The 288,358-nt window shown below is 37.0% G+C and overlaps 2 protein-coding genes and 1 pseudogene across 3 annotated transcripts; all 3 read right to left on the bottom strand.

The window, feature by feature from the left end:
• Window positions 1–1,734: 1,734 nt before the first annotated feature.
• Window positions 1,735–76,642, bottom strand: LOC118851141 (annotated as a pseudogene).
• A 3,554-nt stretch (window positions 76,643–80,196) lies between these two features.
• On the bottom strand, window positions 80,197–232,842 carry SLC15A5 (solute carrier family 15 member 5). The gene is made up of 9 exons (XM_036760669.1): window positions 232,485–232,842; window positions 216,825–217,047; window positions 190,849–191,018; window positions 164,437–164,657; window positions 138,983–139,169; window positions 130,200–130,388; window positions 122,365–122,496; window positions 84,597–84,705; window positions 80,197–80,344 (listed from the first exon to the last, which is right to left on the bottom strand). The coding sequence occupies exons 1-9, from the start codon at window positions 232,840–232,842 to the stop codon at window positions 80,197–80,199; spliced, it is 1,737 nt and encodes a 578-aa protein (XP_036616564.1).
• Window positions 222,324–223,373, bottom strand: LOC118851832 (transmembrane protein 185A-like). 2 transcript variants are annotated; one of them, XM_036761400.1, is made up of 2 exons: window positions 223,337–223,373; window positions 222,324–223,183 (listed from the first exon to the last, which is right to left on the bottom strand). In XM_036761400.1, the coding sequence occupies exons 1-2, from the start codon at window positions 223,371–223,373 to the stop codon at window positions 222,324–222,326; spliced, it is 897 nt and encodes a 298-aa protein (XP_036617295.1). The 2 variants fall into 2 exon arrangements, with proteins under 2 accessions (XP_036617295.1, XP_036617294.1); XM_036761399.1 differs by having other exon boundaries at window positions 222,324–223,373.
• Window positions 232,843–288,358: the final 55,516 nt, after the last annotated feature.

The raw sequence follows: 288,358 nt of genomic DNA, 5'->3' as shown, positions 1-288,358 counted from the left end.
ATAAAATGGAAATGATAATAGAACATACCTGCTAGCAGTGTTGTGAGAATAAGATGAGATAATATTTATAAAAGCACTTAACACAGTGTCTGGCACATAGTAGACCCCCTATAAATGCTTATTCTTTCCCCACTCTCCTATCCACTGCTAGACTAGGTCAAACAGATCATTAGGCTATAAAGCTGACTCCTTACTGGGTTTACCTGGGCTGGCCACACAATTTGTTTTGCTGCTGGATTGAATGGGGCACATTCCCCAACCTCAGGGCTACAGCTGCCCAGGCTAGGAATGGTTGGATTACTTTGCCAATAGATTCCTCTGAGAGTGGAACATCTTCACTGGGTGGATTGAGGTGCTGGGGTCCCTGTACCTACTTTTTGTAAGGGCAGCTGTGATGCTCACTGTGTGGGTCAGAGACCACTACTCACATTGAAAACAGACAGAGACCATTCTTGAGAGAGGGCGAAAAGGAATTTTATTGCTTTCTCATGAGAAAGGACTCCACCCAAGCAGGGCTCTTTAATTATGTTTTACATTTATTCGGTCTGAGTAAATGGGCATGTTCCCTGAACAGAGTACAGAAGAGTGCAAAGGACTCAGATGGATGCCAGTCCTTTTATAGACCCTACCTTCGAATCTCCTGCCAGGCTCTTCATTGGTCAGATACAACCCCCTGATTGCCTATGTCATGCCCTCCTCAAATGGCTTGTCTAAGCATGCATACAAGCCTCTGACCTTTCACCCGACCAACCTGAGGCCTGGTTTCTGCTAGATCAGAGCTCTGATTAGAAGTAGTTCCAATCAGTCACCTGACTTACATTCTGCTAAAGCTGGGGTGGGGGAGGGGGAGAGGGACACCTTCAACTCTGTGGAAACAAAACTATTCCCCCATCTCTTACACTCACTAACTTCAACCTTTGGCCAGGATGAATATTACAATGCTCTTTTCAGTAAGAGCAATGACAGCCTCAGATTCATAGAAGTTTCTCCTCCTTGACTGTCCTCTGAGATTTATCACCTCTAGCTTCTCCTGTTCCACAATCCTTTTGGTTTCATTGGTCATAGGATCTTAATTAGAGCTGGAAGGAACTTTAGAGATCATTGCATCCAATCCCTTCATTTTACAGATGAGGAAACTGAGGCACAGAGAGGTTAAGTGATTTTCCCCAGTCACATATCTAGTAAGTATCTGAGGCGGGACTTGAGCTCAGCTATTCCTAACTCTAATTTCTACACTCTATCCACAATGTCATTTTCTGCTTCTATCGCTAAGTGAAAGACATCACCATTATTTATGTAGAATTACACTGGGAGTTACACTTAATTTTTTTTCCAGCACCCCTAGAAGGTTTATTTCCCCTTATAACAGATACCCATGGGCCTCAGCCTCAGCTTGGAGCATGCAGTGCGGTTAAGAGATCTCTAAGCCCTTTAGAGGATGCAGATTGGGGGAGGAGGAAGGGGAGATGGGGAGGGGGGAAGGGCTCTTTCCCAGGGCAGGGGGTTTGGGACTCAGCTCTGGCACAACAGACAAGGAGGAGATGTATCTTTGTGGAGAAGGTAGGGCAGGGACTTTGTAGGGAGAGGGAGAGCAGCTTGGCAGCTCAGTCCAGAGCAATGGACTCCCAAACTCCCCCTCCATGGGGCTCCACTTCCTGCTTCTCTCATTTGCAGAGGTCAGTGGCCTGATTCTCTCCAATCCCCACTCCCGACCTGAGCAACCTCCAGGGCGCCTCACCTGACCAGGTGAAAAGTGAGCCAGCACGTGAAAAGGGGCTGGGCAGCCGCGATGGCAGTGGTCAGGTACATGCGCAGCTGGTTCCAGGCCCCTCTGACCAGGATGCCTTCAGCTGCCACTTCAGATAGGAATTTCAGTCGAAGGATCTGGATCATGACAATGAAGATGGCCACACAACACCAGCTAAGCACCAGGTAGTAGCCAGTCCTCCCTGAAAGCAGGCTGGTTACGATCCCACCAATCATCCCTACATACTTGTACCCCGAGAAGGCCAGCAGGTTGATGGTGGTGAGGTCTTTGTTGACAGTGACAAGGCAGAGGCTCAGCAGAATGGCCAGTACCTCCATTGTGAGCCAGGCCAGGGCTGAGCTAACCTGCAGACCCAGGAGGTCCAGGGAGAACCTGTCCTGAGTCCCCAGCGCTAGGCCAGCAGCCAGGATGTATATGATGAAGGCCATAGCTGGAATGTAGAGATCTGAGGCATTGATGTCTAACCTTGGGGCCGCAGGCATGTCCTGCTGGTACTGGACCTCCCAATCCTGGTGCAGGTAGGGAGACACCTAGAGCGCCAGTTTTTTCCCTACATATACAGTGTCCACAGCAAAGCAATACTTAAGCTTGGTGACAGGAATGAAGTGGTCAATATTCCTATCCACCAGCTCCTTGCCGTGGGCAGCCAGGCTGCTCCCATAGGCCACTGCCATATTGGACACAGGGTCAGCGAAGAAGGCTGGCTGTGAGGGAGAAGCATAGCCCAGGCCCCTGGGGGTGCGGTGGGCCAGATAGCTCCCAGGCCCATGGGTCGAGCTGGTGGCATGGAAGATCTGGTGGGGGTCCGCTAAGCTAGGCTCTGCCACAGGCACTCTCCTCTTCATGGGGTGCCTGGCTGGGCCGGATGCATTCTGGACCAGGAGAGCCAATCTGGCCTTGATGGACACCACAAAAAGGCTGGGAGTTACACTTTCTAGATTCCTGTTGGGTCTTAATATCTCTGTCCCATATAACCTTGACTCTTACCAAAGTCTAAATGGGTTATGCCCTTACAGTGGAACAAATGAAACTAAAACTTTTTTTAAAAGATGGTAAAAGGAAGAATGGGCAAGGTCTTCCATCATACTAAAAATGAATAGAACAAAGGAGAGAATAAAGCTTTTGTCTTCTAGAAATATTACCTTGTATTAGAGGTATATAGAGAACACAAAGGAAGAATGTGCAAGTCTGTAGGTAATAAAAGAGAGTAGATTAGATTTCAGAATAGAGAGAAAAAGAAATAAAGGAGAGGTGAAATAAATGAACACTTTTCAGAAAAGGATGTCAAAAATAAATTGTTATTCAAGTTAAGAGAGGAGTATGAGTGGGAGAACAGGGAGGAAAATTGTTATTTACGTTAGAAGAGGAAAGAGCAATGAGTCCAACAGAGACCACACTCTCTCCCAGCAGTGTTTGCCCATTGTGGGAGACCAGTGGGAGCTGCCCTACTGGGAGCAGCATGATGACATCACCAGAAGAAGTAGGCATCCCAACAATGACTAAGTCATGCACTGCCCCTCTACTCATATTCCTCAATCACAAGTCTTCTCTATTATACATTTATACCTTTGTGATATATATTCCATATATATATATATATATATATACATATATATATATATATATATATATATATATGTTCACTTCCACACATGCTCCCATCCTGTTTCCTTTGTATCTCTACTCTTCCCAATGGTGACACATACATTGGTGGAGGAACATTCCCCAGATTTATGGGGAAATGTTTCATTGCTACTTTTCTTACTAAATTTCATCAAATACTTTTTATTTAAACTAATTTTGTTCTCTGGTTGACTAGTAAAGGGAAATACATTAATTGGGTCTTGGGAGCTAAGGTTTTGAGTGGATAAGTACTTACTGGTGTGCTGGTAATGTTTAACCATCACTTCTCCAAAAATAATATACTTTTAAATTCAAGCTGTATTTAGGAACATTTTCTCCATTATCTTCTTAAGGCTAGACAATTAGGACAACAAATCAAGCCTTGATTTGTAGTATTTGCCAATTTCTGAGGTTTCAATGCTCACATTGAAAATTTAGTAATTGATTCTTACAAGTCAGTTCAGGCTGGCTTTAGTATACCCCCTGTAACATGGCATACCTAGAATCTGCAGTAGTTATGTCTAGGAGATGCACATTAGAGGTGAGGGTGCCCTAGGTGTTATATTTTGTTACAAGGGAGGGTTCAATATGGGGATTGAAAGATATCTTGGTAATGACTACCTTGAAAAGAAAAATTATTGATGAAACAAACAAACAAAAAAAACAACCTAGGGATATTAGATGACTGTGAGCTCACTTTAAGTGAGAAGTTTGAAATTGCGGCCAAAAAAGCCAATGCAATTTTAGACTGAACTGAGAGAAGTATAGTGTTTAGTACTCGGGGAATGAACTGGAGATGTTTAGTTTGGAGATGAGATGATTTCAAAGAGAAATGATAGTTATGTCCAAGCATTGCGGGGAGGGGTGGGGCAGCTGCCCCATGGAAGAGTGATTGGACTTGTTCAGCTACAGAACAGAGGGCCAATCTAAGATCACTGAGGAGAAATTGATAAGTTGCACATTTAGGCTTGATGGAGGCTTGAAAAACTTCCAAAGAGCTAGAGGTATCCTAAAGGAGAAGCACTGCCTCAGGAGGTCGCGCCCTCAATGAAGTTTTTTCAAGCAAAGGCTGGATAACCACTTGTTTGGTACATTTTAGAGGTATTCTTTTGGGGGTATTGATTGAACTAGTCATTTGAGTTGTCATACTTTTCCATCTGGACATTCTGTGATTTCGTTGGTTGACATCCCTCAGACTTAGCTTTTCCCACGTTCCTGAGGGCACTTTTAAAAAGCTATGGAGGTGGAGGTAGTTCACAGTTTGGTTCTGTGAAATGAAAATGAAATCAGGTTTGCTTTTTCATGTGGCTTATTTCTCTTTCACTTGTTTCCTCACCAACTGGCAAGTGGCCAACTTTATCAGAGCTAAAACATCAGACAGCTAGAGGAGAGCTTCTCAGTTGATAAATATTTGATTTACAAGGTATTGAGAAGTTTAAAGAAATGGAAGGGGTTTTTGCCTAATGGGAGTTGTGTTTAATATAGTGAGGGAGATAACCAATAACTAGGTCTGTTTTTCTTTCCCGTGGCCTAACTTTATCAACCTTGTTACATTCCAGATTGTATTGAGCTCAGCTGACAACTAAGCAAAACCAAGGAGGACTGGGACATGCTGCACCCTTCTTCTCTACAACCTGTGATAAATATTGTATGGCTGAGCTGTACTGGGAAAAAATGATTGATCCTTTCTTAGTGATATAGATATGTTTCTGTATTTGCTATATGCAGAATGTATGGTTGTGAGAGAATGCGGGGAAAGGGGAGGAGTGAGGGAGACGTATTAGAATTTCCAATAGCAATGTGAAGGGCATGCTAGGAATATTAGAACATTCAGGGTGAATTTTATTCCTAAATTGGGAGGGGAGTTTATTGAGTGAACTTCTTTTAACCTGTATTTCTCATCACAGATGTTACAAGGAAAATGTAGAAAAGTTAAAAGGAAACAGTTACAATAACAAATGTTCCTATTTTTATCATGTGTTAAGGCCATAAGATCATGAATCTGGGGATGGAAGGGATCATCTAGTCTTCATTTTGCAAATGAGGAATCTAAGTCCTAAGGGAGTTAAGTGATACATCCAAGGCCATGCAAGCAGTAGAGGTGAAATTTGAACCCATGTTCTCTGATTTCAGAGCTGGTGCTCTTTCCAGATTTTATGACAATTTCCTCACAACATCCTAGTAAAGTAGTTTGTATAAGTAGTTTGTATAATCTCCATTTTACAGGTAGGTAAATTGAGGGTCAAGAGAGCTTAGATTTGTTTTTCAAGTTTATACAACCAGTAAGTGATTGAGCTGTGAGTTTAAGCCAGGACTTCTAATTCCGATTTGGGTTCTTTGTGATCACCCATTGTCTTTCAAGCCTAGGAGGTGCCACTTGAGCTTAATATGCAAGGGAGTTTCACGGGGCAAAGGTGAGGAGGATGAATATTGTAGGCATGAGGTACAATTTATGCAAAGACATGGAGGTGGGAAATGGGATGCTGGTGTTAGAAATGATAACTAGGACTTTTTAGTCTGAATATGGAGTACCAACATAGGAGCATAGTTACCTCTTCTACATCACAAGGATTAGGGGATTGGTTCCCGCATGATCTGGAAAATGTGTGTAAAATTTTTTGGCCCTCCCTTCCTATTGGAGAAGTCTGAATTTTTTTCTTTTTATTTTATGGGGTATTTTACAATACTTTATTATAAAATTTGGGTTAAGTATTTGGTCATATTATACAATACTATACATATATTTTATGCATTTCTGTGTTTATAAACTGTTGGCCTTTGTATGTTGTCTGCAGCTTCTGCAAAACTCCCCAAAAATTCCCACTCAATTCTTATGCCAATTTGCAATATATTGAAACCATGATGGGAAAAATTGTGATGTAGAAGGGGTAACTTAATCTAGAAATACAGGTATAAGCCATATTATGAAGGGCTCTAAATATTAATTCCTTGAGGTAACAGGGAATTGCCACTCAATATTCTTGAAGAAGTAAATGTCATAGTCAGACCTGTGCTTTAGGAGTATAAATTTGGTAGCCGTGTGTAGTATAGATTGGAGAAGGACAAGACCAGGACAAACTGAACATAAGAGAGCGATTGAAATAATCTCGAATAGTAAAGAGTTAGACAACTCACTAATTGTAGTGATTTCTGTAGACACTACCAGAAGATACCTAACGAGTATTACTAATGAATATGAAGTCTTAGGCAACAAAACTGAAGACCACAGGGGCACAGGTTGGAAAATCTTAAAAGCCTTATCATTGACTATTGAAAGCAAAGGATTCAGAAGAGGGCAAAATAGGATGGGCATTCAAGAAGTGTGGCCTGATGTCAGCCAGATAAAGGATCAAGCAGTGTTAGAGAAGGGACTGTTCTTCTAAACTAGGGGGTCATGGATCTCTTTGGCAATCTGGTGAAATTTATGCACCTCTTTACAGAATAATGTTTTAAAATGCACAAATAAGTAGAATTGTAAGGGAGACCAATTGTATTGGAATACCATTATAAAACTATATTTTAAAAAACCCCAACATGTTAATGGATGCAATTTAAGAACACTTGGCCTAGATAGACCTCAAGGTACAGGCCAGTGTACCGTAATGTCTTTCCCAGTAACCACTGAAATTTTGTCCCAGATCTTCAACTCAGATGTTGATTTAATTATCATCCCCCTTGGGCAGAAGAGATAAGGAACCATGTCTTCTGAGTTTCTCAAGGGGTCAGGTGGCCTGGTATTGAAAACTCTATCCCATACCTGAGGTGTTACCAGACCTTTTGTCTGGGCCCTTGATAGTCATGAGGTGGTTGACTTAAAAACCTTTCCTAGTTAATAAGAAGAATTCTGTCCTAAAATGTAAGTTTACTATTTTTTTTATTATGTTCATATCTCCAGTACTAATAGGGCTCTTTTGTAGGTGCTTAATGAATGCCTGGTGATTCAGAGCACTGCTAGTTGCTAGCTAGAGAAGGCACAAAAATCATGAGAGATTTCTCTTTCTCAAGAAGCTTGTGTCTAGTATGCACACACACATGTGTATATATGGATGGGGATGCCCCCATGAAACAGGCAAAAATGGACCACGTGTCCACTACGTTTGTGCTAACTTCAAATACTCTGTCCAAAAATTTTTAAAAATATTAAAAATTCCTACATTTTTGCAAATAGAAATGAATAAATCAAGTCAATAAGCATAAAGTAAAGATATAAATAAGCCAGATCAAAAATATGAAAGATGGAAAAATCACAGGATGATGAAATGTTGCAATTACAAAAAAAAGTCCACGTTCCATGAGAACATGTGGTACCTGTGGTGTAGGTAGTTTGTTGTGGGACATCTGATGATTATACTTGGTTGGTTCCTTTTTTTAGTCACAAAGTCCACAAAATTCTGAAGGCGAGGCAACAAGGCAAAATTGATTATCTATGTGTCCTGATTCAGGGTTTACAGAATTTGATCACAAGCCACTACCATGCAAATATTTATTTCATCATCACATGCAGAAAGAATTATCATGAAAAAAAGAACATCATAAATATGTAAGAGAAGTAAAATATGTACTATATATACTAAACATGCAATTCTATGCCAGGCCCAAGAAAGGAAAGGTCATTTCCAACAAAAGGGGATCAGGAAAGTCTTTATGAAAAGTTACATTTAATCACAGTCTTGTAGGAAAGGTAAGAATTCAGTGGGTAAAATGGGGATAAGTGGACAAAGTGGATAAAAAGATGGATAAAGGATCAAGTAGTATTAGGGAAAGGACTGTTCTTCTAAAGCAGAGGGTCTTGACCTTTAATGTGTCATGGATCTCTTTGGCAGTCTGGTGAAACTTATGCACCTCTTTCAAGAATAATGTTTTAAAATGCACAAATAAATAGAAGGAAGAGGACAGTGTATGAATCAGTGGAGGTGGCAAAATTTGGACTATATACAAGAGATGGGGAGTTTGCATGGAATGTAGTTGTTGAAGCAGGAGCTCATCTTGGAATCTGAAAGACCTGGGTTCAAATCCCACCTCTCCCACATATTGTTGTTCAGTCATTTCTCAGTCATGTCCAATTCTCCATGACCCCATTTAGGGTTTTCTTGGCAGAGATACTGGAGTGGTTTGCCATTTCCTTCTCGAGCTCATTTCTCACAAATGAGGAAACTGAGGCACTCAGTTGTAACCTTAAGTAAATCACTAAAACTCTTAATATCAAGGAAGCAAGGTGGTAGAAACAGGAAAGATAGGTTTGGCGTCAAAAGACCTGATTCTAGTGTTAGCTCTGCTCTTTAGCAGCCATGTGACCTTCAATAATAAAAAGAATGGACCTGTGATTTAATCAGTGTAGGGAACACCTAGCTGGGGAGAGGCCCTCTAGCAATGCAGTCCAGCACCTTCTCTGTACTTTATCATCTTAGAGAGTTGCCTAGAAAGCTATTATGTGTCAAAGGTGGGACTTGCACTCACATCTTTTTTACTCCAAGGTCAGTTCTCTACCCACAATACCATACCTCTTTTTAAATAAAAAATTTTTTTTTGGAGTGGAAAGGCAGGGCAATTGGGGTTAAGTGACTTGTCCAAAGTCACACAGCCAGTAAGTGTGTCAGATGTCTGAGTCCGGATTTGAACACAAGTCATCCTCACTCCAGGGCCGGTGCTCTACTCTCTGCACCACCTAGATGCCCCAATGCCACCCTTCTTGTAGGTGAATATAGCAATAGTTCATATTTCTATAGAGAGTTCTGGTTTATAAAACACTTTTCTGAAAGAACCCTGTGAAGTATGTTAGCTCCAAGAGGGCAGAGATTGTTTTGTTTTTGCTTGGTGACGTAAATGTTTGTTGCGTTGGATTGAGTCGAAATATGTAGTGCAAATATAACCATCTCTGTCCTACAGATCAGTACTGGTGACTTGCTCAGTTATTCATTTAATAGTGTTGAAGCTGGACCTCAAATCTTAATCTACTGATTCCAAATCCAGGACTATTCCCATTTAATTTCTCTGAGCCTCAGTTTCTGCATCCATTTGTTGTTGTTCAGTTGTTTCAGTCATGTCTGATTTTTTGTGACCCCATTTACTTGTTTCTTGGCAAAAATACTGGAGTTGTTTGTCATTTCCTTCTCCAGTTCATTTTATAGATGAGGAAACTGAGGCAAACAGGGTTAAGTGACTTGTCCAAGGTTACACTACGAGTAAATGTCTGAGACCAGATTAGAACTCAGGAAGATGATTCTTCCTGACTCCAGGCCTGGCCCTCTATCCACCACACTACCTATCTGCCCCTTCCTCATACATAAAAGAGTGATAAAATAACACCCACTCTATCCTCTTTAAAATATTTTTGTGAAACTTATAGATGAAGCAATATATATGAAAATAGTTTATAAATATTAACCATTATGTAAATATGAGTGTACAGTGGGAGCCAGAGCCTGGGAACATGGCCTATGACTCCGCGGAGTCATTTACTTTGAGTAAATGTAAACAGCAAAAGAAGCTCCAACTCTCCCATGGGAGAATGTGCATGTGACCCTGGCCCATCCCTGGTACTATGCCTTTTTTTGCTCTGTTTCTTTATAATACCTGGCCTGACCCAGGGTTGGTGCGAGAATCCATATCACTTTGTCCTGCTGCCACCCAGGGCTGGCCCCTTGTGAATACGTTCCCCTGATTAACCCTAACGAAACCTATTCATAACCAAACTGGCATGGCCCTCTCTTCCTTTGGTTTCTTGGAGGCTGCACCCCGCTATAATCGGCATAATCAGGGCAGAATAGAACTTGCCCACTTACATTTGGTGTAGTTGGTCGGATTGTCTGTGTCCCCCCAAATACCTTGCCCTTACATTGAATTATAATTGGTTATTGTTTCCATGTTTTGTCTTGTCTCTCAATTAGGTTGTAAACTCTGTGACAGCAGAGGCCACCTCTTATTCTTCCTTGGTATCTATAACAAGTCCTGAAACACGGGTGAGTACTTAGAAGTGCCAAATGAATGAATAAAAGAAAAAGCATGTATTTAGTACTTAAGGCTTACTGAGTTCTAAATACTATGTAAAGCCTTGGGAATTCAAATAGAAAAAGTGAGACAGACAGTGTCTCCCTTTGAAGAGCTTACATTTTGGGGAATTTTTTTTTTTTTGCAAGAGTAACTGTGCTTCTGCCTAATCCTGGGCAGTTTACGGAGGAACAAACCTATGCTCCATGCTGGAACCTCCAGAGGCATTTTTGAGACGAAGACTGAAGCCATGGATATGAATACAATCATGACCCTTGGCCTCCTGAGCTTTCAATTCCAGTGACCACTGAGAGCAGACTTCCTCTGGGTGAGATTGTTCTCCCCCCCATGTCTGTCTCTGATGTCCCTCTGAAATTTCGTGGAAACAAAGTAAAGTGATTTAAAGATGTATGGAGCATTTTACTCAGCATTTTCCCAGCCAATCAGGAGTCACATTTCCTTCCACATCAATAGGACAAAGCATGGGGCCATCCCTTTGCAATACCAACCTAGAACAGACAGAAGCAGGGTTACGTAAGTGTGTAATGAAAAACAAAATAAATGTGAGGTGACCTGTGTGTATATGTTGAGGGAAAGTGGATGAGATGATGAGGGGATCAGGAAAGAACAGGCAGGTATGTGGAAGGGTAATGTCATGCCTGTGATGTTGTTGGGCTACTCTATGACAGTTTTGCTAGTTTCTGCTAGATGGACAATCTTCACCTGAAGCTGTTCCGTTGGTCCTGTGGTTGATGGCTGGCTGTTTCCAGGCAAAGACAGCCCTACTGGATACCTGCTTGTAGCTTCTGGCACCAGTTGTAGTCCTTAGCTAGGGCAATATCTCTTTATGAGTTGCTGCTGCCATATGTTTTTCAGTTTAAAACCTATAGGATTTTCACCAGTTCTTTTAGAAAGCAGACACCAGACTACCAACTAGTTTTTGGTGATGGAGGATGTGTTTCCTAATGATTCTCTTTAAGAAATAATCTGTCTGTTCTTTTCAGAGCCTTGGCAAAAATAGACCTCATTTCCAGAAGCAATTTTTTTTTGCCTCAGGTTGCATTTAAAACAAAGACTCTCTTGGGGCGTAGTATCTATAGGCTTAACTTATTTTTTGAACCATATTTCCTGGTCATTGAAGTTTGGTTCTCCATCAGAGACTGACTTCTATCTTTGGGTAGAAATTCTTTATGCCAATGGTGATCCTATTCCTGAAAATTCATTTTTTGGGAGCTCTACCACAATTATTCCACAGAACTAGGTGGATCTGATTACTCATAGTTGCTTTGTGGGGACGTATCAAGTTTTGTGTCTGTCACGTGGATAAATTTAATTCATTACAAGATCCAAGCCAAGGGGATAAGGATTTTGTTCAACAAGTAAAGAAGCATTTATGAGTCAGGGGCTTTGCTAAAGGTTAGGGATGCAAAGAAAGGCAAAGTCTACTCTCAAGAGGCTCATAGTTTAATGGGGGACAACATCTAAACAACTATCTCCAAACAACACATATACAAGATAAATTGGATGTAACTTCATAGGGGAAGCACTCAAATTAAGAGGGATCAGAAAAGTTTTCTTGAAAAAGGTAGAATTTTAGGGGGCAGAGCCACGATGGCAGAGTGAAAGTAGAGACTTCCTTGAGTTCTCCCTCAAACCCCTCCAAATACCTGTAAAAATGGCCCTAAACAAGTTCTAGAGCAGCGGAACCCACAAAACGACAGAGTGAAACAAATTTCTGGACCCAAGACAACCTAGAAAGTCGACTGGAAAGGTCCATTGCTCCAGCCTGGGAGAGTCCATGTGGGCTGTGGCAGCGCAGACTAGGCCCCAGCAAATCCAAATCAGGCCTTGGGGGACTGAATCGTTAGCAGCTGTGGTGGTTTCCAGACTTCACAACTCACAAATGCCAGAGACAACTTGGAAGGTCAGTGGGAAGGGTCTGTGGGGCCTGGCGGGGGGGGGGGGGAAGAGCATGTTCTGGCCCCAGCCCTAGTCCCAGGATAGTGGCTGCTTCTGGAGCTCTCTGCCCACAGATGGTGGGGAGACCCAGTGGCTGATCAGGGATTGCAGGGTTCTCTTTGCTGGAGCTGAGGCAGGATTCTCTTGCTTTGCCCTGCTTGGAACTGGGTCATAGTTCTTGGTGTCAGTCCTGGGGCAAGGAGGAGCACTGGTGTGGCAGAGCTTGTGGCAGTGGTAGAGAGGGAATCCTCCTCACAGTTCCAAGACAGAAAAGAGTGCTCTGGTCACTCATAGACCAGAGCACAGACCAGGAGAGAGGTAAACACCTCTCCTTTGCACATACCACCTTGGAAGAACTGAAAATTTACAGGTCCCTAGAAATATCTCTGAAAACAGCTGCACAAAACCCCTGAAGCTTGGGACACTGCACTCTCCACTCTGGAAGCAGAATCCTACCTTAAGAAAGAGCTAAAAAGTCAAGTAATTGGCTGGGAAAATGAGCAAACAGCAGAAAAAAGATCAAACTATAGAATTTTACTTTGGTGACAAAGAAGATCAAAACACATAACCAGAAGAAGACAATAAAACCAAAGATCCTACATCCAAAGCCTCCAAGAAAAATATAAATTGGTCTCAGGCCATGGAAGAGCTCAGAAATGATTTTGAAAATCAAGTAAGAGAAGTAAAGAGAAAATTGGGCACAGAAATGAGAGTGATGCAAGAAAATCATGAAAAACAAGTCAATAGCTTGCTAAAGGAGACCCCCAAAAAGGCTGAAGAAAACACCTTAAAAATAGACTAACCTAAATGACAAAAGAGGTCCAAAAAGCCAATGAGTAGAAGAATGCCTTATAAAAGGAAGGATTTTAGTTTAGATTTAAGGAAGCCAGGTGTGTTGGCAACCAAAAATGGGCTCCTTAGCATTTAGTCAACAAGTGCCCTTGACTAGTTTGGCTTTTTTCCCCTGAACTGAATGCTGTTTGTATGTTGGACTGGAGTAAGCTTGTCGGCCCCTTCACCTTGCTTCCCTTGCTTAAGCTGATGGAAAGAACCTGTGCTTTCCCGGTCAACCCCTTCACCTTGCTTAAGCTGATGGAAAGAACCTGTGCTCCCCCCCCCCCCCCCCCCCCCCCGCGCCCCCCCCCCCCCCCCCCCCCCCCCCCCCCCCCCCCCCCCCCCCCCCCCCCCCCCGCAGAAGCCGGGTGGTTAAAAGCAGCTCCTGTTGGAGCCAGAGGCTGCTATAGCCACAGCCACAGCCACAGCTACAGCTATAGCCACAGCCGAAGCCGAAGCCGAAGCTGAAGCAGGAGCTGCCGGTAGCAGAGCTGACCTACGGGAGGAAGCTGAACAAAGACTTCAGGCCAGTGGGTAATCTTTTTACCATAGGGGGGAAGCATGATTTTGCTTTATGCAATCATGCCTCTCTGTAGCCTCCTGGTTACTCTTTCAAGGCATACTTATTGGGCCTGGAAACTTTTCATTAATATGTCAAAATGGGGATGCTGGTTCATGGGTTGGTTACTGTGGAGCCTAAATATATGTTTTGATTCTTCTGCCTTCTACTTTGAGAGTTTCTTATATCCGGCGGTTCCGAACCTTTCAGACATGTATATGATCCTCTTTGAGATTATAAACTCTGCCCTCCTAATACACCAGGGAAGCCAGAAAACAAAAATGAAAAGAGAGAGTTCTAGGCATGGGGGACAGCCAGTGAAAACTCCCAGAGTCTGAAGATGGAGATATTCCTGGTATTCCTAGTATTTCCACATTTAAAATGGCAGCAAAGTCCAGTCAGTCCATGAAGCAACTCTTGTAAGAGTATTATAAGCCTGTCTCATATCTGTACTAGCCATATTAGTGGAGAAAATAGCTTTCACGAAATTACATGCGATGCTGGCCTTTGAGGAACAATAATGATGACTTTGATTCTTCTCAGTCATCATTAAGGTTTCTGTTGTAACCAAGATGATGTGAAAAATAAAGCAGCAGTGCCCTGACATCTGAGAAAACTTTATCTAATGGTTTAGTGTAATGGAAATTAGTACTTTCTGCTTCGTGAAGGTAGTCAAATGCCGCCAAGTAACCAAACATCTGAGAGACAATAATAGTCTTCTTATTTTCATCTCTTTCCATTTCATAAAGATCTGTTTAGGGAAAAAAAAGAAACCCAGAGGTAACTGTCTGTGTATATCTCCCAAGCACCTAGTTATTTTCATGTTAGTATCTTTCTTTAGACTGTGAAGTACTTCAAGACAGAATATATTTTTGCCTTTCTTATATATCCAGTACTTACTGCAATGCAATCCTGGCATATACTAAGCTCTTTAAATTTTTTTTTCAATTGGCAAAAATTTACTTCCCTTCACTTCGCCCTTTAGCCTCCTCAATTAAGAAAGAAAAAACACAACCTTTTTCAAAATATGTATAATCAAGGAAAACCAGGTCCACATTGACCATGTTAAAAGAATTATGTCTCAATTTGTACTCTGCATCACCTCTCTATCAGGAGGTGGGTAGCACTTTTTATCATGAGTCTTCTGGAATTGTGGTTGGTCATTGTGTTGATCAGAGTTCCTAAGTTTTTCAAAGTTGTTTGTATTTACCATATTGTTACTGTATAAATTATTTGCTTTGTTCTGCTCACCTCACTCTCATATAGGTCTTTCCAGACTCCTCTGAAACCATTTACTTTATCATTTTTTATAACATACCTGTATTACATCATCTTTATATTCTATAACTTGTTCAGCCACTCCTCAATTATTTGCCAATGCAAAAAAAGAGTAGATACACACTTGTATATATGTGTGTGTAAATATGTGTACATATTTATATTATATATCTTCTTAGCTTGAGTTTATTTTGTTTCCCTTAGTCTACCCTCCCTTTTATTTCCCCCTCATCCTTCTCTTTCCCTCATTTCCCTATTGAGTAAAATGTTTTTCTGTATCCAACTTTCTCTGTGGGTATTCTCTCCCTTTGGCCACTTCAGCTGAGAGTGAGGATTAAGTGTCACCCCTACCCATTCCTCTTTGTATAGACTTCTACTTGTGGTACTTAAAGCCTATGAGACAATTTTCCCCATCCTCATCTACCATTTTCCTCCCTGGTCCATTCTACTTCTCCTTTTTTTCCATTCTTCTTATAAGATCATCAGAACAGAATAGAACCACTCCCAGGCAATTAGATCCTCTCTGTGACCTCTGATGATGAGGGGATTTTGAGGGAATATAATTTCCTATCTTAGAATGTGAATAGTTTGTCCCTTTTTAGTCCCTTATTAAGTTATTATTGATTATAAGCCTATATTCTTTGTGTTCTGAAATATTGTATTCCAAACTCTCTGTTCTTTTATAGTGGTGGCCTTAAAATTATATGTGATCCTGCCTGTGGCTTCCTGGTATTTGAGCTCATCTTTCTGGCTACTTGCAATATTTTTTCTCTGACATAGAAACTTTAGATTTTGGCTGTAATATTCCTAGGAATTTTCGTTTTTCTTCCAAAAGATGACCAGTGGACTCTTTCTATTTCTTTTTTTCTCTCTGGTTCTAAGAAACCTATTCAGTTTTCTTTTGTGATTTTTTGAAACAGGATGCCTAGGAAATTTTTTTTTGGCATGGCTTTTAGGTAGTTATTAAACCTTAAGTTATTTCTCCTTGATTTGTTTTCCAGGTCAGGTTTGTTATTGGAGGTGGTGGTGGTTTTTGTTGTTATTGTTATGAGTTATTTTACAGTTTCTTTTTCAATTTTTCAGCCTTTTGACTTTATTTTACTATTTCTTGTTATCTCATAGAATCATTGTCTTCTATTTAATCTATTCTAATTTTAGGTGGTTTGTTGCTTGTGTGAGGTTTTGTACCTCTGTTGCCAATCTGTTAATTCCCTTTCCAATTTTTTCTTCCATTGTTCTCATTTGTTTTTCAATGTTTTCCTCTAGCATTCTCACATAATTTATAAAAAAAAATTTAACTTAAAAAAACCCTTCTTACTTTATCTCTTCCAGGAACTCTAATTGAAATTGTACCCAAGCTATGTTGCTTTGCTCGTAGAAGTTTTGAAGTAATTTCTTCCTTCGGGTTGTGTCTTGATTGTTCTTGACACCATAAGAGCATTCTATGATGGTACTCTTTTTGTTTGTTTGTTTGCATCAATGTTACCCGGAAGCAGGCTTCAAAACGTTAGGAAATATTCTTTTTTTTTTTTTTTGGAGTGGAGAAAGCAGGGCAGTTGGGGTTAAGTGACTTGCCCAAGGTCACACAGCTAGCAAGTGTGTCAAGTGTTTGAGGCTGGATTTGAACTCAAGTCCTCCTGACCCCAGGGGAGGTGCTCTACTCACTGGCCACCTAACTGCCCCAGGAAATATTCTTAACAATTAGAGGTGCCAGTCGGGGAAATGAATTCCCCAGAAATAGAGCCCTTCAAATGGAGGCTAAGGGGTTGTTTTTCATAGGTGTTGTAAAGGAAATCAGTGTTCCTTGGAAGGAGGGAACTAGATGATCCACAAAGTCCTTTATACTCTGAGATTCTATGATGATTCTATTATCTGAATAATAAAATCTAACTAATCTGTCATGCATATAATTTAATAAGTATGGTCATGCATTACAAAGGCACCATAAGTAGAATTCTAATTAATAAACTTATGATAGCCAAGTTCCCAATTTAGGACCAATAGCAATTCGTTTAGAGTATGGATGAGAATCAAAATTCTGCTGAGTGACTTTGTAGAAGTCTCTTAACCTTCTTTGGCATTAGTTTTCTCATTTGTGAAATTAAGGGGTTAAGCTAGATAAGTTCTTATGTCTCTGCTAAAAAAAATAGAGATGTTGATCTCTAATTATAGAATATTAAGCATTAGCTAGAAGACAGTGGAAGAAGATGTTCAGAAAAAGAGAGTGCTCCTTTCCCTGCCTTAAATCATTCTAGTAGCTGATAATCTAGTCCGTCTATTGGTATTTACAACTCGTCAGAGTTCATAGTTGTTTGAATTGTACAAGGATGTATGAATTGTACTTCTTACATTTCATAACAGGCACTTGACCTCAGGTCACATTTATTTATTTGTTTGTTTATTACCTTGCTTTAAAAAATAAAATGACAATTCTCGGGCAAGATGTTACTTAAATGAAATCATCATCCATAAGGAGACTACAAATGGAACCCCAATTTGTGAAATTGATGATAGCTTTTTAAAGCAGTAGGACAAGTTTGGCTTTTAGCTGTGACTAATTTTTCACTGGGGTGACCTAGGCATATTTACAGGGATGAGTAGCCAGCCTGGGTGGGTTCAGCCTCTTATCATTAACTCATCCAGTTCTCTTCAGGCTATGACACCTTGTTTTAATCTACCTTTGCAATGCAAAATTAAAGGCCAATTACCCAGCAGCCAAATACAAGAGAGCTCTAAAGGATAACTGGAGAGTGATATAAAAGGTTTACTAATCAGTATACCTAATTGTAAAGAGGAGTAAATAATTTTTATGAGTGTCTGAACTATAATTAAATACAAATAATCAACTTGGAGATTTCCATCATTTTTGTAGTGTGTTCTCTGAGGCAGTGAAAGTTTTCCCTGGAGGGAATGGAATATAGTTTCAGGTAAATTAAACCCATATGAAAAAAAGGGCATAATACAAACCAGGAAATTGGGGATGTAAAGCCTCCTGGGAAGTAGCTGAAAGAATTCCTGAGATCAAGAAGAGGTAGCAGGAGCTTTAGAGGATTAAAGAAGAGGCAAATTAAATAAAGGAGAAAGATTTAATAAACAGGAAATAAAGGAGCAGAATGGGAGGGAAGGCATACAAGAAGAGTTTGTATCACTAATATCCTAGGATCCAGTAAAAAATTATCAATAACTATTCATTTGATTTCAAAAAAGGTGTTTTTTATTGAATAATAAACAGGCATTTCTCATTTAGTGTTGACTATTTTCCCCCAAGACAAGACACATGAAAAAAAGTATAAATAATTTCAAGAAGTGTTTAGGTAAGGGATTCTTGAATTTGTTTTGTGTTATGGACCCCTTTGGTAGCCTTGGTGAAGTTTCTGGATCCTCTCAGAATAATGGTTTTAACTCATGAAATAAAATACAAAGGCTTACAAAGAAAGGCAAGTGTGTGTGTGTGTGTGTGTGTGTGTGTGTGTGTGTGTGTGTGTGTGTGTGTGTTGTATAGTTTATGGACCCCGGATTAAGAAACCTGGTTTACATAAATTACTAGATAAAATAGTCTTGACTGGTTGTTAAGGGAAGAGAGGGATTGTAAGGGTCAGACATCACAGATTCACCTAATCTTAGAACGAGAGGGATACCTCTGAGGTAATCTACTACTGAGTTGAAATTCTTTCTATAACATCCCTAAATTCATTGTGTCATTGATCCTTTGATCCCAAATCTAGTCTCTGTTCTATAAGATAATCCTTTAAATATTTGAAGAAACTGTCATGTCTCCATCTAAGTCTTTTTTTCTGGAAAAGATATACAGGCCCAGTTCATTCAAGTCATTCACTCAACATATATTTATGAGATGCCTATGATATACTACACATATGCTATGTGTTAAGAATACAAAAATAAAAAAAAAAAACCAGTTCCTGGTCTCGAGGGGGTTGCCTTCTAATGAGACTTAAAATATTACTAGATAAACAATTATAAGATAATTTGAGGAGGGAGAGAACACTAGTAGGTAGAGCAAAGGTCCTTATGGGTAGATTTCAAGGTGTCCATAAACTTGGACAGGAAAAAATTACATTTTTATTTTCACTAACCTTTAAAAGTATGTTAGTTTTGGAAGGGGTCCATAGACTTCACCAGCTGCCAAAGGATTTCATGACACCGAAATGTTAAGGACTCTGTAATTAGAATGCCAAAATATTTCCACAAGGAGGTGGCATGATCCCATTCTTGAAAGACTGTACGAGATAAGGAGGGAGTGTATGTCAGCATGGGGCACGGCCTGTGCAAAGGCGTAGAAGAGGGAGATAAAAATGGCAAGTTTGTTAAGTAGGTCAGTTTGGCTGGGATCTAGAGTGTGTGAAAAGGAATAATTTTAAATAAGTATGGCTAAGAAGGCTGAAGCCAGATTTTGAAAGGCTTTAAATACCAGGGTGAGGAACTATATTTTATCCTAGACATACAAAAAGCCACTGTAGATTTTTGAGCAGAGGAGTGACGTGATCAGTCTTGTCCTTTAGGAGGATTATTTTGGCATCTGTATGGTGGATCTGTACGGAAGAGAATGGAAGGAAAATAACATTTGGGATGCTATTGAAGTAGTTCACATGAGATGTAATAAGGGACTGAACTAGGTGAAATCTGATGAAATCAGGAGCAGTGACCGTGTGAGTGGAGAGAGTTGTTGTAGAGGTAGAAGCAATAATGCTTGGAAAGGGGGAAGAGTTCAAGACTCACTCATTAGTTTGTTTCTTTATTCAACAAGCACTAATAAATACTTACTCCAAGGTTGTGAACTTGATGATTTGGACGATGCTGGTAACTTCAACAGAAATAGGGAAGTTTAGCAAAAGGGTGGATTTAAGTGGAAATGACTAATTATATTTTGTGTATGTTGAGCTTAAGATGTCTATCAGGCTAACCAGACAGAGATGTAAAACTGGAGCTCAGGAGACAGATTAGAGCGGTATACATAGATCTATTAGTCAACTGCATAGAGAAGATAATTGAACCCATAGGAAGTGATGAGACCTCCAAGAGAGAAAGCATAGAGAGAAAAGAGGGTTCAACAGAGGGCATTAAGGGACAGCCATAGGTGGGGATGGATGATCACCCAGCAAGGAAAACTGAGAAGCGGTTGTTTAGATAGAAGGAAATCAAGAAAGGGAAGGGTCATTGAAGCTGAGAATTTAAGAGGAAGGGATTGACTGAGTCAGGAGTTTTCTAGAGATCAGGAAAGTTGAGAACTAAAAAAAAAGACCTTTGGATTTATCAGTTAAAAGATTTTTGTTATCCTTACAGAGAGCAGTTTTAGTCAAGTGGTAAGAATGGAAGCCACTGGAGTATCACCTCTGCATTCTTGTATGGGTGATATGATTCTCAAGGTTGAACTAGCTTTCTTGGCTGCCGTATCACATTCATACTGACTCATATTGATTAACCTTATAGTCCACTAAAATCACCAGATATTTTTCAGATAAATTCTTGTAGAACTATGCCTCACTTATTTTGGATGTGTCAAATGCTTGATTTTTTTAAACCCAAATATAATTTATCCTTCTTAAATTTCGTCTTATTCAGTTCAGTCTAAAGTTTTAGTCTGTCAACAACTTTTTGTATCTTGCCTCTTTCATCCCATTAATTTACCCATATAAACTTATGTCATATTCAAATTTGATAAGCATGCTGCTTGTGCTTTTGTTCTAGAGTTGTATAGAAATGTTAGGTAACACAGGTCCCTGGGGTACTCCATTGAGGATTTCCTTACAAGTCGACCTCAAATCATTAATTACTATTCTTTGGACCCAGCCATTCAATGAGTTCCAGATTTCTTTAACTGCACCATTATCTAGCTTGTATCTCACCATGTTTTTTGAAAGAAGAACACTAGAGACTTTATAACTTTCCCATAATCTACCAGTCTAGTAACTTTGATAAATTTTGACTAGATGATCTCAAATATCATTTACAGATTTAAAACATAAAATTTTGTGAATTGAAGTGAATTTTATCGTTATTACTACTACATTTTGTAGTTCAGCTAATTAGGCCCTTAGAAAATATATTTAAAAATCTTATCCTTTAAAGATCCATGGCTTCACTAATGTGAATACCACTTCATGTAGTGTAGGTCAAAACTTTTCTACAACCTTACTCGTGTTCTTTCATATTTGCTGTGGCCAAAAATTCCTCATCTTTCAACCAGTCTGGTGAACTGGTCCTTGGACCATAGACCAGGTTTAACCTAGGGCATCAGAGTGATGAGTTTTAAAACCTTACACTTTTCTTCTCCTTAACAACATAGCATATAAAAAAAGTATTAAAAAATGGAATCAAGTTGCATTTGGATAAGGTAAAATATCTATTGTAATTTCAGAAGTAATGAATAGCAAGAATTCATTTCTTTATAAAATTCCCTATGTTCATCTTTCATACAAATATTGGAAATTGGCCATTGCACCAAATTTAAGGGCCATTTACATTTTTTGGATTTGAACTTCCATTGAAAATTGTGCAAATTGATATCTCAATCCTGATGAATGCTGGTGATATGAAATACCCTGGTCAGAACAAAAGTGCCTCACAAAAGTCATAATAAAAAAAAAATGAGGTAACCAATGGGTACAGTTAATTGTTAAGACTCCAAAATACATACACTAAGGTCTTCTTAAAGTTGGAAGGCACTAATTGGTAGAAGGCAATGTGATACATGAAAGCAATGGAATATTATTACTCTGTAAGAAACAATAAATATGAAGAATTCAGAGGTGAAGGCTGAGAAAGACATGAACTTATATGATGCAAAAAGAAGTAAGCAGAACCACGTAAACAACATACAGGTTTCTACTTTTTAAATGGAAAGGTCTAAAAAATAGAACTTAACACTGTGTTTTTATAATGACCAAACTTGATGCTAGAAAAGAGAAAATATATTTTCCTCCTTTCTTTGAGGAAGGGGGAACGATGGATACACAATATTGTGCATGCTTTTAGATATAGTTGAAATATTGGTTGGTTTTACTGAAGTGGCTTCTCCACTCATCCCTGACCGAGTTTTTTAAAAAAATATATATTGTTGCAAAGGATGGTTCACTGGATAGGAGTGAAAGGGATGAAACATTTGAAAATGAAGGTATATAAAAACAGAAGATTTGGATAGATTAAAAAAAAGGAGTTGCTTCCTTGTGCTTACCAGGTTATAGTATACTGTCAGAAGTTAACAAGCAAAAATCATTTGCCACTGGTGAAATCACTTTTAATGACATAAACATAAAATTTTTTCTTCTCTGTTCTCCTGATTGTGATAGAAATGGAGGTAAGCACCAGAATGCAGATTCTGGATGTCCCTACTCTCTTTGTTTGTAAATCATATGAAAATATCCAACTGAGAGTTTCCCTGAGTTTATCAGTTTGATTCATGCCATCAATTAGGAAAGGTGTGCAAACTACTACAGATTTTTAGGAATCAATGGCATTAACTCTAAAAAAGTATAGTGACATATTTTTAGGAAGTATGTATATGTGCATGTGCACATATGGGTTTGCACCACAAAATACAAACTAATCTAAAAGTCAAGTACATAAGTCATTGGCACCTTAGGGTGGCAGCAGCTTATCCACAATTGACTTAAGCAGATGTAGCTACTGTTATTATCTTGCATTTGAACATTCATGAATAAATTTCCTCATCCTGAGGCACACAAACACACGCATTCATGAAAGAACCTACACAAATCTCTTTATTTTTAGGAGATTACATAAAATATTTATGGTCCTCTATCTTTCCAACCAATTACTTTTTCTAAGAAAAAAAGACACATGTGAAATGTGATTAAAATTTTACCTTACAACAAATAACGTGCAATTAACTCCTACATTTCCACATTTCTTTCAGATATGGTTGGTATATGTCAGAAAATAGCTATCACTTTTGAACAAACTAGCAATACTCCATATCAACTGTGGCAGGCAAGTCAAAACATAATGTAGATTTCTTATCAATCAGAATGTCAAATGATCTCATTATAGTTTCAGGTCTGTACGTAGATGCATTTCAACTACTCAGTCTTTTTTGCAAGAAGGCTTGGTAAAGATTAAGTCATTTACTAGCGACAGTTGGCTAAGGCAAGTGAGTGGAAGCTTTGATGATCCTTGTCAATTACTTTCCAGTAACTTTGCTTTAGACAGTGGGGTATTAGGAATAACCGCTGTCACAGCTATTGCTAAGACATGCCTGTAATTCTTTTGAAAAAATATTCCTTCCTTAAGTTTTTCCTCCAACTGGTTTTGAGACCCTTAATCTTCAATCGTGCTTGAAAATGATTGGGTCAGATAGTTGCTTTGCAAATTAATTAACAGAACATTATTGACTGGGATTTCCCCTCTTTTCTAGAAGAGTAAGAGGTAAAGTTGACTTAACAAGTGAGTCTCTAGTCTTTTGTGCGCAAATATCTCATGATTAAATAATTAATTTCATATTTATTCCTAAGCATTTGATATTCCTATGATAATTTGTTTGAAAGCCTGTTTTTCCCTTCTCCAAATTGACCCCCTTTTATTTTGAACACAATTTTCTTTCTCGATTTGGTTTGTCTGGTAGTCAGATATGGTGTATACTATTATCCCTTTCATAAGTGTGAGGCAAATTAAAATGTAGGGTTAGGACATTCAATTGATAAGTTAATCATTGAAAACACTTATTCACTATGCTAGGCACTGAGGGCCAGAAAAGACAAAACTGAAACAGTCCCTTCACTCAAGGAGTTTATAGTCTATCGAAAGAACTTACACTGGAACATATCGTAAAATCACAAACCTTAAACATCAGTTCGTATGTGGGTCTTGCATCATTTCCAGTAGCTCTCACTTACTATTAGGGACAGGTGACATTGTCCCTTTAGGGACATTCTTTCAGAAGCCATTAGCCATACCAATCTAAGGCTGACTAGAGTCCAATGATATGATATACTTAAAAGTACAAACCTTAATATGTTATACAAATGTGGGCTATTATCCATAAATACCATCTCCAGTAACCTGTTCAGCTTAGACTAGTTCCCTAGGCTCTAGCCTTCTACCTACAAATAGGCACAGGCGGGAATGAGATCTCCCCAGCAAGGATTCACTCTCAGGAACAAAGGTGCATGCTTCTATGCTCATCACACACACACACACACACACACACACACACACACACACACACACCTGCTCATGCAAAAAATGAACTACACACCCTGTACCACAAGGATGATACCTTAGGGAACTAGTTGCCACCCAACCTCCCTTGCTCTACAGAGTCAGCAACCTGTCATAACTTCTTAGCAAGGCTTGAAAGGGGCTGATCAGAATAACCAGCACTGGGAGGCCTCTAGTACTGATTTATATAGGGCACTACTTCGACGTAGGGGGCAGAGGCTACTCTGCAGGGATAACTCTAACTGTGCCAGATGGTAACTTGTTTACAACCTACTGCATCTGTGTCTCTGAGCCCTGTGGCTGTTCTGCAGTGATGTTGCTGACAGTCATCAGCTCTGATCTGCTGACAGCTTGTGATGTATTTATATAGCGCATACAAATCTTAATCTTCCATGTGCATGAGTGGCTGAACACTCTAGGAATGACTCTAGCTGCTTCTGATCTTGGATTTTCAAAATACTGTTTCTCTTTTCTCCAAGAAATTAATAATATTCAAAACCATCTGGAATAGTGTGTCTAGATCTGGGTGCCACAATTTAGGAGAAAAATTGACAAACTGGAATGTGTCCAGAAGAGCATGACAAAGATGTGAGGATACGAAAGTCAATATCACATGAGGATTAGTTGAAAGCACTGGGGATGTTTTAACCCAGAGAAGGGATGGCATAATAGCTTGTCTTTAAGCGGTTGAAGGACAGTCATATGGAAGAGGAATTGGGCTTGTTCTGTTCGGCCTCAGAGGACACAGCTGAGTAATGAGTAGAGGTAGAAGAGAGACACGTTTAGGCTAAAGTGAGGAAAAACTTACTGATGATTAGAATTGTCCAAAAGTGAAATGCTCGGCTATGGGAGGTAGCGAGACCCTTATCACAGGAGGTCTCCAAACAATGACTGGATGATTAGGGTTATGAAACCGTATGTTCATAATAGGCATGCTGTTAGAGAGATTGTAAAATATGAGTGTAGAATCCATTAAATAACTCCCTTTGTGAGCTTCTCTCAATAACAATTGGGGAGGTTATAGGCACTGTCTTTCTCTTTTTCTGTCCTTTATCACACTTTTTCCCCCAGGGGGATTCCTGTGATACAGGTTGGGATAGGTAATCTCTGAGGCTACTTCCAACTTAAAACTAACAACTTGTATGTAACAGTTGATACCAAAGTACCTCTGGACTCCCTTGATCCACAACTCTGGTAGACAATGAGTTAAGGTGGATTGGATTGAGATGACATGATTTTCTGCTTATTATTAGAGTAGGGCACCCTTAATTCAGTATTGACTCCTTCCTTGGAAAAGCAAAACCATTTTCATTGACCTTTGTAGCTAGCAAAGTTTGTAGAAGTTAAGATATTGTTTCTGCCTCAGGTAAATTATAGAGGAGCAAGGCCTGTATCCTGAAGATGTGGGCAAGGCTTCGAAAAAGGTCTTTGAAAGTCTTCCTTTTGGCCTTGCTTTATCCCTTCTGATCATTCCTGACAGCTGCAGACTCTTGGTTCTGCTCCCACTCTCTCCTCTGCCTGAAAGCCAAGGCAGCAGGAGCCTCTTGAATCTACTTTCTATGTCTCCATTTCTCTCTCTGACTCTTCTGGAATGATGGGGCAGCAGGAGAGAGGAGAATGGCTCATCAGTTTTTCTGGAGACAGTGGCATAATAGAAGGCTACTCTGTTGGTCAGTGCTTCAGTGATGCTGAGGGTACTAGACCTGAGGAGACTTGGGGTTTTGCAGGATCAGTTAGAAATGGTAGAAAATAGGAGGGCAGGATTCATTAAATAGCTCCCCCTGTCATCTCAATAATTTGGGAGGATATGGGCAGAGTCTTCCCAAAGTCCTCCTTTACTATCTCTTATAACACATTTTCCTGGTTTGTTATATCATACAGAAGATTCCTCTAAATGCGGTTGGACTAGGGCAGGTGTTCTTAATCTTTTCAGTGTTGTGGAACCCTTTGGCAGTCTAGGGAGGTCTATTGACCCTTTTTCTGAACAATGCATAAAATAAAATACGTGGGATTACAAAGAAACTCATTATATTAAAATCTAATTATCAAGCTTAAAAAAATTCATAGACCCCAGTTTGAGAACCCCTGGACTGGGAGATTTCCAAGGCTCCTTCCAACTTAGAGATTCTATGAAAGCCTAGCAAAATAAACCCCAAATAATTTTCATATATAGTGAGGGAAAGGAAAGGCAAGCACTTATATCCCTATTATGAGGCCAAGAAATGGGTTAAGCACTTTATAAATGTTATCTCATTTCATTTCATTTTCATAACAACCCTGCGAGGTAGGTGCTATTATTACACCCCATTTTACAGTTGAGGAAACTGAGGCAAACAGGTTAAGTGACTTGACCAGGATCACATAGTGAATAAGAGCCTGAGGCTGAGTTTGAACCCATGTCTTTCTAACTCCAAGTCCAGGACTCTATCCACCGCCTGCCTCAATCTAGGAAAATTAATATTAAGCAATATTAAACAATTAATCAAACAGTGGATTTTAACCTCTCTTAAAGAGTGTTAGCACAGAATGAAAATGAGCAGAACCAAGAGAACATTGTACACAGTAACAGCCACACTGACTTTGATAGACTTTGTTCTTCTCAGTGAAGCAAGGATCTAAGACAACTCCAAAAGGACTCATGATGGAAATGCCATCCCCACCCAGAGAAACAACTTTGGAGTCTGAATGCAGATGGAAACATCCTATTTGCTCTCCTTTTCTTTTGTTGTTTTGTTTCTTCTTTCTTGTGGTTCCTCCCATTGCTTCTAATTCTTCTTTACAACATTACAGGTTGGGATAGGGAATCTCTGAGGCTACTTCCAACTTAAAACTAATAACTTGTATACAACAGATGATACCAAACTACTTCTGGATGTCATTACAACATGACTAATGTGAAAATAATGTGAATGGATATGTAGAATCTATATCAGATTGCATGCTGTCTTGGAGTGGGGGAGGGCTAGGAAGGGAGAGAAAATTTAAAACTCAAAATCTTATGGAAGCAAATGTTGAAAACAAAAAAAGAATTATTTTTTAAAAAAGAGTGGTAGTACAGTGGGAAAGGTGATACAACTGAGTGATGGAAAGGTACTGCTCCCAGTTTGAATAAATTTTTAGTGAACTGGTGCTTATACTCAAGTGCAGATACATATTTAAATAGCAATTAGCTATATCACAACTATTGATATAGTAAGACTGTCCTTCAGAATTCTATGGAATAAAATAGGATTTTTGTTCCAATGAGGGCAAAGTGGGTACAGTGGTCATGGGAAATTTTCCAAGGAATGTGTTTCCCTCAGGGTGTCTCATGAGTCTGTGGTCAGATTGTTGCACTGGACCGGAGGTCTAGGACTAGTGTGCTCTGTGATTTTTTTTTTCCTTAGGTCATGGAAGCTCCATACCAGATATGTATCTTCTACTAGCTCTCTTTTTTAAAGTCATGCTGGGGAGGGGGCAGGGATATGACAAAGATCTTTTTTGAATCAATCAGACTAATTGGTTTAAATTAATACTGTAGAAAAGATCAATAGAAAGTCTTGCCTATAAATCTAAGTCAAACAACTCTTTGTTATACCACAGCTCAGTAATAGAACAAAATAATTTTAATATCAAAATGTTATTTTGCATTTCATTAACATCAATCAGAATAGAAAATGAACATTGCAGTTCAAAATGTCCTAAAATTTGCTCTCAAATTCCTTTGTATGCAGTCTTCAACAGTTGAATATTCTTGGAATTTTGAATGTTAATTTAAGTCCTTAAAGAATCAGGCAGTTACTGTGGAAACAGAACCAAACAATGGAAACATTGCTAAATAATTTAGCTACAAAAAAAGATACTTCCTTTTGGATTTATTTCCTGAAGAGGAAAATTTATTTCAGTAAAAACTGTGGATGATCTTTTTCTTATTTAATATTTATTTTTTTCCCAATTACATGTAAAAATAATTTAACATTTTTTCAAATTTTGAGTTCTAAATTCTTTTCCTCTCTCCCCCTTTCATTGAAGAGGCAAACAATTTGACACAGATTATACATGTGTAGTCATGCAAAACACATTTACATGTGTGTCATTCTATGAAAGAAAACACAGACCCCCCCCAATAAAGAAAGTAAAGAAAAAGTATCTTTGATATACTTTCAGGCTCTACCAGTTCTTTCTCTGGAGGTAGACTGAACCTTTCATCATGAGTCCTACAGAATTGTCTTGGATGATTGTATTGTTCAGAATAGCTATGTTATTCATAGTAGATCATCACAAAACATTGCTGTTACTCTGTATAATGTTCTGGTTCTACTCATTTCACTTTGTATCAGTTCATGTAAGTCTTTCCAGGTCTTTCTGAGAGTATCATATGCATCATTTCTTAAAGCACAATAGCATTCCATCATAATCATAATCATAATCACATAAGACTTGTTCAGCCATTCCCCAATTGATGGACATCCCCTCAATTTCCAATTCTTTGCTACCACTAAAAGAGCTGCTATACATATTTTGTATACATATGTCCTTTTTCTTTTTGTTTTTTTTTATCTCTTTGGGATACAGACCTAGGTATTGCTAGGTCAAAGAGTATGCATGGTTTTATAGCCCTTTGGGCATAGTTCCAAATTATTCTATAGAAGGGTTATATCAGTATACAACTTCACCAGCAGTACATTAGTGTTTTAATTTTCCCACATACTTTGTCATTTTCCTTTTCTGTCCTATTAGTCAATCTGACAGGTGTGAGATAGCAGCTCAGAGTTATTTCATGTTGCATTACCTTATCAATAGTGATTTAGAGCATTTGTTTTTATATGCCTAGAGATAGCTTTGATTACTTTATCTGAAAACTGTCTGTTCTTATATTTTGACCATTTATTAATTGTGGATTGACTCATTTCTCTGAATTGGACTCAATTTTCTATATGTTTGGGAAATGATATCTTTATCAGAGAGAGTTACTATAAAATTTTTTTTCACAGTAATGATTACGAACTATGTATTTCCCTCCATCTTATTTTCCCTACTCTCTCTCCTCTTACCCTGTTGATTCTCAAAAGTGCTTTGCTTCTGACTTTTATCTCCTCCAAACTACCCTCTCTTTTCTCAGCTCCACTCCTGACACCTCTCTTATCCCCTTCCCTTCTGACTTTTCTGTATGGTAAGATAGGTTTCTACACCCAACTGAGTGTGTATATTATTCCTTCTTTGAGCCAATTCTGATGAGATCCAGGTTCATGTGTTCCCCTCCCCACTTCTCCCATTTTCCCCTCCACTGTAAAATCTCTTTCAGGCCTCTTGAATATCAGATAATTTATCCCATTCTACCTCTCCCTCTTCCCTTCTCCCAGTGCGTTCTTCTTTCTCAACTCTTAATTTTATTTTTTAGACAACCATACCATCACATTCAACTCACACCTCTGCTTTCTGTCTATGCATACTCCTTCTAACTGCCCTCATAATGAGAAAGTTTTTAGGAATTATAAATATCATTTTCTCATGTAGGAATATAAACTGTTTAACCTTATAGAATTCTTTAAGATTTCTCTTTTCTCTTTACCTTTTTATGCTTCTTTTGCATCTTGTATTTGAAAGCCAAATTTTCTATTTTTCTATTCTCTGGTATTTTTTTATCAGAAATGCTTGAAAGACTTCTATTTCATTGAATGTCCAAGTCTTCCCCTGAAGGATTGTTGCAACAATCTGCTAGTGGCTGCTGAGGGGGTATAAGACCCACCAACAACCAGCACACAGAAAGCTGCCAACACAAGTTCTTTTGATCTGCTTTACTAAGGAAAGCAAAGTGAAGGGGTTAACAATCTTACTTTAATCCAACATACAAATATCATTCACTCAGCTCAGCGGGAAAAACCAGCACCCTGAACTTCAGAGCAAATACAAATTACAAACATCAACAGGCAGACCTTGTCTGATTCAAATCTTAATGCATGGTTACCAGAGTTTAACAAAGTCTGAACATCCAGGTTTACAAGCTGGAGGGCTCCTAACTACAGCTGCCCAGAGTCTCCACATCAGCACTCCACCGAGAGTGAGAGCCTTTCACAAATAGCTTTGTTCTCTCTTTTTATACACTCTTTAGCCATCATCAAACGTCATCTGAGCGACCAGAACTCAGGCTCCTACTATCGATTCTGATCTTAGCACTCCCTTAGGACCACTGAGGGCTTCATGCCCACATAGGCTTAACACCTAGTAGATAGGGGTTTGGGCCTGGGATTTAGCACCTAATAAGACTCAATCAAAGACACCCAAATTAATTGATATTACAAGGATTATACTCAGTTTTGCTGGGTAGGTGATTCTTGGTTGTTATCCTAGCTCTTTTGCCCTCCAGAATATCATATTCCAAGTCCTATGGCCCTTTAATGCAGAAATGGCTAAATCTTATGTTAACCTGACTGTGGTTCCATGATATTTGAATTGTTTCTTTTTGGCTGCTTGCTATATTTTCTCCTTGATCCGGGAGGTCTGGAATTTGACTATAATATTCCTGGGAGTTTTCATTTTGTTTTTCATGTTTCATTTTCATTTTTATTTTGATTAGTGGATTCTTTCAATTTCTGTTTTACCCTCTGGTTCTAGAATATCAGAGCAGGTTTTCTTGATAATTTCTTGAAGGATAGCTTTCAAGTAGTCCAATAATTCTTAAATTATCTCTCCTGGATGTATTTTCCAGGTCATTTGTTTTTCCAATGAGATATTTTGTATTTTGTATTTTTTCATTTTTTGATTTTGTTTGATTGTTTTTTGATGTCTCATTAAATCATTAATTTCCACTTGCCCAATTCTAACTTTTAAGGAATTATTTTTTTCCAGTGAGCTTTTGTACCTCCTTTTCCATTTGGCCAGTTCTACTTTTTAAGGAGTTCTTCTCTTCAGTGAATTTCTATATATCTTTTTCCATTTGGCCAATTCTGCTTCTCAAGGCATTCTTCTCTTCATTGATTTTGTGCCTTTTTTGCTATTTGGCCTATTTAGTTTTTAAGGTGTTATTTTCTTCAGTATTTTTTGTGTGAGTGCCTCCTTTACCAAGCTGTTGATTCCCTTGTCATGATTTTCTTGCATTACTTTCATTTCTCTTCCCAATTTTTCCTCTACCACACTTACTTGATTTTTAAAATACTTTCTGAGCTCTTCCATAGCCTGAGATGAATTCATATTTTTCTTGGAGGCATTGGATGCAGAAATTTTGATTTTGTTGTCTTCTTCTGAGTGTGTGTTTTGATCTTCTTTGTCATTATAATAACTTTCTCTGTTTGTCCATTTTCCAGCCCATTACTTGACTTTTAACTCTATGCTAAGGTGGGGCTCTGCTTCCCAAGAGGAGGGGACATTATTCCAAGTTTCAGGTTTTTTGTGCAGTTGTTTTCAGAGGTAATTCTGGGGACATGTAAGTTTTTGTCTCTTCCAAGGTAGTATGATCCAGGGAAAGGTGTTTTTACTACTCTCCTGTACTGTGCACTGGTTTGTGAGTGATCACAATTACTCTTTTCCACCCTGGAACTATGACCAGAGTCCCTGCTCCCCTGTGGCCACAAGCTCAGCTGTGCTAGTTCTCTTACTTGCACTGGGACTAAGACCCAGGACTGAGACCCAGATCCAAGTATAGCCAATGCAACAGTGTCCTGCCTCTGTTGCCAGCGAAGAGACCTATGTAAATCTCCTTCTGACCCGTTGTCCGATTGATACCCTTACCATTTGTGGGCTGAGAGGTCTGCAGACCTCTACTGCTGCCACTGATTCAGGCACCAGAGTGCTGCTCCTGGTTTGCTGGGGCCCAGTCTGCCTGCTGCCTGTGCTGGACTACACTCCTCTCTCACCTTGGTGCAATAGACCTTTCCTGCTGACCTTTTAAGTTGTCTTGGGCTGGAAAATTGTTTCACTCCATATTTTTGTGAGTTCTGTCACTCTGTAATTTGCTTAGAGTCATTGTTTAAAGGTATTTGGAGGAGTTTGGGGGAGGGCTCAGGTGAGTCCCTGCCTTTACTCAGCCATCTTGGCTCTGCCTCCAATTGCGGGTGATCTTAAGAGATTTACTAAGACTTTAAGATTAATTAGTCGGGCAGATTAATGGCACTATTATTTTTACAAGCTCGTTAAATCCCTTCTCATAGAAATCCTTTAGTTTGCCTCATATTAGAAAAGAGATTTTTACTTTTCATAACACTTTGGCCTCTGAGATGATGATGATTGATAATGATGAAGATGATGATGATGACGATGATGATGACGATGATGATAGTAATAAGACTGGGGCCCACATAGAGAGAGGCCCATCTGTGGGGATGCCACATGTTGTGAGGACCTGTCATTATGTAGCTCAAAGGGAGGGAGAATGGATATTTCCAGCATCTTCTCCCCCTACCTTTCTTCAAGGGAGACTTTCATTCTTGCCAGGAGGAAAGCAGGAGGTTGGAGCTTAAATCTTCAAGAATATTTGAAGAGAGGGAGTCTTACTGATAAGTGCTAATGTTAGAAGCAGAGCCTTTTCTCTTTAAAAAGAGCAATTCAGCCTCAAATGGCACTGCTGCTGAATACTCATCCTGGGCCCTTCTCATGGGTACTGGTACCTGTGTCATTATGGAGAATGTTGGCATGGGACCAGAAGGAACTCTATAAGCCCAGAAGAATGGGTACTTCATTTGGAAGTACCTGAAATATGTGGACAGCTTTTGTCCTTTTAGTTCATGGTATCTATTTGAGACATTTCTGGCTGTAATTTGTCTCTGCAATAACTCATAACCTCCAATACATCTCACCAGAATGTGTGTGAATTGTGCCTTGGATTTTGTTTTCACGTTTGTTTACCACAAAATTGCTCATTACCCTTCGTTATTATTCATTACTGTTTTTAACTTACTCATTTCTGTTAAGGATATCACCATTCTCCCAGTTACCCAGGCATGCAAACTCTGCAGTCTTCGTCTCCACTATCATCCTCCACTCCTCACTTTTTAACTTTCCCCCCAATATCCAACTGTTGTCAAGTCCTGTCATTTCTTCTTTCCTTTCTCCTACACCCTTCTCTCCTCTGATTCTGCTACTATAGGTAGGATCTCATCTCATCATACTTGGACTATTTATTTGCAATAGTCTTTCGGTTGGTCTGCTTACCCTAAGTCTTTCCCCACTCCAGTGCATCCTCCACACAGCTCTTAAAGTGACCTTCCTAAAGTTCAGGTCTGACCATATCACTTCCCTCTTCAATAGATTCCTGTGGCTCTGGATCAAATAGAAAATCCTGTTTGGTTTTTAAATCCATTCATAACCTGACTTTTTCTACCTTTTCATTCTTCGTATACTTTACTATCTTCCTCTAGATTCAGTGGCACCCTTGCTGTTTCTAACATAAAATACTGTATCTCCTGACTCTGCATTTTCACTGTCTCCCCTGCCTGAAATTCTCTACCTCTTCATCTCTGCCTCCTGGCTTCCTTCATTTTAAATTAATATCCTACCTTCTACAAGACTTTCTCAGTCCTTCTTAATGTTAGTGTCTCCCCTGAAAGATTATCTCTAATTTATTATGTCTCTATCATCTCTGCATCTACATTTATATCTATATAATCTATCTATATTTAGTATCTGTCATCTATGTATGTATGTATTTATGAATCTATATTTATGTATTTATGTATATGTATGTATGTATCTAATGTTTGTACATTATCACCCCCCCACCCTCCATTAGATTTTTTTTCTTGAGGACAGAGATCTTGCCCTTATTAACCTTGTTTGATTTGGAGAACATCAGTTGCTAAATTTTGGGGAATGGGCAGGAAATCTTGATCAACTTTCTGGATCCTTGAAATTAGCTCCACAAACCCTGAAATACAGTTGGTGCTCAGTAAGTATTTGTTGATTAATATATCAAATGAGTGTGAGTGTGAGATCAGTTAACATATGTTCTATAATCATATGTCATTAATCTTGAGAGGAACCCTATGAGTCAGTGTGATCAGTACAAATTTGTGATCATTATTAGAAGAAAATCCTAAAACAAGGGCACCTGACCATTTCTATTGGAAGTTCCTCTTCCTTTCCCTAAAGCCTTAAGAGTCAGAGGAAAGTGATTAGGTAGTATTCTCCGAGCAGGAAGACTTTTACATCTAATTCCATGAATGGGATGGGTATTTGTTGGTGTCCTAGAAAATGCAGAGATGGGGACATTTAAGAAATGAGTGGGAGATACTGGCTTGAAAATATATCAAATTAGGCCTGTAGAATATCAGTAGTCTCCAATCTGATGACTGAGGAAACCCTGATCTGAAATATTTATCCTATGGATGGTGTATCAGTACTATTTTCTTTCTATTCATTCAAAGAGCCAGAAAAGATAGACTTATAAAGACTTTTTAATCTTCTCATGTCAGTCTTCTTAGTACTGTCATTTTTGAAGTCAGAATTTCATTAAAACTATACTATAAAAATTATAATTTTATAATACTCTAGGTTTTCAAATGGGGCAGTTAGGTGATGTAGTAGATAGAGTTCCAGGCTTAGAATCAGGAAAACTCATCTTCCTAAATTCAAACTTGTTCTCAGACGCTAGCTGTGTGACAGCTAGCTGGTAGGGCTGGCTTAGACTGTAAGTAAATGAATTCAGTGAGGATGAAAAACTTGTGCCATTCTCTAGATTTATGATTGATTGCTGATGTCTAGCTCTTCCACATAAGTTTTACTCTGATGACTTAACATGGCATGGAGTTGCATAAATGCTCCCTGGAAGACTCTACAGAATTGTGTAGCCTTTGAAGACAAGCCTATTAACAGACTGCCTATCACTGAGAACCAGTCTCCCTAAATTAAGAGATGCTCGTCATCTGATGGCTACAGGATTCTGAAGTTTTCCTTTACACTAACTTCTAAAGAACTTCTACTAAGTCATAGAAGAAATGTCTTCAGAGTAAAAACTGGGAATTCTCTAACCTGGGGTAAGAGACAGGAAAAGCATTCAGTTCTGAGAGAGGGGGATGATTCTGGAATAGACTTAGAGACATTAGCATGAAGGTGAGGTGGGGGTGATCAGGAAGGAATTCAGCATGTCAGATTATCTGTGGTCTCCAATCGAATCCTTTAAACATTTATTAAGCACCTACTATGTGTAAGGCAATAATAAAAGCAAAAATTATCCCTTAAATATATCACATTCATATTTATAGCAGCTCTTTTGTGGTGGCTAAGAACTGGAAATTTTTCTTTTATTCAAGTCTGGTATGAAAATATGGAAATGTTTTTAGAAAATTGTACATGTATAAGAATCAGCATAATTTAATCACATTGAAATAAAAACACCCAAAGTCACATAACGCAGAAAAAGTTTTTGAAAAATATAAACCCAATTATGCCAAAAACTCTATAAAGAATAGGTATGAGGGATCTTTCTTTAATATCATAAGAAGTATATCTAGAACCGAAAGCAAGCATCATATGCAATGAAGATACGCTAGAAACCTTCCAAATAAATAGAGAGATAGCAAGGATGCCAATCTCCCTTCACCCCATTTAAAAGTTCTCAAAATGCTAGCAGTCACAATAAGACAAGAGAAAGAAATTAAAGACATAAAGATAGGAGAGGTAAAAGGAGAGGTAAAACCATTCCAATTTGCTGATAATATGATGGTTTAATTAGAAAATCCTAGGGAATCAGCCAAGAAACTAATTGAGACAACTTCTCTGATTTTGGTAACATTACTCTCTCTTATTTCTTCTTGTTTCTTCAGGCTCCTTTGCTGAAACTTTATCCATGTTAATCCTTTGCTGAAACTTTTTCCATGTTAAAACTGCCAACTGTGAGGATCCCTCAAGGCTTTGTCCTGGACCATCTTCTCTTTTTTCTTTATATCCTTTCACTCAACGATATAATGAGCTCCCATAATTTAACTTACCTCTAAGTTGATGATTCTCAATCAAAATATATGGTTTTATTTTCTCCCTAACTCTAGTTCCTTATTGTGCAATTGTCTACTGAATATTTGACCTGCTATAATGGTAAGAAGAGTGGGACTTTCTTTTTTACTGTTTTCTCTTTGGGAATGCTGAGGTAATCAAGTGTCTTTGATGAGTCTTGCCTTTCAAATGTAATAGCAAGCAAAGTGAACTTTTTGCTGCTTTTTGTTTGAGTGCTTCTCAGCACTGAGGTAATCAAGTGCCTTTGATGAGTCTTTGAATCAAGAGTCTTTGATGAACTGCTTAAGAAACAAGAAAGTCTAGTTCACATGGGTTTGAGTCTTATGGTTGTGATGCCCTCTGACCCTTAGAAGGGTATGTAAGATCTGAGGTTGTTTTGGGGCTTTCACTCACTGGAAGAGTGTGATGTGATTTGACCAGATGAGACTCTGGGTAGCTGTCATGGAGTCCCTGGCTTTGAAAACCCAGATGTTGGTGCTCTCTTTGGTAACTGTATGCATTGCTATGGACAAATAGAGGCCTGTCTACCAATTTGGTTTGTTCTGTTTATATAATGCATGCTTGTAATTTCTGTTTGTATTCTCTTTGAAGTTCAGGCTGCGCTTTTTCCCCTGAACTGAGTGAATGATATATGTATGTTTAATTAAAGTAAGATTGTAAATCCTTAAAGTTGCTTTCCTTAGAAAAGCAGATCAAAGAACCTGTGCTAGCAGCTCTCTTGTGTGCTGGTGTTGTTGGTCTTTTACCTCCACAGCAGCTGCTAGCAGCACTGTTGTTACACCTGGATGTTACATACATACATACATACATACATACATACATACATATATATATATACATATATATATATATGTATCATCATCACTTAGCATATTTCTTGGCACATAATAGGCACTACATACATGCTTATTCCCTTCCTTTTCTCTTCCCTATGTTGGCCCATTTGCTATTCCTCCTTGTACAGAAAGTTATGTGTCATGTCTCTGTGCCTTTGTACTGGCTGAATTCTGTGCCTAGAATTCTTTCATTCCCAATCTACCTTTAGGAAACCCTGGCTCCCCTGAATGCTCAGTTCAAATGAATTCCTTCTATAAGAGACTTTTCCCTATTCCTCCATTTGCTAGGGCCTTCCTCTCTAAGTAAAATTTTCATGTATTCTCTCTATATTTTATGTACCTTTTACTATTCACATGTCTTCCCTGTTAGAATGTAAGCTTCTTGAAGGTAGGGACTGGTTTGCTTTTTCTTTGTATCCTTACTCTAAGAAGGAATTTAGCCTTTATCTAAGAAATATGTAGAAAGAAGAGAACAGGAATCAGGGCAAAGTCCTCAGGAACACCTATATCAAAGGGGCAGAAGATGGATGATGAGCCAGTGAAGGAAACTGAGAACTAGTCATGTTTATACAGGAGAACCAGCAAGGAGTACTGATAAAACCCAGAGAAGGGAGAGTTCCCAGTAAGATGAGGTGGTTAAGCATATCTGAAATTACAGAGAAGTCAAGGAGGGTAAGGACTAAGAAAAGGCCCTAAAAGGACATAGTAATTAAGAGATCATGGGAAGGAGAGAAAGGAGAAGGTGGGGGGGGGGAGAGGAGAGGGAGAAAGAGAGAGAGGAGAGAGAGAGAGAGAGAGATGGGAGGGAAGGAACGAGGAAGGCAGAGAGACAAAATTCCAATGGATTGCTGTATGAGTTTGTGGTGATGCAGAGGAAAGCATGCTTTCTAGGATTTGTGAAGGAGTTACCGAATGATAGCTTGAAGACATGGCAAGGTCAGGGTAGGTTATTTATTTAAATTTTTTCACCTTTTTTTTTTATGCCAGCCTTACCCTTACCACACTGACTCTTCCCTAATAACAAAGAAAAACACTTAAGCAAACCCAAAAGATACAGTAGCCTTGCATATACCACATTTCATGCACATAGCCTGTCATATCTACACTGAGAAGAATCATTATTAGTTTTTTAGGATGTAATTTGTTAGTACAATTAATTAGGACTTTACTGGCTTTTAAAAGACTGCATTCTTATTTGCATTTTTGGAACATTATATACATTCTCCTAGTTTTTCTTCATTATGCATCAGTTCATTAAACTATTCCCATATTTTCTGAATTCTTCATATTCATTATTTCTCACAGCATAATAATATTTCAATAAATCCCCACACCACAATTTGCTCAATCATTTTTAATCAAAGAGAACCTACTATTTCTAGTATTTTACTATTACAAAAAGTGCTGCTATAATTTTTTTTTGAAAACTACAAAATATTTCTAAATTTTTAAGGGAAAAAGACTTAACAAGTTAGCACTAACACTTTTGTGAATACAATTTATTCATATAGACTCTCCTTCTTTATTTGGTTTGCCTGGAATATACGCTCAATTTCTGAATTGTTAGGTCAAAGGATACTTTTCTTACATAATTCCTAATTGTTTTTTTAAGAAACATTGAACCAATTCATTGTTTTACCAATAATGTATTATTATTCCTCTCTTCCATATGCCTTCCAAAATGGACCATTGCCATTTTTTTTTATTTGTCACTCTAAGATGTATGAGATGAAACCTCAGAATTGTTTTAATTTTGGAGAAGCATGTTACATTTTAATGACACAGAGGGTGATCCTCTGTATATTTGCCTATCTCCCTTGGAAGAATGGTGCAGTCTCTCAAAAAAGCCCTCTAAAAATGCAAGATTTATTGTCACCCTCTCTCTCAAAGGGACTTACAGGGATAAAGAAGTTCTAGATGGTATTTTGGAGAAAACTGAGTGAATGGCTGTATAGAATTAGTTTTGCTATTGATCCTGGCTCCAAGACAAGTTGCATTTAAGAGGGTAATCTTAGGCATCTTATTACAAACGACTCTGACTCATGATAAGGATTGGTGACTGAGACCAAGTATCACCCACCATCTGTGCTGTGGTACTGATATCCCCTGTTCTGCTCCTGCTCATCATCACAACTTTGTAATGGGGTAGTCACTGTGAACCAGAAAGACTTTGCATGATACATGAAATGGACCAGATGGTTAAGATCAGTGACTTAATCCTTCCAAAGGGGAAGGTGAAGTTTTGGTCCCCTTGGAGAATTTTTCAGGGGTTATTAATGCTACTATGATCTTTCTTCTTCTTTCTTCTTTCTTTTTCTTTCCTTCCTCTCTCTCTCTTGTCTCTTCCTTTTCCTTCCTTCCTTCCTTCCTTCCTTATATCCTTCTTTCTTCTTTCCTTCTTTTTTTCCTTCCTTCCTTCTTTCCTTCTTTCTTTCCTTTCCTTCTTTCTTCTTCTTTCCTTCTTTCCTTCTTCTTTCTTCTTCCTTCTTTCCTTCTTTCTTTCCTTCTTTCCTTCTTTCTTTCCTTCTCTCTCTCTCTCTTGCTCTCTTTCTTCCTTCCTTCCTTCCTTCAACACTTCCTTTCTAAATATACTTTCACTGATGAATATTCAGTTATTAAGTAAATTTCTTTTAAGTGTTACACAGTTTACAAGTCTCATTTTGTTCTAATTCTAAGCCTTAGCAACCACACCATCTTGAATCAGGCCTGGTTAAGGATATGGTGCATTGTTAATTTTTTTTCCTAGGGTTTTTTTTAAATTCACGATCATTCTACTTAATCACTCTTTTATTATTTTCTTAAAGTATATCATAGAGAGAGAATTTTTCCCTGAGCATTACTCAATAGCTCCTCATGATATAGGTCTATATCATTACTTGTGTTCCCTGTATTAATGAATTATTATAATATGATCTTTAAAAGATGTGCTTAATATTTCTGCCTCTTTACATGAGAGTTAAATTTGATAGGTAGAGAGGTGGAGGATAGATGGATGGGTGGATGTATAGATGGATAAATGGGTAAAGCATTTATTAAGCACTTACCATACACCAGGCATTATGCTAAACACTGGGAATACAAATATAAGCAAGACAGACGATATCTCAAGGAGTTGACATTCTAATGGAAGACAACACATAAAAGGAAACGCTCATATAGGGAGCTTGATAAGGAAATGGTCAAGAAATGGCACAGAGTTCTAATTCTGGGCAAGAAACAAAGCTTATTACTATCTCTCTCTCTGCACATACATACCTATATACACATATGCATACATATGTGTTACATACATATACATACACACAAACACACACATGTATGTAGATATGTGTGTATGTATGTGTCTGTGTGTGTATGTAATAGAAGTAGCTAGAAGGGCTCAACAATGACCAAACCTCTTATCACAGGCTTCTACAACAGGTTCCTTAGCTTTAATTCAAGGTTGTAGGCCTTGGCTCCTTCCGAACTTCATGAATCCTCAAATATGCCTCCCCTATTAAATTGCCAGGTAAGCATATTCAGACATTGGAATATGGCAACCTTGGAGAGTTGCGTCTTCAGTATACTTACAAAGTTGAGAGCAGTGGTCCTGAGGCTCCCTAGTCATCTCAACAAAGAAATGCTAAACATAGGGCACTTATAAACATTCATTTGACAAAACCAAATTTAAAACGTTTCAGTAACTTAAATTGTGACTAACAACATAATCTGTTGGGAGGCTGATACTTTAACACTCTAACCTGATTTGCAGAATTGCTAATAAGGCATTTTTCATTTCACTTTGATTCTGCACTGTCCAAACAACTTTCTATATATATTATACATATATATATGTACATATATTATATGTACATATGTACATACACCACACGCACACACACACACACACACACACCACACACAACACACACACAAAATATATTTGCTAGTAAATCAGTCAGCCCTGAGCCAATCCTCTTTCAAGGTCCATCCTCTAAGAAGACTAAAAAAGTTCACAAGGATTCTTCCACTGCCAACATTCAACTCCAAAGTAATAGGACCCAGTACTCCCAAACATCTCTAACTGGCAAGCAGGGGAAGAGCACCAGTTCAGTTCATGTTGTCCACCTGGGCTCAGTAGATAGGAGACACTGAAAATCATGCAATGATGAAAGAACATGGCAAAGAGAGTGATTGACTGAGTTTCACCACTTTTAGAGACCAGGCACTAATCAATGAGGCTCCTCCCACCCACATGGAAGAGGAGGCAAAGGGCTCCACATTAAACAAACTCTCGTTGTTGGAAGAACTCCCAAAATCTGAAATAGTTTCAAAAAGAAATTTATTAGGTTATTTGGTAGAGAAAAGTGAGCTGGGAAGGAGGTATGGCTCTGGAGTTTGTGTTATATAAGATTTAGACAAGGATACTGCACAAGAATCACATACACAGTTAAACCAAGTTGCCAAGAAGGCAACTTGGAAGCCAGGTAGATTGAGATACTATAATTAACTGCATACCTTTAATAAAATTTGGGTGAAGCCAAAACACAAGGAAATCCAAAACACAAGCCTGGGTGGACTCATCACAAGTCCTGGGTATGGTGCTCCAAAACAAGATGGCTTACAAGTGGAACCAGGATGGGAGAACTGAAAATACTCGTAGTCATCTCTAGCATTCCTAGATAGTTACTGGGGTCAGGCAACATTCTGGCTACAGACAACCTTTAATCACACAGGGTTGGATTTCAATTGCAAAAATTTTTTCCCACACTAGGCAAGCTCGAAGGCCAGGTTATGCACAAATCCTTATCCTAGTAAATAAGTATCTACCAAATTAATAGTCTTTGATAAGAATATTGTTTAACATTTGTGCAGTAATTTTTCCAGTCACTGACAGTCATGGTGGCTGTCACCATAGATACCAGCTTTAGAAAGGATCTCAGGAGTCATTTAGTACAACCCCATACCCCAAAGAATCCTTGCTACAATGTACTTGACAAGTAGTCAAACACCCTCTGTTTAAAGACCTCCAAGGAGAGGGAACCCACCATTTCTCAAGGCTATCATTCTACTTTCAGATAGTTTGAATTATTAGCAAATTTTTTTCTGACATGAATCTTAAATTTTCCACTTTGTAATTTTTACCCATTTGATCCTGGTTCTTCCCTCTGGGTACAAGCGCAGTGGAATGAATACTCACTCTGAAGTCAGAGGACCTTGTTTCAAATCCTGTTCCTCACACTATGTGACCACAGACAAGTCAACCTATCTGGGCCTCAGTTTAGATTAGAAGGCCTCTGAGGTCACTTCTAACCCTAGATCTATGCTCCTATACTCTAAGTTAATTCCTCTATAAAAGGTAATCCTTCACATACATGGAGCAAGTTATCTTCCCCCCTTTAAAACTCCTACCCTCCTTTCTCTAGGTTAAACATCCTTAGTTTCTTCAATGATCTTGAAGTAGACAATGAAGACTATGAAGTAGACAAGACCCTTCAGTAATGCGATTGCCTCCTGGATGCTCTTCAGTCTAAAGTGTGATACACAGTACTGAATATCCTCCTCTAGATGGGTCAGATTTATTTATGAAAGCTGTACCTCTCATTGCATCCCAAGATTGCATTAGCTTTCTTGGTTGCCACATTACACAGATGACTCATTGACCTTGCAATTCACTAAAACTTCCAGATTTTTTTTCCAGACAAACTGCTGTCTTACTAAGATTCTCCCATATTATACTCAGTCATTTTTTCAAACTCAATTATCCCTATTAAAATTTGCTCTTTTAAATTAAGCCTAGAATTCTAAACCAGGAGTTCTCAAAGGGTCATTCAAGGACCCTTGGGAGTCCTCGAGACCCTTTCGGGGTCTATGAGGGAGGGGAGGGAAAAAATAAGAATTTAAATAGTGCCTATTATGTGCCAGGCACTATGCTACATGCTTTTCAAATATTATCTCATTTGACTGTTACAGCAACCCTGGAAGGTAGGTGCTGTTATCATCCCCATTTTACAGTTGAGGAAACTGAGATGAACAGTTGAGGTTTAGTAGAGGTTAAATATTTGCCTACAGGCACACAGTTAGTCAGTATCTGAGAAGGATTTGAACTTGGTCAGAGGGACTCCAGTCCCAGAACTCTATCAATTGTGCACCTAGCTGCCAATGAGGTCAAACTATTTTCGTAACAATACTAAGATATTGTTTGCCCAGAAAATACTCCTGCCTTTTCCAACCACATGTCTATGTGAAGTTGGATTTTCTTTATATATTTCAAAAACAATATATCAATATTGAGTGCTGAAACAGATATGAAAATGTAGCTGTTTTCTACTAAGCCAGACATTAAAAAGGTTTGGAAAACTATATAAAAAAGTGCCATTCATTTCACTTTTTTTGGGGGGGGGAAATGCAGTTATTTTTCATAAATATATTCTTAAGTTAACATGTAATAGATTTACTATTGTATTTTAAAATAAATAAATATAATTAAAATTGATCAGTTTTAATTTGGACATAGTAAATATTGATAAGTATAAGCCACATAAGCAAAAGTTCTTTAGGGTCCTCGATAATTTTTAAGAGTAAAAGGGATGCTGAGATAAAAAAAAAATAGTTTAGGAACCACTGTTCTAAACTGTGAAGATCTTTTTAGTTCTTGACTTTGTCACTCTTGTGTTAGTATCATTTTTAACTTTGTGTTATCTGCAAATTTTCTAAGAATGCCAAATGCAACTTTACTCAGGTGTTGGATATAAATGTTAAATAATACAGGGTCAAGAAAAGATTCCTGGGTCACTCCAGTGAAGACCTCCTGCCAACTTGACATGGAATTCTTTGGGAATAGCCATTGAAACCAGTTCTGAATTCAACTCATTATATTATTTTCTAGCACATATTTCTACAACTTTTCCAAAGTTAAAGTGTATGAAACTTTTTCAAATCTACACAAAGTATGTGAATAGCATTCTCTGATATACCAGTTTATCAGGTGTAGTGATAAGGACTAGATCTGTGATTTCCTTGTTATCAGCTCAGTTGTTTTTCAGTTGTGTCCAACTCTTTGTGACTTGGGGTTTCTTAGCAAAAATGCTACAGTGGTTTGCCATTTCCTTCTCCAGCTCATTTTTATAGATGAAGAACTAAGGCAAATAAGATTCAGTGATTTGCGCAACGTCCAACAGCTAGTACTTACTTGAGAAAAGGTTTGAACTTAGGAAGATGAGTCTTCTTACTCCAGGCCTGGTACTCTATTTACTGTGTAACTAGTTGCCCTTTCTTTGTGTAGGGAAGTCCTAAGTGAGGAAACCCATTTACCAGTGTAGGTCAGCATATCCTTTAAAACTCCTCATCTTAGACAGTTGTCTAGAACACTGAGAAGCTAAGTCACTTGTCCAGGGTCACAGCAGTATGAATCAGAGGCAGCATTGCATCCAGGCCTTCTGGGCTAAATATTAGGGTCAGCTAAGTAGCACAGTAGATAGACCACTGGGACTGGAGTTGGAAAGACTTGAGTTCAAATGTGGCCTCAGATGCAGCGTAGCAGTATGACACTCATCAAGTCACTTCACCTTTTGTCTGTCTCAGCTTCTGAAGCTATAAAATGATGACAATATTAATACCTACCTCCCAGGGTCATAGTGAGGATCAAAATATAATATTTGTAAATCAGCACAGGGCCTGGCACATAGTAGGCATTCAATAAATACTTGTTTCCTTTTTGACTTCTAGAACAACTCTTTATCTACTCTACCACATTGCTTCCATGCTTATGGCTAATGTTGATTATAACCCATCATCTTCTTCCGTAATGTTTTGAAATAAGCTTAAATACCAAAACAATATTGCCCTTAGCTGCCATGTCTTTCCACTTTTTTAAGGAGGTCAAGTATTTGTGGTTAAAGAAGACTCTGGAATCTTTAGGATACCTCATTGTATCACTACCTTACCTCAATTTCACTTCACTAAGAATGGTGATAATTACAGTACATATCACCCTATATTTCAGAATTATCAACTTGTTTGTAGAGGTCAGATTGGATCTGTTGTAATTGTACATGGTGTCTTTTGATCTTTATCTTTTCTGACAATACAGTATTTTCAAACCTTGAAGTACTTGTAACAACAATGTTACTTGCTACTGTGGTTGTGTAAGGCCAATAACACCAGCACACAGAAGGGCTGTTAGCACAGGATCTTTGATCTGTTTTTTTAAGGAAAGCAACTTAAAGGATTTACAATCTCACTTTAATTAAACATACATATATCATTCACTTAGTTCAGGTGAAAAAATCAGCACCCTGAACTTCAGAGAAAACACAAACAGAAATTACAAGCAGAAGTTATATAAACAGAGGAAAATAACACAAAACAACAGACAGGCTTCTTTCTGTCTGACCATAGCAATACATACACAGTTACCAGAGAGCAAAGCACCAACATCTGGGTTTTCCGAGCTGGGGCAGGGGGTGCTCTTTAATGGCTACCCAGAGTCTTGTCTGGTGAAATCACAGGAATGCTCTTCCAATGAGTGAGCCCCAAACAAAATTCTAACGTCAGATTTATATATATATATATATATATATATATATATATATATATTATAATATATATATATATATATATATACACACACATTTCTTCAGGGTCAGACAGCTTCACATCTCTCCAGGGCTTCACACCTCTTGTGACCAAATTAGCAAAAGGGTGTGGGCCTTCCTATAAACAAAAGCAAGGCTCAATCAAGAGCACTTGGTTGCCTTAGTGCTAAGAAGCACCAAAAGAAAAAAACAGTGAAAAGTCCCACTTTGAGTGCCATAACAGTACCATATAAATAGCAAATATCATGATCAGTCAATCATCATCTCCTAACCTTCCCTGAAATTTTCTGAAGACATTTCTGGGATTCCCTTCCCATAGGTTATTAACACAGGACCCAAGTTACGAGTTTCTATGACAACTCCATTTATGAATGGAAATTGAGGGTCACATGACTAGTATCTCTGACTATCATGAAACCCCTATTACATGATCAGTATTTCCTGACCTGACCCTTATTGTTCCAACAAGTCAAGCTCAAAGGAGTCCTTGCCGTTTTTATGCTTGTCTATTAGTGGGTTGCAATTTGTTAGAATTACCAATATTTGGAAATGTGTTTAAGAAGGATTCTTAACATTTTATTAACAGTGAATTTAGAGCTAGCTATGGTGGAAAGATATTAGTGAGTTAAGGTCCAAAAGTAAGGTGTAGTTAAAACATACCTTATATGTAGTAAGCTAGTAAAGCTAGCTAAAGCAAGAATGATATTTCACACAATTTCAGATTTACTGACACAGATGTAATCATCTATTTACATAGACCAGAAATGCAAATACTGCCATTCTTGGCTGTGGTAATCATACACCCAAGAAGACGTTGTAACATTTCACTGTTGAAAGCTCCTTGGAAGAGGTATAAGGGTGAGTCCCACTGGTGGTTTTGTCATTAATTCTGACATTTATTTGTAGTTAAGTGATGTACCCAACAGATGTCTGATAAGTAGACAACTGTATAAAGCTTTAAAACTACAAAATATATCAGTTATATAATTATAATGTCCAAAGTAATTGAACCAAGGTCTCAGAGTAAATAGCCAGCAATGCGGAATCTACCAGAGGTGTGAAGATTAATTATACAGGAGAGAACTGTTTACAGACAAGGAATTAAGCTTTCACAGCAGCTCTAGAGAAGACTTTTGAATTAATGGCTAATTTCAAACAAAACATTTAATGGCACCACTTGAAATGATTCAGTAATAATTCAAATGGTTTAATTCTAAGCCACTTATGATTAAATTTCAAATATGCTAAGGTATTATTAGACATTTATGGGGAAAATAATTTTTTTCCTTCAAATTAAACATTTTTCTTTGACAATGATTTCAGTTAAAATAAGGTCCATGTTTCCTTTTAATTATAACCAAAACACTTACAAGGATAAAGTGGCAGCATGATCACTATTTCATTTTGGAGTCATTATTACTGAAATACAAACTATCGCAATCCTTCTCCCTCCTTTGTACCCACCCCAAGGTTTTCTTTTTAATCCCATAAAAGCATCTGTCTTTGATTTCAAGTGGAGTACCTGCTGTGCAGGATGCAATGCAAATCCAATTTGTGTGTAACAAAACCAAATGGGTTGAAATGAACTCTGCATTTAAAGATGTTTTTGTTTAATCATTGCCATCGCTCCTCTTTAATGAATGCATAATCAAGTTAAACTTCAAGCAAGAAATGGAATGGCTCTTCTTAAAGAGAAAGCAAATCCTTGTGATATGCCTTATTGCTGGTTCTCGTCTCATTCCTGAGTTGGCAGGAAGAAAATAACAAAAGTCTTCAAATGCATATTACTGTAAATTGTTGGGAGCTAAGGAATGAGCAGCAGCATAACTGCTCTTTTCTTCCCTCTTTAGAAATAGTACAAATTTGGGGTCAGAGTGAAAAAGGAGCATAAGGAATTCCTGGCTTTACTTTGCCATGATATTTGGGGGCCCCAGATTGCCAAGCTGTAAGGTCAGGACAGGATTTTACATCTGAAAAGGGTAGTAATGGAAGAAAGTCTTTCTTTAATGTATGAGATTTGGAGTAAGAACCAGATTTGGAATCCTGAATGTTACATACCGTGTGTGGTCATTTTCTTCTTTCTGGGTTTTAATTTTTCTCATTTAGATGAGGGCATTGAGACAGGTCATTTTTAAGTTCAGTTCCAGTTCTAACACTTTGATCCAGATTTTCATGACCACAGTGTAGGGGAAAGAGGGCTGCATTTAGAGTCAAGAATGCAGGATTTGAATTGTGGGAAAATCACTTTACCACTTTGAATCTCAACTGTCTCATCTGTGAAATGGGGATGATAACACTTATTCTACCCAACTTACAGAACTGTTATGAGAATAGTGTTTTATAGAATTTAAAGTACCATAGAAATTGAGTGACTAGAACAGACCAAGAGTTTCAATGATATAGAAATTCCTAAGAAATTCCCTCTACCGAAATAGCTCAGAAACTGCTCTGCAATTTATAGTCTCAGGGAGTGGCCTGAGGCACTGAGGGTTTAAATGATTTGCCCGAGGGTCACATAGCCCAGTATGTCACAGATTGCCTCTAAAAAATTTAAAAAAATTAAAAAATTATTATTAGATATAAATCAGTTATCATAGAGGAAATGGAATCTTAGAATTAAAGAGACCATAGAGATATTTAGACCTGCCATTTTGTACATAAAGAAACTGAGGCACCTGCCACAGAGACTTAGCTCTGTTCATACCAGAGTTGGTGTCAGATTTCAAGTTTCTCGATTGAGTCCTAATTTTTCCCCTACTACTTTCCCATTACTTTTTCACCACTAATTTGTTTTTACTACTACCCAAAATAAAAGGATGTGTGCTCTAGGAGAATCTCCAAATTTTTCTGGATGGTTTTTGGAGGTAAGTGCAGGTGTGAAAATACCTACACATAATGATGATGTAATGATAATCAGTTTTTAAATACACAAGTTTGCCTGACCCATATCTGCAAATTATTCACTATGAACAAACATTTGAATTGTTCTTATACACATGTGGAAGTCCATACAGGATTTCTGGAGTATTGTAATGAGAAGTAAAATGGAACTTTTCACTGTTCTTTGTTTGAATTGGGCAGGTAAATTGGGATCTTTTGCCTTGGAGTGTTTCTCAGCACTAAGACAATCCAGAGTCATTGAATTATATATGATGTGGTGCTGGTGGTTGGAGCTTTCCCACACTGATTTCTCACACCCTAAGTGGTGAGCCTCAAGTGGCCCAGGGCCTTGAGACAGGTATATAAGATCCAAAGTTGGCATCTGACTTTTGGGGGGGGTACACTCATTGAAAGAGTATGGGTGATGAAACTCTGGGTAAGCTGTTGAAATAACCCCTCGGCTTTGCAACCCAGACAGATAGATGTTGGTGATTCTCTGGTAACTATGAATTGTGATTTGAATCAGACAAGGTCTGTGTGTTGATGTTTGTAATTTCTGTTTGTATTTGCTATGAAGTTCAAGGGGCAGATCTTTTCTCCCTGAACTAAGTGAATGATATATTGATGTTTGATTAAACTGAGATTGTTAACCCCTTAAAGTTGCTCTCCTTAAAAAAGCAGATCAAAAACCTGTGCTAACAGCTTTCTTGTTGTTGGTCTTGTGTTGGTCTCTCACCCCCACAACAGCTGCTAGCCACATTGTTGCTACAGGTGACGAAAAGGACTTCTCACCAAAAAATAGCCATACAACCAGCATTTTCAAAGTGCTTGTAATTCTCTCATTTGGAATTAATTCATTTGGAAGAAGACATTTTCTTCTGTTTTAAAACCAAGCCAAACCAAACAACCAATATCCAAGGAGTGAACTTGCCAAGTGAGAACCCATTTGAAATTTATTGTGCCATTATGACTCATTAGTAACTTCTTACTTCGTTTACTTCAAGGATATTTTCATTGATGTGAGATCCATATGACCACCTCCTCCATGCTTTAGAAGATCATTTTATGAAATAATTGACCCACAGTAATCATCATTTGTCATCCGGTTTTCCTGTGATGAACTTCTCCAAATTTATCCAGGCAAACTTCTTCAGAAGACAAACACATACTTTAGCACTGGGAACATGGTCAAAGTCTCCAGATTTGTAGGACCTGGCAGACCTTGGGCACACATAACCTTTGAAAACCCAAGGTTAACTAAATGTTAGGATGCGGTATGATCATTATAGCCATCAACAATTTTGTGTGATATACTATCTTGAGTTTACTTTCCGTATCTGGGAAATAAGTGGGCTATTCTTCATGAATTCTAAGACCCTATCACATTTGGTTTATGAATTAATCATATTGCTCTCCATTCTTGACAGTCTGCTGTGAAGAGGGTTCTTTAAAAGAAAATGTAAAGTTTACTTTGAATGGAGAGGGAGGTCTAGAAGGCAGTTCTGAATAGGCCATGACATTGGAAGATCTGGGTAGCCAGGGAATAGCATGAGGAAAAGAGATAAAGGGAAGATGGGTTGAAGGGCACAAGAGTCAATTTTTTTGCCTGCTTCTCATTTTTTCCCTAGGATGGCTGGCCCATACTAAAGCTCATATGGTTGTTAATAATTTAATTTTTTTCTTTTGAGAACTAGTTGTTCTTATCCTTTGTCTAATTATCTTCTGGGGAATGGCTTTTTGTCTCATGTATTTCTGTTAGTTGCATGTGTAGCACAGATTCCAAATCCTTATCTGAGAGATATGACACAAAGGTTTTCACCCCAGTCAACTCTTTTCATTAACCTGGTTGCATTAATTTTGTTCATGCAAAAGATTTTTCAATTTCATGTATAAAAATTACCTTTTTTATCTTCAAATTTTTTATCTTTTATTTCATGTTAGATAAATGCCCCAAGGAGGTCAGTGACAAAAAAGAAACCAACACACCACACATTTATAGCATCAGTTTTAAAAATAAAATAATTGGAAATAAAGTAAATGTCCATTGACTGGAGAATCACTAAAGAACTGTGGTACATGAATGTAATTGAAATTTATGTGCTTAAGAAATGAGTATGTGAATATAGAAAATCATAAGATATATATGTGCACACACTACATATATGCACACACACACACACAAATTAAACAAATAGAACTGGAAAGCGATATACACAATAACAACAATATAGATGAGAAGAACAATGACAACAAAACAATTGAAGTTGAATTCTGTAAAGTTATAATGGCCAAACTTGACCCTTGCTTCTTTGCAGAAATGGAGGACTGTGGATAAGGACTGTGGTGTCAGACTTTTGCTTTGCTGAACTTTCTTCTCCTTGCTTTTTTATTTTTTGATATAAGGAGAGGCTTCTACCCAATATATGAATAAAAATTATAATTGTATTAACTTTTGGCCTATGAGTTTCATATTGATTTTGTTTCTGTGGCACATATTAACACTGCTTGCCCTCATGAAGTACTGAGCTTCCAATCTTGCAGAGGTTGGACTACTCCTTGGGGATGACTTAGCAGGGATTCATGCATCAGATGAAGGGTTAGAGTAGATGTCCTCTAATACCCTTTCCAGCACTTGAGATTCTGATTCTACAGTGATCTTGAGTAAGACACTTCAGCTCTTCATTCATAGATTGCTTGTTTTAAAAGGGTAATACATCTTCCCTGCTGACTGCCCCATTGATGAGACTATTTTGGCTAAGTGTTTTGATCTTTTCAAATGAAAGGAACTAATAAACATAAAGGGCCCTTTTCTATCTTTAGAGTCCTGCTTAAGGAAGTCCTGCATTAGGAAAGGTTTTTTTATGATTGTCTCTATCTTAGCCTTTGAAAGGGATTTAATATTTATATTACTTATAGGAGATACAAATAAAGACCTAGATAGTGTATTTTAATGGAACTACCATTTAAAAAAGTATCTTGCCATAAACACTTTCAAAATTTCTGAGCACAATATTTAGATCAATATCTACTATGTTTTCTAAGAGGAACAAACATTGCTGGTTTTGTTAATGTTGAAGATATCACTTACAAGGAAGACCATTATAACACCTTTAATAATGATTTTGGAACTAGTACAAGGCTACTGAGGCTTTGTCTCACATGCTGTTAAGGAGTTTGTATTTCCTTTCAATCCCCAACCTGGAAGTGTGTATTGGCAGGATTGTTGAAACAGAGTGCCTTCTATATCCATTTGTATGGTGTTGTCTTTTGTACTTGAGGAGGATCAAAATGACATCATGATGACTAGATCAATGTACTGTGTGTCTAGCTATGGCTGATCATACCAAAAGGAACTTGGAAGGCTCTACCACAGGTCAGGCATTTGGAGTGGAGATGTCTCTAAATTTGCACATTTCACATTTGTTTGAGCTAATGAAATTCTGCTTTGGTCATAGAGAGTAGTGTCTTCTTTGATACAGACACACCATGCTAGACAATCTTGTGCCAGTGTTTCTCTTGTCTCATAACTCATATCAAAGTTCTTCCAAGAGACCTTAAGAGTGTCCTTGTATCACTTCTGGCCCCTGTGTGAGTGCTTGCCTTGTGTGAGTTCTTGGTAAAATAGTCTTTTTGGCGAATGCACGTTTCACATTCAAACAACATTGCCAGCCCATTGGAATTGTGCTCGCTGCTGGAGTTTGAATGTTTGGTAGTTGTATTGGCAATTAAGGTGGGACTTTTTTTTTTTTACTGTTTTAGAATGCTAAATTAATTATGTGTCTTTGATTGAGCGCGAAACCCCAGGCCCATACCCTTTTACTATTAGGTGCAAAGCCCCAGGCCCAAACCTCTAATTACTAGGTGCTAAGCCTATGTGGACATGAAGTCCTCAAGGTCCTAAGGGGAGTTGCTAAGACCAGAGCCAATACTAGGCACCTAAATTCTGGTGGCTCAGATGATGTTTGATGCCGTCTGAAGACTGTATAAAAAGAGAGAACAGAGCCATTTGCTTGGAGCTCTCTCTGTTGGAGGAGTGTTGATGTGGAGACTCTGGGCACCTGTAGTTAAGAGCCCTCCAGCTTGTGAACCCAGATGTTGATGCCTTCTTGGTAACTATGAATTGTATTTGGTCTGTTTATAATGTATCTTTGTAATTTGTTTGTATTTGCTCTGAAGATCAGGGTGCTGGCTTTTTCCCCTGAACTAAGTGAATGATATATGTATGTATTGGATTAAAATAAGATTGTTAACCCCCTTAACATTGCTTTCCTTAGTAAAGCAGATCAAAAGGACCTGTGCCAGCAGCATTCTTGTTGTTAGGCTTGTGTTGGTCTTTCACCCCCACCCCTCGCTGCTAGCCAAATTGTTGCAACAGTAGTTCAGCTTGAGAAAGGACCTATAATAACAATGTTACTAGCAGCTGCTATGGAGGTGTAAGACTAACAGCAGCAGCACACAGAAGGGCTACTAGCATGGGTTCTTTGATCTGCTTTTCCAAGGAAAGCAACTTTAAGGGGTTAACAGTCTCATTGTAATCAAACATACATATATCATTCACTTAGTTGGGGGGGGGGAAGCCAGCACCCTGAACTTCAGAGCAAATACAAACAGAAATTATAAACAGAAAATATTGACAGAGCAAATAACCCAAACTAGTCTATCCGTAGCAATGTATAGTTACCAGAGAAGCACCAACATCTGGGTTTTTTCAAAGCCGGGGGTCTCCTTAATGGCTATCCAGAGTCTCCACACCAACACTCTTCCATGAGTGAACCCCAAACGAAATACTAGCCTCTGAGTTTATATACCCTTCTTAGGGCCTGAAAGCTTCACACCTAATCAGCAAAAGGATGTGGGCCTGGGGCTTCATACCTAGTTAGCAAAAGGGCCTGGGGCTTGTACCTAGTAAGACTTAATCAAAGGTACTTGATTACTTTAGCATTCTAAAAGAGAAAACAGTAAAAAAAAAGTCCCACCTTAATTACCAACACAGGACCTCAGTGTCCAGTATCTTATCTTGCAGGGGTAATCCTTGGAATCTTCCAGAGGCAGTTCAAATGGAAATAGTTCAATTTTCTGGCAAAGCACTGGTATATTCTCCAGATTTTATAGGCATACAACAATAAGGTCAACACAACAGCTCTGTAGACCTTAAGTTCTCCCACACTTTTTTTTTCCTGAGCCTCACAACATGCTTCTATGATGCCCTGCAGGCTATTTATGGGCCAAAGACCTTTGATACACTTCGACTACTCAGCACCGATGAAACCATCGTGTTCAGTGATTAAGACATGATTCTGGAGAGATGGTCTGAAAACTTCCAATGGCTGAAGCCATTGACCATTCACCTCAAGTTGAAGTCAATCCCTCTTTAGCCCAATTTCCAACTGGAGAAGAGGTTTCTTGAATGATTACTGTTCAGCCAGTCATGAGCTGACACTACTAGAGGTACCATGGTCATTACACCTTTTATCCCCAGAGCTGCCTTTCCACCAATGCCAACTGTCTCCATCATATTTTCTACCCTGGACATATACTACAAAAGATGCCCAGGCAGTGTTCATTGGTTCCTCCTTTCTCCACACCAATAGTGAACTCCCTGTGTACATGTACAGTGTCTTGCAACCCTCTTTTGGCTTCAGCACTAGGCACAGAGTAAGTATTCATTAAATGTTTGTCAATTACAAGTTGGTTTCTTATCATATAACCCCGCATCTTTTTCTCCCCCAGTGTAATCAGTTAAAGGGACTCCTCCTTAGACTCAAGATCTGCAAAACTACTTGTACACATTTTCAATAAAAAACTTTGAGTCAACTTAGTCCCTCTGTCCTTGGCCCACCACAACGTACTGCAGCCAACAAATTCCTACCTTTTGTTCCTCTAATTTCTGTGATTCAGCTGATCCTTCTGCCTAGGAGAAAGGATCTCTCCTCTGCTAGTTCTCCCCAAATTATCATTCCTATCCAGTTGAACCCTCATCTTCCCTAGTTCCTTCCAATCTTTCCCTTCTACCATGCCCTCTTGAATCCTTTTCTATTTCTAACAAACTCCTCTTCATTATCCTGTATGTCTTCTCTCACCTTTCTTCCATCTTTTGATGCTTACTGAAACTTAATTCTTCCAAAGATTCTCTTTAAGACAGATTATTTTCCAGATATACTGGGGCAAGAGCAATAGGAGCTGATGTACTACTTCATCCTCACTACAATTTTCTGACCTTCCTTTTGCCATTATCTCTAAGTAAGTGGTTCTTCTCCCTTAAAATTCGCTCCATATTCTTTAGATCCTTGTGGTCTTCATTGGACCTCTAGGAGAAGCCAGTATCTGGTCCACAATCTTATTCTCTACCATTGCCCTCTGGAACTCACTGACCTCCCAGTTCCTCCTCCTCCTTAAATCCTAGGACCTCTATCTTTAGCCTACCTTACTATGTACAAAATGGTAATACTTAATTCTTCATACCCCTACTCAAGTGATACGTTTCAGTTGTTAGAATTCCTAGTTATGCTTCCAAAAGTAGATATTATTCTCTCACTAATATACCTCCTCCTAGTTAGAAGATAAAAGCTCTTGGTCTCTCTAAATTTCCACTCCTGTTTAAACTGCCAGTTGAAAGATTCATTTGATAGTTGCTTGCTCTTCATCCTCTGAAACCAAAGGGTCACAAAAGGTAATGAATTGAGTCATTTAAAAACAATCATACAATATGCAATTTTTTTCTGAAGAAGGAAGTGTCATGTAGCTCCAACATGTTAGACAATTTCTGAATGAAGGACCTTGAAAGTTAGATTGATGAAATGAGATCTCATATGTAACACATTTTGCAAAACATAAAGCTCTATATAAATGCTAGCCATTATTAAACTTGTTTGAGTTATACACTCAACAACCTACTTTCTGGAGGTCATTGGAAAAATCATTGGCCTCTAAAGAGTAGCATAAGCTAACTACTAAGAAAAGATGTTTCACAAATAAGAGAAAAAAAATAAGATCTTGGAAAATCAGTAGCCTGAAGCATAGGCACATTATAGCAGAAGAATTTATGTCAAAAATGAACAAGGAATGAAGACTTGTAAATCCTTTTTTTACTGGAGGATTAAGGTGCTATCAATCTTCATAACCACTGGATGTCCCCACTCTTCCTCAAATGCAGCTGAGGTATTGAACTGGCAGTTACATTTTTCAGAGAACAATAAAAAAATACTCCAATAGCACTGCATATGTTTGGCCATGTTATGTGCACTTAGCAACAGCAAAATGGCCTTGGAAAGGAATGTGCTGCAGAGAGGGATGTGCTGGCAAATGTTTAACAACCAGATCTCCAAAAACACATGGCATGCTTTTAAGTTTATTCTGCGTTATTAAAATTTTCTCCTTCACTTCTCTAGACAATCAGTAGATTAAGCCTTGATTTGTACCATGTTTGATTTTAAGGAACTGGTTCAAGCTGGTTCCAGTGCACTGTTGGTCGTAGATAAAATTCAGTGGAAGGGAACATCATTAAAATATATCTTTTATCATGTTCTTTGGGTCAGTTTATTTAGTCTTCTACTTCTCTACAATCTTCAAACTTCTTAAAATGCTCTAAGAAGCATGCCGAGTGTTGGAGGAGCCTACGGATGTTGCAGCTATAGACGGATCATGACAGAGTCAGGGCAATACCTAAGGGCTCCTGGTGTATACAGACCTCTCAGTCTGCTTTCTGTGGGTAATCTTTCTCTGTTCCCTGAGGCAGCTCTTTGTTCTGCATGTCCTTTAAAAGTTAAGTCAAGAGTATTGCTCAGGTGTTAATTTTATAGTTAACATTTATGTAGTGCTTGATTTGATCTTCACAACAACTCCGGGAAGTAAGTGCTATCACTGCACCCTTTCATACATAAGGAGACTGAGACATCAGTGTCATTGGAAAATGAGCCTAAGAAATCTACCAACAAATTGAGGTTAACACAGTGTTATCCAGGACAAGGCCAATTCATACTTCCTCAGAGAATTGACTTTGTTAAAGGAATTTAATATTTTGTTAAGGAGATATCTTAAGTATCACACCAAGGTTTTCATCAGTGGGGCAACATGGACTTTTTCACCTTGTAAAGGAAATTTCACACCAAAACTAAGGACATTGTTTAAGCTCACCTTCCACGTTTTCCCTGAGTTAAAAATGCTTTGTATCTACAAAGAACTACAGCATGCCTTTAAGGCCCCACCTGATTTCTCTAGGGGACCCTGGAACTTTCCACAGTTTCAGGAGTTCATACAATGTAGCACTTTCCTCTTTATTGTACACCTTCCTTAGTACCAGTATTACCTCAAAAAGTGCTCAGCAGAGTTTGAAGTTCTTGCATAAGTAAACTTCTTCCTCTCAAATTCCATAATTAAAGGCTGTATGTATATAGAACATCCTCTAATATCTCACTAGATGAAATACTTCCAGTTCAAGGTACTTGGAAGTCCTCACTTCTTAAATATCTTGTGAGCCCCCATCATTTATTGACAGAGGACCATATTCAGACCAAAAGAATTTAACGAAACTATCATAATAAGAAGGAACAATAACATTTCCTCTATAAACACGGCATACTACAAACTCTCTCTCTCCTCTCTCTCTCTCATCCTCTCTCTCTCTCTCTCTCTCTCTCTCTCTCTCTCCCTCCCCCCCCCCTTTAATATTCACACATATCAATGGGAAGAAGGAACACAACTACAGAACACATGAAGAGGGCTATATAGGGGACATATATGGCCAGATCACATGTGTGAAAGGGCATATTCACAGGGAGTACATGTGTCTAGGATGCATGCATAGAGAAGCGCATTTGTTGGGAGCATGTGGGCCTGGGGCACATATATGAGAAAACAATTTCTGTTTCAACATAGCTGGGATGCTCATATATTTTGCTGGTGTTGTCACCCTATTCCAGCTGGGCTTGCTCCTCACTTGTTTTGCATGATGTGCAGTCTTTACTGGATGTGTTGTCTCTGCGAGAATTGCTCTCTCTGGTTTTGCATAATTCTTTCCAGAATGACTCACTGGGGATCAAGCTAAAAGTTTTTCTCTGCTTCCACCTTCTGGCTTCGGTTGGAGTCCTCAGACGAGGTGCTACATCTTCCCATAAGAGGAAGATTGGGCGCTGACATTACTCTTTTAGCTTAAAGCCGAGAGACTTAAGCTTTAATTTTTTACATAGTTAGGCCCTTCACACACCCAGTGTTAGGTTGGAGGAAAGGCTTACTGTTTCTCCCCTCAACTCTTTTGTAATGAGAGTCTATCTTCAGAGCCTCAAGAATAATAAGCTTTTGGAACACCATCAACTAATCAGGGCTGTCCAAAATACGGCCTGCAAGTGCAATTTTATGCGGCCCACCTGTGCGCTTTTAATTTTCATGAGCAAAAAAAGTAATAAATTTGCATGGAATGCATATTAAATTTTTAAAGTTCCATCACTAATAAATAATCTCATTGATGTTAATTTTCTTGGTGTGTTTAAAGCAATATTACGGATGGAACATATCACTGGAATTTTCAAATAAATCTGTGGGATGCGTTCTGTCTGTAGGATGCAGACTAGTCCAGTGTGCACCTACCTTTATACGGTTGTGCTGTCACTTTGTTGTTTTGTGTTTGCTTTCATGCTTTGTGCCTTTGCCTGTCAATTTGATGACCCACGATCCCCTGCTTCCTATTAGTGTACTGTATTTTTGTTTGCTTGTTTGTTTGTTTTGGCAGGGCAACTGGGGTTAAGTGACTTGCCCAAGGTCACACAGCTAGTACATGTGTCAAGTGTCTGAGGCTGGATTTGACTCAGGTCCTCCTGACTCCAGGGCCGGTTCTCTACTCCCTGTGCCACCTAGCTGCCCCCAAGTGTACTGTATTTTTTATTCTGGGTGCGGCCCTCAAATAATTATTTTATTTTAATGCGGCCCTAAGATAACTAAGATAACAGCCCTGAACTAAATTGTTATTGTAGGCATTACTAAGTTTTTTTTACCTCTACTTTCTGCTCACAAAGGACAGTGTATTTATATCAAGTGTCCATCGTTTTAGAAGTAAGGAAATCTCTATAACTCTGTATTGATACCTGATTGCCAAATCAAGAAACATTTTAGGGATCTCCTTTACATCAAATGTCAAGACTTGTATAAGTCTAAGACTTCTAAGTTTTATCAGCCCTGATATTTTTGATCTCTCATGCAAATGAAGAGGAAAAGGCAAAGAAACAAAATCTATTTCAAGGCACTGCCTACCATCTTTATCCTTAGAAATATTTGCCTTTATCATGTATAGGTGGCTGACAGCAGTTGGAGAGCTGGAGATAGTTGTGGAGGAGAACGCTGCACTCATACTAGAGGACACTAAATATAGAGAGGGATACCCACTGGCCATGTTGTCAGGACTACTGAACCAGTAGGAGACATTGCAATCAGCAGAAAGCAGATCTCTCTCTCTCTCTCTCTCTCTCTCTCTCTCTCTCTCTCTCTCTCTCTCTCTCCCTCTCTCTCTCCAAGGAGCTAGCCCTGGCAATCAAGAACTGAATTCTAGAGGGAACAGCTGTTGGGAGTCCAGTTAGGGATCCTGTTGAGCAGAGATGTTGAAATCCAAGAGGAATGGGTGGAGGACTCTACATAGAGAGGAAGGATGTCCCAGTCTTGTGGTACCAGGAGTTGCAAATTGCCTTTGCCATACATGTATCCTGCAGGTGTTCCTCACTAATATTGTACTTAAGGTTTGTGTCCAGGCTTCCCATGAGTGCTATGTATATTTATTGGAGAGTAGGCTCCAGTTTTTGTAGCTACTACTTCTACTAAGCATCTTAGTAAATATCTTACTATGAGCTAATTAAGTCTACTGGATGATTGTTAATGGGAAGCATGCCCATGAGTCAGCTGTAGTTTTGGAAGGGTGGTCTCATGGGGTAAGTTTACCAGGAGGTACTAAGAGTAGGAAGAGTCCTCTGAGCATTCCTAAGAATCCCATAGGTTGTGAGGTTTCAGGCCAGGTAGCCCTATGAGAAACAGTTCTTACCAGTGAGAAGGTAGATTCTGTGACAGGGGTGTGATATTTATGAATTCCTGTGACCTGACATAGTACCTTTCTAGTGTTGGCAAAAGAGAAATCAAAGAGGGAGGGGGCAATTTGCTTTTGATTCTAACTAGTCTTATAGCCAGATGGAATTAAGGGATATATGGCAGATCATAAAGGAGATTTGGAGGCAGATCTCAGTCTTCTGGGGCATATATAAAGTGGAGGAAGATTGAAGATAGAAACATGGAGAGGGAAAAGCCTATAGAGAGGAATGTCAGAAGGGTTTTTTATATCATTGTTAATGCATATTTTTATATTGTGCTTCCTAGTTCTTGAAACACTTTCCTTGAAATAGCCATGAAAAGTGAACGTTATAATTATCACTGTTCTCATTTTACAAATAAGGAAATTGAAACTGAAGGAAGTTAACTGTCTTGTTCAGAATCACATAGTTAGAGAGTTATGGAGGTGGGACCCGAACTCTGGTCTCCTGACTCCCTGTCAAATCACTCTCTCTACTATATTACACAGTCATCCACTATTTGTGATTAACTTAAAAAGAAAGTTTGAATGAGAGACTAGTAATTTCTTTGAGTTCTTCTGTATGAACATTTGCAAATTTAGACTTCAGAATCAAGCACTCCGCCATCCTGGTGCACAACGGGTTGCATACGGTGATTTGCAGCTACCGTATGGGATGAAACTCCTGCCTCAAGAGAAAGTTCCTCTTGTTCACTGTGGTTGTGGGAAGCAGATTGGTTGTTGAAGTGTTATTAGTAATGTGAATTACTTCTGGACAGCTTGAATTGAAAGATAATTTATTCTCTGTGAACTTCTAATTGCAGAAAAACAGTTCATTCACTGCCACATTTGTCCATCTTGTTTGTTCTTCTCTTTTGGGCATGTTTGGCTGCAGATAATAAGGCAGATCAGTCCAAACTGCAAAAGAAATAAAACTCTGCACTCTTGGGGAATTTATGGAATCTGATTTATATGGGTTCCTTTTTCATTTGTGAAAATTTTAAAGTTCAGAGAAGCAATAAACTATGTTTGATGAGCCAGAGTTCATAAGATCATAGATTTAAGAGCTAGAGTACCTCAGGGCCATCAAGTTTTGTCCCTTCATTTGACAGATGAGGAAACTGAGGCGCATAGATGTTAAACAAGATTGCAGAAGGAGAGGTCACAAGCAACCCCAATTTGCCTTTACATCAAAATAGCAAGAATTATGCTAAATAAAGCGAAACAGCATGGTGTAGTGGAGTGGTCAGTAGGCTTGGGGTCAGGATAACTAAGGGTCAAAATCCTACAGATTTTATTGAGTAGAGAAGTGACATGGTCAGCCAGGAATTTTGGGAAAACCATTTTGTCGCCTGTGAGGAGGGAAATACTGGAGTGAAGAGGGACTTGAGTTGGAGAGACCAAATAAGAGTCTACTGCTGTGGTCCAGGTGAGAGGTGATGAGGCCCTGAACTAGGAGGGAGACTGTATAATTAGAGATAACAGTACATATGAGAGAGATGTCATATAGAGAACTGATTGGATATGCAAGGTAAGAGAGTAAAAAGACAAATAATGTTCAAGCTTGAGAAAAAAGGTGACCAAAATGTTCATGGTGCCCTCTACAGAAACAGACAAGTTCCAAAGAGGGGAATATTTGAGGGGAAATTAATGAGCTCTCTTTTGTTGAGGGTTGAGATGCCTACAGGAAATACTGTTAGAATGTCCGATTCACCTTTTGCTGATGTGTCGATGGTGCTCATGAAAGACTAGGGACCTAAAGATCCAAGATGACAATCAATCCCATGGGAGATGATGGGATTACCAAGTGAGAGTGTACAGAAAGAAAATTAAAGAGAGCCCAGACTACAGAGATTTGAGGGGCACAGTTAGTGGGGGTGCCATGGATGAACACTGAACGGAGAAAACTAAGGAGTATTCAGACAGATTGAAAGAAAATTAAGTAAGAAATGTTACAAAAATAGACCAGAGACTATCCAGGAGGAGAGGGTTGCCAGTAGTATTGAATGCTTCAAAAAAAGGCAGGATAAGGACTAAGGAAAAGACATCTGATTTGGCAATTAAGAAACCACTGGTAACTTTGCAAAAGCAATTTCCATTGAGTGATGAGGTTGAAAGTAAAAATACCTAGGGTTTAGAAGAGAATGAGAGATGAAGTGGTAGCACTGAATCTGGATATATTTTTTTCAAGGATTTTAGCTGAGAAGGACAAGAAAGATATAGGATGATATCTAATGAGGACAGAAGGATCAAATGAGAATTTGTATAAGAACAAGAGAGACATGGATATATCAATCGGCAGCAGAGAAGGAGTCACTAGAGAGTGACACTGAGGATTAGAGAAAGTGAGGGAGGATAGTGGGATCAGTTTGCTGGAGAAGGTGGTAGAGGATGGGATGAAAGGTATTAGTTTGTTAAGAAGTACCACCTCTTCATCAGAGCCTGGAGTGAAGGAGGGGACAGTAGGGGATGAGGGTAGGGCTGAGAAGCCAGGCAGAGGGTATGCCACAGGACCTTCAAGGAGAAAAGGCTAATTTTTGGAATATCTGCTGTGATGATGGAGATAAAGGATCAACTAACTAGGGAAGAACAGAGGGATTACCTTGTGGTAAACGATACAAAAATTTAGTGAGATGTGGTAAAGGAATTGAGAAAGGGATTCCACAGTAGAGTTGTAACAACAATGTTGCTAGCGGCTACTGTGGCTAAGACCAATAACACCAGCACATAGAAGGGCTGCTAACAAAGGGTTTTTGATCTGCTTTTCGAAGCAAAACAACTTTAAGGGGTTAACAATCTTATCTTAATTAAATATACGTATATCATTCACTTAGTTCATGGGGAAAAGCCAGCACCCTGAACTTCAGAGTAAATATAAACAGAAATTACAAACATAAACAGACCAAATCACAATACATAGTTACTAGAGAAGCACCAACATCCGGGTTTTTTCAAAGCCAGGAGGCGCCAGCAGGTACCCAGAGTCTCCACATCAACACTCTTCCAGTGATTAAGAGTCCCAAACAAAGCACTAATCTCAGAGTTTATATACACTTCTTAGGACCCAAAGGGCTCACATCTAATCAGCAAAAGGGTGTGGGCCTGGGGCTTTGCACCTAGTAACACAAGATCACAAGTAACACATAACACAAGTAACACAAGATCAAAGGAACTTGATTACTTTAGCATTCTAAAAGAAAAAAACAGTAAACAAAAAGTCCCACCTTAATGACCAATACAAGAGCATAGTATAGAGTTGAACAATTTAACTTTAGGGTTGAGATTGGGAAATAAAGAAAGTTAGGCTCTGTGAGAGCATTAAGGGATGAAGATGTTAGAGCTCCAAATGAGGACAAACATAAGTTTTAGATGGGTAAGGTATATGGGGAAGGGTGGAATGATAGAAGATTATATGATAAAAGAATTGTGTAACTTTTGATTATGGAAGATAAATATTTTTTAAAATCATTATTTATTTATTTAATATTTTTAGTTTTCAGCATTGATTTTCACGAGAGTTTGAATTACAAATTTTCTCCCCATTGTTACCCTCCCCTCACTGCAAGATGGCATATATTCTGATTGCCCCATTCCCCAGTCAACCCTCCCTTCTGTCACCCCGCTCCACCCCATTCCCTTTTTCCCTTACTTTCTTGTAAGGCAAGATAGATTTTTATGCCCCATCGCCTGTATATCTTACTTCCTGGTTGCATGTAAAAACTTGTTTTTTGAACATCTGCTTTTAAAACTTACAGTTCCAAATTCTCTCTTCTCTTCCCTCCCCACCCACCCTCCCTAAGAAGGCAAGCAATTCAACATAGGCCACATGTGTATCATTATGCAAAACCCTTCCACAATAGTCATGTTGTGAAAGACTAACTATATTTTGCTCCTTCCTATTCTAACTCCCTTTATCCAATTTTCTCCTTTGACCCTGTCCCTTTTCAAAAGTGTTTGCTTTTGGTTACCTCCTCCCCCATCTGCCTTCCATTCTATGGTCCCCCCTTTTTATCTCCTTCCTCCTTCTTTCCTGTGGGGTAAGATAACCAACTGAGTGTGTATGGTATTCCCTCCTCAGGACAAATCCAATGAGAGCAAGATTCACTCATTCCCCCTCATCTGTCCCCTCTTCCCTCCCAACGGAACTGCTTTTTCTTGCCACTATTATGTGAGATAATTTACTCCATTCTACCTCTCCCTTTCTCCCTCTCTCAATATATTCCTTTCTCATCCCTTAATTTGATTTTATTTTTTTCAGATATCATCCCTTCATATTCAACTCACCCTGTGGCCTCTGTTTATACATGTGTGTGTATATATATACATACATACATACATACATATATATATATATATATATATATATATATATATATATATATATATATATATATATATATATATGTATTCCCTTCAGCTACCCTAATACTGAGGTCTCATGAATCATACACATCATCTTTCCATGTAGGAATGTAAACAAAACAGTTCAACTTTACTAAGTCCCTTATGATTTCTCTTTCTTGATTACCTTTTCATGCTTCTCTTGATTCTTGAGTTTTAAAGTCAAATTTTCTATTCTTTTCACTGAGAAAGCTTGAAAGTCCTCTATTTTATTGAAAATCCATATTTGCCTTGGAGCATGATACTCAGTTTTTGCTGGGTAGCTGATTCTTGGTTTTAATCCCAGCTCCATTGACCTCCGGTATATCATATTCCAAGCCCTTCGATCCCTTAATGTAGAAGCTGCTAAATCTTGTATTATTCTGATTGTATTTCCACAATATTCAGATTGTTTCTTTCTGGCTGCTTGCAGTATTTTCTCCTTGATCTGGGAGCTCTGGAATTTGGCGACAATATTCCTAGGAGGTTTCTTTTTGGGATCTTTTTCAGGAGGTGATCACTGGATGCTTTCAATTTCTATATTACCCTCTGGCTTTAGAATATCAGGGCAATTTTCCTTGATAATTTCTTGAAAGATGATTATCTAGGCTCTATCTTGATTTCTCATAAAGTCACTAGCATCCACTTGCTCTGGTCTAATTTTTAAGGTAGTATTTTCTTTAGTGGTCTTTTGGACCTCCTTTTCCATTTGGCTAATTCTGCCTTTCAAGGCATTCTTCTCCTCATTGGCTTTTTGGAGCTTTTTGCCATTTGAGTTAGTCTACTTTTTAAGGTGTTATTTTCTTCAGTATTTTTTTGGGTCTTCTTTAGCAAGTCATTGACTTGTTTTTCATGGTTTTCTAGCATCACTCTCATTTCTCTTCCCAATTTTTCCTCTACATCTCTAACTTGCTTTTCCAAATCCTTTTTGAGCTCTTCCATGGCCTGAGACCAGTTCATGTTTTTCTTGGAGACTTTTGATGCAGGCTCTTTGACTTTGTTGACTTCTTCTGGCTCTATGTTTTGTTCTTCTTTGTCACCAAAGAAAGATTCCAAAATCTGAGTCTGTTTTCGCTGCCTGGCCATGTTCCCAACCAAGTACTTTACCCTTGAGTTTTTTGGGCGGGGTATGACTGTTTGTAGAGTAGACAGTACTTTATCCCAAGCTTGAGGATCTGCACTGTTGTTTTCAGAGCTATTTCTACACAGCAAGCTCTGCCTCATCAGTTCTCTTCCTCCCTCAAGAACCGCCAACCCGGCCTGCAACTCAGATTTTCAGCAGGCCCTGCACTCCCACTCTGATCTGCCACTTAATTCCTCCCACCAGGTGGGCCTGGGGTTGGAAGCAACTGCAGCTGTAGTTCTGTCCTCAGAGCTGCACCACCTCTGTTGCCCCCGGGGCAGTGGCCGAACCTCACACTCCTTTCACTCTGTTCTAGCAGCTTTTCCCACTAACCTTCTCTGTTGTCTTTGGTGTTTGTAGGTTGAGAAGTTTGGTAACTGCTACAGCTCACTGATTCAGGGTGCTAGGGCCTGTTCTGACCATCTTCTGGTCTGGTTGGTCCAGGCGCAGCCCATGCTGGGCTCTGCTCTGCTCTGTTCCCAGCTCTGTGGGATAGACCTCACCCAGAGACCATCCAGGCTGTCCTGGGCTGGAGCCCTGCTTCCCTCTGCTATTCTGTGGGTTCTGCAGCTCTAGAATTTGTTCAGAGCCATTTTTATAGGTTTTTGGAGGACCTGGCAGGGAGCTCATGGAAGTCCCTGCTTTCCAGCTGCCATCTTGGCTCCACCCCTTAAGATTAATATTTAAAAATGATGATGAGACTAAGGATGTGACTACCCTTATGTATTACTGAAATGGAGTGAAAGAGATCAAGGAATTGGGAGGTTATTGTATTTGAGAGGACAACAATGTATGTGTTGATATCCCCTAATATAAGGTTTGTAGTTGGTATAGAGAGAAAAACTACAATACAGACAGTGAATTCATTGAGAAAAGATGAGTATTGATAGATAGCTTCCCCTAGGATCATGATTGTGTGATCATGTTGTATAGTGGGAACCACAAGGAAATCAGAAAGACAACAAAGGAAGAACTGATGAAATTGATGGGACAATGGAGCTTGGGGAGGAGGCAACTGGTGATTTTATATCACAGGGACTGGGAAGGGAAGAGATGATATGGGTTTGCTGGCCATAGGGGCTGAGTTTAGGCAGAGGGTGTGCATGCTTGGTGGGCTTAGCACATGATGGGAGAAACTTTGCTGATGATGGTAAGTGACAGTAGGTAGAAGGTTTCTCTATTTGTCAGCTCTGTCTAATGGTGTCTTGAAGGTGAATGGCTCTACCTTGAAGGGAGATGGAGGAGGTGGTGGTGGAGTACTCCTAGCAGACATTCATTCTGAAAGGGATAGAAGAGACTATTGTCCTTTTGTAGTCCTACCTTGTCTAAGGGTCAACAAGGTAACAACGAGAGACAAGTTTTGGGCTTGGGAGTTCCAAAAACCTAAGTCAAAAGTAAGTCATCAACAAAGGAGGTGGAAGAAGGAAGGAAACAACTGAATATTTCTTATGGTTGGGACATTGCAAATGAAAGCCTTTTAAATATAACAATCGGGTAAGTGGTAGGTAGAGATCTCATGAACCTCACTCATCTGGGTAAAGGAAAGTTACAAAAGATTTCCTTGGAAAAGTACAATAAAGTACAAGGGGTTTGCTAGGATACAGAGGGAAAGAGAAGTGTTTGAACTGTCAGTTAGGGTTGGGAGGAGGATCATATCGACCAAAAGAAGCTATCTACTGTTACGAGAGGAAAAAGATGGGTGGGTGGGAGTAAGACCTAATACCTTGGATTAAGTTGGGAAGAGAAGGGGAAAGAAGAAACTAATATCAGATTATTCAAAGTACTATAAATAGACCCCTAACACTGATTTCTCCATTTCTATTTTTTGAAAAGGGGAAAAATGAATGTCCTGAGATAATTTGATGGAGGGAAAATGAAAGCATTCATATTTATGAATGTGATGAAATAAATGATAAAGAGGAGAGTGAATTAGAATTAAGTAGAAAGCAAAATCAAGTAATTCATATTGCATATCAGAAACACATAAAATATAAAGCCAGTGATATAGAGAATGAATTAGGGAAGAGTAGAAAGATTACTTTGCTATAGATGATGTCAAGGGGGAAGGAAGATATAGAGAAGGGGATAAGAGGGAGCTCACAGTGAATGGTCTCTATTTTTCAGTCAAAATGTGGCATTATGGTAGAATTTATTAGGCTTCAGCTCAATTCAAACTAAGCAGAAGTAGCAATCATAAGCTCAGACAATTCAACAGTTAGTACAAATGTAAGGGTGATGGTCAATTGAATTAATCACTCCTACTCCACTTAAAGGTACCACTTTAATCATATGAGAATACCTCAATTAAATCAATCCATCAAAACAGTTAACTAGGTCTGAAAAATCCTTAATCAATTTGGAAGGAGTGAAAACTATTTATAATGAAATGAGATTACACAGGAAGTATGGTTGAGGAGACTCAGACAAATCTTATGGGGTTGGAATAAAATAATAAACCAATTTAGAATTTGCAAATTCTAGTTGTGGGACAGCCTAGGGGAGACAACAGTCTAGACCAGCCTCTGTCTATTCTTCTCACCTTAACCAGAGGATGACCTTGTAAACTTTGAAGGATCAAAGGATTTGGGCTTCTCATTGTCAAACTAGGAGTACCCCCACCAGTGTATAGTGGCAGTGTCTGCATTTGGAGCCAAGGGCAAATTTGACATACTGAGGAAAGGCAACTTCGGGATCCTAACGAGGAGCTAAGTAGAAAGCTACATCATACCCAAGAAGACTTCATGAAGGCCTCTTAAAGAGAAGAAAAGGACTGCTTGCAAAAGGGCTTTGCCACATTTGCTCTGAGCCTGACACTATTTTCTCTAGGGCTCTGTATATACTTGTGGGAGAGTATATCCCTGGTTTTGTTGGTGACTGTGGTGGTGGATGTGGGTATTTTTTTTTTTTTAGCAATTTTTCTTACTATATCACTTTAGCATATACCCATTTCTAAAAGCTAATTAACTCTCTGGCTAAATAATATCAATGTATAATTATTGGGGGGAACACACTGATGGGGCAATAACATTAGAATCCCTCAGAATCACCCCTAATACCCTGAGAAGAGAGATAGCTACCCTCTGGGGACCCAGGATATCAATGAAAATGGGGTTTGGGTAAAAGCCCTAGCCTAGAACCTGTGCTATACATGTGTTGTCAAGAGAAGCAAACAAGGAAACAGCATTATGTTTAAAAGCAGTCTATTGATCATATTGATATGATAATAAAATCCTATCAACAATTAGCATATATATGGTGAATGATAAAGCATCAAAGTACTTAAATGAAAATAGAACTATAAAATAGTAACTTCCTAGATAGTAAGAACATAGTTATCAGAGACATCTATCTGCTATTTTGGAATCAGACAACTCTAACAGAAAGATTAAAAAAAAAAACAAAAATCAAGGGTCTCAAAAGAATATTAAAAAATGAGATACAATAGAAAATTTCTGTTACCGGATGGGAATCTTAAAACAAATACTAAATTTTCAACTTTAAGTGGCATTTGGTATATTTGCAAAAACATATGTGCTAAAGGATAAGGAACTAATCAGAATGAAGAAAGGCAGAAATACTAAATATATGCACAGTGCAATAGAAATATAATCACTACGGGAAATATGAACAAAAGGCACAGACTTAAATGGAGACTAAAGAATGTTATACTAAAGAATGAATAACTCAAAAAATCATAAAACATTAAATAATTATATTAAATATAATGGTAACAAAGACAGATATGCTGTGCAATGTAGAATCAAACTGGGCTACTTATCCGAGGGGGCACCAAGACACAGATGCCAGGCCACTACACCGGTTTATGCCCTCTCTCATGCCCTGCTCCATCTGGGCTCCAAGCTTCAGCTACTTCCTCTCATTTTCTGATTCTTGATCCACACTCTGTTTCTCTGGAACATACTTCAACTATCTATATCGAATCCTAGAATGAAACTCTCTTGTCAACATTTCATACATGAAACCTACTTCTGCACACCCAGGCTCAAAGTAACCTCACAAAGGCTCACAGAGTTGGGAGCAGTTGATATCCGTAGCTTTTGGACAAAGCTATTCCCTCTTTTGCCCTGGCGTTCCCAGACTCTAACACTGCAGCTGATCCTCCACTCATTTATCCAAGTGATCTTCCTTAAGTGTTGTTCTGTCCATGTTACCCCCATTCAATGAACTTCAGTGACTCCTCATCACTTCCAGCATCCAATAGAAAATCCTATGCTGGGTTTTCAAAGCCTTACGTAATGTGGTCCCTTCTTATCTTTCCAGTCTTCTTTCATCTCACTCCTCAATACAGTGACATTCACGTCCTTGTTGATCCTGAGAACTCCATTTCCTGGTTCCTGGTAATTTTCACTGGCTGTCTCCCATGTGTGAAACTCCCTCCTTGTTCTGGCTTCCTGGTTCCTCTGGCATTCAAAGGACCTTTGAAATTCACCTGGAGTCTTAACTACAGTCCTACCTTCTGTAAGAAGCCTTTCCCAGAGCTTAATGTTTATGCTTTCTCTCTGAGACTTCTTCCAAATTATCCTGTTTACATCGTGTCTATGTATGGTTCTTTGCATGTTGTCCCCCCGTCCCTGATTCCCATTCAACCGAGAGCTCCCTGAGGGCAGGGACTGTCCCCTGCCCTCATTTATATCCCCAGTACCTAGCACCATCCTGGCACACAGTAGGTGCTCAACAATTGCTCACTGACTAGCACAGCCATACCACCTACTGGAATGACTTCTAATCTCAGTTCCGTTCAATTCCATTCTGTTCCATTCTTTTAGATTTCATAGCATGCAGACATATTGTTAGGTGTAGGGGACACGAAACTGAAGGTAAAGCCATCCCTTCACTCAAGAAACTATAATTTTTTTTGGGATAGGCAAAATATATACAGATAAGTAAATACCAAAGCATTTCAGGCCAGAAGGGCTTTTAGTCAGAAGAGAGGACCCACCTGAGATGAGCCTTGAAGGAAGCTAGGGATTCTAAGAGGCAGAGGGAAGGTGGCTATGCATTCCAGGTACAGAGAGCAGCCTGGGCAAAGGTACGGAGGGAGAAGTGGCCTATTCTTGCAGTGTCAAGCTCTCCTTATTCCAGACTGAACTCTTCATGATTTGAAACTAAGCTTCTTGATAGATGTATATTACCTTATCTCTGGGGGGAGGAACTGAGGGACATGATAAGTGTGTGACCTGGCTTGACCAGAAGCAGTGGGGCTGATTTCAATCAGGGCTCTTCACTTTTCCTGATCTCCTATCCCGGAATCTCTGCCACTATTCTGTGAACACTCTGAGAATATAACTGGGTGCGGTGTTATAGGAGTTGTTGACTTTCCATAATTCCTGTGTGTTGATTGATTGTTGCTTCCTTCCCATGACCTTATCCCTAGCTCTCTCTGATGCTGACTAATGGGAACCACCAATTTGTCAGGCAGTTAGTCATTTATTAAGCACCTACTATATGTCAGGGACTGTGTCAAGCACTGTGGATACATAAAAAGGCAAAAGTCAGTCCCTGCTCTCAAGGAGCCCACAGTCTAATGAATTTGAGGGAAGAGGTAAATTATCTAGTGTGCACTTATGGGTGCTAAAGGACTGCTGAAACTCACCTGGAGTCTTAATAGCAGAAAATAACAAAGGCCATTTTTATAGCCCTTTCATGTTTACAAAACACTTTGGAAACATGATCTGATTTGACCCCCCACAATCGTCCTTGTAAGGTAAGTACTAGAGCTGTTAGTACCTCTACCCATAACAGATGGGACCTGCAAGTGACACATGCCAGTTGTGCAGCTCTGGGTAAATCTCTTAACTTCTCAGTGCTCTAGGCAACATTCTAAGAAGGTGCCAATCTGCATTGGTAGAAGGAGTTTCCTCTTCCAGGGATTCCTTATACTAATGAAATCACCAGTCTAGTCCTTATCCTTATGTGTATCTAATTCTCTAACCCTAGCCATGTCTTTATCTCTATCCCTATCTCTATTTGAAACCCTAACCCTATTTTATTATTTTTATTTTATCATTTTTATTTAATATTTTCATTTTCAACAGTGATTTCCACTAGATTTTGAGTTACAAATTTTCTCCCCATTTCTATCCCCCCCCCATTCCAGGATGGCATATATTCTGATTGCCTTGTTCCCCAGTCAGCCCTCCCTTCTTTCACCCCACTCCCTCCCCCCATCCCCTTTCCCTTTAGTTTCTTGTAGGGCAGGATAGATTTCCATGCCCCATTCCCTATATATCTTGTTCCCCAGCTGTATGCAAACCCCCCCCCCCTTTTTTAAGCATCTGCTTTAAAAACCTTGAGTTCCAAATTCTCTCCCCTCTTCCCTTCCCACCCACCCTCCCTAGGAAGGCAAGCAATTCAACATAGATCACACATGTATCACTATGTAAAACACTCCTACAATGCTCATGTTGTGAAAAGCTAACTATATTTCCTTCCATCCTATCCTGTCCCCCTGTATTCAATTTTCTCCCTTGACCCTGTCCCTTTTCAAAAGTGTTTGCTTTTGATTACCTCCTCCCTCTATCTGCCCTCCATTCTATCATCCCCCCCCCTTTTATGCCCTTCCCCTTACTTTCCTGTGGAGTAAGATACCCAATTGAGTGTGTATATTATTCCTTCCTCAAGTTGAATCCAATGAGAGTAAGATTTGCTCATTCCCCCTCACCTGCCCCCTCTTCCCTTCCAACAGAACTGCTTTTTCTTGCCACTTTTATGTGAGATAATTTACTCCCTTCTATCTTTCCCTTTCTCCTTCTCTCAATATATTCCTCTCTCACCCCTTAAATTTATTTCATTTTTTTTAGATATCATCCCTTCATATTCAACTCATCCTGTGCCCTCTGTCTATATTCACTTCAACTCCCCTACTGCTGAGCAAGGTCTCCTGAATTACACACATCATCTTTCCATGTAGGAATGTAAACATAGCTGTTCAACTTTAGTAAGTCCCTTATGAATTCTCTTTCTTGTTTACCTTTTCCTGCTTCTCTTGATTCTTGTATTTGAAAGTCAGATTTTCTATTCAGCTCTGATCTTTTCATTGAGAAAGCTTGAAAGTCCTCTATTTTATTGAAAATCCATATTTTGCCTTGGAGCATTATATTCAGTTTTGCTGGGTAGGTAGTTCTTGGTTTTAATCCTAGCTCCTTTGACCTCCGGAATGTCATTTTCTGAGCCCTTCGATCCCTTAATGTAGAAGCTGCTAGATCTTGTGTTATTCTGATTGTGTTTCCACATTACTTGAATTGTTTCTTTCTGGCTGCTCACAAGATTTTCTCCTTGATCTGGGAGCTCTGGAATTTGGTGACAATATTCCTAGGAGTTTTCTCTTTGAGATCTTTTTCAAGAGGGCATCAGTGGATTTCTCCATTTCTATTTTACCCCCTGGTTCTAGAATATCAGGGCAGTTTTCCTTGATAATTTCTTCAAAGATGATATCTAGGCTCTTTTTTTGATTATGGCTTTCAGGTAGTCCAATAATTTTTAAATTATCTCTCCTGGATCTATTCTCCAGGTCAGTAGTTTTTCCAATGAGATATTTCACACTGTCTTCCATTTTTTCATTCCTTTGGTTCTGTTTTATAATATCTTGATTTCTCATAAAGTCACTAGCTTCCACTTGCTCCAATCTAATTTTTAGGGTGGTATTTTTTTCAGTGGTCTTTTAGACCTCCTTTTCCATTTGGCTAATTCTGCCTTTCAAGGCATTCTTCTCCTCATTGGCTTTTTTGAGCTCTTTTGACATTTGGGTTAATCTGTTCTTTAAGGTGTTCCTTTTTCAGTATTTTTTTGGGTCTCCTTTAGCAAGTCATTGACTTGTTTTTCATGGTTTTCTTTCATCACTCTTATTTCTCTTCCCAATTTTTCCTCTGCTTCTCTTTCTTGCTTTTCCAAATCCTTTTTGAGCTCTTCCATGGCCTGAGACCAATTCATATTTTTCTTGGAGGCTTTTGATGTAGGCTCTTTGACTTTGTTGACTTCTTCTGGGTATATGTTTAAATCTTCTTTGCCACCAAAAAGGGAATCTAGAGTTTGAGTTTGAGTCTGCATTTGAGTCTGAGTTTGTTTTCACTGCCTGTTCATGTTCCCAGCCAACTACTTGACCCTTGAGCTTTTTGTCAGGATATGACTGCTTGTAGAGTAGAGAGTACTTTGTCCCAAGCTTTAGGGTCCAAGCACTGATGTTTTCAGAGCTACTTCTACTCCATTGTCACCCCAGGCTCTGTCACAGTAGCACTCCTCCTCTGCCAAGAACCACCAAACAGGACTGCAATACAGATTCAAGCAGGGCACAGCAAGAGAACCCGCCTTTGTGCCCACAAAGTGCTCCTTGCACTCCTGCTCTGATCTACTGCTAGATTCCTCCTACTGTGTGAGCCAGGGACTCAGGAAGTAGCTGATGCTGGAGCTCTGGAAGCAGCCTCAGGAGCTTCCTGCTGCTGCCACTACCACCACTGCACCACCTCTGCCACTCCCAGGGCTGGTGGCTGGACGTGTCTGAACACGGTCCAGCAGTTTCCCTCTAACCTGCTCTTTGGCGTTTGTGGGTTGAGAAGTCTGGTAAGTGCCACAGCTCACTGATTCATGGCCCCAAGGCCTGTTCTGGCTGGCTGACTCTGGGTCTGGTCTGTCCTGGCATGGCCCATGCTGGGCTGCACTCTGCTCCCAGCACTGTGAAATAGTCCCTTTCTGGTGACCATCCAGGCTCTCCTGGGTTGGACACCTGTTTCTCTCTGCTACTTCGTGGGTTCTGCAGCTCTAGAATTTGTTCAGAGACATTTTTTACAGGTGTTTGGAGGGATTTGGGGGAGAGCTTAAGCAAGTCCCTGCTTTCCAGCCACCATCCTGGCTCTGCTCCCCGCTAAAATAGTTCTTAGGGGAAAATTTTTGTCTTGGGACACATACTAACAAAATAGAGAAATAAAACCAATGAACTGAGCATTTAAAAATGCAAAAATCAACAAATTAATCATCTCAAAGCAAGAAGAAAAATAGAGATTCTTAAAATAAAAGAAGATAAAATTGAAAACAAAAAGACTGTTTAACTGATACAACCCTAACATTTTGCAGGAAAAAAAATGGGTAAGCCATTAGCTAATTTGGTTCATTGACTTCCCAGCATGATTGTATTGCCCTCAAACAGTTATCAATTATCTGAAATGTCCCATGAATATTGTATGTTTTAAATGGGAGAAAGAATAAATCTTGTAAGATGTTTCTACTTATCTAAGACAAATTCTTACCAGACTACAAAACTTTGATTATCCAAGATCTTTACTTCTAAAAATCAACGAAACCATAGACAGCTATTCCCCATGGGACTGGGGTACTGTCTTGCATTGTAACCTTGACTCTAGGCCCACATGCATCCATGAAAAGTACCAGAATCTTTCTTGTCCCTGGCTCCTTATATCCTATCTCAGAGGTTTGTCAGGTTGGAGTGAATGTTATAAATCATGATTATTTTAAGGGTAAATGAGGACAAGGGATTCAGGTGGTCAAAAATATATTGGGGAAATGTCAAACGATTTGATACATTTCCACTTATAAGGAAATTATATTCCCCTATTAGAAGTAAGATACCTTTCCTTTATATTTAGACACATCCACAATCAATGCATGAAATTGTTTTAATGCCACAGCAGTTTGAGGTATCACACGAGGAAAGGGTAAAGAGGGACTAGTCAAGATGATGGAGTAGAAGGAAATAGTACAGTTGACTTCTTCCTCATAACGACTCCACAAAGATCCAGAAAACATACTACACCAACCCTGTTCAAAAATCCAAGACAAAAATTACAATGAGTCATTTTCCAGCCCAGGTTGGCAAAGAGAGACAGAGACAGAGGTCTTCAGAAACTGGGACAGGGTTTAGTTGGAATCAACTGTTTGGAGCCTTCCAATGGAGGGACTGAATCAGGGCAAGAAGAGGTCTTAGTTCAGATACAGAGCAGCCTGGCACTGTACAGGGAGCAGGAACGAGTGCTAACTGGTAACTCTTAATTTCTGTGCAGTGTTGGATCACAGATCCACTGTCAATTGATGACACCTGCAAATAGGGTTGGCAGTCAGAGGCTAATTAAGAGTTTCAGGGCTATAGGCTATGTATTGATTAAGGAGAAAGAACAGCACTAAGTAGGAACTGTATGGCTTTGATCCATTAGCTGAACATGGTCTCAGATCCAACACTCAGTCCAGTCTGAAGCCTGCAGCAAAATAACAACAGTAAAAACAACAACAACAAAATCTAGCATTAGTTTACCGGAACTCCAACTAGTTGCAAGCTGACAGATGTGTTTCTCAGACTCAAGGACTTGTAGATCTAAGGCCAGGAGGGCAGTGATCAGACTTTGCCATGGATCAGTTCATTTTGATCATACTGATCCCCACACCGAGGTAACCTGGAGAATCTGGAATAGCACAGCACTCTACTATGAAAAAATAGCAGCAAGATTGAAGAAGACCCAAAACAGGATCAAGCACAACTCATCCATTCCCTCTAGGAAGACAAAACACCCTGGCCCTAACACAAAATATGAAGTCAGGAATTAAGGCTGGAAAGATGAGCAAGCAAACCAAGAAAAAAAAAGAATCTTACCATAAAAGGCTATTATAACAGCAGAGATGCTTAAGATACAAATTCAGATGAAGATGACTCCAAAACAAACAAGTAAAGTCTCAAAGGAAAATACAGTCATGGGCTGTTAAATAAACATGTTTTTGCAATAGATGAAGCAACAGTTAAAGAAAAGAACCAAAAGTGATTATATAAATGAAATGAAAGTGCTAGATGAAACAATTGGAAAAGAAATGAGAGTGTGAGGGGGAAAAAACTAGAAAAATAATGAGAGTTATGGAAGAAAGAATTAGAAAGAAAGTTGTCACAAGAGCTGCTAACTACTTGGAAAACTCCTTTAAATTAGAGTGGACCAGACTTCCAAGAGCCAGGATGATGGAGTAAGTAGTAAATTGCTGTAGCCCTCCCATATTCACCTCCATACAACCAAACAACCATAAAATAGTGCCCCAGAACAAATTCTGGAATAGCAGAGGGAGTGGAAAGATGGAGCGGAATGGTCTTTTAGTCCAGGAGAACTGGAGGATGGGCAAGAAAGGTGCATCTCACTCTGGTAAAAGGAAAGTGCATTTTAGGACAAGAAGCATACCAGCAAGCCAGCAGCAAGCCCCACCTCAGCAAACTAGTAGGAGATCCTGAGCTCCCCTGTGAGCTCACAAACACCATCAGGACCTCCCACATTCTTTAGCAGAGCCTGGCAGACTTCAGCTCTGAGAACCACCACGTGCTTCTATGCAGCCCCTGGAGGACAGGCATCCTCTAGTTGCTGGACCTCCAGTGGTTCAGCATAGCTCTGTGTGGGCAGGCAGCCATCTGCTGTCAGTTGAGGTTCCCTGTGCTTTAGCGTGGCTCTGGCCGGACAAGCATCTTTCAGTGGAGAGATCTCTGCATGTGTCAGTGTTGCCCCAGGTAGGTTGGCATCCTAATGCTGCTTGCTCTCCACATGCTTTGGTATGGCTCAGAGTGGGCAGGTGTCCTCTTGCTGCCAGACCTGCACATGCTTCAGCACAGCCAAAGGTGGATGGGCATCTTCTGGTGGCAGGATCTCCTCATGCTTCAGCAGATATTTCCACTGGCTGTTACCCATGCTTGGAATGTGTTTCCTCTTCATCTCCTCCTCCTGGCTTCCTTCCCTGACTTCCTTCAAGTCTCAGCTAAAATTCCATCTTTTATGGGAAGCTTTTTCTAATTTCCCTTAATTCATATGATTTTCCTGTTGATTATTGCTAATTTGTCTTGTATATGGTTGTTTGCATGTTGTCTCCTCCATGAGACTGTGAGCTCCTTGATAGCAGGGTCTGTCTTTTACATTTCTTTGTTTGCCAGTGCTTAGCACAGTGTTTGAAACATAGTTGGCAATTAACAAATTTTACAGACATAATGACTCAACAAGGAAACAAGAAAGAAAGGGGAGAAGGGAGAGAAAGAATAAGAACAAGGGCAAATCAAGGGAGAGTATAGTTGTAAGAAAAAAACTCTATGGATATTGGATCATAAAAGAGGAAATGAAAGAAAGAAAGGGATAAGATCCTATGAATGGGCTCTGGGGTGAGGAAAAGAGAAGAGGGGCAGGAGAGCAGACAGAATGTTTTGAACCTAGAGTACTGATCCTGAGCACCCTGCTTCTTTCTCACCAATGTCTTCTGTATAAAGAAGGAATGGGAAACTATGATCAATGCAATGGCCAACCATCATTTAAGGATATCATGATGGAATTCATCTCTTGCATTGTTGGTTGAGTTGTGAATTGGTCCAGCCATTCTGAAAAGCAATTTGAAACTATGTTCCCTAAATTATTAAACTCTGAATGTCCTTAAATATGACTATACCACTAGTAGAGCTATAGAACTATATCCCACAGAGTTCAAAGAAAGAGGAAAAAGTTCTCTCATGTTTCTATATCTATAGATCTATCTTTCTATTGATATATATATATATATATCCACCTATCTATATACAGATATAGAGATATCTATAAATATCTCTCTCTATCTTGGTGGAAAAGAACTGGAATCTAAGGGGATACTGATCAATTGGGGGAATGACTGAAGAAATTATGGTATATTAATATAATGGGCCATCATTGTGATATAAGAGAAATCTGGGAAGACTCATGTGAACTGATGCAAAATTAAATGAGCAGAATCAGTAGAATCATTTATACAATAACCATAACATTGTAAAGACAAACAACTTTGAGGTTTAAGAACTCTAACCAATGCAAAGACAAACCATGATTCCAGAAGACTAATGATGAAAAATGCTACCCACCTCCTGACAGAGAGGTAATAGATTAAAGATTTAGAATGAGGTATATTTTTATATGGTCAGTTTGGGAATTTGTTTTGCTTGACAATACATTTTACTTACAAGATTTTTCTTTTTCTATTTTTCCCAGTGGGAGATGGGAGTAAGGAAAAAAGATAAAAACTTGTTAATTGAAAAAATAACTTAAAGGAAGACAATTTTTTTAAAAAAAGAATGGGATATGGAATAAAAGATGTCATCATCAGTTGAAGATAGGATCATCCTGGGTCAGTCCTATGCTCTTGGGTCACAGAACACTCTTTCAAATATCTTTTCTCTCAGGTTTCAGTTATTGACATGAATAGAACACAAGAATATTTCAGAGAAGACCTTATACTTCCAGTTTGTTTTTTCTTCTTCTGTATGATAAAAAGAGCAAATGCCTGGAGGGATAGAGAACTCTTGCCACTGGGTAGCTGAAAAGAAATAGAGGAGTGAAGAGATCCAAAACTTTGCTTGCCATTGAGCATACTATAAAAATACAGTATGAAACGCAGCAGGCTTCTGCAAACAAAGTGTTCCTTTAAGTTAATTAGTATTATATAGAAAATGAACTCTTCTGCTTATTTACAAAGCTACAGATTTATGTAAAGCAAAACCAATTATACTTAATGCCTAAACTATTCCAGGTGCTCAGTGACAGTGTTGCTAAGCACTGGAGATTAAACTACTCTTTGAAAATGTCTTGTTCTAAATGGAAGAATGCATAGTAGCTGCATTTTTAGCTATCATTAATGTTGTCAGATTTTAGGGTTTTTTTGTAGGGTTACTGTTAGTTAACAATTCCGTAGATTATCTTGTATTATATGGGAACAAGTAGAGGCTTAATATTTGTTTTTTGACTATGATCAGCATATTAATGAATTATAGAAAGATTAGGAAGAAAAAGACAAATTCCCAATTAACAGTAAGATCTATTGAACAATTCTTATCAGAGGTCTGAGAGTGTGTTGACCATCTTGATTTCCCTTTAGAAGCCAATTTTGCAACAGTACATTCTGACTTCTGCAATAGAAAAGAGCTCTTTTTTTTGTGATGAAGGCACATAAAGTCCCGAGGAGAGTATGTATGGCTCTTCACTTATCTTTAAAATAGAACTGGTTGAGTAAAAGAAACACCTGGAATTTTATAGCAGTAGCTTGGCAAAATGAATATGCACACCATACCAAGTCAGGTTTCGCACATCTTTTGTTCTACAAATCTAGAATCTTTTATATGCACATTAAAGGGCTTTATTACTGCAGCAGTAATAGTAAACTTTACTTATCTTGTGCTTAAATAGCAGATGCTATAGAATAAAATGGTATCTTCTGAGCCGCACCCCCCCCCCTTCCCCAGTATTCAAATTGGAAATCAGAGATGGGTTATCTGGCTTTCCAGATCTCACTTCACTGCAAAGCTGCCACTTTCTCTACAGATGGCATGCTCCAGATATCTAAACTATTATCATAAAAGCAGTGGAGGCAGAATGAACCTTGGGATTAGGGATTCCCTTCTAGCACCTCTGCTCTGCTTGGTGACTCTGGTCAGTCTTCTGATTGGTCGATATCCCCATAACCTTCTTTAGTTCTTTCTCCTTTTCCTTAGTTTGCACATTCTCATTAATTCATATAAGCCTGACAAATACTATACAGTCTGAATGTCACCTCTTTTGATCATTGGTTCTTTAGGGGGAACTTAACCTTTAAACTTGGAGCATGTTTTCTAATCATCCAATTCAAATCTTGTTTAGGGTAACATACAGGTAATACACAGATATAATCGTGGTCCTCAGAGAAATCTGCCATCTGCTCAGGTGTATTTTATGTTTTTGCTCAAAGTGACAAAAATAAAAAAATAAGAAACCTTGTGGTTAATATTATGAATGTTGTTTTTCAATAGCTACACTCTCGCTGCGTCGGGAATACATTATGATTCTTCAATTTGAAAAGTAGCACATGATAATATGTATAATATAGACAACTCTTTTCTGGCATGGATTAATTAGTTTTATTTGAAATAACAGTTCATCCAATAAAATATGCATGTGTAAACATAACTGTAAAATCTAAATTTCTTTCTTAAAAATTTATTTTTGTTTTTAGTTTCAAATTCTCTCCCTCTATCCATCCCATCTCCTACCATTGAGAAGGCAAGAAATACAATACCTATTATACATATGAAGTCATGCAAAACATAAAATCTAAATTTCTATAAGTCTTTACAAGTAAAATAGATAAAAGTAACAACAATGACATAAATCTCAAAACTATTGGGTCTTACATCAAGATACACAAAACACTGAGCCTGAAGGTTACAAATCAAAAACACTGTGACAACATGTCACATCCAGTTTCACAAGGTTGTCTCATAAGGATCAATGGTAGAAGAAAATTCCATGATACTGTCATAATATTTTAGATACTGGTCATTTTGGAGAAGTGTTTCTTCAAGATGATGTCTTCTGATTCTCTGGCTATGAAATTGATCTAGATTATGGTATCTAAGAAGAAGGAGCAGAAGGAGAAAAAGGAGGAAGAAAAGGAAGGAAAAAGAGAACTGTTATTATTATTACCACCACTATTATTTTCCTATATTTAACATAATTGCTGCAGCAAATATACATAGCTACTTTCTTCTTCCTTTTTTCATTTTAAGCCCTGCAAAAAATTATCAGCCTGGTTTAAAATGCACCCTCAATTTGAGGAGAATGGATTTCAAATTGTTCAGAGGAATTATAAATAGGATTCTTTCTTTGTCACTACTAGTGTGACAAGTAAGTAAATAATCATATTTTTTTCAGCTGTTAAGGTGGGGAGAGGTTTAGATGGCCTTTAAAGGTGTCTCCCAGCTCTAAATCTATTATTGTACATCGTGTGCTAAAATTCTATAGGATAAGTCAGCCCAGGTGGAATGGGAAGCTTTGAGGACTGACAACATAACAAGGGAAAGAGAAACAACTTTGTTGAGAAGAGGAAAGGGGGATTATCTAAACCAGAGGTCTTCAAAGTGGTGTCAATGGGTAACTTTTCAGGAGGTGTGTGAATTTTTTTAATATTTTAATAACTATATCTCGGCATAATTATATTCCTTTGTAATTGTATGTACATTATTCGAAACACTTAAAAACATTATTTTGAGAAGGGATCCATGATTCAAAAAAGATTAAAATAAAACAAAAAGAAAACTTGTCTAAAGAGTGAGTGATGTGGAAGCATAGAGAATTCACCTATCAACTTGGAAGACAGGTAGGTAGGTGGACAGGGTAGGTACAAAATATAATATGGTCATGTAAGACATGTCAGGATCACTAAAGCTCAGGATGAGCTGACTCTGATGAGGAAACGAGGGCTTTAAAAAAACTATATTGGAGAAAACAAGAGAATCAAAGAAGGATTATGTTAGGGATTCTTAACATTTTTTTTCTGTCATGAACACTTTCAACAGTCTGGTGAAGCCTATGGATCCCTTCTCAGAATGATGGTTTTACATATATAAAATAAAATACATAGGATTTCAAAGGGAATCAACCACATCCATTTAAAATAACCCCATTCTGATATAGTTGAGAACCCTTGGGTTAGGACAACTGCTTGGTGGGGATGGCATGATGATTAACTAAAAACCCAGAGAAGTAAGAGTCACTCAATTTTTATTTTAATTCTGTTTTCTCTGAAAAAGAAAATGATTTTGGGGCTAGAAAGGGAAGAACAAATATGACGAATAGGAAGTTCATACCCAAGGTGGATAAGGAGATGGTAAGAAAGCACTTGGTTCCCTTTGATATATTCAAGTCACCCAGCCTAGGTGAACAATGTCCTTGCATACTGAAAGAATCAGGGGAAGTAATCGCTGAGCGCTGTCAGCAATCTCTAGAAAGAGTGTGGAGAATGGGAGAGGTACTGAAGCACTGAGGACAAGCAAATGTCCTGATTTTCTAAAAAAGAAATGGAATTGAAGATGCCACCTGTAAGCCAGAGAGTTTGGTTTTGATTCCTGGAGGGAAAACAAACAAACTCTAGAATATATTATTAAAGAGATGTTTAGCTTTTCCCTGGCTAGCTGTGGGGAGCCCACATGACGCCTGGAATCACAGTGACATGAACAAGCCCAGAATTTGTCCAGGCCCTGGCCACCTTCCTGAAAAAGTCAGGAAAGCTGAAAGTCCGTGAATGGGTGGACATAGTCAAATTGGCCAAACATAAGGAGCTGGCACCCTATGATGAGAACTGGTTCTACACTTGGGATGCTTCCATAGCCCGTCACCTGTACCTCCAAGGCAGTGTGGCTGTGAGATCCATGGCCAAGATCTATGCTGGGCTCCAGCACAATTGGGTCATGCCCAGTCACTTCAGCAGAGGCTCTAAGAGCATAGCCTGAAGGGTCCTGCAAGCCCTGGAAGGCCTCAAGATGGTGGAGAAGAACCAAGATGGGGTCTGGAAGCTGACACCTCAGAGACAGAGAGACCTGGACAGAATTGCCAGATAGGTAGCAGCTGCTAACAAGAGGACAAACTGGACCAAATTCATTAATAAATTGCCTTGTTCAGAGAGACAGACAGACACACGCACACACACACACACACACACACACACACACACACACAGAGACAGAGAGAGAGAGAGAGAGAGAGAGAGAGAGAGAGAGAGAGAGAGAGAGAGAGAGAGAGAGAGAGAGAGATGTTTAGTGAATATCTCATAAAGAGGTGCTCATAAAGAGCCAAGCACACTTCATCAAGCACAGGTCATTCCACACTATCCTTATTTCCTTTTTTTTGATGGGATTGTAGAGCATGAGAATGTTTTATATACAATTTATCTATATTTTACCAAAGCATTTAATAAAGTCTTTCATGATTTTGTTGTTGGAAAGGAGAAATGTATACTACACAGTATTATACTCAGATGGGTTCGAAACTGGCCAAATAACAGAGATTAATGATTTGAGGTTAATTTGGAAGCAGGATCCTCATGGAGTATTACAAGCCCAACTCTGCTCAGGGACCTGTGCTTGCTTTGACCTGCTTAACAAGTATGTCAATAATTTAGAGAAAAGTATGGAAGGGAAGTTTTCCATATTTATAGACGATGCAGAGCTGGTAGGAAAAGTTCACACATTAGATGAGAGCCAAGTTTCAAGAACTCGATAGGCTAATATTGGGCTTTATCTAAGTGAATGAAATTTAACAGAGATAAAGAGTAAGTCTTACTCTTGGGTTAAGAAAAATAGCTTTACAAGTAAAAATGTGGGTGCACTGGCTACATAGCAGGTGGCTTGAAAAAAAAGATCTGCAGTTTTTGGTAGACTGAAAACTCAATATGAGTAAACAGTTTTATATGACAACCAAAAAAAGCAAATACACTGTAGGCTATATTAAGATGACTAATAATATGTTAGAATAAAAAAGTGATACAATGCTTCACTCTGCCTGGATTAAATCACCTCTGGAGTATTATATACAATTCTGGGCACCACATTTTAGGGATTACACTGATAAAGTAGAGTGGATCTAAAGAAAGGTCACTAGGATAATGAAACACTTTCATATCATGCCATTTCAGTGTTTGTTAAAGGAATTAGAGATGTTCAGCCTGGAGAAGAGGAAGGTGACATGATGGCTGTCTTCACACATTTGAAGAGTTGACATCTCACAGAGGGATAGAAATTTTGCTGTTTTCCCCAAATGGCAGAATTAGGACCAATAGATAGAAGTTGCGAACAAAGATTTATTCATAAAATAAAAAAAAGATTTCCAAACAACTGAAGCTATCCAAACCTGGAATGGGCTGCTTGAAAAGGCAGCCCATTCTTACTTCTTACTTCTTACTCATTTGAGATTGTCTAGCAAAGACTAGATGGTCACTTGTTGGGGCTACTGTAGAGATGATTCTTTTTAGTTATAGGATATACTAGGTGGCCACTGAAGTCTCTTCCAATGCTGAAATTCTGTGATATCTGACTATCTAGAAATTAAAATCCCATTGTTGTGGTAAGGAAAAGTAGTGGGAAGCAGAAGAAAAATACAGAGTCAAAACTGGAAGAACAAATGGTGGTCATTTGGGGTGGATGAGAGATGGCAAGATGGAAAGAACTGGGTGAATGGTGTAGAGTGATTTTGAGATGTGACTGATAGCTCTTAGTTGGGTGGGAGCAGTGAGAGCAAGTGGTGGAAATATAGAGTGATTAGATGTGTGTAAGTAGGGGGATATCACTAAATTAGTGGGTTGGATTGATAGGAGTGAGAATGGAAGCATGGAAAAATGGGAGAAGAGAGACAATGCGACAATCTCACGTTGTTGCCTAAATCATCCTACTTAGGCTTCTGCTGACCTTGAAGTGGACTCTGCTGCTTTAAACACTTAAATGTAAGTGCCTAAGCAATATTAGATTCCTGGCTGCTTATTTAATGATATTTACTTTTAATGCCAATTACTGGACTATAATTCTTATAATTCACATGATGATTCTTTTCTTTTAAAAATATGAATATTTAATGTAGAAAAAATTGCTTTTTAAAGAAATCTTTAGAATTGAGGAAAACAGTATTTTATTGAAAAGATCAATGCAAAACTAAAAGTCTAAATTTCAATTCAATTCAAATCTGAAAAATCTGTATCATATTGTGCGAATATATTCATTTTCCTATCCATGATACTCAGAATTCTTGTTGGCTTAGTGATTGTTTCAGGACCGATATTTCATTCAATAAGAAATTGTTTCTACCACCACTGTCTAGTATTTAATTAGGTACTTACCTATGTGAAATGCTCCAGAATCCTAGGATGTTCAACAACATTAATGATGCCAAAAAGAAGAAGGTGTTTTCTAAATTGCCTTTGTTTAATGCATTTGGAAACCAATTGCCTGTGTGGAACAAATGTAATTGTTATCCAACTCCAAGTGTTATTCAACTCCAGAGAAGTTACTATGACTAATCATTACACAATCCATAGAACTTGGTTTGGTTCAATAGTGTCGACAAAACTCTGCCAAAGTGTTGTTGTTGCTAATTGATTTTATTCTATAACAGGCAATAACATAGGCCAGACAGGACATTCAGAACATTTTATGTCATCTTTGAAGGTCAGAATAATTTGACCTCAGTAACATGGTCTAAGAATCGAGAAATTTTAAAATTCATTCAGGTTTCATTGTTATCTATGTGAACATGGGCACTTCTAGTACTTTTTCTCAATTGCCTTACTTGTAAGATAGAGGTGGCAATCAGTGAACAATTGTATATTAAGCACCTACTATGTGTCAGGCACTGTGTTGAGCACTGGGGATACAAATAGAGACAAAAGACAGTCTTTGTCCTCAAAGGGCATACACTGTAATGGGGGAGACATCACATAAACAAATATATACCAGATTGTTGTGGTTTAATAGCTTTTTCAGTCATGTCCAACTTTTAGTGACCCAATTTGGGGTTTTCTTGGCAAAGATACTGGATTGGTTTGCCATTTCCTTATCTAACTCATTATACAGATGAGGAAACTGAGGCAAACAGGGGTAAGTGTCTTGCCCAGGTTCATGTAGCTAGTATCTAAGGCTGGATTTGAATTCATATCTTCCTGACTCCAGGCCTGGAAGTCTATCCTCTGTGCCACCTAGCTCTCTCTCTCTCTCTCTCTCTCTCTCTCTCTCTCTTTCTCTCTCTCTCTCTCGATCTAGGGGTGTGTGTGTGTGTGTACATGTATATATATATATACATATATATATATGAAATGTATATGTGTATGGTAAATAAGAAATAACTAAGAGAGGGAAGGCACCAGAATTTATATATATACATATATATGCATATATATATATGTGTGTGTGTGTGTGTGTGTATATATATATATATATGGAGAATATATATATGTGTATATATATATATGTATATATATATATATATATATATGGAGAGAGAGAGAGAGAGAGAAAGAGAGAGAGAGAGAGAGAGAGAGAGAGAGAGATATCTAGGGGTGAGTGTGTACGTGTATATATATGTATACATATATAATATATATATTATGTATATGTGTATAGGAAATAATTAAGAGAGGGAAGGCACCAGAATTAAGAGTGGTTGGTAAAGGCTTCTAGCAAAATATGAGATTTTAGTTGAGCCTTAAAGGAAACCACAGAGGTCTGTTATCAGAGTGGAGAAGAGAGAAAGAGCATTACAGGTATGGGAGACAATCAAGAGAAATAGTTGGACCTCACAATCCCGGAGAGACAGTGATGGAAAATGAAGCTGGAAAGATAGGATAGGATCAGGTTGTGAAAAGCTTTAAAAGCTAAGCAGAGGAGTTTAAATTTGATTCTAGCGGCCATAGGAAGCTACTGGAGTTTATTGACTAGGAGAGTGACATAGTCAGATCTGCACTTGACAGAAAATTACTTTGGCAGAAGTGTGGAGGATGTACTGACTTTCTAAGAATCTAGGTGAGAGGTGATAAGAGCCTGAACTAAGGTGATAGCCGTATGAGTAGAGAGACAAGGTAAGATGCAAGAGATGCTGTGGTGGTAGAAATTGCAGGATTTTTCAACTGATTGGCAACATGGGAAGAGCAAGAGTAATGAATTGAGAATAATGCGAAGATATGGCCATTTTACTAAATTAATTAAATGAATTTGATGTTAACTCCACATCAAAGATTAGGAATTGTTGGTTAGATTAATGAATTCTGTACCTGGCTTAAACATACATATTGTTACTTCTTCCAACAACCTAACTTCACACTTTTTAAATTACTCATTTCCTGTGACCTATTCCTTCACCCCACCTCAGCCAGACTTTGAGATGATTATACCCTCGACCTTGCCATCACCTGTAAGTATTCCACTTCCATGTTTGTGAAATCTGAAATTCCTTTATCTGGTCATAAGTTTTAATTATTCTGTATTTCCCTCTGCCATGTGACTTCTAACCTTGTTCCTCTTCATGACCTTTAATCCTTCATTGCTCAGTTCTTTTCCAGGCCATCAATCCTCCACTGGTTACACTCTCCTCCCTTTTTCTATCTGATCCCTTGGTGAATCAGTTTTAATTTTACTCTGTCTTCTACATTTGAGTGTATTGCCCCATTATTTCATTGCTGATCAAGCCTTACTCCAACCCTGCATTACTTTCACAATTCATTGCCTCCCCTCATTCATGCGTTACTGAATGAAGCTAAAGAAAATCACAAAACCATGCCAACTGGGTCCATGTAGCACCAATGCAATACTCACATTGCCTACGGCGGCTATGAATATGCTGGCCTACTTCTGAATTGCAAAATATAACAGACCCTCCTCATTGAAGGCAGAACCAAAACATTTATTCCAACACCAGAAAGCCAAAGCCATCATAGCAACAAAGAAATCTATACACATTTTCAATGCAGGGGGCACCGCCATCCTCAAGCCTTCCCCGTGTTAGGGCCTTCCCACAAATGAACACTCTCAAGCAAAATCGCTCCCTGGCTCTCATGCTAGCTGCTGTTCTGTGTCTCTTTCTCTCCCCCAGCTCTGACTGCTCTGTTTCACTTCTTCCCAGTTTTGCTCCACCCTTCCTGCTCCACCCATTCGGCAAGCTCCTCCCACCACAGGCTCGTGTGACTCAGACTTCTATGTGACTCAAACTCATGTGACTCAGGTCACGTGGACATATTAATGGATGGAAGATCTTCAAATTGTGTTAACATTACATTGAAAATACATTAATAGGGCAGCTAGGTGGTGCAGAGAGTAGAGCACTGGCCCTGGAGTCAGGAGGACTTGAGTTCAAATCCGTCCTCAGACACTTGACACACTTACTAGCTGTGTGACTTTGGGCAAGTTGTTTAACCCCAATTGCCCTGCCCCTCAAAAAAAAAACTCTAAAAAAATACATTAACAATACAGTCCATTACAAATTTATGTTATATAATCTCAACTGGGTCCTCACTCTAACAAGGAAGTCTTTTTACCCCTCCTTAGGCAATTCACTATTCCACTCATCATAGTGTCTACTCCAAATCTTTCCATTCCTCTTAAAATTTTTTCCATAACATCCTTTCTGTTACCCTTTTCCCTTTTCCATACTTGAAAGAAAAAAAAATGAAGTCATTCACTGAGAGCACTCTCATCTCCCTTTCTCCTCATCTCAAGTCACTGAGGTATATTACCTTATTATCTCCTACTTTACTTTTGTGTTATCTGAAGAGGTGCCACTTCTTGCCAAGCAGAACAACTCTAAATGCACAAGTGATCCCATTCCATCCTCTGTTCTCTATGAGATTACCTCCTCTATCATTCCTATTCTCTTACTAATCTTCAATTTCTCCTTGTCTCTTGACTGTTTCTTGCTGCCTAAAACCACGCTCATGTGTCTCTTCCCGTTTCCTCCCTAACTCCTCCTTACAAAACCTTCCCTTGATCATTCTATCCCTACTAGCTATTGCCCTTCATTTCTTTTACTTTTTATGACTAAAGTCTTTGAGAAAGCCATCTACAATTTGGGTCTTTACTTCCTCTGCTCTCAACTCTCTTCTAAACCTTCTGCAATCTGGTTTCCAAATTCATCATCCAACTGAAAATACTCCTTCCAATGATACCAAAAATCTCTTATTTGCCAAATTTAATGGCCTTGAGTCAGGTGGGGTGGTACATGCCTGTGATCCCTGATGGTCCCATGGCTTCAATTATTATCTTTATGCAAATGATTCACAGATTTATTCAGCCCTAATCTCTCTCCTGACCTCTGGTCTTATATAACTAACTGGCTATTGGATATTTCTCAAACTAGATGTCCTATAGATATCTTAAACTCAACACATCCAAAAGAGAATTAATTATGTTTTCTGATAAATCCTCATTTCTCCCCAATTTCCCTATTTATGTTGAAAGTACCACCATCCTCTCAGTGTTACAACCTAAGTTTCTCCCTCTACTTACAATTCAACTCACATATCCTATTTATTGCCAAGTTCTATAATTTCTACCTTCACATCTTTTGTATATGTCCACTGGTGAAGGCTCTCATTACTTTACTTTTGGACTACTGCAACAGTTTTCTGATTAGCTGCCCTGTCTCATCTCTCACAACTTTAGTTGATCTACTAAGTTGCCAAAGTGATCTTTTTTCTTTTATAGTTCTTTTTTAAAAATAGTATTTTATTTTTTCCAATTACTTGTAAAGAAAGTCTTCAACGTTCACTTTTATAAGATTTTGAGTTCAAACTTTTTTCTTCTTCCCTCCCTCCCCAAGATGGCAGACAATCTGATATAGGTTATACATGGACAATCATATTAAACTCACTTCCACATTAATCATGTTGTGAAAGAAGAATCAGAACAAAAGGGAAAAACCAAGAGAACGAAACAACAAACAAACAAAAAGGTGAAAATAGTATGCTTCAATCTGCATTCAGACTCCATAGTTCTTTCTCTGCATGTGGATAGTATTTTCCATCAAGAGTCTTGTGGAATTGTCTTAGATCATCGTATTGCTGAGAAGAGCCAAATCTATCAAAGTTTGTCATTGCACAATGTTGCTGTTAATGTGTACAATGTTCTCCTGGTTCTGCTCACTTTACTTAGCATCAGTTCATGTAAGTCTTTCCAGGTTTTTCTGAAATCTGCCTGCTCATCATTTCTTAAAGCACAATAGATCCATTACATTCATATACCACAACTTCTTCAGCCATTCCCCAATTGCTAGGCATCCTCTCAATTTCCAATTCAAAATGATCTTCTTAAAGCACAGGTAGATGTGATTATATTATTCTCCTACTTGGTTAACTCCAGTGACTCCCTATTTCCTCTAGGATAAAGTATACAATCTCCTGTTCGGTTCTTCTGCCTTTCCTGTTTCCCCTTTCTGCTAATTTTCTCCCTTTGAAATGACCTCCCATTTAGATTTTCCATAGCACGTGTGTGTTTAGTTATTTATATGAGGAAATCAATGGCATTAGAATATGAGCTTCTTGAGGGCAGGGAACAGATTTTTGCTCTTCTTTTTATCATCATAGCTTAGCATAGTGCCTCCTATATAGTGAACACTTAATACTTCTTCACTGACTTTTCCATTAGAATATAAGCCCCTTGATATCAGGGACTGTCTTACAGTCTTACATTTGTATCCCCAGCACTTAGCCCAGGTGTTTGTGACATAGTAAATGAATAATAAATGTTCTATCTATCTATCTATCTACCTATCTATCTATCATTTGTCTGTCTACCAATTTACTGATCATCTGTATTTTACTTTTCTTTGAACCAGTCTAACTAAGCTTGGAAAGAGCTAGGTTGGCAACAAGGTGAGGGATTTTTTAGCCTCAGCAAGTCTCAAAGACAATATACTAAATAAAAATGGGATTGCTCTCCCTGTTGGATGGAGTACCCACATCAAAAGAATTTCAATCCCGGAAGTACTGAAACATAGATTATATGCATAACATATAATTAAGCTACATATGTTTATGGCCTGCACTAAAAACCTATCTTTTCAAGATATAGAGGTAAACGTGTGGAGCACAAGTCAATCAATCAAAAGAATTTATTAAGCACCTGCTGTGTAAGATGCTGTTTTAAGCACTGAAGATACAAAGAAAGGCAAAAGACAGTCCCTGTTCTCAAGGATCTCACAGCCTAATGGGAGAGACAACATAAAAACAATTATGAACAAGCAGGACACATACAGAATATATTGGGGATAATCAATAAAGGGAAGTTGCCAGCATTCAGGAAAGCTTCCCATCAGGGAAGCCTGATGAGATTTTAACTGGGACAGAGGATAAGCTCTGACATGACCAAAGTCACCTAGTCTGAGAACCAACTTAATTATGTTTCTAGAGACTTATAAACAAAGGGTTGGACACTAAATGATTATTGTTGTTCTTATTTGGCCACAGCAAGTCATGAAAGCCAGCTACTCAGGCACAGATGTGTTGCGCTCTTCCTTGGTAGAAGAATTACCCACACAGTTGAAATAAGGGACCTTTGAAGTACTAAAATATTACATTACAGTAAAGCATCATAACCAATAGCATATAAAATATTGTCCAAAGCAAGGAAGTCTGATGGGATTTCAGTTGGGACTTGTAGGACATACTCTGGTATGACCAAAGTCACCTACTCTGAGAAAAATCATCTAATCTGAGGACCAGCTTAATTAACTTTGAGAGACTTATTCAGAAGGTTGAACACCAAGTGATTATTGTACAGTTTAATGGGAGATGATATGAAAACAACCATGTAAAAATAGGATATATACGGGATAAATTGGAGATAATCAATAGAGGGAAGATGCTAGCATTTGAGGGGATCAGGAAAGATTTCCTGTGGGGGAATATATACATATACATACATGCACACATGCACACACACATATATTTATATGTATAGTATGTTGTCTAGTCATTTTTCAGTCATGTCCAACTCTTTGTGCCCTCATTTGGGGTTTTCTTGGCAAAGATACTGGAATGGTTTGCCGTTTCCTTCTCCAGCTCATTTTACAGATTTGACTTAGGAAACTAAGTCAAACAGGATTAAGTGACTTGCCTAGCATCACACAGCTAGTAAGTGTATGAGACCAGATTTAAAATCAGGAAGATGAGTCTTCCTGACTCCAGGCCCAGAGCTCTATGCACCATGGTGCCACCTAGCTGCCCTTCGTATATACATACATAATACATACATACATATGCTGTTACAATATAATTTTTCCTTATAAGCCTACATATTTTAATTTATGAATTTAAAAAATTATTGTCAAAAGAGGTCCATAAGCTTCACCATACAGCTAAAGGGGTTCGTGACACAAAAATTTTAATAACCTCTACTCTAAATTATTGTTCCCGGAAGGACAATGTTCCATATGCTTCAGAGAGAAAAAAAACAATTGCTTTTCTTAATGGGCAGAACATTTCCTGATCTATAAATAGAATAGAGGTTTAGAGCATTTGAAAAGTTTTATGAGATAAGGTTCTGACTGATTTTTCTAATGTTGTGTTAGAGCATTAAAGAAGCAATGTGGGATATCAAGGCAAAGTTTTGGCCAAGAGCAACTGGCAAGAATTCTCAAGATAGATGAGGAGAGTTGTGTAAGAGTAGATAGCTATGGAAACCAGCAAATTTCAATTCAACAAAAATTTTTATTAAGCTCCTACTATGTGCAAAGTGTTAGAGTCCATGAAATATCTTTGACACACACAATATAGGTTGTCAATAAATGAATTGTAAAAGTTTATTTTCTACCTACTTTCCCAGTTTTACCATGCTTGTTACTCTAGTTTATTCTTAAAAGGTGTATTAATTATATGGCCTGTTAAACAAACAAACAAACAGTTGACAAGCAGTGACTACATGAAGAAGCCAACTATGACTGTAGGTGACAATTCTGATTTTGAACTGTGTATTCTCTGTCATTTTATTTTGAAGTAATTATTATTGTGATTCAACCATGACAATAAATTTGAATCCATCACGTTATAGCAACCATAAATAAAACCAGGTATCACATTAAAAGAAATGTTAATAACTTTTTTCATTTCATTCTATTATTTTATTTAGATTAGAGAGAATGGAGGTGATTTCTTTAATCTAGGAAACTTTTGGATGAGGAAACTACCTACAGTAACAATAGTAGCTAGCATTTATATGGTACTTTAAGTTTTGCAAAGAACTTTACAAATATTTCATTTAACCATGCAGGGATAAATGCTATTATTATCTCCATTTTCAGATGAGGAAACTGAGGCACAAAGAAGTTAAATGACTTGTCCAGGATTATGCAGCTAGTAAGTGTGTCAGTTTAGATCTGACCTCAGGTCTTCTAACTCCAAGTCTAGCACTCTATCCACTGCACCACCTAGCAGGCCAACTCAGGTCAGTTCAGTGCCTTCTTTGCAATTTTGTTTAGATTAACATGGGAATTTTTGAGTAAGTTTCTGTATCTATATGAATATAATTCAGATTCTTAAAATTCATATTCTTAATAGAACATTTCATCATTCAACTGAATGGTTGATGTTCAATAGATATTGTCTAGTATATATTTCAATTGAATGCAAAATGTAAGCATTTGACTTTAGGATAATCTGCTTGAATGGAGAATTTTTTGCGGGGGAGGGAAGAAGAGTATCATTTTACTTCATGACATACTGGAAAAACTAACCAATGACTAAGGCTCTTGCTTCCAGAAAGTATAGAGAACAGTGAGAAGTTTGTAGTGATCTGCCCACTGTATGTTTTTAAAGCCAAAGCCAAGTAATTCTTATCTATGCACAACAAATATTTATTAAGGAAACTGCATGTGTACTTTGGCCAAGTTAGATATCCTAGAAAGTATGGAGAACTTGACAGTGTAGGAAATAGAATTGGACATCATCTCACAGCAGATAGGAACTTTTGGGGGACCTCTGGTGCCACTTGTAGCTGAATAGGAATCCTGTCTACCACACGCCTGATAAGTAGCTAGCCAGTTTTTACATAGTTAACAACTTCATGTAAAGGAAAACCTAATTTCCTTAAGTTCTACCTCCTAGTGTTAAGAACGGCAAACCTAATCCCTCTTCTAACTTTCTTAACATCCTGCTAATAATATTCTTCCCCACTCTAAACATGCCCAATTCTGTCAACTGATCTTCACGTGGAATGAGCTCAAGGTGGTCTCTACCATCTTGGTTGTTCACGTCTAATAATTCTTCAGCTTTTCAAAGTTCTTCCTAAAGTATGGTTTCTACAACTTAAAACTATACACCAGAAATGAATTGACCAAGATTGAATGTAGTGAGTCAACTACCTACTTTTCTGGCCTTGAACAATATGCTTTTCGAGTTCAGTCTGATTGCATTAGCTTTCTTAGGTGCTACATCATGCTGTTTTGACTCATTTTGAGTTCACAGTTCACTAAACCTCCTCAGATCTTTTTCAGATTGCTATCTAGCATGTCACCTCATCCTATTCTTGTGAGACTGTTCAATCTAAGAATAAAAATTTACATTTATCCCTTTAAAATTCAATTGTATTAGATTCAATACAATGTTTTAGGCTGTCAAGACCTTTCTGATTTCCAGTGCTCTCATGCAGTATGTTAGCCGTCTCTGCCTTCGTTGGGTGCTACTGTCAGGTTAAGTATAAGTATGCCAATTATGACTGTTAAAATATCCAGAATTTTAGAGGATACAAAATTTAGGAAAGGAGCCAGGAATAAAACTCATGACCTCAAATAACTATACAAAAATGGACAAAGTATGGGCAACATAGGACCTGAGGTCTTAACACAAAGAAGCAAATTTGACCATTATCATTGAGACTTGGTGGAATGCCACCCAAGATTGCTATATGACTCTGGATAGGAATGTATTATTCAAAAAGAATGGGATAGATTAGAAAGGTGGACAGAGTAGCATTGTCTATTAAGAGGTTACGTAGTACTTGTATATGGAAAGCTAAGAAACAAAGTAGATGAGGCATCGTGGAGGTCATATAAATGGTCATTAATCTAAAGAAACAAAAGCCATTTTCATCAAGAGTATGCTAAAAACAGTTTGGACAGAAGGAAAATAGATTGGAAAGACTGGCAGTTCCTGAAATAACACCCAAGCCTGGAAGGGTAGCACAGTGAAGACAGTGATAGACTTGGGTTCAAATCTGGATTCACATACATGCTAGCTGTGGGACTTTGGACTTAAGCCCTTGGGTATTAGTTTTCTCATCTGTAAAATGAAAATCATAATAGCATCTATTTGACAAGATTGTTCTGAGGACCAATTGAGATTCTATATGTAAAGTGCATGGCAAACCTTAAAGCACCTTCCATTAAGTGTGAGATGTTATTGCGATGATGTGACAGGGGATTCTAATTATCCTGACATCTTCTGGAATTCCCTTTCTTAAAAGTGGAATAGCTAATAATTTCTGGGCATGTCTTAATGATAATTTTATCTTTTGAAAAGGTATTATTTCTCACCAACAAGGAGAAACTTGTTGCCTGTATGGAAATGATTGGGACCTTCAGTGAAATTTGTGATAAGGGTAGAGATTAGTACTTGACCTTAGCTTTGGGGAACTCCCAGATGAGTGTAGGGTCACCCCTTTTTATGCACACTCAGTTCTAGTTCAGTAATTCCTGAGTCATCAGTTTTTCTGGTTTCACAGCCAATTAGAATATTTTCCCCTCATTACACAGTACCAACCAAGAATAAAATTTTACATTTATCCCAATAAAATTCCATTCTATTAAGTTCTATCCAATGTTTTAGGCTGTCAAGAGTTTTCTGATTTCCAATGCTGTTATCCAGTGTGTTAGCCATCCCTGCCCAAATTGGTATTATCTTCAGGTTTGATAAGCATGCCACTGATGACCATTAAAGACACCCAGAACTTCAGAGGATAGAAGATAGTGGAAAGGAGTCAGCAATAAAACCCATGACCTCAAATTCCTCTCAAAGTCACTCAATGAGTCACTCCACAGCTAGAAACTTGGCTCCCCAGTTTTCCTGCAATTGGATGAGAAGTAGGCAGAGTATATGTGCACATGCTCTATATGATTCCCTGGAAAGAGCAAAATATAACACGTTCCCTCTGTCTCTATTATTTTGTACAACCAAAAAAAAAACCCAACTTTGTTATCTCCACCAGTGCCTAGCATGAATTTGCTAAGTCAGATCTGCCTCAGCTCAATCTAATGGGCTATTTGCCTACTATTTCACATTATACCAGAATGAGCTATAAAATATACCATTTAACATTGTCAGTTGACAGCTTAGGTGCTATAACTTTATTTTAGTAGCTTATAAGCTTTTACTGTTACAATTCACACTTATGCAGTTTTTCAGCTAACATTTCCAGAGACTGATTGATTGAAAATAAAGCTCACCAATCCATAAGAAGACATAGGCAATGACTTTCTAAGCCTGGATCGTAGGATTTTAGAGGTGGGAATGACCTTGGAAAGTATTTCACCTAACCCCATAATCTTAAAAATGAGATTAAGTGCTTGCCCAAGATAGTGATTGGGAGAGTTGAGACTTGAACCCAGGTCTTTTGACTCCAAATCCAGTTCACTATTTGTTTTATCAGAATTTAAGTATGATACAGAAATTAAGAAAAGGCAGTTAGCTGGTGCAGTGGATAGAGTGCTGGGCCTAGAATCAGGGGGATCTGAGTTCAAATTTGACTTCAGACACTTTACTAGCTTTGTGACCCTGGGCAAGTCACTTAACCCTGTTTGCCTCAGTTTCCTCAGCTGTAAAATGAAATGGAGAAGGAAATGGCAAACCACTCCAGTATCTTTGCCAAGAAACCTCCAAATGGAGTCACAGAGAGTTGGACATAATTCAACAATAACAAAATAGAATTCAAGGCAGATTATCAAATATGATAACAAATGTATGTAAGCATAGTAATATTTTATTGGATTATAAACTCCTTAAGAGTATTTTTCAGGTCAGGATCTACTTAAGTTCCCAAAACTGAAATTGTATGGGGCAATGAATAAACTCTCAAGATAAACATATGGAGAAATAATGAGGCCATCTATGCCAATGATTTCATAATTCGTAAATGTTTTATATTTACCCATATGTGTAGATATTGTTTCTCCCCTTAGAATATAAACTCCTTGAGGGCAAAAACTGCTTCATTTTTGTTCTTTTTTCTTTAGCTCCTAGTACATGGTATTTAAGAGTCTTTCTTCCCCACCATTTACACTGAGGCTCAGTGAGGTGAACTGACCATGAGGTAGTTGAAGAAGTAGGATGCAAACACAGATCTCCCAGATCATAGGGCTGCGATTCCTATCAGACTAGCTCTGCTTCCTTTCTCCTGACTGGGGCTGTGGAAAGAACAGTTGTGTTGGGGTCAGAGGACTTGGTAACTTTTATTTGATACTTAGCACCTATGTGATCTTGGTGATAACCAAGGTCACTTTACCTTTCCAGACTCCAGCTTCCTTATCTGTGAAATAAGGAGGTTGTACTAGATGGCCTCTGAGGAGCCTTCCAAATGAAGACATATGATTCTACTCCAGCTCAATGGCAATCATGGTTTGTCTTAGCTCTGGAACCACAAATTTAGAGCTGGAAGGTGCCTTAGGGATTCTATAGATAATTTTTAAAAATTCTTTTATATTACAAACTGAGAAAAAAAGAAGTATGAACATTTCAATAAAAAAATGAAAAATGAGATTATAAGTGAAAATTTTGAACTTCTGTTATATACACTTTCGCTTTCTTTTTCCACTGCACACAGCTTGGGGTGTGTGTGTGTGTGTGTGTGTGTGTGTGTGTGTGTGTAATTAAAATTTAACATGGTAGTTCAAACCAGCTTGTTGGTGTTACCCTTCTGAACTTCCTTCTGTTCTCTTCTGTTTATTTATTTGATGATTCATTGGCACTTTTTTTTATTCCTTTAAAAAAATGTAGCACCTTTTCTAGCATTGCTCTTCCAACTCCAACTGGCCAGAGTTTGTCTGGTAAAACTCCCTTCAGCATCTAAGGATATCCCTAAGGGGTGGGATATTTTCTTCCTAATGCTAGGTACATATATATATATATATATATATATATATATATATATATATATATATATATATATATACACATACATATACATATACATACACATACTGATATTCATATTCATATACTTATACACATACATGTATATATCGTATGTGCACAGGTACATGTACATGCATACACATACATATACATATATATGCCAGTGTGTTCTTCCAATGATTAGCAGTTAATATCATTGTCAGCTACACTTAGCTTCTAGAAGGAGATATTTTACTGAGGTGGCAGAGAAAGAACAGCTGATATAATATCCCTCAAAAATCACGACCTACTCTCTCAGAATCCTGGGCAATGTGGACTCAAGCTTAGAAGTACAAGTGGCAAAGGAGTAATTCATAACCCCTAGAAATCCTTTGTTTGGAGGCCTCAAGCTGTCCCCTTTGGGATGGGATGGTTTTCAGCTGGGCCTCCTCGTAGAGCCTTGAATTTACCTTTGCTCATTATAGCCAACCTGTCCTCAGGTCTTAATGCAGACATTGTACTTAGCTGTTGTTCTGGAGCCATTGCTAGGACATTGATTTTTTAAAAGCCCAGATTTTCTTCTGGTCAAGGTAGGGGTGGGAAAAGGGAGCGTTCTGGAAGGGGAAGCTTAGATGCTATACAAAGCTGAGGTGCTCATCTTCCCAAGTTATTACTTCTTTTTTCCAAATACATATTTTCATGAAACTAGATTTTCTTTATATATTTTTTAACCCAAAAAACACAGTGCAATAGATTGAATGTAGAAACAGATATGAGAATCCAACTGTCTTCTATTAAATCAGAAATTAAAGAGATTTGCAAAAATATGTAAAACAATGCTACTCTTTTGCTCTTCTGTTTGGAAAATATATTTATTTTTCATAAAATATGTTGCTTATATTAACATGAAATAGGCTTCTTATTTTAAAATATTTAAAAATGACTTTTTTATTTCTAATTTGGTATTACTAGATATAAACTACACGAACAAAAGTGTTTTATGGTTCTCAATAAGGGGTCCTAAGTTCCCAAAATTTGCCAAGTGCTCTAGAGAATCATTTAAATTATGGAAAAGTCTTGGACCTACATAGGTAGAAGGAATTTCCTCATCTGGGAGTTCCTTATGTTAATGAAATCACAGATCCAGTCTCTATAGCAACAAAAAGTGTTGCTATAAATATATTTATTCATATAGATCCTTTTCCTCTTTCTTTGATATCTTTGAGTAAAAGCCTAGTAGAAGTATTCTACAACTTAGTAACTTTTGGGGTAAAGGTCCAAATGGCTTTCCAGAATGATTGAATCTATTTTGTCCAGTTTCTATACATGTTTATTTTTGTCACTATCATTATCTTTCCTCATGCCACCTAATTCTCTTCCCTTTAAAAAACAAAGCTTTCCCCTGTAACAAATATAGTCACACAAAAATAAATGTACCCATTGACTGTGTCTGAAAAAGTGTGTCTCATTCAGTACCTCTAGTCCATCACTTCTCTTAATGGAAGGAAAGAGCATGATTTGTCATTAACCTTTTGCTTTCATAATTGTTCATTATGTAGATTATAGATCTTAGGTCTTTGAGTTATTTTTCTTTAAAACACTGCAGTCATATAAATTGTTCTCCTGGTTCTACTCACTTTACTCTTTATTAATTCTAAAAAGTCTTTTTCAGTTCTCTCAATCCCTTTCATTGTTCCTTATGGCACAATGACATTCCTTTACATTCATATAGCATAATTTCATCAGGCATCTCCCAATTGATATGCACCCCTTCATTTCCAATTCTTTGCTACAACAAAAAGTCTCTTCTAAATATATTTATACATATAGGTCCATTCTCTTTTTCTTTGAACTCTTTGATGTATAATCCTAGTACTGGTATTCCATAGCTTAGTAACTTTTGGGATATCATTCCAAATTACTTTTCAGACTGATTGGACCAATTCACAGCTCTAACAACAGGCATTATTGTGCCTGTCCCCCTATAGCTTTTCCAAAAATTGTCATTTTCCTTTTTTGTCATCTATCTATCTACCTATCTACCCGTCCAGCTTTTCATAGTGGCAAAGAAATGGAAACAGAGAGTCTGTTGTTCATTCATTTCAGTCATGTCTGACTCTTCATGACCTCATTTGGAGTTTTCTTGGCAAAGATACTGGAGTGGTTTGCCATTTCCTCCTCCAGCTCATTTTACAAAAGATGAAACTGAGATAAACAACAACTTGTCCCGGGTCACACAGCTAGTAAGTGTCTGAGGCCAGATTTTAACTCATGAAGATGAGGCTTCCCTGGCTTTAGGCCTGGCACTCCATCCACTGGACCACTTAGCTGCCCTGGAAATGGATGGAATGCCCCTCAATTTGAGAATGGTAAAAGAAGTAATTGTATAAAAATATCATGAAATTAATTTGCATTTGTCTTATTAGTGATTTGGAGCAGTTTTTGATTTTGTTGTTGATAATATATCTTCTTTTGAAAACTGTTTAGTCACATCCTTTGACTGGCTGAAGAGACCATGAACAGTCATTTATGTGATCCTGACTGTAGTTCCTTGACACTTGAACTTGTTCTTTTTTTTCCAAATTGCAGTATTTTTTCTTTAACTTAGAAGATCTGAATTTTGTCTATGTCATTCCTGAGCATTTTTACTTTGGGATTTTTTTTCTTTAAGGATATGCTATTCATATTTTTTCTATTTCTCTTTTGCCTTATGGTTCTAAAATGTCTAAACAGGTTTTTTTTTTTAAGATTTCCTGAAATATGTCATGTCGGTGTTTTGTTTAGTTATGGTTTTCAAAGACCCTGATAATGTTAAATTATCTCTCCCTTGCCTCTTTTCCAGGAAAGTTGTTTTTGATCATATAAACTTCAAATTTGCTATTTTTCAAACTTTTGACTATGTTCTAATATTTTTCATTTTATAGAGTCATTGAGTTCTGGTTGATTAATTCTATTTTTTGGGGGGGGGTCAGGGAGTCCACTACTTAGTTAATGTTTTCAACTTTCTGTTTTAAGATATTTGTTGCCCATTTATTTTTTTCTCCTGAAATCTTAATTTATAATTTCCTTTTTAAAATAATCTCTTGTTTCATTTCTTCCAATCAGTCTTGTAGTTCTTATGGCTCTTTCTTTTCTGTTCTGTTTTTTAAGATTCTGCTTATGGCTGACTGGGTTACTCTGGAGTTACTTTTCTATTTTGGATTTAACTCTTGGTGCTTTTTTAACTCAAAGTATTTCTTCATTGTGGTCAGTGTGCTCATATGTTCAGCCTTAGTTCTTGATTTGGGATTTTGCACTTAATGTAGGCCTTTTGGGTACTCTTGGATGGGTTGAGTGGACCTTCTTTGGTCCTACCTCCTCTGTAGTCTCATTGCTGCTGTCACAGCCAATCTAGTTGGGGTGACTAGTAATAGGGCTTATTCTCTGCTTCAATGCCTGGCTTCTATCTTAGTTTTCTGATAGTACATTGGGTCTATATTCTCTTTTCCTCCTTGTTCAATTGTATGGATCTATCCCCTATAGTGGTACCAGGGAGATGCTGAAGATCACATTGGTCTCATGTCCCCTAAATAGCTTTTCTGGCCCTCGCACCAGGGGAGTGTTGGCACGAGTGTTGAGTTGGCTTCGTCATCTGCTTTAGTTTCCAGTGTTCTGAAGAGTAAATAGCCAGGCCCTGTCTCCCTTCAAAGTAATCTGTTTGGGCTGGTTCTTTCCATTTCTGTTCTTACAGGCCAGGGTTGGGATTTGGTTTCACGACCCTTACTGGAGCACACAATAATGTGTGATCTTCCTCGCTAGAGTGTTAACTTGGCTTCAGGTTTGTTTGTAGGAGCCTGGCTGGGTTCCTTAGGTTAGCTCCTGTCCCTGCCTCCAATGGCTTCAGGCTTATTTATTGGAATTTATGCTGGCTTCCTTGGTAGGTCCCCTCTTTTGGCCTTCTCTAGCTTCCATGTTTATCTACACCATGCTGGCTTCCCTGATAAAACCTCTTTCTTTGCCTTCTTAACTTTCGGCCATCTTTTCATGTAGTTCTTGACTGGATGGGGGAGCTTACTCTGTTTCTTTCCAGTTTTATCCTTAATCTTTCTGGAGCCATTTTTCATACATTTACTGCAGTTTATGTAGAATAAATTGGGCTTCTCTTTGACATTTTATGTTGCCATTTTAAGAAGAAATCCCTCACATAGTATTGTAAAGATATATTTGTTGAATTGAATTACTTTGAACTTTGTCTTAACCAAGCTTTATATGCCCCACCCCATGCCTTACTTGTACCTTGAACATAGTAGTATGTACTTGGCAATTTTTGTTAAGTGTGATTTTTGAATACTGAAGACGTGTTACAAAGTACAGTGTTCATTAATGTCCATAATACATTTTAGGTTTAGAATTTTTTTTACAGCATGTCTAATTACTAATCTGTATTATTGGATAGTGTCTCTATTGATAAAAGACAATAGGTGTCCTTCAAAATCACTGAAATCCTCTTTGCCTAGAACTTAAGACCTTAAGAAAAATATTCTCTTATTTGCTTTTTATGGCTGTTAAAAATCATTTATTGCTAATAGTCAATTAACAATTCTTGTTAATAATAGTAGTTACTAGTAATAGTAGTTATACACATATAGTGCTTAATAGATTATAAAATATGTTCAAGTACATTCATTTATTTTATCCCTATCCAGTCCCACAAGAGTTGAATCAATCTTAATGTTTGCTTTGGATGACACTAGAGGTTAGGGAAAAACTGTATTGTAAAACATATATTAATTGCTTTAAAAATAGAGAGATAGTGAGGTGCTAAAGAGATGAAATATTGCATGCCCTTTCAGATGAGATTGATGCATTATTAGCTTTAGCTTTGTTAAAAGAGATCTCTTGAGTCATGGGAGCAATCTACCAAGGTGATATAAAAATAAAACACTTTAATAAAACCTAATGAAAAAGCCAAAAATACAATGTATGTTCTTGATCAATGTTGGTTTGTAAATTCTAAAACTTAGCAACATGATACTAATACCTAGCAAAAATCCAGATAATTGAGACAACCCCTAAAAGATCCCAATTTACTTTTTCAGAAACATTTTCAATTTTTTTCAATTTTATTTAATTTTCAGTTCCAAATTCTCTTTCCCTTCCCCCTTCCCCAGAAATTGAAAAGGAAAGAACAAAACCCATTACAAATATGTATAGCTATGCAAACACATGTCTACATTAGCCATATTCATAAACTTTTTACTTTATTATGTGCTTTTTGTTTGGATAGGCAAAAGTATACCCTTTAAAAAAGATAAGTGTATTTGTTCAATCTCTTGATAGGAGTTAATAGATAAGATGTCAGTATAAGTTTTTATCAGAATAACTCCTTCACTCCATGAGGTAAAGACAACTAAAATGTGTCGAAGATATAGTAACTAAAATTTTAGTAAGAAGAGGAAAAAAGTAAAAGTCCCCTCCAAATAATGTAATGCTTCCTGAAAAATGCAGGAGACAACTACCCAATGATAACATTCACCATAGTCACTTCAAGCCTGCCTATTCTTGATACATCCAGGAGATAGAATCTGCCAGAATTTCATTTTCAACTTTGACTGTGGTGACTTTATCCTGCTACTTCATAGCATTCACTCAGTCTGTTTCACCCACATCACATAACAGATGGAGGAACTATGCTCCCTTCAAAATGAAAGAGGGCAAAAATGTGAAGTGGCATAAACACCCAGATGTGTAAAATTGGTTAGAGGGGAAGGAGTCTCCACGTTTGTGAGAAAGGGGGAATAAACTAAGTTGCAATCATCCCCCCATAGAATTTTCCCACAGCTAGGACCTAGTCAAGCCCCTACACCCCTCAACTCCAGAAGGCTAAGGTCATCATGCTGTAGGACCTGGATAGGGGAAAATGTATCCCACATCAGTGGAAGGAAGCAGCATGAAATAGCATATAAACTTCTGGGAACAGAAGATACAAGGTGAAAGATAGTCTCAGAGGGAAATGGTAGCTCTAGGCCAGCCCCTAAATGAGATAAACCAACAGTGAACCTAAAGAAGGAAAAAATGAGTAAATATTCTAGGTCAGGTCACAACACAATGGGCAACAATTCTATTGTCAAGGAAAGTGATCCCTGTTGACAGAGAAACATGATAATAAGTTACATGTGGCTCTGGAATGGTACAAAGGAGAGCTTTTTTAAAAAAGGAAAAGAATTAGAATGGAAAGGAAAAGTATAATGAAATCAATGTAACAAAGAGAGTAAACCCTTATAATGCATGATGTAGTAGCTCTTCAAAATAGTAGAGCAAAATAATAGAACAACAGATCTGAAATTTTTTAAAAAGTGAAGAAAATTTGGTAGAATAGAAATAAAAAGTCAACAATTTTAAAATACTTCAATACTCCATAGGTCAAAGGAACTGACCTTTGAAGACAGGATGTATGGGGATAATTTAAGGATCATTGGTTTCTCAGAAACTGTTCTTCAGGAAAAAAATACAAGAAATTAATTTGTATTTCTTGGAAAATGACCTTACACTTAGAAGACCAATTTTTAAACTAAACCAATTTTAAACTAAACAATTTAGAAGACCAGTTTATTAACATAAGTTCTAAAATTGTGTGATTCTTGACAACCTCTGCCCCCTCTTCCTACTCTGACATTGTGATCATTAGGGAAAGGGGATCTTGTGGAAGTCAAGAAGTTAATAAGCATTGATCAAGCTCCTGTATGTTCCAGGGACTGTGCTAAACTCTGAGGATACAAAGAAAGGCAACAGAAGGGCTCTGCTCCCCAGGAACTCATAGTGTAATAGGGGAGACAACATGCAAACAACTATGTACAAATACGATGTATACAGGATAAATTGGAGATAATCAACAGAGGGGAGGCATTAGAATTAAAAATGATTGAGACAGACTTTTGTAGAAGGTGAGATTTTAGGTGGCACTTGAAGTCAGGGAACCCAGGAAAAGAGGAAGAGGAAGGGGAAAATTCTAGGCACAGGAAATAGTCAATGAAAAAGTATGGAGTTGGGAGGTGGAGAGAACCAGCAAGGAGACCATAGATCATAGATTATGTGGGAATGAATAAGGTATAAGAAGATTGGAAAGGTATGGAGGCAGGGCAGGTTATGAAGAGCTTTGAATGCCAAACAGGATTTTATATTTGATCCTGGAGGTGATAGAGAGTCATTGGAGTTTATCCTGAGGTGCTGCCTCCTACATAAATTAGTAAGTTTGGAGGAAAGTTTGATAAGCTGGGGAAGATAATCAGTTTTTCTTTGGACATGCCAAGTTTGAGATGCTTAGGGGACATGGAGACATCCAACAGTCAAATACTGTAGGATTGGAGTTTAGGAAAGAGAACTGGGCTAGATATACAGATTTGGGAGTCATCTTCATAGACATGATAATTTCACCTTTGGGTAATGATGGATTGTCAAGAGATAAGGCCTACAGAGAAGAGAGGAGGACCTACAGTGGCTGCTGAAAAGGAAATAAAAATACTTTTATGTAAAGAAAAATAATGGAATCTTCTTATAAAGAATTTAAGGTCCTCTCCCTTTCGTATATGAATAGTTTGGTTGCTCAAATGAGTTCATGTATATAAAGTGCTTTGCAAACCTTAAAGTGCTATAAAAATGCTAGTTGTTTGAGTCAAATTTATAAGAATACAAGTCATTCCCCAACTGATAAATGGTCAAAGGATATGAACACGCAGCTTTTAGACAAAGACATTAAAGCCATCTATGGTCATATGAAAAAAATATCTAATTATTATTGATTAGAGAAACGCAAATTAAAATAACTCTAAGGTACCGTATTATACCTATTAGATTGGCTAACATGACAAAACAGGAAAATGATAAATGTTGGAGAATATGTGGGAAAATTGGAACACTAATGCATTGTTGGTGGAGTTGTGAATTGATCCAACCATTCTGGAAAGCAATATGGAACTATGCCAAAGGCTATAAATAAACCATGCATACCTTTTGACCCAGAAACACCACTTCTAGGTCTATATCTCAAAGAGATCATATAAGTGGGAAAAGGACCCACATGTACAAAAATATTTATAGCAATATTTTTTATTGAGGAGATACCTACCAGTCGGGGAACGGTTGAATGAATTAACATATATGAATGTAATGGAATACTATTGTTCCATAAGAAATGAGCAGGTGGACTAAAGAAAAAACCTGGAAAGACTTGCATGAACTGATGCTGAGAGGAATGAGCAGAACCAGGAGTTCAGTTGCTGTCTTAGAAATTTGATAAGAAGCATTGCTTAGCAGATTGGCTGAAGAAAAGGCTGAATATGGTGATCAGAAGAGAATGGAACTCTGCTACATTTTGAGCTATTGCTCTCCAGTGCCATTGATAGTTTGAGAGAGGTGAAACTTCTCAGAGGTGCCTGATTCCTCTCTATTGCCCTCTCTGGTTTTGAGATGGAGAAGCAAAGGGGGAAAAGAGGCAGGATCATTTTCCTGTGAGAATAGGCTCGTGTACTTGAGGGCAGATTGGACAATGTGAAATCTTACTGAGAGAAGAGGTAGCCAGGTTTATCAATATTGCCCAGAGAGCCAATGTGAAGAGCTTTGTAGTTTTCTGACTTAAGGGAACTGCATGTTACCACAACAATATAACACACTCAGTGCCCTTTCCAGGGTAAAGAGTTTGTCACTACTTTCTTAGCTTGAAGCAACAGTGGATTTGGTCAGCAGGAGAGTGATGAAAATTAGAAGGGAAGTAGCTAGCAGATAAATGGCTTGATGTGGGGCAGACTTTTTCCTGAAGGCCTGCAGTCCAGAGTTGTAAATTACCCTCACTCATATGTTTCACTGTTAAATTTCTTTGTGTGAGCTCACTTTCCCCCCAAGAACACTGCATGTATTTGGTGGGAGAATGCAACCCAGGTTTGTGTGTGGATTGTGATGTTTTGATTATTAATGTATTTGACACATGGAGTAGTTTATATTATTGTTCTTGCCTTTGCCTTATTGTTAAAAAATGCTTAAGAAGTTAAGAGTGGAGGGTGTCATTTCAGGTCAGATGATGGATCCAAGATGTAGAATGAGAGAGAGCCAGTACATGTTGATTCTAGCACGGCTCTGAGTGTAGCCTTAACTGGGAGTTACTCAGACTTCCAAGCCCTGACTTTAAACTTAATCTTAAAAGGGGCTGGTGAAAAAGATTCTGGGAAGATGGCAGAGTAGGTCAGAAAACTTTCAGCTTTCCAAATTTCCTCCACAGAAAAGGACAGAACATTGCCTCAGAGGGAATGCAGAGCAGAGGAAATAAACAAAAGTCAGGGCAAAGCAGTTGTTCTCCTAAGACAACCTAAGAAGACCCCAGGGAAGACCTGACCTCTGTGGGAGGTCCAAGATCAAAAGATCTTCCGCTGTCCGGGAATGCCAAGCACAGCTGTGCTGACCAGATGCATCTGGGACTGTATGCCACTGTGGGGGAGAAGGAACTAGCACACCTGGTCAGTGCAATAGCAGAGGGTTAGAGGCCCTGCTAGCTGTGGGTGCTTGCAGGAGAACAGAGTACTGGGTTTTAATTCCAGGGAAGAGAGGACACCTGTAGTTTGCAGCCACCTGAGGTAGGGTAGAAAGCAAGATCGTTTGCGGAACAGTATGACCTGGGGCTCTAGCCACGGCTTAGGAGTGGAGACCCCAAGGTTGAGCCCTAGGATAGACCTCAGAAAATAACAGTAAGAAGAACCTGAGGCTTTGGGGCATTATTCCCCAAAATGAGGGACTACAACTTGATTACACAAATAATTGCTAAAAACAAAATAAAAAATAAATAAATAAAAATGAGTATGTGAAGTGGAAAGAAATCACCCATAGATAATAACTACAAGGATAGAGAAGATCTGGGTTTATATTCAGAGGAAGATAATGGAACTAAAAAATCGCTCCTCTTTCAATGAGAAATGTCAAATGGTCCCCAGCACAAAAAGAGTTCTTAGAAGAACTCAAAAAAGACTTTAAAAATCAAATAAGAGAGATTGAGGAAAAATTAGAAAAAAGTATGAGCCATCTAAGAAAATCAAGAGAATTATGAAAAGAAAGTTAACCAACTTGAAATAGAAAACCAAAAGCTTAAGGAAGAAAATAAATCATTGAAAACTAGTATTGAGCAAGGGGAAGCTAATGATGTCTTAATAAAACAAAATCAAAAGAATGAAAAAATAGAAGAGAAGGTTACATATCTCACCAGAAACAACAACTGATCTGGAGATGAGGTTGAGGAGAAATAATATAAGAATAGTCAGATTACCTGAAAATTATGATTTAAAAAAATCTTGATACAATAGTACGAGAAATTATCAAGGAAAATTTCCCTAGAGATCTAGAATAAGAAGCAAAGCAGAAATAGGAAAAAAACCCACCACCAATCACCACCTGAAAGAGATCCCAGGAGAAAAACATACAGGGATATCATAACCAAGTTTCAAAGCTCCCAGGTTAAAGAGAAAATATTGGAAGCAACAAGAAAAAAAAATTAAGCATTGTGGAACTACAATAAAGATTACACAAGACCTAGCAGCTATTACATTGAAGGACTGTTGGTCTTGGTCTATATTTTGTAGAGCAAAAGAGCTGGGGTTATGACCAAGGGTAACTTACCCAGTAAAGTTAAATATAATTGAGAATGAAAAAAGGACATTTAACAAAGTGAAAGACTTTCAGGTATTTGTGACAAAAATAGCAGCACTTAAGGGAAAATTTGACATATAACATCCAGTAGAAATATAAAGCAAACACTAAGGACCAATTATAAGGGACTCAATAAGATCCAATAGTTTACTTCTTATATATGAAAACATTATTAGTTCTTCTTTGACTGTCATTTTTATTTGAGTAGTTTGAAAAAAAGGCTTAGGCTGAACTGATAGGGTGATTCTCAAAAAAAAAAAAACCTGTGTAGAGAGAGATAAAAAGGAACAATTGTCTCATACAAATGAGTCAAAAAAGGAAAAATTGATACAGCAGAAGCTAGTAGAGGGGAGAGTGGGTAGTGCTGAAACATTACTGTCATCAGGAATGGGTCAAAGAAGGAACAACATATATAACTAGAAGGATATAAAAGTCTTCTAAATTTTGAAAAAAGAAGAGGGCAAAAGGATAGGGTGGGGGGGAGGATAAGAGAGGGTTTCTTGGAGGGGTGGGTAGGTTAAGGAATAAAAAGGCAAGTTAGTAGGTAGAAGTAAAGTAGAGGAGTGAGGAGGGATAGGAATAGGGTGAGGAGAATAGTGAGGAAAAATAGGAAGGAGGAAAATATACAAGTAATTGTAGCTCAGAATGTGAATAGGATAAATTTACCCATAAAATGGAAATTGGTAACAGATTAAAAAATTTTTGAGTTCAACAATATATTGCTTTCAGGAAATGCTATAAAAATGAGAGATACACACAAAAATAAAGGACAGGAGTAGAACTTACGTGAAAAAACCAGGGGTAGTCATGATTTCAAACAAAGTTAAAGCTAAGAAAGATTTAATCAAAAGAGAAAAATAGGAAAATGGCTCTATGTGTCAGCCATATTCAATATTATTTTAGACCATTTAAAAAAACTAGAGAGTATGAAATACCTGAAAGTATGCCTGCCAAAAGAGACACAGGAACTATATGAATACAAATATAAAACACTTTTTTGGGGGGGGATAAAACACTTTTTATACAAATAAAGTTAATTGAAGCAATATTTATTGTTCATGGGTAGATAAAACCAATATAATAAAAATGACAATTTTACATAATTAATTTATTTAAGTAATGCTGTCTCAATTAAATTATTAAAAAAAAACCCAAAATTTCTGAGTCAGAAAAAATAATAACAAAGTTAATTTAGAAGAACAAAAGGTCAGGAACTTTAAAGAAACCTGGGGGAAAAAGATGTAAAGGACGCAGATGCAGTAGCATCAGACCTTAAACAATATTACAGAGTGAGAGCATTGTTGAAGTGTAAAATGAATAATTTTGATTGTTTTAAATTAAAATTTTCTTGTACAAATAAAACCTATGCAGTCAAGAATAGAAGAAATGCAGAATATTGGGGGAAAACTTTCATAAATAATCTCTCAGATAGAATGTGATTAGGTTGGAATATTGCTGTGGTATAAGAAATTATGAACTGGTTGATTTAGAAAAACACGGAAAGACTTAGACTTATGAAAGAAGATGCCATCCACCTTTAGAGAAACAGTTGACAAGTAGAAATAAGCATAGTATGGTCTTATATATGTATGAGTGTATGTGTGTATATATCTATATTTCTAGATATCTGTGTGTATATATATGTATATATATATATATATGTTTGTATATGTATATATATGTGTGTGTATCCTCAAATAAATGTAGCCTTCTTTAGTGGGGGGGGGGGAGACAGAGGGGAATAAGTAAAGTAAAAAAGGCACAGCAGAAAACAAAGAAAATCTGAAAGGAAGCAAAGCAAAGCTGGACAGCTTTGAAAACAATGTATAGTATTTATTATATAGGTTTTCTTGAAATGGAAATTTATTCCTTTATATTGAATCCTCTCTTATGTTCTGCATTGTACATGGCAATTTGCTTTTCTTTTCTTTCCTTATCTTGAACTTAAGTTTAAAGTAAATTTTAAAAAAGAAAAAAGGGCTGGTGGTAAGAAGGCAAATGAGGAGACACCAGCAACAGGTCATTGGGAACAACTGCTAAAAGATGTGACATTTCTATGTTTGTTGATGTTTATTAAGTTCATAATAAAACATTTACAAAAAGAAAGATAAATCATGAGAATCTGCCAGACAGTTGGACCAGAATGAAACAGAGCCACTACCAGGAGGAGGAGGTGTGCAGATAGTAGGTGGTGGGATCGAGACTCACCGTGACCTAGCACTAGCAAAAACATCAGACATTCACTAGCAATAATGGCACCTGTCTATTGTCCTTTCTCTGTTTTCCATGGGAAAATATACTTTTCCAAGAGCTTTCTTGAAAGTAGTCTGGGGTTTACAAACTTGTTTGTTCCTTACTTACTACTTTCAGTTTAAAGTAATTATTTTAACCTATCATAAAAGGCATAGGGTCCTGTTTGATTATTATACGTAACCTGAAAACAAGGGAGATCTAAAGTATACAGTGTTTGTTAAATCGAAGTGGCTTGAGGTTCAAAGCTGTACATTTAATAGAAATAAGTTTTTCATGTGGTTTAATGAGAGTACTAAAAAAAGGAAAGGAAGCCAATTTTGGAAAGATACCTATAAGACATGTAAGATGACACAGCACCTGAAGTGGAAGGACCAAGCAAGATAGGAAGCCATTTTACTCTCAAATAAGTCCATGCTGAGTTTAAAACGAAAGCTATAACCCAGAAGTGGAATGAATTGTAATGTTAGGTCCCTTTCCAAGCCAAGGGAGTGGTAGATGATTCCCTTTGACATGTGCAGAAAGATTCCCTTCTTTTTGCCTTGCTCAACAGCACTTCCTAGTGATCACAGAAATATAATGTAGTGGAAAGCACTGGATTAGAAGTCAGTAAACTTGGGATCTACTTCTGGTTCTGCTGGCAACTAGTTGGGTGACCTTGGGCAAGTCACTTCATCATTTTAACTTTGGTGTCTTCATCTCTGAAATGGATGGGTGAGACTAGAGCAGAGGTTCATAATCATTTTTTTTGGTCATGGAGTGCTATGGCACTTGACAAAGCCTATAGTCCCTTTCGTAGATTGTTTTTAAATGCTTAAAATATAGTACATAGGATTACAAAGGAAACCAATTATATTAAAATACAATTAACAAAATAATTTAAAAAACAAATTCATGGACCCCAGGTTAAGGACCCATACCAGATGATATATGGAGCCCCTTTCAACTTTATTACCTTACAAGCTTAAGCAGAAAAATCATACTTTGTAAATAGCCTAATAATGCCTCTGGCTAATATTAATTATATTAGCATTAATTAAATGTACTTGTCAATATTAAATTTAAGTCAACTATTTCTAAAGAATTCCTACTCTTTAAGTGATCATTAACATAGGTTTTGTTTGTATTACAAAACACATAGCAGAATGTCTTGAACATAATAAGTACTCAATATTTATTAGCTGAGTTTGTAAATGATTGAATAAATCCCCAATTTATTTGAAACAAATTTAATGAATTTAAATAATGCAAGGTAGCGTAATGTGTAATAAGACTTCCCCCTTATTTTTGTTTTTATTGACAATTTATTTTCTTATTCATGTAGATTATATGACACACATTAAACAGTGTAGACAGTTGAAACATTCACTTTTGGCTTTTGAGAATAAAATTAATATTAAAGAAAATTTCCTTCATGATTTGAATTCTGGTCTTTCTGATTCTAAGTGCAGGGTTCTGTACCAACTAACTGCCACTTTCCCTCTCTGGTTTTGTTTCCTTATCTGTGAAATGAGGAGTTGGAATAAATGATTGCTGAGTAACATTATATAAACTTTCCAGTTTTCTTCTCACTGCAGCCAGGATTTAGAAGATGAATTTTGAGGGAAAATGTTGAATTTAAAGTAAAAAAGAATATATACCTTGAATACAGGAACAGGCCTGTGAATCTTGACCCACTACTTTTCTTTATATACATTTTTTTCAAGTTTATTCTAAAAAGTTCCTATTTTATAAGTGACTCAGTGATTCATGCTGACATGCCTGTCAGCAGCCCCTAAAATTGATGGATATTCAAATGAGAGTTTTAAAAGGATCTCATTTTTATTGAATATGGTTTTGATGGAAATTAAAATACCTAGATTCTTTGTTCCTCCTGTGAACTTTGAGGAGGTGGCAAAGGAGGGGTAAGGAGGTGCATCTCTTGGCCTCTTCTTACATGCAATTACCCTTTTCCTCTTAGGTATTTTGCTTTGGACTTTTTCTATTATCAGTGAGTCCATAACTAAGATATAATTTCCCGTGAATTCTATTTTGTTATTTATGTCACAAGGGTAAGCTGGAACTCAAAAGTGTGAGAAAATTCATACTGTTGCTAATGGGATACAGTAGAAATAAGCAGTTTGACTGATTTCTTCACTCCCTTATACTTGCATTGCTATTCTATTACTAAACTATTCCTGAAATGATTAGTGTAGGAGGATGGGTTTGGTCTTGAATCTTCCCTTAAAGCTTTGAGAGTTGAAGATCCCAGAAGGATCAGTTTTCTCACTTGTACTGAAAATGTCACTCTAACAGTTATCTGTCTGCACAGTCAAATTTCAAGAATACGTTTGAATTTACCGCATTCACACCATTTTCTGTCGTGGTGCTAAAAATGAGTAATGCAGCCTAGAGCCTGTGAGGTTGTGATAACTGATCAACTTTGCCAATAAGAAAAAAAACTACACATACATTCAGCTGACATTATGAAGGCATAAAAGGTTTAAAAAAATCTAAATATGAAATTCAAGGATGAGAGATGTGGTTCACACATTGTCTGTGTCTGCACTCAACAACTGATGGCTTTAGGATGGCCAATTTAATAAAAAATCAATATGGTTGTTAGGATAAGTTGCATTTCATTTTCCCGGTTTTTAAATTAATTTCATCATCACAGTGTTTGATAAGCTATTAATAATAAAATCCCTAGAGTTGCTATAGCACTTTGTACTTTTCAAAGTATTTTTGCATCCATTCAAATGCAATTAATAATCTATTAGGCATTGGCTATGAGTAAGGCATTGTGATAGATGCTGGGGATACGAAACAAACAGTCTCTGACCTCAAGGAGCTTAGATTCTTAAATTCTTATTTGATTTTATCTCGTAAAATTCTTTTGAGGCAGAAGGGGCAGGTATTCCTATTTGCATTTTATAAATGAGGAATTTAAATGACCTACCTAAGTGATCTTAATTAAACACTTGTTGAACAAATATCTGTGGAATGAATGAAAGCATCCACTAGGAGTCACCAGTAGCTTACTCTGAATCAGGCCAATTATCTCTTTTACTTTTTTTGAGATATTTCTAGACCAAGAGAAGATTGTAAATATAATGCATTTCAATTGTAAATAATTTCAATGAAGCATCTGAGAAATTCTTTCACGATTTCCTTGTGGATATGATGGAGGTATGTGTGGAGACTAGTGGAATCGTGTAGAATGTTGATACTCTATCAGTGGTCACTCCATAGTTGGGGTACTGTGCTTGGGTTCCATGTACTGCATTTCAAGAGGGACACTGACAAACCAGAATGCAAAAATAAATGGCTGTTATGTAAGATGAATGGTTTGGCTAGTGTATTATATGAGGAACATTTAAAGATTTGGGGTTTGCTTAGCAGGAGGAGAAAATGTATGGAGAATGTGATAGTTGTATCCTAAGTATTTAGAGGAATATCTTGTGAATAAGGGAGTAGTTATGTAACTTGGGTCAACTAAGTTTCTCTGGACTTTAATTTCCTTCCCTGCATGATGAAGGTCCTCTGTGATGGTCTTTCATCACAAGTATGAGATAGTATTGAGAACAGTAGACTTGGATTCAGAATGACTGGGTTTAAACCCAGGGTTGTAACTTAACTATTCTTATAAGATTGTGTGTAAGTTTTTAACATCTCTTTCAGCTTCATGTATCCTAACTGTTAAAATAGGGATCATATTTGTTTCAACAGCCTCATAGAGTTGGTATCCAAAAGAACGCTTTGCAATCTACGACACTAGAATTATTTTATGTAGTTTTCAAGGGAAGGTCTGTTACTAAAGGGCAGAATTAATGATTTTGAAGAGGTCCACTTAAACCCAATAAAAGAAACCTATAATAATTTGATCTATATTTACATGTAGTAGACTGTTTAAAATAGTAATGTGCTTCCAGGTATTTTCAAGTAGAAAGAGTATGGCCATCTATGAGGGATTTTAGTTTGGTTTACAAGTAGGGCTAAATGGCCTGTAAGGATCCTTCCAAGGGCAACTGATGGTATAGTGTATAGAATTCTTGGCTTGGAGTCAGGAAGAACTGGATTTAAATATGACCTCAGACACTTACTAGCTGTGTGACGTTAGGCAAGTCACTCAACCCTGTTTGCCTCAGTTTCCTCATCTGTGAAATGAGCTGGAGAAGGAAATGGAAATGGCAAACCACTTAAGTATCTCTGCAAAGAAAACCACAAATTGGCTCATGAGGAGTCAGACATGACTAAAACTGACTAAATAATACCATGTACCAAGGCACTGTGTTAAGTGCTTCACAATATTATCTGTTTTAATTCTCACAACAAAACTGGGAGATAGGTGCTATTATCATTCTCATTTCACAGCTGAGGAAACTGAGGCAAACAGAGTTAAATGTCTTTCCTAGAATCACACAACTAGTAAGTGTCTGAGGCCAGATTTGAACTCAAGAAGATGAGTCTTCCTGTCTCCAGACCTCACACTTGATCCACTGAGTCACCTAGTTGTCCTATTAAACTCATTTTAGGTGTTTAATAAATCCTTCATTTCTCCCTTCATTTTCCTTCCTTCCTTTTCTTTCTTTCCTTCCTTCCTTCTATTGTTCCTTTGTTCCTTCCTTCCATCTCCTTCCTTCCTTTTCCTTCCTTCCTCCTTTCCTTCCTTTCTTCCCTCCCTTTCACCCCCCTTCCCAATTCTAAAGTATTAATTTGTATAATTTTACTACAGACGTTGATAAATCAAAATGTTGCTATGATCATGATACAGTCTTTGACTTATCCTGCTGAAATCACTTCCTTTCACTGACTGCCCCAAAATGAAAGACCTGCTGTGATTATCAACATGCCTATGTTCCAGTTTTTGCTTTTGTATCACACCCAGCATGTCACCTGTTCCTAAATAATAGCAAACAGTAACAATATACTGTAACTTCCACACTATATTGGGAAATGAATATAATTAATGAGCAACTCAATATAATATTACTTTATATAGAGAAAAATTCTCAGTAAGATTTATACCCAATCCAAAGAAACTAAGTTAAATTACAAAAAAGATCTTATTAGAAGGCAGTTTCACGCTCTATACGGAACCCAAGGATAACATCAGAGTGAGCCTCCTTCATACATTGCCTTAAGCACACCCATATAGAAAAATCCATATTTTTAAAAAAGATAAATTTTGAGGATATTATAGAGCTTACAAAAGAACTCACACAAGGATTTCTTAAAATAACATTTAAAAAATATACCTCCATTGTGTATTCTACATCTCTTTACTGTTGTAGCAAGTGTTGTCTCTTTAAAATAGATTGCATAGCTTCAGGCTACTCTAAAAAAAGCAGAAGGTACAATAATGATTTCAGATAAAGCAACAATAAAAATTGATAATGTCAAGAGAAAAAAACCCCAAGAAACTACATTATGCTTAAAGGCAGCATAGATAATGAAAAAAAATAACATTATTAAATATATATGCACCAAATGACATAGTGTCAAAGTTGTGAAAAGCAAAGCTACGATGAGATCTCCAAGATGGCAGAGTTGTTTTCAGCATAACTTTTTCAACCTAACAACCTCAAAGGAAAGAAATATGAGCCAAGTCTAGTGTAATTAAAACTAAATCTACAAGATAAGAAAAGATATACACTGCACGGGAACAAAGCTTTATGAAATAACATCAGAGAAATGAAATACCTAAAACTGACTCATGAGCCCCCCTTTCAGGCTATCCTCATGCCAGGTTTGGCTAGCTAAAACAAAACATAGTTTTCATTAACTGTTTGTGGTTGCCCGCTCTAGTTCCCCTTGAGAAATAGAAGTCAATATATAAAAAAGAAAGGGAAGATAACTTAAGGGTGAAGGCAGAAGTTGCAGCAGCACAGAGACAACTAAAAACGGCATTTCCATATACAAGAAAAAGGGGACTAGAAACCTAACTGGAGGCAGTCCTTTTCCCTAAAATGTTTAATTGGACAGAGACTAAGATGGACCTACGAAACTACAATCAGGAGGGAACAAAAAAGCCTAGTCTCATGAATTTGTATTGGAGACCTTGTATATGTCACAGAACAGTCAAAGTGTGGGGAGGAAAGCAAGAGATAACGTACTACAAAATAAACAAAAGATAATAACAAAAAAAAAATCAAGAGAAAGGCTAGGAATAAGACAAACTTCCAAGTAAATAAACCAACTATAAGACACATAAAACAGAGGAGAAAATGAGTTACAATAAAAAAACAGTCAGGTAACTCACAGAATAAATATTATCCTTTGAGGGAAAATGAACTCAAAGTCCTGATTGACAAAGAAACTTTTGCTCTCTAGGAATCACAGAATAATGGCATGTAAACCTCAAATCGTTCAACAGAAAAGTAAAACTTTTCAAAGAAGATACTAGCATGGAAAATAAGCCAGAAACCAGAACTTTCAAAACAGAAATAACTAAGGCAAACAACTAAGTAGATAACTGGGATCAAACAATGTAGAATGTCTCCACAGTAATGTAGGTTAGTTTAGTCTCTTATCAACTTCTCACCAGGACAATTACAATAGCTTGCTAACTGATCTCTCTGTCTATCTACTAGAATCTACCATAAATATCGCTGCTAAAGTGATTTCCCTGTAGTACAGGTCTGACCATGCCCATCTCACTACTTAGCAAAGTCCAGTGGCTTCCTATTACCTCCAGGATAAAACATAAATCCCCCATTTGGCATTTCAAGCTCATCACCAGGCTCCATCTTTTCTTCCATAATTCACATACATTCCTCTTCACAACATACTCTATGGCCCAGCCATATTGGTCTGTTCGCCATCCTTACACATTTGTACTAGCTATCCATAATGTCTACAATACTCTCCCTCTGCATGTTTCCTTAATAAAATTCCAGATTTCCTTCAAGACTCAGCTTAAGTGCCACCTGTCCTCCTGAAGTACTAGTGCCATCTTTTCTGAGATTACCTTCCAACTTACCCTGTGCATACCTTGTATGTATTTAGTTACTTCCATATTTTCTTCTCCATTAGAATGTAAGCTCATTGAATGCAGAGATTGTTTCCATTTTTCCTTTTTGGATTTAGAATAGTACTTGGTGCATAGCAAACACTAGACAAATGCTTATTGATTGAATTGCCCAGAAACTATAGAAATACAAGGAAATTTACTAGAAGAGAAGGGGTAATAATTTGAAAGAACAATATGCTGTATATTAGAAATATGTTAAAAATAAATATACACATATAATTAAAATGAGATGCTAAAACAAAATTTAATATGCATCAGATAATTACAAAAAATCAGTAGCTGTAATCATGCTATCAGGCTATAGATAAGAATAGGGGCTGAACCTGTAATTTCACTGGTATAGGGAAGTCTTGGATAAGGAAACTCCCTTGATAGATGAAGGTCAGCACTTTCTTTGAAATTTATTGTGTTAGAAAGTTGCATGAAGAACTCAGAGGTTGTGATTTGGAAAGGGTCACATATGTTTCAGGGGTAGATCTTGAACCCAGTCTTTCTGACTTTGGGGACACATATGTAACATCTATCTCTTCTTGCTATCAGACAAGGTAAATTTAAAAATTCAAAAAGCCAAGAAAGATACACAGATAAAATATATTATGCTTATAAAATGAAACAATATCAGTAATATACACATATGCATAAAAGCGCATAACATCTAAATTCACAAGGAAAAGGTAACAATTTTGTAGTTACATAGATTGTAAAAGTATTATTTAGCATACTTTAATATTACTCTCTCAGATCTGGAAAAATCTAGCAGAATGATAAGTACATATATAGAACTAAGCCAATCAAAAAAATTAGATTTGAAAGACTTATGGCATCTTCTGAGTTGAGGGACTAAAAGTATATATATTTTTCTCAACATCAGATGGTACCTTTAAAAAACAGAAAATATGCTATGGCACAGAGAGACTGAAAATAATAAAAGAAGAAATATTAAACATGTCCTTTATAGGCCACAACATAATAACATTAGTAATTAATACAGAGACTATAAGCAAACATATAGATTTAGATATAGAATTAGTAATGATAGCTTGAATAATAAGTAGCTCAAAAGAAAAATCATTAAAACATTTAATAATTATGTGAAAGAGAAAAATAATTGTGAACCAACATATCAAAATTTCAAAGATACAGTTCTCATGGGAAAATTTATTTCTGAAAATATTTATTAACAAAATAGAATAAGAGGATTGATAAATTGATCACACACTTTAAAAACCTATAAAATCAACAAGTTAGTACATAAATCTTATCAATACTTAAAGAGCAATTAAATCCTCTATTCTATAAACTATTGCAATAATTGAGAACGGACTCCCCTAAATTTCATTTTATGAGAGAAAATTTATCCTAATAACTACCCAGGGAAGGAAAAAAAAACATAGAACGAGAAGTCTGGACTACTATGACTAATAAATATTTATTTTAAAATATAAATAAAATCCCAATTAAAAAATCACTAGGACACACATACACACACGCATATATACAGTATTACAAACAAAAAAATCATACAATTACAGAAATAGATGCAGAAAAATGCATCTGGCAAAATGCAACATTCATTTAAGCTAAAATACTAAAAAGTACAGACAAATGAAGATGTTTAAAAATAAGATAAAATGTCATATTAACTTTGTATAGTTATGTTTTTATAGCAAACTATCTAAATTTTAAAATAGATGATAAAGTATCTAAAGTATAGATAAGCAGTGAAACTGGACACTTGAGTGACTGTGCTTCCAGCCTGTGTGAGATAGAGAGAGCCAGTTTCCAAAAAATAAAAGTTTACACACACACAAATATGTACATATGTGCGTGTGTGTACACATGCATATGTATAAGCATGCATATACATACCAATAGTTAGAATTATTTACAATGAACACAAACTGAAAACGTTTTCAAGTTTAGGAGTAAAGAAAAGATATCACCTCGCTCTACCATTATTTAATTTTAACACACATATAAGACAAGAGCTCTTCAATAAAGATAGGGGAAAAAATTCCTTTTTGCAGGTCATATGAAGGTTTACTTAGAAAATTTCTGGTTGTTAAAGAAAAAACTGTGATAATAATATTTTCACAGGCCACATAAATACAAAATATAATATTTCTCTATAGCATTAAAAAGAATAGAAAAAGATGAAAAAATCCATTAAGCATAACTTCAAAATGCATAAGATATCTTGGATGTCAATCTACCAAGACATATATAGGATATATTTCTTGTGTGTGTGTGTGTGTGTGTGTGTGTGTGTGTGTGTGTGTGTATGTTTAAAGTGTGCTTTATGGAATTAAAGGAAAATTAAATATTTGGAGAGCTATTCAATGCCTATATTTGGGCAAAATCAATGTAATAAAATAATTTTATTATTCAAATTAATTTATAGATTTTGGTACTATATCCAATGGCTAAAGAAATACTTTACAGAACTAGACAAAAAACAACAAAGTTCATTTGAGAAACTAAAGTTCTAGAATATCAAAGTAAATAGAGAGGAAAAAGTAGGAATGAAGGAATCACCTCATTGCCAGATCAAATTATATTATAATAATAAAAAAGTATTTGATTAAAAAATAAAAAGTATATGAGTGTAGTGTGTAGATAGAATGAATTAGATTCTCCCTCAAAAACATATTGTTGACTTACTGAGAACTTAATTTACTTGTGAAAGAACCAATTTTTTGACAAATACTGTTATGAAAGCTGGAAAGTAATTAGGCAGAAACTACCAACTATATATGATAAAAAAATATACTAACACTTTATAATATATGCAATGATAAGCATTAATGGATACTAAACTGAATATAAAAGATCAACCTTACAAAAATGAGAAGGGAACAAGACTAGGTATCTTTTACAACTATAGCAAGGGGAACAATTTTTAGCTAAAAATGGATAAAGGAGATTATAAAAGAAAGAAAAACCAGATAATTTCCATTAGTTGGAATTAAAATGCTTTTCTATGAACAAAATCTATGCCACTGGTATAAAACAGGAAAGTGTCCATTGGAGGGGAAAATCTTTCCATCAAATGTCTTTGCTCATTGTCTGATATCTAAGATAAATGGGAAATTAATAAAAATATAGAAGACCATGAGTCATTTTCCTGTGGTCAAGGATTAAATAAATAGTTCTGCAAAGAATAGCAAAGTATTAATAATCGTGTGAAAGAATGCTCCAAACAATTAATAGTAAGGGAAATTCAAAACAACTCAGAGGTTTCAAATCACACCCAGCAAATGGAAACATGTCAAAAGAGAGAAATAAATCAAGATTGGAGAGGATGTGTGAAGGTAGGCCACTCATACAATGTTGGTGTGGTTATGAATTTGTTCTACCATTTTGGAAAACAACTTAGAATTATGCTAAAAAAAGTGTTTAAAATGTCCATGTCTGTTTTTAACAGATTTTACTGTGGGGAATATATCCCAAGGTTGTAAAAGATGGAAAGAAATGTCATCATCAAAATAGTCACAGGAACAATTTTTGTAGCAAAGAACTGGAAACAAAGTTATTTGACCATGAGTGAATAAAATTTTAAAATCATTTATTAAGCACTTTCTAAATGCCAGGTGATGAGGATAACAAATAGGCCCGGGCCTAAAGTTTATATTCTAATGGGAGAGATAACACCTTTGGGGTAGTGGTTGCCAGGGAAGGGAAGAATGGCCTGGGAAATTAAAGGGATTTTGAGTGGAGCCACAGAACAGTTGACTGCCACACTCTTTCCAACACCAGTGGTAGTATTAATTGGATTACCATTCACAGAGCAAGAATCAGAAAGCAAGAGACTGGTGGTGACAGGGCAGATGACAAGATGCTTATCAATTGGCGCGTGGATTATGGTATAGTGATTTAAAGGATTATTACTGTGCCACAAGAAATCATGGATATGACACATTCAGGTTTATATAAAAACAAAGTGAAGTAATAGAAGTAGAATCAGAATATATATTATATATATAATATATAACACAATCAGACAATGTAAATAACAACAACAACAAATCTGAATGAAATGTAATTGTGACAAAAGAGATTGATCTTGAAAAATAGTTCAAATCTTTTGGGTTGTGGAGCATGAGAGGAAGTGAGAAGATGCAAACGTGATAGAGAAGTGGTGGTGGTGAAAGGTACAGAAATAAAGAGATGATAAAACAATGGCTGTGTGACTGTCAAATCGTTTTGCACTATTTATTTACTAATTGAGTCTATACTGAAAGTAAGCACAACATGAAGTATCTAAGCATATTTGTCTGCTTCTGTCTAAAGCTGATAACAATTTATGTCATGGTTATACGGCTAGAGATCATTGAAATACACTAAATTCGAAAGATGACAGTGTTTTGCCTGTGAGTGGGGGCTCAGAGGTAATTTTAATCAGATAGGTTCACAAGTCCACATACCCCTTGATGATAATCCGCTATTTATAGAGACAGATGGGTAAGTTTAGGGATGCCCTGGTAACTACAGAGAACATTGCACTTTCTCGGGACTTCCCCCTTGTCAGGGCTGAACAAATTACCAGGACTCCTCTTTAAGTGGCAAAAAATACGACCTGGTGGTTAAACTATTAACAAAATTCTCTAAGTGACCAAATATCCCAGGTGAGCTCTTCAACCATCAGCCTCTCTTTTAGCAGTGGGCTCTCTGAAAAATTCTGAAACAATATATTACTCCCCCAAATCTTGCATAACTACGTCTGGCCTCCAAAGATTGTCTACCCCTATGACAGGCATGGGTAGGTATAGAATAAGGCTATATTGACAAGTCTATTAGGTATATACACTAGTTACTGTGTTTTAAAGTACACGGTAAACAAGTCTGCAACAGAAGTGACATTCTGTAATTACCTCTTCCTATCAAAAGAAAAACAATTCACAGAAATTTAATTAATACAGCAAGAGTCTATTTCCTATCTTAATTCTATCTTAATTGCAAAAGCCGATCAGCTAGAATCAACAGGAACCAGTGCAGCCCCTACGCAGTTTTAAGTTTCACCTAACAATCCCTTCGTCACTAGGATCAATATATAGAAATGCTTAATAGATGTTGGATTGAATTTAATTAGGAACATACCTTCAGAAGTTGTATATACTACTTTCACCATCAGTGCCCCCACGAAGCAACCAAATCCATTGAACAGAGCCAAAAAATTCATGGAGATTCCTCTGACTTTACTTGGTAGGAGCTTATATGATATTGCAGAACCTTAGGGAGCCAAGGGAAAGGCAGAGTTCAGGTAAATCTACCCCCCAAAACACAGTTACAGATATTGCCTAAATTCTATTAAATTATATCCCAGATAAAATATCGTGGCGGGGGTGGTGGTGATGTCAAAATGAGGAGTAGTTTATGTGAAGTTTGCCATTAAGCAGTGAATCATTTAACTATTATTTGCCAATGTCTACAAGGGTTAAAATCCAGCAGAATGTAATTTTTTTCAGGCTATGACAGGCGAGTTAGTTAATAGGAATCTTACAATATTCAGGGAATCTCCCCACAATTTGTTTAAATCGTAATTTTTGATACAGTTGGACACTGCAGTAGGCAACCTTTTGTGCCCCATTCTAGCATCATGATACTGGGATTCTGTTTACATTAGGTTGAATATAGAAACTTAATATTTCTTACAAAATAAAATCACTACATATTTATTGAATTTCTACTGCGTGCAAGACACTGTGTCAGACACTAGGGTGTGTGTGTGTTTGTGTTTTTAGATTTGGTGAGTTGACTGCTCATCTAGAGTTACTGCAGAGCAATAGGGACACAATGAACCTTTGAAATTATTTCCTTTCTCCCAACCATATTAAAGTAACTGTTTGTGACTCAGTCTCACAGGGCCCAAGGAAGAAAATGAAAACAAAAGAATGAAGTACTTCTCTCCTCTGCCTCTATCTTTAGAGGATGAGTACTTTTACTGACTTCCTCCCTCCTGCTGGTCCCATGGTTGTGACCTTTCCTTGGTCAACACTAGGTGGAGCAGTGGATGGACTTAGAATCCAGGAGACCAGAGTTCAAATTCTGCCTAAATGCAAGCTATTCACAGCCACTTTCTCATGAATCTCCACCACTGCCTATTCACAGTTGAGAACCTAAACATATCACAAAGAAATCATAACTGGTCACAATTTTGTGTCAAGAGTAAGGCACGAAGGTAGTACAAGAGAAGAAATTGTAAATAACTTTAAAAAAAATAAAAAAAAGAGTCTTAGAATAAATGCCTGCCATTTGTAGGAAGTGGGTGGGGTTAAAGTACATTTTGGGGGGTAGATTTTAACTTTAGGCTGTCCCAGCCATCTTGTGGATTTTGAATGGGCAGAGACCACAAAAAGCGAGAACTTAGCAGTCCATAAAGAAATCTTTACTAAGTGCTTGCCATGTGCCAGATACCATGTTAAGCACTAGTAATAGAAATACAGGCAAAAAAGAAAGACAATTTCTAATCTCAAGGAATTTATATTCTAATGGGAGAGGGGAGAAAAATACATAAAAGGAAGCTGAAAGGGGAAGTGTGTGCGTGTGTGTGTGTGTGTGTGTGTGTGTGTGTGTGTGTGTGTGTTTTGAAGGTATCCAGCATCAGCACACAGTGGAGAAGTCCAGAGTGTATGCAGCTTGTAGAAAAAGGAAGCTCAAGTCACCTTGAAACCCCAGACTAAGACCTTATTTAAAATGCCTGCTAGAGTCCGTCTGTCTCTTTTTTCACTTTATATAGTACAGGTGTCCGTGTGTGTGTGTGTGTGCCTTTTTTCATTTTATATAGTACAGTTATGTATATGTGTATATATATACACACACATATATATGTATATATATACATGTATATATGTAATATATATATGTATATATATATAAAAGCACACACACACAGAGTGGATGTGGGTGAGGTATGGGACTAAAATTTTGGGAGAGGGACAGATAAATTGGAAGCAGGTTGCAATTGATATTTATAAATGATTGTCAATTAAGCCCTCAATTTTATTATCTTTTGACAGAATATAAGCTCCTTGAGGGCAGGGACTGTTTCATATTTTGTTTTTGTATCTCTAGCACTTAAGACTACTTAATAAATGTTTGTGGATTGATTGTTGACCATTATAATTCCTTCCATTCACCTTTCTCAGTTGAGATCTTCAAAGTTATTTTTCATGATTTCCTATCAATAATATATCTACCCTTGCTTTTTTTTTTTTTACTTCTGAAATGCATTTACCTCTCCACACATAAATATCCTAATGTCTCTTCGTGAGGTAGTCCAACATTTTGACTCTACTATTTAAGTGTCCTGAATATATATGTCTGCCTTCAGTTACTGGCTTCCAAAAAGCACATAGCATATGGAGATAAGGGATTCTTTTTGTAATGTTGTACTTAGTACAACATTAATAATTGGGCACTTCACAATTTGTTGTTTAGTCGTTTTCAGTCATGTCTGACTCTTTGTGACCCCATTTGGGGTTTTCTTGGTAGAGATCCTGGAGTGGTTTGCCATTTCCTTCTTTTGCTCATTTTACAAATGAGGAAACTGAGGCAAACAGAATTAAGTGATTTGCCCAGTCTCTCAGCCAGTAAGTGTCAGAGACCAGATTTCAACTTAGGAAGATGAGTCATCCTGACTCCAGGCCTGACACTCTATTCACCTAGCTGCCCTTACTTAATAATATTATAAATATATTTTACTGATATTGAGGAGCAATGAAGGAAAATCACATGAGGAAATGCTGCGAAATTTTTATAGGAAAGGCATTATAAAAACTCAAGGCTATTTTATGTAGTAGCATTTCAAATGATGGCAGAAAGCCTGAGTCTAATGTAAAGAATGTATACATAAGACAAACTAGAAGAGGCAAAAGAAGTTTTGGGGAAAAAGTGATCATTAAAAGAAGAAACTTTGTTTATGGTCTTTACTAGTAATCTATAAATACAGGGATACAAATAATTGTCTAAGTAGTCCTATTTCTTTCATTGTGAAAAAGTAGAATTTTCAGTCCATTATTACTCTGTTAGTTAATTATTAACTGACACTTTTCTCTTGCTGGAATTTCTAGTACAATATAATTCATTAACACACTTTGCTAGCTCTCTGCCTGCTGCATAATCCCTCTTTTGTGTCACTTTAGTAGTTTTGGAAGCGGCCAGTTCCCTTTTATAGTACTTAACTTTTTAAGACCAAGAATCTCTATTTTGACCCTTTTCATCTCTCTTCCTTCATGTTCTATTCTTCAAACTAAGTGATCACCACAGTGATCATTTTCAGGACCAAAGATATTTCCTTTGTCTCAACCTCTTAACTGCAGGCATGAGACAAATCAACCACTATTCAAAAGTTCTTTTATTTTGCTACTAAATTACAGATACCTACTCATAAGCATTAAGAACATATCTGAATGCTGGTCCACCTGCCAATAATTGCTAAAATGTGTCTGCAGGTGGTGGCTGACTACTAACACAGATGTTTCATCAGAACATAATCAGAGTAAACAAAATATATTGCTATAATAAACTTTTTAAAGTACCTGGTACTGAAAGCCTTGGAAATTTCATTAGTTCCTGCAGGGAGATGGAGGTCTTTCCCTGGCCAAAATTCAGAACCCAGGCAAAGGTTTAGCAGCTGATAGATATGCATAATAAAGACAGGAATGATGTCTAAGCGGATGGAGAATACTGACTTTGCCTCTTTACCTACTTTTGACTCCGGTGCAAATTCATTTATACAATATACCAGAGAGTATTTTGGGAGCATTTTGACCTAAATTGGATGATAATCTGCAACAGAGTGATTTTGATTTCTCATAAAGACATAGGGGATAAAAAAGAAATATATACTATTATCCTGGGGACACTTTGGCTGAGTGTGATGATGATGATTAAAGAGTTATGAGTCTGCCCTCATCAAGAAGTTCTAAATGCCCTGTCCTAGCCTTCTTAAACAGAGATGGCTCAGGTGGCCCTTGAAGATAAGATAGACCAGGATTCAATGCTCTGCAGAGACCGTGGGATCAGTAGAGGGAGATGCTGACACAGCAGAGACAGAAGGCCATGAGAACAACATGTCCGCAGAGACTTCCTGCATAGCATTTGGCTAGACCAGTAGAAATCAGCAGAGCAATGTCCCCAGTGGAGATATCACACCCAGAGAAGAGGTCCAGTGAGATGAATATGATGTCTTCATTAGAAGACATTGATGCTCTTGCATTGTCAAAAGAATGAATTGCCTCTCCATACACATTCCCTACATATGGGTCCCTAGTACATGACCCCAATGGATGATGACTCTCTTCAATGATGGTGCACATATTTATGGGAAAGTATACGCTACATTTGTGCAGGGATTATAATATTGTGCATCATCTTAATGTATTATTTCATCGAATGCCATTGCCTTCAACTGGTTGTATCCTCTGAGTCACTACAGAAAAAGGAAGCACATAAACGGGGCTTGTGAGCTCTCATTTGGAGTAGAGAGGCCTCTCAGAGTACCTTCAACCTGAGTTAGCTATTTTGGAAGTTCCACATGCTAGAGGAGTGTCCCATTTGCTAGATTCTCATTGTTCTTAGTAAATATTACAAGGTATTCCCAGCTCCCATATCCTTTTTCATACCCTGTTTCACTGCTGATAGCTTCTATTTGAATAAGAATAAGGGCATTAGAAGATAATATCATAGAAATATCACATCACAGGAATGATCTCCAGTGAGTCGCAGACTGAGGGAGTGGCCTCCTATTATAGACATAGGGCTAGATGCTTTTGATTTAATACTGTGGACCCTGAGAAGGGGGATGGTTCTCTGTTCATTTAACAAGAATCAGTTTCTGTCCCAAATGAATGAGTTGGCAGTTTTCAACATGGAAAGGCATTGTAGTGCCATCTACTATCCAAAATAAATAGGCATTGCATCTCCTCTAATGAGGTAGAGCTGAGAACACATTTAATAATCAGCTTGATTTGACCAGAAATAGGAGGACTTCTGGAGTTTTGACCCTAGACATTCCTTCTTGTAATACTCTTGTCTTATAGTTATGAAGAGAGCAGGAACCTGGTGACTCTGCAACTCTTAATTGTTAGCTGAAAAGGGAACAAAAATCTGGTGGCTCTGCTACTACCATTGCTTCCTGGACTGTGGGTACTAGTTCTCAACCCTTATCACCTCTGCCATATATTTTCTACATTCATACTGAATGTTGCTGGAGAAGACAACTGTGGTAATGGTCCACTACAAATCAATGTTATCTAACCTCAGATTGGCCCTCACCACTACCAAGCAAAATTTTTTTATTTTTCCTTGTTTGGCCCTCTATCCCAATCCCTTTGTCAATGGTTCTAAACCTTTTTTTTTTCCCTTTCCTCAAGCTCCAAGTCTCCTGCACCTCTCCCTTTGTCGGATATTGTAGTTCCTTTATTGAGAAAATCAAGGCCATCCGCTCTTCCTTTTTTCCTACATACGGCAAAGAGGCGGCCCTTCTCATTGCTAAAGCAAACCCCTATTCCCGGCCCTGATGCTATTTTTTTTTGCCATCTCCAACAGTGTGCTCCATTGATTGTTTTCTCTCTCACTCTTTCACCTTCAAATCATCTGACTCCCACGGTTCACTGGCTCTTTTCTTAAAGCCTATAAACAGGGTAAGGGCATCCCTATCTTAAGAACACCATTTACCATCCCATCCCCTCAAACCATCACGGTATGTCTTTCTTCACTTTCACTTTCAAACTTTGAATAGTAATAGTAACAGCAACAACAACTTACACAGGGCCACGCAGCTTGTAAGTATCTAACATAGAATCTGAACTCAGATCTTAACTCTCTCCTTAACGCTTCCGCTGCTGAACAACTTTTAGATAGAATTGTCCACACCCTCTGACTTCGTTTCTTCGACAGCTTCAGAGCCCCTTGCCATGTGGCTTCTAATCCCAGCACCTGAATGAAACTACTTTCTCCAAAGTTGCCAATTTCACACTTATAAATCTAATAGCCTTTGGTCACCCTTCATTCACTTTGGCCTGTTTGCAGCTTTTGAGACACCCGTTTCCCCTCTTTTCTTTAGCAGGACTCTCTCCAGATTCTCCTCTTCCCTTTCTGTTCATGCCTTCTCGTTCTTTCCTGGCTCATCATTTATCTACTCTCTTAGTGTGGATGTCCTCCAGTTCTCTGTCCTGAGCCATGTTTTCTTATTCTTTTTTTAAATCTACTTTATCCTTTGGTGGTCTCGTATATTTTTTATGGTTTCAAATATCATAGCTATAAAGATAGCTCCAAAATCCATTAGGTCTAGTCCTAATCCCTTCCGAACTTCACTCCTCCATTGTCAATCATGTATTGGACATTTCTTGGTTGTCTTCTAGACATATCAATTTCATTATGTCCAAAAGGAATTTATTATTTCTTTCCCCCCCCCCCAAAGTGGCCCCTCTAATTTTTTTTTATTGTCTGTAAGATAAAAACTCTTTAGGCTAGCCCTTTAAGACCCTTTGCCATCTGGTCCCTACCAACGTTTCCAGCCTCATTTTATGCTACCACCTTTCACAAGTTCTACGTTCCTTGAATTCAAACATTTAATATACTGTCTTCATACGTTGCCATTCCCCATGCCTAGCAGGTATTCTCTTTTCGTTCCACCTCTTGGATTCCTTATCTTCTTGTTCAGTATTTAGCTCAGCTGCCACTTCCTCTATGAATGAGGGCAAAGAAAGGATATACGTTTTAAAACAAAGGGAAATTTTGACATAAGAGAACATTCAGTTATGTTGTAAACTTATATCACTGAATTTCTTATTTAACAAATTGTTTTCATTTTATATGTATGTAGTCAAACTATAAGATATTCTGCTTCATAGAAATACTGTTACTGTATTCTTTCTTTCCTTCCTCCCTCCTTTTCTTTTCCTTCTTTCCTTCCTTCCTTCCTTCCTTCCTTCCTTCCTTCCTTCCTTCCTTCCTTCCTTCCTTCCTTCCTTCCTCCTTCCTTCCTTCCTTCCTTCCTTCCTTCCTTCCTTCCTTCCTTCCTGTCTATCTTTATTTCTTTCTGTCTGTCTCCTTATCTTATCCAGGCTAGAAGTGCAGGGTGCACTCACAGCCCACTCTGATAGCAGGGCAGCTTTAACCTGCTCTGTTTCCAACCTGGGCTGATTCCCCTCCTCTAATGCACAGTGCGTGTGTGTGTGTGTGTGTTGTGTGTGTGACCATATTAATACTGAGCTTAGTATGAATGCCTGATCAACTGATCAACTTATTCCACTACAATTCACTACTGTTCAGAACTCTGATACTCAAGAAATCTACCTGTAGCAAAAATGATGGTGTGCATCAAGGTATGACTAGATCTTAAAAGAAGAATATTTAATTTATAAAGATGAACAATCTAGACAGCTAAGCTACCCTAGATCTTTTATTGAATTAAATTTTGAATTTTATATCTACTTTCTGAGATGTTACTGATTCCATACAAGAGTTCAAATTTTGTAAACATATTGAATTATCTGAACAATTTTTTTTACATTCCACTTTGCTTGTGTAGACACCATTAAAGCACCTTATTATTTTACTTCTTTTAGGTTTGTTTGTAAGAAAGCCACTAAGAGATAATGATCTTTAAAGGCAGAGTGCTTCCTTCAAAATATTTTTGTTTTCTTCTTCTTGAGCATTTGGCCTAATGATTACTGTTTTGATGCAGTTAGTATAGCTTCCATTCCACATAGTTCTATGTATGACATTCCATATATTGTTCTATGTATGACGAAGCAACAAAAATAAATTAAACCCTTTAAAACGCAGGTAATACACAGGTTTGCTCAAAATTGTGGAAAATAGCCAGGGGGTAAAGAGACAACCATTTTAATTGTTCTTATTAGGCTGATGTTATTTTTCATGAAGTAGGTCCAATGGGTCTAACATGAGTTGAAACTTCTACTTACTGGCTGGATTTACTAGAGCTTCAGCCACACCAAGTAAAATGTACTGAGGGGCCAGTTGGAGACAACACATGGCAGACACTGGAACAATTTTTCCGGAAAGAATCTGTTCCACCAGAGGGAAGTTTTTTCTATGTATCTCAAAGAAGCCAGCTCCCATCACAGACAAGGCAGCAGAAAGGTTACCAGCAACTGAGGGAAACAAATATAAAGAGTAAAATTAAAAATCCCTAGAAAAAGGAATGTACATTTAGTAAGCAATAATTGTTCTTATAACAAAAATGCTTCAAATCACTAACAATTAGAGAAATTTGTATTAAAGTAGCTCTGAGGTTTTATTGCATACCTAGCAAATTGGCAAAGGTGACAAAAAGAGGAAAATGACAAATGTTAGTGGGAAAACAGGCCCATTAATGCACTGTTATTGAAGCTACAAATTGGTAGAGTGATTCTGGAAAACTATTTTGAACTGTGGTCCAAATGTTACTAAATTGTGCATGCCATTTGACCCTATGATGCTCCTACTACACATATACTCCAAAAAGATCAAAGATAGAGGAATAAGGTCCATATGGACCAACATGTTTGTAGCCCCTCTTTTTGTTATAGCAAAGAACTAGAAAGTAAGAAGGTGTCCATCAACTGGGGAATGGCTAAACAAATCATAGTATATGAATGTAATGGAATATTTTTATGCTATAAGAACTGATGAAAGGAATGAGTTCAGAGAAAATTGGGAAGATTTTTTTGTCCACTCAGAGTAAACTAAACTGAATCAGGAGAACAATTCATACAATAACAAAAACAATGTAAAGACAGACAACATTGAAATTCTTAAGAGGTCTCATCAATGCAATAAACAATCACGATCCCAGAGGACTGATAATAATTAGTGCTACCTACCTACACTACCAACCCACTTAAGATGCAGGATGACATAGAATTTTGGACATGGGCAATGTGAGAATCTGTTTTTCTTGACTGTGTATATTTGTTACAAGAGCTTTCTTTTTCTTTTTTAAGTTGGAGGTGGCAGAGAAAGAAAAGAAATGCCTGATAATTGAAGAATAAATAAGTAAATAAATAAAATGAGCTAGATTAATTTTTAAAAAGTGTTATTTCAAAAAACTTAATTTCTTAGAAAATAAAATAAACTCATAATGAAAAACCATTAGTTTTTTAGTCTGATGCACACACATACACACACACTCACATATACATGCTGCTATTCAATTTGTAAAATATCTAAGAAAAATAATTTGTTTTTGAGGAGTTATAAGAAAAATTCACATTCATATAGGGATTTAGAGTTATAAGGAATACATTTTATCTCATTTGACACAATAACCCTGTGAATGGAGTAGTATAGATAGTATTATCTCCATTTTACAAAGAGGAGGAAGCTGAAACTTAGATAGATTGTGTTTGTACAAATTCAAATAGCTAAGCTACCTGATCTACAACTAGGAATTCTGGTTGGGGGTGACCTACAGGACTTCTTCCATCTTCTAAGTTGACCTAGCCCTTTCTTCAGACTGAATGTGGAATAGGGACCCATATCTTACTCCTTAGAGCAGACCAATTCCTGCCCTTTGAGGATTCAGGGTCCCAATGTTATTTATGAAAAATGCATGCTTTTCCACTTCTCATGAGAAGTGCTACCTCTCTCCCTAGAGGGTGAGGAGTTCTCAGCCATCACTGGAAGGCTTATAATGCCTGTCTTTTGAAGTATTTCTTTTTCCCCTGAGCAATCCCACATCTCTACCTAGGGAGTCAAAAGCTGACATGTCAGGAAGGAAAAGGACATTTCCTCTTCTGAATAGCCCCACCCCTGCCTTGAGAGGTATGAGGACTCCTATGCAATTGGAAATATTAGCAATCACCCCTGGGAACACTTGGCCCTTTTGTCATGAAGGTCCCTGGAATTCTAAATTCCTCCTCCTCCCTGGGAAGATTATGGTTGAGAGATATTGTCCCACTGTGCATTTATACTATCTGTTTGTTTTTTTTTTTTTTCTTCTTGCTTGTACTAACCTGTACTTTCCTAAAAGGATTGTATTTAGTTTGGAGGAGTGTAATGGCAGGCAGGGGGGATATTTTGCTGTTTTTTCTTTCAGAGTGCTTCTCAGCACCAAGGCAATCAAGTGCCTTTGAATCTTGCCTTTGTTTCAATCAAGAGTCTTTGATTAATCAAGAGTCTTTGATGACCTGCTTAAGTCCCAAGAAAGCCTAAGTCACATGAGTTTCAGTCACTTGGTTGTGATGCCCTCTGACCCTGAAGAAGTGTATATATACTTTGAGGTTAGTATTTTGCTTTGGGGCTCACTCATTGGAAGAGCTTTCCTATGATTTCACCAGATGAGACTCTGGGTAGCTGTTAAGGAGCACTGCCCCAGCTTTGAAAACCCAGATGCTGGTGCTTCTCTCTCTGGTAACTATGTATGTATGTGTTGCTGTGGACAGACAGTTAGAAGCTCTGTCTGATCATTTGTGTTATTTCGCTCTGTTTATATAATTTCATCTTGTAATTTCTGTTTGTGTTTTCTCTGAAGTTCAGGGGGCTGACTTTTTCCCCTGAACTAAGTGAATGATATATGTATGTTTAATTAAAGTGAGATTGTAAACCCATTAAAGTTGCTTTCCTTAGAAAAGCAGATCAAAGAACTTTTGCTAGCAGCCCTCATATTATTGGCCTTATACAACTGCAAGTAATGTTGTTGTAACAAGAAGTAGCAGGAATTTAGTGGATTCAGTCAATACCTTCTCCTTATCATGGGATTGATCCACTGGGGACCTGGAGTTTGTTTTCCCTTCTCCTTTCTTGGGTGGAAAACTGCCACTCATTGGAAGCCTGTGCTATACTACATATCTTTAACCTGGGCAAGCCCTAATGACCCCATCTTAATAATGGTTCTGGAATCAACAGAGTTCTTTTGACCTCAAATTTCATGTTCTTTTCCTCTTCTTGAATTAACTTCTTATGATTCATTTCACTATTTTGTAATATCCTATGGGAAGTATAGAATTGGCAACACTTTCCCACCTCCAGGATTTCTCCATGTCATGGCATTGTCATTATAGACAAAGTGCTATAAGAGTACTAAAGCAATTATTGCACAAATGAAGGGAGAGTAAATTCTGAAGTTAAAAACAAGACATCTTATTTCTATATTAAATTAGGTCCCCAAATTATCACAGAATCCTTTAACATATTTTGTTTTTTAGTGAACTTAAGGCAAAGGTGAGCATAGGTGAGAACAAAACTATGTAGGGAAATGTGGTTTGGTAGTAGGAAATTAAAGACTTCTAGATATTACAGAAGCTCCATGCTTATGCATCATGCATATTTTCTTTGAGAAAAGAACTGGAAGGCCTTAAGAGACAGAGTGCACCAAATAAAATCCACAGAAAATTAAACTGATTATCTTTTAACAGATAGGAAATTAATTATTACTTATGGAGAAGAATTCTTGAATCAGTTATATATGTATATATATGTATAGTTAAAGAAATGACTTAGAGAAAATATTAAAAGTAATGCAAAACAAAAGAAAGAATAAAAATGAGGAAAAATAAGTATGCAATTAAACAATTCCAACCTGACCTGAATTATTGATACTAAAAATGAGAAATGGATGGAATTATATCAATACTCATGACCACTTTTTATAGAAGTTTAACTGGTAAAAGTCAATTTCTATAATGAGAACTCCAAAATCACCTTAGTCAGAAATACTTGACCAACTTGCCAATTAAAGTTTTGAGTATTAAACTTATTTTAAAAAAAATCTTAGAGAAGGATGGTGGAAGGTTACATGCATCATAACTTCATAAAACAGAATGAAAGGGTGGAGAATAAAACAAATTTAAAGAAATCTTGGTTATGAACTCTACTGATAAAGTAGTTCCAAGAGCATCTAAAGATGAAATTAGAAGATCGTTTCCAGGTAGAAATGATTTCAATCTTTTTTTAAGATAACAAATTATCATCCAGGACAGTGAAGCCACCACAAATGGAATCCAATATCATGATCTCTGATGTGTTTTTAAAGGAAGTGGAAATTTCACTGAAGAAAATAAAGGAGTTAGACTAGATCAAATATAGATAGGAGAAATCCATATCAGAGATGAAGCAATATTGAGGGAATTGAGAGATGGAGGGTGAGGTGGGACAGATGACAATATCAAAAGCTTGGAAAAGATCCCAGATCTTATCAATCAATCAACATTTATTAAGTACCTACTATGTGTTATTGAGGCAGTTAGATGGCTCAGTGGATAGAGAGCTGAGCCTGGAGTTAGGAAGATCTGAGTTCAAATACAGCTTTAGATATTTACTAGCTGGGCAAGCCACTTGACCCTCTGGAGAAGAGAATGGCAAATCACTCCAAAAAACCTGATGGTTTGCCAAGAAAACCTCCTGGGCAGCATTGGCGTGCTATGGCACACAGGGTCACTAAGAGTTGGGCATGACTGAATGACCAAACAACAACAAAATGTATTATTATTAAACAAACACAACTGAGAGAGCATCAACAATGGCCAACCTATATATTTATTTTTCCATTTATATAAAATATTTATGAGAATCGTCTACACAAAACTTGACCAGGTCCAAAGTAAAACAGGATTCTGTAGAGGTTATGATTTTCTACAGATATTTTTCTTTGCATGTGGCACTGTGATGATTGCATCAAGTCCCAGTGCCAGAGCATATGGAACTGCAGTTAAGAAGATCTGAATTTGGATCCTGCTTCATATGCTTACAAGCTGTGTGACTAGTAAATCACTTAACCTCTGTCTGCCTCAGTTTCCTCATCTTTAAAATAGGAATAATAATAGTACCTACTTCCCAGGGTTATTGTGAGGATAAAATGAGATAATTGTAAAGCACTTTGCAAACCTTAAAGTTCTGTATAAATGTTAGCTATTGTTGTTATTGTTATTTCATAATCATGAGTTTGGTTTAGTTATCCACATAGAAAAAAAGTGGAAAAGACTGCTTATTGAATAGACCAGTAGTCTCCAAGTCTCTTGATCTCTTACCTACCAGTAAAAATTATACTTTGTCCTTTATTTCTATATCTAAATCATATGTATCTATCTGTGTTCATGTATGTATATACACATATAGAATTTTATATGTGTACTACTATACTAATACATTGTATACAACTTACAAACACAAATTAAACTGATGCAATAAAAATAAAATATTTTAAAATAAATTTTCTTTTATTTATCAATGGTGCAAAAACCTTTTTGCTTCCTCTAAAATCACTATTGATATATATTTTTTAGAAATAGAAACATGATCAAATGTTTCATCACTTTTTAAAATCTTAGTGTAAGGTTTTATGATATAGTGATTCAGAGGCGTGGTTCCAAGTTCAGTTTATTTTGATACTGGGTTTTAATGACTGAAAATGATTCCTCGCAAAAACACGTATATTCAAATGAAAAGCATGCATCGTTGATTGCACTGACTAAATCATGATACTAATTCTCAGTCCCATCCACCAATTATGCAAAGGGATTTTTGTTGTTGTTGAAATTTGACTAGAAATTTCCATTTCTTTGATGTTAATTAGTTATTCTTGCAAACTAATCCAAAGTTTTAGTAATTTTATACTTTTAACAAATAGATTCAAAATCTACTGAAACTCTCAATTTGGAAGACTTTTAATTTAAAGAGGTTTGGCAATACTGGCTTAGTTTTTAAATCTCTTGCTATTTCTGATGACTTCATAGTATCTTTAGCTAGTACATGCATGGCAAGATTAAATATTAATATAGGGGCTGCAAATGCATGTTTCAAATTTTCAAAATATATATCTGATTCTTTTTGGCTGCCTTCTTGTCTGACACGATTAGATCATTATTGTTTTTACCTTAAATGCCCCTCTTTGTATTATGTAACTCAATATACTATTCCTTGTTCACTCTAGGTGACGTGACCATTAGAGTGAGGGATAGTGCCAGTGTCAATATAGCTTAATTGTTTAGTTTTTAGATAATAAGTAAATATAACTATACATCTTATTTTTTCCCTTTACCCTGATGGATCATGTTACATATACCCTACTTTGGAGTCCGCTGACACAGAAGCTGATATTAGTTGAAAAAATACTCTATAATTCTCATCTATTAGAGCATATATCTTGGATAGAATTCACAGGAAGGGGAGAATCTGTTGAATTGCCATTAGGAAATTACAAAGTTCTTTTAATGACCTCAAGTTTCTTCCAGAAATAAAGGTCCATTTTTTTAATCGCAATATTCAGCTGGGGTGATACAGTACAGTGTTGAGATATGGAACCTTATAATTCTTGAAGAAGTGAAATTATCACTCAGAAGACAATGAGAAGGCTCAAAATGGACATGAGCAAGCTGCTCCACATCATATATATATATATATATATATATATATATATATATATATATATATATATATACATACATATACACATATATATGATGTTATGAAGGAAAAGAAATATTTAGGATGATATCAAAGAAATGTACAATTAAAAAAGAAGACCAAGTCATATCAGCAAAACAAACAAAAAATTGATGAACATTTTGCTCCTTAGTAACTTCCTGATGCTAAGAGAACTCAATGGAAGTCTCCAATATGTTGGGAAGACTCCTTGTGGTGAATTTATGGGAGGAAACAGAAAGAACAATGTAGAACAGGCAAGCATGATAGCTCGTGATCTGTATTGCTGGAGGGCATATCCATATTGATGAAATCATAGGTTTAATGGAGGGTTGAAGGTTATTAATTTCTCTTTGGACATTTGATGGCTTATATGTTCATATTTATATATAAATTTTAGACATGTACTACCATATATTTTATAAGTATAAAACTTATAAAACCAAATTAGAATAATGTAATAAATATGAAATCTTTAAAAAAACTTTTATTTTATTTACCAATTGTATTTGGACCCTTTTGGTTCACTAAAAATATTATTAATATTTTTAGAAAAAAGCAATGTGATTGAATATGTTTTGTAGTCTTTTAAAATCTTAGTTTAACATTTTGCGATACAGTGATTCACAGGTTTGGTTCTAAGTTTAGTTTATTTTGATACTAGGCTTTAAATGACTGAAAATGATTACTCACAAAAATACATAGATCCAAATGAAAGATATGCATCGTTGATTGCATGATATTGTAAATACATCTAGATGTAGAGTTAAATTAAATTCTGTTGCAAAAAAAAATAAATTCTGTTATTTAAATTTTTTTTTCTCCCATTTAGGACTTAGTCCTTACTATTTTAATTTCATCCTGGTCTCCTTCTACAGAAACTCTCTCTCTCTCTCTCTCTCTCTCTCTCTCTCTCTCTCTCTCTCTCTCTCTCTCTCTCTCTTTCTCTCCTCTCAAAACCCCAGCCCGAAAGGAGAGACCTAATATTCTTCAGTGAACAATAAGACGGAATGAACTTCAGATTGCCCCACTGTCTATTCCTTCCATTCTTTTCTCTTACTCAAATGATCTTCCTCTGTTTTGTTCTTCTTCCAAAAACGTTGGTTTATTTATTAAGGAATGTAGGTTCATGTCTGCAAAATGTTAACTCAGGTCTACTCATTCCTCTCCTAATTATTTTATCTTTGAAATTTCACCATTGATGTTAAATCTTTGTTTTCTCAATGGCCTTCAAAGACTGTGAAAGTTCAAACTCTCTGATCCTGCATGTATGTGCACACACACACACACACACACACACACACACACACAAACCAAATTTATATGCCAATAGACTTCCCTTGCCTTAGATGCAAAAAATTAATTTCATTGCAGATGACTTTCTTTTCAAAAATTCTTCTTATTTCTCTTATGTTGCTTTTGTGTCATGAGTTTGCATGTCAAATGCAAACTCTTTCTGATTCACTTCTGATTTCTTTTAAAGCAACACCTACAATTTCTTCTTTTTATTATTAGTTAAACAACTTTTGCAGGATACATTTATTTTCCAACCAGCAGCTCTAGACTTTATAATTTCCAGACACTCATTATCCTGTAAGGTGACATCAACTCAAAAACTCACACCTCTTTAGGACCCCGGGCCTTCTGCCTCCCTCTAATTGTTGAGGGCTAGAGGGGGGACATCGAGAACACACCCTAGATCCTCCATCACTTAGGAAGGAACCCAGGCATTCGCCTCATTACTTCCCACCGCAGTATAGGACTTCATCATGCCTCTACACTGGCTACCTAACCCTTCTACCTTCAGCTTCTTTTTATGTATTGTCTTCCCCCTGATATCCAACAGGGAAGTGATAGCCTTAGCCTTTTCTTTGTATCCTCAGAGCTTAGCACAGTGCTTTGCACAGAGTGGCACTTAAATATTTATTGGCTGATTTTGACTCTGATATTTGTGGAGCAAAATAATATCTTTTGTTTTTTAGAATACCACATTTCAATTTTCCATTTGTTTTCTTGCAACCAAAGAATCATTTTAAACAATCTGGATTGTCTTTCCTTTTAAAGTGAAGAACTTTTTCTTGGCTGCCTACAATACTTCATGTTTAGTGTTCTGTTTCTGAAGCTTTTCCCCAATATTTTTGAGTAAATTAAACTTGGGGTTTTCCATCATGACATTAATCCTTTTCGGTTCTACTGTAGAACTTTGCATTGGCCCCATGCGTTTAGGATCATTAACCAGCTCTTCTATCATCATAATTTAGAACATTTGAAAGTAGAAACATACACATAGACATATATGTGTGTACATACATACATGTACAAATTTCTGGAAGTAAGTTATACTTACTAATGCATATTGACAGTGGTGGTCCTCCCCTCTTTAGAGGAAATAGGCAACAGCTGATACACTCAAGAAAAGGAGCAAGAATTAATAGAGGTATGATGCTTATCACATTCATTGCTGCAATTGGCAGAAGAAATCCATTCAAATTCAAGTTGGAATTCATAGTCTGCAGATAATATCCTGAAGGAATCTGTATTTGGGAAAGGGGAAAAAGCCTCTTCATTAAAATAGCAACAGCTTCAGAGAAAGCCTTTTATATATCTTTCCAGTGAACATTATTCTATTGACTAGGCATCTGTGAAAGACCAGCATAAGAATCCTCACCTTTTTAATAGTCTTAATTCTGAATTGATATAGCTTTACTAAACCGATGGTAGAAGTTCTGTTCACTCTATGCACAATAGTAGTGCAGTTCATGGAAAAATTATTTGTAAAACCCATCTATCTTCATAATTTTTTTCTGTTGAGTATGTATACCATACAGAATGTGTCCTTCCTAGGTTGATATATAAGAAATGAGATCCCTTAGGTTTTGAATCAGCTGTCAGTACCCTTTCTTCCATTAACAATGAGTAGGAATCACTTAAAAGTGTTATTGTTGCTTTTATCTACATGGCTGAGTTAAATCCCTCACCACAAGATATCCCATAGCCGGCGTCATGATTACTGGCAAAATCACCAAGGGGGAGTTGTTTTTATTGTTTTCCCAAGGTAGAAAGGGATTTGTGGACACATTTTTGCAATTTTTAGATATTGATTCACTCATTCAACTATTCACTCAGGGGTTTAATAAGATAGTCTGCTGGGGCTTGCTAATTGAATTAAGAAAAGAAATGGAGAGAAACCAAATACTATCTACTTTGTGATTTGTACTGAAGTGTTTGGGTGCTGCTACCTGATTTGCAAAGAAAACTAAGTGAGAGGATATGTATCAATAAGCACAAGTCCATCAGTATACTGGGAGACTAGGAGAGCTCAAATAGAAAAAAAATGAATACATTTTAAATTGCTTTTTCACTTCCTGCAGACTCCAAAAAAGTCTAAACCTTTAATATCTTTGTATCTCCTTAAGGACTTATAAAGTGCCTTATTTAACATATATACATATATGCCTTAGTTAAGTAGATATTTAATCTATTTCTACTAATATGTAAGCCAATACACACAGACACAAATGTCCTGTCTACATATTATATATGTATATATACCTACTTAAATATATATGTATATATAGAACTACATCTTTCCCTCTCTTTTACCCTTTCAAATATATACAGTTAACTAGTGTGCTCTACAAGTCCTTTGGGAAACATAAAGATATTAAAGATTCAGAATTTATCTTCATGGAGTTTGCAGGAAGTCAAGTAGCAAATTATAAATGTATTCATTTACATATATATTTAAATGAATATAGTGTATATATACTATGTGTATTCACTACATAAAATCAACATATTTTATATACATAGATGTATATATATGTATGTGTATATATGGAAAGACACACAGAGGAGGAGGAGGAGAAGAGAGAGAGAGAGAGGGAGAGAAGGAGAGAGGGAGAGAGAGAGAGCAAGCATGTTATTATAGTCAGGAAATAAAGGCTATATCTACATAACTTACTCATATGTCTTGTTTACCAACTTACACAGTAGTGGATTTTTCCCTCAGAATACTATCAAGTGTTCCCTCCACCTCTCCACCCATACCTTTGGTTATGCAATACAGAGCTGGGTGTATCATCTTTTTAAAGGGCAGACATCTTATGTAAATGATCACCATCATTATATAATAGTATTCATTGAGGGTCCATAGTTATATGGCCACGTAAGTAAGTCAATTATGAAGTAATCCTTAACCTGCAGGGTAGGTATTAATACTATGGGATATCAACCTTGATCATCTAAATCAGCCACGAGAGGCCCAGAGAGATGAAATTTAGGATCTAGATGCCATCTGAGCTTTTCCCAGCACTTAGCACTGTCCTTGGCTACACTAGGTCCCTACATCATCTATATTATAGGCACTTAACAAATACTTAATGATTGGTTGATTCCTAGTAGATACAACAATGTTTGCAGACCAAGAAGGGATCCCAGCCTAACATTCCTAAAGAGATTTCTTGTACAACTATACAGTACATAGTAGATTTTATACAGTATAAAGTTTACAGTAAGTGACTTTATATCTGAAATCCTTATTAGCCTCATCCTGCTTCAGACTTTAAAGGGAAATGGAGTCATGATATAAACACATTTGATAAGCAGCTCTGAAGATATTCTAAGAGCATTATTTAGAAGGGAGGAGCAACGTGAGTAAAGGAGGACCAACGTGAAATGAATGAAAAATAGTAAAGAATCCACCTCTACATGGACTATCCTTACCCCAACAAGCAGTTATAAAGTACCTACTTAGATACTTATTTTCTCTGGCCTTCAATTTTTCCATTTGCTAAAGGGAAATAAAGATTCATAGGATCATAGGTTTAGAGTCAGAAGATACTTTAGAAATTGAACCTCCTTGTTCCCCATTTCATGCATGTTGTCTACATAGAATCACAGAGACAGCTAAAAATAAAGTTGAGACCTGACACCAGAGACTTTTTCCTCCTCCATACCAAGCTATTTCCTTGTGTTAAAGAGATTTTGAGAGCATAAGTAAAGTGCTTATTTAGCTTGGTACGCTCTGTTGTGTCTTCTTTTCTCCTATATGCAGGTTCATGGGACTATTAGGAGAGTAATTATCTATTTTAAAAAATCACAGCTCTATTTATACCAGAGCAATTCTGATAACGCATGAATTAATGCAAAGAAATTTAATTAAAATAAAATGGCAATTCAATAACAAGGAATTGAATGAGGTAACAAGCACTCTCAGAACCCATTCCCATGTAGGTGCTAATTCTAGCATGTCTCCCATGTCTAATCAATTCCCCATTAACCCTTCTGTCTCCCCAACACAGTAGGAGAAGAACATATCAGATCACTCACAGAAAGGTGTTAGGGAAACTTGTTACAGTGGCAGTAAAAAAAAAAAACAAACTTTTGACTTCTCTGGGCACAGCAGCTGTGGTCTAGGGTTCATTGATCCCTTGGCGATGCTTCCCATGGTCTGGTCTAGATGAAGCTGCAAATTTTCTCTAGCCTCCCTGGTGAGACTCATCAGCTTTTTAAAACTGTACACTGGCAGTGTGCCTGCCCAAAAAGAGTCCATGCTGGGTGACATGGTCATACTGTAGAGTCCATGAAGAGGTTTCTGTGAATTGTAGTCCAAAGACAATTTCCTTCAAAGATATAGAAACTTTTCACCTCAAGCATTGTGGGGACACAGGGTTTGTGCCTATATACCCACCTAGTCCCTACTTTAAGAATACATAAAACAAATTCCATATAAATTTATTTAGTATTTAAAATACACTTTACTACATTCGCATCTTCAAAAAATGACTTTGCATTTATTATTTCATTTTATACATATAAAATCTCCACTAAGGCAAAATGTTATGAAATGTGATGTCTCAATGTAGTGTGCACTTGACCCTGAGTTTTTTGAAGGTTATTCTAATGGAATACAATCCTTAGCAGATTCTACCAAGCTAGAAATCTTTTTTATAATGTAGCTGGCAATAAATTGTAATAATAAAAGCTTTCTTGCTCTGTCTCTCTCTCTCTCTCTCTCTCTCTCTCTCTCTCTCTCTCTCTCACACACACACACACACACACACACATACACACACTGTTGCAACAATCTGCTAGCAGCTGCTGTACGGGTGTAAGACCCACCAACAACCAGCACACAGAAAGCTGCCAACACAGGTTCTTTTGATCTGCTTTACTAAGGAAAGCAACGTTAAGGGGTTAACAATCTTACTTTAATCCAACATACAAATATCATTCACTCAGCTCAGAGGAAAAAGCCAGCACCCTGAACTTCAGAGCAAATACAAACAAATTACAAACGTACATTTATAAACAGACCAAATACAATTCATAGTTACCAAGGAACCATCAACATCTGAGTTCAACTGGGAGCTTGACAATAGCTGGCCCAGAGTCAAGCGCCACTCCTGCTATGGCTCAGAGCTCCAAAAGAGAAAGCCAACCTCTGGGTTTATATATCTTATTCAGGGTCAAAGGTGAGTCACACATGCGACTCACCCACGTGACCTAAAATCATCACAAAAATGCGACTTAAACCCATGTGGTCTAAAAGCCTCTGATGTCACAAACATGTCACTCAAACCCATGTAAACTAGGCTTTCCCTTGAGGCAAAGAGGTCATCAAGGACTCCTAATTTGATCAAGGAAACAAAGACCAAACTCTTCAAGGGCACTTGGTTGAATAAATGCTAAGAGCCCGTCTTGATTGCCAATGCACACACACACATACACACACACACACACACACACACACACACAGAGTTCTAAAGTTTAAAAAGCAATTTATATACATTGTATTCTCACAACTCTGTGAGGTAGATACCACAGATATTATTAATGTAGGATATGTGTATATGTGTATATAGTTGCTTATGTAGTTGTGTCTATGTCCATATGGGTTTGTCTTACAGGAAAGTATGAATAGATATCTCTGCAATTCTACTTCAAGGGAGACTTTGGTTCTTTCTGGAGAGGAGCGTGAGATTGGGGCTATGAGTCTGGTTTGCTCTCTCCTTCTCAGAGGGGGTATACCATACTATAATTATACCTATCAACCTCCCTAAATATTACTATTCCAGGGATAAATTGTATTTAAGTTAAAGCCATTTTTTATAGCTGCTATCCCTTGATGTGGAAGTAATGCTCTCCATATCCAAAGGCTTGGCTCCCTACAAACCAAACACCAGGAATCCAAAGACCATCACAAATATTGATCAGTGAATAAGTCCATTTAATCACAACAATAACAAAGAGAAGACCACAATATGAGGGGGAAAGAGAGAGAGAGAGAACACTCAGTCTCATAGGGGAAGATTCCACTAGTAAAACAAGCTAGAAATGACATTTGTGAAATTCTGGCTCCTCTGCATGTTGGCCTTTTACCATAGTTTTTCTCTCTCTCCTGGAGCCTCTTTCTCAGAACTTTGGAACCAGGTGTCTCTTCTATTGAAGCCTGAATCAAGAGGAAGCAATCTTTTATTTCCCAGGCTCTTGCCAATTCTAACCCCACTTCCCCCCCACCCCCAGGAGACAGAACATCAATGTAATCATTATCTCCACCTATGAGGAAAATCTTGCTCACTGGGCTTGCACATTGGTGTTATATTCCCCACAGTTGAGGAAATAGAGCTTCAGAGATCTCTTATGGTTGTACAGCTAGAGTGTCAGAGGCAAATTCCAAATCTAGCTATCATCTAAATCCAAGTCTACTGTTCTTGGAAGCTCTGAATTTGAAAAGAGCAGAAGACTGATCATCAGGAGATGAATTTAGTTTTTTCCATAGCAACTCCTGAAGATTGTATACTAAGATGTAGAGGCCTCACAGTGGAAGCATCCATACTATTAAGATTGTGGATTTTTAAAATATTGAAATATAGAAATATCCTCAGAATAATCCTCTGTAGGGTAGGCAGGCACCTATTTTGAAAATTGGGGAAATTTGGTACAGAGATACCTAATTGTTTTCCTAATATCCCATACTTAGTAAATGGCAAAGAAAGGACAAACTTTGTCCAAAAGGAACCAATTAGATAAAAGGAATGGTAGAGTAGCACTGTATATAAAAACATTCTTTTGTGAGAAAAATCTATGAACTAAAATGGATAAATATGGCAGAAAGCATTTGGGTGAGTATTCCCAGGTGAGTGGCCAGGATATACACACACATATATATTGGGATATACTGCATGCTGGAAGGAAGGAGGGGGATGATGAATTGCAGAAGTTAATCACAAACTTGTTGCGTAAATATGATATTATAGTAATAGTGGAAGTCTTCAATTATCCAAAAATGGATTTGAGCTTTCTTTTTGCTAAAAATCATCACAACTCATAAATTCTGAGTATACTGTAATAATTTCATTCTTAAAATAACAGAAGAAATTGAGGAGAATTACTATTCAGATATGATTTTGAACAATAAGTAGGAAAAGGTTGCCAAAGCAGAAATAATAATAATCTCTAGGAGGAGGAGATTACTCCTTGGAGTTTGTTATAGAGATTTAGGGGAAGGCTGAGTGTGTGAGCTGTGCATATTAGGTTTGAAAAGAGCAGATTTCAAAAAATTTAGAGAAAAGATAGTGTCTCACTATCTAAAAAGGGAAGCTATCTGAAGAGACTGATGTAGATGCAAAAGAAATTGATCAGAATAAGTTTTTAGTATGTATCTAGAGGAAAGAAGCCAAGGCGTATGACTGAGAATAAATACAAGAGTAGAATAGTTTTGGTGCAACAATAACCAGAATGATAAGGCCATCAAGAAGCCAAGTTTAGCAAAGAGTGCTAAAGATTGTCCAAAATGATTTTTCAAAAGGTATATTAGGGAGAAGAGAAAGATCAAAGAAGGAGTGAAATGAATTGAGCAGTGATAAGATGATGGAGAGAAGGGAAGAATATTCAACTCTCATTTTTCTTTGGTCTTCACTAAAAAAGAGAAAGGTCTTCAGATAGGGGGAATTGAAATATAAGGTAGGAACCACTAAGAAAGTATTTAGATGCTCTCAGTGTGTTTAAATCACCAGTCTTAGCCAAACTATCTCCCTGGGTAATAAAAGGACTTAAGGCCAAGCTTGCTGAATCATTCATTGTCAGTATCTTTGAAAGGTCTTAGAAAACAGGAAAAGAACAAAATACAAATAAAATATGGGAGGGAGGAAAAGAAATACTATGTCTTAATTAGTTAGAAAAATTGTAGAAGGCATTATGAAAAGAGTAAGTTGTAATCACTTAAAAGGAAGATATGGCAGGAAAAGCAAAGGTTCACAAAGAACAGGTCATGCTAAGCTAATTTTTTTTCCCTTTCTGACAGTGCCACTCGACTGGTCATTCAGGAGAATGCCACATTATAGCTCTATTTCAGCAAGGCATTTGACAAAATCTCTCACAATATCCTTAAGGAGAAGATATGTATGGATACAGGCTGGATGTTAATATAGCTTGATAGAATTGATTTAATGAGTAACCCCAAAGTAGCGAATAATGGATTAAGGTCCATGGAGGGAGATTTCGAGTAGAGTGTCTTATGGAATTAGTCTTGGCCCTGTTTGGTTCAACACTGTTATGACTTATGACAATTTTTATCAAATTTGCAAATGAAAGAAAGAGGAGGAACATGTAGCACACTGGATGACAAAATTAACGTCCACAAAAATTTGTACTGGCTCACGTGACCTGAACAATGGGTGAAATCTAATAATGGAGGCAGTGTGGGGTAGTGTACAGTTATGACTTTGCCAAGAATAGGTCATGCACAAAAGTGATTGCCAATAGGTAAGTGATCAAAGGATATGAGCAGTTTTCAAAACAGTTGCAAACTGTCAATGGCCCTCTATACAATGGTCCAAATCACCAATAATAAGGAAAATGAAAATTAAAACCCATTCCAAAATTCTGTCTCCTGTTAAAAAGGCTTAGGTAGGTTGCCTTTAACGGTATCTTGGCTACATTAACAGAAGCATGAAAGGCAGTGGCGGGGGGGAGAGAGAATAGTGGACAGAAAGTTGGTTTTAGAGTTAGGAAGACCTGGGTTCAAGTTCTGCTTCTGACATATGCCGGTTGAATGAAACTGGGCAAGTCACTTAATCTCTTGTAGCTTTAGGCAACTGTCTAAGACTGTAAGTTGTAGAAAAGGTCCTGACCTGTATTGGTAGAGGACATTCAGAACAGAATCATAGTATCCAAGTCAAAGGACAAGATCATGCCTTATACTCTTCCATTGTCAGGCCATATCTGGAGTGATGCTCAGTTCTTGGTATCTTATTTTAGGAAAGATGTTAACAAATTATATACTCTGTGTTGAGGATGGTGACCAGCATTATTACCGATTTCAATACTGTGCTATATGCTATCATTTGAAGGACACAGGAATGTCTAGTCTGAAGAAGTAAATGCTTAGGGGGCGTTAAAACTGACTTCAAGTATTTGAATGGAAGTACTTTGAAAAAAAAAGCTGAATTTAGTTTGATTGGACCCAGAGGAAAGAATTAAAAACAGTTGAAAAAAGTTACATAAAGTTAGATTTCTCCTTGATATTAGGAAAATATCAAGATAATGATTAGAACTGTCTAAAATCACAATGGATTTCATTAATAAGTAGTAAATTACTATTCACTGGAGATATTATTACCTTGAAGACACATTGTTGGGGGTGTTGTAGGGAAAACTCCTCCTCTAGTGTGGTTTAAGCTAGATAACCTCTGATGTCTTCTCATTGCTGGGATTCTGTTATTCTTTGATAATACTGGTGATATTGACTTCGTTTGAATTTTGGAAAAAAACACGTCAAAGACTAATGTGTACTCAATCCTATAATATTATGGAGCCAAGAAAGGACTTCAGAGGAAGGTTGACCAAGTCTTAGCCTTACAGTCAGGAAAATCGGGTTTGGGTCTCAGACTTGAAATTTCCTAACTACGTGACCATCGGAAACTCACTTAACTTTTCTATGAGTCCACTAAAACTCTTACATATTTTTCAGTTCAGTTACTGAGTTTGCCTCTTCAATGTTATATTTGTGAAGTAAGATTTTTCAGAGGGTGGAGTTGGGGGGAGAAGTATAAGAATTTATATTTGTCACAGCTACATTTCATATTGTTTTATGGTTCTTTTTTGAGTTCTAAGAAAAGTAAGGCTTTATTGAACTGCACAAAGGATTTAAAAAAGCAGTTCAAGGATATAGGCTTCTTAATACAGGTGTCAGAATGCAGGACTCAAGATAGACATATGGTTCAAGTGGTTGGGGTTCTAGGACACAAGTTCAAGGTGGGCACAGTGTAAAAGTTAGAAATGGCATACAAATTGCAATTATAGAAGAAAGATGGTTACTCTCATTTCCCATGACCTCCAGAAGCATGTCCAGGAAAGTAAGAGGCAGCAGGGCCACAGAGCAAGGAGGATTGCATCAGCTTGAGGGTGGGAGAGGGGAGGCTTATCTAACTTGTCAGGGGGGTAAGCTTCCAACAGCATCATAATAATCATCATCACCACCACCACCACCACCACCACCACCACCACCACCACTACCACCACTACCACCAACATCATCATCATCATCATCACTTTACTCTTGGTAGCCAATTATACTCTGCCTCATTGCCTTATATAGTTAAGAGAGAACCTCGGCCTGGGCTAAGGTGAGCAAAGATTGGCTTAGGGCATATTGTTTTAAGTTGCCTGATTCTCAGTTGTAGAGATCTATTTGAATCTGAGTTTTATACTCCTTATAGGGTCTAAGTTACAATGATAGAGCTATAATGATCAATGTCAGCTCTAATGATTAATCATAAAATAATAACTTCTTATTGACTTTGAACACATGATGAAATCAACTCCATCATCTCCTTTTAATTTACCTCGTGTCTGAGAAGAACTTGTGGCTTTTTCTTCAATTTAGCTCCAGATCTTTTATTTATATCTTTCCATTTTTATCAAGAATGCTAATATTAATGTACTTTAGTTTCTCCAGTAAAAATTATCATTGGACAAAAATTAGACATTAGTAGTGCTAATAGTTAAAATCATGATTTTAGATGATTTTAGATCTTTATGCTTTCTAGCACTCTCTTCCCCTTTCTTAAAATTTTCACACTGACACTATAGAAGCAGAGATTTGTATTTTTGTCCATTTAATAAATTGCTGATCTTATTCTGTATCTGGTGGACAAACATTTGTGCATGAGCCTCTTTGCACTTCGCTTGGTACTCATGGAATGATAAGCTCATAGATTTAGAAGTAAGAGAGACCTTCAAGGTCATTAAGTACACTTCTTTCATTTAATAAATGAAGAAACTGAGGCACAGAGAAGTTGAATGACTTGCCCAGGGTCACACAGCTAGTAAGTGTCTAAGATGGAATTCAATAACAATTCTCCCTAATTCAGAGTAGAGTGGACTCTATCCACCATACCATATTACTTAATTGGAAAAAAGTGTGTCTCTAGGTCTGTACTTGACACCATTCCAGCTTAATCATAGAACTTGCCAGAGATTGTGCTCCATTGGTGTGGCCTCCTAGAAACTAGAGCATCCTCTATGCCACAGGAAGTTTTGGAATAGGACCTTTGTGGAGGCTTTAGATTATATGTTATTACAAATTCTAAAAAAGAAAGATGATTGCTTTCATTTTATTTGCAAGAAAATTGTCTCCTTCAAATGCATGTATAAAAAATACTTCCTTCATTATCTGGATATAATAATGTCTTATCTGCCTACAAGGAAGGGGTGGGAATAGACAACTTCCTCCAGTCTCTTCTAACTCTACCTTAGGAAATGTGTCCTCGTATTGGGTCTCACCACCAATGCTATGGCTCATTGAGCAGTAAGTAACAATCAATTCAGTTGGGTACCAAGGAGAAGGATGATCTAAGTATTAGCTATTACCATTATTAGTTCAAAAGATTTACTAAGAACATATCCCCTAATCAAAAGGGAAAATGAATAGTATGCCAAAAAAATGCTGGCAGCTGAGCTATTGCAAGTAGGAAGAGCTCCTAGCACAACTTTCAAGTGTCTGTTAACTGATTTCAAATGAGAATTATCGTTAAAAGGAATGAAGTTATTATCAGCATGAATCACAAGCACAGAAACCTGTTAAGTTAATAATGTGGCAAAAGTACTATTAATCTTTAGTGAAGCAATATTAATATATTGCCTAATCTAAGAAAAGGCTCCAATGTCTTGAAAGCTTGAAATCATTTTTGCTTCTGCCTCAAGTACTGAAATCACTCCCTCTTAAAATTTTAAATACTTTTACTTTATATATGCCTGTGAATATTCTGATATAATTGCTGTCAATAGAGCTTCATTATCACCTTTAAGTGTCCAGTAACATCAAGTGCCAACATCATCAACCCTAAGATCAAAATATTTTAAAAATATGTCTCTGAAATGAAGGCCAGTATTGACTACTAAAATTAAAATACATAATTATAAGATTACATTATGTCATATTCTCCTTCAGTACTTTGGTCACCTTTGAATGGCTGATTTTTTTCAATCTTTTAATAAGAGGCAAACACCTAACCAATCCCTTCTAAAAGTTTCTCTATTTTCCTTAAGATGTGGAAGGTCCCGCTGATCATTTTGAATTTCCTAAGTTAACATCATTCTAAATAACTTGCATCTGGACATTACCTAACAGTAAAAAATATTGAAAAGGATTGTAATGGAAAGAGTTTAGAATCCAAAGGTCCCAGGCTGAATTCTGATATTTATTGCACAAATAATTTCATGCCTATGAGACTTAGTTTCCTCATCGTAAAATTGAAATACATGTACTTTCCTAATTGTCTTACAATGTAGTTGTGAGTAAAACACAATATAAGCTATGAAACATTACACAAATGAGATAATAATCATCAGTTAATTGATCATTATTAATGAATGAAAAATATTAATAATGTATCCTAAATTATACAAGAAAACAACAGAAGCTGTGCAACTTATCGCTGTAGGCTACAAAAACATACCACCTATCAACTGTCTAGAAAGGTATGACCTGGTAGCTAGGATGACCAGGGGCGGCTAGGTATCTCAACGGATAGAATGCTGGACCTGGAGTCAGGAAAACAAGTTAAAATCAGGCCTCAGACATTTACTAGTAGCATGACCATGGGCAAGTCACTTAACTTCTGTTTGCCTCAGTTTCCTCATTTGCAAAATAAGGATGATAATAATAGCACCTATCTCCCAGGATTGTTGTGAGGATCAAATGAGGTAATAATTATAAAACACTTAGTACAGTGCCTGGCACATAGCAAGCACTATAGAAATGTTAGCTTTTATTATACATCAGAAACTGTCTTTCATAAACAGATAAATCTATAGGCTACAAATGTAGACCTCAAAATCTCCTTTTGAATTCAAGATACAAACTATAGTGGAAAAATGTCAGACAAAAACTGTCGGCCCCAATTACCCTGAAAATAAAAATTTATGAACATAAAGTTTTAAGAATGATAATTATAATAGATATTGACATAACAAAAAAACCTCATAATCTCAAAGCTATGTAGAATGAATAAGCTTTCCAAATATAGAGATCTAGCAGAAGAAATAAAAACCATGTGGGTACTGATGAAATGCATATCATCCTTGTTATCCTCTCTATTACTGGGGTTGCCCTAAAGATGTTTTTAGTAAGGAGAAGATGAACTTACATGCCACTGCTTTTACTAAATTACAGAAAGCACTTCTGAAATACTCTTGAGAATATTTTCTTTAAAAGAATGGTAGGATAGTAAGATGTCCAAGGACAATTCCTCTTTGAATTCAGTCTAAAAAGGTGAGAATAAAATTGATGATGATGATGAAAAAAACATCAAAGTTTAATTTGTCATCCATGTCTTGAGGGCTGGGGAGGTTGGGCATAGGAAGGTACAATGTAAAACTAAGAGAATGTCAGTATTCGTGATTATAGTGGGGAGTTTGTGGGCCATGAGACCACATCTGAGACCATATGGCATCTGTGAAGGTCTAGCAGAATCACCAGAGCTCCAGTGATTTGGGCTTTAGTAATACCACTGATTGGGTAAGTAGCCCAATCCATGGTCCTAAGAGTCAATGAAATTGATGGGGTAGCAAAAGATTGTGGGTTGGCCCTACTCAAAACCATCATGATGATTGGCTCAATACAGAGGACAGTAAAATTCTTTGACTTTCCAGTACCACAAGAAGGCAAGTTATATTGGAATAAGTCCAAAATACAGTAGTAGCTCACTTGCCAAAAGTGCTTTAACGTAGGTAGAACTGCATACTAAACTTGGTAAACTACAGGCATACAAGAAATGGACTACAGAGAAGAATGCTATCATTATGACCTAGTAGTATATCATAATAACAGGGGAAACTGATATTTCCAGTTACAGGCAAGAGCATTACATTGCTTTTCTTTATCCATACCTTAAGCTCCAACTCATGCAGCAGTGTACTGCTAACAAGCATAAGGAAATCATAAAACTTCATACACAAGTGCAGATTATGTGAAATAAGAGGTGAAATTAAAGAGCTACCAAATCTGAAGAGGGAAAAATCATATAATCGAGAACACTGAAAAATTTCCACTTAAAACCCTCCAAATTCTATCCAAAAAAGAAATGTATGTCAAAAGCAATACCAATGTTTCTGGGCGATAGATGGAGGCATCTAGGTAGTAGATTGCATAGAATGGTGGACCTGGAGTTAGGAAGAAGGTCAAATCTAGCATCAGACACTAGCTGGGGGAACCAAGGCAGGTCTGATTTTTCTCATTTGCAAAATGGGGAAAATAATAGTACCTACTGCCAAGGTTTTGACGAAGATAAAATGAGATGATCATTTAAAAGTCCTCTGTAAACTTTAGAGCACAATATAAATGTTATTGTTATTGTTGTTAATAATTTTTAAATGGGCTTTAAAAAGAGATGGACATAATCAACCTGGAATTTTAAAAAATCCTTTTGTATCTTTGATATCATGAATCTCACTGACGGATCAATGATACAAACAGAGTAATTCAAGAAAGATCGCATTCACTACTATCATCATGAAGAAATGCACTTTCCCAAAATATTTGACAGAAAGTAATAAAAACAGTTTAGGACTTACAAACAATAGTATATGCAGCAGTCAATGCCACAATTAGACCTTCAGGAGGAAAGCAAATGTACCTAAAGAAAAGCATCAAAAATTATCATGGGAGAAGTGACTTCAGAAAATTGTGGAAGCTGTGCAAAGGAGTTGTCAATGTACCTAAAGACAGGCATCAAAAAGGGTCAAGGCTGAAATGAATTGAGAAAATTTTGGAAGGAGTGTGGAAAAAGCATCATTACCTTGCACACATAGCAGGAAGCTTGAAAGCCATACTGACCAATTAAAGACAACATAAAAGAAACATGCTTGATGTAATCTGTAAAACAGAAACATAACTGATCCTCATTATGTGCAAATTCTATATTTGTAAATTCACCTACTCACTAAAATTTATTTGTAACCGCAAAATTAACACTAGCAGTGTTTTCTTAGCCATTCACGGAAATGCACAAAGGGGCAAAAATAATTTAGTTACCAACATACATTCCCAGTTGAGATCAAACATAATGATATGACTTTTTGTTTCAACTTTCATAATGAAAATAAGTATCCTTTTTCACTATCTACTGAGTGCCACATTTTTTTACATTTTTGTGGATGATTTTGCTATTTCAAGTGGCCCCCAAGTATGGTGCTAAAATGCTGTCCAGTTTTCCTAAGTTCAAGAAGGATATGATGTACCTTACTGAGGAAATACCTATGTTAGATAAGCTTCATTCAGGCATGAGTTATAGTGGTAACGTTGGCCATGAGTTCAATGTTAATGAATTAACAATATGGTAAAAGGAAAAGGAAATTTGCATATAATAGATTATTTTGTAAGAACTATATACTCTCTCTCTGTCTCTGTCTCTCTCTCTGTCTCTGTCTCTGTCTCTCTCTGTCTCGTGTCTTTAAACAGAAACATGGATAAACAAAATTATATGTTGATCATTTGGTGAAAATGTGACCAGAGGTTCACAAGAACATAACATTGTATTCACCTAGGAGCAATGGTTCAGTACAGGCTAATTCAATGTTTGTGACTTTCTAGAACATGGCTGTATGTCAGAAATTCTTGCTTCCCTTAATAAGCAACTGTAAACAAAAGTGAAAAGTTTAAATGTGATATGAAGATTCAAAGTAGTATAAAGAACAAAAGAAAAAAATGAACAGCAATCAAAAACTTTATTATAGAAGCTTGATAGGCAAAGAAATAAAGGGAAAATCCATAGCAATGAAAGGGCAAGTTAGATCAAATGTGAGATGGAAAACTCTTGCATCAATATATTGAATCACACAACATTTCTGTGAAAGGAAGTGACTGAAATTCTAGTTTCTAACAGTACTTTTTACCAGGTTCTTCTAAGACACAAACCTGATGTAATTTTTCTTAACAAAAGGCCTCACACATCTACTATCGAGAGGTGGGATGAATTATGACTGTTTCAAATATAGAATGTTGATGTGTATATTTCATACAAACCATGAATTGATTGTATCATTAAAAATCTAAAATCACAAGAAAAAATATGCCCAGGTTCAAAAAATATGTGTTCAAAGTCCCAGGGTTATAAAAAACTACTTATGAGCAATTAACTATTTAAGAAGCCATTCAAATATACTATAATATTTATAATGCCGCTATTGATAATCAAAAAGTCTTTCACTTAGTCTTGTACTCATGGCTTGTCCATGTACAGTAAATAAGTAAAATAAATTAAAGTCTAGTGAGAACATTAATATATCCACATGGGGAATTAGCCTCTATTTAAAAATAATATTAAGAACAATTATTAGAAAATTTGGTATTTTTCAAGGACATGGTTTAAGTCCATTATGGTTCAGGCTAGTCTCAAATCAATTACTATTCCTCCTAAAGAGAACTAAATATGACTTCCAAATTAAAGAAGTTGAAACAAGCTTTTATTAATTACTTGATATACATGGATTGCATCAAGCAATCTGGCTCTACCTAAAACACATTAGATATTCTTTCATCTTTCTCTGATGATATAGAAATATTATTTGGACTCAAAAATTGTTGAATTCTTCAAGTATGCTAAGATAGAAAGTGAAGATTTCAAGCTTAAAAAATATGGAGGTCAAATTGAACCCAGGAAAGAAGGCATTTCTTGAAAATACGTTGGCCCCCTCCAGACAACGTACATGGAGATTAAAGCTATCAAGGAGAAAACTGTGGCTCAATACGATCAGAGTTACTGGAGCTCTAAAATCAAAGCTTAATGAGAAAGACAAGTTTAAAGCAATTAGCACCTACACACAATACCAGTCTTGCTACATTCTTTTGGAATTGTAAAAAGGACCATAACACATTTGGAAAGCATCCTTACAAAAGCAAGTATAATATTAATGAAACATAATGCCCATCACAAGTCAGCTATAGGAAGATTAAGATTTTCTTGGCCAAAAGAAGAAGATTGAAAGACATTCTTAAAGCACATGAGAAACAGATCAAAATCCTATAGAAATTTTTTTGGAATGGACATTATTTCACTGAGCAATAGCAAAGGCCAACAACAGGTTCTGCCAATCAATTTGTTTAATGTTCACAAAAGCATTTTACCTCTGAATGGAAGTAGCTAAGAATATGGATAAAATCAAAAGGCTTCCCAAGAGTGACATTCATACGGACTCAGCCAATACTATGTTGACAAAAGTGTCAAACAAATGGCTGTCACATGGCTTTGTTTATGGAAACAAATCTATAATGGCAAGTCAGGATCAAGTCATGGCCATCAGAAATTACAAAAATGTTATTATTGAGAAGCCTAGACATAGTGATAAATGTAGATTCTGCAGGAAAGTGGTGGATTCTGTGACACATCATTGCTAGCTGTAGAAATTTAGTAGTTACTGAATACTGACATGATATAGAAAAATCAGGAAGATGGGAGGATTTGGCGGTAATGATAATAAATTCTGTTTTGGACATGTTGACTTTGAGATTGGTATGGGGTATCCTGTTTAAGATGTCCAAAAGGCAATTAAGAACTCATCCAATCAACTGTAATGAACCTGGAATATTTTCATTGACTACACTGTCCCTAGGTATGCATTGATCCATTTAAATTTAAGAATAACATTTTAGTAGATATTATCATACTAAATTTTTATCACCTCCAAGCTGACAGGTACAAAATGTTTTTAAAGTATGGAGACCTAGTACAAGATACTTTTATGGTCGTATATCTCTTTGCTGTCATCCTCTATGCCACTACTCCTCACACAATTCTTCCTAAATATGGTGTAGTCTACTTACAATTACCATATTCCTTTCCATTGTTCTTTGTGTCACCCATAATTATTTTTGTGAAAATAATGTACTTCCTTGACTTGCAGAAAATGACTTCAATAGAAGAATATTGATGTTATAAAGATGAGCCTTTGGATCTGGAAGAAGCTTGAGGTTATTGTAAACTCTACAAAATTTAAAAGAAAAAAAGCCTTCCTCTTTTCCTTTCATTCAAATATGGGATCCAATCATTATCCTCTCATCCATCCATATTCTATCCAAGATGAATGTAGCTGGGAAGGGAGAGTTGAAGAAAGAGCATCATAAGACCTCACAGCTGTATAGTTTGAACTAGTTGAGTATCTTGGGAAATCTAGTTCCATGTAGCTATAGAAAGATTACACAGTTAAAAACAGCAGAATGAGTCTGAATGGTTGTAGTGGAGACACCAGGGAGAAAGGTGGGACAGTAGCAGTAGCTAAGAGACCGGTGGTAGAGATACAGACTGAAGAGTCTAGTTAGAGACACTGGACAACTCTCAGTGTCTACCTTAGGCAGAAAAGGCAACAATATATAGTGAAAGATAAGCTCGATAGTGAACTTTCCCTCATGTTTGTGAACCTATCTTTATGAAGGAATATATTTTTCTTCTTATTTTATTTTACTCTACTACTTCTCTCTCACATTTCCATACTTTGAGAAAGTGCTTTTAATGCGATCTTTCCTCTTTCCCTACTAAATTACTTGGACCACTGTCCATTTTGTTTTACGAAACTGATTTCTTTAGATAAAAGAATTGTCTCCATTGTTTAGGGGAAAAGTCTTTACTTGTGATCAATGGGGGACATCTCCGATGAGTTTCTTCTTCTTATAGAGTATATAAGCTTGGAGCTATACAATTCTGGCTTGACAATTGGATGCCTGAGGCATTTATTCTGTATTTTTAAAATAACTTTATAAATTCCTACAGTAGAACTTAAAATAGTATCTAGGCCTTTTTTTCATACTGCCTCTGGATGTGCAAACATGCCTAAGGGAGCTTGATCTTGTGACTTTGGTTAAGTTTCCTCCTCAAATATGGGCCAAGAGGAGGAGAGGGAGGAAGAAGGGGAGAAGTGAGTTGCAGCTAGGAGGGAAGACCCAACCCTGAGCTGGCTTCATTAGGCATAGTCTTTTAGTCTAGTATTTTGACCCTACTTCTGTTCTGATTGAGAGTGGGAAATGAGGTGAGCATAGATAACTAGTAACCAAAGCCACACCTATCAGTTACATCTATATTCTTATGGGTTAGCTCTATGGGGTCTCCGCTGTACTACATGCCATGGTATCAACAATAAAAATTGTTTATCCTTTGGATTTTCTTATGTAGTCTAAGTTCTTTTCTATGATTATGGATGTCATTTACAAATCATTGTATTGTTCTGGTCATTAGCAAAAAGTAACAGGTAAGGCCATTCGGATTATGTTCTGTGTATTTTCTGACAGTGGTAAAATCTTTTGTTGCATGTAAATCATGTGTTCTGCCCATGTATGGCCACATGGTTTCTCCAATTGTGGCTTGTAGGGAGGTATGAAGAGATATCTCTAGAGAGAAGGGGCCACAAGACTGACCCCACTGCCCTCCTCAGAAAACAGAAATTTCATTTCTTTGCCCCTCTAAATGTTGCTATCCTAGGGAAAATAATTGTTCCCCCTTAGGTTCTAGATGTTTTCCTAGTTGCTATCCTCTAAGAAGGAGTGCCCCTTTCAACCAAATGTTAGTTACACAAAATACCACCACATAAAGTTAATAATGATTATGCCCATTTATCTAAGCAGATAGTAAATAGAAACCAGAGAAGATATATAGATAAGAATGAGATCTCCTAAAACATAGAAAGTGTGTGTGTGTGTGTGTGTGTGTGTGTGTGTGTGAGAGAGAGAGAGAGAGAGAGAGAGAGAGAGAGAGAGAGAGAGAGAGAGAGAGAGAGACACTCTGATCTCACCCTCAGCTTTAGCCAATCAAGCTGGAAATCAGGAACATAGTCAGGGCTGTGTTTTTCCTTGAATATCTACTTTTGTAAGTCTGTTTTCTTTCTCTCTGGATTGATCTCCAGAGAAAGTCTAGAATCACATGGGTCTTTTGTCTAACCAGAAAGGAACAAAGTATGTCCTCCCTCGAACTGTCTCTTCAATGACATCTCATACATAGCATGATTGATCATTCTCTCCACCAATGAGGAAAGTTTTATGAAAAAATACCAGGCATAAACCCCAAATTACATGTAAACATATGTCTGCTTTATGCCATATTCCTACTAATAATTAGAAATATTTCTTGCAAAACAATGTTTTTGTCACATATTTAAAGGGATTTTATGTGATATTAACTTTGTACATGAAATACCGTGTTGGAGGAAAGTCTTTAAGGTGTCATTTTCTCTACCACATAAAATGGTTTTATATAGACAACAAAAATAATCAAAAATAGGACTTCCTATTTGTTATGTCTTTTAGTTAATTGCATGAATGTAAAACTCTGGGTTTCGTTATTTTTTTTAGAATATTATCTGGAAAAGCTTTTAAGCCATTCCCTTTTCAGACCCTCATCAAGGATGCCTTTGATGTCTGTGAAGATTATGCTTAGAAATTTTTTTTTAGAGATGGGAAGTAGGCATACGGGTCAATACTTATTGATATTTTTTTCAGTTGCCTTTTTTTGTTGATAATATGATCCCATTTTTTCTAAGTCTTTGGTATCCTCCTTTCATATATCTTGGCAGGGCATCCTTCAACACCTTTAAAACTTTCACTTTCACCACAACCACTTTTCCCATCTTTGTTTTCCTTAGTGCCATTTCTATTTCCTCATACAGCACACTGGGAACTGATAACGTTAGATCCCACAAATAGTAGCTCCAATATCAGTGACAGAGACACAAGAATTCATTACAGAATTTTCTACAGATTTTTTCCCTCCATTTTCCATATGCTCTTTGGCTTGCTTCCAGTTTTATGCTTTTGGGATCATTTGGTTCATTTGAATCTCTTGCAAACTTTCAATAAACTTGCTTTCTCCTTCATTGCTTCTGTTTTATGAAATGACATTGCTCATAATATTCTGAAATCCTCCTCTATGAGATTTTAAAAATGAGTTTGTGTTCTGAACTGGTTTTGCCCTTGGAAGCCACATTGTTTGGCAAGGAGATCAAGTGTTTTCTAGCTGAGGGGTTTCTAGGTTCTTTTGCTCCTTCATTGTGACAATTGATTTACATTGGTTAAACCTCTTTAGGAAATTGTGATCAACTGTATATCTGTTCTTATAAATTTTTCCAACAACTTATTTAAAAAGATCAGGTTGGAGTTGATTTAATTGTATGCTACATCTTTGAATTTTTTCTTGAAATAGGGTATTGATTTTGATATTTTCTTTAACAAGTCAATGGCTAGACTTCATAAAAATAGCTGATTCAGGAATAACTCCAATGTCTGCAAACACTTATTTACTGTTTATTAAACTATAATTAACTTGTTTTTTTTAATGATGTTATTTAGTGTTCACAATAGCCTCCTCTCTTTTTCCAGTATTGATGCAATTCAGTTCCACTAGTAGGATGCCCATTCATTGATCACTGGACAAGGATCTTACATTTATACTACCAATAACCAAATAAATGTTTGTAGATGTTCAAAAACTACACTTAATACCCTTTGTCCTTTTTCTCCTCACTCTACCACCAATACTGTAAATTTGGAAAGGGGATTCAAGAACTGAAGTCCGTTTATATTTTTATTTGTCTCATTGGTTGCCCAAGGTAAAATAGTAAGTTACCATTTGATCAATCTATCTGTGAATAGTCTTCCCATCCTCACCTAGGATGGTCTTCAGAAAGAAGACATATTCCTTTGTTTGGGACAGAAATTGAAGCCATTTCCAAAATGGCAGAATTTGCAGAAGCTTGTCCTTTCCCTGATCTCTCCCCCTACCAAAGCCTTTGAGAACCTCAGGTTACTTCTGCCCTGGAATAATGGCTGGGAAATTATAGAGAAGTATTATCATTAACTAGTGATTTCCTGTCCTGGACAGGACAGGTTTGTGGATGATTGTGGGATTGTCTTCAGGTTTGTGGATGATTGTGGGAAAATCTTTTAAAAATTCTTATAATATTTTCATTTTGATTTATAAATCATATATATGGCATATAGAATTTAGACAAGAGAACTGAACTAAAAAAATCATCCAGTAATATTAACTGCCTAAACATCAGCTACCCTTTTTTGATGCTGCTTTGCCACTTTGATTCTGGGTACTAACTAGAACAACTAAAGAATATTGAACGGAGAGTCAAAAAACCTGGATTGTAGTATAAGCTTTGCCATTTAATAGTGGTGTGACCCTGGTAAATCAAATCAGGCTAATCTTATTTCTTTTTATGACAGGGTTATGAAATGGCATATCACAGGAAGGCCATCAATGTAGTTTACTTAGATTTTAGCAAATAATTTGAAAGAGATTCACAACATTATTCTTGTGGAAAAAAATGGAGTGATACTGACTTGACCATAATACAGTGGAAATACAGTGGAAACTGGGCTGAATGCTAGAGTTAGAGTAGTTGTTAGTTAGAGATTGAATATCAAATTCATGGAGGGTATTCAATGAAAGACCCCAAGATCTGTGCTTGACTTTGTGTTAACATTTTTATCAATGACTTTGCAAAGTTATATAGATAATATATTTATCAAATTTGCAGATGATAGAAAGCAGGGAAGGATAAATCATTTATTGGATTGATAGAAAGAGGATCTTAAAAAGTTAGGACTTTGGAATGAATCTAATGAGATGAAGTTCAGGAGGGAAGGTGTAAAGTCTTACATTTGGGATCAATAAATCAACTGTGCAGGTTCAAGATGGGGAAGGCAATAATTTGTCTTAAAAATATCTGAGGGTTTTAGATGACTACAAGCCCAACTTGAGGCAGCAGTATGGTGTGTCAAGCAAAAACAAAAACAAACATAAAACAATCAACCCTCAAACTCTATTCCAACCTGGGCTAAGAGAGCAATAGCTTCTGGGAACAGGGAGATGATAGTTACTCTGTTCTCTGCCCTTGTCTGACTGGAATGCTGTGCTAAATGTTTTGAGGCCACATTGTGAGAGAGGCATTGAAAACTCCAGAGTAAGGCAACCAGGATAATGAAGGGTCTTGAGTACATTTTATGGAAGGATCGATTGATGGAACTGGGGATATTTAGCTTGGACAACTAAACTAAAGGGTGTATGTTTGCATGTATGGGAAATAACTATGTTTGTATATATGAAAAGCTGTCATGTGGAAGACAAATTCATTTGTTTGGTTTGGTTCAGAGAAGAGCAGAACCAGTAGCAATGGGTGGAAACTGAAAAGAGGCAAATTTAGGTATGATAGAAAAAACTTGGTAAAAATGAGAATTTCCCCAAAGTGGAATGACATACCTTGAGAAATGAAGTGTTTTCTTTTACTGGAGATTTTCAAGTAGAAGCCAGATGACCATTTGTCATGTTATGGAAGAAATTTCTTTTTGGGTAGACTTTGGATGAGATGGGTCACTGGGGTTTCTTCTGAAATTCTCTTATTCTGCAAAATTACTCAACTTCTCTTTGCCTCATTTTCCTTATCTGAAAAATGAGGATGAGGTATACTAAATGATCCTCAAATTCCTTCCAGATTTTAGTTGGAAGAGGAAGGAAAAAAAACAGTCCAAACTTATATTTCTGATAATGCTCATTCTTTCTAATTCTTTAGACTGTCACACTTTAAATACCCCCCAACTCCAGGAAAATTGTTTTATGTAGGTGAGATTTCTTATGTAATGTCTTTTTTGACCCATCAAATTGGGTTGAATCATTTTGGAATTTGTAGCTAAAAGAGAAAAGTGCATTCCATCTCTTTGTTTCTTTCACAAGCCAGCTCGCCATAAAAATTGCTGGGTTTACACACTACTTAAAACATCGGGGTGAGGTGGAAAGTGTTCTGGAATGGGATAAGGAAATTTGAATTTTGATCCTGGCTTTGTCACAAATAAACTGTATAACTTTCATGTTTCTTCGTTTCAGTTTCCCTATCTTTTAAAAGGGGTGGAGATGGAGTTGGACTATAGGGATTATAGCTGGAAGAGACTAATGTCCATGAACATACCTCATTTGTTTACCTCTGCATTCCAAATTGGAATTCATAAATCTTCAAATTCACTCAAAGATTCACATTCATTTAGATATTTATAGTCATTTGGCAGTGGCCACATTAAAGTTATCACTGAAAAGTTAACAAACTGTTACTTATCCCTTATTTATTTACCTATTTGTCATATAATTTTGTTGTTTATTTACTTCATCTTTTCATATTCTAATTTTCTAAAAGTCTTCTAGATTGGAGAAGGAAGAATCTCTGGGAGTAGGCGAGGTACTAAGATAGATCAATTTTGGTACTTCTACTATTCTTCAACAGTAAAGTAGTCAAATGACAAGAACAATTGTCAAAATACAAAGAGCAAATTATTAACAATCGATTTACTAATAATGAAAGACATGCAAATCAAAACAGTTCTGAGGTTTCACTTCACAACCAGAAAATTAACAAAAATGGCAACAAAAGTTAGAAATACTCCATGTTGTAAAGATTATAGAAAGATGGGCACACTAATTCATTATTAGCGAAGTGTAAATTGGATCAGTTTCCTTCTGCAGAAGGAAATGGCAAAACACTTCAGTATCTTTGCCAAGAAGACCCTAAATGAGATAACATAACTGAAATGACTGAACAACAGCCACAACAAAGAAATTAGTACAACCATTCTGGAATTCTGTAAAAAGAGCGACCAAATACCCAAAGCTTTTGACCCAGAGATTCAACTGTTAGACATATACCCAGGAGTCAAAAAGAAAGAATCCACATATGTCAAAATGTTTATAGCAATATTTTTGTAGTAACAAAAGCTTGGAAGCAAAACTCATGTCCATTAATTAGGGAAATGGCTAAACACATTGCAGTACGTGTATGTTATGGAATATTATTGGGTTGTAAGAAATAATGACTGTGATGAATACTGAAAATCATGGGAAGACTTATCTGAATTGGTGCAAATTGAAATAAGCAGAACCAGCAAAAGGATATATATATTATATAAACACATATATATTGTATATATGCACACACATATGTATGTATGTATGTATGTATACACACACATAGAGGCATATATATGCATGTACATGTGTGTGTATATATATACATATATATATATATATACTCACATAATACCCCAAAACAATGTAAATAACAATAAAACAATAGAAAATGAATCCTTCTAAATTATAATGACCATGTTCAGCATCAAAGAAGAGGAATGAGAAGATACCTTCCACCACTTCATTGCATAAGTGAGGGACGGTGGGCATAGGAAAATGTATAGATCTTTTTATTTTTTTTTTGATGTGTTAGTTTTGCTGAGCCTTGCACCTTTCTCTACCTCCTTTTAATTATTTAATAAAAGGAATATCTCTTTGGAAGGAGAGGAAGTAGAGATACATTGGAAAGTATAAATATAAAAACAAATTTAACAATACAAATTGATTTTTTTAAAAGAAGAAAATATTGCTACTTGTCAGCCCCTCTAAAGGTTTGTTGGGGGAAGAGGAAGAAATTTTTAATTAAAGGTAGGTTTTGTAATTGCCTATAGGTTTAAATTTTCCATGTGCAATTAATCTCATGCTTCATTAGAGGATTGCTTATATTGAACACCCATTGAGAATTACTCTCAGGTATAAGAGAGCAAAGCATTTCATGTTGAGACTCTCCTAGCAAAAATTCTATCCAGTTATGATTATGCTTTAACCTAGTATGCCTGATTCTACTTATGAAATCAGAACCTGGCATTGATAGGAAGAGTGCAGAGTGTCATAGAATTTAGAGCTGGAGGGGGCCTTAGAAATCATCCAGTCCAATCTTTCCATTTTACAAATGAAGAAACTGAACCCCAAAGAGGCAAAGTTATTATTTTAAGGTCACATTTGTAGGAGGTGGCAGAGGTGGGATTTCAATCAATTAAGGAAGGCAGCACAGTTCAACATAAAAGTCCTCAGATCTGAAGTCAAGGGACTTGGTTTCCCATCTCAGCTCTGTTATTTGAACCTCAAAACTTAAATAAAAAATCCAAAGGAAACAGAGTGATTCAGTGGAAAGAACATTGGAGTTAGAGTACCTCAATTTCAATCCCAACTCTGCTGTTTAACTATGTGACTTTGGTAATATCACTTAACCTGTCTTGGCCTCAGTATCTTCATCCATAAAATGAGATTGTTGGATTAGATGACTGCAAGGTCCTTTCCAATTCTAAATCTATTATATATGATCCCGAGTCCACAGCTGTAGAATGATGAAAATATCTTGATTGGGACATTGTCTAGGTAGGGTGATAATGACATCATATATAAACTGCTAGATCAATTTTAAAGTGTAATCATTTTTTGTAGAATTTCTCACCTGCATAATGCACACTCGATACAAAAGCTGAAAAACAAAGAGAGGAAAAAGCCTGAAGAACGATTTCGTGTTTTCCACCTGAAGTTCACTGTACCAGCCACCATTGTTTTCCTTGGCCCGATCTAACCAGCTAGGCACATTGGGACCGAGATGGTTATGCTTCAGACAGCACATTTTCAGTGCATTAAAAAACACTCCCCAAATTGTCAGTAGGGAGCCACCTATAAATAACAAGAGACATCGTGAATTGTTAAAAGACCTAAGACCACCATTTTGGAACTAGAAGAGACCTTAGACACTATTGAATCCAACAATCTCATTTTACAGATAAGGAAATGATTCCCAGAAAAGTGAGGTGATTTGGATTTGGACAGAGGTCTCCTCACCCCCAATTTGGTGTTTTATTCATTGCACCCCCCTGCCTTCTTTGAACATGTGATTCCCTCACCAGTGTCACTCAAGATGCTGACCACTTTCATCGCTAAGGAAAATAAAATTCTTGAGGCACTAGTGCGTGAAAGGCTAAACTCAAAGGAACAGGCATTAGATCTCTGCACACTCTAAATCTTGGTGTTTGATAAAGGGTGGTTTTTTAAGCCGTTGTAATAAACAAAAAGATAAGATCTTAGTTTAAAAAGAAAGGAAATATGGTAAAGAGAAGACAAATTAAAACATCGAGTTAAAGAACTCAGAATCTCAAACACTTGCCTAATCTAATGTATGAAATTTGTGAAAAACAGTTCTTCCTTTAACATCAATAATAATGTTAATAATAACATTAATTCCTTTAATGTCAATAAGTTTGGACTTTTCCTTTATTTAAGATCATGGATTTAGAGCTGGAAATCTCAGAGGCCTTCTAGTCCAACTCCCTCATTTTGAAGAGGAATAGGTAAGGTCCCAGAGGGAGTAGTAAATAGGAAGTGTAAAATTTGAACTCAGGTCTTTCGATATTCTTTTCATAACTTTTTTTTAAAGTAGAAAGAGTCATAAATAGTAGTCATATGCTTTGGTGTGACTGTAAAATAAATTATCTTTGTTTTGACTTTTTCTTTGAATTTTGGAAATAATTGTAAACTTTGAACTATTTACATATAGAACAGCAAAAATTTTGATGAGCTTAGTTTGATTTACTTTTCTTCAAGTGCTTCTGATTATTCTTTAATCATAAATACCAATGACTGGTTCATTATCATTTATGCCTTAATACACTGCCATGCATGTATCAGTATATTTTAGACTTCCTAATGCAAAGAAAAGGTAAGAAAACCTTGTCCAATAATTATTTTGACTGTGAAATCTTGATTGCTATGTTTTTTGGGAGCTCCTGTTGCCTAACTAGATTTTGATCATGGAAACCCATCTTATAAATTATACAAGAGCCTGGCATGGATACTTCCAGGATTACTGGGAGTATAGACAGTGCTTTGAGTTATTTAGAAAGGTGCTGTACAAATCCAAAGTATAATCATGATTGTAATCATCATTATTATTAAATTCAATTTTTCTGTAATGTAGAATAGACCAACATTTAGCTGCACAGCTCATTTTTAATGTGCCATGGACTATTTAGTCATGAAGTTTGAATGAAGAATATTTATTAATATTTCTCTTTGCTGCTGTAAAGTAGTTTGATTTGATCAGGTCTTTTCCTTAAGCATTGTAATGGATCTATTATGTCAACCTTTGATTAATTGGGGAAGCATGGAGGCCTGGTAATTGGATATGGAGCCTTTCACCTCCAAGTCACTGAATCAAATCTGGTCCAAATTGGTAGTGACCAAGAATGATTATAGTGATGCCTCCTTGGTGGCCTCTGTGAAGTGTGTTTAGGGGGTAGGAGGTATTTCGGGAGAATGCCTGAAAGAAGGATTTCTTAACAGAAGACCCGTTTTGCATTTGCCTAAGGTTGACAGTCTGAAAGGAGAGTTCCAGGAACTAATTGGACCAATGAGTCAGAACCACCTCTAAATAGGTAAACCAAACCTCTGAGGCAGGTTATAGGGATATATCTGTCCTTATTACTGGAAAGGACCTGCTCTATAATGAAACTTTTATAGATTTTTCAATTAGTTATATTTTAGCAAGAAAAAAGCATGGGACAGATTGATGAGGAATTATACAAAGGTTGGAGCTGAAAAGTATAGGGCTAAGAGGATTGAAGGGTTTTTAGTTTTTATTTTTTTACATTTATTTTTGTGTACTATTCATGCTCAAAAATACTTGTTCATTGAATGAATGAATAAGTGACTGTGACAGCGTTAATCTGACTTTACCACAGCTCTCAGAAGGCATTTTTAAAATACTATGTGGACTTTCACATTCTCCTGTCATGCAGAAATAAGAGTATGTTAATAAAGTGATTGATAAACCTGGATAAAGAGTAAAATAAATTTTTGTGGCACACACATTATTCCATTATATTGGTACATCACAATTTGTTTAGCCATTCTTTAATAGATGAGCATCCCCTTAATTTCCAGTTTGAGAAAATTATGAAATAAGCTGTTATAAATATCATTACGTATATAGGTCTGTTATGGCAATTAGGATGGGACTTTTTTGCTGTTCTTCTCTTTTGGAATGCTAAGGTCATCAAGTGCTTTTAATGAGTCTTGCCTTTGATTGAAAGGGGCAGATAAAGTGGAACCCTTTTGTCTTTTGTTTTGGAGTGCTTCTCAGAACTGAAGTAATCAAGTACCTTTGATGAGTCCTGCCTTTCAAATGTGATGGCAAGCAGAATGGGACTTTTTGCTGTTTTGTGTTTAAGTGCTTCTCAGCACTGAGGTAATCAAGTGCCCCAGGGCCCTGAGATGTGTATATAAGATCTGAAGTTGGTGTTTTGTTTTGGGGGCACATTCCTTTAAGGTGTGCTGATGATAAAACTCTGGGTAGCTGTTGAAGTAGTGTCCCAACCCCATCCCCTCCCCCAGCTTTGAAAACCCAGATGCTGGTGCTTCTCTCTCTAGTAACCATTTATGTATTGCTTGGACAGGTAGATAGAAGCCTGTCTGCTGATTTGTGTTATTTTGCTGTTTATATAATTTCTGCTTGAAATTTCTGTTTGTGTTTTCTCTGGAGTTCAGGGTACTGGCTTTCCCCCCTGAACTAAGTGAATGATATATATATATATATATATATATATATATATATATATATGTTTAATTAAAATTAAGATTGTTAACCCCTTAAAGTTGCTTTCCTTAGAAAAGCAGATCAAGGGACCTGTGCTAGCAGTCCTCCTGTATGCTGGTGTTGTTGGTCTTACACCTCCACAGTTGCTGCTAGCAATATTGTTGTTACAAGATCCTTTTTGTCTTTCTTTTGATCTCTTTCAAGTATAGGCCTAGTTATCAAAGGGACTGCAAAAGGGCTGAAAGAGTATGCATAATTTAGCAGATTTTTCGGCATAGCTCTAAATTGTTTTCCAAAATGGCTATACCAATTCATAGCTCCACCAATACTGCATCATGTGCCTGTTTTCCCACAGCCCTTCCAATATTTGTAATTTTCTCTTTTGTGCGTCTTTGTCAGTATGATCCACATATAAGGTAGTAGCTCAAATTGCTTTAATTTGCATTTCTCTATTAGCGATTTGAAGCATTTTTCATATGGTTATTGATGGCTTGCATTGTTTCCTTTGAAAACGTGTTCTTAGTCTTTAACCATTTAGCTATTAGGGAAAGGGAATGGCCCTTAAACTTAAATCAGTTCCTTTTATGTTCCTTTTATATTTTGTATATAAGACCTTTATCAGAGGAAACCTCTACAAAAAATCCCCAGTTAACTGTTTCTTTTTCTAATATTAACTGCACTGATTTAAATTGGTTCACCTTAAAGATTATGTAATAAAAATTATTCATTTTATGTTCCCTGATCCTTTATATCCCTTGTTTGGTCACTATTCTTCCTCTATTCATAGATCTGAAAGATAATTTCTCCCTTGCTTCTTCATTTTGGTTAGGATGTAACCTTTTCTATTTAAGTCATGTAGCCATTTAGAACTCATTTCAGTGCATGGTATGAAGTGTCGGTATAAACCTAATTTCTGCCAGACTGCCTTCCCATTTTCCTAGCACCTTTATACTATTTAGTGAGTAGTTAGGGTTCTCAGTGCATCTTTTAGTGCATTTTTAAGCCCAATTCAATTGCTACTGATGGCACAATAGCTTCTCAGTCTTTACATCCATAACTAGTGACCATTATCTCTGCTTATGATATTATTTTTAGCCCACTGGCTCTGGCTGATCAGTGAAGGCATGATAGCCAAAATTCTCTCACATCCATCTCTTGATCCTTTCTAACACCTGCTATGTCTTATGTTATTTGTATCTTCACTCTCACAAATAAAAAATGAACCCCTTCCATTGATGCTACGGTGTGGCCTAGCAGCCTTCCTACAACTTTTGCCCCTAGCCAAGTTATGTACATGTAGGGTTGGAATATACCCCCCGAGCTGAACTTGTTCTGTTTCCGTATTAGTCTTCATCGGGCTTTACTTGACTGTTGCTGTTGCTGTGGTTAAAAGCTGATGCTACCAATACTAGGAATGGTGTCCTATTCTTTCCCAAAGACTAAAAGGCTGCCTGAACGATAATTTGTAAAACTACAGGGATTTTTTCAGTTTTGTTTTTTATATCTCTTGACTTGTACAGTCCTTTGTACATAGTACGTATTCACATTCACTGAATTTTTAGAAGCATAGGAAACTGAGGAAAAGAAAGGCTAGAAAGCACCAGCATTGGGATAGGAAACTAGGGTGGGAAAATACTGTTAGTGAGAGGGAGTGATACCTACTTAGAGAGACTGTGGAAGAGAAATTGGGAATGAGATAGAATATAAATGACTAGGTAACAGAGAGAGAGAGAGAGAGAAACAGAGACAGACAGAGAGAGAGACAGAGAGAGAGAGAGAGACAGAGAGAGAGAGACAGAGAGACAGCGAGAGAGACAAACAGAGAGAGAGAAACACAGAGAGAGAGAGAGAGAGAGAGAGAGAGAGAGAGACAGAGACAGAGAGACACAGAGAGACAGGGCAAGTGAGACAGAGAGAGAGACAGAGAGACGCACACACACAAAGATAGGGAGACAGAGACAGGAAGAGAGAGAAAGAGAGACACACAGAGAGGCAGAGAGACACGTAGAGAGGCAGAGAGACATGCAGAGAGGGAGAGAGAGAGAGAGAGAGAGAGAGAGAGAGAGAGGCAGACAGAGTTAGAGAGAGACAGAAACAGGGGAGAAGAAGGCTGATAGAACTTATGAGTGAGAGAGAAAAAGATAACATGAACGGCATGAAGAAGAAGAGATAGTTCCTCAGAAACACAGGTTGGGGTGGGTGGGAAAGAGAACAGCATTCTAATCTATCAAAACTGGGCAAATATCACTTAAACCATCTGTGCCTCTCTGACTTGGGTGCCTGAGACCATGTGAGTGTGATACATATATATATATATAGATATAGATACATATATATATATAGATATAGATACATATATATCTATATCTATATATATATATATATAGATATATATATAGATATATACATCTATATTTATACCCTGATGACTAACCAGATATATTTCCCGTTGGAGATGAGTGGGGCTAGGTCCTGAAAAGCCAAGTGCCAATCAAGTTTTGTGAGGTGAGGAAGCTTCACTAGGGAACTCCCCAGGGGAAGCTGGTGCAGAAGGAAGTTGTATGGGGACAAAGTTATGTCACAGGGAAATTGCTTCAGGAAACTACTGTCCTATCACATTCCATGAATTAAATTACTCTCCTATTACCTAAAATCTCCATTCTAATGTAAGAGCTGACTTACCCATTATCCACAAAGGAACACCAAAAGATCTTATCGAATAAAACTATTAGATCCTAAGAGACACAAGTAAAATAACCAAAAATTACTTAGTCATAAGAAAAATATCAGTCAAGTCATTAGAATTCAAAAATTGTTTTTCTGAACTAAGAAAAGAAATGGGAATGTGAACAAATATAGAGTCAAGAATCAAGAATTTAATCAAAATGAGGACAATTCTGTTGAAACGTCCAAAACTTATAGCTCAGAAATAAGATGCTGAGTTCACACCAGCCATGTTAAACTTTAGGGATTTCTCATATAAACATCATACTTCATATTTTTGTGCTCTCACCTGGGGTATCTCCTGGCTAATGTCAAATTTAGCTCATGTCTGAGTCTCTGTAAAAACGGAAAAAGGGCTGTCAGCTCTCTTTCAAGCACCCAGGAAAACAAAATATTAAATATAGGGCAAATTTCATTTAGCCTGACAAAAATCCACAAGAGATTCATACTTAAGACAGGATTAAGACAAATTCACTTTTCCTCTTTATTGGGGCCCACTCCTTCAGAGACCTCTACAATCTTACAAACTTATAGTATGCTTTTGCATAGACTTCTCTCCACGAAGGGGAAAGATGGCATTATTAAAGAGTCAAGCAACTCACCCCTATGGAAATCCCTACCTCTCCAGGCATCTGTATAGTCCTCTTGACTTAGAGTACCACAATGAATTGGTGCTGGCAAGAGGAGAAGGGTCAGCCTTGTTAGAAAATTAACTAACTTCCTTATACCTCCACAGTCCTAATAACTCACAATACCAGTGAAGAGGGAAGTCCAGGTTTTCTTCTCCACTTCATAGTTCTGTCTTTTGGTGCTTTATGTCCAGTTCTTGCTTGGACTAGCATCATTTCTGCTGGTCTAGGAACTCCTCAGTCAATATGCCACTTTGCTACCTGTATGAATTCCTATGATACAAGGAATTGTTCCCTATTGCTTCTATTTTCTGTCAGCTCATTTCCTGATGGTTCAGAGTGAGTGTAAATAGCAATTGTTTCTGTTCTGGCCAGAAACTGAGGATTTCCCCCTTCCAGATTGATTCTTTTATGAAAGCAAACCAGGCCGTCTTTTGCCTCAACTCTCACCTAGCCTTTAATTACCAAAAGAGCATTTTCTCAGACAAACTGAGATCTGGGAAAGACCTTAGTTAAGGCCAAGGTCTCCCACTGTGTCCGGGGCCATCATGGCCATCACTGGTCTTATTGACCTACATCTTATCACTGAACTCTGATGACTCTGGAGAAAGAGAGTGAGGCTGGTGACTTTGCACAGCCCTGCCTCACTTAAATCCAGTTCACTTACAAGTCAAGACATCACCCTCCTGATGTCATTGGTCCTCTTTGAGAACAAAGGACGAACAACAATTTTTCAGTCTTCTCTAGGCTACGTGACTCCCTCCCTTCCTGACAGAGGATGCCATGTGGTTTCTTTGTACATATAGTTGTCTCATGCACATGGGGTACTTTTGGGGGAAGAATGAATGTTGTGTGGCTGATCAGGTTTCCTTTCCTTTCAGGGAACCAGGTCAATATATACACGATCATCTCCTCTCTACTTAGCCTCTGAGCTCATGGGAGCAGATCTTTTCCTGATCTCTGTACCCTTTGTTTTTGCTTTCAATTTTAAAGCCAAATCTTAGGTTATTAACCAGGCATATGATCTGGTCATGAACCCATCAGTCATCTATGATTCATTGTCAGTGGGGCAAGGGAGAATAAGGAGAAGGAAAGGAATGCATGTTTTATCAAAAAGTTATTCTTGTCAAGGGACAGCTAGGTGGCACAGTGGTTAGACTGCTGGGCCTGGAGTCAGGAAGACTCATCTTTCTGAGTTCAAACCTGGCATCAGACACTTCCTAACTGTGTGACACTGGGCAAGTTGCTTTATCCTGTTTGCCTCAGTTTCCTCATCTGTAAAATGAACTGGAGAAAGAAATGGCAAACCATTCCAGTATCTTTGCCACGAAAACCTCAAATGGGGTCATATAGTCTGATATGACAGAGAAATGACTGAACAACAACAAATTCTTGTCAAGGAAATTTTGTACCTTATTGAGAGTTTGTCATTAATGATTGAGCAAAGAATTTATCCATGGAATAATTTGTATCTTTCATGAGGAAATATTATCAATGCCAGAACAAAGATTTCTTCATTGGAAGGCATTGAGGGCTCTTGAAATTTGTAGAAAGAGACTTTGTTATTAATGCCATAACAGAGTCCTTGTCAATTGGGGCAATGCATGAATAGGCATACCCACTATATTTGCACAGTGGGCAGACTGGCTAGAAATCTTCTAAAATAAATAAAACAGATGAACCATCTTGAACGCTTTAGTCTAGAAATAATGTTTTATCTGGAAATAAATATTATAGTTACTTATAAATGTGTGTAAATATGAGTATATGGGTAGGTGTATGTGTGTATATATATGTATGCACACACGCACACACACATGCACACATATGTGTATATATATATATATATATATATATATATACACATATATTTTAAGAAAGCATTTTTCTATTCTCTGTACTTTTAAATCCTCGGCTCTGTTCCTCTGACATTGATCTAATCATGAATATCTATGCTATTTAATTATAATAAAAAAAGCCTACATTGCACTCTAGATGGTAGATGCACATTTTTCCCTCTTTGGTCACCTGCCAGTTCTCAAAATTATAGTAGTGGGAAGAAATGCAAATGAAGGCAGCTCTTGACAGCTAAACATAATGGAATGCATGGTCCACATTTGAAAAGTTACCTTAAAATAAAAGGTAGTATATATAAAATCACTTCTTTAAGGTCACCTATGGCTTTGAATTACAGCTTTGAAGAATTTCCAATTTAGTCATTATAGAGAATGAGGCCAAAATAAGGATTATACACTTTGCTGGAAGGAAGATAGAATTTACTTCATCTTAGCTGTGTGATCTTATAAATTAGAAGTAGTAAGAACTCCACAACAGTCATACTCATTAGATAAAGCATTGTAAACACAAGTGAATGCTCTCATCTCAATTTTATGTTACGAACACATTTGAAAATATTTATGTATATTTAATTCAGTTCAATATAACTTTATTAAAAGCTTATTATTGCAAGGCATTATTTTAGGTGCCAGAAATACCAAGATGAAATCAGACAGCTCTTGTTCCAAAGGAGCTTTCAATTTGTTAGGGGTTATACTATGAATATTTTATGTGTATGTGTATAATATACATACATTTAAATATATAAACATGAATCTATCCATACATATACATACATGTGTATAATATCTATAATGTCTATATAGATTTGTGTTTATTATAGATGTATGTTTTTATACAGGGCATCCCAAAAGATTTAATGTAGTTTTAAACTTTAATAGATACCTTGTATATTGGAAATGAAGGAAGCTATGGAGAGATGAGACTGAGGATTCTAGAAATATTTGAAGAGAGAACTAATAGTTGAGGGGATCAGGAGCATCTTAATGAAAATGTTTCCAACTGAGCTGAGCCTTGATAAAGATTTCAAAAGGCAGAAATGAGGAGAAAATTCCATGCACAAGAGGCAGCTTTTGTGACTATATGTGGACATCATAGAGTCACAGAACCATTAGAATTCCAGAACTGGAAAGGAACTTCACCACTACCACCTAGACTAGCCCCCAGCAGAAAAAGAATCCCCATTACACTATACTTGACAAGAAGCATTCAAGCCTTTGCCTGTGTAAAGGAACCCACTATTTTTGAAGGCCACCCATTCAATTTTTGGATAGCTTTGAGTTTTAGGAAATTTTTCTTGACATCAAGCCTAAATTTTCTTCTTTTCAAATTCTACTTATTATTCCAAGTTCCACCCTCTGGAGCCAAACAGATCAAGTCTAATCTTTATTCTATGCAACAGCCCCTGAAATACATAAAGATAGCTATCAAATTATTCCTAGGTCTTCTTTTTTCTATTTCATCTGATCCTCATGTGGCATGGATAGAAGAACTGATACACAGTAGACACAATAAATGTTTATTCATTGATTGATTGATTTATTCAGTACAGCCACCTACAATGGCCACCTATAAGGGTTAGCCCTAAAACATAAGAAAGCATCCATTCCATATGGGTAACCCCAGGCTGAGTGTGAGTGTGCTCTGGGAGGGGGCCGGTAAACTTGGAGGGGTGCTACATGAAAAGTAACAGAATATCTGACCTTATCTAGCCCTTGAGCTTTTTTTTTCCTGTTACCCACAATCTCAATCTTTCAAATATAACTGTTAATGGTTCAGTTCTTTCGGTTCCTAAGAATGTAATTCATTTGAATGAGGTGAGATGAATACATCAAGGGCAGCTAAGCACTCTATCTCCTTACTTATTTTGAGTATTAACCCCCATTAGCCATTTATGTTTTGTTCTTTTCACTCTGTCATCCTCCTTGAGAGAGAAAATAGTAAAAAAAAAAAACAGCTCCAAATTCAATATGATATCAATTATTATCATCCCATCCACCCTGAAAAATAATCCTCTCCCTTTTTGATTCTACTCTTCCCCTCAATATAACAAAAACATCTTTGTTGTCCTTAGTTTTTTTTACCAGCCTTAGCTCATTCTGAGCTTTAGCACTCCTGACATTGTCACACTTTTGTATTCATCTTCTGTTCCTTTCCCTTACATCTTTGTTTGTACAGAGTTCTCTCTCTTTCCACACATGCCCTAGTTTTCCTCCTTGTTGGAATTGTTTCTATGTGTTTCTTTAGAATATTGTTCTTGATAATTCCCTATATGCCCATAGTTGAATTTCCCTATAGTATGTCAAATCCATGCAATATTACCTATTCTGGCTCTGAATCATGGCAATCTGCTCCTAAAATCCTAAAATTTCTTCTTTAGTCTATACTCTAATAGAGAGTGTTTACATTTTCCCATGTTTTCCTCTCATCACCGTCCAGAAATCATTTCCTCTCTTGGTGAAAATCAGATTAGAATTCTGCTTTGTCAATTCCTTCACTGTTTGAATAACCAAATTATCATTAAAGAAAGGTCAGAGGATGTTTGCCACTGTTTTGACACAGACAGATAGATAAATAGAGAGACAGAGACAGAGAGATAGGGAGAGACAAAGAGAGCTCCTCTGTTTCTCTCTCTGTATCTATCTGAATGTCTAAATAATTGAAATCCCCAAACACTATTTCATGCTGTTTCCTCTCTCTATCCTGTGCTTTCACATCAAAACTGCTAGCTTGTCCCTTCATTTTGGCTTTTCTGTTTCCTTTTGTGTGTGTTTTCACCCATTAGAAAGTAAGCTTCTTGAGGTCGGGGCCTATCTTTTTTTCTGCTTGTATTTATATTCCTGGTTCATGGCATATAGTAAGTGCTTAACAAATGCCTATTTTGTTATTTGATTTGCTTAAATCCTTCTTTTTCAGGAATCATTTTGACTCCTTCATTCTTGTTCTTTCACTCCCAACTCAATCAAATTCTGTCTAAACCAAGACACATTTATTAAGTGTTTATTATGTGCAAGACACTGAACAAGGTGTTTAAGGATAGAAGGACAAAAATGAAAAACCATACTTTCCCTCAGGGTGCTTCCATTCTATTGGATAGATATATGCAATGTATGTGTTCATAATACATAGGTATGTATGCATGTGTAAACACACGCATACATGCACATATGTATCTATTTGTTTGAAGAGGGATATAACAATTAACAACTAGGGGAATCAGGAAAAGCTTCATATAGGTGGTAATCTTGAAGAAAGCTAGGGATCCTAAGAGGTGGAAGTGAGAGTAGAAATTTCTTGGCATGGAGGTGTGGGGTGGGTGGGAAGTTTATGCAAAGGCATGGAGAAGAGAGGTAGAATGGAGTTTCAGGATGAGCAAATAGGTGATCTGGTTTGGAGCAGAAATGTGCAAAAAGCCTGGGAAAGTAGGCTTGAGTCACATCATCAAGAGCTTTAAATGTCAAACTGAGAAGTTTATATTTTATCCTAGAGGCAACAGCTAGGAATAAAAGGTTTTAGAGCCAGTGACTGATATGGGCTGGATCTCTCCTTTAGAAAGATTATTTTTGGTGCCCATGAGGAGGATGGTTAGAAAGAATGAAAAAAAAGACAAGAAAATTAGGAAGTTGTTGCAACATTTCAGGCAAGAGGTGATGAAGGCCTAAAACAATGACCATGTGACTACAAGAAGAGATGTTTTTTGAGGTATAATCAACAAACCTTAGCAGCTGATTTGATATAGAACATAAAAGGGAAAGGGTAGAGTCAGCGATGATGCTAAAATTGGAAACCTGATTGACTAGAAGAATATTGGTAATCTTAACACAAAGAGAGAAATTCAGAGAAGAAGTTGAGTCCATGGGAGTGGCACAAGACATTGAAAATGTCTATTGGACATTTAGTTTGAGATGCCCAACAGACAACTGATGATGCAGGACTGGAGTTACTGAGAGACATTTGACTGGATAGATAGATTTAAATATCATTTGCATAGAAATGATAATTAAATCCACGAAAACTTATGAGATCACTAACAGGGAGATGTACCAGGATAGAGCCTTGCAGGATACCTACACTTAGAGGATCAGCATAACATGGATAAAGATCAGGCAAAAGAGACTGAAGAGACAGGAAAAGAACTGGAAGAGAGTTATGCCATGAAAACCAAAGCGGGACATATTGTTCCTAAGAAGGGAGTGGATAACAGTGTAAAAACAACATTTGAGAGCTGTCAAGGAGCATAAGAACTAAGGCAATTGAATTTAACAATAAAGAGCATATGGGAAACCTTGGAGAAATTTGAGTGGAGAAACATTGGAAAACGTTGGGCTGGAAAACATTGCAAGACCTTGAGAGGTGAGTCAGAACAAAAGAAGTGGATGCAGCTAATGTAGATGGGTTTTCTAGTATTTTGACTAGGAGTTGAAGAGAGATTGAACTGGGGTTTAACTGGTAAATATTTAACATTAGTCTCCAAAAAAGTACCTACAACACATTTTAAAGTTTAATCAGCATTATTAACATTTTCCTCATCACTTTCTCAAGTCTAGACAATCAACAAAACAATGAATCAAGTACCAATTTCTTTGCAAATTTCTGAGGTGGAAATCCTGACATTGAGAAGTTAACAAACAGCTCTTGGCAGATGAATTGATCTGGCCTTGGTATCCCTGGATATGAGAGTAATTTGAATGGGTGACAGTGTTTTTTTCTTTGGTGGGGGGTGGTGGGAGTGACTTGGACATAAACAGCAGAAAGAGAGGGAAGATTATAGAGACAGAGAACAGCATGCAGAGGAGATGATAAGTAATAGAATCAAGGATAAAAGTAGAGATTTCAGCGTTGGAAAGGAGTGACCCTTCTTCCTTTGAGACTGAAGGAAATGAGAATGGAGGATTATACTGAGGAGTTTAAAGGTATAGAATAGGGAAGAACATTATATTCTTGATTGATGGACTATCTTTTTTTGCACAAAGTAGGAAGTGAGGTCCTCTCTTGAGAGAGGGGGTCAGGGAGAGAGAGTATACAAGGCTCAAGGAGAGAAGACCATGTAGGAGCAGAGAAAGTAAATGGTCCAGATAATCCAGGGTCGAAATCCTGCCATGTATGAGAATTGATATGACAAAGGGTCAAAGAATTCACTATAGAGGATAGTGTATAATTGAAATAGTTAACTAAAAGTTGGGATTTTGAAGGTACAAAAATAAGATGGAGGGGGTGACATGGGGGCTTATGGAAAATTATGATCAGCAACTGGGGTAATATAGAGAAATGGCATGAACTTCAATGGAAGAAAGAATGTTGAGTCATAGCAGTAGAACTAGGATCTGGAAGTATCAATGAATAGCAAAAGTATGCCTACTCCTCCTTACCCAAAGGTGCTAGGGAAGATAAGAGAAGATACATCCACTACTAGAAAGGCTGACTGGCTTCTACAACTTTTTTATGAGGTCTTCTGGATTTGAGCTCATAAAGATAGAAGAAACATGATAGGAAGAAGTCTAAAATGAAAGATACCTTGTTGACAATGAAATGAGGATTCCACAAAACAATGGAAAGAGAGAGCAAAGCAGGCTATGAACTCTGGAGGGACAGGTTGAAGTGGAAGGTGAGAGAATGGGGTAGTAGTAGTAGGCAAGTGAAGCTTTCTTTCATCTAAGAGGTTTTCACAGGGATTAAAAGAGGAGAAGGTAGGATCTTGCTATTCAAAGAATGAAGATGTAGGGCATTTGACCTGGACTTCCTCCCTCAAGGGTTGTATAATCACAGAAGGTGATAACAATTAGATCTTTATCAAGTACAGGAAGGAAGGAAAATTTGGTCAGTCACACGGGTCTTTAAATACACTAGACTTGGTTTCCAAGCATCTGACTGAAATTTATATATACTATCAACTAAACAAAATCCCAAGATTGTAGAGAATGATATATAATTGGAAAGTTTCTTGCATGTGGGAACAAACTTTGGGTCCTACTGATAAATATATTCTCATTTATGAAGTTTTGTTTTTGAGACTCTAGTCCTAGGTAAGGTCTGCGTTCAACCACACTAGCTTCTCCTCTGTCTCATTACGGTAATAATAGAGAATTACAGTGTTGTTGCAGTGAGTCAGGTCTTTGTAGCATCTTTGGGTGGTCCTTACTCATGAGGATATTTTCTGATGCTAACAATGGTGTTTATTCTCAAAAGAACAGGAAGTTGCTTTTATGCATCAGCTGGTGTTTGCTTTCCTAGACCCTAGTGTCGATTTCCTGAACCTTTCAATGATATTTCTAGAATTAAGGCCCCAACCCATCATGTGCTCTTGTTCCTGCCTCTACTGTGAGGATATATTGCACAAGGCCATCTCAAGAGAGATAAATCACATCCTCAGACTAGGAGCAGATTTATCGGCATCTATGTCTGGCCAACTCATGTTTTGTTATGATGAATATCATGATATATACTGCTTCCCTTTCTTAGCTGTAACTTTCATAGTGTAAATTAGTAATAACAGAATTTGTTAATTTATGCACCCATCTAGCTGCATGGATGAAATCAGGGCAACACTCCACTTTTGCAGATAGGGGTAGGGGTTATTGCATAAGTCTGATACAGATCTAACTGAAGGTCAGCACAAGGGTATAGCATAAGATAAGGGAGTTTTTTGTTAATGAGAGTGGCAGAGAATGGTAGGGACTAGGAAATGTTGATAATGAGCTGAATAGGAATGAGATTTTGATGAGATATTCCAGGATAAAATTTGGTAGTGATTCAATCACAGAAATTAGGGGAACAGGAGATGAGAGTTTGCCAGCCATTGCATAGGGGAAGTATCTGCTCATCAAAATACTCAACAGCTCAGAACTGGAGGTAGTAAAGTTGATGACAGTAGAGGTTGAGAAGGTTATATGGTGAAGGAAACTACTCACCCTGGTAAAAGATATTGAGGGCAGCTTTTTGGTCTTCCACTGCTCTCCATAACAACCCTTGCATGGGTGAAGGCTAGGAAAGATAGTTTAACCTATCTAAGAAAGTTTAGCTCCTTTTACTTTCATGCTGATCATATATGAAGCAGTAATGATATTCACAATACAAAGAAATGGCTGAGTCCTAAGGATTTAGTTGTAGAAATAAAAGGGATTATGATAGCAATTCAAGAATAGGTCATTCTTAAGGAGCCCAGAAATATTGATTCATGCAGATAATATAAATAAATGGTGTTAACTGTGCCACACACCATTTCAGGCTACAAAAATTTCATACCTACTGAATCCCAAAAAAGATTTGACTGGTAGGTATGATTGTGTCAAAAATACCATCTTTCATAAACTAACATACAGCAAGTCCTTGTACTATATGTAGGTAAAGACTTTGAAATAGCCTTGGAAATTTAATAAGTAAACTCTAGTGGAACTTGAGTATTATCAGAGACTGAACTGTGACTAGGACAGGACACAATCTTTAAAAATTTAAGAACATTTTGTATCAGTCTCCATACCAAATATTTATTTATTTATTTTTAATTTATTCACAAATTTTGAATCACAGATTTTCTCCCCATTTCTACCCTCCCCCCCACTACAAGATGGCATATACTCTGATTGCCCCCGTTCCCTAGTCAGCCCTCTCTTCTGTCACCCCACTCCCTCCAACCCCTTTTCCTTTACTTTCTTTTAGGGCAAGATAGATTTCTATGCCCCATTGCCTGTATATCTTATTTCCCAGTTGCATGCAAAAACGACTTCTTTTTGAACATCTGCTTTTAAAACTTTGAGTTCCAAATTCTCTCCCCTCTCCCCTCCCCAACCACCCTCCCTAAGAAGGCAAGCAATTCAACATAGGTCACACGTGTATCATTATTTAAAACCCTTCCACAATACTCATGTTGTGAAAGACTAACTATATTTTGCTCCCTCCTTTCCAGTCCCCCTTTATTCAATTTTCTCCCTTGACCCTGTCGCTTTTTGAAAGTGTTTGCTTTTGATTACCTCCTCCCCCTATCTGCCCTCCCTTCTATCATCCCCCATTTTTTATCCCCTTCCTCTTTCTTTCCTGTGGGGTAAGATACCAGTTGAGTGTGTATGTTATTCCCTCCTCAAGTCAAATCTGATGAGAGCAAGATTCACTCATTCCCGCTCATCTGTCCCCTCTTCCCTTCCAACAGAACTGCTTTTTTTGCCACTTTTATGTGAGATAATTTACCCCATTCTATCTCTCCCTTTCTCCCTCTCTCAATGTATTCCTCTCTCATCCCTTAATTTGATTTTATTTCTTTTAGATATCATCCCTTCATATTCAACTCACCCTGTGCCCTTTGTGTGTACACACACACACACACACACACACACACACATATGTATATTCCCTTCAGCTACCCTAATGCTGAGACAGGTCTCATGAATTACGCGCATCATCTTTCCATGTAGGAATGTAAACAAAACAGTTCAACTTTAGTAAGTCCCTGATGATTTCTCTTTCTTGTTTACCTTTTCATGGTTCTCTTGATTCCTGTGTTTGAAAGTCAAATTTTCTATTCAGCTCTGGTATTTTCACTGAGAAAGCTTGAAAGTCCTCTATTTTATTGAAAATCCATGGAGCATTATACTCAGTTTTGCTGGGTAGGTGATTCTTGGTTTTACTCCTAGCTCCATTGACCTCCAGAATATCATATTCCAAGCCCTTCGATCCCTTAATATAGAAGCTGCTAGATCTTGTGTTATCCTGATTGTGTTTCCACAATACTCAAATTATTTCTTTCTGGCTGCTTGCAGTATTTTCTCCTTGATCTGGGAGGTCTGGAATTTGGTGACGATATTCCTAGGAGTTTTCTTTTTGGGATCTATTTGAGGAGGTGATCGATGGATTCTTTCAGTTTCTATTTTGCCCTGTGACTCTAGAATATCAGGGCAGTTCTCCTTGATAATTTCTTGAAAGATGGTATCTAGGCTCTTTTTTTGATCATGGCTTTCAGGTAGTCCAAAAATTTTTAAATTGTTTCTCCTGGATCTATTTTCCAGGTCAGTAGTTTTTTCAATGAGATAGTTCACATTGTCTTCCATTTTTTCATAACTTTGGTTCTGTTTTATAATATCTTGATTTCTCATAAAGTCACTAGCTTCCACTTGCTCCAATCTAATTTTTAAGGTAGTATTTTCTTCAGTGGTCTTTTGGACCTCCTTTTCCATTTGACTAATTCTGCCTTTCAAGGCATTCTTCTCCTCATTGGCTTTTTGGAGCTCTTTTGCCATTTGAGTTAGTCTATTTTTTAAGGTGTTATTTTCTTCAGTATTTTTTTGGGTCTCCTTTAGCAAGTCATTGACTTGTTTTTCATGGTTTTCTTGCATCACTCTCATTTCTCTTCCCAATTTTTCCTGTACTTCTCTTACTTGCTCTTCCAACTCCTTTTTGAGCTCTTCCATGGCTTGAGAGCAGTTCATATTTTTCTTGGAGGTTTTTGATATAGGCTCTTTGACTTTGTTGACTTCTTCTGGCTGTATGTTTTGGTCTTGTCACCAGAAAAAGATTCCAAAGTCTGAGTCTGAATCTGAGACCATTTTTGCTGCCTGTTCATGTTGCCAGCCAACTACTTGACCCTTGAGCGTTTTGTTGGGGTATGACTGCTTATAGAGTAGAGAGTATGTTATCCCAAGCTTGAGGGGCTGCCCTGCTATTTTCAGAGCTACTTCTACACAGCCAGCTCTGCCACACTAGCTCTCCTTCTTCCTCAAAAACCTCCAACCAGGTTTTTGGCCCAGATCCAGGCAGAGCAAAGCAGTCTTTCCACTTCCGCTCTAATCCACTGCTTAATTCCTCCCACCAGGTGGGCCTGGGGCCAGAAGCAACTGCAGCGGTTGCTCTGGAAGCAGTCTCAGAGCCAGACCACCTCTGCCACCACCAGTGTCCACGAACTCCTTTCACTCTGTCCCAGCAGCTTTTCCCACTAACCTTCTCTGTTGTTTTTGGCGTTTGTGGGTTGAGAAGTCTGGTAACTGCCACAGCCCACTGATTCAGGGCACTATGCCTGTTCTGACCAGCTCCCAGTATGGTTGGTCCTGGCATGGCCCATGCTGGGCTCTGCTCCGCTCCCAGCTCCATGTGATAGACCCTTCCCAGGGACCATCCAGGCTGTCCTGGCCTGGAGCCCTGCTTCCCTTTGCTATTTCATGGGTTCTGCAGCTCTAGAAGTTGTTCAGAGCCATTTTATAGGTGTTTGGAGGGACCTGGGGTGGGGGGAGCTTAAGCAAGTCCCTGCTTTCCAGCGGCCATCTTGGCTCCACCCCTCCCCCATACCAAATATTTATACTTTTCAAGTTACATGAAATTAAAAACACAAAATATAAAGACATAGCAGAAGAAATTAAAATTACATAAAAACAATTAAATACACAGCTCAGTGAGTGCTAGACTTGTAGTTGGGAAGACCTGGGTTCAAAACTTGCCTTGGATACTTTCTAGCCTTATGACCCTTGACAAAGCTCTTAATTCATGTCAACCTTGGTTTATATGTCTGTAAAATGGAGTAATAATAGCATATTCTTCCATGGTCATTTGAAAATCAAATGAGATTATATATACATGCATATATACATATGTATGTAAAATTTTTGTAAACCTTAAAATTATATTTAAATGTAAGCCATTAGATTTTTACTAGAATCATCCTATTGCTTTCATGAAGCCTATAGAAGTTGAGCTGATGTCACAATACTTTTATTCAGTTGCAAAAAGCAGTCGTTTCATCCATTTCCACAATGGTTTACAGAATATTAAAAAGTAATAACAACAGGGTAGAAACTTATCCTAGAACTACTTGTATCTGAACTATATCAAAATTTAAAAAAGAGAGTGAGTAAATAGTAGCTCGTATTTTATAGGACTTTATAGTTTTCAAAATGCTTTCCTCATGATAATCTGGGTTGGGGATTTCAAAAAATTAATACTCTAATTTTACAAATTCAGAAACTGAGACTCAGAGAGAGATAAAATGGCTTCCCAATATATCACCACATAGTAAATGTCAGAGCTAGCACTTAAGGACAGGTTTTTTGATCCAATATTTTACATTCTTTGTCATATACCATATTTCTAGTAAATAGAATCCCTTTGTTCCTCCAAACATACTAATACCTTCTTCAAAAAAGTCAAATCCCTTCATTAATATGGACATATTTTCAAATGTTACTCAGGCTAAAATGAAACAAAGTTGAAAAGGTACTCAGGGAATATAAATCTAACCAGGTAATTAAGCCCCTCCCCTTCAAATCTACTCCTTTTTTGTTGCAAAATGGACCATAATTATCTTTCAGTGTAGATAATTAGCACTGATTTTCCCCCTATATTGCTCATTGTATGCCCAAAGGGCTATAAAACTGTGCATACCCTTTGATCTAGCAGTACCACTATTAGGTCTGTATCCCAAGGAGATAAGAAAAAGGGAAAATGTACAAAAATATTTACAGCAGCTCTTTTTGTGATAGCAAAGAATTGGAAATTGAGGAAATGTCCATCAATTGGGGAATGGGTGAACAAGTTGTGGTATATGAATATAATAGAATATTATTATGCTCTAAGAAATGATGAGCAGGCAAATTTCAGAAAAACCTGGAAAGTATATATTGTTCATTGTTAATCTGAGATTTGTTAATCTCTCTCCTTTACACCAATTTTCCTACTGCTATCAACCCTTCACATCTCAGGATTATGCAGAAAATAAGTTTCAAGATCACTTCAAGGCTTTGAATGTTCCACTACCCATAGCTGTAAGCTCCAGAATACCTCTTTCCCTGATTCCCTTTGGGGATCCAACATTAATGTTCTGCAGGTGGTCATACAGTTCTGCCACAGGGACCAGTATGGGCTGTTAATTATTAAGAGAGTCTTGTTATCACTGAAAACATTGTAGGTTGATAAGATTTTTTAGTTTATCACCATCATTTTCCTACTGTACTCTGATAGTTTTTTGTGGTGTAGAAATCACCCCAAATTCTCAGAGGCTTTGCCAGTGGAGTGTAAGTGTGCTCAGCAATGGTCTGTGACTATTGTCAATGGCAAATTTTGGAAAGGTTAATCACCAGAAGGTTGGTCAGCAAGTGATACATTTTTTTTAATTTAAATTTATTTATTTAACATATTTGGTTTTCAGCATTGATTTTCACAACAGTTTGAATTACAAATTTTCTCCCCATTTCTACCCTCCCCCCCACTCCAAGATGGCTTATATTCTGGTTGCCCTGTTCCCCAGTCAGCCCTCCCCTCTATCACCCCCTTCCCCTCTCATCCCCTTTTCCCTTCCTTTCTTGTAGGGCAAGATAAATTTCTACGCCCCATTGCCTGTGTATCTTATTTTTTAGTTGCATGCAAAAACTTTTTTTTTGAACATCTGATTTTAAAACTTTGAGTTCCAAATTCTCTCCCCTCTTCCCTTCCTACCCACCCTCCCTAAGAAGTCGAGCAATTCAACCTAGGCCACACATGTATCATTATGTATAACCCTTCCACAATACTCATGTTGTGAAAGGCTAACTACATTTTGCTCCTTTTCAACCCATCCCACTTTATTGAATTTTCTCCCTTGACCCTGTCCCCTTTCCAAAGTGTTTGTTTTGATTACCTCCACCCCCATCTGCCCTCCCCTCCATCATCCCCCCCCCTTTTATTTATTTATTTTTTATCTTCCTCCCTCTTCTTTCCTGTGGGGTAAGATACCCAACTGAGTATGTATGGTATTCCCCCTCAGGCCAAATCTGATGAGAGCAAGGTTCACTCATTCCCCCCTCACCTGCCCTCTCCCCTCCTCCCACAGAACTGCTTCCTCTTGCCACCTTTACATGAGATAATCCACACCATTCTATCTCTCCCTATCTCCCTCTCTCAGTATGTTGCTCTCTCATCCCTTAATTTCATTTTATTTCTTTTAGATATCTTCCCTTCATCTTCAAAGCATCCTGTGTCTGCTCTCTCTCTTTTACATATATATATATATATACATATATATATATACACATATAAACAGACATATATATATATATACACATACATACACATACACATAGATATATACATACATACACATTCTCTTATATATATACATAAACATATACATACATATATGCATATTTCCTTCAACTACCCTAATACTGAGGTCTCATGAATCATACACATCATCTTTCCATGTAGGAATGTAAACAAAACAGTTCAACTTTAGTAAGTCCCTTGCAATTTCCGTTTCTTGATTACCTTTTCATGCTTCTCTTGATTCTTGTGTTTGAAAGTCAAATTTTCTATTCAGTTCTTGTCTTTTCATTGAGAAAGCTTGAAAGTCCTCTATTTTATTGAAATTCCATATTTTGCCTTGGAACATGATGCTCAGTTTTGCTGGGTAGGTGATTCTAGGTTTTAATCCTAGCTCCATTGACCTTCGGAATATTGCATTCCAAGCCCTTCGATCTCTTAATGTAGAAGCTGCCAGGTCTTGGGTTATTCTGATTGGGTGTCCACAATACTCAAATTGTTTCTTTCTGGCTGCTTGCAGTATTTTCTCCTTGATCTGGGAGCTCTGGAATTTGGCAACAATATTCCTAGGAGATTTCTTTTTGGGATCTATTTGAGGAGGTGATCGATGGATTCTTTCAATTTCTATTTTGCCCTGTGGCTCTAGAATATCAGGGCAGTTCTCCTTGATAATTTCTTGAAAGATGGTATCTAGGCTCTTTTTTTGATCATGGCTTTCAGGTAGTCCAATAATTTTTAAATTATCTCTCCTGGATCTATTTTCCAGGTCAGTGGTTTTTCCAAGGAGATATTTCACATTGTCTTCCATTTTTTCATTCCTTTGGTTCTGTTTTATAATATCCTGATTTCTCATAAAGTCCCTAGCTTCCACTTGCTCCAATCTAATTTTTAAAGTAGTATTTTCTTCAGTGGTCTTTTGGACCTCCTTTTCCATTTGGCTAATTCTGCCTTTCAAGGCATTCTTCTCCTCATTGGCTTTTTGGAGCTCTTTTGCCATTTGAGTTAGTCTGTTTTTTAAGGTGTTGTTATCTTCAGTGTATTTTTCAGTATTTTTTTGGGTATCCTTTAGCAAGTCATTGACTTGTTTTTCATGGTTTTCTCGCATCCTTCTCATTTCTCTTCCCAGTTTTTCCTCTACTTCTCTAACTTGCTTTTCCAAATCCTTTTTGAGTTCTTCTATGGCCTGGGGCCAGTTCATGTTTTTCTTGGAGGCTTTTGTTGTAGGCTCTATGACTTTGTTGTCTTCTTTAGGCTGTATGTTTTGGTCTTCTTTGTCACCAAAGAAAGAATCCAAAGTCTGAGACTGAATCTGGGTGTGTTTTCGCTGCCTGGCCATATTCCCAACCAACTAACTTGACTCTTGAGTTTTTCAGTGGGGTATGACTGCTTGTAGACTAAGGAGTTCTATGTTCCACGTTTGGGGGGGGAGGTGCCAGCTCTGTCAGACCCGCACTGCTCCTTCCCCAAGAACCCCCAACCCGAACTGGGCTTAGATCTTCGGCAGGCTGTGCACCCCTGCTCTGATCCGCCACTTAATTCTTCCCACCGGGTGGGCCTGGAGCAGGAAGTAACAACAGCTGTAGCTGCCCCACCTCCGCTGCCCCCGGGGCTGGAAGCTGATCCGGGAACTCCTTCCACTCCCGCAGCTTTTCCCACTAACCTTCTCCACAGTCTTTGGTGTTTGTGGGTCGAGGGGTCTGGTAACTGCCGCAGCTCACTGAATCAGGGCGCTAAGGTCCCCTCCGCCCAGCTTCTGGTCTGGATGGTCCACGCAGCTCAGGCTGGGCTCTGCTCCACTCCGTTCCTAGCTCCCAGCTCCCAGCTCCGTGTGGAATAGACCTCACCCAGAGACCATCCAGGCTGTCCTGGGCTGGAGCCCTGCTTCCCTCTGCTGTTCTGTGGGTTCTGCCATTCTAGAATTGGTTCAGAGCCATTTTTTATAGGTTTTTGGAGGGACTCGGTAACGGAGCTCACTCTAGTCCCTCCTTACCAGCCGCCATCTAAGTGATACATTTTTTAACCAATGTTTTTGACCAATATTTCATAATTTGGGGATCTTTTAATATGTCAAAATATCAAATGATTAGGAATCAGACCTGGATGCTGATTCAAAGTTTTCCACTAATTGTTGCTCAGTCATGTGCATCTCTTCATGATGCCACGGAATATAGCATGCCAATGCTGTCTTTGGAGTTTTCTTGGCAAAGATACTGGAGTGGTTTGCCATTTCCTTCTCCATTTTAAGCCTACAGTACCTGGTATTCCCAGGTGGTCTGCCATCTAAGTGCTAACCAGGCCAACCTTGCTTAACTTCAGAGATAAGAAGAGATGGGGCATTTCCAGGGTCTTATGACCATAGACAATTTACTGACTCATTGTTAACATTGGAAAGTTACTTAAAATGGTATCTGCAATACCTACCCAATAGGACTATTTTATTATAAGAATAAAGCCTGATAATATATCACAGAAGGCTTTTAATTTTTAAAAATCATTACAGAAATGTAAAAGCATTAAGATTGTATATTAAATATTACCCAGGGTTCTTGAAAGTCATACCAGTGAAATATAAATTCTGTTAGATCCTAAGAAATTAGAAATATTTCTAGAATGGGCTTAAAGACTAGCCTCTCTCAATTAGCAATTCAATTCAATAAATATTTATTAAGTGCTTACTATGTGCCAGGTACAAATAAAAAGAAAGACAGTCCTTGCTTTGAAGGTGCTTACAATCTAATGAGGGAAAACAATATTCAGAAGGAAGCTGGAAACTGAGAGGGCATGGTGTTCTCTCAAGTTGAAGCCAAGAAGAGCAGTTGATCTATAATGGGAGGCTTTGGGAAGAGTTTATTGCTCCACCCTCCAGCCCTCCACTTTGCAGAAATTTGCCAACAGATTGGCTATACCATTATGAATTTATTGCCTAGAGCATTCTTGAAGAGCATTTGCTAAATGAAAGGGAATGTGATCTGTCTCAGTGGAGGAAAATCCATTACTTATGGAGGGGGTCCAGCGCAGATACCTCATCATTTCCCACTTTTCTGTAGGACTTTATCAAACCCCTTAGCCAAGTCTCCTCCTTCTCCTCCTTCGCTCTCCACCCTCTGCTTTCAGCTTCTTCTTATATATTGTCTGCCCCCATTTAACTGTGAGCTCCTTGAGGAAAGGGACTGTCCTTTACCTTTCTTTGGATTGCCAGGGCTTAGCACAGTGCCTGACACATAGTAGTTTCTTAAATGTTTATTGACTGACTGACAAGGAGTATTATTACTAGATATAATCATTAATATCTTAAAGTAGAAAAAGCATAAATTAAAAATTCAAACAGTAAAAAGAGTTCAAGGAGATAATAAGGAGAGATAAGTAAAGAGATGGTAAGAGAGTGCTTGGCCGTCCTTGAAGAATTCAAAGTATGGCAAGTTCCTTGGATATTGAAAGGACTGGCAGAGGTGATTGCTGAGTCACTGTCAAAGATACTTGAAAAGATAATAGTGAAAAGGAGAAGTAGTGCAACAGTGGTAAAAAGCAAATTTTGTCCTCCTTTTGAAAAAGAAAAGAAGAATAGGACTTGCAAAATACATAGGCCAATAAGCTTGACTTGAATTGCTAGCAGAATTCTAGAGGTATCATTAAAGGTATGACAGGCAAACCTCTAGAAAAGGGTCACAATGAGCCAGCATGATTTCAAGAACTATTATAAACCAGTAGAAAGCAGAATTGCTATATGTAGAGTTTACCTAGGTTTTAGCAAAAAATGACTCAACTGTCTTATGCTATTTTAGTAGAAAAGATAAGAGGGATGTCAGCTAGACAATATTAGATGAATTTGAAACTGGCTGAGTGGCTGAAATAAAAAAGTAATCATTAGCGGTTTGTTGTTAGCTTGGCAAGAGATCTCCAGTGCATTGCCCCTGGGATAAGTGCTTGGACCTGTACTATTTAACATTTTCATCAATGACTTGGATAAAGACACAACTGCATGCTTAGCAAATCTGTAAATGTGACAAAACTGGGAGGGATAACTAAGAGTGAATAATAGAATCAGGATCAAATAAAGATCTTAACAGTCTAGAATATTGGGCTAAATCTAATAAGATGGAATTTAGTAAGAATAAAAGGTCCGCCTGTGACACACAATCATGGCGTGACCCCATGCAGGTCACTTAACTTTTCATTACCCCAGGCAGTTCTGTAAGGTTTTAAGTTGGAGAGCTAGTGCTGATCTGCATTAGTGGAGAGGTTTTCCTCATGAATTTCATATTCCAATTAAATCACAGGATTAATAAAAAATAAACCATTGAACTTTGATTAAAAATATTTTGCTTCACAAGTAAAAAAATTGGCAAAACATGTCAGTTAATAAACAGTTAATAACATGTATTAAACACCCACACTATGCCAGGCACTGCTTGCTTAAAAGAGGATCTAGAGATTTCTGGGGACTGTAAACTTAAATGAGTCTGTGAGATATGGCAGGCAACAATTTGTAGGCCACATTAAGAAACGAAGAGGTTTTAGGAATATGGAGGTGATAGTACCTCTCTTCTCTGCCCTGGTCAGACCATATCTGTCATATTGTGTCCAGTTTGGAATCTATCATTTTAGAAAGTGCTCACTGATTAGCTGGAAATCATTCAAAGAATGATTACTTTGAATACTCACCATATGGATGGGTCAAAGGATGGGATATTCTGTCTGGAGAAAACCTAGAGGGAACATAGCTGCTGTTTTTAAGTGTTTGAAGGGCTGAATATGCAAGAAAGATTCCAGGGAGTAGAATCAAGATCAATGGATTGATACTGCAAAGAGAAACTTTTATCCTTGATATTGGGAAGATCACTTTCTAACCATTAGACCATAGAGATAGTGGACCCTCTCCCTGTTATTAGAGGTGTTCAAGTAGCAACTGTGTGTCCTTTTATGAGATATGTTGTGGTGCAAGTTCTTTTGGAAATATAGGTTAGACTGAAACAGATGTTTATCCCTAAAATTCTTCCAAACTCAAAAAGTTTGTCATTCTGTGAAATAGCAAAAGTAAAAAATAAAATGGTAATACTCACAAAGGATATTCACCTACCTTTTTCTGGTTGGTAAATCAGTTCACTGTGTACCATGTGAATAGTAATCAGCGCCATAAGCATAGACATAAATGGAATGAGGAAAACAAAATTTCTGGCCACTGATTGCTGGATATAACATATTCCCAGAAAGGCAATAACTGCATTTAGATTCATCAGCCAATTGCACCTATAGCAAATGGAGACAGAAAAAAACCAACATCCTAATGAGCCTATTTCAGGCTACAAATAGTTATTCTAATGTTTTTGCACAAATTTGAGCAAGGAAGTGATTTAATCTGAGGGTCTAAAAGATTGTTTTCAAATGCTAGGTCTACTAAGTGTATGGTCAGAGTGTAAGACTTCAGTAACATATAATTTTCTTCATCTATTCAATAAACATAGTTTCAGCTTCATGAAAATACATGCAGTTTTAAGGGAACGTGTTTTTTTTTTCCTTTTGGAAATGTTACTTAAGCAAACTCTTGATCCAGAAGGTTTACTGGGTAGTAGTTCTCCTTTCACATCTAAGTTTATGCTTGGTGGGACAGGAAAAAAAGTAATAGAAAAGTCAGAAACATTGGTAGACAGAGTTGGAGGTGGTACAGTGGTAGAGTACTGGGCCTGCAGTCAGAAAGACCTGAGTTCAAATCCTGCCTTAGACACTCAGTAGCCCTGTGACCCTAGGCAAATACCTTGTTTGCTTCAGTTTCCTCTTCTATTAAAGGGGATAATAATAGCGCTTACTCCTCAAAGTTGTTGCAAAATAATAATTGTAAAGTGCTTAGCACAGTGTGTGGTATATAGTAAGTGCTATGTAAATGTTAGCTGGCGTTCTTCCTCTTTTATTTCCAAATGCCCCAGAGTACCGGAATTAAACAAGAAGTAGACAGGGCATACAAGGAAATTTGTGACCTTTGAAAGACCCTCTCATTTTTGCTTTGTGAACTTTTATAATTCAGTTGATCTAGGTAAGTAGCCCTTTAAGTATTACGTGTTTCAAGGAAAATTTCCAGCTTCCATGAAAACTTCTTTGCCTAAAACATTCCAAAAAGGGCTTGTTGTGTCACTAAATGAAATCAATAGAACTTCAAATTAAAAAAAAAACCAAATCACTGAATTTTAGAATTGGAAGGGTTTACAGAGGGCCTTTTTATACATCCAGGAGGAATGATACCTTAAGCCAGAATTTTCCAAACTATGGAGTGTGCTCCCCTGGGGGGGACACAAGATCATTTTGGGGAGGGGAAGAGGTTGTGGAGTACAAAATGTGGCCCCAAATGACTATAAATGTTCAATTATCACTCTTACACATGTAGGGTGTGCATGTGTGCATTGCCAGTGTAAGTCATGTGTGTCTACATGTATCTGTCCAGATGTGGCTGATAGGGAGGATTGAATAGGTATCTCTAGTGTCTCCTTCAACCATTCTTCTCTGAGGAAGTGTTTAATTCCTGCCCCAGAGGGAGGCAGGAGATTTCCCTACTCTCATTTCCTCAGAAAGGAGGTATTGAGCTATGATTGTATTTATTTGTCTCTCTAAATATTGCCAGTTGAGGGGAAATAATTTCTAGGTTCTAGCTCTATTCTTGGTCACCATCCATTTAACAGTGAATGCTCCTAGCTATATACCCAAAGGATTGAATTCCTCCCCACCAAATGTCAGTTGCATGAAGACCAACACACATAATGAATACTAAATAAACTTATTTGTCCAAGCCTATGGCAAACAGAAATCAGAGAAATTATACCAATTAGAATATGCCAGTTATTGGACTCTCCCACTGGGAAAAAGGAGAGAGAGAGACAGAGAGAGAGACAGAGAACGACAGAGAGACAGAGAGAGAGAGAACTAATCTCAGCTAGGGGAAAATTCTCCAAAATATCTAATTTAACAAAACAGGAATAAGGACATGATCAGGTACTGACTCCTCTATATATCAGCTTCTTGCCAGAAGAATTAAATAAACCTTCCACCCTGAATGAAATAGAAGGGAAAAAACCTGCTTATTATTCACTCGACTGGTCCACCAAAGCAATTTTCTTTTTTGTTCTAAAGACCTAGATAGTTATAAACATAAATAGATAAATAAGTAGCCCATGGATAAATATGCCATGGATAAATATGACACATTTGGTTTTTCTTCATCTGAAAAAAAGATCAATGGACTTTTTGTGATAATATATTGAAATAAGCATTTTTACCTGAACATAATATGTTTTGGCTAGAGGTTAAAAAAGAGCTTCTCTGATTCATCAAAGTGATACCAGTTTTGCTACCATTCTTAATAGCTTATTTGTGTGAAATATGATTTTTCTTCTATCAATGTAATAAAGACAAAATACTGATCTTGATTAGTGGTTGAAAAATAATTATGAGTGGAAATCACATTGACAAACGTCTTGAGAAACTTTGTGCAAAAAAGACCTCATTTATCACATTTATATTATTGTTGCTATTTTATATATTAAAAATAAGAATTATAAACATATTTTATCAAAAAGCATCTTACATTATTTCTTATATTTTAAAATATTTTTGTATTTCCATTGTCTGGCTACCTCCACTAACAGATTGTCAAGGATTATTTTATAAGATGTTTGTCAACTCTTAGAGTTTGCTGGGAGTAGAGTTCTTCAGGACTTGGACACAGGATGGGGAGATGGTATGCAGAAGGAAAGGTCAGAGGTTCATAGGACTTTAGCCAGTAGGGAACTAGTGTCTAAGCCTCTCATTTTATAGAAGAGTTAAGTGCGGTACAGAAAAGTCAATCAACACATCAATCAACAGATATATATTAATCACCTACTGTATACCAGACACTATGCTAAAGACAGAAACAAAATAGCTCCTTTCTTGACCAAATTACTTGATGATTATCACAGAAGCAGTTGCTGAGGCACAGGTATTAAGTTCCTTTACTATCCTTATTAGTCATGACAACTAGGACAATAACTGACACTTTTATCATTTTAATGTTTGTAAAACACTTTTTGTATAGGGGTCAAGGAAATGAAAAATTGTCTACTTCATAGAATAAGAACTAGACAGTTTTAAACTTAGTAAGTGTTATTTTTCACTATTAATTCTCTCTCCATGTTGTGGTGATGAATAATAGGAAGAAAATATGTGTACGTGTTGGATAGGTAAGGAGTGTGGGTTGGCTTAAATCCATAGAGTGATCAGGCATCTCTCCTCTAGTTCTTTTCAGTGACACTCCCTGTCCTTCTATGCTTGTACAGAGGGTCACTGTCAAAGAATTATGTGCTCACAGTCCCACAGACCAGCACTTCTTCATGACCCCATGTGAGATCACAGAAAATTTGGCAACAGTAAAAGATTTCTGAATGAGCAATGACCAAAAATTAATTAAAAATCAAACACATAATGAATCTGAGCTGTTTATGGCAGCACTTGCCCATGTTATATCATACAACTTCACGGCAGCCTTAGTTCTGGAACACAAAGTATGTGAATTTTGCACTGCTCATAACTCTCAGGCCATGCAACACCAACCAATGATGCTCAAATGCCAAAAGGGGTCATGAGTGGAAAAAGTTTAAGAAGCCCTGCTTAGCCCATAACTGTGGCATAGTTAGTGAAAAGTAAGCAAGCATCCTCATCTGTTTCCATAAATTATTCATAGTCTCCTTGTCACATACGAAGCTTTGTTCTACCATTTCAAAAGTGGCATAGCAAAAGTCTCTCCTCTACTGCTAAATAATTCTGGTATTTACCTTTAATCTGATTCCTCACTTTTCAACAATATTTACAAACTCTCCTCTTCAGTTTGACTGCCTTACTTGCACAATGTCCTCATTTTTATCTTCCTGCCTTGGGCTATGTTGTTCTCATTCTTTCACCAAAAAAAATGCCCTCTGTACTCTCCTCTGTCTTCCCAAAGACTACCTAATCTTAAGACCCAGGTCAAGACCCTCCTCAAAATTTTGATTTCATTGATTTCATTTGAATGATCATTGAGTATCTACTATGCACAAGACACTTTTTCTAGGATCCTCCTGTAAGAAACTTTTCATAATTGGTCTAGTAAACATCAACTACCTCCAGAATGGTGAGTTTGTCATACATTTTAATAAGTAATTGTGTGTTGTCTTGTATTTTTATTTGTTTCAGTTATATTATTCTCCCTAAATGGATTGAACGCAATGTCCTTTATGTCTGGGAGAATTTCTGTTATATATTCTTTATCTATGAAGATCTAATAGTGTGATGGGTACTTAGTAGGTATTCTATTATTTCTTGTTTATTACTTGATGAGACATTTGGGATGTTGTATGGAACCGGCCAAGACCTGGCTTGGGAAAATAACAATCTTTTATTATAATTCTGTTAGTAAAGGAATATTTGACACATTGTAGGCAACGCAAAATGGAAATTTTATGACATTTCTGGATGAAGTTCCTTGACAGCCTCAGGTCATCCTTTAATGCTGCTTTAAGCTACACATTTGAGTTGTGACTGCAAGAACTGTGACTGAAGCAACTAAGAGGAACATTGAACTGGAAATCATGCTATATTTCTCTCAAGCTTTTGGAAATAATTTTATCCAAAAGTAAGTATTGTTCAGAAAATTCAGGAAGACATTTTGTGATTCTTTGATGTAATACATGTTCTTGTAAATTTAAACTGTTCTAAAGATAGTCAAGGAAACTTGCTGTTATCCTAACACTTTAATTCTTTTTTAAGAACAGCCAGTAAATGAGAAAGAATTTACTGTTTTTCCTAACTGGACTGAGAAGAGTATACAAACATGAAGAAAAGAGTGGGAGGAGCAGGCATTGAATGAACCTTACCCTTATCTAAATCAGACAAAGGAGGGTTGAAAACACAGACACAAACATACACAAATACAATAAGAGTTTGGTGCAGAATTACATTAAGCTCAAAAGAGAGACAGGTAGGTAGACCTGGAGAGCGAGTGATCTCAGAAGGAAAACCAACTTGAAAATCATATGGATTGATAATTATTTAGTATCAATTTAGTAACTTCAATAAGGGCCAGAGCCTGAACTGATAATCAACCAGAAGTAGAACCTGGACCTAAGCCTCTTTGTTCTCTGAGTTTACTCAGAGAATATCTCTTCCTATGTCAACAAGGCCAAATAGGGCTGACTTAAGAGCATTTTTTCCTCTGTCTATGGCCATTAAGGGTGAGACCCTTAACTTGAGATATTATCTTGAATAATGTGACTTTTCCTTATCTTAATATTTTATGGACATATACTATGTTATGGCATGTTAATGGTAAATTAAACACAGAGATCCTAGGTTGTAATTTCAATTGACATTTTGTCAACTCTTATCTTATTGTGTTTACAATCTATTCAATTACGAAAAGTGCTTTTCTTACATCATGATTAAACATACATGGGGATCATAAAATTGAGTAACACAGTCATTCTGAGTTGTTACTGTTCTAAAATGTATTTAAGTCTTCTCATTCTTCTATTCAGACAGTCAGATTTCATCTGGCTCCATACACGTATGTATGCTGCTAGCTTTAAGGGAATAAACAATATGAATTTATATATCACTTAGCTTGTTTGCCTCCTTTAACCAAACTTTCAGGTCAACAGGATCATAAAAGATCAATTAAAAAGAGAGAAAAAACAGCGTTAGGAAAGAAATCAGTCTGGATGTGGTGCAGAAAAGAGAGACGGAGGAGTAGGGACGTATGATTTCAATTATAAATTACTAGTGTTGATCAGATTCTGTAGATTTTTGGCTAGCTTCTTATTTAAATGTTTTGCATCAATATTGTACAATATTCACTAAGGATATGGCTCTTTCTTTGCTTGTTTTTTTCCATAATTTAGTCATTGGAACTGTATTTGTCTAGTGAGAAGAATTTGTCAGAGGGTTATATTTTCAGTTACTGATACCAATTTTGGAACATATCTCTTTAAATGTTTGACATATTTTTCTTATACAGCTAACAGGACCAAGTGTCCTCCCACCTCTTTGGCAATTCATTTAAGCTCATTCAATTTCTCTTTCTGAGGTGAGAATGAATTGTTTTGTTAATTTTGGTGGGTTTTTTGGGGGGAGATAAATTAAGTTCTTTTGAATTCTTGTGTGATGTAATAATTATTTAATTTTTTTCTATCAATTGTGATTTCATTCTGTCAGGTATTTCCTATGGTAATTTAATTTTTTCCTAGTTTTTCTTCATGCAGGTTAAAGGCTTTCTTGTTTTAGTTTTTGGCATTTGCTTTTTTCATTTATTCTCTTTAAATTAAATTTTATTTTCATATCTACATTTTTTGTCTTTCCTTCCCCACTCCAAATGAAAAAGCCAGAAAAACAAACTCCTGTTAAGAATACGTATAGTAAAACAATTCCTACATTGGCCAGGTCCTAAAAAAGTCAGTCTGTACTTTGGGTCTATTATTTCTCAGTCACCAGGTGGGTAGTATGTTTCATCATGAAACCTCTGGAATTATGTTTGATGATTATGTTGACTAGAGTTCCTAAATCTTTTAAATTTTTTGTTTTTACAATATTCCTGTTATTGTATAAATTTTTCTCTTGGTTCTGCTCATTTCACTTTGCATCAGTTCATACCAGTCTACCCATGTTCTCTGAAATTATCCTTTACATCATTTATTACAGCACAATAATGTTCCATCATATTTATATACCATAACATATTTAGTCATTTTGTAGTTGATGGACACACCCTTTTCCTATACCCCGTTTCCAATTTTTAGCCACTACAAAAAGAGGTGCAACATTTTTGCATGCATGTGTCTTTTTTCTCTTTCTCTTTTTGGGTATATATCTAGTACACCAAAAAAAGGTTTTTAAAGGTGCAATAAGAAGATAATAGATCTCACGACACATATGAAATAGAGAGCAGTTCTTATAGAGAGAGGTCTCTACACAGAAGCAGTCCAGTGATACCAGAACAAAATGTAGATTTTTGTCATGTAGTTTAAGAAGAGAATGAAGCAAGAGGAAAGCTTCATATATTTAATGCCAAAAAGGGGGCTTTACATTATATGTGCTCATCATTCTCTTCTGACACAGTTCAACCCAAAACAACATCAAGAACAGAATTTGGTGATTTGATATTAACTCTGTCCTTTAAGAGATTTAGCATGGAAAATCAATGAAGTATCTGTTTTGTGGCCAGCTTGGTCCTACTATTGGATATGAAATAAAAGCTTGTGTCAAGTCTTACCATTACCACTGTGGCATGAAAGACAAAGCTGAATATACTGAAAATAAGTCACAAGAGATTTACAAACTGTACTGTAAAAATCATAGTGGAAATGATGAATGAGATGAAGATGAAGAATGAGAAAGCAAAAGCTGGGGAAATGTAGGCAGTGATCATAGTGGCTTCCTCAGCAGCAATTCAGTGGAAACTAGGTTCAAAGGACCAAGAGTTAGAAAACTGGGAATGAACAAGGCATTCATAACTGCTATTCTTTTTCTCTGTTTTTTTTTTTAAATCAGAAAGGGTTAAGAACTTTCTACTGCCTGATCCTTCATGCAGCTGCTTGAGATGTTCATGTGTGTGAGCCCTCAATAAGTGGCAGAGTTTTATTTGTCGATATTATGTAGTTTGTAGACTTCAGTGTCTGGAAAAAATAGAAACTCAATAATATGTACAGTGTCAGAAATGAAAGCAGACATTGAAATGAACTAAACTCTATTTCTGTACTGAATAAAATTCTAAGATCTGGAATGTGTAAAAAAAAGTCAAAAAGTCAAAAGTCTGCATAGTTTAGTAGCTCTTAGAGAATAGTTCCAAATTGCTTTCCAGAATGGCTCCATGAACAGTGCTTTAATGTATCTGTTTTCCCACAGCCCCTTCAGCAGTTTTTCTTTTTTCTTTTTTTGGCCTGCTTTGACAATCTGATGGATTGTGCTTATTTCAAATTTGTTAATCTGTTGATATTATAGGTTTTTTTTAAACATTTTGTGCTGTTCATTAATTTTTATTTTTTCTATTGTATTAATTTCCATTTTTAAAGATACAATTTTCCCTCTGAGGATAGCCATAGTAGCATCCCCCAAATTTTTTATAACTTGTTTTGTTATCATCCTGTTTTACCGCTTGTTCCTGTTCCTTTGATGTTATTTGACTCATTTTAGATGTTAATACATTATCTTTTAGATCTATATCTTCTGCTTATGTTTTCTGGATTTATAATTATTTCTTTTGGGTCTTGGTCAGTCAATCCACCAATCAACAAGCATTTATTAAGTGTTTACTATTGTGACAGACATAGTGCTAAGCACTAGGGATACAAAGACAAGCAAAAACATTGATTGCCCTTGTTCTCAAGGAGTTCACGTTCTTTTCTTTTAAGGGGGGAAGGCAGGGCAATTGGGGTTAAGTGACTTGCCCAAGGTCACACAGCTAGTACATGTGTCAAGTGTCTGAGACCGGATTTGAACTCAGGTCCTCCTGACTCCAGGGCCAGTGCTCTACTCACTGCACCACCTAGCTGCCCCAGGAGTTCACATTCTAATAGCATTCTAATAGTGTGGGAAAAGGGCGTCATGCAAATAAGTATATGCATATAAGGTATCTATCTATATCTATATCTTTAGATCTAGAGATGTATGTATATATATGTATATACACACATAGATACATGGATATATATGTATATATACATAAGTATATAGGTATAGATGATACACATACAAAATATATATGTCTGTCATATATGTATACTTATATATGTGTATACTTACATATTACATAAATGTATGTGTGTATATATTTATATATTTGTATATATATATATATATATATATATATATATACAGAGAGAGAGAGAGAGAGAGACAGACAGACAGACAGAGAGAGACAGACAGCAAAAATGGAAAGCAACATCAAAGAGAAGGAAATACAAGTGGGGGTGAGTTTGGGGAAAACAAAGGCGTCTTGAAGTAGATAGTATTTCATCTGAATTATGAAGAAAGCCAGGGAAGCAAGGCAGCAGAGGTGAGGAAAAAGAGCATTCTACTTACAGAAGACAGCCAGTAAAGGATGATAGAATTGGGAGATGGAGTATTGTGTACAAGCTGGATTGTAGAGGATGTAAAAATACAACAAGAAAGGTAGGAATGGAATAGGTTAAAATGGGCTTTAAATACCAAAGAGAACATTTTATATTTGATTCTAGAGGTAATAGGGAGGTACTGGAGTTGGTTGGTAAGGGGGTGGGGGTGACATGGTCAGACCTGTGCTTTAGGCAAATAACTTTGGCAGCTAATGGGAGCATGGATTTGAGTGGAGAGGGACATTAGGCTAGTCCAGAAGTTAGAAAGCTAATTCAATAGCGCACCTGAGAGTTGATAAAGGCCTGTATGAAGATGGTAGCTATAAGAATGAAGAGAAAGGACGTTTATTAGAGTTCTTGTGAAGGCAGAAATGACAAAATCTGACAACAGATTGGAGATATATGTGTATATATATGTGTGTGTGTATATATATATATATATATATATGTATGTATGTATGTATATTGGATATAAATGAGAGGAGTCGAGTGGCATTAAAATGATGAGCCTTGGTGACTGAGAGGATGGTAGTATTTTTCACCAAAATAAAGAATGAAGAGTGGATGATTTGGAGACAAAGACTGTGAGTTCTGTTTTTGGACATACTAAGTTTGAGATGCTTATGGGACCTCCAGTTCAATCTGTCCAAAAGACAATTGGTGATGAAGGACTGTAGTACAGAAGAGAGACAAGATACACACACACACACACACACATACACACATCTGAGAATCACATGAATAGAACTGATAAACACATGGGAACTGATAAGATCACCAGATAAAAAAGAATAAAGGAGAAGAGAAAAGGCGGCTAGAATAGAGCCTTGGAGGGGCACATATAGTTTGTGGACATGACCTGGTTGAAGATCCAGCAAAGAAGACTAGGGAAGAGCAATAGGAAGGAGGAGAACCAGAAGAGAACAGTGCCATTAAAACACCCAAAACTAAAGGGCAAATCTCCTTTCCTGCCTCCACTCCTTATTCTCCAGACTTCTCCACCTCTACCACAGCAGCCTTTTCACTCTGGGAAGATACCTCTGATCCTACAGCCCCATTCTCTATTTAGTGAGTTCCTCCCTGGAACTTCCATTTGAAGAAGTACCTGTTATCTGTGTTCATCCCTTTCCTGACTCTCTGGACTTTTTAACACTATCCCCATGTATACCTTCTTCCACATGTCTGGTTTTCAGCTCCCTTCTTTTGTATTTTCTTCCTCCATTAGAATATAAGTTCCTAGAGGGCAAGGACTGTCTTTTCAATTTCATTTATATTCTCAGCACACAGCAGATTACCTGGATCACAAGCACTTAAATAGACAAATACTTTATCTATCCATCTATCTATACTCACCTATCTATCTCCATCCATCTCCAGTTATCCCTTCCACATAGTGACTTTCCCCAATGCAGTTTTGATATATTGCAGGTCAACATAAGAAATTAAATGGGAATTTTAGGGGAGTTTTGTTGAAGCTGTAGACAAGATATGAAGGCTAGCAGGTCACAAAGAAAATATTTAGAAACTGAGAAACACATAAAATATATGTATAGTATTGCATAACATAAAAATATTTTATCTTTTAATACCTTAATAATTCAGACTTCTTTTCTAGTTTGAAGGGAGGCCCAAAAATTTTTACATGGACATTCTAGATTGCAGGAGCACTGTACCACTAATCCCCATGATGCGAAAGGGGTAATTGTATTTAGATAAGAAGGTGTCTAGGAAGAGATGGTGATTAAAAATGCCAAAGACTTTGGAGAAGCCAAGAAGGATGAGAAATTTTAAAAGACAAATTAAGAGACTTTGGAGAACAATTAGCTCAAATAGTACATTTGCTTGCCAAAATAGGGAAAAAGAGATACTGAACTATGCTAAGACAAATATCCTGGTACCTAAACCAAGAACTGCTAAAAAGGACCCTACAGGCTAATAGCTCTAATGAACATTGATGCAAAAATAGTTTTAAAAATATTAGCAAAGAAGTTGAAGTAACATATTAAAAAGATTATATACTATGTCCACTTTGGGCTTACACTAGAAAAGCAGAATTGATTTAATAAGGAAAATCATAAATATAATAGACAATATTAGTTTAAAATAATAAATTACAAGATTATTTCAATAGAGGCAGAAAAATTTTTGACAAGATACAATACCAATTTATGTTTTTTTAAAAAAAATTTAAAAGATCATCCACAAATATACTTTTACTTAATGTGCTAAAAATTATCTATCTAAAACTAAGAGCTAGTATTATCTGTAATGGTGAAACACTAAATGTCTTACCACTGAGATCAGCAATAAGGCAAAGGTGTCCATTGTCACTTCTATTATTTAGTATAGAAATAAATTGAGGAAACAAGCATAGACAAAGAGAAAATAAATAAACAATCTTTGCAAACAATATGATGCTTTGTTTAGAGAGCCCTAGGGATTCAATTAAAAACTAGTTGAAATAATAGCTTCAGTGATGTGTCAGGATATAAGAGAAATCCACAAAAAATGATGTTTTTTATCAACAAAAGCCAACAGGAAGGAAATAGAAATTCCATTAAACATAACTTTGAAATGTATCAAACATATGGAATCTGACCTAAGAAAACACATAAATTTGTTATATGAATACAATTACAAAATATTTAGAAATGAAATTTTAGAGAGATTTTTAATTGCTCATACTGTGATTATCCCATTATAATAAAATAAGTATATTTCCTAAATTAATTCATGATAATTAAATTATAAAAGGCTTACTTCATAGAACTATAAAAAAACTAAATTGATCTTGAGCAACAAGAGTTTAAAAATTTCATGGGAAATGTGGAGAATAAAAATATGAGGAAGAAAGCAGTGCATATTTCAAACCATACTACAAAGAAGCAATTGTCATAACAATTTGTACTGGTTAAAAAGCAGGAAAAAATTGGCCAGTAAAAACAATTAGGTACACAAGATATAGAAGCAATTAAACAGAACAGTATTTGGTAGTTTTCTGCCAACACCAAGATTTCAACCCGTGGTAAATAGTCTGGCAGAAATTAGCTTTATCCCAATACCTTACACCTTTTACCACACATAGTTATCTTTTAGTAGACACATGACTTAGAGGTAAAAGGTCTTCATAAACAAAAAGGAAAGACAGGAAGGAGATACTTTTCACAAACATGAATAAAGGAAAATCTTGATCAAGCAAAGGAGAGAGCGGATGAAATAGTAATAGAAAATTTTGATTAAATAAAATGGATTTTGTTGGTAAAAACTAAATCAATGCAATAAAAAATAAAAGAGAAACAGTTATGTGTGTAAAAATCTATGGAAAATTTCTTAGATAAAGGATTGAAGTACAAGGTATATAGGGAACTGATACACAATTTGGACTGAAGGCTTTCTAAATCCAAGTAACTGTCTAGTAAGGAAACAATGATCACCTACAACCAACACAGCTTCATCAAGAAAAGTCTTGACAGGCTAGTCTTTATTCATTTTAAGATTGTTTTTTTCCTTATTTAATATTTTATTTTCCTCCAGTTAAATGTAAAAACAATCCCCAATATTTGCTTTTAAAACTTTGATTTCCAAATTCTCTCCCTTCCTTTCTCCCCCTTACTCCCATTGAGAAGCCAAACAATTTGATATAGGTTATACATGTGCAGTCATGAAAAATATTTCATAATAGTCATGTTGTGAAAGAAAATATAGATCCCCCCAAACTCAAGAAAAATAAAGTAAAAAAATGCTTCAATCTGTATTCAAAAGACAATGTTAATTAAGTTAGTAGATGAGGAAACTTCTGTACATGAATTTTACCAATATTTTAGCAAAGTTTTTTTTAAATAAAGTCTTAATGCTAGTCTTTGTAGAAAAGATAGAGAGAAGTAGGATAGACAAGAGAGTAATTGAATGGATTGAGAACTGGCGAATGAGTAAAAGAATCATCATAGGTGTGCACAAAGTGTGCATCAGGTGTGCTGACACACTGAGTCCAGGCTCTTCACATGGCTTTGTTTAGCATGATGTGACTCCATGTCAATGGGGGAGGAAATCTCCTATGGACTTCCTCAAAAATCCTTAAATGGGCCCTGTGCATTTAGATAAAACTAAAGGTAGTATGCTTATCAAAATGGCAGATGATACAAAGATGTGAAGGATAGCTAACACATTTGATGACAGTCAGTGGCCATTCAGGGCTAAATTTAATATGATGACATTTAATAATAACAAATATGAAGTGTCATGTTTGTTCTTTATGTTTTAGTCAAAAGAACATTCTGCTCTTTTCATAAGTACAAGATGGGGCAAGCATGGCTAGATAGCAGTTATGTTAAACTCAATATGAATTCACCAGGGTGATATGATGGCCAAAAAAGCTAATGTGATTTTGGACTGCATTTAGAGAGGCATAGTTACAAGGAATAGGGAAGTGATACTTCAATTGGAGTCTGCCCTGCTTAGAGCCATTGGGAGTGTAGTGTTCATTTCTGGGCACCACACTTTAGAAAGGACATTTTTTTATTTGAAGAGCATCTTAAAGAGGACGCCCAGGATGGTGAAGAACCTTGAGTCCATTGCAAATTAAGATCAGTTGAAGGAACATGGCATAATTAGGGAAGAGGAGAAAAAAGATGAAGAGGGATATAGAGGGACTCTTAAAATAACTGAAAGGCAGTGAAGTCAGGTCAACAAGTATTTATTAAGATCCTTTTGGTCTTCGAGGGGGAGAACTAGAAGATGGACTAGAAGAATGAGGAGGAGTTGCAAAGAGGTGAATGTGGACTTGATGTCAGTAACAGGTCTGTGGAAGTTAGAATTTTTCAAGTGAAATGGGTAGTCAGGGAGCAGCAGACTTCTGCACACTGAAGGATTTCAATCAAAGACTGGATGACCAGTCTGGGAGCATATGGTAGTAGAGATTCTTTTTTTTCAGTGGGGAGGGGATGTGGATTGGACTAGATATTTGCTGAAAAAATCTGATTAGATATCTTCCTGAATCAAAGTTCTATATTAAATCCCACTACGCTAAAACTGATACACATATTTCTTGTAGTAAGCAAGCCTTTCTGAGTCTCATTTTCAGTGTCTCCTTGAACTTATTATTAGTAATTTGAAAACCAAGCAGCCAATAAATATTTGTTAAGTATCAGCTATATTCAAGGCACTCTACTAAATGCTAGGGCTAAAAATACAAACAAAAAGAAAGACAGTTCTTGCTGTCAAGAGCTTGTAATCTAATGGGAGAAAACAACACACAAAGGGAAACTTAAAATTAAGTGGGAAGTGGGAGAGAAAAAGGTACTTGGTGTAGAGGGTATAATGGAGAATTCCAAAGAAGTCCAAAATCAGTGTAGCTGGAGGGAAATAATGGAGTATAACTATGCAGTGCTCCTCCTTAAAAAGAGGCCCTGGAGCCTGTGGCTCTGTCCTCCAGTTCAAAAGTCTAATCAGAGGGGCAGGGGGGTATCAATAAGATGTGCGTGCAAGGCAGATTCAATCTTGTAAGATAATAAAATTTCCCAATAATGAATTTCCTGGGAAAGGAAAGCATTTTGAAGAGTTCTAAAGAAGTCAAAAGGCAGGGTAGCTAGTGTGAAATGTGAAGAAAAAGAGTGTGTCAATTTTTTTGTTTGTTTGTTTGTTGGAACAGGACACCTACGATGATCTTTGGAATTCTTTAACACATACTTAGAGGAAGGTTGTAATTTTTCTCCTGATATTATTAGAAATGAATAGGTAACAAAGACAGATGGGCTATTTCCACACCCCACCATAGTATTACTGTGCAATTTTAGAACAAGATAATATCTTGCTTCAAAAGTAAGCAATACTGAAAAAAATCCAAGAGGGCACTTTGTGACTTGCTAATGTGGTAACATTAAATTGTCTAGGGACAGTCAGAGAAATGTGCAATGACTCATTTTATTTTGGTCTGACAGTTGTTGCTTATTTTAGAATAAGCATTTTTCTCTCATAATTCTACTTTATGGAATACTCTGGTAGCTAAAAATTTAGAGCAAGAGAGGGGATATAATCTTTAAAGTCCCTCCTTCTTCTAAATTTTTCAGTGGAATGGATTAGGTTTACATTTTAATGAAAGAGGATCATTGAGTTTGGTCTAGGGAATGAAAGGTTGAAATGAATTTTTAAACCTTATTTTATGATTTTTGATTTGGAAAACCTTGCAGCTGTTTCTCTTTCACTCCTTTCTCCTTGTCTTCTCTTTTTTATTTCCTTCTTTGTGATTGCTGTGGGCTTTTTCAGTTGTCCTCCTTTTTCCGCAGACTTTCTCAGTAGCCTTGAACTCTAAAGTCCTATAGTCAGTTCCCTCGTGAAAATAAAAACTATTTCAAGCATTCAGAGCCTAAAAGCCTTTCCCTAAGAAGGCAAATCAGGCAACAAGTCAAATGAGAAGTTTAATGTATTCTCTCTTTTCTATTTCCATTTTGGTTCGATTTTCATAGGTGTATGTGTTTGGGGAAGAATTCTGAAGGAATTTCCTGCAGGCTTGTGTTCATATTACCCTTTTGATGTGAGAAGGCTAAGGAAGAAGGTATTTGTTTCTAAGAAGGGAGGATATAGCATTGTTGGTGTGGATAGAATGTCAATAGAATTTCAGTGGGGCTATTTTTGTTGAAAGATATTTTCAGGCTGCAGCTCAGAATGCAAGCCTAAGGATATTCTAAAGATAAAACTAGATGATATTAAGGCAAAGAGGCAAATTTGATGTCATGGACAATATTTCGACTTGGAAGGATGAGAGCTATGACTAGAATATGGCTCTGTGAGGGCAGACATCTTTCAAAAGAAACAGGATAGGTAAAATGGAGAAGCTGAAATGGAGTAGTATTATAGATTATCAAGATATTTGAGGAAAGTCAGGTGTCAGGAGAAGCATTGTATAGAGCATCTGGGTGAAGATCAACAGAAGCAGAAACAAAAGCAATATTGCCTACCACACGGAGGAAAAAAGAAATAGATTAGAAGTTTGGGAAACATAAGCTTGACATTGAATCACAATATGGTAGTGACGAGGGACTTCAATTAGAGCTCTCTGACACAAGTAGAGCTAAAAATGTATTGATTTATCTTAATCATAATTTTAATCCTTCTAAAGGTAGAGAAACCATTCTGGAAATTCTTGTATTAGATGCTTACCAATAAAGAGAATCTGGTTGTTGGGGAAGGAAAGGATGGGAATTTTGGAGGGAAGTAACCACACTATTTCAGAATTTATGAAAGAGAAAAGAGATGGTCATATGCTAGTCTGATATTCACCTTAAAACTTAGGAGAGCATATTTCAAAGCATTCAGAGGAAGGATAAATAGAATCTATGGACAAAAAAATTATACAGTGGAAGTCAACTCAAGAGGGATGGAAAGTTTGAAGGAAAAAAAATTAAGTAACAATCCCAGTGAGGCAAAGGGGAATGGGGTGGGCAGGGAGATCAAATACATGTAATTCACCTGTCATCTCAGAGTTTTAAAAAGACATGTGTAGAAATTGAAAGTAAGTGTAACAGGATAAATATGCAATGGAGTCCCCATTCCTCCTAAATTATCATTTTTGTGTACCCAGAAATAGCAAAAGAATACTGATAGGAATGCTGTAGAGCACAAGAAATAGATATTCCTCATGGACTATTTCTTTGACTTTTCATAAAAATTTTCTAATAGTATTACAATCTGAGCTAAAAATAACATAATAGCTGACATTTCACTAGGAGAAAAAGACTAATGAGTTTAAGCTCCTTGAAAGTAAGGATTAGGGAGTAGCTAGATGGCTCAGTGAATGGAGCACTGGCCTTGGAGTCACGAGGACCCGAGTTCAAATTAGGCCACAGACATTTGACACTTACTAGCTGTGTGACCTTGGGCAAGTCACTTAACCCCAATTGCCTTGCCTTCCCCCCTCAAAAAAGAAAGTAGAGATTGTTTCTTTTGTTGTACAAAGTGTCCCAAAACCCTTGCTGCACGATATTTTGGGGGGGGACACCTTCCTTATATTTGTGTCCCTAGTGCCTGACACACAGTAAGACTTTAATGCTTACAGATTGATAAAATATTCTTTCCAAGAGAATTGCCGAAAGAGTAAGTAATGTTTGTAAGGGAGGCTCTAAACATTTGAAAACTCAGAGATGTTGCTTGGTAGAGGATAGATAATGACCTTGCTTCTTGAGTTTGGCTTTGTCTCTGTACCCTTCTATTTTCTATAGGAGAAGAGGAGTTCTGGAATTAAGACCCCAAAGTCCAAGGTCCTGACATTTTTGTTAGGAGATTATACCTTACATGAAAGATGATCAGGCATAGTCTTAACATCAGAGATTAAAACTGGGAGACATATAAAATTCTCACCTTAAACTGAGATTGAGGTCTCTGGCAGACACTGAAGGAAATTGAGTTCACACAAAAGATTAACTTTGAGGCTACTAACTAGCTTGGAGGGAGGACTTGACAATTGATTTGGATATGAGAGTTAGGGAGAGAGAAGAGTCTATCATCTTGAGGTTTGTGAAACTGGATTATTGGAAGAATTGGGTTCTTTCAACAAAAATAGGACAGTTTGAAAGTGGGAGTAATTTGGCTATTTGAGTGATGAGACAATGAATTCTGTTTTGGACTGTTGAGTTTAGGATGACTATGGTGCATCCCTTTGGAAATGCCCAATACACAATTGGCAATGCAAAATTGGACTTCAGGAAAACAATTAAAGTTGCATATGTAGATACAGATATGAGAATGGCATACAAAGAAATAATAACCAGGTCCATTGAAACTATTGAGGCCATAGAGAGAGGTTGCAAAGATAGAAAAAAGGAACTTGGATAGATTTCATGCCTAGGCATAGTGACACCAATTGTGATTTAGCAGAGAAGAATGGGATGGAGTATTTAGATTGACAGGAAGAAAGCTAGAGGAGATCAATGCCACAAAAGCTGAAGGAGAGGAGAGTTTCCTGGAGGAGGGAGTGATAAACAGTTTCAAAAGGGCAGAGATTACTGAGAAAATGGATACTGGATATCACAATTAAGATATGATAAATTTGGAGATAACAATTTCAGTTGAGTGGTAAGGTCAAAAATCAAAGTGCAAGGGGTTAAAATGTCTAATTCCATCTTCCCAAGGTCTCAGTGCTGTACAGGAACCTGGAATGTTGGGGACCCCATGTCTTGAGTCACTTCCAGAGATTGAACTACAACAGCAATGCCAACTTACTGTCCTCTAAATTCGCACATGCCCAAGATAAAGTTCTTCTTGACTGGTTCTGGTTCTTATCCTACTCTTTCTAAGAAGTTTCTCTAGTAGGGAAATTGGCTCATTACTATTTAGCATTATTAAAAGACAGTCATTTTGTGGCTGATCAGTTAGGAAGAGAAATATTCATTCCAGTTTTCCCATTTCTTTCTTGGTTTATTGACAGGAAACTGACAACAGCTTTTCTTCTTAATTGATCAGCCACAAAATGACTTTCTTTTAATAGTGCTAAATAATAATGAGCTACATTTTCCTAATGCAAAATTTCCTCTGCAAGAATAAAATGGGTAATTTTAGAAGCTGGGTTAACTCTTTCAGTTCATTATCATTTGCTCAAACACTCATCGGTATCCTAAGTGTTACCATTGTGGCCTGGATTAATGTATCCCAAATCAGTCCCACAGATTGGATTTCACACTAGGTGAGTCCAAGTTAGTGATTTTGTCTTAATGTAGACCTGAGTCCCAAAGCTTCAGTTATTTTCCATTTACTAGCAAAGAACTCAAGAAACTATGGATATTGACTTCAAAGTTTTGGAAATGTGAATCTTTGAGCCTCCGGAGACTCACATCGCTATAAACTATCACACTGCTTCCTTACATCAACTTACAAAGTGATATAACTTCAGGATGCTATCTAATGATGAGAAAGTAGCACAGGATTCTACTCTCAGAGTCTGTAATGAGATTAGGAAATAATAAAAACCCAAATTTGAATTATTCATCCTGTGGTTGTAATTGAATGGCCTGGATGCCACACAGCTGGAAAAAATTCATTTTCACCTCATTCCCCACCCTCCTATTTCCAAAGCCCCTTCCACCCCCCAAAGAAGTAGTTCATTCATATTATGTCTCCTTTGTAATCAACACTGAGAAATGTCACTTTGATTAAACGCAACTTTGAATGACTAAGACCACAGTATAATAAATTCTCCAGAGCTATCTTTCAGAACAACTGATTGCTCTCCAGTCTTAATCCTCCAGAGTCTTATTTAATCAAAATGATGTTGCTAATTAAGGATTAAAACCTCCAAATAGAGTTTAAAAAAAGAAGGATTTTTCTTTCTCCTTTGGGTAGGTCAAGGAGGCAGAATCTGCTATAAGGAACTGAATAGTCCCTCACACCCCTAGTAAAACTACATTATTCTCTGACATTTGGATTTAATCCAAAACAGGCTTGAGTGCTTTGTAATATTAACATAATTGAAAAGAATGAACCTAACTAGGAAAGCTACATCCACATAGGCAAGATTTGTTCTAAAATTTCTCACTTATTTTATATGTAGGGTTACCAAGTTTAAAATTATGTATAATAGATGCACATCAAGTTGTGCATAATGGAGGACTCCTGCTCAGATTTTCTGTCGATGATAGCTGAAGCAATAATGCTAGGGTTCAGTGGAAGAAACCCTAAGACTTCAGAATTGTGACAGATTGGGCCTAGACCAGGAAAGCTGAGTTGGTGTGTGTTAAGAAGAGAACTGAAGGGAAGAAGCATCCATGATAGTGTTGTAGGATATGGGAGAAGCTACCTTGGGATCAGCTTGCTGGTGGCCAGGAATAAAATGAGAGATCTAACAGGGATGACTTCCTGACATAAAGAGGGAAAGGATAATTGGGGAGGCGGTGGCGGGGGGGGGGTGAACAATAGGATGAGTTTGAAATGTTTCCCCAGATGTTTCCCCAGAACCAAGAGTATTGGCAGAACCTTGATCACCCTGGAGCCACAAGATGAATAATTCCACCTAGATACATCCACAGAACTCAATGACCTAGTTGAGAGAAGAAGGGGAATGACTTTCTATGCAAGCATAAGGAGAATAATTTCTGCCCCTTGCTATGATTTTCCTTCAGGTTATTACTTCCCAACTGACATAGGCAGTTACGCCACTATTTTTGGGGAGGGTGGGATATTGTGTAGGGAGATTGGAAGGGGGATTGAAAATGATTCTCTTGACCTTTTAGGCTTCTATGAGTTACTGTGTTATTCTGACTTCTTTAATTTTTTAAAATAAATCTCTGGCACTTCGCTGATGTATGAATGGAAGGAATACACTGGAACATGGGCTTATGCAATAACAAATTAGGATTAGACAAAACAATTGATAATGAATGTGAAGGTGGCTGGGTCCCATATTACATTTATGTAGATTCATAGAGATGGTCAAGATTCTAAGGAGCAAATTGCTTACATTGATAATATTAAACCAGTAATTTCCAGTAATTAAATGGCTTATACTAATAGCCTTCCTTTAATAACTGCTACATGTTTACATTGATATTTTAAGCCTATTATACCTTCATATTTTAAAGTAAATGTATTACAATATGGCTAAGTAGAGAGACAACCTCAAAGTCAAGAATACCTCGTTTAAGTCTTGTCTCTGATGCATACTGGCCGTGCTACCTGAAGCAAGTCATTTAACCTCAATTCCCATTGATTCTATTATCATAACTATGCTAATGATTTCTAGATCTACTTATCTAGCTCTAACCCTAATCTCCTTCTTGACCTTGGTTCTCATATCTCCACCTGCCTGTTGAACATCTCAAACTGTATGTCATAGACATTTTAATTAAACATATGCAAAACTAAGCTTATTATCTTCCCCTCCATGCCCTCATGCTGTAAGTCTTCCTAACTTTTCTATTACTGTCAAGACCACCAGTATCTTCTCAGATAACCAGGTTCACAGTCTAGATGTCATCCTCAACTCTTCAATCCGTCCCTCTCCCATATCCAATCTGTGGCCAAGGCAATATCAATTTGATATTTCTTGTATATCCCCACCCCTTCCTCTCCTCTGCCACTTCCATTGTCTTGATTCAGGCTCTGGTCATTTCATAACTGCACTGTTGTAATCGCCTTGTCTCATTTTCTAGCCTCAAGTGTCTCTACCTTCCAGTCTATCCTTTACAGTTGACAGATTGAGCTTAAAGTGTAAGTCTAACCATGTGACTCCCCTATTTGATAAACTTGAGAAATTCTGGGATCAAATATAAAATCCTATGTTTGGCCTTTAAAGCCCTTCATAACCCAGGCCTTTCTTATCTTTCCAGTCTTCTTATACTGTGTTCCCCTCCATGTAATTTGTCATCCAGTCACTTACACCAGACACTCTATCTCCTGACTCCATGCATGATCACTTGCTGTCCCCCATGCCTGGAATGCCCTCCTTCTTCATCTCCACTTCCTGGCTTCCTTCAAGTCTCAACTAGAATCCAGTTTCTACAAGATGCCTTTCCTGGTCTCCCTAAGTCCTCCAGACTGGTTTCTTCAAGGTAATGACCATTAAAACAATACCCAAAGTACCTTTATGTATATGAATTTGGGAAGCGACATAAGAAAACTTCTCTAGTCACCATCAAAAGGCTCAGAGGACATTATCTGAGAAATGGAATAATGGGTAAACCATTAATGTGAACTTAAAGTTTCCAAAGAAGTCATGTGCAACCACAAGAAAGTGAAAGTGAGTTCAGACCCAGAAAACATCTCAAGTGTGTCAGTGTTGATTGGAACCAACCCCAACTTCTTCAATGTATTAGCAGAACACTGCAGGCTATGATCTGGGACTTAATACTGCCATGTCCTGACAATCTATGGTTCCTATACAGGAGCTTACAAGAAACTAGAAGCAAGTAGTGGCAAAGAACGTCATAAGAAGACTGAATCCTCCAACTTGAGATAAGATCTAGACAGATTAGACTTTGTTAATTGTCAACTATCTGAAGAGGGGAAGGCTTACTTGAGGGAGAAACTCAGTTTAACAATCTGAGTTTTCACTGTATAAGTGGGATACAGAAGGTGCCCATGGAGTAAAAAACAGAATCTACCTCAAAATGACTACTGATGTTTTTGAAAGTAATCTCAGAAGATTGTTCCATCAAAATTAGACAACCTTCTAATCCACTTAAAAGAGCTATTAGTCAATGACATCATTACTAAATCTGGTAGTCCCTTTATATTATCCATAGTGATGAAAGCAGACTTGAAAGTTAAAAATGAATGTAGACTCACATGGAGTTCAGGATTCAAAGAAGCAGAGAAAAGGAAAGACATCATGGATTACTTCTCTTTGGACTCCTCAGAGCCAAGGAAAAGTGATATGAAATGTGTAGAGAACAGTAAGTAATCCAATCTGACTGGAACACAGACTTGAGAGGGGAGTCTGGAAGGATATGCTGGACACAACATTGTCAAAATCTCTAAATGCCAAGCAGAAGAAATCTGTGTTTATCCCAGAGACAGTAGAAAACCAGGTGTGAAATCCAGCTGGAGATGTGTAGCAGACATTTGGTAATGGGACAATAGAGCTCAGTTAAGAGATAAGAGCTGGATATGTATATTTGGGAATCATCAATCAACAAACTGGTAATTGAACTCATGGAAACAGATTGATTTGATAACAAACCTTTATTAAGTATCTTCTATATGCCAGGCATTGTCTTTGGTGCTGGGAAAATAAAAATGAAAGAGCCTCAAAGAGCAGACATTCCATTGAGTTGATGAGATCATGGGGAGAAAGAGTATATAGAAAGAAGAGGTCCTAGGACAGAGACCTAGAATGTACACACACACACACACACACACACACACACACACACACACGGAGTTAGACATGAATTTTAGAGAGAAATTGAGAAGGAGCAATCAGAAAAGTAGTAGGAGAAACAGAGAAGAGAGGTGGCACCAACTGAATTTGCCAGCAGAAGACAACAGCAATAAACAAATTAAAGTACTTGGTGGGCACATAGTAAGTCCTTGGTGAATGTTTATTGACTGATTGATTTGAAATGCGTTGCCACTGAGAAATTTTGAGACAATGTATAGAATTCAGTTTCAAGTGTGAACTGACACATTTTGAGTAGCCATAAGTTGGATGCTGCTATGAGTTAGTGTATATCATATATCAGGGAAGATTAATATGAATGTAGATGATCTATCTCATGAACTGCATGAGTCTTAAGTTATAGTGATACCCCTACAAGGAATGAAGGTGCTCTGTGAGATTCAGGGAAATAAACCTTTGTCACATGAAAGTATAGCTGAGAATCTTATACTTCTACCAGAGAGTGTACCTCCCCAGATTTGTGAAATTTGTTTCTTTTGACCAATTTTCTTCCCCTCAGTTGTCTCTGGATGGCTGATATTGAAGGACTGATTCTTAAGGGTTCAAGTTTCATTCCCTAGAGAGCACCTTATTTTGACACACTGGAAGAAGTTAAAACTCTTCAGTAGAATGCTGAACTAGACTGACTGATCTCATACTTATTAACCTATAAGCACTTGCTGGTACCCAAGGCAGTACAACCTACTGCCATGATAGCAGTATACTAAAACTTAGGAATGTGGGTCAGGAGAGGATAAATGAGCTAGTAAGAAACAGATTTTACTGGCCCCAAATGGCAGGAAAATGTGAGATGTGCTCAATATGTTTAAAGGAAAGTGCTGCCAATTTGTGCTGCATACTTAGAAACTGTAAGTTCCAGTAAGCCCTTGGAATCTGTTTGCATTGGCTTTCTGTTTCTGGAAGGAGATAGGGAAAACATAAGCAACATCTTAGTGGTAATAGACCAGTTTACTTGGTATACACAGGAATCCTCAACGATGATCCAGAAAACTTCTAAAAGTGTCAAGGTGTTGTGGGAGAAATATTTCTCTATGTATGGCTTCCCTGTCAAGATCCACTCTGATCAAGGTGGAGACTTTATAAACAACTTCCTTAAGGAAGTGGTAGCCTTGGTAGGAATCAAGAAGCCTAGAGCCATACTTTCCCACCTTCAGGGAATTCCACAGTTTGAGTATTTCAGTTCCACATTACTAAACACTTTGAGAACCCCAAGATCTTAACAAGAAGCCAAGTAGAGTTAACATGTGAAATTGCTAGTATGTGCAAACAATACTACAAGGAATGATGCTACAGGCTTACCACTATAATTGATAATGTTTTTGTGAGAGTCATACGTGCCCTTTTACTTGTGCTCTGGAGTTTTAGAAGATGGAAAAGATGGAAAGAATCACAACCAGTATGTTCTCAAGTGAGTGACAGTTAAAGAAGGCCTGTTGCATTAATTGTGGTCTCAGTTCCCAAAAACTCCAAAAAAGAGAAAAGCAATAGGATGATACTTGCATCTGTTGCCAATATTTTAAGTAATATAATAAAGTTCTGCTAATGAGTCTTGGGGTGCACAGCAGACCAATAGAAAACTATCCATTTGAAAGAGTTGAAAGATTGGGAAATATAGCTGTCAAATAGCCCTAGAAAATGTTAAGGGATCCATCAGACAATGAATTCATCACAACCATCTATTGGAGAGTTAGAAGGACTCCTTGGTAAGTGGTAGGAAAAGAAAGTCACCAAGTGGATTCTAAGTAGCAGACCATGCTCAGAAATCTCAATAATTTTAGAGAGACTGTCTGAGCTTGATAACTATTCAGGTACCTGTGTGGGTGAGAAAGCACGTGAATACTAACTGGTTCTATCCGAGAAGTCGAGCATGTATATCCTGGTCCTAAAGAGGTCCTTAGTCACTGTACAGACAGAAGTAAAGGCTGGATATAGGAACAACCCCTTTTTAAGATGGTATTCTACCCATGAAGTCACCTAGATGACAAAAGGAACCTTGAAACATGTAGACAGAGATAATCAGCCTGAGTCACACCAAGATTAGGGCCATAGGCAAGGAATTCTGTGGATACTGAGCCCAAGAAATCCTGGTCAAAGTGCCAGGCCGATTAGTCCAGTGACCAAGTTCACTAATCACCTTTGATGAGAAAGGAGAGAAGCAGCTACTCAAGTAGCACTACGCATTGCAGTACATATGTGTGTTTGGTATGTAATTGAAACATCCATTCGTATGTATTGTATAAAAAATGTGTTTGCTATGTGGTGTGCTTTGCTCATGTTACATATATTTGCTATTCATGGTGGTATTTTCCCTAATTTGCTATGCATACATATTGCCAGCTAAGGGCCTCCTGCAGAGAACACTGCTCTTGGAGTCTGGAAGAGGTGAGTTCAAATTTTAACTTAGAGGCTTACCAGCTACGTGAAATGGGGCCTAACCTCTTTAAGTCTCAGTTTTCTCATCTGTAAAGCAGGGATCATAATAGTATCTTTCTCACAGTGTTATTGTAAGGACTGTGTGAGATAATATAGGCAAAAAATTTTCAAATCTTTACTACTATTGCTGCTGCTGCTGCTGCTACTACTACTACTACTACTACTACTACTACTACTACTACTACTACTACTACCCGAGTGTGACTGGGATGGGAGTTTGAACCATATTTGAGTAATTAAGATTAACCCCAAACACTCTGCAACGTACTTGGATGTAGCTAAGAGCCCCAGAGACATTTGTGGATGACCAGGTCACATATACAAATATTTGGTGATGTAAACATTCATTTTCTTTATAAGTCTTGTTTACTGATGAATACATTCTCCTCAATCTCTTTGATTAAATGTCCTGAAACACCATTTTAAAAAAGAGTACATTCCCATTTTATAGAAGAGTAATGATTTTCATTGAAGTTATGGGGCAATCAATGTCTATTTGAGATGAATTTGGGAATATTGCACTAAAGGCCACAGAGATTTCCATCAACTGTAAATCTCAAAGCTTTAATTCAATTTACATTAAATAATAGTATTTGACCAAATAATTTCTATGCTACAAACTATTTAGTTACCTACCAGGTAAAAAAGGACATTAGTTTCTTTGGTCCATACTCCTGAAGTCTGTAGGAACTCAGTGGACAGACTATGGTTCTTATTCCCCCAGTTCCAAGGCAGGTTGCCAGTAGTCCTAAATAAAACAGGATATTTTGTTCCTTTTTAGGTAGGCCGTGAATAACATAGTGAGAGTCTACATAGAAATCTTCTGAGGGAAAAGCAACAACAGGTAGCATAGCAGTACCTGTGGGCAAAACAAAAGATAAAATTAACAGTGTTTGAATAATCAATTAAGTTATCAAACAAGTGCTAAGTTTTATTCCCTTTTTTAGGACAATTCTAATCATTTTAAAGGTAGACACCTTTTTATTTTTCTTTTATTTTTTAATATAAATTTTTTTATTTTAAACTTAAATACAAAATGAGAAAAGAAAAAAAAAACATTGCCATGTACACAGCAAACCATAGGAAAGGATTCAATATAAAGCAATAAATTTCAATTTCAAGAAAACCTATATAATAAATACTACATATTGTGTTCAAAGCTGCCCAGCTTTTCTTTGCTTCCTTGTTGGTTTTCTTTTATTCTCTGCTATGTACTTTTTACTTTGTTTCACACCACACCCTAAAGAAGACTACAATTAAGCATGGATATAGATAAAGATATAAAATATACATGTATACACACATACACTCATATACAAGGATGTAAGACCAAACTATGCTTATTTCTGCTTGTCATCTGTTTCTCTGAGGGTGTATAGCATTTTCCTTCATAAGTTCAAGTCTTTCCTCATGTTTTTCTAAATCAACCACCTCATCATTTCTATACCACAGCAATATTTCAACCTAATCACATCCTATCTGTGAGATTGTCTATAAAAGTTTTCCCCCAATTTTCTGCATTCCTTCTATTCTTGGCTACATAGGTTTTATTTATGCAAGAAAATTTTGAAATAAAATAATTGAATTTTTCTTTTTATATTTCAAAAATGTTTTACTTTATAATATAGTTTAAAGTCTGATACTGCTGAATCTACTTCCTTTATATCTTTTTTTCTTGGTTTATTTGAAGTTTCTGACCTTTTGCTCTTCCAAATGAATTTTGTTATTAGTTTTTCTAAGTCAGTAAAATATTTTTTAGTAATTTAATTGGGATGACATTGAATAAATAAATTCAGTAAAACTGTCATCTGAAATTTATGTTAGCTTTACCTAGCCATGAACAATAAATAATACTTCACTTAGATCTGAGTTTATTTGTATAAAAAGTGCCTTATGTTTATGTTCGTATAGTTTCTATGTCTGTTTTAGTAGGCATAAACTCAGATATTTTATACTGTCTAGAGATTTTAAATGGTCTAAAGCTAAATTGAGTAATATTGTTGACACATAGTGTAGTTTCTCTATTGTTCACTTTTGATTTAATCTTTTTTTAATTTTAACTTTGTCTGAGGTCACGATTACTATCCATGCTTTTTTTTACATGATAAATTCTACTACTGCCCTTTATTTTATCTTTGTGTGTAATTCTCATTTTTGTAATATTTCCTGAAAGCAACACATTGTTGAATTCAAATTTAATCTATCAATTTCTGCTTTATAGGTAAATTCATCCCATTTGCATTCAAAGCTGCAATTACGTGTGTATTTTCCTCCTTCCGATTTCTCCTCACTAACCTTCTCACCCTATTTACTCTATCTCTCCTCACTCATGTTTTACTTCTACACACTACTTTGCCCTCCTATTCCTTAACCTACCCAACCCACTAAAAGTCCCTTCCTTATCCTCTCCCCTCACCTATCCTCTTGCCCTTTTCTTTCTGAATTTAGAAGACTTTTATATATACATATATACACATACATGCATATATGTATATGTGTACATACATACACTATACATATACATATGTACATATATATACACACATACGTATATGTGTATATATATGTATATGTGTGTATATATATACACATGTATATATATATATATGTATATACACATATATTTAATATATATATATTTCCCTCTTTAATGGATTCCCAACGAGAGTAAGGTTCCAGAACTACCTGCCCTCCCCCCATCAGCTTCTTCTGTATCAGCTTTTTCTTTTATGCCTCATGTGAATGAGAAAATTACTCTATTTTATTTCTCCCTATAGTTTTACTTTTTTAGAATCTCATCATACTTAGATCAGCCCAAGCCTTTCTTTCAAACAACCCAAATATAAATGACAGTCATAAAGGAACTGATAACATTTTCACATATAAGAAGTAAACAATTTGACCTTATAAGTTCCTTATATTTGGTCTTTAGTGTTTTTCTTATATTTCTCTTGGATGACATATGCTGAATTTTCCTTTAAGTTTTGGGTTTTTTGTCACAAAAACATGAAAGTCTTTCAGTTTGTTAAATGTCCATTTTTTTCATTCAGGATTATAATTAATTTTGCTGGGTAAGTTACCTTTGGTCATAACCCCAGCTCTTTTGTTCTATGGAATATAGTATTCCAAGACCTATGGTCTTTCAATACAGTAGCTTCTAGGTCTCATCTAATCCTTATTGTAGCTCCATGATATTTAAATTGTTTTTTTTTTGGTTATTGATGTTGCTTCCAATATTTTTTCCTTAGTCTGGGAGCTTTGAAGCTTGGCTATGATATTCCTGTAGGTTTTCCTCCTGGGATTTCTTTCAGGTGGTGATTGGTGGATTTTTTCTATTTTTTCTTTGCCTTCTTCTATAACTTCAGGGAAATTTTCCTTGATAATTTCTTGTAATCTTGCATCAAGACTCTTTTTTTAAAACATATTTTTCTGGTAGTCCAACTATTCTTATATTATTTCTCCCTGATCTTTCCTCCAGATCAGTTGTTTTTCTGACAAGATGTTTCATTTTCTCTTCTATTTTTTCATTCTTCTTATTTTATTATTTTGTTGTATCTTAGAATGTCATTAGCTTCCCCTTGCCCAATTCTAGTTTTCAAGGAATTATTTTCTTAAGTTTTTGATTCTGTATTTCAAATTGGTTGACTTTCTCCTCAATTTTCTTGGATTGCTGTTATTTATTTCTAATTTTTCCTCAATCTCTCTTATTTGATTTTTAAAATCCTTTTTGAGTTCTTCCAAGAACTCTTTTTGTAATGGGGAACATGTGACACTTCTCATTACAAAAGGATTGGCTTTTTTTAGCTCCATTATCTTCCTCTGAATATGAACCCAGATCTTCTTTATCCTTTTATCAATGTGTATAACTTTCACTTTTTATAATGCTTCCTGAAAGCCACACATTGTTGAATTCAAATATTGATTTGCCATCAGTTTCTGTTTTATGGGTAAATTCATCCCATTCACATTCAAAGCTACAATTACCTGTGTATTTTCCTCCTTCCTATTTTTTCTTACTAAGCTTCTCCTTTGCTTACTCATTTTTATTTATTTTTTGTTTTATTTTCTTTGTAGCAACTATTTGTGTAATCAAGTTGTAGTCCCCAGTTATGGGGAACAATGCCCTAAGCCTCAGGCTCTTCTTACTGTTATTTTCTGAGGCCTGTCTGGGGCTCAACCTTGGTCTTTCCTCTCCACTCCTAAGCCATGGCTAGAGCCCCAGGTAATGGTATCCTGCAAATGATCTTGCTCCCTGCCATCTCTCTGGTGGCTACAAACCACAGCTGTCCTCTCTGCCCTGGAACTGAAACCAGGGATTTTGCCCTCTGGCGAATAAGTGCCCAACAGAGTCCCTACCACTTGCTACTGCACTCACCAGGTGTGTACTAATTAGGGGCACTCACCACTCCTTCTCCCTGAAGCCACAGCCCAGGACACATCTGGTCAGCACAGCTGTGCTTGTCATCCCTCAACAAAGCAAGGTCCTTCAATCTTCTCCTACTCAGTGGTCATACTCCCACACTGTCTGTGAGATGAAAGTTTCTTTTTTTCTTTTTTTTGCACATGAAAAATGAGGAACCAGTTTATTGAACAGCTATGTAGAGGGAAAAACAGTGAATTTTTACTCAAGTTTTTACACACAAAACTGGAAAACCTATGTTCCTTCCCTCTCCCCTGTCCCCCAACAGAACATATCTGTCCCTAGGCCAGTGCAAAGGTTTTAGTTATTTATATAATTTACATTAAACAGAATTCAGACAATTTTTAAAAATTGCATATATTGTCAAATCAAACACATTTAGATCTATCCTGAGGAAAAGTGGCAAACAGTTCTTTCTTTTCATTTGTAGTCAAAAGGTGGTCGGTCATGCTGGAAGAATCTCACTTACTTTCTCAAAACTGGGACAATACTAACAAATTACTTTTCAATTCATTTGTAAAAGTGCCTGAACTGGTATAGCATTACCTATGGCCACTAAGTCATTTCAGACCTCAAAATAAATTTAATTCTGATTTATGTTTCCTCCTTCCAACTCCCACCTTAGTCAACTCTCAGTATTCCAATGATAATGAATGTTTTCTAGTATTGCAATCTATGATTCCAAACATTTTAGAAATGGACATAACATTTATTTCTTTCTAATTTTCGGTATTCTAAGATCAGACCTGCTGCAGATGTGGTGACTGAAAGTGGTAAATAACAGAGCTGAACAATCTGGTATTGCATCAACAAGACAGGAATGCCATATGCAAATGAAAGCTAAAAATGCCCATTTCCAAATGGAATTGGTACCTAAATCTGGTTACTGATAATACGATACATCAAACTTTGAAATTATATTCACTGATTGATTAGTATAGCCCTAAATATACAAAAATCAGAATTTCCAGTCAACAGCATTTTCAGTCTCTGTGGTCCTGTCAACTACTTTAATAAATTGCCACACCAGAAAGACACACATTAATATTTTTAAAAGACTTGAAAAGACCTCTTCCACAATAGACATATATCTTCATATATAAGCTTTTTAAAAATACTTTAACATAATATAATTATACTGTACAGAACTAGAGTTTTAACAGAATATATTACACATTGCTAAAACATTCATATAACTACTATACAGGCATGGAGTCACTCCATTAGGAAAGTTCACCAGTTACACCATTAAAGATAGTTATGAGCATGCCCAAAGAAAATATTAACAGGAGCAACACTAAAAATAATGCATATGATGCTTTGAAACAAGTAGTGGAATAGAGAAATATTTACGCTAGTTGTAGATTGTGTTTCATCATTGAGACTAATACTACTTTTGGAAGGCATGGTAGTATTTAAACACAGCTAGGCAAGTACCCCATTGGTCAATCTTAAGAAACCAATTTAACTTGCTGATAGAAACTTTTAAAGTATCAATCTTGAAAGCTTTCTCACACACAGACATATATTAAAATAACTGTCAATATCTATATATTACATACTGATGGTTCAGTAGTGGCTGTGATATTTATTCAAAGCATGAGATGAAAAGATTTGACTCTATTTCCAGTTCCAGTTTAGAATGTAGGCAAAGTAACATAGCAGATATTTGTCTTTTTTATCTTTTATGCCACATCCAATTTCTGAATTTCAACTTAATCTGGCATATCTATATTTAATTTTGGAGGTGGCAGGACATATTTTCCAGGGCTCTGTGTAATTACTGTCATCTTCTTTCGGACCACAGGAGCAATTTTTTGAGGTTCCCGGACCGGTGTTTCTTCAGTTTCCTCACTGTCTTCATGACGTAGATCATATGAAATATTTCCATATTCTCTTAGAAAAGGGAAAATTTCAAGCAGAAACTGACAGAAATCTTTACCAATTCCGAACCACCATTGATTGCCTCCTTTCTGTCCAAATGTTGTTGTCATTAGGGTTATTAATGAAAGCCAAAGTGGAACAAATATAGGCACATATGAGAATGCATTGTGGCCATCCAGTTTAAGAACTAGCAGAATCTCAAATGTAAGCAGTGGAATGACAATGGTCACGCAGCTGATAGTCATTGTTACATGTGTTCTCCTTTGTTCCGCAATCACATCCATAGAGCGGAAGAACAAGATGGACCAGACTATGTAATACAACACGACCAGGCACAAGAAGGACATCAAAATCCACAGAGGAGTGCAAACAACTAGCCAGGGCCAGTGGATGATCTTGTCCAGTCTTAAGGCAATGAATATAAACTGCAGAATGTTGACGGAGCACAGGATCTCTAACTCAAGTGACCTGTCATGTTGGAATCCCCACACGCTGGCTGCAACGGATACCGGAGAGGTGAAGAAGAGCGGCATGAAGACCAGAAACCAAAAATGGCCTCCCCTCTCAATCCTGTCACAGACCAGAACCTCAAACATCAACAGGAGCACGTGGATGCCTGCGGCAATTAACATGGCTTTAAACTCCACGCAGGTTTCTCCTTCTGCTCGATTTTGGGGCTTACTTGCCCAGACTCCAGTTCCAACTGAGGCGCCAACGATGACCATTAATTTCCACAGCCATACTGGAGCAAAGACGACCCAATAACTCCACTGAATAATGCCATCTAGTCGAAGGGCCAGCAGCACGGAAAACAGCAGCAGGCAAGCGTAGATGAGGAATTTACTTGGGTTAAAGTCCTGGAAGAGGCCCTGCAGGTTCATGGCGAAGAACTCCGCTGCTTACTCCTCTCCTTCCTCCCGCACAGCCGCTCTAGTCGCGCGTCACAACGGATTCATGGTGCTACCCGTCCTGCCGTTTCTTCGTCTCGTGTCTTTCCTCTTTTGCCGTAGACTCCTCCTCCCCTTCCCCTTCTCCTTTTTCCCAAGGCCCTTGAGGCCCCCCCCCAAATCCCTAGATGAAAGTTTCTAAAACAGAGGCTGCCTTTCAACCCAGCTGCCCCCAGGGATTGTTTGTGGGTTCTCCCCATTCAGGCCAAACCTCGGCCCCTGGAGATTGGTTCTTTTCAGTGGTCTTCTCAGATTGTCTTAGGAGGATAGTTGCTTTACCCTGTGTTTATTTCTGCTGCTTTGAGGCGATGTTGCCTTTTTTTGTGGAGGAAATTTGGAGAGCTGAAAGTTTTCTAACCTACTCCACCATTTTCCCAAAATCCTCTGACAATTATAATCTTAAAAAAAAAAAAAACAAACCTTAACACCATGTTCTAAGTTGGGATATTCAACTGACTATAAACTTGTGGATACTCAGCCTCCAAAGGTGAAAATGAGGTAAGTGAAATTGCTTAGGAGGAGTATTGACTATCTTAAAACTATTTTATTGATTTTTTCCCCCTTTTTTTCTTCATCATAGTCACTTTCTGATTGCTTTAACCCGACCCAGCCGAGAAAGAACCCTCCCGTGTAACAAGTAGTTATAGTCAAGCAAAATAAATCAACACATAGACCATGTAAAGAGGTCCTTTGACTACTCAAGGTGCTAAATTACTAATTAGATGAATGAGAGAAATGAGAGAGAACTTGATTGACTTAAGGTATCTCAGAGACAACTCTCATGATTGAAAAACTGCATTAAAGATTAGTTCTTCAGCTTGAAATGAGTCCATAGTACACCTTCTCCATCCCTTTTATTTCCTTTATTCTGATTCTTCCTACTTTTCTGTCTCCTTTCTTTTCTCATATGCTGGAATTCAGTATTAGATATTGACCCATATTGGACTGGAAGAGGGTTTTATGAGATGACTTAAATAACACAATGCACTATAAGCAGGAAGGTGGCATGATGAGCATCAGAGGAGGGCTATCTTTTCCATTTGTCCTTCAGGTGATCTATGTTTTAGAAAGTTCTTTGTTTCAAGTCACAATAATCACTCTGTCCTTTGTGCTTCTATAATACTTGGAGTCAGTACTACACAATTTAACATTCAGTTTCTGTTTGCTTCATATATGTTAATTTTGTCCCTGCAGCAAGATGGTAAGCTCCTGGAGGGCAGAGAACAAATCAAATGGTTCTGTATAATCACTCTGATACATAACACAGAGCCAGGCATGTAGTAAACATAGAATAAATGCTCATTATGTGATTATTGTTACCACTCCTCTTCCAGCCAGTGTGCAAAGTGCACTTGTAGGATTAGACAAAACTCATATTTTTTTGACTCATTCCTCTCAGCAAACAGTAATGCTAGAGACCTTTTAAGTACCAAGCTTCTTCCAGCTTAAAGAGATATTCCAAAAGTAGGTAGAGGAATGTATGGAATGTTTTTTAGGAGCACAGACAATAGTCCTAAAAGAAGCTGAGGAATAATAACAGACCTATTTTAGATCTTCCATTTACCAAAATGGTAAATAGTGAGTGAGTGATAGGATCTGGCAAATTCTGAGCTGATTATTAACACTTATGGCCTAATCATTTGCCAAGTGTTCTCTAAATGACCAGACTGAATGTCCTTAAAATACCCCTCCCTGTTAGAAAGGAATAAGTCACATGTACGTGACAAATATTTTCTTAAAATTTGATGCTTTGATCAATCTGTGATTTTAGTATACTTTGTCCAATGCCTCTCTACATTCTTCCACCCAAGTCACTCTGGAGCTCATAGATTGGATAATAGATTCCTGCCCTCCTAGCACAGAGTGAATCTAAATAGTAAAATGTTACTGTTTCTCTTTTGGGCAGGAACACTGAGTGTCTTCCCCTCCCAGTTTGACTTTTTTTTGGGGTTTTTGATTAAAGGGGCCATCCCTTGATTAACTTCTTAAAGAGGCCTATTCACTGAATGGGCTTTACCTCACTGAAAGTGAGAACCTGAAAAGACCTTAGCCTGAAAGGGCCAGGGTCTCCTAATGCATCCTGGGCCATCTCCTGAGTCCTGGTGAATATCAGGCCACTGGACTCATATGGCTCTGGAGAAGAAAGTGAAGCTGGTGACCTTGCACAGCCCTCCCTCACTCAAATCAAAGTCAACTGCAAGTCATGTCATCATTTCCCTGATGTCATGATCCTCTTTGAGAACAAAGGGCAAACACAACGAAAGCTATACTTTCTTATCTAACCAGCAAAACTTCTGAAAAACAAACAACAGAAGGTCCAAAAAAAATCTTTCTGAAAAAAGATTTAGCTGCAATTTAGATAGTGCTTTATATATGTCTTCATATTTTCTTATATGTCTCGCAGGGAGGCTATATCCAGGAGGCTATATGAGGCCTTTTTCATAATTTTTTATTATCTTGGAGATACATAATCCACTAATTCAATTTGCTGATCATGTATCCATGATATTTTTTTTTGCCACTTCTCATCTGCACATCACTGTTGGCTACATACTGTAAACTAGGCAGTATAGCATAGTAGAGAAAGCACAAAATTGGTAGTTAGAAGATCTGTGGTTGAATCCTGGCTCTTGTAGTTACTATACTACTTTGAGGAAGCCAATTAGTCTCTCTGTTTTATGACTTTTGTAGCTCGTGTAGGTTCTGGTCTTCCTTTTCCAGTGCCCATGTACACTACCATGTCTGGTTCCCAGAACTAGCACCTGAGCATCACTAATTCTAATGCTTTAGCTTATGAGCCCCCACCAATGTGTTTTCTCCTTGCTAATCAAATGATATTGATTGATCAGCTAGACTTAATTTGCTTTTAGAAAGAGTGTTTACTATGGTGGTAGAATTGGAGAGTTTGAGTGAGAAGGCTAGGCTCAGATTAGTGTAGCAAAACCAGAGTAACTAAGTTCTGATTTTAAAGAGGTGGATAAGGCGGAAAAAATACTGTATTTAATTTAATGGAAGAAAACACAGATTAGAACTCTAGATAGGAATGGATTGAAGTTTTTAATTAAAAGAAAGTGGATAATAAACTAAAGCCCAATAATCTGTTGCATATGTATGTGTATGTATGCATAATTTGTATATACATGTATGTGTGTATACATGTGTGTATACACACACTTATAGATATATGTACATATATATATGTGTATTATATATATATATATATATATATATATATATATATATATATATATATAATTTCAACAGAGACACATGAAGAATGAAAGTGATGAACTCATCAAAAAATCTATTAAGCTTTAGGGCATTTTAAATAACCAAAATTGAGAATACGATTTTAATCAAGGCAACAGTAAAAATTGATAATGTCAGAAAAGATTAACAGAAGCTCCATAATGTTTAAAAGGCAATGTAGACAATGAAAAAACCTAATATGTACAAATACATATATACTACATGACACCTTTATGAAATCTTAAAGGAGTAACAAAAGGTCATTGAGGGGAATACAATAATTGTGAGAGAATTGAATATTTCTCTTGCTGAGCTGAGTAAATCTAACAAAGATTTACAAGAAGGAAAATATAGAAATGAATAGAATGAGGGAGAAAGTAGAATTGAATGACCTTTGGCAGTTTCTGATGAGTTATTAAAGAATATATATTTCATTCCATCTAATGTATTTTTATAAACATTGATCATGTATCCCAAATTTTTAAAAGTATAGATAATAGAAACTTCCTTTCCAGACAATAATATAATCCAAGTTTTTGTGCTGCTGTTTTTAGAGCTAATTCTGGGGATCTGTAAGTTTTTGGTGCTTTCAAGGTGGTATGATCCAAGGAGAGGTGTGGTCACTGCTCCCCTGGCCAGTGCTCCAGTCTTTACCCAGAAAAAGGTCCTTGCTCCTTTACAGCTACACATGCTATGGCTCCTTTTGGCCCTGGAGCTGTGACTAGGTCTGCTGCTCTCCTGCAGCCATAAGTGCTAGTGCTCCTTCCTGCCTTGGAACTGACACCAAGGTCTGTCCTGTGAGCCACCACGAGCATCCTTCTCCACCCTGCAACTGTGTCATACCTTTCTGCCTGCAAGTGCTAGTGTTGCTCTTTGCCCTGGAACTGTGACCCAGAGCTGCATATGGGTAATGCAGCCTAGTGCCAGCAGAGCGTCCCTTGTAATCTCTTTCTGACCAGTTGTCTGACCCCTTTGCTATCTGTGGACTGAAAGCTGCTGAAGCTGCCCCTGTTGCAGCTGCCTCCAAGGCCTGCTGCTGGGGTTGTCATGGCCTGTGCTGCCCTCTGGGCCAACTCCCATCCCAGTGGCACAGACTTCTCCTGATCTTCTAAGTTGTCTTAGACTAGAAAAACGTCTCACCCCAAACTTTTGTTGCTCTGCCACTTCAGAATTTGATGTGAGGCATTCTTTTAAAGTTGTTTGGAGGGGAATTTCAGCAGAGGGAGAATTCAGCCAAGTGGCTGCCTATATGCCACCATTTTGGCTCCCAAATGCCATTTGTTATTAATGTTGTTTTCAACTTAAGCATGACTGAATCCAATCTGTGTCACCACTGAATCATTCTCCACTGTTCATGGATGTTCTTTCACAATCTGGTATCAAACCCACTCCTTTCAAAAAGTGTATCTTGAGTATCCCAGCTATACTCTGATTACTTTTCATCTCTTATGTCAGGGATGTCCAAAATGTGTGATTTATGTGGCCTGCCTCCAAGCATAGAAATTTACACAAGTAGTAAACAAAGCCAAGCTATCCCAGAGCTCTCACTAAAATGGCAAATCAAAATATTTCGTCTATTGTTTCAATAAAAACCTAAGGTTGGACAGCCCTGTCTTATATAGCGGTCGGGGTAGATGTATTATGCATGGCTTTGATTCTCTAGTTTTTCCAAGCATGTTTGTTGTCTTGCCTATTAGATGTCAACATCAAGGGATCTATTGTATTCCTCAGAGTTCCCAGAAAAGTGATAAAGCACAACAAGAGGTCAATTAAATGCTTAAAAATCACATATTCACGTGGCTCTAATTGAGTCAAATGTGGATATTCATATGAGGCCTTCTCAATAAACAGGGGAGCCTTCCTTGATTTCTCTTGACATTATGCAAATATCATGAAGACTATGGACTATCCCCTTTGCTTTCACTAGGTTTCCAACATATCTTTTTTATTCATTTATTTGGTGACATCCTTTACTCTACTTCTGTTTTGTAGTTCCTAGATTATAATATTTTGCGGCCTACTCTCAATCACTACACATCTTTATCAATGGGCTATACTACTGCAATTCTTCAGAGACTATAGCTTTACCACAACTCACAGTCATATTCCTCTAGTAGAATATTGGTAGAAAATGTGGGGCCTTTATTTTTGGGAGAAGTTTGGAATTATTAAAGAATTTTGACATTTCCCAAAGGCTATCCAGACCATTACCCTCTTCCTATTCAATTCAGACCCTTAATTATTTTCTTTTTGAGGTCTTTGTCTAACATATCTCCCCTTTTATCCTCATGCCCCCATTCCATGAATTCCAGTGGCTCCCTATTATTTCCAGAATAAAATATAAGATCCTCTCCGTGTTTTTCAAAGCCTTACACAATATTGCCCCTTTCCTACTTTTCCAGTTTTCTTATACCCTACTCCCTTCCACATACTCCATCCAGTAACACTGGCCTCTTTGTTTTTATTGGCACATGACATCTTATTTCCTGATGGTGTATTTTCATTGTCTGTCTTCCAGGTCTGGAATGCTCTTCCTCCTCATCCCTGCCACCTGGTTTCATTGACTTCCTTAAAGTATCTTCTGAAGTTCCACCTTCTGGAAAAAGTTTCTCCCACTTCTCCTTAATCTTAATCCTTTCCCTCTGAGAATATTCTCAAGTTATCCTGTCTTATATCCTTTTTTTGCTTGTTGTCTCCTCCATTAGACTCTGAGCTCCTTGAGAAGAGACACTGCTTTTCCCCTTTTCTTTTTCTTATGAGCGCTTAACAGGGTACGTGGCACTTAGTAAGTACTTAATAAATATTTCTTGATTGATTAACTTGTCAGTTGTCCGTCTGACTTGCTTGTTGATTGTCTATCCAATTACCTATCATAGTCTTAACAATAGTCATTTTTCATTCACTATCTTGCTTGGAACCAAGTTTTTTCCATTGTTACAGATTTCATTTAGGGGCTTCTGAAATGTTTCCACATGATGTTAACTATATATAGGACCATACTGTAGATTTTACTGTCTGTAGGAGATCCTCTTACATTTGAACTTTTCACTGGATCACTTCCATTTTAGTGGCAGACATCTTTGGGGAACTTATGGCTCCCTAAATCATGCTTTGATTGATATTTGTGATCAGGGTGTTGTTAAACAAGTTCATCTTGGTTGTTACATATTTCTTGGAAGCTAGAATAACTTTGATGTGTGCAAAAGATGTGTTGCTGAAAGAATGTCTTTAAGTTTTGTTCTATTATTAGGCCTATATCCCAAAGACAACAAAGAAAGAAGAAAAAGGATCAAACAACTATAGTTCTTTTTTTAGCAGCCCCAAACTGGAAACTAAGGGAGTGTTTTGCCAATGAGGAATAGCCAAACAAATTGTGGCATATTATTGTGCCACAAGAAATGATAAAATGGATTATTTAAGAATCAACTTGTAATTTTGCAAAGTGAAATTAGTAGAACTTGGAAAATACTTTATACAGTGGCAACACTATGAAGAAAAACACAACTTTGAAAGACTTTAGAACTCTGATCAATGAAATTAAAAAAAATACAAATCCAGAATCCTGAAGTTGAAACATAGAGCCTATCTCCTGCCAGAAAGACTTAAAAGAGAGAGAGACATAGTTTTTTGTACTTAACCAGTGTGGGAATCTGTTTGGCTGGACTATCCATATTTGTATGAAAAGGTTTTTTTGTTTATTTCTTTTATTGCTAAATGCTTTAATTGCTTAAAATTGACAAGTAAGAAAAATGAAAAATGCAGAAGGAGCTGTGGGGAAAAAAAGCAGGTACATTAATGCAGTGTTGGAGGAGCTGTGAACTGGTCTGGCCAGTTTGGAAGCTAATTTGGAAGTGTGCCCCCAAAGCTATTAAACTATGCATTCCTACTGACCAAATGATATCACTACTAGTGTATACGCTAGTAAAGATAAAAAGGAAAGTAGATATGATTTAAAATAGTAGATATGTACAAATATATTTGTAGCAGCTCTTTTCATGATGGCAAAAATTGAAAACTCAGAGGGCCACATCAATTGGGGAACAATTAACTGAACAAATTATTATGTATGTATTGATGAAATGTTATGATTATGTAAGAAACCTGAAGGGACTGGTTTTAGAAAATCCTGGGAAGATTTGTATGAAACTGATGCGAAATGAAGTGAGGAAAATCAGGAAAACAATACATATAATAGCAACAAAATTGTAAAGACATAACTTTGACAGAGTAGGGAACTCTGATCAGCACAACAAAACCAACCACATTTTCATAGGACTCATGATTAAACAGGCTCTCCACCTTCAGATAAAGAGGTGATGGACTCAGAGTGTAGAATAAAACTTTCTTGGGATGTAGATACTACAGAAATTTGTATACAAATTTGTAATGGATTTTCTTTTTTTGCTTTTTCAATAGGTGGGAGGTAGGGAGAGATCGGAAGGAGAGAATTCTGAACTGAAAATAAAATAAAATTGAGTTAAAAAGAAGAAAAAGAAAAATAATGTGGGGGTCTTGGGAGGAGTGAGAGAAAATAAATACTTATAATAAATAAATTTAAATTAAAAAGTTTTACTCTAATTGAACCAAATGCCTATTTGTAACCAACAAACTGTAAGAACAGTGGGATTAAAAAAAATCCTGTATATCTTCCAATTAATTGTATAGTGGTAAAAGTATAGTTTATTGCAGAATATTGCTTGCAAAAATTTGTCCATTCTCTTTTAATTTTCTCATTAAGGATTCCTTTGATGTGAGTGTAAAGTGTAAAGTGGGAGTGGGAAAGGTGATATACAGGTTGGCACTTTTGGCACCTGATATTCTCTTGGTCACCTTTTTAGGGGTAGTAATAAGGTATCTTTCCCTTCTTTGGCTAACTAGAAACTTGATTCCTCAACATCTTTACAATTATTATAGATTCCAACACAGACTTCCTCTATAACCACTTGGTATGATCTAGCTATTTTCACAAATTGTTCTCAATTCCATTTCAATAAGTGCTTATTGAATGAAAATTATTGGATCTAATTGAGCCCCAAATGACAGACTAGATCAAAATGATTCACTGAGCCAAAAAAATCAGTTTGTGCTAGCTTCTTTCCATCTACATCCACCAAAAATATTTACTTCTCAATAGATTGCATTAGTCTTGAACAGATTTTCTCAGAACTAGATTCCTCATTTCTCATAGCTGTGGATGTACCAAACACGTCAGGAGCCATTGTAGACTCCATCCTCCACCACTTTTCATACCACATGAGGCATGTTTTGGATAGTAAAAATGGGTATTTTTATGAGGTAACTTTGAATTTCTCCATTTTCCACTTGTCCACATTTCACAAAGTATTATTTTGTATTAATTGTTCATTACTGAATAGCACATTAGGTGGTAATCCTTTTTATGAAAACCATCATAAAGTGAAAGATCCTGTATTTTTTTCATAGACATTAAACAGCCTTTATCACAGAATAAGGTTATTGAAACAGAGATCTAAGGTTATTGAATCTTAAGCTTTACAGAGAATAATAGTGTGCTAAGTCATTATTTAGTGACTATGTTAGCCGCATTTGTGCAATAGCCATGCAAGTAAATACATACATTTCACAACTCATTAAAAACAAACAAAAAAACCCCAACCTTTCACCAACTTCTAAATACACACACAAACAGAGTATAAGAAAAACATTTTCTCCATACAGCCTAATTTGGACTGAGAGCAGGGTAGCAATAACATAAGCAAAAAAACTCATTTTAAATTATAAATCAAATTTTAAGAAATACAAAGAGATACCACTAACCTACAAAATGCAGAAATGAACAAACATACACCAGTCTGGTCCTCTCAAGGCAGGTATCAGCCAGCCATCCCACAAACACAGGTGTAAGCATGGAAGTCCCAATGAAACTGAGGTTCACAATGACTGCCTGGTAATTGTGGTACCCTAGCTTTACAGTGCAAAAAATAATCATATTACAGACGATGGCAAAAAAAGTAAACCTTTCACACAACTCCACCAGCAGCAAACAGATTCGAGCCTGAAGTTTTTTCTTGGTCTGTGATACAGGGAATTCACTGCCATCCCTTTTCTTCTTCCTATCTTTTTGGTGATTTATAAAGAGTTTCTCTTGAAGTTTTTTAAAGTTTGTAACAGGCATGACTAACCTCCTTGAATAAGACTAGCATAAGTGGTTTAAACTTGTGTTTTTTTCCTTTGCCCTCTAATGAAATAAGATCTTTGCTTTGAATTTCACACCTCCATGCTACAATTTCATAATATTCTTTGCACATTAATGTTATTCGTTTTGCAGATCTGAGAGCACAATATACGCAAGTATTTAAACTTCTTTTGTCACACAGCTGTGTCCAAATCTGATTTGTTTGTTTAATTAGTTTATTTGCACTCTTGTCCTCCTCCCCTAAATTATATTGAATTACATGAATCCTTTTGAATATGTGTGGGAACTCATCTGCTTTACACTGATAAAGGTTTAAATAGTGAGGCAGGTGAAGCAATATTTCAGAAGAATTTGAATAGTAGATCAAGAAATAATTTGAGTCTAATAATTTCTGATACTTTAATTTAAAAATCCAGAACAGTGCCAAGAAATAAAGAAAATCTGTTTTGGAGAGTGCAATATCTTATCATTATTACATTTTTTTTTATTTTTGGTTGAAATTCAGATAAGAAAGTTAATTTGGTAACAAAATGCTAGTACTTTTAGGTGACTAGCTGGGTTTATAATAGAGTAATTTGAGTTCATTAATGAAATGGGAAAATATTAAACAAAAGGTAATGTTTGAATGTTATTATAAACTAGAGGCCAGTAATAAAGACACAAAAATGCTTTTGGATAAAGGATTATTGGATCTTTGGTCATCTAAGTGAGGGGATAATGGCATGCAATTTTGGAAGGTAGGAGTTTACCAATCAAACCACACAGCAGTAATAAGAACATACTTGAAATTTCAAAGTAAAACTATTGAGTCTATTAGAAGGAGAGGATTCGGGGAAGATGGCAGAGTAGATCAGAAAATTCCAAGCTCTTAAGATTTTCCCCCACAAAAGAGTTAAAATAGCACCTTAGGGCAAACAAAGTGTGAGTGGAGACAAAGAAAAATAGGGGTACAACTGGGGTTTTCCCCAGATAGTTTGAGAAGATCTGACGAAAAACCCCAGGACTAGGTTTGGTCCCTGCTGGGAAGCCGCTTAAACAACTAGCCCCAGGGTTAGTTGGTCTGAGAGGCTGCCTGGGCCCCAGCCACTGGAACTTTCACCCTGGGATAGTCAGGGGAGTTGTGTGTTTGAGCCCAGGAAGGCTGCGGGAACCTCTGCTGACGAGGAACGCCAGACTCAGCTGTGTTGCAAGGAGTGGTGGGGACAAGAAGGAACCAGCACACGCCTGGTGAGTGCAGAAGCAGTGGGGTAGAAAGCCTCTGGCTGTGGGCACTTACAGAAGGTTGGAGTTTTGGCTTTGGTTCCAGGCTAGAGGAGAGAACTAAAGATCTGGGCCAAGAGGCACCAGTTCCCATATCCCAGAGCTAGAGGTATTACTACCAAAAAAAAAATGCACAGGCAAAGGGGAAAGAATCCAACCATAGAAACTTATTACGGAAATAGAGATGACCGGGATTCATCTTCAGAGGAGGATATTGAAGTAAAGAAACTCCCAAAGAGCAATGTCAAATGGTCACTTGCCCAAAAAGAATTTATGGAAGATCTTAAAAAAGGCTTTAAAAATCAAATGACAGAGATGGAGGAAAAACTAAAAAAAAAAAAATAATCCAAGAAAAACAAGAAGGTTATGAAAGGAAAATCAACCAATTAGAAAAGGAGATCCAGAATCTCAAGGAGGAAAATGACACCTTCAAAATTAGAATTGGGCAAAGGGAAGCCAGTGAAATTATAAGAGGTCAAGAAATAATTAAACAAAACATGAATAATTAAAAAATAGAAGGGAAAGTGAAACATAAGAAAAACAACAGATTTGGAGAATAGATCAAGGAGAGGAAATATAAAAATAATTGGAGTAACTGAAAGTCATGATCAAAAAGAGAATCTTGATACAATAATACAAGAAATAATTTTAAAAAATTGTCCTGAAGCATTAGAACAAGGCAGGGAAGTAGAAATAGAAAAAATCCATCACACAGCACTCAAAAGAGATCCTATGAGGAAAACTCATAGGAATATCGTAGTCAAATTCTGTTAGGGGCCGAGTTAGAGCCAAGCCCTGTCCTCCTCAGACCTCCAGCCCCAGGGACCTGCTGAGATAAACTCAGGGCTTTGGGATGTGGGTGGAGCCAGGAGGAGGGGTCTCACCTTTGTTGCCTCCCTGGCAATTCTAGGTCTTCGCCAGTACCTGGACCTGCCTGACCACGTGGAACTTCCGGCTGCCTGACCACGTGGAGTTTCCGGTCTTTGCCTGGACTGCCTGCCCGCAGGGAGCTTTGGGTATTGCGGGAAGAGAAGGGGAGGAGAGTAGGTGGAGTTGGGGCAGTCCTAGGACCCAGGTGAATTGAGTTTTACCTGTCCTTCACCCACGTAACCAAAGAATGTACCTACAACACTAAAGATATAAATGTGCTGCTTGCTGAAATAATAAACGGAGCCCCTCACCATCTTTTCAGCTCCTGCCCCGTACATTGTCCGCGAGATCAGGTCCTTTGCCTAGGCAAAGGCCTGGGGCTTGGGGGGAACCCCAAGCATAGTTATGAGGCTTCGGAAGCCCATAACAAAATTCCAGAACCCCCAGCTCAACAATAAAATATTAAAAGCATCAAGATTAAAACAATTTAAATATGATGGCACCACAATTAGAATTACACAAGACCTAGCAGCAGAGACACTAAAGGACTGCAGGTCTTGGAACACAATATATCGAAGAGCAAAGGACATGGGGCTCCGGCCAAAAATATAACATTCACATTTCAGTATTATCTTGAATGGAAAAAATGGACATTTGACAAACCCTCAGACTTTCAAGACTTTGTTAAAAAAATCCTCAACTTAATAGAAGATTTGACATACAAGAACCAAGAGAAACATAAGGTACACACCAAAGACTGACTATAAGGGATGCATAAGAACAGACTGCTTACCTTTTATATAACATAAAATGTAAAATGTATGTCTAACATTCTTATCAATAATTGTCAAGTTCATAAGAAAGAGGGGTATAAACCTGACTATGATATGAATTTAAAAAGTAAAACCATTTAGAAACAACTAAAAACAGTAATTATTTTATATAAAAGAGGTGCAAGAAGAAGAAAGGATGCAGAGGATTTAGATGGGGGAGGAGGGTTGGTAGTCCTGGTAACCTGCTTTCACCAGGAATGGGTTTAAGAGGGAACAATACATATATATTCAGAAAAGTACAAAAGTCTTCTAAATTTAGAAGAAATAAAATGGTAGGGGTTTAGTGAGGGGAGAGAGGACAAGGGAGGGATTTTTAGGGGGGAGAATGAGAGAACAGGTAAAGGGTGTTTAGATTAATGGGAATGGGAGGATAGGGGAGGGATCCTTGGAGAGGGGAAGGCAAGTAATGGGAGGGCAGGATGGTTGGTGGAGGAGGGGGGTAGGTAAGTAGTAGGAAGGTGATGTAGCAGGTATAAGTAAAGTAGAGGAGACAGGAAGGATGGGAAACAAAAGATATATACAAACATAAAAAACAAAGATCAGGAATAGATTATGTTTGGGAAAGTATATGTCTATATATGCATGTATATATGTGTAAGTGTATGTATATATCTGTATGTGTATGTATATATTAAGAAATATCTAAATTATATTGTAGCCTTCTGGGGGTGTAGGGGAGGGGATAAAAGAACAAAGTTAAAAATTGCACAGCAGAGAACAAAAGAAAACACAAGGAAACAAAGAAAAGATGAACAATTCTCAACACAAGGTATATTATTTATCATACAGGCTTTCTTGAAATGAAAATGTATTGTTACGTATTTTGAATCCTCTCCTGTGTTCTGCTATGTACAACATGCTTTTTTCTTTCTTTGTATTTAAGTTTATCATATATTTTTGTTTCTTTTCTCTATTTTGTATTTGTGTTTTGGTAAAATAAAAAAATTGTTAAAAAAGGACACATAGACTTAGTAGCTACATAGGAGGCACATAGATCCAGCTTTATATAGTAGAAAGAACACTGAATTTGGAACCAAGGGATTTGGTTAGAGTCATGATTTTGATATATTGTGGTATAAAATCTTCAGCCAATGGGTCACAGGATGCCCTCTTCCAATAAAGGACCTTGGCTCTTGGCTCAGGCTGATGGGGTTCAATCCCAGGGAGAGCCTGATCCCTAAAAAATAGACTTCTTAAAAGGCTTTTTTTTATTGTTTTACATGACAACACACTTGGACTCCTAAATTAAAAATCTGGGAGGAAAAACTCCAAAGCAAAATGTAGGCATGAAACATGACTACAGTCTCCCTCAAAGGGATTAACAGGGTTTCTTCAAAAAAGATACTCACTATACAAAGTAAATCAGATATAACACAGCTATTTATTTCCTTCCACATAAAATAAGTGCTTAAAACACAAAAGACTCATAGGCACGTATTGACAAAAATGTAAAATAAGAAATAGTAATCCAATATAAAATTCATGGCCTCAAGTGTCTATCCACAAATGACTAAAGTTTAGGCATCAGATAAGAAAAATGAGAGGTCTCGATGCAAGGCTAATATAGCCTAATATGTATTACTGAGATGTGGTGAAATGATACTCATGAGTAGAATATAACTCTGGATGGCTATGCCTTATTTAAAAGAAAAAAGGCAGAAAAATGTTTGTGGTATGTGTAGAATTGTATTTTAAGAAAGTATATTCATTTGAGGAAACTTAAGAACCAGAATGAGAGAAGCATGACTGTATTTAGGCATGGGTCAAAGGAGAGAGAAACAGAATTGATTTTGTCATTAAAGCATACTATATAATAGACCACTTGGAAAGAACAAACAGAGATGAAGAGCTTGGGAAACAGATCACAAGCTTGGCACAGAGGCATCATATGGGAGTGATTGGAATTTCAGTTATCCAGATATCTGCCAGAGCTTTCTTTTTTCCAAAAACAGAACAGCTTATAGCTAATTGATCTGCTTTATCAATCATTTAATCTTTCAAAAGGCTGAACAACCAATGAGGAGGAATGCTATTTTGTATCTGATTCTCATTAATAGGGAGGACCAGATTTCCAGAATCTTTAGGGAAAGTGATTGCTTTATTCAGAATTTGCAACAGAAAAAGAGGAAATCTGGACATAGTCTGACATGCACTCTAGATTTTGGGAAAACACATTTCAAAAGATTGGGAAAAAACATAGGCTACCATGGACTAAAATTCTTCAGGGGACGGCTCAGGACAGAAAGGAGATGCTTCCATATTTTTGGAATAGCCATTGTTGTCCAGAGGAAGAAGGTGAAAATAAATTATCTCCCTTCTTTCAGGGAACATCCCGTGAGTGCTCTGGGGTACCATACCACACTTTCAGGCAAGAGGAAGAAGAGAACAAAGAATGGAAGTTATCTCTCCTTTTAAAGTCTACTAAGTAGGCACTTCCTGACTAATTGGTTTTGAGGTAGCTCCTTCCCTCTGTTGCAACCATGGGGAAAATTAGGGATTACTATATCATTGCTAAATCCTTTATCAATGATCTTATGGTCTCCACAAATGGCCAAAGGAGCTTGGCTCAGCTCAGCTCCACTTAGGTGCCCTAGGGGATGCCTTTGCTAGAGCAGATCAGGGCATGTGTATTGGGCTGATATGATTGCCCCAGTTATACCTAATCTTTTGGTTCTGGTTTGTCACTTTCCCCATATAATTCCAAATTTCTTTCCAGAATTGTTAGACCAATTGTCAGCTTCACCAATAGTGTGTCCATTGTTTTTTAAAATCCCATTTTTGCCATTTTTGTCAATTTCTGGGTGTTAGGTGAAATTTAATAGTTGTTTTCATTTGCATTCCCCTTATTAGTGATTTATAATATTCCATTCATTTACATAGTTACTAAAAGTTTGTATTTCTCTTTTTGAAGAGAGACACAATTCTCTTTTTTGCTTTTTTGTTAATTGTATCTTGAGATTTTCAATTGTTGATAAGATTCTTAATACAATTCTTATTAAGTTCTTAATCAAAATAAGTTCATAAGAAAAATAAAAATATATCTAAAATTAAATTTAAACAGAAAAGGAAGGAGTCTACTTCTCATCATTGTTAGGTTTCCTTGTCCACTCACATTCAAATGAAAGCTATAGTTAAAGAATGTCCTGTTCACCGAAAAATCTATTTAATTACTATAAATGGGATACTTAATGTTATGATTTTTCATAATTATGACAGTTTTCTCAAAAAATACAAATAATCTATCCAAGCGTAAAGTCACTCCAATCCAATTTTAATATTTAAACTATTTACATTTGACTAGAACTAATCATGTAACATATACTTTACCAAGAAAACAATAACAATTTATTTGCCAGTATCTAAAAGTTTGCCCATTTTGGTCCTGCAAGATATTATTTTAGCAACATGAATGGTATTCTTAGTCTGCTGACCCTTATTTGTATAATTGTGTTAAAGTTTTTTTCAGAGTTTTTTGTATTTCCCATTGGTAATTAGGGTGGGACTTTTTTTTTTTACTGTTTTCTCTTTTGGAACACTTAGGTAATTAGGTGCCTTTAATGAGTCTGGCCTTTTTTTCTTTGATTAAATCAAGAATATTTGATGACCTGCTTAAGTCAAGGAAAAGCCTAGTTCATATAGGTTTGAGTTCACATGGTTGTGAGGCCCTTTGACCCTGAACAGGGTATATAAACTCAGAGGTTAGCATTTTGCTTGGGGCTCTCACTCACTGGAAGAGTGTTGTGTGATTTGACCAGACGAGACTCGGGGTAGCCGTTGTTAAGGAGCCCCCGGCTTGAAAACCCAAATATTGGTGCTTCCCTGGTAACTATGTACTGAGGTGTTGGACAGAAAGCTAGAAGCCCATCTACTGGTTTCTGTTATTTGATCTGTTGATATTTTCTGTTTGTAATTTCTATTTGTATTTTCCCTGAAGTCCAGGGTGCTGGTTTTTCCACCTGAACTATGTGAATTATATATGTATGTTTGATTAAAGTGAGATTGTTAACCCCTTAAAGTTGCTTTCCTTAGAAAAGCAAATCAAAGAAACTGTGCTGGCAGCCCTTCTGTGTGCTGATGTTGTTGGCTTTACACAGCCACAGTAGTGGCAAGCTACATTGTTGTTACACCCATATTTGTCATTTTTACATCGTATATATGGGCAGTCTTAGGATGGTGGTTACCATTTGTTCAGAAATTGACATTTCTTTCTGTTATATAGAAAGAGCATTTTAAATAGTAGAACTGTTTACTCATTGCTGCCCCTGGGGCATTCCTGAATTTTCTCCATGTCTTGTTCAGTAGGCTCAAATTGAGAGCTGTCTTTGACCCTGTTTCTGAACCTCAAGATCTTTCCAAAGCTGGAAATTAAACTGAGTAGTAGATGGGGAAATTGTTGTGTTCCTTCATATCAGTTACCATCTCACTAGGTCTCAAAATTATGTTTTGAATAAACTGCTGAATAGCAACTTTTTGGGGAAGGGGTAGGTGCTTTATGCACAGAAAAAAAACATTGACACAACACAGAAGTTAACATAATTATCAATACACATTTAGGCTTTAGGAGTATTCACTTTTTTCTTCTTAAAATAATTAATATTTCTTTGCTCTTTAAGCTTTACTAAGCACTTTCTTCCCCAATAGATAATTTGAGTAGTATTTCCATTTTTCTGTAGATTTTTTAGGAGAGATGTTAAAGACCACTTACTCCAATTCCCTTGTTTTGCAGATGATGATACTGAGGACTAAAAAGGCCACATGACTTCTTTAAGCTCACATAGATACCAAGTAGTTTAGTTGGAGTTTGCAACCAATTGCTCTGTCTCCAAATCCAATGCTGTTTCCACTACACTATAATGAAAACAGGAACTTGGGTCAGTGAAGTGACAGTAAATGTTAGAGCCAAGATTTTATCCCAGAACTCTAGATTCCACATTCAGTGGTCTTCCTACTACTTCATACTCTTATAGGAGTTTTGCATACACCAGCTATTTTTGCTTTATACCTATAGCTTCCTGGAAGTCATAGTATTTCAGATCTTTGACTGAAAAAGAGTATATTCGTATTGAGGATTATTGTTGCCTTCCCCCAACACACAAATAAAAAAAAATCTATGTAGCAAATTTAGATGCAGATTAAACATTGAGTAGGAAAGTAGGCTTTATTTGAAAATAAAGAATTGCTGACATTTCCAAAACAGAAAATGATGTATGGTTTATTTAGTTTAACCAAAAATTACAAATTAAAACTGGAACTAGAGTAGTTAGAACTAGAGCACTTATGGTGCAACACAGTGGTTAGGGACACAGCAAGGGATAACATTTTTAGTATTTTTAACAAATAAATGTATATACTTTTTAAATTTGAAAAGATTCAACTCCTTAGATATTTGTTTAGATATAAGCTAAGGCAACTGGTAAACAGTAATACACAAAGGATGAATTTCTTGAATTTGGAAAGGGGGAACAATTTTCAAACTTAGCCAAGGCAAACAAATGCCACCAACATTATTTGTTAAAAGTGTGACCATATAGGGGGCACCATGGAATAATGAAAAGATTTCAGAATCAGAAGATCATGACACCAGCTGTCACAAGTGCTTGAGAAATAGACATGAACATGAAGACAATTCTTTCCTTTACGTAACTTCTATTCTAACGGGGAAGACAGCATATATTGGCAATATGGGGCAGGGAGAGGTATTTCGGTTTATAAGGGAATGAACTGATGTTGTTATTCAGTCATTTTTCAGTCACATATGACTATTTGTGACCCCATTTGGGGTTTTCTTGGCAAGATACTAGAGTGATTTGCTGTTTCCTTCTCCATTTCATTTTATAGATGAGGAAATGGAGGCAAACAAGATGCCTTGAGTCACACAGCTAGTAAATGTCTGAGGCCGGATTTGAACCCTAGAAGACGAGTTTTTCTGATTTTAGGGCTGGCACTTTGTCCACGGTGCCACTTAGCTGCCCACAATGAAGGTATTGTTTTGATTATGGTTGGTGTTGGGTTGGGTGGGAGGAAATGCGTGTCTACTAGCAAGAAGATGGCTGGAATATAAAGGGAAACTTGTCTAGGGCTAGTTAGATAGAATGGGCCATGTAAGGCCCATTAGGGCCTCAACAATTAGGACAGGGTTGACTTCAGGAGAGGAAAACCAAAGCTGAAAGAGTTAAGTCCTCTAAGCCATGACCCGTAGTCCAAAGGGTGCAGCATTAAAGAACAATGATGGCCAGGATGTGTTTATATTTTTTTTTTGCCTGTACTCAAAAAGAGTGGCAGTGGAGAACTAAATATATTTAAATGATGTCTTTCCTAGGTCTCCTGGTTCAAAGAGGCTTATGTAATGCCTGGAAACTGCTTGGATCTAGGAGAAGTTTTGGGCATATAGCCCAGCAGTAGATGTTTTATTATGCATCGTTTTATTGTTATTATGCATTATTTATTGTATTTTATTGATCCTATGCCAGGAGTAAATGCACTACCTCTTTAAGCAGTGTCCTATGAATCAATAGTCTGCACAAGAGAGATCTTGGCAAGCAGCAAGGCCTGGTCCTAGCAGCACAATAGATGCTTTACTACTCAACAAACCACATGTAAGTATTGGGGCACAATTAGTGATGCTTTCACATGTTCATATCAAGTCTTCTCTTGCATTTGGTTATTATTTAATCTCTGTTCAAACTCTGCCTTTGTGCCCTCTCTCATTACACAGTCTTCAATTAAGTGGTAAAGAATACTAACCCATTTAAAGAGAGAGGGTGGATTCGTTTCACGAAAGGCTAGTACTTTCTCACATAATTTCTGTAAAATTTTCCTTTTTAGTACACTCTGAAAATACATCAATTGTACTGACTTTTGGAGAAGTCACTAAATAGAGAGCCAAGAGAGCTTGACTTCTAGTTCTAATTTGCTGTATGAACCTGGGCAAATTGCTTAACCTGTCTGAACCTCAGTGTCTCCATCTGTAAAACTGTGAAGGCAATATTGACTCATGCTGGAATGTCATGATGCTAAGACCTGTGAATGCTCTTTGAGCTCTTCAGAGAAAGACACAGCTGTAGCCCTATCATAGTAGAATATTATTGGCCCTGGGGGCTTGGTGGTGAAATTCAGGATTATTAGCCTCAGTTGATTAGCTAAAGGAGTGATCAAGGTTAAGGTTACAAGCTCTGCAAGGGGGCAAATAAAATGTTGCCCACAATATGATTAGTTATTTTGCTATCACAACTCATGAAACCATCTACTGAGATGTGAAGGGGTTGGGCTCATTCTCAATGGTGAGAGTAATGAAATTGCAGCTTTTTAAAAAGTATTGCGATGCTAGTCCAAAATCTAAATTTATTCAATTACAGCAAATATCGTAGTCCTCATTGAATCAACCAAGCCATTTCCTTAGCAAGAAAAAAAAAAACCTAAAAGAAATTAAGCAACGTCTGTTACACAAAGAAGTTATGGTTTTCCTAAGTAATACGCTTTTTAAAAAGTGGATAGAATCTGTGATTTAATTGGTTTACGAAACTCCCTATCAAAGCAGATCAGCAACTACTGTGCAATGAATAATCTTAGTTACCTGAGCCATTGAGAGTTTCCACAATTTGTCCAGAGTCAAGCAGCTATTGTGTGTTAGAAGCAGGACTTGAACCCTGATCTTCCTGACTTCAAGGATGGTTCTTCATCCACCATACCACATCATAACGTATCTATCTCTTTTATTTCAGTGGCATGTGTGACTCAGAACAAGATATATAAACCCAGAGGTTGGAGCTCTCCCTTGGGGCTCTCACTCTTGGAGGTGTGTTGATGTGGAGACTCTGGGCAGCTGTAGTTAAGAGCCCTCCAGCTTGTAAACCCAGATATTGGGACTTTGTTAAACCCCAGTAACTATGCATTGAGATTTGAATCAGATAATGTCTGCCTGTTGATGTTTGTAATTTGTTTGTATTTGCTCTGAAGTTCAGGGTGCTGGCTTTTTCCCCTGAACTAAGTGAATGATATTTGTATGTTGGATTGAGATAAGATTGTTAACCCTCTTAACACTACTTTCTTTAGTAAAGCAGATCAAAAGAATCTGGGCTTGCAGCATTCTTGTTGTTGGGCTTGTGTTGGTTTTTCACCCCCACGACAGCTGCTAGCTGCATTGTTGAAACAAGTACTGGACCTGGATTCAGGAAGACCTATCAAATCTAGCCTTCGACTCTTACTAGCTGTGTGACACTGGGTAAGTCACTTAACCCTGTTTGCCTTGGTTTCCTCATCTGTAAAATGAGCTGGAAAAGGAAATGGCAAACCACTCCAGTATCTTTGTGAAGTAAACCCTAAATGGGGCCATGAAGAGTCAGACATGACTGCAATGACCGAAAGGCAGCAACAAATAGTTTCCAAAAAACAAGTGATAAGAATGATATTATTTTTGCATATTTTTGAAAATCTCCTTGATGGCTGGCTTAATAAAAGACAGCTAGATACTCATATCCACTTCCTCATTTAATCAAGTTATGTTGTTTTGGCTGAAGTATGTGAAGAAAGCACAGCCCCACACAGATATGTAGTTGAAAAAGGGAGGAGCATTTTAATAAGCTAATAAAGCCTTAGTATTATATAAAAATTGTTTTGACCTTGCACACTGCTTGAAAAGGGTCTTAGGGACTTCCACTTTGGGAATCTCTGCTCTAGGTAAAGCTCAATCTCCCTCCATGTTTATAGGGCAGGGAGGGGAGGGCAGGGAAGATGGTCTAGAGTCAAGGGATCTCTTAGGTACCTTCCAGCTTCAAGATCTATAATCCTATTAAATACATTCTTAGAAACACTTTTATTTTTCTTATGTGTAAATTATGCACAGGGTTTGGCTGCAATTTCAGTCTTTAAATTAAAAAGATTTCATAACTGGTTATGGCTGGATTTCTGTCCTTTGTAGTTTTGTCCCTGTCGTAGGTGCAAGTTGACAGCTGGAGAATGTGGGGAGTAGTTATTGCTTATTTCATCCTGCAACGTGCTTCAGTGTGAGGGGGAAAAATTATTCCCTGGCCTTTGAAAACTTTCAAAGGGGAAAAAATAGAAAATTCAGAAATACAGCTATAAATAGAGCTTTGAGTCTGATTTCATTGTTTCTTCAAACACTGCAAATTTTATTCTGGGGACTTCATTCAGACATATGTAATTACCTATGCTAAGCAGTTTTTCATACTCTCAAGGTTCTTCCATTATTGCACCTGTACGACGGTTTTATAATTCAGTAGTAATTGAACAGCAATTATTTTTCATGATGCATGTACATTTTTATATTAGATTGTTGGCAGATATTCTTTATGATGATGTCGCTCTTTCTAATGAGGAAATTAGAACTCGTTATATCATACAGTGAAATGTATTTTTCTGAGTCATTTCCTACTTCTTCTTGACATGTAGGTTTCTGAGTTATAAAGCAGCATCCTCAAAATGATGGGGATCAGTTTATCGATGAATCAAGGCAGTGGCAGAAGGAGTGAAAAAGATGAGGTGCTTTCTGGCTTCTAGGATCTATCTGCCCCAGTACATGCTATCAGCCTGAGATCTGATTTTAATTGTGCTTTGCTCATGTGCTTCCACTTAGTTTCCAAGTGCATGAGACAAAGAAATTATCTTAATTTTTTATGAGCCCCTTAGTACTAGCTCTGATATGCACACAGTAAGTCCAATAAATATTTTTATTGAATTTGTATATTGAATTAATGAATGTTTCGACACTGCACAAACTACCCCCCCCAAAAAAAACCCAACACCTTACTCATGGTATTATCTAGTGAATTCAGGCACCAACATTAATTAATCTAACTCATCAACAGCTAATCCCTTTGAAGACTTCTTTAGAACGTTTGATCTTGATTGATAGTCTTTAGTTGTACCTGGAATGCTTAGTAAGTATACCCCAATCACAATCTTTACTTCCCAATCAATACTCATCAGCAGACTAAATTTTTACCAGCGCACAGACTCCAAGATTCCATCTTGCTTATTGTTTGTTGACTATTAAAACAATTTGATTCATTAGAGAAAAACTGGCATGTTAAAGGCTTTCCACTAATAAGGTATTTCCCATGCATATGTAAAAATTATAAACGATTCTCTGAAAGCTATAATAACAGAAATAACCTTGCCTGATGACTCTCTAATCATTAATATCAAGTGAGGCATAAAATAGGGAGACATATGTTGATCAAAGATGGCAGCCAAAGTCCTGGAAGAGATCCAGTACAGAGTCCAAATGGAGAGGGAGTCTCTATACATGGTGAAGTGCTCCAGATGCTCCTATATTTGGATGACATTGTGCTGAATAGAAAGTCAGGAAACATCAAAGACCTTCCTAAATGAGTTCCATAATCTTAAAAGGATTTGGTTTAACAATGAACAAAGGAAACCTAATGAATGAAAAATGTATATAGTCTAGTGTAGAGGTATCAAACTTGTTGCCTGTGGACTGCTTGAAGTCCACAAAACTTCCAAATGCAAACTAGATTGAAACATAATTGGGAAATGTTTAAATAACTAAATAAAAATGCAATACAACATAGTTTTTTAGTTTGTGTTTATGTGTGTGTGTATGTATGTATGAGATACAGTGGATAGACTTAGGAGAAGAGCAGACTGGATTGACTTTGAAAAATTGTGAAATTATTTTAATGATTCCAAACTTCCTTAGAAACAACATGTCATCTTTTTATCAACAATATTCTTCAAGTGATGTATAGTTGTGAATTATGGGACACTAAGGAATTGGAGTTGAGAATCACCCAAATGCAGGACCTGGACAGTTTGTAACACATTACAAATAAAGACTTGCCAAGGGGAGGAGAGGATGTCATCAAATAAATGCGTGAGTGCAAAAGAAGATGTGTTGGTAATGAAGCAGGAGCAAAGGATAAATGCACATACTCCATTGGTATCATCTCAATGTGAAGAGAAAGTAAGAAGACCCCCCGAGTACATTGGGTGGAGAATTGTACAGGGTAGGCAGATTTCATCATTGAAGAGAGTGCCCATATAAATGTGATCATAGATCTATTAGAGTATTGGAGACCAGTGGTGTAGTGGACAAATGTAGGAAAGTCAGCATGGCATAGCACAAGATTTTGAGTCTAGTTCTAGGCTTAAGCTCTGGTTCTAATTATATGACTACGGACGAATAGTGCAGTGAATTAAGTACTGCTCTAAGTTTGATACCCTGGGCTCAACTTCCTGTTCCGCTGCTTAAACAAACGTGAGACCTTGAAATAAATCACTTTTTGTCTCTTAGTTTTAGTTTCTTCATCTCTAAAGTGAAATGATTAGCTAAATGGACCCTGACTCTGTTCCAGCTCTATGTAAATCACTTAAGCTCTTTAAGCCTCAGTTTTCTCATGTATAAATGGAAATGACAGTGATACTGCTTACCTTGCAAGGTTGTTGTGTAGATCAAATTAGACAAATTTTCATAAAAATTCTTTGTAACTCTAAAGTGCTATACACATGTAAACTATTGTGATAATTAAGTGAAGCAGAGAACTAAGTAAATTCTAGTAATTCAGATTTTAAAAAAAAACCCACCACTATTGAGTAAAAGAGAAACATTGGTGAGGAGAATGAAGGAGGGTATCTTCATAGAGCAACATTCATGCCAGATTAATTGCATAATTACCACATCTCTCATCTATTTGACTTGTAAAGACAGCCCTTTCCAGTTAATTTAGGTTACCCATTCTGCTCTCCTGCATACATACCTACTTTTTGACTTAGAATATCCAATTTAGCTACTTATAGTGATTAAACGAACTCGGTATTTGCCAAATTTATTTGTGCTGTGCAAGACAGTCCTTCTTTAACATCCTGAGAGCACAGAACATTTAGTTGTTGCATTCCCTTACATTTGAAAATCATTTTCTGTGTCAATTCATGTGGCTGATACCATAAAAATCATTTTAAACCTAGTTTAACTTTTCTTTTTTAACGTTTGGCTTATTCATAATTTTATGAGCTATAAATTTTATTGCATTGTGAATTGCCTTTCCCATCTGAGGAAGCCCTTGGAGGAATTGCTTAGGATGTGGTGAAAAATTAAAAGAAATAGACTTCTTTTGTGACTTCCTGCATGTGAGGCCAAAATGTATCCTTCGGCAAAAAAAAAATGGACCAAAAGGGAAGAATTTAACCCTTTCACTTAGTATTCAAGTGACATTTTATTTTAAGAAATCTACTCTGTTAAGATATTAATGGCGTGGCTATATAAAACAAATTGGATGGGAGATTTGGCAGATAGATGGTTTTCTCAGTCAATGAAAATCAGTCATTCAGCTAGCATTCTAGCTACCCTTCTCTCCTAATTCCCCTATTACTGTTGAGAGTACCACTGTCCACCTAATCACTGAGGCTCATACCATCCTCCCCAGAAGCAATCAGTTGTCAAGTTCTGTTATTTTCATCTCTACAACATCTCTCATATATGCCACCTTATTTCCTCTGATACTGTCACCACCCTGGCTGGTGAAGGCTCTCATCACCTCCCTCCAAGATTCTTGCTATGGATTGCTGGTTGGTCTTCCTGCTTTAAGCTTCTCCCCATACTATTGTATCCTCCCCTCAAAGACAGATCTTCCTAAAGTGCAGATCTGACCATATTACCATCCAACTCCTGTTCAGCAAACTCCAAAGGTTCCCCATTGCCTATAGAATCAAAGATAAAATTCTCTATTTGACTTCAAAGCCATTTATAACTTGGGCCCTTCCTGTCTTTCCAGTTTTCTTAAACCTTCCTCCCCTCCACAAACCCTGTGATCCATTGACATTGGTTACCTCACTATTCTTCACACACAACACTACATCTCCTGACTGAGAATTCCCTCATTCCTGGAACTTTCTTTTTCCTTATCTTTGCCTCCTAGCTTCTTTGGCTTCCGTTAAGGCTCAGATGGAGTCCCAAGTTCTGCAAGACTTTTTTACTTGTACTCCATAGTCTGAAGGAGGGCTGCTTTCCCTCTGATACTACCCTCAATTTATTACATATATCTACATGTAGATATATATCTATATCGTGTTTATACGTTATTATTTGCAAGCTCTGTCTCATTAGATAGGCTATGAGCTCCCTGAGAGATCATGAGAGCAGGGATTGTTTTTTTTTTCTTTGCCTTTCTATGTATCCCCAGTACTTAGCACTTAATATAGATGCTTGTTGACTGACTTACTAAAGCCGATTCTAGAGAGGTAGAATAAAATAGAGAATTGAATATAATTGTGAAATGTTTCAAGATATCCCTCCCATTGGGGCAAAAGAAAGGATTCGGATATAGATTTTCTTGAAGTGGAGACATAGAAAGAGGCTTTGGCTTCAGTCTTGGCCGAGGTCTCCTTCCTTTCCCCACCCTTTGGCCAGAGGAGGGCTTTATTTAGTTTGAATGAACGTTGGACTTGCCATTGTTTTACTGGCATCCTGATAGCATTCTGGATCAGATGAAGGCAATATTTGCATGAGGCATTAAGGACAACCTAGATGTAGATTCACAGTTCCACAAGGAACCCAGCAATATATAAGAGAAACTTGAACTTCCCACAGATGGGAAAAAAGAAATCTTTCAACCAGGAACTCAACCTTCTCACCTTAGAATAAACATTTGTCATCGTACCATGGTAGCCTTCTTGCTCTAGATGATCCTCCAACTATGTGAACCCTCTGTCTTACTGGTCAGTTTATGTAATAACCTCCATTTTAAGGAAGCACCAAGGAGCACATTCACTTCTGCATTCCTCTCTGGATTCTCTGAGGACTTTCTCTGTGTGCTTCTTTATCTCCACTGAGTTTATGGTGGGCAGGTGTGGCCCTAGTAAGAAAGTGCATTTATTAAACATAAAAAATTTTCTAAAATTCGTGTGGGCAATAAATCTATATATCGTATCATTATGTATTATATAGAATATGCATTCTAATATATCAAGTGATATGTTATACTAAGGTAATATATCATAATTATGCAGTTATATGTTACCTGTAATACAATATATCTAGATAAATAAATTTATCTCTATATTGATAAACATCAATATAGAGATAGATACAGACATATGTGTGTATATGTGTGTGTCTCTATATCTATATCTCTGACATATTAACCTTTTCCTTTTGAACTTGGAGAGGCAGAGTGAATGAGAAGGAAAACAATTTAAAAAGCCCTCATGTATGAGGATAGATGCATCTTTTGTCAGTGGGCATCTTGGCACTAAAGAAGCTAAAGTTTTGCTGCGTTTTCCTGAGAGTACTTTTGGGGCTGTTAAAGCAGCCGAGGCTGGTTACTGTTGCTTCTGCTGGCAGAAGGTACTCTGGCTGTCCTCAGAATGCCCTCAAGCACCACAAATACATACACACAGAGTTCCTCATGTACCCTTACCCCATTTAACACATGTCCCTGCATTATCAGAGCATTATGCTTATACTTACTACCTTTTTGACTTTGGGCACAAACTTATTGAGTCATTTTTTTCATTTGAAAATACAGGAAGTCTAATTAAATTGATAAAGCACTTAACATGATGTCTGGAACATAGTAGATGCTTTCTAAATGCTTGTTCCCTTCCCTCTCTCCTCCTTCGACATGTGTGGCTTATAATTTTCCATTGAGAGCTCTGATTAATGATACAATTTTATTCCTAGTGTTTTCTTTAAATAGTTTTATTTTTCTTTTGATTCTTTATGCAGTTGCTTGCTGTTGTTCCTTCACTCTGGGTTTTTACTCATGCTTCTTTCTGTCTTTATTACCTCTCTGTTAGAGTCTTTGCTTGTAAACTATGCTTTTATTTAGATTTTCTCTCTTGGCCTTTTGATCTTTTAATTTACTTCTATTCCCAGTACCTTTTGGCTTCACTACCCTCTTCCTGCTACACAGAATCCTGAGTTTGAGTATCCTTAACTTCCTTAAAGACTTTAGGGACCCAGTGTAGGGTGCTTGGTGAAGGAGGCTAAGCTAATGATGAGCTAAGATGAATGTCTTATATCCCCCTAGGTACAGAAACTGACCTGGAACTCTAAAAGCAGGGAAAGGCCCAAATCAGAGGCACAAAAAGATGAGGGAATTGAGTCTCAGAGAGGCTAACTGACTTGTCCAGGGTTTCACCATTAAATCATGGTCTCATACCTCACTTTGTGTCTTTTTTCACAGATGCCACATCTATAGAATGTGGTCACAATTCCTGCAAAGAATGTATCCTCTAGCATATTTATGGGGCTTATGGGTACAGTTTTAAAAGTCCTGAATGCCAGAGAATTTCTATTTCCAGTCCAATTAACAACTAGGGAGAGTGGCAATGTCCTTCAAACTGCTCAAATCTCAATTGATGAGGAGCATGAATGAGAGAAAAGTGATTAAAATGAAATTCCATGAGGAAATCAGTCTGGATCCTGAAAGTCGCCATTTCGCAATCATCTTGTCCACAGAAACAATGAGAGAAAGAAATGCATGGAAGAAATTGCTTTGTATTTTGGAGAGATATGATCTATGTGGCACTCTTCTAGCAGCCCAGAACTTCATGTCTGGGAGGTGTTTATCAGGAGGTGACAATAGGGAACAGTTTTCCTTTGGTTAATGCCTTTTGTGAGACCTCTATAGGAAGAATTGGAGAAGTTTTTGCCATTTTCTTCTACTAGATACTGGCTTTTAAGTCTAAGACAAAATAAGTATATAGTCTGCACCATGCCAGAACCAGCATTCCCTTAAGAAGGAAACTCTGCAACGTGGGGATCTTTTTGGATTATGAAGCAGGAAACAATGTTTTGTAGCGTCAATAGTAACTGCCAAATCTATACATTCATCATACCTTTTTAGGGCATCTCTGGTCTATATTTTCCATTGGCCTCTACTCTAAGAATGAAAATCTTGTGACTATTGACCCAGTATCAGATGAAGCTACAGAAATCCCGGAGCGTGACTGTGACCATACCACCTGCCTATAGACTTCCTCCAGAGGGGAACCCAATCCCTGACCAAAATGGATGAACTTTTCCCATTTATGGTGCCTTACTTTGGAATCAGGGAGAAATTTTTCTTATTTTGAAATTTTCAGGCAATGTACTGCGTACTAGGGGAAAGTAGCCATGAAAGTATTGATGGTCTCCAGATGAGTGACAGAATATACTTTAATAAACTGTGTGAGTTGAGAAAATGCAAGAAATGGAGAAATTGATTTCCAAAATACATAGATGGAAAGCAATGACACATCAAAAAGTCAAAAATAAATGTAATAAAATTTTAAAGATTAAACTGGGCTTGATTGAAGAGATATGAGAAGTGATACTCCTTAGTGGAGTTGGGAGGTCCACAGATGTTACAAACTGCACCTATTTTCAACTTTCTCAATGTATTGATCAGTTGTGCTGATTTTTTTCCCTTCTAAAAATCAAACAAACTACTATTTGTCACATGGGTTGGCTTATAGGAAGGGATAGGGGGGTGATACATGGGATATACTATGGTGACATAAAAAACAGAAAAAATCAATAAAGTTATTTTTAAAAAGAAAAAAAAGAGAGACTTCAGGGCCCCAGTTGAGAACACTGCCCAGAATATATTGAGGGCATTTGAGGAAAATACTGATTGCATTTAGGTCTCTTAGTTCCTTTTATGGGGAAGCTAGATATCCAGTGGCTAGAATACTGAACCCTGAGTCAGGAAGACCTCTGAATTAAAATCCAGTGTCAGATAGTTACTGGCTGTGTGATCCTGGGCAAGTCACTTTAGCCTCTGTTTGTTTCAGTGTCCTTATCTGTAAAATGTGGATAATAGCACTTGTCTCACAGAATTGTGAGGCTTAAATGAGATAATAATTGTAAACCACTTGGCATAGTATCTGGCACATAATAGGCACTATATAAATGTTAGCTATAAAAGCTATTATTGTCTTCTCTTAGGCAGAAGCTCTTTCCCTTCTAGCTTGAGACTCTGCATGGCATTCTTTGTTGCACACATCTCCCACCTTCCTACACTTGTCTTTTTTTCCTTTGTGTGATTTGATAAAATCACCATCGGTTACCTGGGGTACTGCAGGGGATTCAGGGTGAGACACTGATATGGGAGGACTGGATAGGAAACCGCATTGCCATGATCTGAAATAGGTCTGAATAGTTGCTTGTGCTCCCTGTACTCAGTGGGCAGAGTGGGTTGGAGAAAGGGGGGGATACTAAGGGACATTTTTAAGAATTTAAGTTCTTTTATATTATTTAATTAAATTTTTACCATGTTTGGTACTCCTATCTTCTCTTATGGATTTACCCTTAGTTATTCTAACTGATGAATAATTTCTTTGTTGTTAGAGAATTTTGTAGAAAACAACGACCCTGTCATTTTCCTGATCCCAAAACCTCCCTCCTTTTCCCCACAAAAGCTGAAAGTGTTTTTAAAATATCCCCACAAGTATTACAATATACATCTCATGTTGACTATTATGTATTAAATAATTTCAGAGGACCAGAAGTGAATGATTCTTACCGATTTATAAAAAAAATATTTATTCAGATTGGAAATTATATAAAGTGCCTTGTAATAGTAAAGCACTATGTAAATATGAATGACCATAATAGTGATGATGAGACATTTAAAATAAAATCATTGTGCGATGAGCACTACCAATAAGGGGAAACAGTCCAGAAAGCTTAGCAATCAATATTGTCCTGGAATAGTTACCTTTGTCACTAACTTGGAGAGGATAATGGTATAGACAGAAAATGAACATGATGATGATGGAGAGTAGCCTGTTGTACTTTCCACTGCAGCCACACAATGTTGCTCAACAACGAGAGGCAGATGAAGATCAGAGCAGGAATTTTTAGCTTTATAGAGCTTCCCAAGAACAGCAATGTACAAAACTTCCTGAATGAAAATGAAGAGTTCCACAGAAGGCAGGGAGTGAAAGATATAATTAAATGTATCATGAAGACATTGGGCAGGTCATGTAGCAAGGTTGACAGGATAGGGCATGTGAGTTAGAGATGAGACTACAAAAATGGCCAAATCATGAGTCTCCCCTCCCCTCAAATGGAGTAAGTCAGTGATTCTGTTATTCAGACATAAACGGATACAATAAGCACAAGATTGCAAATTCTGTTATCCTGTGGGTTTGTGGTTTCATCGTGCTGAGTGGCTATGTAGTTGAATAAATAAATGTTTTTTATTATACATTTGGAAGCAAAGTCATGTTACCCTATCCACAGCAACAAATCTCCTAGGAAGTTCAACAAAGGAATCTAATGGACTGACACCATCTCAAATCCCAGAGTGCATTTCTAGTTGGTATTAAACTTTGTCTGGTTCTGTGCCAAGCAAAGTACATTGGAATGAAGTCTGCTCTCTGCTTTGTTAGATTAGAATCGCTGCCCTTGCTATTTCAGACTACCCCTTCAGTAACAGACATTTATTTACAAAAGTCAGGGAGGTGAAAGATGTGCTGAAACGAGCCTTTATTAAATGCCTGCTATACCAGGCACTGTGCTAAGGGTTTTACAAATTTCTTAGTTAATCTTTCTGATAACCCCAGGAAACAGGTGTTATTATTGTTCCCAATTTACAATAGAAGAAACTGAGTCAGGTGGCAATTAAGTGACTTGATCAGAGTCACACGGTTAGTAATTGTCTCAGGATAGATTTGAGTCCAGTTCAGAACTCTATCCGCCTAACTGCCCTTCACCAGGAAACTTCTTAGCTGAGACTGACTAGTGTATAATAGTAATAGTTAACATTTATATAGTGCTTAAAATGCATCAGGCAATGTGCTAAATGCTTTACAGTTACTTCATTTTATGATCCTCACAACAATTGTGGGAGGTAGATGCTATTAGTATCCTCATTTTACAGATGTGGAAACTGAGGCAAGAGGAGGCGTTAAGTTTGGGGGGAAAATCTAAATGCTTATGTAATAGCTAATGAGTGTACAATCAATCAACAAGTATTTACTAGGTATCCAGTATGTTCCAGGCACTAAATTAGGCTTAGGGAATTCCAGGACTAAATTAAATTGCTGAAGGTTAGATTAGGCCTTCCTTTACTCCTTCCACTTCCCAAATCTTCCTTGTCTGTTAACATTCCTAGTATTTGTGGGAGCAGTTAAAATAAGTATAAGGGTAAGGGATTTCCAGTGTCACAATACTAATGGTATTTTTTTTCTTTGACACCTTAAGCAACCAAAAAGGATATTTGATTGCTATAGAACTTTCAAAATCAATGAAGGAATTAACTCTTAAATGTGATATATTATCTTAGTCTGATTAATCAAGAAGAACTTACCTTGATTAAATTTTGTAGCTTGTGTTTCAGAGCTTTAGTCACTTTGTATTAAGATTTGGTGAGATGAGTCCAGAATTAATTTTTCTCTATTTGATAAATTTTTATAAAGTAGTTTCCCTAGCATTTATTGAGTGTTTTAAAAGTGCTTTGTAATTGTTTTTAACAGCTCTTTATAAGAACTGTTAAATTAGTTCTAGTTGATGAAAAATTGTTAATAAAAGCAGGTGTTCATTTTTAAATTGCCTGTAGTCTACAACTAATGCCCATTAAATGTGCCGCTGCAGTATTTATTTGGATATTTTTACATAAATCTGCATGTCATAATCAGGAGACTCTACCTCCAAATATGCAAAACAAAATACAATTACTTAATTAGTGCTACCTCTTTTCACTATTCAAACCCAATATTCAGATATGACATTCATGCAATACAAGTTAGACATTTAAATCTATCAATTGAATCATATGCTTGTATTAGGTTGACAAATACACACTAAGAAGGACAGACAAATACATACATACTTGGGGTCAAACCAGTGAAGGGCTATGATGTCGAAGATTGTTGTTGCTGTTGCTGTTTTTGCTGGTCCTCCATTCTCGAAGAGGACCAATGGCATCACAAGGGTGATGTCTCAACTTGTGAGTGAATTGGATTTAAGTGAGACAGACCTTTGCAAAGTTATCAGCCTCACTCTCCTCCAGAGTCATCAGAGTCCAGTGGCAAGACAAAAGTCAAGACAACTAGTGATTGCCCAGAAATGTCAAAGAAGAATTAAACTTTTTTCCTGCATCACTCCAAAATTCAGAACTAGGAACAGGAATAGAAACTGCAGAGAGCCAGAGTTGGCCTCTCTGTGAGGAAAAAAAACATCATTAATAAGAACAACTGTGGTAAAATGGAATGGAGTGCTTCATGAAGAATTGGGGTCTTCTTCATTGAGGGCTTCAAGCAGAAGCTCTACGGTAACTTTGGACTTTTATGGAGGGGAGGGAACTTCTGTTCAGGCTTGTGTTGGACTAAATGGTGTTTGAGATCCCTTCCAATCTAACATGCTCTGATTCTGGTTGCTAACCCCCTCAAGTAACCAAATGACATAATAGATAATAGGTCCCCAGGAGATATGATGAGAGTTCTGAGACACTAGGAATCTGCTGTCTATCTGAAGGCTGTTCTGCTAGTTCCCTTGAATCCTTTAACAAAGCTATTTCTGCATACTTCAAGGACTCTTGTATAACTTTAATATTTTCATAGAAGTCTAGAAATTAAGATAATAAACACTTCATTTTGACATGTGGAAAGATGGCAACAAAGGTTGACACCCATTTAGCATAATCATACTAAGAGCTAGCATTTATACAGCCCTTTAAAATTTACAAAGCTTTTATAGAAATATTTCATTTTATCTTCAAAACAACTTTGAGAGGTAGGTGTTATTACTATCTTCATTTTACAGATAAGAAAAATGAGTCAGGCAGAAGTTAAGTGACTTGCCCATCATCACACACTTAGTAAATATCTCAGGCAGGATGTAAACTCAGGTCTTCCCTACCCCAAGTCCTTTGCTCTATACACTGTTCCAAATCACTGCCCTTTAAAATTTGTTTTAAAATGTTACTGAGGAGGTTGATAGAGGGTTGAAAAGAGATACTGCCTCATAAAACTTTGAGGAGCAGCAAAAAGAAAATAAAGTATGTACCTATTAGTGAGAAACACAACTTCAAGAAATTATCCTGAAGGCTTTTAAGGATGAAACTAGGAGGACAATGAACAAATGAAAAATGGAAAATATTTATTGAGATTTTTGTAACATATTCTCTTTTCTACCCATGAGAGCAGAGCCATTATACGCTGACTTTAACATCACAGTTCCAAAAGTACTGCATAAGGAAATAGAGATGACACTAAAGAAAGCAAAGACAGCAAGCACAGCTGGAACAGACCAAATATATAGAGGTTGGAGTTGTTTGGTCATTTTTCAATCATGTCCAACTCTTTGTGACTACATTTTGGAGTTTTCTTGTCAAAGATACTGGAGTGATGTGCCATTTTCTTCTCCAGCTCATTTTACAGATGAGAAAAATGAGGCAAACAGGGTTAGGTGACTTACTCAGGGTCACACAGCTAGTAAATGTCTGAGGTTGAATTTGAATTAAAAAAGGGAGTCTTCCTGACTATAGGCCTGGCATTCTATCTACTGTGCCACCTCAGTGTTCCAAGGCAAATGTGACAGAATGTTGAGGCTGTCGAGGGATTGATTCTCAAGATATCTGCAGGGAGAATGTAATGTATATGCAAACCTTGTCTGAAGACCTTCACCCAGAATCTAGTGCACATCCAATCCATTTTACTTTTGCATAGCTCTCATTATCAGGGAATTTTTCCGGAAATTAAGTCTGAATTGCCTCATTGCAACTTTCACCCACTGCTCTTGATTTTGTCCTTTGGGCCAGATAAACCTAAATCTAATCCTTCTTCCAAATGATAACCTTTAAAATACTTGAAAATGGCTATCATTTCTCTTCCCCATTCACATTCTTTTCTCCAAGCTAAACAGGCCCAGGTGTTCAAACTCGAGACTTTTCACCATATTGGCTATCCTCCTCTGGACACTCTTTAGTTTATCCATGTTCTTCTTAAATTGTGGCATCCAGATCTGAACATGGTGCCCAGAATGAAATATGACAAAGGCAGAGTACAATTAGAGTATCACCTCCCTATTTCCGAAAGACAGCCTTGGTGTCTCAATGTAACCAAACACAAAATTGGGGTTTTTGGCTGCCATATCACAATACTGATTTGTACTCCACTTTTACAGTATCATCATGGATTAGAATTAGTGATACATAGTGAAAAGAAATTGTGAATACCTATCCCCTCCCCTTCATCCTTCCCTCCATAACTATTTCCACAGTTTACACCCACAGTTGTATAAATTGTTGCTTGAGTCCTTGGAAAGTCTTAAACTTTTTAGTTTAAAAGATATCCTTCAATCAATATATTAATAAGTTATTATATAAGGAGGTGAAATACTCCCTTCAGGAGAACTGGGATAAGCTGAAAATGAATGTCATGATTGTGGGAGTAGAAATACATGTTTAAGGGAAACTGATATACATTCTCAAGTCAAGCCTTTATAGTGCCAGGCACTGTGCTAAAAACTGGGGATACAAATATAGGCAGAAAGAAAGGTAGTCCCTTACCTCAAACTCCTTACGTTTGAATGTGAAAGACAACATATGAGAGGGAACTGAAAGTGAAGGTGGTGGGCCTGGGAGATTAAGGTACCAGGTAAAGGGACATGGTAGAGAAAAGGCAGGAGAATCAGGAGGGCAGCCTGGATGGGAACAAAGACAGGGCTGGCCTGGGCCTTCTGCTTAAAATGGAGGTTCTGTGATTATCCAGCCAAGCAGAGAGGGTAAGGCCAAAAGACTGGAGAGAACTTTTAATGTGAGAAGGAGGTGGAGTGAGCTTCCAAGGTGAAGAGCTTTCTATGACACGATAGAGAAAGTCCTGTGGAAGATCAGAATTACAGCCTGGGTTAGAATGAGTGAAACATAATTCTAAAATCAAAAGATCCCAACAAAATACTTCTCTTCATTAAACCCCCTTCCATTCCTTTGCTTGGCTTTATGGAAGTTGACAGTAGCATAGAGTTTGGTCCAAAGGTCTACAGATGCCGTCAACTGCTTGGATATGGAGAAAGTAAAGAAGAAAGTACTCTGCTTCCCTTATGAGGAGGATATCTGAAGTTTGAATTCTGACCTCCTAGTTGCTTAAAATGGGGTGGGCTCCTCCGTTAATGATATGATGCATTCTTGGCTATAGGGTATTTTAGAGTGTGTTCTTTTTGAATGTCTAAATGGGATCAGTACAGATTGTGTTGAAGTGTTGTTAGAACACCTGGAAAGCTGGGGTAATGCTGCCAAGAATAGCTCTGTATTGCTACCGGTCCCAAAATTCATGACATCTATACAAAAATAAAAAATCATTGGAGTTTTGAACCTTATATAGGTTACAAAATGAATGTGTTATAGCAACAGAAATAACGAAGCTGATTGACACTTCCCCAAATAAGGTGAGAGTTTTTGCTTTGTTCTAAATCAGCGATTTCATTGTTACAGAAAACTCCAGTAAGGATGATCTTTCTACTGATGAGATCAACACTTCTTTGCAACCTAAAAATCCTAGAGAGTTGTTTGGGGCCACAAAAGAGGTTAAGTGACTTGCATAGAGTCTCACAGCAAGCATATATAGGTCTAATTATCACCAAGGATTTTTCCTGATTTCAGAGTAGCCTGGCTATCTGCCATCATACTGTCTTTTGAATAGTATTTGTTGTTAGCCCTTTCAGTCATGTCTGGCTTTTTGTGACCTCATTTGGACTTTTCTTGGCAAAGATACTACAGTGGTTTACTATTTCCTTCTACAACTTATTTTACAGGTGAGGAAACTGAGGCAAAAGGTTAAAATACCTTGCCCAGGGTCACACAGCTAGTAAGTATCTGAGGCCAGATTTGAACTCAGGAAGATGAGTCTTCCTGATTTCAAGCCCAGTGCTCTATCTACTGTGCCAGCTAGCTGTCCTCTGAATAGTATTCACAAATTTGAAAATTGACATTTGGTTCTAGTATAGCCCCTCCAGACTCCAAAGAAAGACAAAAACATTCTTTCTGCTCTCAAAGAGCTCAAAAATGAAGGTGACAACATTCAAATAACTGTGGGCATACAAGATAGATATGACACAAGTAAAAGGTAACCTTAGAGAGAAGGAGCCAATAAAGCACTTCAGTCTTAAATACTAGTGGCATTGAAGATCAATATTGAAGGAAGCTACAGAAGCTAGGATTTGGAGGTGAGACAGGAGGAGATTCTAGTCAGGGGTGATAGCCACTGCAAATGTAAAGAGATGAGAGATGGAATGCCCGGTATGAGGAGCAGCCAGTAGATGCAGTGTAGCAGGATTGTAGAATGAGTGGAGGAGAAGGAAATGGAAGATGATTGCAAAGACAGAAGTTTTCCCATAGTCCTTTCATTCATTGATTATTTTTATCTTTATCATCTCTGCCAGAGTGATAAGTATAAAGTGGAATTTCAAAATTACTTGAATTTGTATTTCTTGATTTTTGATTTAGAACATTTTTCACAATTGTTGACAGCTTATATTTTTCAACCATTTGTTTATTAGGGAATGTCTCTTAGTCTTACAAATTTGAATCAATTCCTTAAATATTTTGGATATGAGGTCTTTAGCAGATAAAAATTTTGCAAATACTCCCCGTTCCTGTTTCCTTTTCTAATTTTTCTTTTCTGTTTGTTTTACTACAGTAGATTCACTTGTGCAAAACTTTTTATATTTTATATGATAAAAATTGTCCATTTTATCTTCAGTGATCTTCTCTATCACCTGTTTACTTATGAACATAATTCAAAGATCCAAAAAAAAGTAATTTCATCCTTTCTCTCTTCTAAATTATTTATGGTGTGAATTTTGCATCAATATCATATATTCCTTTGGAGCTTATCTTGATGTATATGTGAGCTGTTAATCTATGTCTAATTTCTGCCAGAATGCTGTCCAGTTTTCCTAGTAGTTTTTGTCAGTGAGTCATTCTTCCAATAACTGTGGTGTTTGGGTCTGCCAAACAATAGTATATACTGTGTTTTTTTGCTTCTATACATTGTGAACCTAATTGGTTCTACTGATTGACTTCTCTCTTTTTTAACTTGGATGAAGTCATTTTAGTGTTTATTGCTTTGTAGTTCAGTTTGAGATCTGGAATGGTAAAATTTTAATTTTTTCAAGTGTGTTTCTTATAAACAGTTTATTGCTGTATTCTGTTTCTAATCTATTCTGTTATTCTCTTCCATTTTTTGAGTGAATTCATCCCATTCCAGTTAGTAGCAGAGCTTGTTAATTGCTTATTTATCTCTATTGTATCTATTTATACATCTCCATGGCCTTGCTCCCTACTGACATTTGTATAAAGAAGGAATCATGAAAGAAAAGAAATGAGATCAACACATTCTCTATGATTGAGACAATGTACTTCTACGTCACTGCTTCTCTCTCCTTGCCAAGACCCATTCAATTACAAGATGCTACACTTTCTTCCTCTTTAATCCTCCTTTTATGATCCAGGTTCCGAAGTCAAGGTATGTTTTGACTGTGACTATTTCCTCCATTTTCCTATATTCTCTCTTACTTTGTTCCATGGAAAGGGAATATCTCACACCTCTCAACCACTTGCACCCTGGGTTGTGACCCTCCCCATTAAACTGAAACTATCTTTTCCAAAGTTCCCATTAGCCTAAGTTCTTATATCCATTGACCTTTTTCTCAGTTCTCATTCTTCTTGACATCTATACCATTTGACTGCATTTTTCAGAATCGATACACGTCTCATTCTCCCTCCTACCCAGGGATTCTGTGTTTCAACCAAATTTTCTATCCCTTGTATTCCACATTCCCTTTCCTCACTTCATGCCATGTATAAAGTGTCTCATGTGTCCATGATGCACTCCCTCCTTACTTCTAACCTGTCAAATCCTTAGCTTACTTTGGAGCTTTGCTCAGGTACTACTTTCTATATGAAACCTTTCCTTCTACCCCTAACTGTGCAATCAATTGCTAGTTCTCTCTTATCACATTACTTTGAATTTTCTTTGTATATATTTCATATTTTCTCATATATGTTTGTGTTGTTGTTTTTTCCTTTATAAAATGGAATCTCCTCATGGGCAAGAACTGTTTGTTTCTGAGCATTTGTATTAGCAAGGCAAGAAACACAACATCAACGATAATTGTGAATATACCTATGTAATTCTGTATTGCAAAATATGAGAGACTTTCCATATAGAAGGTAGAAGTAAACATTTATTCAGATATCAGAGGACCAGATCCCATAACCAGTAAGTCCAACCCATCCAAGCAGCAACCAACTCCCAAAACCAGTAAGCCCACTTTATCATAACAGCAAGGAACTTAAAACACAATATTACAGCATAGAGCCTCGCCATCCCCAAACCATCCCCCCCGCCCCCTCCCCACTGGGGCCTTCCCCCAAACAAACTCACAATACACCACATGTCTGCTCTTTCCCTCAGCTCTTAACTGCTCTCTCTGCATTTCCTGTGACACACTTTCATTTTCCTCTCAACAAGCTCTTCCTACCACATGTGACTTAGGCTTCCTGTGATGAAAACAGATCACATGGCCTATTAATGGGTGGGAAAGATCTTCAAATCCAAATTGTCATTACAGCATTTAATGCTGATAATCCAACACAGTGCATGGTGGGTGTGTGTATGTGTGTGTGTGTGTGTGTGTGTGTGTATGTGTGTATACACACACATGCATGTATATATACACACACACATATATGTATGTTAAGCATGTGTGTATGTATGTGTATGTATATTGTTATGGTAATTAAGATGGGACTTTTTTACTGTTTTCTCTTTTAGAATGCTAAAGTAATCAAGTGCCTTTGATTAAATCTTACTAGGTGTGAGGCCCCAGGCGCCCACACCCTTTTGCTGATTAGGTGTGAAGTCTCCTGGCCCTAAGATGGGTGTGTGTGTGTGTGTGTGTGTGTGTGTGTGTATGTATAGAGGTTAGCATTTTGCTTTGGGACTCTCATTCACTGGAAGAGTGTGATTTGACCAGAGAAGTCTCTGGGTAGCCATTGTTAAGAGCCCCCCAGATTTGGAAAACCCAGATGTTGGTGCTTCTCAGGTAACTATGTATATTATGATTTGGGTTGATCTGTTTATACTGTTTCTGTTTGCAATTTCTGTTTGTATTCTCTCTGAAGTTCAGAGTGCTGGCTTTTCCAAGAACCTGTGCTGGGAGCTCTTCTGTGTGCCAGTGTTATTGATCTTTGACTCCCACAACAGTTGCTAGCAACATTGTTGTTACATATGTATATGTGTATACATATAGTTAGAAATATAGATATAGATAGATACATAGATATATAGCATATAGTACATTGAAACTTGATTGATTGAAGGAATGTTGTAACTGTGGATAAGTTATTTTAAATTTCTAAGCCTCAAACAGTTCTCCAAGACTCATTTACTATGTTCTAGACTGGTAGAGAAAGTTCCCACAATGAAGAAATTAGAGATGAATCTCTACCTTATTCCTTTATGTTCTTTCCTGTGTAAAATCCTATGATACTTTCAGAGGGACCTTCTACTATTATTTATCAAGGCTTTATCTCATGTGGATATATTCCATATTTTCTTCATATCCTCTCAAATGTTTAATTTCTTCCTCATAGTAAATTTTTATTAATTAATATTTTTAAATTTTTTTCTGAAGATAATTTATTTTAAATTGACCTTAGGTGTTAACCTCTTTACAAGAATTTATATAGTCATAGCAAATGTGTTTTTCTGATTCATACAACCATCTTAGATGATCCTGAATTTAGACCATGTAAAATTTGTTCTCAGTAATCTCTTTTTAGCATACTGTAATACCTCAGCCCGTGAACAAAGCTGTGGATTTCAGAAAGTATCTAGGCTGATATAGAATGTTGAATTAATTCCATAAAAAGAGATGGCCTTGGACAGGATGCTATTTCTCTTAACAACTCAGCCACTCTATCAATTGTTGCCATGGAAGCATTTAATTAATAATTCCATGTTGTACCCCAATATGATTTAGCACATTGTTAAATCTCACACTCTTGGCTCTTCCATGAATAATTAGAAACACATTTGCCAAGCAGCCATGCCCTTCCACAATGGCCCTTCATACTCTTAAGTAGAAGATTTGCTGAAGTGGCATGGCAAAAAGTCTCCAAAACAAACCTAAAATTATAGCAACAATGACCCTCTGAAAACTGGTTGTTCAATATTTATTTTAGCATGTTTTCTTCCTATGCCTGCCTTATAGTAGCGCCATAGGAAAAAATAGAGAATTCTATTTTTTTAAATGACACCATAGATTGCTACCTAATAAACCATAAATATTTGGGCAGCTTTGACATCAGCTTCAACAAAATGGACTGCCACGTAGCCTTTTCTTGTCAAAAGCTTTTCATGTATTTATAATTTTGGTAGGTGGATATAACATATAGATTACATAAAATGTTCAATTATAAATTGTTATAAAATGTTCACAAAATTTATGCCACAGGCCTTTGGGTGGAAAAGTAAAGAGCCTTATCACAAGCACTGGCAGAAAAGGCAGGCAAAAAAGAGCACGTATAAACATACAAACACATACACATGAGATTGTGATACTGAACAAAAATATTGAACACACTGTGGAACTGATGCTCACTTTGCCCTGGCCTGGTCCCAAGCTATGATTATCTTTCAGTTGTCCTGAAGCTCATAGTTTTTCTTATTTTATGAGGAGGTGGGATGTGAAAGACTATCATATGATCAATAGATTCACAATTAGAGTCTTTTGACATACAATTTCCCGTGTCCTCTTCCTGGACATCTCCATCATTTTTAGACTCATCTTCTCATTTAGTACCACAAATCTAAGGCAAGTTTATCATTAGACAAGATAGATGGATGGACAGAAACACAGAACACACACACACACACACACACACACACACACACGCAAACAAAGTTCTAGTATTGAAAATGAACACTCGAATATTTCTGGCAGTGCTCTGAGTCAGGATTTTCCTCCAAATATCTCAAATCTCATAATTTCCCTCTATTGCAGCAGGAGGTGACAAGAAATGGACTGTGATCACATGCCTCATATATGTCATCATTTAAGTCTTGGTCACAGGCAGACCATTTTTGTACTCAAATTTATTCAATGAAACTTATGAAACTGGAACTGTCAGAGACTGGTATGAATCTTCCTTTGCAGCATTGTTTGGGGTACCATTATTTTTTATGAGAAAATTGAGAAGAAATTTTTGAATTCCATACAGACAAGCACAATTTTGTAAAAAATGTAGAGGGCTAGAGGTTTACAGTTGCACAGGAACAAAGCTTTTCTTTTTGTTTTTTAATCCAGAAGTCAAGAGAAATTTGCAAAGTTGAGCCACTATCATCTTTGTAAAATCCAGGGAGCAGGGGAATTCTGTAAGGTTGTTGAAGGAAAAGTTTCCGTTAATCCCAACTCTCCCCAATGCAACCTCAAAAACAATATGAAATGAATCAAGTGAAGTTAAAGAAACATAATCAAAAGAGAAGAAAATTCCCTCAAGGATGAAGCTGTTCAGCAGCACAAGGTAGATAGAAGATAGAGAGGAGAAAGAGGGGCAAGATCATCCTGATCGTCACTGTTGCTACCATAGGAGCCTGGCTTAATGGACATAGAAGACTGAGGGGCAGAGGGAGGGAGGAAGAGAGAGAGAGAGAGAGAGAGAGAGAGAGAGAGAGAGAGAGAGAGAGAGAGAGACAGAGACAGAGAGACAGAGATAGAGACAGAGACACAGAGACAGAGACACAGAGACAGAGACAGTGAGAGACAGAGAGAGACAGAGAGACAGAGATAGAGACAGAGAGAGAGAGCAAGCAAAGTGGCAGGCCATAGTTGGTGTTGAGTATGAATGCACTCCACTGTGGTTACCACCACTTTTATCCACCAGGGTGAGATAGAACAAGTGGGCTGGAGCAAGGATATATCCAATCAGTGGTAAACTCCTCTCTTACTTAGAACTCATAGTCAACTGCCTTTCATATTTTTCCTCTCTGTATGATGTCTATTTTACAATTTTTTCTGCTCTTTACATTTGTTCACAATTCCTGGTTTAATTAGGATTTTAGCACCAGTTTACACTAAATGAGATATGTTCAATCATAACTGCTTTTGATTTGTGTTTCATTATTTGCGAATAGGAAGTTGCAAAGACAGGAACAATGATTGGTCTTGGTATATAGCCAAAAGTGAATCATTGATAAATTTGGATTCCAACCTAAGGCTTATAAGCAATGTCAAAGTAAATTATATTGACTTATTAATTTTAATTAAATATCCTAAAGTGGGTCAAGATTAGTTCAAGGCCTTTGCCCTTAAGCAAAGCAAGTTAATTGCCATCACAATGTGATAGGCAATCATTAGGTCATACTGCCTTTCCCATGGCTTCCTTCTGTTCATTAATTTCTTTCTATGGGTATATTTGAGGGTGGTGACTAGATAGTAGGTTATGTATGCATAGTGGGAGGTGAAAGGAAATATCTGGAATAGGACTCAAATGCTCATATTCCAAGGGTGGAGGCCAGAAGAGGGAGTGAGGACCCTTACCTTTTACTTTTACTTTCAACCAAACAAACCTTTAAACCCAGATAATACAGAGACTACACATGGATGCCTTATCCATGAGAGATAGATAAATAAATTTTAATGTCTTCTTTTCTTTTCTTCTTCAGAAGCTTAGATAACATTTCAATCTTGTCCTCCTTTTCTGCATTACTGCTGGATGTTTTAAAGATACCTGTAGTTTAGATTTTTAACATTTCAGTTTTTATCCTTTCATGTGATTTCATTTTGTCCTTTACAGTTTTGAATATGCAGTTGAATTTAAATCAATATTATACTTTTTTGGAAGAAGAAATAGTTTAGTGACTTTTAAAAATTTTAATTTGTATTTGTCAGATTTAAAAAATATTGATATATAATTTTTTCCTTCGTGATGTACATTTTTGTGTCATTTGATGTTATTTTAATTTTCTACTCTTTTAATGAAGTTATCAGATGGATTTTTGTTTTAAATGCTGTTTCTATTTTTGTGTATCATTTATTTTAGTTTTGTTTTCTTTTTCTTTTCTTCTCTGACCTGCCTTCATGGTGCTTAATACAATGCACTCCTATGTTGTACTTCTGTATGAATACCTACTAGTTGATAGTGCTAATGTTGTTGGTGTTCACTCATCCAGTTGTGGGTGACTCTTCATGACCCCATAGATTATAGCATGCCAGACCCTTCTGTCTTCCATTATGTCCTGAAGTCTGTCCAAACTCATGTGTGACTTCCACCAATGCTAAAATGAATAGTAACAATCATTTAAGTATCTGTTGGTATTCTAAAGAATTCTGTTGCTGTAATTCTTGCTGTTCCACATTTTTGCCTTGCTGTTCCACATATTTGCCTTGCTGATATGCCAAATGCCTTATAGGATTGTTTATAGGTGTCTATATGATTTAAAATTGAAAAGTTCACATAACTTTCCTTTGCTGACTGGTCAAATGTTGGTATTACGAATCAATATTGCGAAAAATATAAGAAATACTTGAAAAATACTGTCATTTTATGAACATTAACATTAATCAACAATTACTGAATTTAGAATAGACCCTGGGTATAGAACCTATGATATTATAAAAGTTATAAAGGACACTGTAAACGAATTTGGGGACGGGAGAATAGTATCTACTGAGACAAGGTTAGAAAAGCCACTAGTAATATGCTCTATTAATTTCTAAACCCAACTGACGACTCAAAAATACGTGAGAAATTTCAGACTGAAGAAAATGCCTGGATATTGACTTGCAATCCTCATTCACAAGTATATTATAGAAAAGTTGCAACATTAATGAGCAAAGACATAACATATTAGCTCGGGTATAAGTTCTGCTTTGCACCAGTCCTGAAGGCAAGATTCTTGCCAACAGAAGCAGGTACCTCATTGGTTAATGAGCTAAAGATCAAAACTCTACCTAGACTAAAGGCCTATTCCCCTAAATCAGATAGAGGCGACTCATGTGTGAAAAGGTCTAAAATGAATTCTAGTATTGTGGGAAGAAATAGCTTACCTGTGCAGGTTACACAGAGAAGTCTAACCTGTAAGCAAGGCTCAGACAAAACACCTTATTACAGACAGCAAAGATAAACCAAAGATTGGACCTTCTTAGGAAAGAACTTTTGCCCTCCTGTAGAGATATGGTCTGAGCATACAATAGTAATCCCATAGGACGAGCAGACTTCTGACAGGAACAAGATAAATTGTTTGAAGAAAAATATTAGAGGCCCTACATTTGAACACTTGCAGCTTCCAAGGGAAAAAAAAACACTTGAACTCAAATATCAGCAATGCATGCAATATTTTGAGTTACTCTTTGGATATGGCCAAATGGTTGTGGTAGTATTAACTGAATCTGGCAATGCCATTCAGTACAAAGGGGATCTGCCTCCTCATGTTGTGATACCTTTCCATAATGATAGCAAGATGAATGGTACCCCTTGAAAATTCAAGCATGAGCAGGGTGATACAAGTAGGTAAAGGACTATAAGGGTATAACTCAACAATAACTCTAATGAATATTATATTATTGAAACAGTCATAAATTCTAATGAATTGATAGACTATAAGAAATCATTCAAGCAATTGGAAAAGAATCCATCCATGAGATTCAATTCTAATTACCATCAGGATGTCTTCTTGTGTACAATTCAAAGAAATTAAGCAGGGAAAGTTACCTCCAAGGGAAAAGCCAACTAAAACATGGTCATATTATCGACCTTATACACTCAAGAAGAGAGTATAACTTTGGTGGTACAGAAATTGAGGGCTATAAGATACACTTTGGGAAAATTAAATGGATCCAAGGAAGGAGGTCATATCAGACCCCATAAACACTAAGCATGCCCTCATCATCAATTCTTTTGGATCCTTTTATACTTAGTCTCATAGGATGTCATATAAAAGTGATTGTGAAAACTGAAGAAGAGCACTCTACTAATTTGGACAGTGGAGCACAAATTAGCTTTCTATTCCATTCATTGTATGAGAGATATTTGAAGAAAATGCATTTCTAACCTCTAGATAGATCTAGCTTTGGAAAACTGAGTGACAAAAACTATCACTATGTAAGTATATACATTGAGGAAACCTTGAAATTTCTTAAGAAAGTTGTTGGCAACAGTTAACAAGACTGTGGATACCCTATCTCTTATGTATACAGACCTACTGTATATCAATGGAGTGTCAACTTTAATTGGAACTTATTCCAGTCTATGATTTTAGGACAAAAGCACATGTGCACACTCTGACCTTCCACACAGCTTGTGGAGAAGCATACAGTCAATTGGTTACAATAAATTTCACAAGATTAATAGTCCTTCAACTTCTCAAGTGGATCCTGAGAAATTTGACTTTGGAGATTCCTCAGTACCTTCCTCAGTACCAGAAGAAAAGAAAGGGAAATTATGGCTTGAATTTGTCAAGAGAACAAGTGTTTTCTCACTGCATGCCTGGGATGTGGAACATGCCTAGGGAAAAATCCACAAGATTCAGTTCACTGACTTGGTAGTTCTGGTGATGATCTAGGAAAAGTCCTTTCTTATGAATGATCTCAGAAGCTGTCTCAAGAACTTTTTGGTCAATGGAATCATAACTAATTCCAGAGGCCCATATGCATCTTACAATAATGCTAGTGCCAAAGAAGAATGGTAATATACAGGTAGACAGCTGGACTTTGAACAGAAGACCCAAAGTGGATGAGCACAACACACTAAGAGTTCGAGATGCCTTGGTCTATCTACCAGGTAGTCAGTTGTTCTAAAGCACTGAATTTGCACAGTGGCTACTACTACATTCCTGAAGTGAGAGAATCCTTGGTAGATTTTAACCATGTGAACTTGTGACTCAAGTGGAATGGGTAGAGCATAGACCTCGAGTTAGGAAGATCTGAGTTCAAACCCAGTCTCACATGCTTCTAGCTTTGGGCAAGTCATATAACTTCTGTACACTAAAGTTTTCTCAAAAGTAAGACAGAGATAATGCTAATAGTACCTACCTCACAGGGTTGTTACAAGGATCAAATAATATAATGTTTCTAAAACCCTTTGCCACCTTTGAAGAGCTCACTGGTATTGTGGTTGTGTCATCTCAGGGGCACTTGACATTTTCATAATACTGGTGAAGAAAACAGTTGAAAAATGAACTAAATTCAAGTCTTTACATAGCTTCATGACAACACTGTCCTTGGGAAGATCCTGGGAGAACATGGAGAAAGATTGATGAAGTTGATGGATCTCATTATGAAAAAATGCTATTCATATCCAGAGGGAGAAGTGATGAACTATGAGTGCAGATTGAAGCATATTTTTTCACTTATTTTATTTTTATTGCTTTTTCACAACATGGCTAATATGGAAATATATTTTCCAAGACTTTGCATGTATAATGGGTATTATATTGCTTGCACCCTCAATGGTCAGGGGAAGGGCTGAAGGGAGGGAGAGAATTTGGAACTCAAAATTTTAGAAAATGAATGTTAAAATATATTCATACAAATGTGTATATATATATATGAGCATGGGAGGAAAGGAGTGTATACAAGAGATGTTATTAAAAGTAGAATCAACAGCACATGGAAAAAAATGAATATGGAGTGTGAAAGAGAGGAATTGAAGATGACTCCTAGGTTGTAAGCCTGGTTAACTGGGAGGCTATCTAGTACTGAAGCTGTGATGATACCTAAAGGAGTAAAAGTGAAGAAAATCATATTGGATTGAATTAACCTTCTCTGCTCATTATCTACGGATGACTAGAAAAGCACATAGCTGATAAAGGGCTATAAGAAGTGATACAAGCCAAGAAGTGAGACAGTGATGCCAAAAGATTCAAATGCTAGCAACTTGGACACTGTTCTATTGAGACAGTGACTAGAAGTTAGAGCTGTGTAAGAGAAGGCTATACCAGATTGTCAACAATCCTGTGCACAGTGATCGAAAGCAATTATTGCTATCTAGTGTATATTGTTCTATGACTACGAAAGCTTTACATCATGACATTGGCCATATGGGTTAAGAATAGACCCTGGACTTAATAGGGAATAGATTTAACTGGACAAAATTATTGCAGATATCAACAAGAAGTGTGAGACTTGTACTTGTATAAAAAAGAAGTACTACCAACACAAGCTTGATGTTTGGACATTATACAGAATAGGGATAGGGATTGTATCTGTAATTTTATTGGTACAGGGAATTCCCAGGGGAGGAACTGCCTTTAACAATGTATACAGATGAGGGTGAAAGAGGAGAATGTAAAAGGTGACTTGAAGCTTAACATGAAAAAAACCAACTAAGATCTTGGCAACTGGTCCCATCATTTCCTGGCAAATAGAGGGAGAAGAAACGGAAGCAGCGTGAGATTTTATATTCTTGGGCTCAAAGATCACTGCAGATGGTGACTGCAGCCATGAAATTAAAAGATATTTGCTCCTTGGAAGGAAAGCTATGGCAAATCTGCACAGCATACTAAAAAGCAGAGACATCACCTTGCCAACAAAGATCCATATAGTCAAAACCATGGTTTTTTCCAACAGAAATGTATGGCTGTGACAGACTATAAGGAAAGCTGAGCACCACAGAATCAATGCTTTCAAACTGTGGTGCTGGAGAAGACTTTTGAGAGTTCCCTAAACGGCAAGGAGATCAAATTTGTCAATGCATAAAGAAAATTCAGACTATTCACAGGAATTTTAAATGCTGAAACTGAAGTTCAAATACTTTGGCTACATAATAAGAAAACAGGACTCATTTGAAAAGACCCTGAGGTTGAGAAAGATTGAAGGCGCCAGGAAAACGGGGTGACAGAGAATGAAATAGGTAGTGTCATATAGACAAAGAACATAAACTGGTGGATAGAAAGGCAGGCCTAGCATACTATGGTCCATGGGGTCACAAAGAATTAGATAAGACTAAACAACTACAACCAGATCTTCTTGGCTCTGCATCCACTTTATCCACTGTACCATTGTCTCTCTCATTTAGGAGAATAAAAGCACTAACATGTCTGGAATTTGTCTGTATTGATTTCCTATCTCTTGAATGCAAAAGCAAGAACATAAATCATATATTAGAGGTGACTGACAATTTCATAAGGAACTTGAAAGAGATTTTTTTAAAAAAATCTTGAATTGTACATCTTAAGGAAAATTATGCTTAGTTAGAACAAGATGCAGAGATAAATAAAAGCTTTTCAGGAGATTCTGAAGGATAATTCTATGAATTTTTTAAGGCTTTGGAAATTTTTGACATCAGGTCTTTATTGTGTGTAATTTCTTTTAAAAACTTATAGATTTCCTTGCCATGATAGTGCCATCATTATGATTATATCTTTCTCTCTTTCACCAGGTAAACAGAAGGAAAGAGATTTGCCTGAAGTAATTTCATAATTTTAATATCTTTTTTTTCTCTTTCAACCAACAACTATGGTTTTGTTTTAAAAGCTTTCACCAATGAAGTATAACTTTGCTATTTTTCTTTCTATTTCTGAAACTATTGAAGAAAAAACAGCCAAAACACTTAAATATATCTATATCTATGGAAGTGATGTGATAGATTATTTTTAGAAGAAGTGCTATTCTTAATAATTCTTTGTTTTTATCCTTTGTTATGTTCAAAATGTATTATTAGTAGAATCAATTAAAAGTTATTTTGAACTTTTATAGTTTTAATAGCTTTTTAATTATCTTTTTTAAAAATTTATTTATTTATTTTTAATTTACAGCATTCAGTTGCACAAGCTTTTCTGTTCCAGATTTTCTCCCCTCCCAATCAGATATAGGCTTTACATATACATTCACATTAAAACATATTTTCACATTAGCCATGTTGCAAAGAAGCATTGTAAGCAATGGAATGAACTACGAGAAAGAAGAAACAAAACAAAAAGAGAGAGAGCAAATAGTATGCTTTGATCTATATTCACACTCCGTAATTCTTTGTCTGGATGTGGGCAGCATTTTCCATCATGAGCCTTTTGGAATTGTCTTAGAACCTTGCATTGCTGAGAAGAGCCAAGTCTTTCAAAGTTAGTCATCGCACAAGGTGATTGTAACTGTGTACAATGTTCTCCTGGTTCTGCTCACTTCATTCAGCATCAGTTCATATGTCTTTCCAGGTTTTTCTGAAGTCTGCCTGCTTTTAGCACAACAGTATTCCATTACATTCATATACCACAACTTACTCATCCATTCCCCAGTTGATGGGCATCTCCTCAATTTCCAATTCTTGGCCACCACAAAAACATCTGCTATAAATATTTTTGTACCTGTGGGTCCTTTTCCCATTTGTATGATCTCTTTGGGACACAGCCCTAGAAGTGGTATTGCTGGGTCAAAGGCCATGCATGTTTCTATAGCATTTTGGGCATAGCTCTAAATTACTCTCCATAATGGTTGGATCAGTTCACAACTCTACCAACAATACATTAGTGTTCCAATTTTCTCACATCTTATCCAGCATTTATAATTTTCCTGTTTTGTCATGGTAGCCAATCTGACAGGAAAGATGTGGTACCTAAGAGTTATTTTTATTTGCATTTCTGTAATCAATAGTGATTTAGAGCATTTTTTCATATGATTATTTATGTCTTTAATTTCTTCCTCTGAAAACTGCCTGTTCATATCCTTTGACCATTTATCAACTGGGGAATGGCTTGTATTCGTATACATTTGACTCAGTTTTCTGTATATTTTAGAAATGAGGACTTTATCAGAGACAGTGGTTATAAAAATTCTTTCCCATTTTTCTGCTTCCCTCCTAATCTTGGTTGTATTGGCTTTGTTTGTACAAAAAAATTTTTAATTTAATGTAATCAAAATTATCCCTTTTGGATTTCATAATGTTCTCTATCTTTTGTTTGGTCATAAATTCTTCCATTCTCCATAAAACTGACAGGTAAGCTATTCTTTGCTCTCCCAGATTGCTTGTAGTATCAACTTTTATATTGAAATCATGAACCCATTTTGACTTTATTTTGGTATGTGATGTAAGATATTGGTCTATGCCCAGTTTCTGCCATACTATTTTCCAGTTTTCCCAGCAGTCTTTGTCAAATAGTGAGTTCTTATCCCAGAAGCTGGAGTCTTTGGGTTTATCAAACAGTAGATTACTATAGTCATTGACTACTGTATCTTATGTATCTAACCTATTCCACTGATCCATCACTCTATTTCTTAGCCAGTAGCAAGTAGTTTTGATTATTGGGCTATTACAATTTTTGAATGAAGTTTATGTCATTATCTTGGTCAAAGTATTCCAATGATTTCTAAAAGAAAATGATATAGGGGATTCCTGTAGGATTATAGTCCTGGAAAAAGAGCTAAAAAAAGAAAAGAAAGAGAAAGGGGCTTAAACAGAACGTTTAAATACACCTGAAAGACAGACAAAAATAAAGAAGCAAAGTTTGTGATCTATCTCTCTTGTGAAGGATGAAAGGAAATTATAAAAAAAAGTGCTGGGTATGTTTGTGAAACTTGTTGGCATGGATTGGTCTAGAATGTAACTTGGCTTTTATCTGTCTGGAGCTAGGGTGAGTTTCCTAGGGGTGGGTAGATAGTAGGAGGAGATATTGGGTTTTCCCAATTTAAAGTAGGATATTCATTGCCTGGCAGTATCTGCCAGTCCTTGTTTTTGGAAGTTACGCAATATACTTTTAGCTAAGTAACTTATTCCATCGTAATTTGAGAACAAGTCCTAAAATTACTCACTGTAGTCAGATGGGATTGGTTAAAAAAAAAAAGAAACTGGAAACACCTAACAATGAAGAAATGTGTAGAAGTCTGTGTTACAGGACAACTAAAACTGGAAATATGAGGGGATAGGGAATTGAGCAATCCAGAATAATTAGTGTCATGATTGTGTGGTTCTGAATGAAGGAGAAAAGATTTTGTTTTACAATGTTTATACTGAAGTACACAAAAATGAAAGAAAATAATTATGGATGTAAACTTACCCTCCTCTTCCCACCTAAGGCTAAGTAGGTTTTTAGCTAAAGAAATCTCATAAAAGTCAAAGGAACTAATGCGACTAAAACCTATTTTACTAAAGCACAATTTCACAACCTGGTATTTAAATTGGACTTTGAAACAATAAATCCCACAGGCAAGCAAAACCAGTTAATAGATCTTTGTCTAAGTGCTCAACTCTGGGATTTGGCATCCCAATTTGCAACCTGGGACAACTATATTACTTACACTTACTCAGATTTCCTCTAATTATTTCTTCTGACCCTCTTGTATACTAATAAATGGCCCATTATAGAACATTAAAACTGAATTCTTTCCATTAAAAATGACTTTGTTGCTAACAAACACAATCAAAGTTTAATGTACAGTGTTGGTTAATATCAGATTGTTTTAATGTAGAGTGAATGTTCTCCAGGTTAAAGTACTGTAACACTAATTAGGCTTCCTGGTTCAGTCAATTAGTTGAAAAGGGGTGATGAATCTTACCCCACTCATCTAAATATTGCTTATATTCTTAGTTTGGTTTTGGTTTATTACTTTTTGATATAAAGATTTTTAAGCTTTAATGTGAAATTTTATGTAACTTAGAAAATATAAGCCTCCCAAAAGACATAATTTTAGTTATCTTCATTTAGTTAATTTTATTTGGGTAATAGGGAGGATATTCCTTTTGATATAATGTATGCTTCTAGTTATGCCTGAATGCTCCTTCAGAGAAATTTATATTTCCCAAAATGCTATACAGACAATAGAAACTCCATAAATATTTATTAAATTAATGTCAAATTTTTAAGATCATCTTTTTCCCCCTCCTTCTTATAACTGGTCTCAGCAATGAGATTACTAAAGACTAAATAGACTCAAGTGAATTAATCAACAATTATTCACTGAGTGCCTACTGGATGCCTAGTATATTTTTTAAAATGAAGAAAATTTAGTTCCTGCTCTGAAAAATGTTTACATTCAAGTTAAAAAGATGACTAACACACAAAATAATTAAGGAATTATACTGGATAATATACTTAATTATTAAAGTAATTAATTATCAGACAGTATGGGGTAACAGTTAAATCTATAATTAACTATTGTGTTAAGGGAATAAGAGATCACTTTAGATAGGGAATTTAACCTGACATCCATGGACAGTTTTCAGGGCATCAGTCAATGTGGATGGGAAAAATACGTGTTTACTTCAATATAATTAATTTCCTTTGTAATTAAATATATTTTATTTTATGCATTTAAAAATATTCTTCTGAGAAGTGGCCCATAGGCTTCACTATACTGCCAAAGAAGTATATGATATATAAAAGGTTAAGAACTCCTGGCTTGGGCTATAATTTGTGGGGATGGCTTTGCTATAATTAATCTAAGTTTATATTCAGAGTGGGATTTATACTCAATTTTGTCTTCCTGTCTTTATCACTGTGCTTAGCACGGTGTTTGTCACGTAGTGAATACTTAATAAATATTTGATAGTTGATTGATTGACAGACGAGGGAAAGGTAAGATTTAAATAGAAATGGAACGGCATTCCAGTCAAGAGCCAAACACAGGGAAGTAGGAATAAATGTGGAGTATATATGAGTCTATCTTCAAGAAACATACATTCCAAGAGGTGCAAACAATACTAATAGTGGTGGCCAAGATGGGGAGTTTTAGTTTAGTGAGTCAGACTGTGATGAATTGCTTCATTAGGGCAGTTAACTTATATACCTTTTTCAAAACTGTAACATTGTTGATTTGATTATTGTGACCAGCAGAGGTAGAAAAAGTGAAGGTTGGGGGAACAGAAGAGTAAAACATTATGTCATGGAAGGGTAAATGAAGGCCTAGGTAGATGGCTAGGTGGGATGTGAAGCACGGTATAGTCTGATGCCAATGGGACCACAGTCATATAGTTTTCTAAGTGAGTGTGCAGTACTCACTAAGCAAGACTTTAGCCCAAGATCAGGAGTTCTAAAACTGAGCATATTAGCAGCCCCCCAAACTGGGAGCATATTGTTTGAAGACTGGTTCAGGGGGGAGAATCATGGAACCATCTGTTATCTGGATTGGTAACCAGCAAAATGGATGGACAAATACCCTGCGTTCTGACTGAGAAGGATCTTGAGTGGCTTGAAGGGGGTGAATGAAAGGGAAAGGGATATTTAGTGGTAACAGGTAGAGTTTGTTGGGTGTTTAGTGACACAGGTAGACACAAATGCTAGATGTGAAATGTGGAATATGATAGAGGATATGAGGTAATTGCTACTTGAGATTTTGGGCAGAAGTGATGATTAGAAGTCCTAAAGATCTCAATGTAGATAGCAGGGACTCTACATGGAGGCAGACATGGAATTAGCTTGAAAACTGATTGCAAACTATGATTTTTGTCTTTTTATTGGTGTATGTGTGGGGGTGGGAGAAGCACATGGTTCATGATAAGCTAGGTTTTGGAAGAAGGTCCTTTGAACTGTGTGACTGAACTTCTAAAAGAGATTTTCTGTCAAGATGAATCAAGATATCTTTGTTTTCCATTGTTTTTGGCCTTTGAATGTGCCCCCCAAATCTGAAGAACCATAAGTTCCAATATACAGGGAGAAGTCCCAGAGTATAAAAATAAGGCGACTCCCATTTATTCCCCAGCATCCCATATGTTTTACATGGCAAGAGCATTGAAAATTGTAAAGCTCTAAAAATTTGAGTTATTCTAGTCTACATCTGTTGGGATTTAGGATATATAAATAATTTGTATCTACTTTTTCTGAATATTTGATTTTGGGAAATTTAATATGAGTGCTAAATTTCTCCCACACAGAAGTTATTTTGTTAAATTGATATATTTGTTTTTCAGCTAAGATTTTTCCACAAAATATTCAGTTTGTATTTTAAGGTTATGCATGTTTATGTTTGATAACCATACTTCCTTTGTTCAAGGAGATCTATGTCTGTATGTGAATGACATTTAGAACATGGGCTATCATAACATGCTATTGTAAATGGATAGATCAATAATCTACAAAGTGAAGTACATAAGGTAAGGTGACGGTAAGAGGGTGAAGAAATAAAACATTAAAAGTACTATATTTATATTTATCTTAAAAATATGAAAGAAAATTAAATTAATTAACATTTAATATACAGATTGGCACTGACATATTCACTAAGTCTATATGTTTGATGGTCACTGGTTCTGTAGGGCAGAGCTATCAGATGGAAGACCCTGGACACAACACTCCTGAGTGCTGCTAGAACAAGATTAAATGTAATTGGGAAATATTTAACAAGATAAATTAAAACACAATAAAATATAGATAACATTACATTTTTAAAATGAGCCAATATAGGGTCTGCAGGGATACTTGCGTATGGATTAGTGGCCCCTATTTCTATTTGAGTCTGACACCACTGCTGTATGGAATGCAAGGTATCCTAAGAAAAGAGTGGGAGTTCCACAACCCAGAAGAAAAGTCAGGCAAGACTTCAAAACTTTCTTGTACTGATTTATTCTAGTTGTTGAACTGTTCCTTTTTAATGTTTCTTGCAGGATCATGATATATCATGCTGTATCTCCTAGCCTTTGAGCATCAGTGACTCCTACTGCTTACTCTTGAGGACTCTTCTTTCCTCTAAGAGAAAGTACTTAAATTCTAATAGTGTAGAAACACTTTCTTAGTGATCACAGCAGTTTCCATCGGTTAATTTATTATTTCTATTCACATGACTATATCAATGTACATTCCCAACCCCTAATCTCTCCTGAGGGGCATCTGAATGGTACAGTGGATAGAGCAATGGGCCTGGAGTCGGGAAGACCTGAGTTCAAATTTGGCCTCAGACATGATCTGTATGATCCTGGTCAAGTCACTTAACCCTTGTTTGCCTCAGTTTCCTCATCTGTAAAATGAGCTGGAGAAGGAAATGGCAAGTCATTCCAGCATCTTTGCCAAGAAAACCCCAAATGGGGTCAGGAAGAGTTAGGGGCAACTGAAACAAGTGAACAACAATAATAATCTCTCCTGAATTCCAATCTCAAATCTTCCTTTGGATAATTTACCAGAAACTCATATTTAGTATTCTAAAGTGGAACTTAATTACCCTTCCCTTTAAACCATCCTCCTCTGAACTTTACTTATTTCTATTCCTCTACTGACCCAGGTTTGTAACTTCAGGGTTTTCCTTGCCTCTTTTCTCTTTCTCCTCTGCTTTGTTCAATCAGTTGTCTAGATCCTTCAATTCTATCTTCACATCTCTAGTAGCATTTCCCTTCTTTATACTCTTGCAGCTGGTATCCGAGGTTAAACTCCCATTCATTCTCACCTAAACTGTTGTACTAGTTTCCTAATTAGTTTCTCTCTCTGATCCTCCCTCCAGAAAGATGCCAAATCAATCACAAATCTGAAAATGCCACTCTTTCCTCTGCAAAATTTCAGTAATTTCCTATTGAATCTAGGATAAAACACAAACTCCTCAGCATGTTATTTAAAGTACTCACAGTCTGACACCGCCTCCTTTCCAGATTACTTCCATATTACTATCTTTAATGAACTCTACAATCTAGCCAAACTGCTCATCATAAAATTCCATCCCCTATCTCAATGCCTTCACAAAGACTGTTCTTCTTTCTCAAAAAGCATTCCCTCTTTACCTCTGCCTCTTAGAATCTCAGGCATTTTTTTCACAACTAAACTAAATTGCTGCTTTCTCTGTGAAGACTTTCAAGTTCACTTCTCCATTTATTCATGTCCTTTTCTTCTTCAAATTATTTTGTATTTACTTATTCAAGATTCTTGAGGGTATAAATATTATATTTTTTCTTTGTATTGCCCGTGTCTATTACAGTGCCTAGCATAGAGTGGTCAATTAGTAAATATTTATCAATTCACTGATTAAAATGAGATTTGTGACACCTTAGTTGGGCCTTGAAAGAAGGGAAGGATTCAACAGATGGATAAGGAGGTGGAGAAGAGGCCATTCTAGTCACGGATGAATGGTCTGAGTAGATACTTAGATACAAACAGACAAAAAAAGGGTTGAAGGATTCTTCAGGGATAAAATAGAACATCCCCAATGTGGCACTTAAAATCCTCCACAAAATAACAATGACAATACCTAACACACATATACATACATATATGCATGTATATGTGTGTGTGTGTTTGTATGGGATGGGGTTGATGATCATTTTCACTTTTCCTTCAAGTCTTATTTCATATAACATTTCCTCATGCACTCTTTGCTCTAGTTAAGTTGGTTTTCTAGCTATTCCCCAAACACTATTATCAGTCTCTTACCTCTGTCCCTTTGCAGTGATGGCTCTCCACATCTGAATATACTTTCCCTTCACCTTATCCTCTTAGTATCCCCACCATCCTTTAAAACATAGTTGGTGAGATCTCTCTTTATCACCCCAGTTGTTAGTATTCTCTCCTTCTTGAAATTGTTTTCTATTTTTTTTTGCATATTTCTGCAGTTATCTATGTGCATTTATATTGTCTTCCCTCCCTCTCCCTGCTCCAATCATGTAAGCTCAAAGACAGAGACAGTTGCATCTTTGTTTAGCATTTAGCATAGTGCCACATAGAGCATAGGTACTTAATTAATGTTTGCTGTTAAATGTTTGTTGACAAGAACATGAGATGGATAGAATTCAGTTTTACTAGAACTAGATCATAAACCACCTAAAGCTAAATCCAGTGCCTTAAGGCTACAAAACTAACCTTCAAAGAATGATAACAATACAAAGTATTTTTGGTTGGGATGTCAATATACATTTTCTATTCACTTCATGAGTAAGAAAGACATTTATACAGTGCCTATGGTGTTTGAAAAAGACATTGACCAGATAGACTTTCAGCATTTTAGAAAAGATTCTGCATTCACTAATCAGTTTTCTTATTTGTGATATTAGATTTTGGCAAAGCAAATACTTATTGAAAAACACTAAACAGTTTTTCTTTCTGTGAAATTTGTCAGCCATCAAGGAACAAAACAACATAGACTAATGAAGTCTAATTTTAAAAAGTATGGAGTGAATATACCACAGGACTGTTATAGGACCATCAAAAACAACATTTTGTTTTCGGTGGAGCATAGATGGGATAAAGCCTTCTAAAGACTGACAAAACACTTGCATAGAGGTGAGTTAGAAAAGAATCGAGAAATCAGGGATATGCTCAAAGTACTGAAAATCAAAAGGATATGCTCTCTTTTCCCCTGGCAGAGTGCCAAAATGGCATCTAGACTTACTTCCTGGGCCTCAGCTGGTCACCACAAAGGTTTGTATGGCTATCATACTGCTTTCCTGGCAATGCCTTCTTCCTGGGGCAGGCTACTCCCATCATAGTCTGGGATCTCACACCCTGCATGATACCCATGATCAGAAAGAAACCAGAAACAATAGTAGTATGCATGCCTTTACTCCCTTCTGCCTTCCCTATTAAAGACTCTTTGATGGCACAGACTTTTATACCATGCCTCTCCCTTAGTTTTCCCATTGTGCTTTGTTGAAGAGTAAGCAGTCCTCAAATGTTTATTTGTTGATACTTATGATAACATTTGCTGTGCTTCCTGTCAAGCATATAATCCCATCCCTTCTTCTCCCTCTTTCCCTGCAATTACATTTCAGAGTCAGTATTACATTGGCACTCACACCATTCTCACTAGTATACTGTAGTTTATAAAGCTTCTCTAAGCTTGATTTTCCTTACAATGACTAAAAATTTTCTACCTCCTGCTCCCTGTGATGCCTAATTCCATTTTTTTGTGTGTAGGTGAGAACTTGTTTCTCCTGTGGCCTCTCAGCACAATTCAGTATTTCCTCCTAAAAAGACTATGGACACTGTTACTGTATCTTTAAAAAGTAAGAATCTTGGTCAAGTAATGAAATTGTTATCTAGAGACTTAAGGCTGGAGAGAGACTGTGAGAGGGGCAGAGAGCAAGTACTTAGAAAACTTCTTTCCTGAGAAACCATATGTTAACTATCATCTCTGAGAAAGACTAAAGAGACATTTTCTAAGAGAAATGAATTTAATTCTTATGAGATTGGCGAAGTTGGACTGAAGAAAATTTTTGAGAGACTGTCATCCTGAGAAAACAGAATAGCGGGTCCTTGTTTCGAGATTTGAGGTCAGGAGTTGCAGTTGTTGGTTAGAGGTGACTTTGTGATCTTTATCACTGAAATTCATTGTTACAATATTTAAATATCCTTGTATTGTTTGTCATATTGTTTGCCACACTCTTAATGAATCATATAGCTAATGCCAGTGATTTTTATTATTTGATATTAAAGGAGAGAGGAAGAGACAGACAGAGAGAGAGAGAGAGGCAGAGAGAGAGACAGAGATAGAGAGACAGAGACAGAGAGTCAGAGAGAGATATGGAGGGAGGGAGGGAGAGAGGGAGAAAGGGAGAGAAGGACAAGGACATGAATTTTTTCTTTGCTTTTTTGATTTTTTTAGATTAATTAATTTATTTTTAGTTTTCAACATTCATTTCCACAAGATTTTGAGTTACAAATTTTCTTTCCATCTCTCCCCTCCCCCCACCCCAAGATGGCATGTATTCTGATTGCCCCTTTCCTCAGTCTGCTCTCCCTTCTATGACCCCACTCCCTCCCCCTTTATCCCCTTCCTCCTTACTTTATTGTAGGGCAAGATAGATTTCTATACCCCATTGCTTGTATATCTTATTTCCCAGTTGCATGCAAAAACAATTTTTAACATTTGTTTTTAGAACTTTGAGTTCCAAATTCTCTCCCTTCTTCTCTCCCCACCCACCTCCCTGAGAAGGCAAGCAATTCAATACAGGCTATACCCATAGTTATGCAAAACACTTCCATAATAGTCATGTTGTGAAAGACTTACCTTCCATCCTATGCTGTCCCCCATTTATTCACTTTTCTTCCTTGATTTTGTCCCTTTTCAAAAGTGTTTGCTTTTGACTACCCCCTCCCCCAATCTGTCCTCCCTTCTATCAACCCCCTCTTATCCCCTTCCCCCATACTTTCCTGTAGGGTAACATACCCAATGGAGTGTGTATGTTATTCCCTACTTAAGCCAAATCCGATGAGAGCAAGGTTCACTCATTCCCTTTCACCTCCCTGTCTTCTCTTCCATTATAAAAGCTTTTTCTTGCCTCTTTTGTGTGAGATAATTTACCTCATTCTGTCTCTCCCTTTCTCCTTCTCACAATATATTCCTCTCTCACCCCTTAATTTTATTTTTTAAATATCACTTCATATTCAACTCTGTCAACTCATGTGCCTTCTGTCTATATATTTCCTTCAACTACCCTAATCCTGAGAAAGGTCTCATGAGTTACAAATACCATCTTTCCATGTAGGAATGTAAACATTTCAACTTTAATAAGTCTCTTTTCTGTTTACCTTTCCGTGCTTATCTTGATTCTTGTATTCAAAAGTCAAATTTTCTATTCCACTCTGTTCTTTTCATTAAGAATGCTTGGAAATCCTCTATTTCATTGAAAATCCATTTTTCTCCCTGAAGTACTATACTCAGTTTTGCTGGTTATGTGATTCTTGGTTTTAATCCTGGTTCCTTTGACTTCTGGAATATCTTATTCCAAGCTCTTCGATTCCTTAATGTAGAAGCTTCTAGATCTTGTGTTATCCTTATTATGTTTTCACAATACTCAAATTATTTCTTTCTAGCTGTTTGTAATATTTTCTCCTTGATCTTGGAACTCTAGAATTTGGCTATAATATTCCTAGGAGTTTTCCTTTTGGCATTTTTTTCAAGAGGTGATCAGTGGATTCTTCCAATTTCTATTTTACCCTCTGGTTCTAGAATATCAAGGCAGTTTTCCTTGATAATTTCTTGAAAGATGATGTCTGGGCTCTTTTTTATCATGGCTGTCAGATAGTCCAATAATTTTGAAATTATCTCTCCTGGATCTATTTTTTAGGTCGGTGGTTTTTCCAATGAGAGATTTCACGTTGTCTTCTATTTTTTCATTCTTTTGGTTCTGTTTTATGATTTCTTAATTTCTCATAAAGTCACTAGCTTCCACTTGCTCCATCCTAATTTTTAAGGAATTATTTTCTTCTTTGACTTTGTTGTCTTCTTCTGGTTGTATGTTTTGATCTTCTTTGTCACCATAGTAAGATTCTATAGTGTGAATTTTTTTATGCTGTCTGCTCATTTTCCCAGACAATTACTTGACTTTTGAGCTGTTTGTCAAGGTATGACTCTGCTTCCAGAGCAGAGCATGCTCTGTCCCAAGCTTCAGGGCTTTTGCACAGCTGTTTTCTGAGCTACTTGTAGGTACCTGTAAATTTTCAGTTCTTCTGAGGTGGTATGATCCAAGGAGAGATGTTTACTCTTCCACTGCTCTGTGCTCTGGTCTCTGAGTGACCTAAAGCATTCTTTTCTGCCTTTGAAAGGCAGGAGGACTCCCTCTCCACAGCCACCACAAACTCTGCCACACCAGCACTCCTCCTCACCCCAGGACTGCCAACCAAGACTGCGACCCAGGTCCAAGCAGGGCAAAGCAAAAGAATTCTGCCTCAGCACCAGCAAAGAGATCCCTGCATTCCCTCTCTGATCAACCACTTGATTCCGGCCATCATCTGTGGGCCCAGAACTCTGGAAGCAGCCACTGTTGCTATCTCCACTGCTGCAACCACCTCCAATGCCCCAGGGCTGGGGCTGGACCATGCCCTTCTCTCACCCAGGTTCAACAGTTTTCCCCCTGATCTGTGAAGTTGTCTTTGGTGTTTGTGGGTTGAGAAGTCTGGAAACTGCCATAGCTCAGTGATTCAGTGCCCTGAGGCCTGTTCCACCTGGTCTGCTCTGACCTGGTGTGTGCAGTCATGGCATATGCTGGGCTGTGCTCTGCTTCCAGCACAGTGCGATAGAACCTTCCCAGACACCATCCAGGGTACCTTGGACTGGCAACTTGTTTTACTCTGTTATTTAATGGGTTCTGTAGCTCTAGAATTTGTTTCGAGTCATTTTTTACAGGTGTTTGGAGGGACTTGGGGGGAGCTCAAGCAGTTCCCTGCTTTTACTCTGCCATCTTGGCTCTGCCCCTCAGAGATGAATTTAGGTATAAAAGAGAATTCAGAGCTAATTTATTAATTATTGAGAAAGAGTGGGCATTTTTATTAATTCATGAGGAAATGTTGGAATAAACTCATTAATTGCTTTAGAATTAGGGTTAAGAATTAATAAGGGGAGGAGCCAATGGCAGTTAGAATGGTGACCACTTCACCCAAGTTACACAAAAAGGAAGTATTATTATGTAAGACCTGCTACTGCTATACTTTTCCCCCCTATATAGCTCAGCCTTAGTCCCCCATAGTTTACATACTCATCTCTCCCCTCCCCCACCTCAATGTCTAGTGCCTTCTTCTATTGTTAACACCTCCCCTTCATGTTTCCATATCCCTGCCATCTTCTGGTACTCATTGTATCCTTAATTTCTTCTAATGATGCCGAATTTCTTGGCTCTGTCTCCAATGCCTCTCAACAATGCATAGGAATGGACCTTAGATCAAAGTTTCTGATTCTAATTGAACTGAATTTGTCTGAGGCAACAATTTTTCTGGTAAAATGATTGAGGAGAAATGTTATTTACCTCTAACACATTCACACACATATACTATACACACACATGTTCTAAATAATAAAATATGGAAGCCCCAGTCATTTTTCCTTTTTAATTATCTTATTTATGCTCTTTTAAAAGAATTCCTATCACTTTCAAATGATTTCCCTACCCCAGGAGAACTCTTCTATACAATATTTTATGTCTGTATGTATGTACTACAATGTATAATACTAGATATATATATATATATATAATATTACTATACACACATATACATATATGTAATATTATACACACAATATGGCCATGTAGAACAAATTAACACATTGATCATTTCTGGAAAATATACGCCTCACTTTGCACTTATAGCCAACCACATCACTGCCAAGAGAAGAGAGATGCTCTGCCATCAGCCCTCTAAATTCAAGATTGTTCAAAGCCTTAATCAGAGTTCTGAAGTCTTTTCAATGTTGACTTACATTATGTTATTGTGGTCCTCATGCAATTCTTCTCTTGATTTTGTTTACTTTGTTTTTATTGATTGAAACAAGTCATCCAATTTTCCCTGAGTTCTGTATAAGCATAATTTCTTATGGTACAATAAGAATGTATTGCATTTATAGTTTATTCATACCATAGCTTATTCAGTCTTTCTCCAAGCAATGGCTACACACTTTCCTTTCAATATTTTTTGTTACTCAGAAACACCATAGGAGAGAGGTTGGATTTGTGGTGGTCGTGGTGGTGGTGATGGTAGTTGAGGCTTGTCTGACTCTGTGACCCCATTTGGAATTTTTTTGGCAAAGACACCAGAGTGGTTTGTGATTTCCTTCTTGGATTCATTTTAGGGATGAGAAAACTGAGGCAAAAATGGTTAAGTGACTTGCCCAGTCACATACCTAGTAAGTGTCTGAGGCTGTATTTAAACTCAAATCTTCCTGACTGTAAGCCTGGCACTATCCACTGTGCCACCAGCTGCTCCTGAGAGGATAGATATCTGGTTACAAAGTAAGGAAGACCCATTTTCAAGTCCTGCTTCTGATACATATTTCTTTTGTAATTCTGGTAAGTCACTTAACCTCTCAATGCCCCAGCCAATTCTCTGAAATTATAAGTTGCAGAGAAGGTCCCCACCCATACCAGTTGAAGGAGTCTCCTTATCTGGGAGTCCTCTATATACCAACAAAATTGCAGGTTCAGTCTGCAGAAAAAAAATGCTGGAAATGTTCCCCCCCCCTTTTTGCCTTCATATTGTATTTGCCTTCACCACTTATGTTGTTTGATTAAAGAATATATAAAATTTGGGACATTTTTACATAATTTTTTTTCCAGAATGGTTGGACTAATTCACAACTCTACCAGTGACTCATTCATATACTTGCATTACCAAAGCCTTTCTAATATATATCTAATTTTCTAAGTCAGATGGGTGCAGTGTAAAATCTCAGTTATTTTAATTTCTATTGCTTATTGCTTGTGATATGGAGCATTATTTCATGTGGTTGTTGATAATATGAATTTCACATATGGAAAATTATCTATCCTGGATACAAAAGGTCACATAATTTTTAAAAAAATAGAAAAATATGATATTAGATACTTTTCACAACTGTGGCTGGGGGAAGATTCTCAACCAAGCAAATGATAGGGGCAATCACAAAAAATAAAATAGATCATTTTGATTTTTTTTGTACTGGAAAGACATTTGCATGAAAAAAATGCAGTTAAGAATAGAAAACATTGATTAGGAAAAATATCTCTGTGGTAAATATATCTAATTAAGAAACAATATCCAAGTTATATAGTGCATTAACATGGATAAACATTAGTGGTATCTTTGCATCAAAGAGCATAAACAAAGTAGTGAATTTTGGGGTAGAGTCCAAAATCGCTTTATAAATGGCTAGCCCATTTCACACTACCACCAATAATAGTCCTGTCCTTCCAGAGCCTCCAACAATGGACAGTTACCTTTTCCCCCTCATCTGTACAGATGTGATTGGTGCAAAGCAGAAATACAGCATTCTTTTCATGTGTATTTCTCTGACTATTGATGATTTTGAGTATTTTATATGGTTGTTGATAGCTTGCATGTCTTCTTTTGAGAGGTACCTTGTTTATTCTTTGATTTTTTGTCTGATGGTAAATGACTGTTGTTCTTAGATCTTTATATTTCCTATAGGTAAGATGCCAAAATTTTGTAGAAGACACCGGCTATAAAGATTTCTTCATAGTTAACTGCTTCTCTTCTAAACTTAATTGTAAAGATTTCCCAGTTCATTATTCCTGTTCAAATTTCAACTACATTGATTTTGTTTGGGAAGAATTTTTCAGTTTTATGTTATGTCCATTTTATCTCCTGTGACTTTTAAAAAAGTTTTATTGGTATTTTTTTTACATTAAAAATATTTGCGGTTTACTCTGATTTTTTGAGAGGTTTTCTATAACAAAGTAAAACAGTTAAATACAACTAATAATACAGCAATCACATCTGAAAGTACAACCAACATTTCACACCTGCAGTGCCACCTACTTCTCTGTTAAAAAAATAGCTGAAATCTATTTTTCTTCCCTGCCACTTCTTCCGCCCATTTGGAGAGAAAAAAGGAAAGAAAAACAAATCCCTTGTAACATATATGCATAGTCAAGGAAAACAAATTCCCTCAAAGACTCTATACATGCAATAGGCACAATTCCTCACTTTTAAAACTATCACCTCTTTTTAATAGCTAGCATGTTTCATCATTCGTCCTCTGGAATCATTAATAGCCATTGTATTAATCATAGTTGTTAGAGCTTTCAAAGTTTTTTGCCTTTATAGTGTTATTGCATAAGTTGTTTTCCTGGTTCTGCTCATTACTTCATCAGTTTATAAAAATCTCTTAAATTTTTCATTTTTATAATATTGATGTTATATTATAATTTTTTCCTGTTTCAAACTGTTTACATTATCTTCCATTATCCTTTCTAACTTTTGCTAGGTCAAGAACCCTTCCCCATCTATAGTTATGA

Source organism: Trichosurus vulpecula, chromosome 5 (assembly GCF_011100635.1).
Source record: "Trichosurus vulpecula isolate mTriVul1 chromosome 5, mTriVul1.pri, whole genome shotgun sequence".
Lineage (NCBI taxonomy): Eukaryota > Metazoa > Chordata > Mammalia > Diprotodontia > Phalangeridae > Trichosurus > Trichosurus vulpecula.
Note: the sequence above shows the minus strand (reverse complement) of the source record. Positions and strands in the feature narration are given on the sequence as shown.

Excerpts from the sequence above, each read along its gene's own strand:
- SLC15A5 (XM_036760669.1), bottom strand. The coding sequence starts at position 232,842 with ATGCCTGTTACAAACTTTAAAAAACTTCAAGAGAAACTCTTTATAAAT. Across the intron at positions 217,048-232,484 it reads TTCATTTCTGCATTTTGTAG|GTACTGCTATGCTACCTGTT; the intron begins GTTAGTGGTATC and ends TTTTGCCCACAG. Across the intron at positions 164,658-190,848 it reads GATTTACCAACCAGAAAAAG|GTGGCTCCCTACTGACAATT; the intron begins GTAGGTGAATAT and ends TGTTATTTATAG.
- LOC118851832 (XM_036761399.1), bottom strand. The coding sequence starts at position 223,373 with ATGAACCTGCAGGGCCTCTTCCAGGACTTTAACCCAAGTAAATTCCTC.